This window comes from Cervus canadensis, chromosome 17, assembly GCF_019320065.1.
Source record: "Cervus canadensis isolate Bull #8, Minnesota chromosome 17, ASM1932006v1, whole genome shotgun sequence".
NCBI lineage: Eukaryota > Metazoa > Chordata > Mammalia > Artiodactyla > Cervidae > Cervus > Cervus canadensis.
The window spans coordinates 47,953,710-48,207,972 of NC_057402.1; the positions used below are offsets into that span (position 1 = coordinate 47,953,710).

The following is a 254,263-nucleotide window of genomic DNA, read 5'->3' on the forward strand; positions in this document are numbered from 1 at the left end:
AGGAAATGGACTCAGCAGCAGTGAGTGCCCTCCTTGGGGGGACGGGGCAGGTTTCTGCACAACGGGGGTGGACGGGGCAGAATCCCAGCCTGGAGGATGCTGCTGCCACACTTATCACAAGCAGTGTGGGGTCATGGACAGACAGCCAGCTTGGGGACAGGACACTTGGGTCCTGACTCTGACTCTGCCACACACAGGGTGACTCTGGACAAGTCCTGCCCCTCCCTGGGATCCAGCTGCTCCTCCTCTATGACGAGAGGGTTGGAGTAAGCAGAGGACCTTTACACTCTCTTTTGGGCTCCACAGTGAGGGGACTGGACCAGCCTTGGAATTGTGACAAATGACACTTAACCCCTCAGCAGGGGGGATGGAGCAGCTGCCCTCATGAATCATGAGGCTTGGACAGTGAGCCCCTCAGGTGAGCCCACCCTGGGCAATTCTTTTACTAAAGCAGAGAGACACCTTCATCTTCCTGGGAAGTGAGGTCCCAGGGTTGTTTTCAATTTGATTTAGGAAAATAGAAGAATATGAAAATCCTGTACCTAGACTTACAGGGGTAAATGCATACTTGTTTTTCTCAATGCAAAAAAAAAAAATTAATCACTAGTCAATCTAAGAAAGAAACTGAAAACTTTATTCAAGCCAACCTGACAACTATAACCCAGGTCCCAGTTTTCCAGAAAACTATGAGAACTGTTCTGAAGACATAAGGCAGGAGACTAGTATGTATGTGATTTGGGGGAAGGGGAACATGCAAACAAGCACACAGCTTGGTAGAGGCTTACTGCTCTTCCCAAGGAAAAATACTTTAGCTAATTGCTTTCATGCTTTTCTAAGTATGAGAAGATGCAAGAACAGAGTTCTTAAAAATTTCTCCTAAAAAACTATTGCTATCTGAGGGCAGGTTCTCCCGGTTTTCCCAGAGCACAAAATGCCTCATCCTGAGTTTCCCCCCTGAATTCCTTCCAGGATCGACTGTAGGTCAGTGACCGCAGTGGCTAATGACTTGATTCTTGTACAACTGGGTGGTGGGTGACATTCTTTACTGCACAATCCCTTTCCGTTTGATCTTAATTTCAAACAAGTTTTGGGAGGCTTTTTTTGCCAATTTGTCCCAGGGTTCTAGGAATGCGCATTCCAAAATCAATCCAGGATTTTGTTTTTAGGCCACTGAATGTGCTGTTACTCACCCAGTCCTGGTAACAAATCCTCTGGACCACCTGCCTTACTAGTCTGTCAGCTCCAGGAAACGGCTTCCTCCTGTTGCCTCTTTCCCTTTCGTATCCAGAGTCACACTATTACAGTCATGGATCTTATAGAATTTTACATCAAATCAATCGTTTCAAGTCACTTGGTCATCATGATTGTTTATTATAGGCTCAATCACTCATTTGTTAATTCAAGAAATAAGAGTCTTGTAAAATAGGTAGAATAAAGTAACATAGCTAGTGACATTAATAAGGTCTTAATAAGTAAGTAGTGTTACCTTCTAAGGAGTTACATGCGTGTACCAGAGAAACTCATCTTTATGTTTGAGTAGGTATTTCTGCCCTTGATGAGGGCTGGTTAACACATAACACAGATGCACAAAGTGTACTAGAATGGAGGGAAGAGGCCAAAAAAGAGAAATTTTTTATCTTTAAATTTTTCTTATTTTGCTTTAAAATAAAAATTTTATTTCAGTCCTTCTTAAGATTTCCCTGTGATGTGGATGGCCTCCTGGGAGCCCTCCCCCTCCACCCCACCTGCCCCTGGGTGAGGATCACACGCTTCATCCCAGTACAGGAGTGAGGGTCAGCAGAGGGGGTCCTCCCCCTCCCCTCCCCCACAGCTCTGCTTGCCTGGCCCCTCTGGTCCTGGTGACACCAGGATGCTGGGCTCTGAGGCTCTGTGATTGAGGACAGGAGATTGAGGGGCCTTCACAGCCATCAGTTACTGTAAAGGGCTGTGGTCTCAATGCAGGGAAGCACATGGTCACACATGTACACACACATACCTGCACTGAGCATACACACAGGCACACATCTTTCTGGAGAGGCATCCAAGTGCCCTCATGGCCCCTTTAAGAGTTAGAGGAAAAGATGCTGGCACTGGGGTGGAGCCCAATCTCCTGTGTCACAGGCTGGGCCACACCCCCAGGCCAGTTGTGGATGGGAGTCAGTGGGAGGGGCTCCCAGAGACCTAGCTTTGGTGAGGGTGGGAATTGGCTAGGACCTTCTGAGCTCTAGACAAATTGGGTGTAATTAGAGTATGTGGATTTGGTTCTGGAGTTTTTTGTTTTCGTCTTTTTCTTTCACTTTTACAATGAGATTAAAAAGCTACATTATGAATGTGGAAGAAGGGACAATGCTATTCTCAATGATTAACAGCAGGGTGTGAACAGCTGATGGGAACCAAAAGCTCTGGGAATGAAAAAAAAATTGTATGCATCTTATAGATCGCTTTATGCCTGAGTCCCAGAGAATCAGGAAGCAGCAGCAGCAAGCAACCAGCACACAGAAACACACATGTGGACTTCCCTGGTGGCGCAGTGGATAGAGTACACCTGCCAATGCAGGGCACATGGATTCAATCCCTGGTCTGGGAATATCCCACATGCAGCAGAGTGACTAAACCCATGTGCCACAACTACTGAAACCTGTGTGCACTATGGTCAGTGCTCTGCAACTAGAGAAAGCCCACTCACAACAGCGAAGTCTCAGCACAGCTAAAACTCAATCAATAAATAATTTTAAAAAAACTCTTTATAAAAAAAAAACCTGTGTGTCACTGCACACTCAAGCAGTGCAGTTATTTTGACAATGGGAACAGCAACTTTCTTCCCTCTCCAAACAACCTGTCCAAGAAAATTTGAAAAGAAGCTTCCCCTTTAAGAACAGGGTCACTCAGTAAATTTTGCCTTCCCAATCAGAAAAAAGAAGAGAACAGAAAAAAAACAAAGCAGGTTACCATCACTTTAAGGCTGGCAAGGGCCATGCTCTTCTCCCTGCAGAGGCAAGACTGCAGTTTTGATCACTGAGGCAGGACATCCACATCGCTGTCCCTCACCAACACAACCCTAGGGTTCTTCGGCAGCTCCTTTGGTGATTCCCCAAAGCATAGTTGGGATGGAAGGTATTGACCCCTGGCTTCCTCTAAGATGCCCTCTAGGGAGTGGGTGTTTAGTGAGCCTGCAAAAATTCTGCAGCCAGTCTCAGGTGGGGCTGAGCACCAGGTGGGGCCCTGGGGCCCAGGGCCTGTGCTTTAAATCTCCTGCCAACTGGGAATTATTGACCTCCAGAGACTCCAACGCTCCACTGGGAGAGAGTGTCCAGTGACTTACCACCCACCTTCACCCTCCAAAAATCACACAGACAATTACCAGCTAAGGCACCCCAGTGGGAGAGACAGCCTTTGGCAATGAGGCCCCTCCGGAGGCCCAGGGTGTGAACAGCTGCACAGAGGGCTGTGTGACGTGGAGTCAGCACCTTAGAAGGTGGGAGGGGGCGGTGGGCAGAGGAGGAACGAGTCTCAGGTCCTGACGGATCAGAAGAAGGGAGATGGGAAGAGGTGGTCAGGACACAGAAGGTGAGAAAACAAAGACACTCAGAATGGGGGTAAAGGCAGAAAATGTAGAAAAGATGAGCAAAGAAAGAGAAAGAGGCGAAAGAGAATCGGGGCTATCACATAAGACAGGAAGGAGACAGAGCAGAAGGAGGGAAGGAAACAGAAAAGAGAGTGAAATGAATGGGGAAGGATGTGAGGAGGGAGAGAGGGAGCCAGGAAGAGGGCACCAGAGGATGTCAGAGCTCAGTAGAGATCTCCTGTGAGCAGAGAGGATCAGGAGTCTGTGGGTTGACCCCCAGTCCCTACAGAAACCTGGTGGGCCCAGTACCCCAGGTCGGCCATGTAAATCAACAGGTTGATGGCTGTTAGAATGGCCACAGCCAGGCGCTGGTCCCAGGTGCACATGCCGTTGGTAGTTCTATCAATGCAGTTCACATCACTGGACTGCTGGGGCTGCCCACCATACTTCTCATCAAACTGGTAGAGCAGCCAGAGGACCAGAGCAGTGAAGTGGAGGAGGATAGACAGCAAGGTCAGTCCCAGATGAAAAACGGGAAAGGAGACGGGCAGCCTGCTCTCCCATTCATCCCGGTCCATCAGCATGGCCACAACTGCCAGGATGAAGCAGATGGAGTACACGGCCACGCACCACTCCAGGGCTGGCTGGTCCATGTACAGGGAGGTGTTGCTGATGAAAACAAAGATAACACAGGCCACGAAGGTCTCCAGCACCTTCAGCAGGCCTGGCATGGTGTGCACGTAGCAGGGGATCTCCTTGAGCTTGTAGCATTCCCATATGCAGGCCACTTCCATGACATAAACCACACATGCGATGCAGGAGAACACAGTGGCGGCAATGGCCCGGTTTCGGCTGGCATCATAAGGCAAGAACTTGATGTAGGTGATGGGGTAGAAGATGGCGGCTGAGAGGCAGGTGAGGGCAGCATAGCAGGCATAGGTGATGGAGAAGTTGTACCAGCAGAAAGGAAAGTCGGTCGGGAACCTATATAATTCCAGTATGACGATGGTGAGGGTACCGATGATACAGAAGCACCAGCTGAACATGATCCGGTTACTTATGTCCCACCACCGAATCCCCTTGTCGAGTACCAGGAAGAAGGCTGAGATGATGCAGGCCAGCTGTGGCACACGGAGACAGCTGAACACGATGTACAAGCCGCACTTGTCTGGAGATGTCCTACCGGTGGACATGGTGTTGTGACGGTCAGGCAGGTCACTGTTACCAATATGGCAGTGGTCTTCACTGAGGACCCACCAGCCAACATGCACACCCTGGAGGCGGATTAAGTCAGATGCTTGGAAAAGTGTCAGGGGCCTGTGACTGCTGAGGCTCAGGATCTGTGGAGTTAGAACCAATAGCTCAATCACTTGGGCAACAGCACCGCTGCTCCAGAATTATGTTCCCCACCCATCACCCTTGACCTTGTAACAAGACTATTCCATTCCAAACCTCACAGCCCAGTTGGTTTTGCCTCAAGCCATAAAGACTTTTTATCTCTTTGGCTGTGTGCCATTATTTTTGGAGACACAGTGGAATATGGCCCTTATCTGCAATTCCAACATTTCAAGGCTCCAAAAAGAAAAGAACTTTTATAAATTCTTTTGGTTAGAGACTCTGACCTGAACAGACATGAGAAAATTTATCAGTTCAGTTCAATTCAGTTGCTCAGTCGTGTCTGACTCTTTCCAACCCCATGGACTGCAGCATGCCAGGCCTCCCTGTCCATCACCGACTCCCAGAGCTTACTTAAACTTATGGCCATCGAGTCTGTGATGCCATCCAACCATCTCATTTGTCCCCTTCTCCTCCCACCTTCAATCTTTCCCAGCATCAGAGTCTTTTCAAATGAGTCAGTTCTTTGCATCAGGTGGCCAAAGTACTGGAGTTTCAGCTTCAGCATCAGTCCTTCCAATGAATATTCAGGACTGATTTCCTTTAAGACTGACTGGTTTGATCTCCTTGCAGTCCAAGGGACACTCAAGAGTCTTCTCCAACACCACAGTTCAAAAACATCAATTCTTTGGTGCTCAGCTTTCTTTATTGTCCAACTCTCACATTCATACATGACTACTGGAAAAACCATAGCTTTGACCACATGGACCTTTGTCAGCAAAGTGATGTATCTGCTTTTGAATATGCCGTCTAGGTTTGTCATAGCTTTTCTTCCAAGGAGAAAGTGGCTTTTAATTTCATGGCTGCAGTCACCATCTGCAGTGATTTTGGAGCCCAAGAAAATATAGTCTGTCATTGTTTCCATTGTTTCCCCATCTATTTTCCATGAAGCGATGAGACCAGATGCCATGATCTTAGTCTTCTGAATGTTGAGTTTTAAGCCAACTTTTTTCACTCTCTTCTTTTACATTTATCAAGAGGCACTTCAGTTCCTCTTCATTTTCTGCCATAAGGGTGGTGTCATTGGCATATCTGAGGTTATTGATATTTCTCCTGGCAATCTTGATTCCACCTTGTGTTTCATCCAGCCCAGCAGTTCGCATGATGTGCTCAGCATATAAGTTAAATAATATACAGCCTTGACATACTCCTTTCTCAATTTGGAACCAGTTCATTGTTCCATATCCGGTTCTAACGGTTCCTTTTTGACCTGTATACAGATTTCTCAGGAGGCAGGTAAGGTGGTCTGGTATTCCCATCTCTTTCAGAATTTTCCACAGTTTGTTGCGATCCACACAGTCAAAGACTTTGGCATAGTCTATAAAGCAGATGTTTTTCTGTAACTCTCTTGCTTTTTTGATGATCCAACAGATGTTGGCAATTTGAAACCACCAGAGTGGTTTCTCTGTCTTTTGTAAATCCAGCTTGAATATCTGAAAGTTCTCAGTTTGCATACTGTTGAAGCCTGGCTTGGAGAATTTGGAGCATTATTTTGCTAGTGTGTGAGATGCATGCAATTGTATGGTAGTATAAACATACTTTGGCATTTCCTTTCTTTGGGATTGGAATGCAGACTGACCTTTTCCAGTCCTGTGGCCACTTTTGAGTTTTCCAAATTTGCTGGCATATTGACTGCAGTACTTTAACAGCATCACCTTTTAGGACTTGAAATAGCTCAGCTGGAATTCTATCACCTCCACTTGCTTTGTTTGTAGTGATGCTTCCTAAGGCCCACTTGACTACAGACTCCAGGGTGTCTGGCTTTAGGTGAGTGATCACACCATCATGGTTATCTGGGTCATTAAGTTCTTTTATTGTATAGTTCTTCTGTGTATTCTTGCCACCTCTTCTTAATACCTTGTTTTTGTTAGGTCCATACATTTCTGTCCTTTATTGTGCCCATCTTTGCATGAAAAGTTCCCTTGGTATCTCTAATATTCTTGAAGAGATCTCTAGTCTTTCCCATTCTATTGTTTTCCTCTATTTCTTTGCACTGACCACTGAAGACTGCTTTCTTATCTCTTTTTGCTATTCTTTGAAATTCTGCGTTCAGATGGGTATATCTTTCCTTTTCTCCTTTGCCTTTAGCTTCTCTTCTTTTCTCAGCTATTTGTAAGGCCTCCTCAGACAATCATTTTGCCTTTTTGCGTTTCTTTTTCTTGGGAATGGTCTTGATCACTACCTCCTGTACAATGTCATGAACTTCCGTCCATAGTTTATCAGGCACTCTGTCTATCAGACCTAATCCCTTGAATCTATTTGTCACTTCCACTGTATAATCATAAGGGTTTTGATTTAGGTCATATATGAATGGTCTAGTGGTTTTCCCTACATTCTTCAATTTAAGTCTGAATTTGGCAAAAAGGAGTTCATGATCTGAACCAAAATTAGCTCCCAGTCTTATTTTTGCTGATTGTGTATAGGCCTTCTCCATCTTTGGCTACAAACAATATAATCCATCTGATTTCTGTATCGACCATCTGGTGATGTCCATGTGTAGAGTCTTCTCTTGTGTTGTTGGAAGAGGGTGTTTGCTATGACCAGTGTGTTCTCTTGGCAAAACTCTGTTAGCCTTTGCCCTGCTTCATTTTGTACTCCAAGGCCAAACTTGCCTGTTACTCCAGGTATCTCTTGACTTCCTACTTTTGTATTTCAGTCCCCTATGATGAAAATGACATCTTTCTTTGGTGTTATCTCTAGAAGGTCTTGTAAGTCATCATAGAACTGTTCAACTTCAGCTTCTTTGGCATTAGTGGTTGGGGCATAGACTTGGATCCCAGTGATATTGAATGGTTTGCCTTGTAAATGAACAGAGATCATTCTGTCATTTTTGAGATTGCACCCAAGTATGGCATTTTTGACTCTTTTGTTGACTATGATGGCTACTTCATTTCTTCTAAGGGATTCTTGCCCATGGTAGTAAATATAATGGTCATCTGAATTAAATTTGCCCATTCCAGGAGTCGACAACAATATGGTGGAGTCGAACGATGCGCTCATTTTCTCCTGTGAGAACTCTAAATTTGGAAACTCACTGCTGAACATCCATCAATTGGAGAATATTGGATCCAACCAAAAAAAGATACCCCATGTCCAAGGGCAAAGGAGAAGCCCCAACAAGATGGTAGGAGAAAATTTAGAGTCTTTATTTATTTCACTTAGTGTGAAAGTTCAAAGGTTCAGTGCAAAAACACTCATATGTTTGTTTATAAGGTGCTTTCAGACCCTTAGAAAAAAGGGTTTGAGAAAAGGGATTGTGGATTGTACTGTGGATGACTTCTATGTTGTTTTCCATTCATATCTTTGTGTGGTTTACTTCTTCTCATGTACGCATGCATGCTAAGTTGCTTCAGCTGTATCCAAGTCTTTGCAACCCTATGGACTGTAGCCCACCAGGATCCTCTGTCCATGGGATTCTCTAGGCAAGAATACTGGAGTAATAGGTACACTAAAGAAAAAAAAAAGAATACTGGAGTGTGTTGCCCTCCTACAGGAGATCTTCCTGACCAAGGATTGAAACCATGTCTCTTACGTCTCCTGCATTGGCAGATGGATTCTTTATCACTAGCACCATCTGGGAAGTCCCTTCTCATGTATAATTGATATAAAACAGGACTATGATCATCTCCCATGTCCTGGTTTTCCCTCTTAGGCATGGCCAGGCTTCCTGCCTGCTCATATGAGCATCCACTCTTCCAATCATGTCCTCAACCTCATGTACAGCCTTCAACACATTTCACAGGCTCTGAAATCATATGTAGAAACATGTGTACATACCTGCACATATGGTTTTAGGCGCTATCTGTATCTTTTTTCCATTTTGTAAATGTGAGACAATATCATGCACACAGCATCTTGCTTTTTCACCACACCCGATGGGTGCAGCTGGGCCTCTCCAGGGGCCCTAGTCCTCTCCATCCCCTTTACTTATTTCCTTTCCTCCTTGTTCCTGTGGGCATTTGGACTGACCACCTTTCTCTGGATCAGTGGACCCTGATCTGAGTCTCAGACACTGGGGGACACAGGATATGACAAGGGGTCCTGGGATCCATGTGACCACCATGCTCTAGGGAAGAAGATCAGCAAGCTTTTCTGAAAACTTAAAAAAAATATATGACAAAGAATGCACTTTTTATTTTTGGAAATTCATCTTGATTTCCTAGGGTTACTGCAGTGAATTATCACAAGCCTGGTGGCTTGAAACAACAGAAATGTGTTCTCTCACAGTTCCGGAGGTCAGTGTTTTGAAACGAGATATCAGCAGGGCTGTATTGTCTCTGATGCCCCGAGGAGGCCCCTCTTTGTCTCTTTTAGCTTCTGGAAGCGCCTTAGCTGTGTTAGCCAACTCAGGCTTGTCTGCTCATTCCTCAAGAGGCCGAAGACTGAGAGATGAATGTTGGGCTTTGCCCGGGACAAGGTGCTGCACCTCCGCTGTGAACACAATCATCACCCACATCTGTGCATCAGCCCATGATGGGCAGCGGGTTGAAAAATATACTAATAAACATTTCCACCATTTTTTGTGGATAATCTCTGTAAAGAGGATTGGCAATTGTCCAGTTTAGTAGGTCTGAGGTTGAAAACAGTGTAAGTCCAATAATAGCCAACCGGCTGTCCTCCTGCAGAGAACTGTCTTAGTGGAAATCCAACCCTACCCACCCTCGAGGACACATTGAGGCCAAGCTGAGTGACCGGTAGGTCTTAAATGGAGAGACTACATCAGACCCCCTTTCTTATTCATGCTGTGGTGATGCTAAGGGTGTGCCCCACCCCCACACTAGAACCCCTCCTCCTTCCAGAGACTTGGGGAGGGGGGCACAGACCCCTCTCCTGGGGCAACCTCTACCTGGGGCATTGGGATAGGAACCACAGAGGTCGGGCTGGATTCAGTTCCCTAAAAAGCTGACCCCCTCTTCTCCCTCCTTTGCCTGCAAGGACTCCTCTGTAAAGAGTGCAGGCTTTTCACACTTTAGTTTCCCTTTTGTACAATTAATTTAGTGCCCTTGTTGGAAAAATCCTTATTATGAGTAACAGGAAGGCTCAAATATGGCATATCCTCCCACTTAACCAGATCTCTGACAAATCAGTTCTAACTGCAAAATAGGGGAGTAATTTAGAGACCTACCCAGGACTACTGCTTTTCAGAATCAGAAACATATCTGAGTCAGGCTGTATTATAATTTAAAAACCATTTTTTTCTTGGTTACAGGGTTATAGCTTTGGTTTTGCCAATCTATCAAGATGCATCCCAGTGAGCTTCTAGAAGGGATGGATAAAGACGCCCCTCCCCCACCCCCAATGCACTTCACATCACTTGCTCCCCTAGAGCAGATTACAAATGATCAAACTAATTCTCTGGGAGAGACTAGTACAGAGTGGCAAGCGAGTCATTTCCCACTCCTGCGGTGTCCAAAGTGAAAGTGTTAGTCGCTTAGTCGTGTCCGACTCTTTTGCGACCCCATGGTCTGTAGCCTGCCAGGCTCCCCTGTCCACGGGATTCTCCAGTAAGAATACTGGAGTGGGTTGCCATTCTTTTCTCCAGGGGATCTGCCCAATCCGGGGATCAAACCCTCGTTTCCTGCATTGCTGGCAGATTCTTTATGTCTGAGTTCCATAGAGCAAAGATTATGTCCAAATGGGTGGGAATGGGGGGCTCCCATGGTGCATGACCCTCTACTCACTCAGTCAAGAGCTCAGCTGCTCCTTCAGAAGCCAGTTTCCTTCTCTCAACAGAAAGTGAAACAGGCTGTCCACAATGAGTGGGGAGGGATAGGGAAATTCCAGAAATTAACGAGTTTAGCAGCTGTAAAACTTACCTGTAGATCCTCCCCACCTTCCCAGCAGCAGCCCTCTCATCAACCCAAGTGTAGCTAGAGGGCAGAGACTAGGGGACCTGACTCCTACCTGGTGCACAAAGGCTCTGACTGTCACCAGGCTCTGATTAATCTGCTGAAAAGCCAATACAGAGAGGTAAGTGTTGAATGAAAGAAAAGTAACTTTATCTTAAGGAAGCTGACAACCAGGGGAGAAGGTAGTAACCAACGCCCAACACCGCAAGGTTCAGCTGGGATTTACACAAGAGAAACAGGAAATGGTTGCAGGTTGTGTGCTGGGGGGTGTGTTGTGCTTCTAGTTTTGGAGACTTTGCATTAAACATAAGGCGCCTGGTGGACTGAGAACCTGAGTTTGTGGTCATTACATTGCCCAAATCAGCACATCTGCTCTAGGGGTGAGTGATCGTATATTCATGGAAAAACGAAAACAAAGAAACAGAACAAAACAGGCAAAGTGAAACTGAACCAGTCCATCAAAACCCAGAGCTGTGTAGTTCACAGATTTTATTGTAAAATAAGCAAGATTACAACACCAGTGCTGGTGACCTACCTGACCATCACCATCACCATGAGAACCTCCTCAGGCCTGGGTTCCAGGACCACCGTGGTCTTCTTCCTCCACTTGGGGCAGCTGCTCTCCACTTGCGTGCCCTGCTTGCTGGTGGCCAGCATGGACACTCGGAGTGAGTGCACAGTTAACTGGTCTGTGTTACCGTGATGCTTCTGCTTCGGTGGGACCCTCACTGTCTTCATGGTGGAGTTGTGTGGCCTCCAATCCCACTTCCCCTTGACCTGCTATGACCTTCTCTACCACGATGCCTTCTATTTCACCCCTTTGCTGCCTCGTCATTTTTGCCATCAACTATGTTCAGCTCTTGCTCCAGGGTCCCACCTGGAACCAGGCCATCACTGCCACTGCCTTCTCTTTCATCAGTTCTGTGCTGTATGCCACCAAAGTGGCCTGGACCTGTGCCCTGACTGGTGATACATCCTGCTTTGTGCCTACTGGTCCGAGTGTGCTTGGGAGTCTGTTGATCTTCCTGGTCTGTGTCATTCTTGCTTTCACTTATAGCATCCTTATCAACTGTGACACCTGTTTCCAGTATACTTCTGCCATGGTAAGACAAATGATCCTGTGTTCCACCTGCTTCTACCTGGGGACTGTATCCACCCTGTTTTCCAAAGATGACAATGAAACACACATATTTGTGTACCATCCTTTACTATAGAGGGAGACCGTGCTCTCCATCCTCCTCTATACCAGCTCTCTGGTCCTCTGACCATTCTACCCCTTTGAAGAAAAGCTGGGCTGGCAGCCCCTGAGGTCCAGTGATGTGAGCTGCTGTGATTAAAAACCTCACCTGCTCTGTGTGCGTCTGGGATGAATGTTGGACTGTGGCCATCTTGACATCCACCGACCTGCTGATTTACTTGGCTGACCTGCTGTACTTGGCCTTGGAGGCTTTTGTAGTGACTAAGGATGGGCCCCAGGGCTCCTGATTTCTCTTTTCACCTGCAGTTTCTTCACTGAGCTTGGGATGTTCTCTTCCTCGTTCCTTCTCTCCCTTCTCACATCCTTCCCCATTCATCTCCTTCCCTTTCCATTTCCTTCCCTCCTTCTGCTCTGTCTTCTTGTTTTCTTTGTTGGCCCAAGCCCTGTTCTGCTTCTTTCTTTTCCCTCTCTCATCTTTTCTACATTTTCTGCTTTTTGCCCCTTTTCTGGTCATCCTTGGTTTTCTCGTCTCCTGTGTCCTGACTACCTCTCCCCATTTTCCTTCTTCTGATCCATCAGGACCTGAGACTCCTTCCTTCTCTGCCCACCGCCCCCTCCCACCTTCTAAGGTGCTGACTCCCCAGCACACAGCCCTCTGTGCAGCTGTTCACACCCTGGGCCTCTGGAGGGGCCTCATTGCCAAAGTGTGTCTGTCCCCCTGACAGTGTCTTATTTGGAGATGTGGAGGGGGGAAGGGCTGGGGGTGAGGGTGGGTAGCTAGAGATTCAGGCCCCCATCTCCCATGGGAGAGGAGCATTCAGTGCACTTGCCTTTTAGCTTAAAATCTCTGGAGGTCTATAATTTTCACTGGCAGGAGACTTGAAGCAGAGACCCTGGGTCCCTAGACCTCCTGGTACTCAGCTCCACCTAAAACTGGCTCCAGAATTTTTGCAGGCTCACTAAACACCTGCTACCTAGAGGGCTTCTTAGAGGAATCCAGGGATGAATTCTTTCCATCCCAACCACTTTCTGGGAAATAAAAAAAAAGAGCTGGTGAAGAACCCCAGGGTCTTGAAGACAGCTGTCTGCAGTGTTGGTGAGAGGCAGAGATGCGACCTTCCCACCTCAGTGATCAAAACAGCAGGTCCTGCCTCTGCAGGGAGAAGAGCATGGCCACTACAACCTTAAAGCTGATGTTAGCCTGGGATTTTTTTCTTTTCTATTTTACTGTCTCAAAGGCAAAAGTTACTGGGTGACTGTGTATTTATAAGGCAAGTTTCTTTTCCAATTTTTATTGGGGGGTGGTGTTGGGTGGGTGGGTATTGCTGATGCCATAGTTGAAGAAACTACATTGCTTGAATGTGTACTGCATACACGTGTGTTTCTGTGTGTCAGTTGTTTTCTGATGCTGCTTCCTGCTTCTCCAGGACCCACACATAATAGGATCTAAATAAATGTAAATATACATATATTTTTTAATTCTCTGGAATTTCTGGATACCATCAAACCTTGCTGTTCCTAGAGAGAAGCCTGTCCTTTCTCCCATAATGTTCTTTTTAAAATCTCAATACAAATATAAAAGAAAAAAAAACCAAACCAGCCATAGCCTAATTGTCCCAAATTTTCTTAGAACTCAGAAAAACTGAGCAGATTTTTATTCTCACCCAAACCCCCATCTCTGGGAGCCCTTCCCAATGTGTCTGCACTCCCACCTTTCCTGAGAACCTAGGGACATGACCCAGCACAAAATGACTAGCAGATGTGCCCCCAATACTAGACTTTCTGTCCCCTTAGCTCTTAAAGGGCCCCACCCTAGGTGACTGTATTTAAAGATGTTGTCCCTGCATGCATGCCCAGTGTGTGTGTTTGCCTGTATATGTGCCTGTATGTCTGGGCTCACATGCGCATTGGGACCAGCAGACTACAGTAGCTGGCGGCCAGGAAGACACCACAATCTTTCTTTCTCGCCTGCTCTCAGCCACAAAGCCCCAGAGCCCAGCATGCTAGTGTCTCCAGGGCCAGAGGGGCCAGGCAAGCAGAGCTGTCGGGGAAGGGAAGGACCCCCACTGCTGCCCCTCGCTCCTGTACTGGGATGAAGCATGTGATCTTCACCCACGGGAAGGTGGGGTGGAGGGGAAGGGCTCCAGGAGGTGGTCCCCATCGCAGATAAATCTTAAGAAGCAATGAAATAAAATTAATATTTTCAGGTAAGACAAAAAACATTTTAAAAGCTTCTCTGTCTGTTTTGACCTCCCCCCTCCCCTCTAGTGTGCAGTGTGCATCCGCGGTATGTGTTAACCAGCCCTCCTAAGGGCAGAAATACCTGAACCACCATAAAGATCTGCCGAGGTCCAGCCCCGGCAGGACGAGGAATACCCAAGGGATGAGTGGCGTCGGCGAGGAAGAAGACAGACAGACACACACACACAGACGTTGTGTAGAAGAGGTAGCTTTTTTTTTTTCATTTTTAAGATAGCTCAGTTTTTATAGAATGAACATTACCTCCCCCTTAAGTCACCACATATTACATCAGATATTGGTTTGTGCTTCCGTCAATATTTTTCTCCACATGTTTTCCCCCTAAGCATTCATCTAGAACATTTCCGGTTACAGAGTTTATTCTTAAATGTCCCGTACACAGTCTTCTTGCCTCAATGACCTAACATTCTCACTCTAACAAAAACAATGTTCCACAAATCTCAGGTATAGTGTAAATTCTTTGGACAATAAAACAATACATGGGAAGGGTCACAGTAACATGTTTGACATTTCTGAAAACAGTACCATGAGAAAAACCTGATATTTTTCTTTACCTAAAACCACAAAATCTCAATTTACAACGATTAACTATTAAACAGCAAAAACACCTCTAAAGCAGCAAAACACCTCTATTAATAGTAAGATAATGGCAGTAAAGCTGGTTAATATAAATCTTCTATTAAAATCCTATATACCCCATTTTCTAATTTTACAAGAATACCCATAATATCCCATGTTGTTTAAAGAAAGGGAAACAATGAACAAATAGCAGCAAGGAAATAGCAATAGTGAACACCCTTTCAACCAAGGAGCAAGTAAACTAAAGCAGTATATCTACTTCTAAATCTAAATACCTCTAATCTTTTCTATTCTAAAACATTATAATCTTTTAAGCAAGCAGCCAAACTATACCTGTGGCCTTTTCTTTTATGACTTGATGTTTATGGTCGTGTCCTGAGCCAGAGCAATCTTGAGCATTTCCAAAAAGGCTTGGACTTTTCCAGCGGGGCCTTATTACTATATATTATCATTTCCAAAAATTAATAGAAAGCCCAACAACAGTAAGACAGAAGGAAGAAAGGGACATACCGGGCCCCCAGGACAACCTCGAGGGGAAGAGCTGCCTTGCAGGTTCCTTTCTCATCCCGGTGGCTCCGGAGGGGACATATTGGGCCCCTGGGGCAGCCCCATGTGAGGAAGAGCTGCCTTGCAGGTTCCTCTCTCATCCCATGACCTTGTCACGGACTGGGTGCATCCCAGCGGCTCCCAACAAAGATCAATTTTTATTCCTCTAACCTCTGCCTTGTATCTTTATATGATACTGCCTACCTATGATTTTATTAATGTCATTAGCTATATTACTTGTATTCTCCCACTTTAGAAGAGCATCATTTCTTACATTAACAAATGTGTCCCTGAGCCTCTGACAAAAATGATAATAACCAGCTAACTGAAACACTTGACCTCATATACAGTTCTATAACAACCATGATTGTAACAGTGTGACTAGACTGGGGAAGAAGCAACAAGAGGGAGCCACTTCCCAGAGCCGGAGAGACTAGTAAGACAGGTGGTCCAGATGATTTGGCTCCTATTAACAGGACTAGGTGAGTAATTGCACTTTTAGTGGTTTATCAATGAAACCCTTGCCCAGCCTGGGAGTGAGCATTCCTAGCACCCTGGGACAAAATGGTCAAAATTTCTCCCAAATCTTGATTGAAATTAAGACAGAAACAGAGCAGATTGCGTGATAAAGAATGTTACCCACCACCAGGTTCTACAAGAATCAAGTCACTAGCCACTGCAGCTCACTGACCTAAAATCTGCCCTGAGAGGAAGTCATGGAAAAGGTCAGGATGAGGTACTTAGTGCTCTGGGAACTGGCCCTCAGAAACGTAGATATTTTCAGGAGACTTTTTTATGAACCCAGTTTCTTGCATCCTCCCATACTCAGAAAAGCACTAAAACCACTAGCCAAGATATCTGTTCCTCCTGAAGAGCAGTAACCTGTACGGAGCTGTGTGCCGGTTGCGTGTCCTCCTTCCCCCAAGTCACATACACACTGCCCGCCCCTCCTTATCTCCTCAGAACAGTCCTCAGAGCTTCCTGAGAGACTGTCCCAGGAGGAGGGAAATGCCTCTATGCTTTAGTAAAAGAATTGCCGAGGGCCAGTTCACTAGAGAGACTCACTGTCCAAGCCTGTGGTTCATGAGGGCGGCTGCTCCATCCCACCCGTTGGGGAGTTAAAGGTCATTTGTCACAATTCCAAGACAAGGTCCAGTCTCTTCACTTTGGAGGGCAAATGGAAATTTAAAGGTCTTCTGTTTAGCATAGCCCTCCCCTCGGTCCACCCTCTCAGCTTGTTTCTTTCCTCTTGGCTGCTGGGTTTATTGGTCAGTTTATTGGTTTATTGGTCACATCCTTCCTGATTACACAGACCCTCCTTCCCCACGACCTCTGCTTGGCGGTGAACATATTTCTCTCTCATAACATGGGTTTTCTCAGTCACTTCCCAGTGGTCCAAATCTCCAGCGATGCTTTTCAAAAATAAACTGCTTCCAGGCGCCTCCACCGTCTGAGGTCTCCCAGACTCCCTTGTTCCTGCAATTTCTTCACTTTCTCTTCTTCAGAATCCAGTTCAGCAGCCTGGATGCTCTCGTCCTGTTTACAGAGCTCCTGTTTCCTTTAGGAAACACACAGTCTTTCCTGCTGAGAGAACAAAGAGGCTGATCTCAGCAGGGGAAGAGGAAAGGGAAGCCCAGAGTGAGAGCGAGGTAGATCAGGGGACACAGCCGGGCGACAGTCACATGTGGTTCTGATTGCAAAACAGACCAGCTGGGGGAGCTGAGAGATGCCGGCACAGGCCTATCTCCAAAGGCAGAAGGAAGGGAGGCGCCGTGGGTCCAGGAATCTGGGGAGGGGGAGCTGTGGCCCCCAAGCCCACCTGCTGTGTGACCAGGGCCTCCCCCAGCCCTTTAGCACCAACAGTTGATGGAGAAGATCCCCCATTTGCCTGGTGCCCAAGCCTCAGGCCCTTCCCTTGCTCCCTGCCTGGCCTGGGCTCCCTGTCTCCTGGGGCAGCAGCCAGAGCCTCCTCTGCACAGGGTGACTCCAGCTGACGCCCCGCCAAACTGTGTCCTGAGCCACATCCAAAACAGAGCCCGGGGCACAGCTGTTCCCATTCTCTGGCTTTTCATGGAAAATCATGGAGATGACTTCCTCAGTCCAGCTTTAAGTGGAGAGAAGAGGGACCCTTCTCTCCTGTGGCCTCAGGCACCTGGCTGTCCAGCCTGGCTGGGGGTGGCAGTGCTGGCTGCCAGTCCATGTGGCCCTTGTCTGTGTGACTGGCTCCTGTCTGAAGATGCCTGTAGGGAATCATGTGAGCTGAGGAGAAGGCAGTGAGGCTCTAATCAATGCCTATATAAGGTCTCCACACTCTCTGGCATGCTCTGGCTGACTAGTCAACAGGAAGTGGTCTGGCTGAGATGGCAGCGCTGCTGCAGGACCTCTGAGTGGGGCACTGTGATCAGAGCAAGAAAGACAGAAGCCAGGAGATGATTCTTGGACCCGAGAGTAGAGGGAAGGGACTCAGCATTTCCTGAGGTTCTATTACCTGCTGAGCTTTTCAGGCAGACAGACTTTGATTCAAATCCTGACACTGTCAGGGAGTTGCTCTGTGACCTTGAGCAAATGATGTAATATACACTGTGAGCCTCAGTTTCATCATCTTTTAAATGGGGATAATACTAATAATATCCCTTAAGATGAAATGATATGGAGGTAGTGAGTCACCCAGTCAGTCTGTTGCTGCTGAGAAAATGTTGACTACTCTATCTGATATAAGGTACAAAGTCAATGCCAGTCAGAAATTAATATCCTGAACTCAAGTGCTTGGGTTCAAATCCCAGCTCAGCCACTTACTCAGTGTATGATCTTGGCCAGTTAAGCTCTTTGTACCTGTGAAAATGGAGACAGTGAGTACAAACTTCATGGGCTGCTGGAAGGAACAAATGAATTTAAAGCACTACCTGATATGCAGTGAGTGCTACACCTCTTATAACTTTTAGGTCCATAACTACCCCCTTGGCACATGGCAAGGGTTTGTTAAATGAATATAATATAAGCTTACAGATCAGGCTTCAGGATGAACCTCCTGAGTGGGAGACATTCCATCCTTCTGCCATTTGGGGAAATTTTTGAGAATCGCTGAGTCATAGTTTGTCTCATTTAATATTCCTAACAATACTTGGCCTTGTGTGATGGACATTGCCATGGAGGGGAACCACTGAGAATGTGAACTTCCTGCCATATTTGAGAACAAATGCATTGTGTGAGTTCTGGCGAGAGACTGGGCCTCACCCTCAATAAGAATCTTGAAAGGCCAGATAAATATTTGACTTGCCCCATAAGTGGCGCCTGGACACACAAGAACAGGTGATACCCAGAGACAAAAACAGATCAGAATTCCTTCTGCGGGGCCTACAGTAGCATCCAGTGCATGCTTCCCATGGCCATGGTGCCTGGACCCGCTGCCCTTGGCTGTGATCTGGCTGTCCAGCACCCCTCCTTCCTGGTCTCAGCCTGTAGTCAGGCTGGTCCCTCCCTAATGATTCTCCAAGCTATCCTGCATCCTTCTAGTACAGTTATTCTCTGCTTAAGTGGCCAGAGATGTTCTCTTCAAGGTGCAGTTAACAGCCTTTAAGACTAAAAGCAGGAGCTATTATCTCCACTTTCTGGATGAGCAAACTGAGGCTTAGAGTGGCATTGACTGGGCACTGGACTGACTACCATGTGCCAGGCTGAGTTCTCGTCTCAGTTCAGGTTTGGGTGGTGTGTAGACACGTAAGGTGAAAGGCCCTGAGATAACAAAGGGGGAATTGGAAGCAGTTTTCAGTGGCTGGAGGGAGGGAGGTGAGGAGGCTGGAGAGGTAGAAACGGGCCTGAACCTGCAGGGCTTTGGAGGTGATGTTTTGGAATCTGTGTTCCATCCTAAGAGAGCAAACAGAAGCCTTCAAAGTATCTTACTTTGACTTTACTCCAAATCAGACTTTGAGGGAAAGGATGGAAATAGAGAAAGCAACTAGAAGCTTATGGCGGGAGTACAGGTGAGGGGATGGATGGATCCCCTCAGGTGGATCTAGAGATGAAGACGAGTGTGTGGATTCACAAGTATTTTATGAAGAGCGTCTGTGAAGGTGGTGCTATTGACTGAGATGGGAAAGATGAGGAAGGATCAGTGTATGTTGGGTTGGGAGATTGAAGAGGTGGGACTGGACATGTTGCGTGTGATGTGTTCTGAGACATCCAAAAGCAGAGATCAGGAGGCAGTTGGCTATGACTGTGGATCCCAATAGTGATCAGCTCCGGAGGCAGGGATTGGGGAGTTGTCATTATACAGCCTATTTGCTTCATTCAGTACCATCTTAAATATCTACCCTGCCCACGCACCTAAAATAGCAGCCTTGCCCCCGCCCCCTGCATAGGCCCTCCAATAACTCTTCTCACCTGTGTTCCTTTTATGTGGCATTTATCACCCACGAACTTGACGTTATATATTGATGTGCACATCTCCTGTACTTGAGTGCAAGCTCCATGAGAGCAGAACTCTTGGTTCTGTTCTCTGCTCTCTGTCCAGTGCCTAGATCAGCGCCTGGCACACACTCACTCAGTGCACAATAGTATTTGTTTACCGAGTGGAATCTTAAAGTCATCTGACTGTGTATGAGGCTGAAAGGGCTCCCAGAGAAGAGGCGGTCTGGGCCCAAGTCTTGAGGAAATGCTTCCTTCCTGTTGCTTTTTCACATATCTGTAGGTTGTTGCCATTGTTTAGTCACTAAGTCATGTCCAGCTCTTTGCAACCACAAGAACTGTCGCCTACCAGACTGCTCTGTCCATGGGAGACTTGTGGGGCCTTCATAGCCACCAGTTACTGTAAAGGGCTGCCCATCTCAATGCAGGGGAGCAGTGGGCACATATATTCAGACACACATACAAACACATACAGAAACACACATTCAGTGTGCACAGGCACACACCTTTAAAAAGAGGCATCCGGGTGCTGCTATGGCCCCTTTAAGAGTTAGAGGGACGGGATATTGGCACTCGATGGGGTCCAACCTCTTGAGTCACAGGCTGGGCCACAATCCCTGGCTGTGGTCCAGGTGTGGGTGGGGAATCAATTGCAGTGGTTCCCAGAAACCTAGGTTTGGGTGAGGGTGCAAAGTGGCTAGGACCCTTCTGACCTCCTCTGTCTCTGCTGTGAGCAAATTTGGGGCACTAGTATATGTTAATTTATCTTGCAGAGTTTTTTCTTCCTTCCATCTTTCTATTGAGATTACAAAGGACATTATCAATATGGGAGAAGGGACAAGGTTTTTCTCTGTGATTAACTGCAGGGGCTGATGGGAACCGGAAACTTCAGAAATATTTTTTAAATAATATACACCGATATAGATCGTATTACGCTTGAGGCTCAGAGAAACAGGAAGCGGAAGCAGAAAGCACCTGGCACACAGAAACACGTGTGTGTCACCTCACAGTCAGGCGCTGCGATTCCTATGACAATGGAAGCAGTAAACTTCACCCCCTAAACCACCTGCCCAGGAAAATTTGGAAAGAGACTTCCCCTATAAAAACAGGGTCACATGGTAATTTTTGACCCCCTGAACAGGAGATAAGAAAAAAACTGCAGGCTAGCATCACCTTTAAGGCTGCAGGGGCCATGCTCCTCTCCCTGCAGAGGCAGGACATGATGTTTCCATCACTGAGACAGGAGGGCTACAGCACTGCCCCTCACCAACACTGCGGACAGGTGTCTTCAAGACCTTTGAGTTTTCTACTGGCTCCTTTTTTTGATTCACCAGAGAGTATTGGGATGGAAGGCATTCACCTCCAGCTTCCTCTAAGATGCCCTTTAGGCAGCCAGTGTTTAATGAGCCTGCCAAAATTCTGGAGCCAATCTCAGGTAGGGCTGAGCACCAGGGGGCGCCCAGGGACCCAGGGACTCTGCTTCAAGACTCTCACCCACTGGAAATTATTGACCTCCAGAGATTTTGTTTTAACTTAAAGGGGAGACACACGGTACATCCCTCTCCTCTGAGACAGGGCCCAATCCCTACATATCCATCCCACCCCCAAAGCCAGACACACACACCAACTAAGGCACTGTCAGGGGGACAGACACGCTTTGGCAATGAGGCCCCACTGTTGCAGTCATATGTTCCGGGAAACAAACTCACTCAGAAGGACAATGCAGATAGTGGAGTGCAGTTTATTACACCGGTGGGCCCAAGGCAGAGTCTCCTCTTAGCCAAGGACCCCGACCAGCATTTGTGAACATCTTTTATACCCCATGTGTACGTGTCCGAACCCACCACCCCAAATTCCTTGAGACTTACATAAAAAAAGGAAGGGTAAATACAATCCCAATAACCCCATCATTCATGTGCCATGTGCTCAGACAGTTAAACAATTAGCCAATAATCAATAAGCCTGAGGTTACACTCCAATAGGTACAGAAAAATTTATGGCCTGTCTGGAGGAAGAGGTGATTAGTGTATGTGTTCTCTTAGGCGATGAGAAACCTGGATACGATCTTCAAGTTTCCCCTGTCTGGAGGAGGTCTTATGCTTCCGTTGTCGTTTCCATAGGCACTAAACACAGAGTTCAGAGTCTATTGGAGAGGTAGCCGAGCATGATCAGAATGAACAGGCCTAAGATGGGGTCCAGGCCCTGTGAATTCCTTCTTCACCACCAGAGGCCTAGGGTGTGAACAGCTGAACAGAGGGCTGTGTGCTGTGGAGTTAGCACCTTGGGAGGTGGGAGGGGGTGGTGGGCAGAGAAAGAAGGAGTCTCAGGTCCTGATGGGTCAGAAGAAGGAAAATGGGGAGAGGGGGTCAGGACACAGGAGACGAGAAAACCAAGGATGACCAGAAAAGGGGCGGAAAGCAGAAAATGTAGGAAAAATGAGAACAGCAAGAGAAAAAGGCAAAATAGGATGTGGGTAACCACAAAAACCAGAAGGAGACAGAGCAGAAGGAGGGAAGGGAACAGAAAGGAGAATGAGGAAGGGTGAAAGGAGGGAGAGAGGGAGCTGCACTGGGAATTCCTAATTATGTTCTTCCCCAGCCTTGAGAAATTCCACAGAAACAGAATCTGGAAAAACAGCATATATTAAGAAACTATGTTAATGATTATCTTTCATGTTTTTCTTAGAATAATAGCTTTGTTACAAACCCCAAGGCCAGACACAGAAGGGAGTATGACTGGGATCATGAAAGCATGGACCTTGGAATGCCGGGTCAGCGCCAGGCATGAACGCTGCCTACGCACTTGCTGATTGTTCCCAAGACTGGCCCAGAAGGGAACGGCCTGGGGGTAAAAACAAGGATATCTGGACTATGTCAATGAAATCCATGACATCTAGGAGTACGTGCTTAAAACAGCGTGTGTCTTGAGAAGGATAAGATCAAAGAAAGTCTTGTAGTCTGCAATTTGGAATAAAAGCTGGGCTCAGAGTTGACTCTGCACCTCAGTCCAATAGAGGCTGCAGGTCCCCTGACCCACTGCACCAGATTTTGTGTTCTGTCTTCATTCTTGTGGCTCGCTCCTGGACCGTTAAGGCAACAGTTGGCACCCAGCGTGGGGCTGGAGCAAAAGACCTCTACGAGTGCAAGTGAAACTACAGGGACGCAGAACCTGGGACGATTGAGAGGCCTCTGGAAATCTCCATTGGTAAGTCTTTCAGGCATTTAATCAGGGTTAAAATGGGAAATGTTGAGAGTGCAGAACACTATTGCCCATATATTTGTTTATTAAGACACCTCTTGAAAGTGGGAGGAGTTTCTATTAGTGAAGGGCAATTATTAGAATTGTTACAAGCAGTGGATAAATACTGCTGCTGGTCCCCATCAATAGGGACCTTAGTTTTAAAAGCCTGGGAAAAGGTTGGAGCTGAGTTGAAGAAAGAACATGCAAAAGGAACTCCGCTCCCTGTTTCTATTTGGAGTACGTGGGCATTAATTAAGTCAGTACTGGAACTTTTACAGGCTTCTGATTCTTCTGATGAAAGTGATGATGACTCTTTTGAAAAGCCTCGAAGTCCAGAGTATGTGAAGCCAGAGGGAAAGGGCAAGCCATCTGCAAAAACCGCTCCCTTGGCTCCCAAGGAGGGTGATGAGGGATTTTTTCCTCCACCTCCTTCCCACTGTCCTCCACCCCTACCACCTGCTTTTGCAGGAAACATTTTCAGTCGAGAGTCTATGCCCACTCCTCACCTTTCATCCATACAGAAAGGAATTTTACAAGCACAACGGGAAGGAGATTTAGAGGCTTTTCATATTACCTTTCCTATGACTGTTCATGAGAGTGTAGCTCTTGGTGTCGATCCTAACAACCCTAATGGAGTCTATGAGGCTGTTCGTGAGCCTTTTCCTTTTAAAATCCTAAAGGAATTAAAACAAGCAATACAAAATTATGGTGTAAATTCCCCGTTCACGGTAGAAATAGTTCAGAGTGTGGCAGAGGGCAATCGTCTCATTCCAGCAGATTGGTCGGCATTAGCAAAAACAGTCTTGACCCCAGGGGAGTTTCTTCAATTCAGAATTTGGTGGCAGGATCATGCTGAGACTCTGGCTGCACACAATCAGACTCATAATATCCCTATTTCCTTGGAACAACTTATGGGGGTAGGTCCATGGGGAAGAGTGCAAGATCAAATACGTATGAATGATCAAGCCATAAAACAATTGCGAAGGTGTTGCTTGAGGGCCTGGGAGAAAATAGAGTCAAAAAGCCAGACTTCTGTTTCCTTTCAAAAAATTGTCCAGGGGCCTAAGGAGCCCTATACTGAATTTATTGCCCGATTACAAGCGGCAATCCGCCAGCAAGTCACAGATGCTGAGGCAGCAGAAGTCCTATTACAATTGTTGGCTTATGATAATGCTAACACTGATTGCAAAAAAGTAATGAACCCTTTCAAAGGAAAAGCTAGTTTAAATGATTATGTTAAGCTATGCCAGGGAGTGGGAACTGAATCCTTTAAAGTGGATTTATTAGCTCAAGCTATGGCTAGATTACAACTTCCTAAATTCCCCAGCACTTGTTTTAATTGTAGGAAACCTGGACATACTAAGGTTGAGTGTAAGTTCAAAAAAGGGAACTTTCAAAAAGGTAATTCACAAAAGGGGAATGTCCCCAGCCTCTGCCCAAAATGTAAAAAGGGAAATCATTGGGCAAATCAATGCCGTTCTAAATTTCATAAGGATGGCACCCCCCTTTTGGGAAATGGCTCCCAGGGTAAGCTCCCAGCCCCATCAAAAAAGGGAGCCTGTCCTGTTCAGACTCCACAGATGTCTTCCCCAACTACTCCTGCCAGCAACAATAACAGTCAGCATTGTGGTGACCCAAGGACGAAAGAGCAGATGAAACCAAGGAGGGTCTTGCAATGCAGGAATGGAAAAAGCAGACCCTTGTCATCCTTTCCTCCCCCTTCTTGTAACTATTAATGGATTTCAAGTCCTCCTGAGCAGTATAACCTGTCTCCCCTCCTACCCCATAGGAAGAAGGTATTTGCTTTAGTCTTCCCTCCACCCAGTATACGTGCCTCATCCAATCAGCAAATAACCCACAAGACCCCTATCCCACTCCTGTACCCTGGGTATAAAAGTGGACTGAAGACCCCTGTTCAATGTTGGTTCTCCCTCGAGCTGGTCCACTGTTCTAACAGTGTCTCCCATTCTAATAAACTTTATTTCCCTCTCATTCTGTCTTTTGTCTGGAAATTCTTTTCCAACCCACACCAGACCACATTTTTGGTGGCCTGTATGGGGACTTGGGGTCTCTTCCCCACCTCCTGGCTTCTCCTTTCTCATAGGGACCCTCTGCGAACAGGCAAGTGCTGTGGAAGCAACTGAGGAACTCTGGCCAGGGTTACCCTCTGGTGTGTTCCAAAGGCCCCACAGCTCACTGAACCCCAGTAGCTGCCACCCGAATGAGTGAGGGTCTCTCCTTTGTCTTCTTTCCAACTGAGGACTAGGCCAACCAATATTGTGTGGGCATGGCTCAGGCACTTAAAAGGCATTAGGGTGCCTGCCACATGAAGACTCCTGTGTGAGGATAAGGGGGACGTGGAACGGATCAGGCCACAAGGGCATCCGCCCCCAGCAAGACAACTTCCGTGCACCATGTCAGGCACATAGTGGTTGAAGCAAAACAGAGACAGACCATTGTCCCCTGGCCACCGCCTCCCCCAGCACATTGTATGGCGGATTCCTCAGCCTTCTCCCCTGTCACTTTCACTTCTTTCCCTTTCGGTCCGGATTGATTTACAGGAGCCTTGGTGTTGCCTCTGAGCCATCCCAAGAGCACCTTCCATGTTTCAGGGAATCGCCCAGTGGTGAGTCACCCAGCTGCTCCCTGGGATCTCTATCTTTCTCTGCCCAGGTCATGTGGTGCCTTAGCTGAACGGTTCTCAGAGGTCACCTCTCACTCTTGTACACGACTATTGGGACGGTCGGCCATTTTTGTGCCGATAGTTGCACGGAGACGTCACTGAGACAAAAAGGGACGACTTTTTGCCAGTCGGTGGCTCTCAGTACCCCTGTTCTACGGCATAGAGGCTAAGGATGGGTTCTGGTATGTCTTGGGAGCCTCTCTCAGATTCACCCCTCGGCTACATTCTCAGAAACTGGAAAATTTTGACCCTGCAAAAGTCCTGGCCCCAATACAAACTGGGGGACCCCCCCCCCAAAATGGCCTCTGAATGGCACACTAGCTTTTGTCAAAAGCAGGGGAAGGACTCAGAATTTCCTTACGGCCCTTCCTTCAGAATCTGGATTTGAGGGACTCAGGCCGCATGTGTCTTTTTGCCTCCCTATCTCCTTCCCTCTCTGTCTCTCTCCATCAGATTTCCTAGACAACCCCTACTCGACCTTTCATATCCACATAATCTCTAGGAAAGAATTCTGAGGTTCCCTTTGGTCCAGGTCTTTCTCCTATATTCAAAAGCTTGAAGGATCAAAAACTCTCCTTTATGCTTATCTCTCAGGTGGGGAGGGAACCAAGTTTCTCCCACTCCTAAACATCCTAAAGAGTTCCCTTCTAACTATTCCTGTTTCTCAGGGTGGAGAAGGACCAAGCTTCCCGCACTCCTGCAAATTTCCTTAACCCTTCAGATTCTTCTGATGGGACAAACACCTCACTTCCCACCAGAAGGACAATCCAAGAATTTTATCAACTGATCTACCCCTAATATCAGTCAATTTGAGCATATTTGGTCTATAATTTAGGTGTAAAACTATGACTACAGAAAGGAAAGATGACTTTTTGACACAGGATGGCCATGATATTCTTTAGACTCCGGAAAAAACTGGTTAAAATGAAATTTTTTTTTTACTGACACTGCAAAACCGGTTCTTTTTGCATATGCAATTAGAAACAACTAGCTTGCTAAAAGCCCTGCCTAGGGAAAAGCTTGAAGTTAACTCTTTTTATATCCCTGAAATACACAGCCCACTTTGCCTGAGACCTCAGCCTTGGGCAAATTAGAACTTCAAGCAAAAAAAGGGGGGGCTGGTTCAAAGAGACATTTTAAATCTCAGGCAGGAAACTATGAAATCCCTGTCAGTCTGTCTGGATTTATGTATGTCTCACTGTGTGTCTTTTGGTTTTTTTTTATAATATTGCTGAAGTTGTGAGTTCTAATTTAATTGGCCTAAAGAAAAGTAAATGCTTACAAATCAGACAATTCTAAGTAGAAGAGAAATTCACCTAAGTGAATTTCAGATTCATGTGAACTGGGAAATATTCAATATTAAATATCAAGCATTAATGTTTGTTTGCTAATCTAATATAGACTTGTCAAAGAGTCATTAACATTAAGCATATTTTCATTGTACCTAGGTTTATTATAAGTTAAATATTGTTATATTGTTATATCTGTCACAAGTTTGTCGGCAAGGAAGCTACCTCAAGTGAAAAAACTTCAAAAAAAATGTAAATGAGATATGAGCTTTTAAACTCTATTAAGATTAAAAATGTCTGTCTAAAACAGTTTCTCTAGATTTTGGTAACCTGAATTTCTAGGGTTGTGCTAAACTAATAACAGAAGTTTATTGAATAGCTAGGTCATTTCCAAATAAAATAAGATTCTGAAACATTCATTACTGAATACTAACTTACAGAGAAACTAAAGATTTTGGACTATTAATAAATAATATTTGATGTCATCCTGAGATGTTCACTAGAATTTTTTTAGAAATTATCACTGGTATTTATGTTCACCAATCTATAGAATGCTAATATAAAGGTCAGTTCTTGGTTGTTTAAGGAAAGTAGGACGTGTGTGTTCAGTAAAGAAGGTATGAGGAATGAAGTTACATTTTATGAAGGGAAAAGGAAGTAGGTCTGACTTATAGTTGGCTGTTCCAGGATGGGAGAACAAACGGGTACAGAAAGTGATAAGAAGGTTTTATGGAAACTGGACCCCAAAGGAAGAGTTTTGTGTATAAACAAAAGTTTTCTTGAGATGTTGAACTGCCTTTGATAATGGATTTTAAGTTTCTTTACCTCTGAAGTGATCTATTCTTTGTTTACCTTTGAAATCTTCTTTTTTACTTTGGTTAAGTGAATATATTATTTCACAGTGATCTATATGATTCTATCTGACAGAGTATTATAAACCCTTTTGATATTTATTGACAAAACTGCCTAAATAGCTTGACTTCTAGCTGACTTTGGGATGCTTCAGAGGGCCCCTGAGACATCCCAAAGAGCTATTAAACTACCTGAGTTCATTTGACATGTTAAATTGCATGGGAAGTATTGTTGGAGGAGTGATGAATCTTCTCAGGTTATGTTGTATGGTTGATGTTACTTATATAGATATCCTAGAAATTATGTGAAATTCATGAAAATCTGATATGTCCTGGTAAAATGTTGTCAGTTATAATTTTAGTTACCATATTAAAGTGTTACAAGTCACAGCAATGACCAGGCTACTTTGTTAATTACAATTTAATTAGATTTTAAACATGCCTTGTATGGTTTCACTCTCATGCCTTTAGAAAAATACTGCTAGTTCTTCAAGATTTATGGAAAAGACTTTTCTAAGATTAACTGATAAATTTTGTTTGTTTGCTATCTGGTAAATTGGTAACAGACTGGAATTTAGTCTACTGTCTATGTTAAGAGAACAAAGTTTTTCTTAGAATGAATCATTCAATAACAGATTATGAATTTCTTTGCCTTTAAGTGATTTATATTTGTTTTTAAAATCTTTTGTTACTTTAGTAAAGTAAATAAGTGCTACTTAAGATTATGGTACATGTAAAAGCTCATTCTGCTCCTACAAAAAATAACCCCTCACTGTTAGACTTGTGCTATCCTAATGTCCTTAAAACATGGCAACAGTCTGCTCCTAAATTGGGGAATTAAAAATGGGTGAACAATAGCCGAAAATCAAAGAGTCAGGGCTATGGGAAATCCAAGACGGCCGCTTGGCTTTTCCCAGCTCCCTGACAAACCTCATTTTTATTTGATGGGTTAAAGCCTTCCCTGGCTACAGGGTTAATGTCTCCATAATGAAAAAATCACTGAATATTAAGTTTTGTAAATTGTTAAACTAAGTTTCTAGTTTTGTTAATTAAGGTCTAGTGTTTACTGAGACTCACTTCTGAGATAGTTCCTTGTTATGTTATATTGCTAACAGATTTAATTAAGTTATTAAAAACGACACTCTAAGTTGTTTCTAAGGCTTGTCTCAGTAACCAATCTTTAGATAAAGATCGGAGGCTCCATGGTGTACAACCAGGAGATTAACACCAGGCTGGAGAAAGAAATGGCAACCCACTCCAGTATTCTTGCCTGGAGAATCCCATGGACAGAGGAGCCTGGTGGGTTGCTGTCCATAGGGTCGTGCAGAGTCGGACTCGACTGAAGCGACTTAGCATGCATAGCATAGTCATTTAACAAATGAAGTCAGATGACCTGGGGTATACCTACCTAATGAAAGTTCTTGACTTATAATTCTTACTTATGACTTTACTAATAACTGCTAGCTATAGTTATATTATTTTCTATGACACTTGTTTCAGAAGATTATTTCTTAGGTAACAAATGTGTGACTGAGCCTGTGATATAATGCTGATATGCAGTTCCATACAAGATCAATGATTATAATAATGAAACTCTAGATACGGGAAGAAGCAACAAGAGGGAATATTTTCCTGGACCAAGAAGCTAGTAAGACAGTGGTCCAGAGACTTTTGCTACTTGCAAGGCCTGGTCCAATAACAGCACACTGAGTGGCCTATCAATGGAATCTTCCCTAGACCTGGGAATGAGCCTTCCCAGCACCGTGGGACACAATGGCCATGAAATGGCCCCCAAACATGGTCAAATATGTGGCTATGAAGGGACCCTGCTGACTGGAAGTTCGTACTTGCCAGCTGCCTCTACAGAGATTACATCATGACCACTGCAAGTTGCTGACCTTCCACACCCCCTGAAAGGAGTTCAGGGTGGAGATCAGAAATAAGGCACTCTGTGCTCTGGGGAAAACCCAGAAGAACCGGCCTTCGGATAGTCAGATGTTTTCAGGTAAAGATTTTATGAGCCCAAATTCTTGCATCTTCTCGTACCTAGAGAAACACTAAAGTCATGAACCAATGTCTGGTCCTGGTTCTCCTGGTAGCCCCTGAGCAGCTTTTCTACTTCTATTAATCTTTGGGCCATGTAACTTTAACTTTCTTATTGAGTTTGTTTCTTCCAGAATACAACAAACCTCCAAGTGGTAGTATGACAAGAATATTCCCTGACCAACACCTGAAACAAGTCACCTTATCATTCCATGGACTCTCATCTCCCTCTGTAAATGCACCCTGACAGAGAGCAGGCAAAGGGAACCCAGAGCCCCGCGACGCCCCTGTACAGCCTGAAGAAGCCAGAATGGTCATCGCCCCTTTTCCCCTGAGACTGGGTTCCCAAATGCCTGAGAAGGGAAATAGGTAGGCAGTTAGACATGAGCAGGGTATCAAAAGAGGCCAAAGAATTAGCCCTAAAAATAAAGAGAGGGAGGAATGTGGTGACCCAAGGACAGAAGAGCAGATAAAACCAAGGAGGGTCTTACAATGCAGGAATGGAAAAAGCAGACCCTTGTCATCCTTCCCTCCCCCTTCTTGTAACTATTAATGGATTTCAAGTCCTCCTGAGCAGTATAACCTGTCTCCCCTCCTACCCCATAGGGAGAAGGTATTTGCCTTAGTCTTCCCTCCACCCAGTATACGTGCCTCATCCAATCAGCAAATAACCCACAAGACCCCTATCCCACTCCTGTACCCTGGGTATAAAAGTGGACTGAAGACCCCTGTTCAATGTTGGTTCTCCCTTGAGTTGGCCTGCTGTTCTAACAGTGTCTCCCATTCTAATAAACTTTATTTCCCTCTCATTCTGTCTTATGTCTGGAAATTCTTTTGCAACTGGCACTCAGACTACAACAAGAATTACCATGCCGTGTCATGGAGTTATCCCCAGCAACCCAAGGAAACACAGTCCTTGATATAAGTAGTAGTCAGGATACTATTGTTACTTCTGGAGAGACACCGACTGTTATTTCAACTGGAATTTTGGGACCGCTTCCACAGGGGACAGTTGGATTATTGTAAGGAAGATCAGTGCTGAATTCCCGGGGAGTTCAAATTCATACCGGAGTTATAGCCAGTGATTATGAAGGAGAATTGAAGGTTATGGTCTCTACCGCTCTTCCCTGGAAGGTTTCTAAAGGGAATATAATTGCTCAGCTTTTAATTCTGCCTTACGTGGGTATAGGACATTCAGACAAAGAGCAGAGCTCTGGGGCATTTGGAAGCACAGGAGAGGCTGGTATTTTTCTCACTGAAAAAATTTTAGAATCCAGACCCATGTAACAATTCAATATAAGTGGCAAGAACTTTCAAGGTTTAATAGATACTGGAGCCGATGTTTCTATCATCAGCTCTCAACATTGGCCTAAAGTATGGCTGACTAGGCCTGCTCCAACATCTATTGTACGTCTGGGACAGGCACAAGGACTAAAGCAGAACACTATGGTATAGTCTTGTTCAGGGCCTGATAAACAACCAGCTTTATATTGCTGATACATCTTATATCACTGATACACCTGTCAATCTATGGGGTCGTGATCTCTTGGAACAATGACATGCTGAGATACATATTCCTCCAAATCAATATAGCGAGGCCAGTTGCTGAATTATGTTCAGTCAAGGTTATATACCAGGATTGGGACTGGGCACAAATCGACAAGGAAGATTTATCCTTTGACTACTCAAGATTTCAAACTGTCCCCTATTCATTAGTGGCCACTGCTCATATTAATCTTCCTCCACCCACACCCATACCTCTTAATTGGAAAACTGATCAACCTGTGTGGATAGAGCAGTGGCCTCTAAAATAAGAAAAATTGGAGGCTTTACATGAATTAGTTAATGAACAACTTAACAAGGGACATATTATTGAGTCCTTTAGCCCTTGGAATTCTCTGGTGTTTGTTATACAAAAGAAATCTGGTGAATGGAGAATGCTTACTGATCTGAGAGCTGTTATGGCTATTATTGTTCCAATGTGTGCTTTGCAGCCTCACCTACCTAATCCTAGTATGATTCCAAGAAATGGTCATTTTTTTGTTACTGACCTCAAAGATTGTTTTTTCACTATTCCTTTACACCCTGATGATCAATGTAGATTTGCCTTTTCAGTTCCTTCCATTAATTTAAAGGAGTCACATAAAAGATTTCAATAGACTGTATTATCTCAGGATAGGCTTAACAGCCCCCTATTTGTCAAAATTTTGTAACCAAGGCTTTATACTCACTGTGACGACAGTTCCCTCATGCATATATCATTCACTATATGGATGATATATTATGTGCCTTACCTGAAGTTGATAGCGTAAAGGAATTGTTTTTAAAGCTAAAGGAATGCTTGGAATGTGCTGGCTTGTATATAGCTTCTGACAAATTACAATACACTGAACCTTTTCAGTACTTAGGAAATATAGTCACCCATACCACAATCAAACCACAAAAGGTGCATATACGCAGAGACTCAATTAAAACTATAAATGACTTACAAAAATTACTAGAAGATATTAACTAGATTTGGCCTAAGTTAGGGATTCCAACTTATTCTTTATCCCATTTATTCTATTAAGAGGGAAATCCAGAGTTTAATAGCTCCTGACAGCTAACTCCTGAGGCTGAGAAAGAACTATCAATTATAGAACAAGCTGTACAAAAATGCCAAATAGACAGAATAGACCCTTTGGCGCCTCTCCAGTTGTTTGTCTTCCCTACCCCACATTCCCCTACTAGGTTGATTATGCAAACTCCTTTAATAGTTGAATGGATATTCTTAGCTAATTCACAAACAAAATCTATTAGCCCTTATTTAGATGTGTTAGCCACTATAATTCTCAAAGGAAGAAGGCGTGTTCAACAGCTTACTGGACATGATTCCTGCCTTATGTGCACTACACTAGCTTCCAAAGAATTAAAACATTCTCTTCACAATTCATTATCTTGGCAACTTGCTTTAGCTGACTATGTTGGCCAAATCGGCAGCCACTATCCTGATTTACCTATCTGTTAGCTTTTAAAACAAACAAGATGAATTTTGGCTAGAATTACTAGTATCAACCCCATTCCCTCAGCTCCTCCTATTTTTACAGATGGCATTAGCCGAGGAAAAACAGGATATACAGGCACGTTTATGCTAGTTATTGAAACACCTGGATATTCTACACAAGAAGCAGAAATTTTGGCTATTACACACACATTACAAAATATTCCCCAAATAGTTAACATCTTATCTGATTCTCAATATTCTGTACATGTCACTAAACATATAGAAACAGCAACTATTAAGGATACTATCCAATCCACATTATATACACTTTTTACAAATTTACAAAAGGTGATTAGATGCCAACAGTTTCCATTCTACATTACTCATACTCCAGCTCATACTAATTTACCAGGGCCTCTAACAGAGTTCAGTTCAGTCGCTCAGTTGTCTCTGACTCTGCGACCCCATGGACTGCAGCATGCCAGGCCTCCCTGTCCATCACCAACTTCTGGAGTTTACTCAAACTCATGTCCATTAAGTCGGGGATGCCATCCAACCATCTCGGAAATGATCAAGCCAATGCCCTTTTATTTCCAGCCTTTACAGAGGCATCAGCCTTTCATGATCTGGTGCACTGTAATTCAACACTAATTCAAATGTTTAAAAACCAAGTTTCACATCCCTTGGGCTCAAGCTAAACAGATTATATGGACTTATCCTACATGCCAGACAGTTGCGATAACCACATCTCCAACAGAAGCCTTGGGAGTTAATCCCCGTGGCCTGAAGCCAAATCAGATCTGGCAGATGGACTTAACTCACATTCCATCTTTTGGAAAGCATGCTTATGTACACATCATGGTTGATACTAACTCTAAGTTTATCTGGGCAACTGCTTGCTCTGGGGAATCTACAAAACATGTTATTTCACATTTACGTAGTTGCTTTACTACTATGGGCCTCCCACAAAATATAAAAACAGACAATGGCCCGGCTTACACTAGTTCTACTTTTAGGGATTTTTTAAAAAGTCTTGGTCTATAAAACATCATACATGAACTCCCTATAATCCCCAAGGACAGGATATTGTAAAATGAGCTAACAGATCTCTTAAAGAAATGTTACAAAAACAAAAAGGTGGGAAATGGAATGTCACTTCCTCCACAGCAAAAAATTATATAAAGCATTTTTTATTTTAAATTTTTGCATCAAGATAATGATTTCACTGCTGTAAAGTGAAAGTGAAGTCGCTCAGTCGTGTCCAACTCTTCTCGACCCCATGGACTGCAGCCTCCCAGGCTCCTCCATCCATGGGAATTTCCAGGCAAGAGTACTGGAGTGGGTTGCAATGCCTTCTCCAGGAGATCTTCCCGACTCAGGGATTGAACCTGGGTCTCCCGCATTGCAGGCATACGCTTTACCCTCTAAGTCACCAGGGAAGCCCTTTCACTGCAGTAGAATGACATTTTAAAAAGGAACAAAAAGAAATTCACCCCAAACCACCTGTTTGGTGGTGTGATCCAGTAACATGCTCATGGCATACAGGGACTCTGACAACTTGGGGAAGGGGTTTTGCTTGTGTTTCATCAGGTGATTCAGAAACACCCCTTTGGATTCCTTCACGTCATCTGAAACCTTATCACAGGTGAACTCCCACAGAAAAGACGCTTTGTGTGGGACGTAGAGCCCCCAGTAGAGTTTTAAAGGCCTAAGTCTTAAACAAAGATAATGATTCCCCTCTCATTGACTTATCAGAACAAGATCCCTACTTGAGGATAAAAAATTAAAAGATTAACACAGAAATCAGATGAGATCTTAGAAAATGAAGGGAATGCTGTCACTCCTAACAATCTGGGTGTTGCCATGTTTGCTCTTACCACCACAGTGAGTATACCCTTAGCAACAGCTGAATCTAAAAATTATACTTATTGGACATATAAACCTAGCCCCCCATTACTAAAACCTGTTGATTGGGGGGATTCTATGATCCCCGTTTATGTTAATGATTCTTCCTGGATACCAGGACCTAAAGATACACGCCTTCCTATTTTAAACAAGAGGAAAGGACTCCCTCCAATGTTATTTAATAGTTGAATGGATATTCTTAGCTAATTCACAAACAAAATCTATTACCCCTTATTTAGATATGATAACCTCAATAATTCTCAAAGGAAGAGGGTGTGTTCAATAGTTTACTGGACATGATTCCTGCCTTATGAATCCTGGCCAACTCGTATAGGACCAGCTACAAGATGTCTTAAATTGTCTATGCAAGCCTGGCTGTCCACTAATTCTTTAAATAGTAACTATACTAAGGTTCAGCTGCATCTTCTCTCTGGTCTGAGTTTTGCTTATAACAACTCAGAACCCAATAACGACACCAAATTGGACAGAACTTTATGCAAGCATCGCAAGCTGTAGACTGAAAAACAAGATCGTATTCAGTGGGATAATTGCCGCGGGACTGAGGGAATAATTTTGATTAATGGTTCCTATGGAATTGTATGGGACTGGTCCCCTAAGGGGTATGCAGCCTCTAATTGCTCTCATCAAAAGCAGTTCTACTGTCCTCACAAAAGGCTGTGTTGGCAGGTGCATAAAGTCTTTAACCATACTAATATTACCACTCTTCAGATCATTCAATTAGATGGCATGGTAGTGGCCTGTCACCCCTTTCCCACAATTAGATCAAGGAAGAGGGCAAAGAGGGATTTGGAAATTAGCTTTAAGTCTTAAAAGATTCCAAATTTGGGATGGATATTATTCCAATAAAACTAATTATTCATTGACATTTAATACCAGTACAAATTGGACATTTTATATTCAGGCTTGCATGAGAGGTCCTTATGTGCTCTCGAAAGGATTAATTTCTGCCAGTGAAAGTATACAGGGACTTTCTTGCCAGGATTGAAAATTATATACCTGCTTAAATTCTTGTCTTTTTAATTCTAATCACGCATTTGTTATATTAAGAAGGAGATTGAGGATACAGCTTTCAGTAAATCAAACCAGAGAGGAGGCAATGGCACCCCACTCCAGTACTCTTGCCTGGAAAATCTCATGGACGGAAGAGCCTAGTAGGCTGCGGTCCATGGGGTCGCGAAGAGTCGGACACGACTGAGCGACTTCCCTTTCACTTTTCACTTTCATGCATTGGAGAAGGAAATGGCAACCCACTCCAGTGTTCTTGCCTGGAGAATCCCAGGGATGGGGGAGCCTGATGGGCTGCCATCTATGGGGTCGCACAGAGTCGGACACGACTGAAGTGACTTAGCAGCAGCAGAAGCAGCAAGTCAAACCAGACCCTGGGAAGGCTCCCTTGAAACACATGCTCTTTTAAAGGTTATAAAGAAAGTACTGCGACATTCTAAAAGGTTTATTGGACTCCTTATAGCAGCTATTATGAGAATTATTGCTATAGCCACAATCGTGGCAGTAGCCAGGGTGGCACTGCCTCAAACTATACAAACGACTACATTTGTACAACAGTGGAGCCAAAATGCAAGTTCTGCCTGGGGAAGTCAAATTCACATAGACCAAGAAATTAATGAACAATTGGTTGATTTAGAAAATACAGTTCTCCTACTAGGGGACAAAGTACAAAATTTAAAATTACAAATTCATCTTAAGTGTGATGGGAATATCTCTTCATTTTGTGTCACACTTCATAAGTATAATCAAAGTGCATATACTTGGGATCAATTATCTAAACATTTGAGAGGACACATTTGTAATAATCTATCCTTAGATAGTTCCCAATTACAGGCTACTATTGCTAATATTCAGAATGCTCACTTACAACTACTCCCAGAAACTTATTTGAAGAAATTGAGGAAGGCTTACAACAAACTAAACCCCATGATGTGGATTAAAAACTTTAAGAGGAGGATTGCTTGGTACTGTAATATCAAGATGTATATTTTTGACTGTTTTGTGTCTAATCCTCAGACAAAGGAGAGAAACCAAGAGAAACCATCTGAGAACTGATGAAGAAACAAGTTGCTCGATCAGTGTATCAATACCTGCGAACACAAAAAGGGGGAGCTGTAGCGGGAATTCCTAATAATGTACTTTCCCAGCCTTGAGAAATTCCACAGAAATAGAATCTGGAAAAACAGCATATATTAAGAAACTGTTAATGATTATCCTTCATGTTTTTCTTAGAATAATAGCCTTGTTACAAACCCCAAGGCCAGACCCAGAAGGGAGTATGACCAGGATCATGAAAGCATGGACTTTGGAAAACCAGTAGGCGCCAGGCATGAATACTGCCTACATACTTGTTGATTGTCCCCAAGACTAGCCTGGAAGGGAACGGCCCGGGGTAAAAACAAGGTGATCTGGACTATGTCAATGAAGTCCATGATATTCAGGAGTATGTGCTTAAAACAGCATGTGTCTTGAGAAAGATAAGATCAAAGAAAGTCTTGCAGTCTGCAATTTGGAATAAAAGCTGGACTCAGAGTGGACTCTGCACCTCAGTCCAACAGAGGCTGCAGGTCCCCTGACCCATTGCACCAGATTTCGTGTTCTGTCTTCATTCTTGTCACTCGCTCCTGGACCATTAAGGCAACAGGGAGCCAGGAAGAGAATATCAGACAACGTTGTTGCTGTTCAGTCACCAAGTCATATCTGACTCTTTGTGACCCTGTGGACTGCAGCACGCCAGGCCTCTATGTCCCTCACTGTCTCCAGAGTTTGCCCGAGTTCACGTCCACTGAGGATGTCAGAGGATGTCAGAGCTTGGTGAGGATACCTCCTATGAGCGGAGGGAATCTGGAGTGCTGGGCAGAGCCTTAGTCCCTACAGAGACCTGGCAGGCCCAGTACACCAGGTGAGCCACATAAAGCAGCAGGTTGATGGCTGTCAGTATGGCCACAGACAGTCACTGCTCCCAGGTGCACATGTAGGCGGTGAGCCCATCAATACAGTCCTCATCACTGGACCACTGGGGCTTCCCACCCAACTTCTCATAGAACTGATAGAGTGGCCAGAGGACTAGAGCACTGGTGTAGAGGAGGACGATGAGCAGGGTGTGCACAACCTTGATGGGCAGCTTGTATTCCACTCTGCACAGCTGGACGTGAACTTGGGCAAACTCCGGAGACAGTGAGGGACAGAGAGGTCTGGCGTGCTGCAGTCCACAGGGTTGCGAAGAGTCGGACATGACTTGGTGACTGAACAGCAACTGGACAAAGGTGATGGGATAGATGATGGAGGCTGAGAGGCAGAGAAGGGCAGCATAGCAGGTGTAGGTGTCGAGGAGGTGGTACCAGAAGAAACGAAGGGGGACTGGAGCTTACATAACTCAGCAATGAAGATGATGAGAGTCACAGCAAAACAGAAGCACCAGACGGCCATGGACCAGTTGCCTACATCCCCTCTCCCAATGCCCATGCTGGCTACCAGTGAGAAGGCCACACAAGTGGAGAAGAGCTGTGGCAGGCAGAAGTAGAACCATATGGTGTCCAAAGAGGCTGAGACGGACAAAGTGAATGTCCTATTGGTGGACATGGTGCTGTGATGGTCAGGCATGTCACCGACACCAGTACGGCAGTGGTCTTTGCTGAGGACCCATCAGAGAAAGACCTAACTCCAGAGGTAGATTAAGTCAGACGTCTGGAAATGACATGAGGCCCTGTGATGGCTGAGGCTCAGAATCTGTGGAGTTAGAACCAGACACCTGGTAACAGCACAGCTCTTCCACAGTTATTGTCCCCACCCGTCACCCTTGGCTTTGTCAACAGACTTGTCTTATCTCACAGGTGGGTTGAGTCTAGCCACAAAGCCATGCACATTTTTTAACTCTTTGTACTGCATGCCATTATCTGCAGCCATACAGGGTACAAGAATGTGTTCAGTCGTGTCTGATTCTTTATGACTCCATACGCCCACCAGGTTTCTCTGTCCTTGGGATTTCCCAGGCAAGAATACTGGAGTGGATAGCTGCTTCCTATTCCAGGATATCTTCTCCAACCTAGGGATCGAACCCCTGTCTCTTGCATCTCTGACACTGGCAGGTGGATTCTTTACCACTATTGCTATCTGGGAAGCTCTGGTTACAGTGATGGTTTTCTATAATCCCAAATTTCAACTCTCTCCAAATTGAAAAAAAATTTTTTTGAATTGTTTAGTAACAAACTTCGACTTGAACAAAGTTGAGACAATTTATGTTGCCGAAACACTAACATGTTTGATTATAATCCAGTTGCCAAAACACTAATGTGTTTATTTCAAGGTGCTTTTAGACACAACACTGAGTGTTATGGCATAAAGAGTAGATTCACCATGTACCTGTCTGACTTAAAAATTCTGAATAATGAGCACATCTGAGCCCATGAGTTCAGAAAAGAAGTAGTGGATTGTATTGTTAATGCAATTATTTTTAGCTGTGCTGCATGGTATGTGGAAATTCCCCAACCTGTGTTTGAGCCTGTGCCCCCTTCAGTGAAACAATTACTGGACCACCAGGAAAATCTGATAATGCATTCATGGATGAGAAAACTAAGGCTGGGGGACCACGGTGAAAAAGACTAGAAAGTGTAAACCCCAGATAAAAATTGCAAAGCTGTGGGTTTGAGCACTTTTCTCTACAGTCCACATATCAGCAGGTCCCTCGTGAGTGGGAGTTCTGGGACCCAGGACCCACCTTCAGGCCACGGCCTCCTTCCACAGTAACCTGGAGACACGTGTCCTGACTTGTCCTCCCTGCAACCATCACTAGAAGGAGCTGCCATCTGAGGGGACACAGTCCCACCTGGAGGAGGGCAGCTCTAGGTTTGAACAGGGAGGAAGCCCATGGGGTGAGAGCAAGGCTGTGGGGACAAGATGACATGGGAAGTAGGGACTGTTGTGAATCCCCTCCCCCAGTTTTGCCTTCACATGTGACTCTTCTGCACTGGGGAAGGGAGACCCCAACTCAGCATGATTCCAAGCATCATGGAGCATCATGGAAGAATCGCAGGATAAATTAACGTAATGTCTGACTCTTAAGCTCCAAAACTGCCATCCAGGTGGGAGTTTGGAAAGATCTAGGAGCAGTCCTACCTGTGAGGATTCTCCTGGTCTGGGTTAGCAACTTCTAAGCTGGGAAGAAGGGATTGGAAATGAACAAGGATGCTGTGACTGATGCTGATGGAGAGCCTTTCAGGGCATCCTAGGGAGGGGGTGGGGATGGATGGATTATCACCCCCTTTTAAGGGCAAGAGCTGAAAAAGAAGGCACTTGCAGGACCCCTGGGAGGGGACAACCCTGAGGATGCACCCGGAACTGGGATGGGGGGGCAGAATGGAGATAACTGGGGGGGATTCTAGGGTCCCAGTGACCCTGAGGCAGTCCAGTACGTGTCTTCTGACACAGAAGAGATGCAGGCATGGAGCCAACCTTCCCCATGGAGGAGGGGCCTGGACTGGAACTGAGACAGAACAGGGGCTTAAAGGCGTTTCAGAGCTGTGACAGGGACACGTGGCCAGAGTGGCAGGGACCCTGGAGACCATGGAATTGCCCAGGTCACCTGCCCAAGGCAGTCCCGTCAGCCAGGGCTGCAGTCCTGCTCACACAGGGGCTCCTCCAGGGTCCAGTGTGTGGGGAATGAGGCCCCTCCCAGCCTGCCCCTCCTCAGGGACAGCTGCCCTGTTTCCAAGGGACTATTTGCTGAGAGGCCCCCAGGACTGAAGGGCCAGCACCCTGAGCCCCAGCCAGCTTCCTGCCATCAAGGGCCTTGTTGCCTTTGCTGATAATAAACCCTGGGACAAGCTGAGGCTGGAAAGAGAAACAGAGCAAATCCTGAGAACCTCCCTGGACTCCCAGAGCTCCTTGAGCCCCAGTTGCCAGGGGAGCCCTGGAGCCTGCTGGCCTCCCAGTGGGCACTGCCAGGGTGGGGAGGGGCACCGGGGTGAGGGAGGCAGGGGGTGTCATGCTCACTGTTTGCCAGTCTATTCCCTCCAACCTCCCAGAACTCATCTGCAATTTCCTTCTCAGGAGAAATGACAGCTTTGGAATCAGGGACAGAGGGGGTTCCCTGGTAGCTCACCTGGTGAAGAATCCACCTGCAATGCAGAAGACCCTGGTTCAATCCCTGGGTCAGAAAGATCCCCTGGAGAAGGCATAGGCTACCCACTCCAGTATTCTTGGGCTTCCCTGGTGGCTCTGATGTTTAAAGAATCCACCTGCAATGTGGGAGACCTAAGTTCAATCCCTGGGTTGGGAAGATCTCCTGAAGGAGGGCATGGCAACCCACTCCAGTGTTCTTGCCTGGAGAATCCCCATGGACAGAGGAGTCTGGCAGACGATATATAGTCCATGGGGTCACAAAGAGTTGGACGCGACTAAGCAGCTGTGCACAATGGCATAGAGTGAGTTCTTGGGAAGGAGAGGCATGGGTGTTCCTGCTGTGTAACCCTGGGTAAGGCATGTGCCCTCTTTGGCCCTCACTTGCCCAACTAGGAAGCAGCAGGTTTGCCTGAGTTTCCCAGCAGCCCCTCCTCCACTCTAGTCTGTGAGCCTGGACATGGTGCTCCCATCAGAGCCCAGCCTGGGTGTGGCTGAGCCCTGCCTGCCCATCAGCCAGGCATGTGGACTGGAAGACAGTGAGCCGGTTTGGTCATGGCCAAGGTGAAGGAAGGAGGAGGTGCCAGAAGGGCAGAGAAAGAAGAGGGGAGATGGTTACCAGAGTTACAAGGAGGCTCTTGACCTTTAGCAGACATTTCATGGCTGGATGATCCTGAGAAAGTTACTCATCAGAGCCTCAGTTTTCCCATCTGTGCAATGGGCTCAATACCTAGTTTAATTAACAAAATCGTGTAAATATCTTATCAGAGGGCCTGTCACATGGCACACTCAATCCATGCCAGTTACCTGTTCTCCTCCCCCCACCCCCTCACAGAGGACCAAGAAGGCCCTGGCCCCATTCTGGACATAGCACATACAAGCTTAATTTGCTCCAGATCAGAGGTTGCAAACCAGTTTGTACTGGAGGTGATCCAAGGATGTGTGTGGTGTCCCTTCAGTGTTTTCAGAAAGGGATGGTATAGAATTGGTGTTATTTATTGCTATTATGTTTGGTAGCTGCAAAGTGTTTTAATTTCACATGAAAATCCACATTTCCAGTTCCTTTCCAAGCTGCAGGAGATCTGGTGTCACTGGGCTATGCTCCTTTGGGGGAGGGGTGAAGCTGAGCAAATGCTCTGCCGTTTATATTATTTTTTGTTTTCCTCTGTGTTTAGTATTTTCTACATTTTCTTCTTCTCATGTTTAATTGACATACAGCAGGACTGTGATCATCTCAAATGTGCCCCTTTCCCCTCTTGGGTGTGGCCAGGCTTCCTGCCTGCTCACAGGAGTGTCCACCCCTCCATCCAGGGAGCATCCAGGTCCTCAACCTCACGTACAGCCTTCAACACATTTCATAGGTTCTGAAATCACATGTAGACATGTGTGTACATACATTCACACATGTTTGTAGGGAGTATCTGTATCCTTTTTTCCTGTTTTATAAACATGAGACCATATCATCACACACCACATCTTGCTTTTCCACCACCCCCAACAGGTGCAGCTGGCCCTCTCCTGGGACCCTAGTCCTCTCCATTCCCTTTACTTATTTCCTTCCCTCCTGGCTCCTGTCGGCATTTGCACTGATCCCCCCTTCTCTAGATCAGTGGACCCTTCCCTGTGAGTCTCAGACACTGGGGGACACAGGATATGACAAGGGATCCTGAGATCCATGTGACCACCATGCTCTAGAGCAGGAGGTTGGCAAGTTTTTCTGGAAACTGGAAAAAAATATATGACAAATGATATATTTTTCATTTCTGGAAATTCATCTTGGTTTCCTAGGGCTACTGCCCTAGGAAATTATCACAAGCCTGGTGGCTTAAAACAATAAAGATGTATTCTCTCACAGTTCCGGAGGTCAGTGTTTTGAAACAACGTGTCAACAGGGCTGTGCTGTCTCTGATGCCCCAGGAAAGCGTCTCTCTTTGCCTCTTCTAGCTTCTGGAGGCCGCTTACCTTGTGGCTGTGTTACTGAACTCTGGCTTGTCTCTTCAGTCCTCAAGAAGCCAAATACCGAGAGACAAGTGTCGGGCTTTGTCTGGGACAAGGTGCCATTCCTCTGCTGTGAACACAATCATCACCCATGTCTGCATCAGGCCATGTTGGGCGGTGGGTTAAAAAAAATGCTAATGAACATTTCCACCATTTTTTGTGAATCATCTTGGTATGGAGGATTTTCTTTTTTCTAGTTTAGTAGGTCTGAGGTGAAGAAAAGATTGTATGTCCAACAACAGCCAACTGGCTGTCCTTGTGCATTCAAACCTCCTGCAGGGAATTGTCTTAGTGGAAATCCACCTTCCCTCCCTCTCCCCTTGTAAGGGACACACTCCAGGCAAACTGAGTGCCCTGTGGGGTCTTAAAGGGAGAAACTACTTCATACCACCTTTCTTCCTCATGCTGTGGGGGCGCTGAGGCTCTTCCTCCCACCCCCGTCTCTGCGCTAGAACCGCTCTCCTTCCAGAGACTGGGGGGAGGGGGCACAAACCTGGGCATCCCCTGCCTGGAGCACCACGACAGAAACCATAGAGATCGGTGTGGATTCAGTTCCCTAAAAAGCTGACCCCCCTTCTTCTTCCTCCTTTGCCTGCAAAGTCACCCCTGTAAAGGTGGCGGGCTTTTTACTTTCATTTTCTTTTTGCCTTTAATTTGGTGCCCTTGTTAGAAGAATCTTTATTATGAGTAACAGGAAAGCCTCCCACTTATCAGATCATTGACTAAAGAATTCTAACTGGAAAACAGTAATTTAGAGAGCCATTCCAGGGCCACTGTTCTTCAGAATCGAAAACAAACATGACTTGGGCTATATTAAAATTAAAAAAGCATTTTATTCATGGTTACCTACTGGGTAATAGCTCTAGTGTTGCCATCTGCCAAGATGTGTCCCAGTGGACTTTTAGAAGGGACGGATGTAGACCCTTTCCCCCCCACTTCACTGGCTCCCCCAGAATAGATTTAAAGCAACCAAACCAATTCTTCTTTGGAAGAGAGTGGTACAGAGTCACAAATAAGCCATTCCCCACTCCTGCAGCATCCTACTGACCCCGAAGTCCCAAAGAGCAAAGAATATGCCCAAATAGGGGGAAGAGGGGCTCGCAGGGTGCATGCTCCTCTACTCACTCAGTCAAGAGCTTGGCTGCTCCTTCAGAGGCCAGTTTCCTGCTCTCAACAGAGAGTGAAAGCAGGCTGTGAGCAAAGAGTGGGGAGGGGTAGGTGAGTTTTGCAGCTGCTGGAAAAATACCTACAGATCTTTGCTGGGAGCAGTGGGCACCCCAACTTTCCCAGCAGCACTGTCCCTTTCGCCCCAGGGAGAGGGAGAGGGGCGGGAACCCCGGGGACCTGTCTGCTGCCCGGACGTATAACATTGTCACCCAGCTCAGACTCGACTGCTAGTACTGAGAGATAAGTCTTGGGCAGAAAAAAAGTAGCTTAATCTTAAGCAAGCTGGTGAGCAGGGGAGAAGGTGGATCACTGCGCAAAAGAACCAACTCCCAACACGGCAAGGCTCAGCCGGAATTTATACCAGGAAGGAAGCTGAAACGGCCGCAGGCTGTGTGCCAGCGGTGTGCTGTGCTGCTATTTGGGGAGACTTTACATTAACCCCTGGGCTGCCTTGCTGGATTGAGAAGGTGAGTGTGGTCCTTACTTTGTTCAGATCAGCACATCAGTTCTAGGGGTCAATGGTCATATATTTTCTAGAGAAAAAAGAACGGAGACAGAAACAGAGCTTAACGGGCAAAAAAAAACTGAACTCAGAATGTCAAATCCGGAGCTGTGTTTAAACTGCTTACAAGCCTTTGGTTGAGAAACAAGCAAGGTTACAACAGCAGTGACCTGTTGACCCACCTGACCATCACCATCACCATGAACTGGTCCTCAGGCCTGGCCTCCAAGCCCATCATGGGTTTTTTCCTCCGCGTGGGGCAGCTGCTCTCCACCTGTGTGTCCTTCTCACTGGGGGCCAGCCTGGGCATTTGGGAGGAGGGCATGGGTAACTGGTGCATGTTCATCTGGTGTCTCTGCTTTGCCATGAGCCTCATCATCTCCATAGTGGAGTTATGCCGACTGCAGTCCCGCCTCCCTTGCTCCTGGGATGGTTTTCTTCATGCTTATTCCTTCTACTTCGCCATCATCTGCATCGTGACTTCCCTCATCTTCGGCACCTCCTACATCCAGTTCTTTTCTCCAGGCCCCACCCAGAACCGCGCCATCACCGCTACCGCCTTCTCCTGCGTGGCTGCTCTGCTTTATGCCATCGAAGTGGCCTGGGTCTGTGTCCGACCCGGCGACATGGTCTGCTTCGTGCCCAGCTTCCCAGGTGTGCTCAGGAGGCTGGAGAACTATGTGGCCTGTGTCATCTTCGCCTTCATCAGCAACACTGACCTGTACCTGCACCAGCCGGCCCTGGGGTGGTGTGTGGCCATGTACTCCATCTGCTTCGTCCTGGGGGCCGTGAACTACTTTGTGAATGGGTGTGACTGTGACAACGACATAAAGCTGCCCCTCCGCGTCCCCTATTTGCTGTGGGTGCAGACTGTACTCTCCGTCCTCCTCTATGCCACCGCAGTGATCCTCTGGCCCCTCTACCAGTTCCATGAGAAGTTGGGGGGGCAGCCCCAGCGGTCCAGCGATATGAGCTGCAGTGATCAACTCACTACCTTTGTCTGCATCTGGGACCATTGACTGGTTGTGGCCATCCTGACAGCCATCAACCTGCTGGTTTATGTGGCTGACATGGTGTACTTGGTCCGAGAGGCTTTTGTATGGACTGAGGCTCAACCCACAGACTCTGGATTCTTCTTTTCACCTGCAGTTTCTTCACCAACTTCTGATGTCCTCTGATGCTCTCTTTAGACTCAGATACCTGGTCTTGGTGGGGGAAGGGAGTTGAGGGGAAAGTGGATAGAGCCACAGGTAGAAGGGAGATTTCTAAGAATATGGCCTTTCTGAGTATTCTGATTTTGAGACATGTAAACAAATTGCTTTTTTAAGAAAATAAAGTTAAAGTTTGAAAAATATACCAAGTGGAAAAGAAGGGTCAGGGGAGGGATTGTTCACCAGATGGTCTCCATATTCCCTGCAGCCTTGATGGACAGGCTGGGGAAGAGCTGAGAGATGCCCCCACAGGCCTGTTTCCAAAAGTGGAGGGAAGGGAGGCACCTTGGGTCCAGGGATCTGGATACAAGAGAGGCTGGAATCTTGGACCCTTTGCTGCAACCCTTGCTTGCACCTGGACACACCTCTCCTGGAGCGACAAAATACAAAGAAACTGTGTGGCACTAAAAATAAGTGCAAGCATGCACAACTGGGGCAAATTACGGACACCAAAGTTACAGAGACCTAAACCCGCAACTGCCACTTTAGAATAGCCTGGAGCAAAGGAGGGGCCACTGCGCATGCCCCCTGCATATAACATCACCTAACGGGTGGGCAAACCACTTAAGCCACCCCTCTGACCCAGCCCCTGGACACACCCCCTACCCTTACCCCATATAAGGAACAAGCTTGCTGCTTGTTGTTCTCAGGGAACAAACAAGGGAACTTGCTGTTTGTTCTCACTCCCTTCTGCTGCAGCAGAGGCCCAATAAAGCCTTGCCTGAACTTCTTATCTAGCACCAAATCAATTTCTATTGATTAAGGAGGCCAAGAAGCCTGGTCTATAACATGGGGAGAAGGAGCTGTGGCCTCCAAGCCCACTTGTTGAGTGGCCAGGGCCAACCCCAGCCCTTTAGTACACACAGTTGAGGGTGTCCAGGCATCAGGCGCCTCCCTTGCTCCCTGCCTGGCCTGGCCTCCCTGCCTCCCAACACAGCGGCCAAAGGCTCCCTCCTCAGCCGACCAGCCAGAGCCTCCTGGCTGATACCAGGCTCAGACTGTGGCCGGAGCCTGGTGTAGAACAGAGCCCAGGTCCATTCTCTGACCCTGGAGCAGCTTCTTGGAAGGATCACAGAGTCAGCCTTCCTCTCTCCACCTTTGAGTGGAGAAAAGAGGGTCTCTTCTCTCCTGTGGCCCCAGGCACCTGACTGTCTGTCTTGGAGGCCAGTGCAGGTGGTCCATCCATGTGGCCCTTGTCTGCATGGCTGACTCCTGTCCCAAGGTCCCTGTAGGGAGGCTGGTGGGCTGAGGGAAGGGCAAAGAGGCTCCAATCGGGCCCTGCCTAGCATCTTGACCCTCTCAGGATATTGCTGGCAAAGTTGCCAACAGCAGAAGGGGTGCTGTTGCAGGACCTCTGGGTGGGGCTTCGGTCACTGGTCCAGCCTCGCCCCTGCCATCTCCCTTGGCTATCTGTTCATGCGGAGAGGGCACAGCCCTGCAGTACATGTCCTAACAGCCCCCCGCATGCATGAGGGGCTCCAGGTGAGGTTAAGAACTCAGGGAATCCAAATTCAAGTTCATATGACACCAAACTACGGTGCTTTTCACTCAACTTTACAGTGGCCATACCTGCCATTTGTACCACTGACCTTTGGGAACCTAGTCTGGGAGAGCAGGGAGCTGTAGACTGACCTCTCATGGTTCTCCCCTGCCCAGGTTCTAGGGTTTAGAGTCATGACCTCTACTGTTAACTATTTTCATGAACCTTGGAAGCTGCTGGGTGTGGCTATCTGTCTGATTATGACCGGCCATCAGGGGGAGTGCTTGGACCATCTCTCTCCCCACAGGCCGACTTGCAGGAGGTATGAGGGGCTGGGTCCTTAACATGGATGGGCAGCTGCTCCAGGGACCCTCCAGGTGCCCTCACTCAGCCACTGAGCTGAAGCTGGGAGGGGGGTGGGGCAGCGGTGCAGCCTCACCTGGAAGGTGACCCCCAGGCTCCCTGACTCCTGGCTCAAGTTCCTTCCAGGGCTCCAGGCTTCCTTGAAAGAAAAGGAATCAGGATTCCCAGAGGAAAAGCTTTCCCAAAGGAAATCCCTAACCTGATGTTCTGCTTCTGGCTCTGGGTCTTGGATGCCCCAGGGGATGGGAAAGCTGGGGAGACCCCCCTTACCTCCTAGGTGGCCCCGAGGTGAGGGTCAAGACCCCAGAGGACAGCTTGTGCTGTGGCCCCACCCCCACCCGGGGCCCCTGCCTCCTGCACAGCCAGCTCTCAGGGGAGGAAGCCCAGTCACGGGGAAGGAGAGGCTGATGCTCTAGAGAGACCCCAGCTTCAGTCAGCCCACCTGGCTCCGTGTCTCCCTCTGTGAGATCAGGGTCTCCTCCATCAAAGGGCTGAGAAGGGGATTGAGATCCCATAGACAGGGTGCCCAGCACTGGGCTGGAGGAGGTGGGGACCCACAAACAGCACCGTCCCCACTGATCCTATTAAAGGAAGAGCTGCCCCTGCGGCTCAGGGTCTCCCCCCACCTCCTTTCCCTCCCTCCTCCTGCTCCTCCCCATCATCTGAGGGTCTCAGGTCCTCAGGACTTGGAGCTGGATCACATCTCCTCTGTGCGCCGGCTCTTCCTCATCCAGTCTGATGGCTTTAAGACTCCACTCAATAGACAAGTATCCTTGTGCACCGAGCATGTGCCAGGCACTGTTCTAGGTCTGGACAGAGAGCTGAGAACCAAGAACTCTGTCCTCATAGAGCTGACACTCTAGTGCAGGAGATGGACTGTGTGCAACCAGTATACAGTATTAGGTCAGTGGATGATAAATGCCATGATAAAAGGATCACAGGTGAAAAGAGTCATTGACGTGTGTGGGTATGAGTAGCCAGGCTGCTATTTTAGGTAGTCAGCAGGGTCAGCATTAAAGAAGATACTGAATGAAGTGAACAGGCCGTGTGATGACAACTCCCCAATTCCTGTCTCTGGAGCTGATCTCTGTTGGGATCCAGGATCATATCCAACTGCCTCCTGAACTGTCCCTCTGGATGTCTCAGGATATTTCACACTCAACATATGCAATCCCATCTCCTGAACTGCCCCCCCTCCTGCCCCAACCTTTAATACACACTGATCCTTCCTCATCTTCCCCATCTCAGTCAATGGCACTGCCTTCCTGGATGCTCTTCACAAAATACTTTGAATCCATCCACTCTTCATCTCTAGAACTACCTGGTCCAGATCCATCTATCCCCTCACCTGCTCTAGTTTCTTCCTCTATTTCCATCCTTTCCCTCAAAGATGGGGTTGGAATAAAGTCAAAGTAAGATATTTTGAAGGCTTCTCTTTGTTCCCTTAGGATGGAACACAGACTCCAAAACTTTGCTTCCAAAGCCCTGCAAGTTCAGAGTCCTTTCTACTTTTTCTGCCTTTTTGCCTCCCTCCCTCCAGGCACTGAGATCATCTTCCAGTTCCTCTTTGTCATCTCAGGGCCTTTCCCCTGACATGTCTACACATCTCCTAACCCTGAACTGAGACCAGAGCTCAGCCTGGCACAAGGTAATCCTGTGCCCAGTCAATGCCACTCCAAACTTCAGTTTGCTAATCCAGAAAATGGAGATAATGGCCTTCAGCAGCAACAGTCCGACAAGGTGACTTATTACCTCTATTTCATTTTATTTTCAGGGATATTATTAGTGTCATCCCCATTTAACAGATGATGAAACTGAGGCTCAGAGAGTACATTAGATCATTTTACTCAAGGTCATATACTTACTCCCTGACAGAACCTGGATTTGAATAAACATCTGTCTCCCTGCAAAACCCAGCAGGTAATAGAACCTCAGGAAATGCTGAGATTTACTGAATGCTAACCCTCTTTTCTTGGGTCCAAGAATCATCTCCTGCCTCCTGTGGGTCTTGGTATGGTTGCAGTACCCTCTTATTGTCCAGACTTCCTGTTGACAAGCCAGCCAAAAAATGCCAGAAAGTGTGGAGACTTAGGTGCTGACTGGACCCTCACTGGATTCTCCTCAGCTCACTGGCCTCCCTACAGGAACGTTTAGACCGGAGCCAGACACACAGACCAGGGCCACATGGATTGGCCATCTGCACTGGCCCCCTAAGGCAGATAGCCAGGTCCCTGAGAGCTCAGGAGGGAATGGCCCACTTCTCTCTACTCATAGGAGGATTGAGGAAAGTCGACCTGGTGATTTTTCCAAGAAGCTGGTCTGGAGCCAGGGAATGGAAACATCTGTGCCCCAGGCTCTGTTCTGGATGCAGCTCAGGAGACAGTCTTGGGGGTGCCAGCTGGAGTCACCCTGGCTGAAGGAGCTCTGGCCGGCTGAGGAGGGAGCCTCTGGCCGCTGCCCCAGGAGACAGGGAGCCCAGGCCAGGCAGGGAGCAAGGGAAGGGCCTGAGGCTTGGGCACCAGGGGTCTTCTCCATCAGCTGTGTGTGCTAAAGGGCTAGGGGAGTCCTGGTCATAGCAAGTGGGCTTGGGGGCCCCAGCTCCCCCTCCCCAGATCCCTGGATCAAAGGTGCCTTCCTTCCCTCTGCCTTTGGAGACAGGCCTGTGAGGCCATCTCTCAGCTCTTCTCCCAGGCTTTCTCCTTTGGAATCAGATCCACGAGAGACTGTGGAACCATGGTGTACTCTGGGTCTGCCTCTGTCTTCACTCTGGGCTTCTGTTTCATCTTCCCCTGCTTATGGTCAGCCCCTTTGTACACCGCGCAGAAAGGACTTTGCATTCCCTAAAGGAACAAAGCTCCCCAAACAGGGCAAGACCACTTGGGCTGCTGATTTGGACTCTGAAGCAGTGAATAGTCAAGAATGTGCATGAACAAGGGAGTCTGGGAGACTTCAGACTGTGGGGGCGCCTGGAAGCAGTTTGTGTTTTTGAGAAGAATCACTAGAGAGTTGGACCACTAGGAAGTGACTGAGGAAACTCAGGTTATGAAAGAGAAACATGTTCCCCACCAAGCAGAGGTCATTGGGAAGGAGGGTCTGTGTAATCAGGAAGGATGTGACCAATAAACAGAACCCAGCAGCCAAGGGGAACAAGCAGAGAGGGTGGACAGAGGGGAGGGAGCTGGCTTCCATCTCCACCTCTGAGTCTCCAAGACTGGCAAGTCCAGGGGCCCCGGGAAGAGGGGGGCTGGGAGGGATCAGGGGTCTCTGGCACCCCTCCCCCATCTAGCAGATGAGGAAATGGACTCAGCAGCAGTGAGTGCCCTCCTCGTGGGGCCGGGCAGGTTTGTGCAGAACGAGGGTGAACGGGACAGAATCCCAGCCTGGAGGATGCTGCTGCTACACATGTCACAAGGAGCGTGAGCCGTGGACAGACAGCTGGCCTGGGGACAGGACACTTGGGTCCTGACTCTGACTCTGCCACACACAGGGTGACTCTGGACAAGTGCTGCTCCTCCCTGGGATCCAGCTGCACCTCCCCTGTGATGAGAGGGTTGAACTAAGCAGAGGACTTTTACATTCTCTTTTGAGCTCCACAGTAAGGGGAATGAACCTAGTCTTGGATTTGTGACAAATGACCCTTAACCCCCCAATAGGAGGGATGGGGTAGCCATCCTCAGGAACCAGGAGGTTTGGACAGTGAGCCCCCCAGGTGAGCCTGTCCTGGGCAATTATTGTACTAAAGCATAGAAGCATCTTCCTGGGACGTGAGCTCCCAGGGTTATGTTCTGTGTTACTCAGGAAAATAGTAGAATATGAGATTCTTCCACCCAGACTTGTGCAGGTCAATGCATACTTGCTTTTGTCAATGAAAAAATTAATCAATAGTCAAGTTAGAAAAAAAAGGAAAATTTTATTCAAAGTAACCTGGGGAGTAAAGCTGCTGAAACAGTCTCTCAAGAAGCTCTGAGAACTATTGAGAAGAGTACATGGGGAGCAGGAGGTGTGTGACTTGGAGGAAGGGAGACATGCAACCAGGCATACACCTTGTTACCGGTTACTGCTCCTCCAGGACAACAGCCACCTTGTTTAATGGTTTTAGTGCTTTTCTAAATATGGGATGAGATGGTTGGATGGCATCACCGGCTCAATGGACATGAGTTTGAGTAAACTCCGGGAGTTGGTGATGGACAGGCTTCCTGGCGTGCTGCAGTCCATGAGGTTGCAAAGAGTCAGACATGACTGAGCGACTGAACAGAATGGAACTGAGCTAAATACAGGAAGATGCAAAAATGTGTTATTGAAAATTCCTCTTGAAATATCTATCTGAGGGCTGGTTCTCCCAGTTTTCCCAGAGCCCAAAATGCTTCATCCTGATTTTGGCTCTGAATTCTTTTCAGGGTGGATTGTATGTCAGCGACCACAGTGGCTAATGGCTTTGTGCTTGTAGAACTGGGTGGTGGGCAACACTTTTTATTACAGCTCCCTCCATTTCTGTCTTAATTTCAACCTACGTTTGGGAGACATTTTGGAGGACCAATCTGTCCCAGAGGGCTAAGAACGCTCATTCCCAGGTCTTCGAAGGATTTCTTTGATAAACCACTCAAGTGCTGTTACTCACCTAGTCCTCTTAATAGTGAACAAATGTGTCTGGACCACCTATCTTTCTAGTCTATCAGGTTCCAGAAAATGGTTTCCACTTTCTGCTTCTTCCCATATCTATTGTCACACTATTACAGTCAAGGACCTTATAGAACTATACATCAGGTCAATTGTTTCAAGTAGTCTAGGCACCATTGTTTTTTAATCACAAGATCGATAACACATTCGTTAATGCAAGAAACAAAAATCTTGTAAAATAGGCAGAAAATAGCTAGGGACATTAATCATGTAATAAGTAAGCAGTGTTATCATCTAGTTACATGGCTGGGACCAGAGGAATAAAAAGTTATCTTTATGGCTGAGCAGGTATTTCTGCCGTTGGGGTGGGCTGGTTAATACAGATGCACAACGCACACAGAAGGGAGTGCAGTGCAAAGTGCAAGTCACTTCGTGTCCGACTCTTTGCGACCCCATGGGCTATACAGTCCATAGAGTTCTCCTGGCCAGAATATGGGAGTGGGTAGCCGTTCCCTTCTCCATGGGATCTTCCCAACCCAGGGATCAAACCCAGGTCTCCTGCATTGCAGGTGGGTTCTTTAACAGCTGAGCCACAAGGGAAGTCCCTAGAAAGAAAGTTTTCCCTGACTGGGAATCGAACCCTGGCTGTGGGTGGTAAAAGCACCAAATCTTAGCCACTAGACCACCTACCAGGGAGGGAGGAACCCAAACGGGCAGAGAAAACTTTTTATGTTTGTATTTTTCTTATCCTAGCCTAAAAATATGAATTTTACTTCACTGTTTCTTAAGATTTTCCTGCCACGGGAACCTCCTCCTGGGAGCCCTCTACCTCCATCCGACCTGCCACTGGATGAAGATCACAGGCTTCATCCCAGCACAGGACTGAGGGGCAGCAGTGGGGATCCTTCCCCTCCCCTCCCCCCAGCTCTGCTTGCCTGGCTTGCCTGGTGACACCAGGAGGCTGGGCTCTGAGGCTCTGTGGTTGAGAGCAGGAGAGGAAGAAGGCATGTGATGCCTCCAAAGCCACCAGTTACTGAAAAGGGCTGCTGGCCCCAGTGCAGGCAAGCACAGGTACACACACACATACACACAAATGCACGCACTAAGCGTGCACACAGGCACACACTTTAAAGAGAGGCATCCAGTTGCTCTCATGGCCCCTTTTAGAGTTAGGGGGACAGGATGTTGGCACTGGGGTGGGGCCCAACCTCTTGTGTCACAGGCAGGCCACACCCCCAGGCTCTGGTCCAGGTATGGGCAGAGAGTCCCAGAAACCTAGGTCTGGCTGAGGGTGGAAATTGGCTAGGACACTTCTGAGCTCTAGGCAAATTTTGGAAAATTACTGTGTGTGGATTTTGGTTTTGTGAAGGTGAGGGGGAGAGGAGGGCATGAGGGGGTGTTTATTTTCTTTTATCTTTATGGGTATGCTCAGTTACTGTTGTGCCCAACTCTTTGTGGCTCCATGGACTGTAGCCTGCCAGGCTCCTCAGTCCATGGGATTTCCCAGGCAAAACTACTGGAGTGGGTTGCCATTTCCTCCTCCAGGGGATCTTCCCAACCCAGGGATCGAACCTGCATCTCTTGCATCTCCTGCATTGGCAGGCAAATTCTTTATCACTGCACCACCTGGGAACCACCTGGGAAGCTTTTTAATGTTGAAATTATAAGGGCTTTATGAACGTAGGTGAAGGAACAAGACTATTCTCTATGATTGGACTGATGGGAACCAGAAGCTCCAAGGAATTTTTTGAAAATTATATATATTTGTTGAGATTACATTATATCTTAGTACAGAGAAACAGGGAGAAGCAGCAGAAAGCAATTGGCACAAGAAGCATGTGTGTGTTCCCTCACGCTCAACTAACGCATTTCTTTTGACTATGAAAGCAGCAATCCCACCACCCCCATCCACCTGCCCAAGAAAATTAGAAAATTCCCCTTTAAGAACAGGGTCCCCCAGTAATTTTTGACCTCCTGACTAGAAAAAAAAGAAAAGAAAATGAGAACACCCAGGCTAACAACACTTTAAGGCTGCAGTGGCCTCCCTGCAGAGGCAGGGCCTGCTGTTTTGATCACTGAGGCAGGAGGGCCGCATCGCTGCCCCTCACCAATACTGCAGACAGGCGTCTTCAAGACCCTGGCTTCTTCAGTAGCTCCTTTTTTGATTCCCCTGACAGTAGTTGGCATGGAAGTCATCTCAACTTCCCCTGAGATGCCATCTAGGCCAGGAATCCCCAATTCTTGGGCCATGGACAGGTACCGGTCTGTGACCTGTTAGGAACCTGGCTGCACAGCAGGAAGTGAGCGATGGGCCTGACCAAAACCATCCCCTACTCTACCTCAGGGAGAAATGGAAAATTTTCTTCCAAAAAACTGATCCCTGGTGCCAAAACTGTTGGACTCCACTGTTCTTGGCAGTGTGTTTTAGTAAGCTTACAAAAATTCTGGAGACAATCTTAGGTGGGGCTGAGCACCAGGTGGGGCCCAGGAATTCAGGGTCTCTGCTTTAGATGCCCACTCACTGGGAATTATTGACCTCCAGAGATTTACTTTTTAAATTAGATGAGAGGCACCCTGTACACTCTCCCCTACTGGGAGAAAGTGGGCCCAGTGACTAGCTACTTATCCCACCCCCACACACACATACCAACTAAGGCACCACAAGGCGAACAGACATGCTTTGGCGATGAGGTCCCTCCAGAGGCCGAGGGTGTAAACAGCTACACAGAGTACTGTGAATGTGGAGTCAGCACCTTAGGAGGCGGGAGGGGGTGGTGGGCAGAGAAGGAAGGAGTCTCAGGCCCAGATGGATCAGAAGAAGGAAAATGGGGAGAGATGGTTTGGACACAGGAGACAAGAAAACCAAGGGTGACCAGAAAAGGGGCAGAAAGCAGAAAATGTAGAAAAGATGAGAGCAGCAAGAGAAAGGCAAAACAGGGTGTGGGCAACCACACAGGAAGGAGACAGAGCAGAAGGAGGGGAGGAAACAGAAAAGATGTGAGGAGGGAGAGAGGGGAGCCAGGAAGAGGATGTCAGAGGATTGCAGAACTTGGTAAGAAGATGGAATCCAGAGCCCCTGCGCAGAGCTCAGTACCTGATAAAAATGAAGTGGATCCAGTATGCCATGTCTGCCACATAAATCAGCAGGTTAATGGCTGTCAAGATGGCCACAGTCAGTTTTTGGTCCCAGATGCACAGTGTGGAGAGAAGCTCATCACTGCAGCTCACATCACTGGACCGCTGGGGCTGCCCGCCGAACTCCTCATTGAACTGGTAGAGTGGCCAGAGGACCAGGGCACTGGCATAAAGGAGGACAGAGAGCACGGTCTGCCCCAACAGGAAACGAGGGAAGAAGGTGTGTAGTCTGTTCTCGAATTTGACCAGCTTCAGCAGCATGGCCACGGCCCCCAGTGCGAAGCAGAAGGAGTACACGGCCACACACCACACCAGGGCCGGCTGGTGCTGGTGCAGGTAGGTGTTGCTGATGAAGGCGAAGATGATGCAGGCCACAGATGTCTCCAGCAGCTTGAATAGGCCATGAATGGTAGCAAAATAGAAAGTGGTCTCACCCAGGAATAGTAGCCAGAGAAAGACCCCTTCCAAGGCATAAAGCACACACGCGATGCAGGAGAATGCAGTGGCGGCGGTGGCCTGGTCCCGGAAGGGGCCATGAGGCAAGAACTGGATGTAGGTGATGGCGTACATGATGGAGGCTGAGAGGCAGAAAACGGCGGCGAGGCAGGCATAGGAGAAGAGAAAGCTCCTCCCAGAGAAGGGGAGACTGGGCTGGTACTTGCCTAATTGGACTATGAAGGTGATGAGGGTGATGACAAAGCAGAAGCACCAGATGAACATGGACCAGTGACTTACAGCCCCCATTCCGGTGCCCAAGCTGGCCACCAGTGAGAAAGCCGCGCACGTGGAGAACAGCTGCAGCAGGCGGTAGACGCATAACCAGACTCTATGGGTGTCCATGTCCGGTACACCACGTGGAGGTCCTGAGGGTTGTTCAGGTCACGGTCACTGGTATGGCAATGATCTTCACTTAGAATCCACTGGAGAAAGATCCAGGTTCCGAGGCAGATTAAATCAGATGCCAGGGAAAGGCTCAGAGCCCTGTGACGGCTGAGGCTCAGGATCTGTGGAGCTGGAACCAATGGCCCAGACACCCGGGTAAGAGCACAGATGCTCCAGAAGGATTCTCCCCACCCATTGCCCTTGGCCTTGTCATGAGACTTGTCTCATCTCACAGCTGGGTTGGGTCTGGCCTCAAACCATGAACATTTTTAATCTCTTTGTGCTGTGTGCCATTATCTACAGAGACAGAGGGGAGGATGGCCCTTATCTGAAATCCCAATGCTTCAAGGATCTGAAAAAAAAAGATATGTTTAAAAAATATCTTTGGGTAGAAAATTTTACCAAAAGAGACATGAGACTATTTGCAGTCTATATTTATTTCACTTAGTGTGAATTTCTATAGTTCTTTTGCAGAAACAATAATGTGTTTGATTACAAGGTGTTTTCAGACCCCAGTAGGGTGTCATGTCACGGAGAGCAAATACACCATGTCACCTGTTTGAGGCTGAAAACTTGTAAATTCTGGAGCATGTCTGAGCCCAAGGTTTTCAGAAAAGGGATTGTGGATTGTCCTGCTGATCCCATTTGACAGATAAGAAAGTCCAATCAAGTGCCTTGCTTAAGGTCAAAAAGTACAGAGTGGGAACCCAGATAAAAATGCTAAAGCTGTGAATTTGGACTCTTGGCTCTACAGCCCACACAACAGCAGGGCCCAGGGGTAGGAGCCCAGGACCAAAACTTGGGGCTTTGGGACCCAGGACACACCTTCAGGGCCATGGCCTCCTTCCACAGCAATCTGAAGACACATGTGTCCCAGCCTGTCCTCCCTGCAGCCATCACTAGAAGGAGCTGTCATCTGAGGGGACACAGCCCCACTTGGAGGAGGGCAGCCTCAGGGTGAACAGGGAGGAGCTATGGGGTGAGAGCAAAGCCGTGGGGACGAGATGACGTGGGAAGTAGTGGCTATTGTGAATCCCCTCCCCCCCAGTTTTGCCTTCACATGTGACTCTTTCTCATTGGGAAGGGAGACTTCAACCCAGTATGACCCCAAAGATGAGTGTCTTGAAGAAACTGCAGAATAAATTAACATGTTTGGCTCTTAGGGCTTCCCTGGTGGCTCAGACGGTAAAGAATCTGCCTGCAATGCAAGAGACCTGAGTTCAAACCCTGGGTTTGATCCCTTGGAGAAGGGAATGGCAACCCACTCCAGTAGTCCTACCTGGAGAATTCCATGCACAGAGGAACCTGGCAAGCTATAGTCCATGGTGTCGCAAAGAGTTGGACACGACTGAGTGACTAACAATTTCACTTACACTTCTTTTTGGCCCTTAAGCTCCAAAGCTACCATTCAGGTGGGAGTCTGGAAAGATCTAGGAGTGGTCCTATCTGAGCAGGATTTTCCTGGCCTGGGAGACTGGTTAGCAGCTTCCAAGCTGGGAAGAAGGGATTGGAAATGAACAAGGATGCTGTGTCTGATGCTGATGGGGAGACTTTCAGGGCATCTCAGGGAGGGGTTGGTGATGGATGGATGATTGGCCCCCTTTAAAGAGCAGAAGCTGAAACAGGAGGCACCTGCTGGGCCCCTGGGAGGGGACAGCCCTGAGGATGCACCTGGGACTGAGGTGGGGGCAGGGGTGACAGAGTGGAGATGACTGGGGGGGATCCCAGGGTCTCAGTGGCTGTGAGGCAGACAAATGACCCTTAACGCCCTGCAACAGGAAGGATGGAGCAGCCATCTTCATGAACCACCAGGCTTGGACAGTGAACCCCTCAGGTAAGCCCACCCTGGGCAGTTCTTTTACTAAAGCACCAAGGCATTGCCACCCTCCTGGGAAGTGAGAGCCTAGGTTTGGGCCCAATTTGATTCAGTAAAAATAGTACAATATGGGATTTCTGCACCCAGACTTGTGGAGGTCAATGCATAGTTGCTTTTGTGGATAAAAAATTAATCAGTAGTCATTCTAAGGAAGGAATAGGAAATTTTATTCAAGCCAACCTGACAGTTACAACTGTGGACATAGTTTTCCCGAGGAACAGGCATCTATTTAATGGTTTCAGTGATTTTCTGAGTGTGAGAGAATGCAAGAAACTGGATTCATAAATATTTCTCCTGAAAATATTTATATGAGTTTCAGTTTCGCCAGTTTTCCTGGAGCACAGAGGGCCTCATCCTTATCTTCACCCTGAATTCCTTTCAAGGTGGATTGTAAGTCAGTAACTGCAATTGCTAGTGATTTGATTCTTGTTGAACTGGTGGTGGGTAACATTCTTTACTCACAATCTTGTTCTTTTTGGTCTTAATTTCAACCAAAGTTTAGGAGGCATTTTTCACCAATTTGTCTCGGGGTGCTAGGAATACTCATTCCCAGGTCAGTCAAGAATTTTATTGATAGACCACTCAAGTGCTATTTCTCATCTTGTCTTGGTAACAGTGGCCTAATCCCCTGAACCACCTGTCTCAAGAGTCTGTCAAGCTCTAGAAAATGATTCCCTCCTGTTGTTTCTCCCCATATCTAATAAATGTAAATACACAAGTAATTTTTGCTTTCCTGGAATTTCTGGTTACTATCAAACACTGCTGTCAATCATAGAGAGAAGCCTTGTCCTTTCTCCCACATCTATCATGTTCCTTTTTTAAACCTCAATACAAAGATTTTAAAAAATAAAATAAAATTGACATAACTTAATTGATCCAAATTTTCTTAGAACTCAGAAAAACTGAGCAGATTTTTGTTCTCACACAAATCACCATCTCTGTGAGCCCTTCCCACAGTCTCCCCACTCCCAACTTTCCCCAGAGCCTGGGGACATGGCCCAGCCCAAGACAACTAGCAGTTGCACCCCCTACAGTCTTAACTTTCTGACCCCTAGCTCTTAAAAGGCACCCACCACCACTTGCATGACTCTATCTAAAGGTGTATGCCTGAGTGCATGCTCAGTGTGTGGGTCTGTGTGTGGTTGTGTGTGTTTGTGTTCATACATGCCTTGACACCAGAAGCCCTTTAAAGTAATTGGTGGCTGTGAAGTCATTCCAAGCCTTCTTCCTCGCCCGCTCTCAGCCAAGCCCAGCATCTTGCTCCAGCCTCTTGAGCAGTCCTGGCTCGGTGAGCATAGAGCCAGAGAACTCACCAGCATCATAGGTCCAGGCCACGTCGGTGGCATAAGCCACAGATGCAGAAGAATGCAGAGGCAGAGCTGGTGTGGTTCCGGAAGATGCCTTAAGGCAAGACTGAAGGTAGATAAGGGGGTATTGATGAAGGCTGAGAGGCAGTGGTGGGTGACATGGCAGGCCCACGTGATGAGAAAGTTGTCCCAGGAGAGGCATAGGTGATACTGGAGCCCAAATAAGTCAACTATGAGAATGAGGAGCATCACAGTGAAGCAGAAGCACCAGATGAACATGGACCAGTTACTTAGGTCCACCGTCCAAGTGCCCACTCTGGCCACCAGGGAGAATACCATGCAGATGGAGAACAGCTTCAGGAAGTGGAGGAAGTAGCCCATGATGGTCAGAGAGCCCAGGCCGGAGGATGGTCAAGAGAAGGATGTGACGGTCATGTGGATCATGCAGACGACTGCACTTTGATCCTTTGGAATAGACACCTGAGAAAGATCTAGATCAAGAGGCAGATTAAGTCAGACACCTAGAAAAGGCTCAGGGCCCTGTGATGGTTGAGGCTCAGGATCTGTGGAGTTGGAACCCATGGCTCAGATACTCAGGTAATAGCACAGCAGCTCCAGAATGGTTCTCCCCACCCATCACCCTTGGCCTTGTCAGGAGACTTGTCTTATTCTGAACCTCACAGCTGGATTGGGTCTGGCTTAAAACCATGAATATTTTTTAAATCTCTTTGTGTTTTGTACCATTATCTATGGAGACACAAGGTAGGATGGTCCTTACCTGAAATCCCAATTCTTCAAGGCTCTAAAAGTGAAAGTCGCTCAGTTGTGTCTGACTCTTTGTGACCCCATGGACTATACAGCCCATGGAACTCTTCCAGGCCAGAATCCTGGAGTGGGTAGCCTTCCCCTTCTTCAGGGAATCTTCCCAACCCAGGGATCAAACCCAGGTCTCCCACATTGCAGGCGGATTCTTTACCAGTTGAGCCACAAGGGAAGCCCCCAAGTATACTGGAGTGGGTAGCCTATCCCTTCTCCAATGGATCTTCCTAATGCAGGCATCCAACTGGGGTCTCCTGCATTGCAGGTGGATTCTTTACCAACTGAGCTATTAGGGAAGAATACTTTAAAAAAAGATTCCTTAGAAAATTTGACCTGAACAGACAGGAGAAACTTCGTGGTTTTTATTATTTTACTTAGTGTGAATACTCAAAAGTTTAGTGACAGAAACATCAATGTGTATGATTATAAGGTGCTGGCCTCCCAGTGGGCCCTGCCAGGTGTGGGGGAGAGGCACCAGCTATCAGGGATAGTGGCAAAGTCTTGCTGTCTGTCTGCAAATTTGTTCCCAACTTAACCTCCATGAAGTAAGCCTGTGATATATACTTAAGGTTAAATGACAGCTTTGGATCCATTTAATGGCATAGAGTGAGTTCTTGGGGAAGGAGAGGCATGGGGATTCCAGCTGTGTGACCCTGGGTAAGGCCTATGCCCTCTCTGGGCCTCAGTTCCCCCACCTGGAAAGCAGCAGCTTTGTCTGAGCCTCCCAGAAGCCCCTCCTCCACTCTAATCTGTGAGCCTGGACGTGGTGCCCCCATCAGAGCCCAGCCTGGATGTGGCTGAGCCCTGCCTGCCCAACGCCAGGCATGTGGACTGGAAGACAGTGAGCTGGGAAGGATATGGCTGGGACAGAGGAAGGAGGAGGTGCAAGAAGGGCAGAGAAGGAGGAAGCTAGTAGGAAAGACACTCAGAGTGACAAGGACGTTGTGGGTCTATCAGGGGACCTGTCACATGGTGCACTCAGTCATGCCAGCGACCTCTTCCCTTCCCCCTCCCCCTCACAGAGGACCCAGAAGGCCCTGCCCCACTCTGGACATAAGCACATGCAAGCTTGATTTGCTCCAGATCAGAGACTGCAAACCAGTTTGTACTGGAGGTGGCCCAGAGGTGTGTTAGGTTTCCCTTCACAGTGTATAGAGTAAAGTATTATTTCTTCACTAAGTGTTTGGTAGCTGCAGTGTTTTAATGTCACATGAAAATCCACATTTCCAGCTCCTTTTGAAGCCTCAGGAGACCTGGTGTCACTGAGCTGTGTTCCCTCAGGAAGGCAAGTAGATGGAGCTGAGCAGCTGCTATGCCATTTATATTGTTTTCCATTCTCATCTCTGTTTAATATTTTCTTTGTTTTCTTCTTCTATGTATAACTGACATAAAGCAGGACCGTGATCATCTCCCATGTGCCCCTTTCCCCTCTGGGATGTGGCCAGGCTTCCTGCCTGCTCACAGGAGTGTCCACACCCCCATCCAGGGAGCAAACATGTCCTCAACCTCATGGACAGCCTTCAACACACTTCACAGGCTCTGAAATCATATGTAGACACGTGTGTACATACATGTACATGTGTCTGTAGGGCATATCTGTATTTTTTTTCCTGTTTTATAAACATGAAATTTTGTCATCACACAACATCTTGCTTTTCTACCACCCCTGACAGTTGCAGCTGGTCCTCTGCAGGGTCCTTCATCCTCTCCATCCACTTTACTTATTTCCTTCCCTCCTGGCTCCTATGGGCATTTGGACTGACCCACTTGTCTAGGTCAGTGGATCCTCCCTTGTGAGTCTCAGACACAGGGGGTACCCAGGATATGACAAGGGGTCTTGGAATCTATGTGACTATCATGCTCTAGAACAGGAGGTCAGTATACATTTCTGGAAACTTAGAAAAAGATATGACAAGGACTCTATTTTTTACTTCTGGGTATTCATCTTGGTTCCCTTTACCTATAGGAAAAAAATTATTACTATTTTGATTGCTTAAAACAACAGAAATTTATGTCCCATAGTTCTGGAGGCCAGAAACCTAAAGCCAAGTTGTCAGCAGGGCTGTGCTATCTCTGATGCTCCAAGAGGTTCATTCCTTTGTTCTTTTAGCTTCTGCAGGCCCCTCAGCTTGGGCTTCCCTGATGTCTCAGACGGTAGAGTCCGCCTGCAATGTGGGAGACCTGGGTTCGATCCCTGGGTTGGGAAGATCCGCTGGAGAAAAGAAAGGCTACCCAATCCAGTATTCTGGCCTGAGAATTCTATGGACAGAGGAGCCTTGCAGGTTACAGTCCACAGTTGGACAGGACTGAGCGACTTTCACTTTCACTGGCTTGTGGCACTAGTGGTAAAGAACCAGCCTGCCAGTGCAGGGGATATAAGAGAATTGAGTTCGATTCCTGGGTCAGGAAGATCCCCTCTAGAAGGGCACAGCAATGCACTCCAGTATTCTTGCCTGGAGAATTCCATGAACAGAGGAGCCTGGTGGGCTATGGCCCATAGGGTTGCAAAGAGTCAGACACGACTGAAGCAGCTTAGCATGCACATATGCACAAAGGGAAAACAGGAGAAAAGAGAGTTATTGGAGTGGGGTGGGCAAGGCTGCTCTCTTTGGTGGGTGGAGATCAGGAAGCTTGATGGATGTGACATTTAAGAAGATAGTGAATGAAGTGAATAGGTTCTATGATGACGACTCCCCAATTCCTGCCTCTGGAGCTGATCTCTCTTTGGATCCACAGTCACACCCAACCAACTCCTGATCTCTTCCTCTGGATGTCTCAGGACACGTCACACTCAGCATGTCCAGTCTCACTTCTTCAATTCCCCACCCCCAACATACACTGACCCTTCCTCATCTTTCCCATCTCAGTCAATGGCACCACCTTCACAGACGCTCTTCACAAAATACTTGTGAACCCACCTACTCTTCATCTCTAGAACCACCTTCTTCATCTCCAGATCCATCCATCCCCTCATCTGAAACATCTCGTTGATTCCTCTATTTCCATTCTTCCCTCAATGTCTGCTTGGACTGAACTCAAAGTAAAACACCTTTGAAGGCTTTCCTTCACTCTCTTGGAATGAAACACAAACTCTAAAACATCACCTCCAAAGTCCTGCAAACTCAGACCCCTTTCTACCTCTCCAGCCTTCTCACTTCCCTCCCGCCAGCCACTGAGAATGTCTTCTAGTTCCTCTGGGTCATCTCAGGGCCTTTCCCCTGACATGTCTCCACACCCCCAACCCTGAACCGAGACCAGAGCTCAGCCTGGCACACATTAGTCCTATGCTTACTCAATGCCACTCTAAGCCTCCGTTTCCTCATCCAGAGAATGGAGATAATAGCACCTGCTTTTGGACATGACAAATCCTAATTACATCCTGCAAAGAATATCACTGGCAACTTAAGCAGAGAACAACTGTCCTAGAAGCCTGCTGGGTAGCTTGGAGAATTATCAGGGAGAAACCAGGCTTAGACCAGGCTCAGATGAGGAAAGAGGGGTGCTGGGCAGCCACAGCGTAGGGCAGTTGGTCCAGGCACTGTGGCCACTGGAAGCAGACAGCGGATGCTACTGCAGGCCCTGCAGAAGGAATTCTGATCTGACCTGTGTCTGTGTGTCACCTGCTACTTATGTGTGGGTCCAGACACCACTTGAGGGGCAAGTCAACTATTTATTTGGCGTCTTAAGTTTCTTACGTGCCTGAGGCCTAGTTTCTTACCAAGACTTACATGATGAGGACATCTTTAAATTCTGTCTCAGGTTCTCAGTCGTCCCCTCCCTGGAGATGTCCTTCACGCAAGGACTTGGGGTTGTTAGGAGGACTACGTGAGATAAAATATGTCTGGTAATTCTCAGACAATTCCCCTAAAGGCAGAAGAGTTGGAATGTATCTTGATTAGGAGGTCTAGCCTAGAGTTTGAGCCTGTAAGCTCCTGTAATATTCATTCAACAAACACCTCAATGTGCCATGCTCTCTTCTCAGCATTGGTAATACTTTAGTAGGCTCGCCCAGCAGTGAGTGCCCTCCTCAGGGGGTGGGGCAGGTTTGTGCAGAACGAGGGTGGACGGGGCAGAATCCCAGCCTGGAGGATGCTGCTGCCACACTTGTCACAAGCAGCGTGGGGCCATGTACAGACAGCCAGCCTGGGGACAGGACACCTGGTCCTGACTCTGACTCTGCCACACACAGGTGACTCTGGAAAAGTCCTGTCCCTCCCTGGGGTCCAGCTGCTCCTCCTCTATGATGAGAGGATTGGACTAAGCAGAGGACATTTACACTCTCTTTTGAGCTCCACAGTAAGGGGACTGAACCAGGCTTGGAATTGTGACAAATGACCCTTAACCTCCCAACAGGAGGGGTGGAGCAGCCACCCTCATGAACCATGAGGCTTGGCCAGTGAGCCCCTCAGGTGAGTCCACCCTGGGCATTTCTTCTACTAAAGCAGAGAGGCATTTCCATCCTCCTGGGAAGTGAGGTCCCAGGGATATGTTCAATTTGATTCAGGAAAATGTCAGATCACGAGTTTCCTGCACTTAACTTGTGGAGATATATACATACTTTCTTTTGTGGATGAAAAACTAATAGTCAATCTATTAGAAAAATAGATGGAAATTTTATTTCAAGCCAACCTGAGGATTGCAACTGGGGAGAGAGTCTCTCTGTCTGTTCCAAGGATATAAGAGGGGGAGGACAGTTTCTATATGACTTGGAGGAAGGGGGACATGGCAACCAGCACACAGCTTGGTAGAAGGTTACTTCACTCAGGAGGAACAGATATCTTGGTAAATGCTTTTAGTGCTTTTCTAAGTATGGCAAGATGCGAGAAACTGGGCTCATGAAAATTTTTACTGGAGATATCTAAATATCTAAGGGCTGGTTCTGTCAGTTTTCTCAGAATACTGCGTGCCTCAGCCTGATCTTCACTCTGAATTCCTTCCAGGATTGATTATAAGTCAAGGACTGCAGTGGTTAATGACTTGATTCTTGTAGAACTGGGTGGTGGGCAACATTTTTATATCACAATCCCTTGCCTTTCAGTCTTAATTTCAACCAAGGTTTGGGAGACATTCATGACCAATCTGTCCCAGGGCACCAGGAATGCTCATTCCCAGGTCAGGAGAATATTTTGTTGATAGGCCTCACCTAGTCCTGTTAATAGTAACCTCAATCCTCTGGACCATCTGTTTTACTAGTCTGTCAGATTCCAGCAAATATTTCCCTCCTGTTGCTTCTTCCCCTCTTCAGAGTCATACTTTTACAACAATGGATCTTACAATACCGTACTTCAGGTCAATCATTTAAGTCATCATTGTTTCTATCTGAGGCTCAATCACACATTTTTTAAAGCAAGAAGCAATTATCTTAGGAAAGCACAGAGCACAAATAATATGGCCTATGACATTAACCCAGGCACAAGTAAGTAGGGGTGTCTTCTAAGGAGTTACATGATTGGGGCCTGAAGAAGAAAATTTATCTTTATGGTGGAGCAAGTAGTTTTGCCCTTGAGGAGGTCAGGTTAACACGTAACGCAGATAGATGCACACTGCACACCAGAGGGCAGAGAGGAGGCTCAAAGAGCAAAGTAAAAACTTTGTCTAAAATTTTCTTGTCTTGCCTTAAAATATGGAAATTACTACATCTTAACATTTTTTTGCCATGGGAATCACCTCCTGGGAGCCCTCCCCATCCACCCTATCTGCCTGTGGGTGAGGATCACACACTTCATCCCAGTACAGGGGTGAGGGGCAGCAGTGGGGGTCCTTCCCCTGCCCTCCCCCACAACTCTGCTTGCCTGGCCCCTCTCCTGGTGACACCAGGATGCTGGGTTCTGTGGGTTTGTGGTTCAGAGCAGGAGACTTTGGGACCTTCACAGCCACCAGTTACTGCAAAGAGCTGCTGGTCTCAGTGTACCCATGCCCAGGAACACACACACTGAGCATGCACACAGGCACATACCTTTATAGAGGGGTCTCCAGGTGCTATCATGGCCCCTTTAAGAGCTAGGGGACAGAATGTTGGGCATTGGGATGGGACCCAACTGCTAGATCTCTATTACTGAGCCAAGCGCTTAGGATCTGGTTAATATGGAAATTGGGAGACAATGGGACAGGTTTACAGAGATGGTGGTTTGGGTGAGAATGGAAGTCTGCTCAGTTGCTTCAGAACCCTAGGCAAATTTGGGTCAATTAGATTGTTGATTTTGTGGTTTTTTGCTTTTATCTTTCTATTTAGGTTTTTTAAAAGGACTTTATGGATGAGGGAGAAGGAACAAGGCTTCTCTCTATGATCCAGAGCAGGGACTGATGGGACCCAGAAACTCCAGGTAATTCTTTAAATGTATATACATTTATGTAGATCAGGTTATATATGAGTCCCAGAGAGGCATGTAAGAGCAGCAGAAAGCAACTGGCACACAGAAACTTGCTTCTGTAACATAATCAAGCACTGGAATTACGTTTACTGTTGTAGCAATAATATCCACCCACCCAACCCACCTGCCAATTGAAAAAGTGTTGAAAGACACTTCCCTTAAAGAATAAGGTCACGTAGTAATTTGGCCCTTGATCAAAAAGAAAAGAAACAAACAAAAACAGAAAAATTACACAGGCTGAAGAAGAATGAAAGAGCTTCTTGATGAAAGTGAAAGAGGAGAGTGAAATAGTTGGCTTAAAGCTCAACATTCAGAAAACTAAGATCATGGTATCTGGTCCCATCATTTCATAGCAAATAGATGGAGAAACAGTGGAAACAATGGCTGACTTTATTTTTCTGGGCTCCAAAATCACTGCAGATGGTGATTGCAGCCATGAAATTAAAAAACGCTTACTCCTTGGAAGGAAAGTTCTGACCAACCTAGACAGCATATTAAAGAGCAGAGACATTACTTTCCAACAAAGGTCTGTCTAGTCAAGGCTATGATTTTTCCAGTGGTCATGCATGGAAGTGAGAGTTGGACTATAAAGAAAGCTGAGCACTGAAAAATTGATGCTTTTGAATTGTGGTGTTGGAGAAGACTCTTGAGAGTCTCTTGGTCTGCAAGGAGATCCAAACAGTCCATCCTAAAGGAGTTCAGTTCTGGGTGTTTATTGGAAGGACTAATGCTGAAGCTGAAACTCCAAAACTTCGGCCACTTGATGCGAAGAGCTGACTCATTTGAAAAGACCCTGATGCTGGGAAAGACTGAGGGCAGGAGGAGAAGGGGATGACAGAGGATGAGATGGTTGGATGGCATCACCGACTCGATGGACATGGGTTTGGGTAGATTCCGGGAGTTGGTGATGGACAGGGAGGCCCGGTGTGCTGCAGTTCATGGGGTTGCAAAGAGTCGGACACGACTGAGCAACTGAACTGAACCGAACTGAATGTGAAATGGAGTATTTCCTGTCACATCGATAAACAGGATGTCACAGTCATCAGGGATTCCAGCCCTCTAAACATGAATTTCTGAGCCCAGGAAGAACAATGCCTGCTATCCAGCAGCTATTGAGTTGGCAACATGAGCTGCTGCCACTGTCTACCATGAGCAAGGAACTAAGGATGTGAATAATCAAATCTCTGGATGCTGCCCCCAGACAGCTGAGATGCAAATGAAAGGAATGATTTTAGTAAGATCAGACTCTTGCATCTTCTCACAGAAAAACATTAAATTCTTTAACTTGAGATATCTGGCTTTCCTTAATTAACAATAATCCTTTGATGTTTAGACTACCTGCTCCTTGTTACAAGCGTCTATATAACCTGACTCCTGCCCACCTCCCAACCCCACCTCCTCAAAACATATCTCTCAGGGTTACTTGAGATGCTGGCTGCCGGGCTTGAAGTCCAAAAAACTCCCATCAAATAAAACATAAGTCTCATCTTCTAGGTTGTAACTACTTTTTAAAGTTGATAGTAGCTAGCATCAGCTTTAAGTGGTTATTTTTCTTTAAGTGGCAGGGTCCATGTTCTTCTGCCTGCAGAGGCAGGATATGCAGTTTTTAGCTCTGAGGCTGAGTCACATCCCTGCCCCTCTGAAATACTTCATAGGTTTGTTTCTAAGAAACTGTAGTTCTTTTCCAGTTCAATTTTTGTCTCCCCATAGTGTAGTTGGAATGGAAGCCACCTACCTCTTGCTAGCTTTAAGATGAGGTCTAGGCAGAGGGTTTTAGTGAGCCCACAAAAATTCTGGAGCCAATCTCAGGTGGGACTGAGCAACAGGCAGGGCACCTGGATCCAGGGTCTCTGCTTTAAGCTTGTAACTCACTGAAAACTATTGACCTCTGGAGTTTTTTCTTTTAACTTAAAGGGGAAGTGCACTGTACAAGGCCCTATCCTGAGAGAAAGGGAGTCAAATCCTCAGCTACCTCCACATACACCAAACACACGCACGGCAACGAAGGCACCATCAGGGCAACAGACACCCTTTGGCAACGAGGCCCCTCCAGAGGCCCAGGGTGTGAACAGCTGCACAGAGGGCTGAGAACTGTGGAGTCAGCACCTTAGGAGGTGGGAAGGGTGGTGGGCAGAGAAGGAAGGAGTCTCAGGTCCTAATAGTGAAGGAGGAAACAGACAGAACAGGCTCCATCTTGAAAGCAGGACTCCATCCTGGGCCGGACTGTGGACTTTGAGCTATATGCCCAGTATCTATGGAAACAACATGCCAACTGGAAAACCAGACTGCACCCCCATGGAAGAGCCCCAGGGCTCATACCTGGACTCTCCGTCACCTAAAAGAATACCCTAATTATCTGTGTAACCCAATAGAATCATAAATTCTATTATGCTTACTGGGAAATAACCACAGGCCTATTGGTAATTGTCCACTGTTAACTACCTAGGCCTAAGGCATATGAATCATGGGTTATCTTTGACTGTGTCTTTCTTTTCCTTTGTTCAGACTAGTTTCAGGGAATTTGGGGAGGTGGGTTTGGGCATGTACACTTAAGGTATATAAAGTTTTCACAAAAACTGGTCCAGGTCCTTGACTAAGAGGAGACTCTGCCTTGGGCCCGCTGGTATAATAAACTGTACTCCACTATCTGCATTGTCCTTCTGAGTGAGTTTGTTTCCCGGAACGCATGGCTATGACAATAGATCAGAAGAAGGAAAATGTCCTGGTCAGGACACAGGAGATGAGAAAACCAAGGATAACTGAAAGAGGGCCAAAAAGCAGAAAATGTAGGAAAGATGAGAAAAGCAAGAGAAAGAGGTAAAACAGAATGTGGGCAAACACACAAGACAGGAAGGAGACAGAGCAGAAGGAGGGAAGGAAACAGAAAAGAGAGTGAGATGAATGGGGAAGGATGTGAGGAGGGAGAGAGGGGAGCCAGGAAGAGGGCATCAGAGCTCGGTAAGAAGAGGGAATCCGGAGCCCCTGGGTAGAGCCTCGGTCACTGACCATGGTCAAGATCACCAGGTCCGCCACGTAGATCAGCAGGTTGATGGCTGTCAGGATGGCCACAGCCAGTCATTGGTCCCAGATGCACATGTAGGAGGTGAGCTTATCAATGCAACTCAACTTGTTGGACTGCTGGGGCTGCCCGCCGAACTGCTCGTTGAACTGGTAGAGAGGCCAGAGGACCAGGGCAGTGGTGTAGAGGAGGACGGCGAGCACAGACTGCCAAACCGCAAAGAGGAGGAGGGCAGACTCTCGTCACAGTCACACCGGTGCCACAATATAGCCACGGCCCCCAGTATGAAGCAGATGTGGTACACGGCCACACACCACACCAGGGCTGGCTGGTGCTCATGCGGGTAGGTGTTGCTGAGGAAGGCGAAGATGACACACGCCACAAAGATCTCCAGCCTCTTGAGCAGGCCTAGCAAAGAGTAGGAGGACTCACCAGTTCGGACACAGGTCCAGACCACTTTGATGGCATAAGCCACAGAAGCGATGCAGGAGAATGCAGTGGCAGCAATAACATGGTGTCGGGGGGAGCCATCGGGAAAAATCTGAAGGTAGATGATGGGGTAAATGACGGAGGCTGAGAGGCAGAAAAGGGCGCAGTAGCAGGCAGAGGTGATGAGAAAGCTGTCCCAGGAGAAGTGAAGTTTATCCTGGAGTCTACATAATTCAACTATGAGGGTAAGCAGGGTCACGGCGAAGCAGAAGCACCAGATAAACATGGACCAGTTACTTATGTCCACACTCCAAGTGCTCTCCCTGGTCACCAGGAAGAAGGTCATACAGGTGGAGAGCAGCTGCAGGAAGTGGAGGAAGTAGCGCATGGTGGTCACAGAGTACAGGCCTGAGGACAATGGCGTGGGTGTCATGATGGTCATGTGGGTCTCCGTCAATGGCATGGCCGTGGTCCTTGCAAAGGACTCACAAGGTAAAGATCCAGCTCTGGAAGTGGATTAAGTCAGACGCCTAGAAAAGGGTCAGGACCCTGTGACAGCTGAGGTCAGCATCTGTGGAGTTTGAACCAATGGTTCAGACACCTGGGTAACCGCACAGCTGCTCCAGAATGGTTCTCCCCACCCATCAGTCACCCTTGGTCTTGTCAGACTTGGCTTATCCCAATCTCACAGCTGGGCTGGGTCTGGCGTCAGACCATAAACATTACTTATCTCTTTCAGCTTTTGCCATTACTATCAGAGACACAAGGTAGAATTGTCCTTATCTGTAACTCCAATCTCCAAGGCTCTGAAAATTGTAAAGGTTTTTAAAAATTTATGTCATAAGAATATTTGGCCTGAACAGACATGAAATAATTTATGGTCTTTCTTTATTTCACTTAGTGCAAAAGTTCAAAAGTTCAGTTGCAAAAACACTAACATACTTCACTTGGTCTTCCCAGGTGGAGCTATGGTAAAGAATCCGCCTGCCAGCGCAGGAGATGCAGGAACATGGGTTGATCCCTGGGTGGGGAAGAGTCTCTGGAGTAGGAAATGGCAACCCTTTCCACTATTCTTGCCTGGAGAATGCTATGGTCGGAGGAGCCTGTTGGGCTACAGTCCATGAGGTTGCAGAGTCGGAGGTGACTGAGCACACACACAGAACGGAATGTGTTTGATTACTAAGTGCTTTCAGACCCCAGTAGGGTTTTATCTCCTATAAAGTAGATGCACCATGTCACCTGTCTGAAATTGAAAAATTCTGACTCTGGAGCAGATCTGACCTCAAAGTTTTTAGAATGGGATTGTATAAATACATTGTCCTCCTAATCATCTGTCAAAGAGAAAATTAGGCTCAGGGAACCAAGTGCCTCAAATAATGTTCCATGGAGAGGAGTGAGAACCCAGATAAAAATGCCAAAGCTGGGAGCCTGAACACTTTGCATTATAGCCCACATGTCACCAGGGCCCATGGGTGGGAACCAAGGGAAAAAGCTTAGAGCTCTGGGACCCCAGACACGCCTTCAGGGCCACGGCCTCCTTCCACAGCAACCTGAAGACACACATATCCCGGCCTCACCTCCCCGCAGCATCACTAGAAGGAGCTGCCATCTGAGGGGACACAGCCCCACCTAGAGGAGGGCAACTCCAGGGGTGAACAGGGAGGAGCCATGGGGTGAGAGCAAGGCTATGGGAACAGGATGACATGGGAAGTAGTGAGTGTTCTGAATTTCCTCCCCCAGTTTTGCCTTCACATGTGACTCTTTCCCATTGGAGAAGGGAGACTTCAACCCAGCATGACTCCAATGTGGAGTATCGTGGGGGAACCACAGAATAGATTAACATAATGTTTGGTTTTTAAAGGGCTTCCCTGATAGCTCAGTTGGTAAAGAATCTGCCTCCAATGCAAGAGACCCCAGTTCAATTCCTGGGTGGGGAAGATCTGCTTCTTGGGGTTCCCTTGTGGCTCAGCTGGTACAGAATCAGCCTGCAATGCGGGAGACTTGGGTTTGATCCCTGGGTTGAAGCTGTCATCCCACTGTGAGTCTGGGAAGATCTAGGACTAGTCCTACCTGAGTGAAGATTTTAGGCCTGTGAGACTGGTTCAGCTGTGTTATGTTTAGTCGTGTCTGACTCTTTTTGGCCCCATGGACTGTAGCCCTCCAGACTCCTCTGTCCATGGCATTTCCCAGGCAAGAATACCAGAGTGGATTGCAATTTCCTTCTCCAGGGGCTCTTCCCAAACCAGGGATCAAACCTGAGTCTCCTGCTTTGGCAGGCAGATTCTTTACCACTTAGTCACCTGGGAAGCCCGACCCCCACCCCCAGCCCCCAGTTAGCAGCTTCCAAACTTGGAAGAAGGGATTGGAAATGAACAAAGATACTGTGTCTGATTATGACGTGGAGCCTTTCAGGGCATCCAGAGAGGGGATGGGGATGGACAGATGATCGGGCCCTTTTAAGGGCAGGAGCTGACAGATGAGGCACTGACTGGACCCCTGGGAGGGGACAGCCCTGAGGATTCATCCGGGACTGGGGTGGGGGTGGGAGCAGCAGAGTGGAGATGACTGGGGGGATTCCAGGGTCCCAGTGACCCTGAAGCAGCCCACTAGGTGCCTTCTGACCCAGAAGGGATGCAGGCATGGAGCCAACCTTCCCCATGGAGGAGGGGCCTGGACTGGAACTGAGACAGGAGAACAGGGGCCTGAAGGGGTTTCAGGGCTGTGACAGGGACACGTGGCCAGAGTGGCAGGGACCCTGGAGACCATGGAATTGCCCAGGTCACCTGCCCAAGGCAGTCCCGCCAGCCAGGGCTGCAGTCCTGCTCACACAGGGGCTCCTCCAGGGTCCAGTGTGTGTGGGGGGGGAGTGAGGCCCCTCCCAGCCTGCCCCCTCCTCAGGGACAGCTGCCCTGTTTCCAAGGGACTATTTGCTGAGAGGCCCCCAGGGCTGAAGGGCCAGCACCCTGAGCCTCAGCCAGTTTCCTGCCATTGGGGGCCTTGTCTCCTTTGCTGATAATAAACCCTGGGACAAGCTGAGGCTAAAGGAGAAACACAGAGCAACCCTGAGAACCGTCCTGGACTCCCAGAGCTCCTTGAGCCCCAATTGCCAGTGGAGCCCTGGAGCCTGCTGGCCTCCCAGTGGGCACTGCTGGGGTGGGGAGGGGCACCGGCATGAGGGAAGCTGAGGGTCATACTGTCCCTGAACTTTTCCCAATTTACTACCAAAATGACCCTATGATTCATACTTAAGAGTAAATGACAACTTTGTGTCCATTTAATGTCATAGTCATGAAATTAAAAGATGCTTGCTCCTTGGAAGGAAAGCTATGACAAACCTAGACAGTGTATTGAAAAGCAGAGACATTACTTTGCTGACAAAGGTCTGTATATCAAAGCTATGGCTTTTCCAGTAGTCATGTACGGATGTGAGAGTTGGACCATAAAGAAAGCTGAGCACCAAAGAACTGATGCTTTTGAACTGTGGTGCTGCAGAAAACTCTTGAGAGTCCCCTAGACAGCAAGGAGAGCAAAACAGTCAATCCTAAAGGAAATAAACCTGAATATCCATTGGAAGGACTGATGTTGAAGCTGAAGCTTCAATACTTTGGCCATCCGATGCATAGAGCCAACTCACTGGAAAAGACTGTGATGCTGGGAAATATTGAGGGCAGTAGAAGGGGATGACAGAGGATGAGATGGTTGGATGGCATCACTGACTTAATGGATATGAGTTTGAGCAAATTCTGGGAAACTGTGATGGACAGGGAAGCCTGGCATGCTGCAGTTCATGGGGTCACAAAGAGTTAGACATGACTTAGTGACTGAACAACAACAGCATGTTTGGTTGCTGTACAGAACTTTAATTTCACATGAAAATGCAGATTTCTACCTCCCTTAGAAGACTCAAAAGATCTGGTGTCACTAGGCTGGGTTCCCTTGGCAATAGATAATACGGTTGGGTGGCTGGAGCTGAGTAGCTGTTACATGCTCTATATTGCTTTCCATTCTCATCTCTGTTTAGTTTTCTATATTTTTCTTATTCTCATGTGTCATTGACATAAAGCAGGTCTATAACTATCTTACATGTTCCAGTTTCCCTTCTTGGGCTTGGCCAGGCTTCCTGCCTACTCACAGAAGTGTCCACTCCTTCATCCAGGGAGCATCCGTGTCCTCAACCTCACATACAGCCTTCAGCACATTTCACATACTCTGAAATCATATATAGATATGTGTGTACATACACACACACCTGTGTGTGTGGGGTACCTGTAGATTTTTTTCCTACTTTATAAACATGAGCTATGTCATTCACAGGGCATCTTGCTTTTCCACCGCCCCTGACAGGTTCAGATGGTTGTCTCCAAGGACCTTAGTCCTCTCCATCCACATTACTTATTTTCTTCCCTCATGCCTCTTGTGGGCCTTTCCACTGACCACCCTTCTCTAGGTCAATGGATCCTCCGCTGTGAGTCTCAGACACTAGGAGACCCAGGATATGACCTGGGATCCTTGTGACCACCATACTCCAGAGCAAGAGTGGGGCAAGTTTTTCTGGAAACTTTTAAAAATATGACAAGGTTTATATTTTTAATTTCTGTTATCTGGAATATAGAATGAAATTTTGCAACCTAATAATAAATAGGCAAACAACCCCCCCCCAAAATGGGCCAAACTTCTTAAGAAGTTTTAGTGTATCTTACTGACTTAAATGGGAGCTTTTTAAAAATATTTCTTTATATATTATAGAATTCTAACAACAAAATTTTCATTTGGTATTTTATCCTCTATACAAATTTAAGTCTTGCCTCCAGGATCTGGGTCTACGAGAATGGTTACTGTTTTACAAAAATGAAAATTAATGTAAGAGATAAATTATTTAGATGCACTAAATTCATCTAATCACCAATTGTGCTTTTTTGGAAATGTGTATAAATTGTGTCAACTGATAGTTGTGCTGTGTTGGAAAAATGAGAGTTCATATAAGAAATAAGCCATGTAGTTCAAATGGCATAGCTTGATTGCAAAAATAGGCTGAAATATTTTATAAAGACTGATAACTAAATGGTAGGTAAACACATTAAAAAAATACTCAAACTCATTAATAGTGAGGAAAATGCAAGGTATAACCTCAATGAGAAATCACTACACACCTGAACCAATGCAATGATTATTTTTTAAGAAACAATGAGCAATAAGGCAGAAAATACAAGTCAACACCAACTGAAGAGGATCTAAATTGCCACAAGGAGAAGTTTGAGTTTTATCTTTTAAAAGAAGTTTGAGATTTTTGAGAAGGGTAATGACATGACTTTAAATAGTTTCAGTGGACCCCCCTGGTGGTGCAGTGGTTAAGACTGTGCACTTCCAATGCACAGGGCACAGGTTCAATCCCTGGTCAAGCAACGAGATTCCACATGTTGCATGGTCCTGACAATTAAAAAATAATAATAATAAATAAATAAAACTGGCATACTGTAACTGCTTAAAATTAATAAAAATAATGTTTCAGGAAGATTAATCTAATACATTCATAGAATGGCTAATTTAATAAAATGATGTAACATGAAGAAAAACCTAATAAAAACATAGTATTTCTTTTAACAGAAGGTAAGTATTAAAGTCATTAAAAATCTGATGATGTAAGATAAATAAGCAAATCTGATTGTCCATTTGACATGTTTAAAAAGTTGGGACCAAATTTAACTTGCAAAATCTCCAGGAGTTTGTTCTATTGTTTGAATATTTTTACAGGACCTTCCCTTAATACATTCTAACTTTGTATAAAACAATAGTTGTAGACAATTAGCTGGAATATTATCACATAATAAAGGACAGTAATGCATTAGTCTTTCTATAATTCACCCATTTTAACTCTTCACTATCTGACTATTCCAGATGTTCAAGCTGAATTTAGAAAAGGCAGAGGAACCAGAGATCAAATTGCCAACATCTGCTGAATCATACAAAAAGCAAGAGAATTCCAGAAGAATATCTACTTCTGCTTCATTGACTAATGCTAAAGCCTTTGACTGTGTGGATCACAACAAATGGGAAAATTATTAAAGAGATGGGAATACCAGACCACCTGACCTGCCTCCTGAGAAATCTGTATGCAGGTCAAAAAGCAACAGTTAGAACTAGACATGGAACAACAGACTGGTTCCAAATTGGGAAAGGAGTACATCAAGGCTGTATATTGTCACCTTGCTTATTTAACTTTTACGCAGAATACATCATGTGAAATGCCAGACTGGATAAAGCACAAGCTGGAATCAAGATTGCCAGGAGAATATCAATAACCGCAGATATGCAAGCGACACCACCCTTATGGCAGAAAGTGAAGAAGAACTAAAGAGCCTCTTGATGAAAGTGAAAGAGGAGAGTGAAAAAGCTGGCTTAAAACTCAACATTCAAAAAGTTAAGATCATGACATCTGGTCCCATCATCATGGCAAATAGATGGGGGAAAAATGGAAACAGTGGCTGGCTTTATTTTGGGGGCTCCAAAATCACTGCAGATGGTGACTGCAGCCATGAAATTAAAAGATGCTTGTTCCTTGGAAGAAAAGCTATGACCAACCTAGACAGCATATTAAAAAGCAGAGACATTACTTTGCCAACAAAGGTCCGTCTAGTCAAAGCTATGGTTTTTCCAGTTGGCGTGTATGGATGTGAGAGTTGGACCACAAAGCTAAGCGCCAAAGAATTGATGCTTTTGAACTGTGGTGCTGAAGAAGACTCCTAGGAGTCACTTGGACTGCAAGGAGATCAAACCAGTCAATCCTAAAGGAAATCAATCCTGAATATTCATTGGAAGGACTGATGCTGAGGCTGAAACTCCAACACTTTGGGCACCTGATGAGGAGAACTGACTCCTTGGAAAGGTTGAAGGCAGGAGGAGAAGGGGACAACAGAAGATGAGATGGTTGGATGGCATCACTGACTTGATGGACGTGAATTTGAGCAAGCTCTGGGAGTTGGTGATGGACAGGGAGGCCTGGTATGCTGCAGTCCATGGGGTCGCAAAGAGTCGGACACTACTGAACGACTGAACTGAACTGAAGCCGGCTATTTAGTTTTGCAAAGTTAATTTTTTGTGTTTGGCAAGCCATTCTCAATGAAAGAAGCAGTGCATTGATTCGCTGGCCCAGCCTCCTTCATCTGGGTCGTGTCTGTCCTGCCACTGCAATTGGACCGTCAGCACAAACTCCAACACCAAACTTAAACTCCAGGCCCCATTGTCTGGCACTGGTCATACGCCTGGATCTTTGGACAGTGTCAAATTACTATAAAAGCTTGTAAATGTTCACTCACTGTGTGTACTTATCTCATTGTGGACCAGGAACAGTTTGCAACTGGTACTATTCCACAAACTGCATTTTGAGGAATACTGTACAGAGCTCTCTCTGGGAAATAATGGATGAGCCCCAGGCTGGGGTATAATATAGAGAGATGAACTAAAGTTCTAAAGAGGTCCCTCCACTAAGGAATTCTCTGATGCTGTGGTTTGGGAAGGAGACAAGCTGGGGAAGTTAAATGCTCAGAGAGGGTACCAGATCTTTCTGAACCTACTTCTCCTGATGCCAAGAAAGATCACTGCCCCAGACGGGCAATCTGGAGAGATCTCAAGTCCATGCTCCCTCACTTACTCAGTTTGGTTTAGGAACATTGGTAGAGCCTACTTCTTTGGAGTTACGCAGGAACCACACAGAGACTCTTTAATATTTTCTGCGTGTAAATCCCTTTGACTATATGATTGTCCCAGGAGTACGCATTCACATACATTGGAAATGTTGCATTTAGTTACAGGGCTCTTGTAGAACTCCTAGAACCTATTCCAGGACATTAGTGGACCCCTGGACCTCAGGGTAGGAAGTAGCCTTGGAGAAGTAAGTCAGGTGATTCCTGCACTACCTTCCCTTCAGATGTGGGTGAGCAGAATCCTGGGCTCATACTTAGGGCTCCCCCTTGTGGTTCCTCCCCACAAATGCCAGAGGTTCCCAGATAGACCAGAGAGTCCTCTGGAGGCAGACCAAGGAGTCTGAGTCCTGACAGTGATGCCCACAGTCACCTTCATGGTCCCCTTTTCCTGCTATGATTCAGGAGTTTTGGGACTCCCATCACAGGACCCTCAGAAGGTAACTATTTAAACCTTTGGGGAAGGTGGAGTGCTGCTAGATTCTCTAACATTTGGATCAAACTCTTAAGAGCTGATTGTGGTCTGGAATATGCATCCTCAAGGAATGAGGGGCTCCTGAATGCGGGCTTTGTTGGGGGAGGGGTAATTCTCACAGGACGATCCAGGGACGGGAGGAGTGAGCAATGTTTATGGGAGAGAGAAATGTTTATGAGAGAGAGAGCGCAGACTCTGGCAAAGAAAAGCCATCATCCCACCCTTGGGTACCATATTAAGCATTTGGGACTCAGTGGGAAGCCATGCTGAGGTGTAACCAGATGTTCACTTACAGAGAAGCCGCTGGATTTCCCCTCAGAGAGCAAAATGGCAGATATGCAATAGGGTGGGGGAGGGTTCAAAAAGTGAGAGGGACCCTGAGCTCAAACTAGCAGGCCTTCCAAAACCCCAGGCAGGTACAGGCACATGCTGGGGGCTGGGAGCTCACCCAGGTAGAGGGGCCCAGGGAGGCGGGCTGGACACTAGGAACTGCGGCCACACGTGGGCCCTTCCAGCTCAGTAGATGTTTACGAGGCACCTGCTCTGGGCCAGCCTGGACCAGAGGCTGAGGACCCAGGTGAGCAAGGCCCGGCCCATCGTTATGAAACTCTCAGATGAAGAAAGGGAGACCCATGACCTGACCATCAGCACATCTGCAGGGCATGTCCACAGAGGGGAGGGCAGGTGTCCTGAGCAGGGACGGAGGACGGGGGGCAGGCAGGACACCAGTTCTGAGTGGAGGGTGAAGGGTGTATCTTAGTGGAGGAGACGGGAGAGGGGCCCAGGAAGGAGAGAGCCCGAGCCCCAGCCTGAGGAGTGGGGGTTGGCTTGTCTGGGGAGCAGAGATGTGCAGGAGGCGGGGGATGGAGCTGAGTTTGGGCCCCTCTGCAGGACTTGTGGCACCAGGGACCCAGGACAGAGTGTTAGCACCTGGATTCACTGAAGAGCCCTGTTCTCAATGTGCTGAGCAAGGAGACGTGTGGAAGTCAGCGCGTAGTTGCTCTTGTGGATAAAAAATTAATCAATAGTCAATCTAAGAAAGAAACCGAGAATTTATTCGAGCCAACCTGATGATTATAACTGGGGAGACAGTCTCTCAGGAAGCTCTGAGAACTGTTCTGAGGAGGTAAGACTGGAGACCTTAATGTGTGTGTGACTTGGGGAGAGGGGGACATGCAACCAGCACACAGCTTGGTAAGAAGGTAACTTCATGCAGGAGGAAGAGATATCTTAGTTAATGGTTTTAGTGCTTTTCTAAGTGTGGGAAGATGTGAGAAACTGGGTTCATAAAAATTTCGCCAGAAACTATTGACCAGAGGGCTGGTTCTGCAAGTTTTCTCAGAGCACAAAATGCCTCATCCTGATCTTCGCACTGAACCCCTTTCATGGTGGATCATAGGTGACTGCAGTAACTAATGACTTCATGCCTGTAGAACTGGGTTTGGGCAACATCCTTTGCTACACATTCCCCTCCATTTCTCTCTTATCCATTTTCAGAGGCGCATTTTGACTGATTTGTCCCAGGGTGCTAGGAATGCTCGTTCCCCGGTCAGAAGACAAGCCTGTTGATAGACCACTCAGTGTGCTGTTACGCACCCAGTCCTGGCAAACAGCAGCCAAAAGGCTCTGGAGAGCCTGTCCTACTAGTCTGTCGGCTCCGGGAAGTGGTTTCCATTTTTTGCTCCTTCCCATGTCTAGGGTCACAAGGTTACAGTCATGGATCTTATAGAGCTGACTATTATATGAATAATTTCAAGCAGCCTAGTCGTCATTAAATTTCATCACAGACACAATCACAGAACTGTTAATGCAAGAAACAAGAATCTTATAAAAATAGGTGGAAGACAAGTAATAAAGGTAGTGACATTAATCTGCTCCTAAGTGTTGTATGTACTACATGTGTGTTAAGCCGCTTCAGTCATGTCCGACTATGTGCGAGCCTATGGACTGTAGGCCTCCAGGCGCCTCTGTCCATGGGATTCTCCAGGCAAGAATACTGGAGTGCGTTTTCATGCCCCTTCCAGGGGATCTTCCCGACCCAGGGATCGAACCCACGTGTCATATCTCCTGCATTGGCAGATGGATTCTTTACCACTAGCGCCACCTGGGAAGCTGGTCATAAGTATCAGGTTGGTACAAATATAACTACTGTTTTTGCATTATTGAAATTTGCCATTTGGTATTGGAATACATTCTAAATAAATGTGGTTATGCTATATATCATTTTAATTGCAAATTTCTCATTTTATGTTTTTTGCTAATGACGTACTACTTGCTGTTTATTTTATATTTATTTTAGAATATAGAAATGCTATTAGACAAAAAGCAAATTCAAGTGATTTTCTTATTTGAGTTCAAAATGGGTCTTAAAGCAGTGAAGACAACTTGCAACATCAACGACACATTTGCCCCAGGAATCGCTGACATACAGTGCAGAGATGGTTCAAGAAGTTTTGCAAAGGAGACAAGAGCCTTGAAGACGAGGAGCATAGTGGCCGGCCATAAAAAGTTGACAATGACAAGTGAGAGCCATAATTGAAACTGATCCTCTTACAAATGTACAAGAAGTTGCTGAAGAACTCGACATCAACCGTTCTAAGGTCAATTGCCATTTGAAGATATTGGAAAGGTGAAAAAGCTCTATAACTGGATGCCTCATGAACTGACCAAAAATCGAAAAAATCATCTATCTGAAAAGTCTTCTTGTCTTATTCTATGCAACACAGCACTGTTTCTCAATCAGATTGTGGCATGCAACAAGTGGATTGTAGGGGAAGTGGGAGGGGTGTTCAAGAGGGAGGGGTCATAAGTACACCTGTGGCAGATTCATTATTGATGTATGGCAGGAAGCAACACAATATTGTAAAACAATTATCTTTCAATTAAAAATAAACATTTTTTCTTAAAGTGGATTGGATATGACAACCAGCAATGACCAGCTCAGTGGTTGGACTGAGAAGAAGCTCCAAAGCACTTCCTAAAGCCAAACTTGCACCAAAAAAAGGTCATGGTCACTGTTTGGTGGTCCGCTGCCTGTCTGATCCACTACAGCTTTCTGAATCCCGGCGAACACAATACATCTAAGAAGTATGCTCAGCAAATCAATGAGATGCACCCAAAACTGCAATGCCTGCAGCTGGCATTGGTTAACAAAGAGGACCCAATTCTTCACAGCAACACCCGACTGCACATCGCACAAGCAATGCTTCAAAAGTTGAACAAATTGTGAGCAAGTTTTGCTTCATTCGCCATGTTCACCTGACCTCTCGCCAACTGACTAACACTTCTTCAAGCACCTCGACAACTTTTTGCAGGAAACACACTCCCATAACCAGCAGGAGGCAGAAAATGCTTTCCAAGAATTTGTTGTATCCTGAAGCACAGATTTTTATGCTATAGGAATAAACAAACTTATTTCTCATTGGCAAAAATACGTTGATTGTAATGGTTACTATTTTGATTAATAAAGATGTGTTTGAGCCTAGTTATAATGATTTAAAATTCATGGTTTTTAAAATTCGTATCAATGTATGACAAAACCCACTGAAATGTTGTGAAGTAATTAGCCTCCAACTAATTTAAAAAAATAAATAAATAAAAATAAATAAATTAAAAAAATAAAAAGAACATCACTTGCTTAGAAAAAAAATAAAATAAAATAAAATTCATGGTTTGAAACTGTGATTGTATTTGCACCGAGCTAATACGTAGGCAGCATTATCTTCTAAGAAGTTATTTAAAAAATTAACCTTTATGGTGGAGCAGGTATTTCTGCCCTTGGGCGGACTGGTTTACACATAATACAGATGCACAATGTATGCTAGAGGGGAGGGAAGCGGTCAAAACTGGCAGAGAAAATTTTTGTTTAAAGTTTTCTTATCTTGTTTTAAATTATGAATTTTATTTCATTCCTTCGTATGATTTTCCCCAATCCAACAAAGGCCTCTGGTGCTGATCACTTGATCCATCCCAGTACAAGAGTGAGTGGCAGCAGCGGGGTCCTTCCCCTGCCCCACAGCTCTGTTTCCTGGCCCCTCTGGCCCTGGTGAGGCTTTGTGACACAGAACAGGAGACTTAAGGTACCTTCCAAGCCACCAGTTACTGTAAAGGGCTGCTGATCTCAATGCAGGGGAGCAATGAGCACACACACACACACACACACACACACACACACACACACGCACGCATGCACTGAGCATGCACCCAAGTACACACCTTTCTAGACAGGCATCCAGGTGTTGTCATGGCCCCTTTAAGAGCTAAGGGACAGAATGTTGGCACTGGGGTAGGGCCCAACACCTTTTGTCACAGGTGGGCCCGCAACCCCCAGGCTCCGGTCCAAGTTGGGGTGGGGAGTCAGTGGGAGGGGTTTCCAGAAACCTAGGTTTGGGTGAGGGTGGGAATTGACTAGGACTCTTTTGAGCTCTAGGCAAATTTGGAGCAATTAAAGTATGTGGACTTGATTAGGGTAGTTTTAAAATTTCTTTTATTTCCTGTTTATATTGAAATTGAAAAGAAAATTATAAATGTGGGAAAAGGGACCCAGCTTATTTTTATGTTTGATAGCAGGGGCAGATGGGAACCCAAACTTGCGGGAAATTTTTAAGATTATATACATTGATCTAGATCATATTACGCCTGAGTCCCAGAGAAGCAGAAAGCAGCAGAAAGCAACTGACACAGAGAAATGCATGTGGGTGTCACCTCACACTCAAGCAGTGCAATTCCTTTGACAATGGAAGCAGCAGCCTCCACCTTGTAAAAACCCTCTGCCCAAGAAAACATGAAGAGAAACTTTTTCTTTAATAGGGTCACCCAGTAATTTTTGGCCTTCTGACCAGAAAAAAATCAAAAGGAAAAACTCCAGGCTAACATCACTTTTAAGGCTGGCAGGGCCATGATCTTCTCCCTGCTAAGAGAGGACCTGCAGTGTTTTTTTTTAACCTTATGATACTTAATTTTATTTTCATTTATAATTTTAATATAGCATCAATAATCCAGAAGTCAAAGATTTACTTAATATTTAATTTCTATCAATTACAGTTTTGGTGTCATTCTATTAAACCATATGAAATCTTTTCCTAAGAAGATCCTCTAACAACACTACTTTGACTAATATTGTAAAATATTAATGATGGTACTGACTTCCTGGTTCACCAGTAGGCTACAGAACATATTTGCAAAACATAGTTACTTAAAAAACTCAACAAATCAGACTTGAAGTCAGAACATAACACTGCATACCAGTTGGAAGTGTTCTTCTCTTCTAGCATCTACATTAGCAAAGTTTCAGTAGGACAAAACAATCTTAGATGACAAAAAAAGTAACTTAAGCACTTTGCTTTCTTTTTGTGGAGCTTCTAGTCACTATGGACACTCAAGAAAAATTAATAGCTGTTTTGGCTTTCAAAGGTTTTCTAAAGTATTTAAAAATAGACTGAAGGCTGGAGGAAGGGGCTAAATTGTGTTTTTCTGTACCAGCAGAAACTTTAGGAAACTCCTTTTTCAAAACAGTTGTTGCAGGTTTATCCAAAGGCTTTGGACTTGTCACCCATTCACGGCAGTGCTGCTTTATCCATTCTAATAACTGGACATCACTTCCCAACTGGTGTCCTATGTGATTTTCAGAGTCAATAAGTGCAACGGCGTATACTTTGCTCATCACATCCCACTTTTTATGAACAAGCAAATCCATAAAAACCAAGCCTCCATAACCATGTATAATGAAGGCAACATCCTTGCCTTCAGTCTTTGAAATGAAGTAATCCCAAATATAAGCCATGTGTTCTTCAGGGGTGTTGCTGCATCTTTTTGGAATACATTGGAGAGACTCCTGGAGAGAGAAGAAGCTCTCTGTCTGAACCATTTTTCTGGAAGAGAACTCAACATTTTGTGTTAAGAGTTCTTTCCACTCTTTTCTTGTCTGCTGGTCCACAAAATTGTCACTGGGGTTTAGCACAATTACATCATAATGTGCCTGCAGTGCTGTTTGATACATGGTATCTGACTTCCATGGTATCTGTTGGAGACCATGATGTATTATTGCCTGCTGACTCCACTGACCAGCTCTAAAGACCCCGTGGTCTTGAAGGAGGACAAGAAGAGCAGAATGATGATTTGATAATGCTCTCTCACTCATGAAAAAGAAGCTTCTTGGTTCCTTATCAGACTCTGGTGGGATATATACTTTTTGTAATTTGCACACTTTCTCCAAAAGTTCATAAATGTATTGTTCAAGCAAATGGCCAAGGGCCCAGTAGCGCTTGCTATTCCTCTCCAGGACATTTTTATAATAGTTAAAGGCAAAAGGCCCATGTGTCTCAGTGTGTCTCAATTCAGCTGTTTCATTGAAGTCATATTTAAGTTCTTCTAGTAAGTCAGATTGTTCAATAAATTTTCGGAAGCTCAGTTTCTGAGTCACTGGTAACCACTCTATTCCCATCTTTTTCCAGCTCTGTTTTGTATAATATCAGCTGATGAATCAAGCCAGCGTGATTCTCTAGCTCCAGCACAGACGACACAATAATTAAAAAGTAAGGCTAAAGAAGCAAGGCTTTGGCAGTGAATTGAACAAATTAAGTCCCATTACCAGACTTGGTAAGATGGGGGAGAGGGGAGCGGATGTTAAACTGTTGGAACGTTCCAGTATCATTTGCCTCTAACTAGAGTGCTGTGTTATTTTGTTAAACTTACTATGATTAAAGTTTACCCACTTAAAAAAAGTATTCAAATATGTACTTTATTGCTAATCAAATAGAACAATTTTCTAAACTGATGGGTCCTATGAAAGGACTAAAAAAGTTCTCAGTCCAAAAGTACTAATCGTTGAGGTCAGCATTATTCCCTTAAGTACTGTAATAAAAATTAGTTGAACAAATTCATATACAGCCACCCAGTTGCTAGCATCTCATTATTTTATATTTTAAAAATTGAGGTCCAGCTTTTTCCCTGTCCTTTAAAAATTATGGATTTGAATTTTGAAGAGATCCTATTACTCTCTTTTTCCTCAGCTGACTTAATTGATTTCCACTCCAACTGCTAAACTAACAGGCTATCGATTTTTGTCTTGTTAAAGTCTTTTTGCTTCTAAATCTGAGGAAGCGTCTTGAGGACAGACACATAGCAGATGCCACGAGTAAAGTAATACTATCAAAGGACAATTTCTGGGGTAGCGAAGTGAGGGAATTCCTAGCTTCCCTGCTTTAATTTTTAGTCACCCTCATCTTCAAGTCAACAAAACCTTTACTATCTTGGGCTCTGCAGTTTTTATCACTGGGGCGGGAGGATGACATCACTGCCCCTCACCAACACCATAGACAAGTATCTTCAAGTTCCTGGAGATCTTCACCGGCTCCTTTTTTGATTCCCCAGACATTGGTTGGTATGCTAGGAGAAATTCTGGAGCCAATCTCAGGTGGGGCAGAGCACCAACTGGGGCCCAGGAATCCAGCGTCTCTTCTTCAAGACTCCTGCTCAGTGGAAATTACTGAAGGCCAGAGGTTTTGTTTGTTTGTTTGTTTGTTTGTTTTTAGTTGAAGGGGAAGGGCACTATACACCACCCTCCACTGGGAGAAAGGGGACACAATCCCTCATTACCTACTCCACTCCCAAACCCACACACACACACCCCAACTAAGACACCCCCAGGGGGACAGACACGCTTTGGCAACGAGGCCCCTCCGGACGCCCGGGGTGTGAACAGCTGCACAGAGGGCTGTGTGATGTGGAGTCAGCACCTTAGGAGGTGGGAGGGGGCGGTGGGCAGAGAAGGAAGGAGTCTCAGGTCCTGATGGAAGAAGGAAGATGGGGAGAGGTGGTCAGGACACAGGAGAAGAAAAAACAAAGACATCCAGAAAAAAGTTTAAAAAAAACCCACAAAATGTAGAATAGATGAGAGCAGCAAGAGAAAGAGGTGAAACAGTGTGGCTGCCAAACAAAACAGGAAGGAGACAGAGTAGAAGGAGACAAGGAAAGAGAAAAGAGAGAGAGATGAGTGGGGAAGGATGTGAAGAGGGAGAGAGAGCCAGGAAGAGGGCATCAGAGAACACCAGAGCTCAGTGAGGATACCTCCTGTGAGCAGAGGATCAGGAGTCCCTGGGCTGGTCCTCAGTCCCTACAGAGACCTGGCGGGCCCAGTACCCCAGGTCGGCCACGTAAGCCAGCAGGTTGATGGCTGTCAGGATGGCCACAGCCAATCGCTGGTCCCAGGTGCACATGTCGTAGGTGAGCTCGTCCCTGCAGTCCCAATCACTGGACCTCTGGGGCTGCCCGCCGAACTCCTCGTTGAACTGGTAGAGTGGCCAGAGGACCAGAGCGCTGATGTAGAGAAGGACAGAGAGCATCGTGATCACAGCCTCGACAGGCAGCCTGTGTTCCCATTCAACCAGGTTCAACAGGGTGGTCACTGCTGCCAGGATGAAGCAGATGGAGTACACGGCCACGCACCACTCCAGGGCCGGCTGGTGCAGGTACAGGGAGGTGTTGCTGAGAAAGGCGAAGATGACACCGGCCATGAAGGTCTCCAGCACCTTCAGCAGGCCTGGCATAGTGAGCACATAGCAGGTGGTATTCATGATCTTGTAGCCATTCCACGTGCAGGCCACTTCCGTGGCATACAGCACAGATGCGATGCAAGAGAATGCAGTGGCGGCGATGGCCCGGTCTCGGTGAGGACCATAAGGCAAGAACTGGATGTAAGTGACGGAGTAGATGATGGAAACCGAGAGGCAGACGAGGGCTGCGTAGCAGGCATAGGTGACGGGGAAGTTGTTCCAAAAGAAAGGAAAGCAGGACTGGACCTTACATAACTCAGTGATGGAGGTGATGAGGGTCACAGTGAAACAGAAGCCCCAGAGGCACAGGGACCAGTTACCTATGGCCCCCTTTCCAATGCCCATGTCAGTCACCAGGGAGAAAGCTACGCAGGTGGAGAAGAGCTGTGGCAGGTGAAGGCAGCAGCGCACGACACACAAGGCCCACTTTTCTGGGGATGTCGACCGGGTGGACATGGTGCTGTGATGGTCAGGCAGGTCACAGTCACCAGTATGGCAGTGGTCTTCACCGAGAACCTACCAGAGAAAGATCCAGCTCTGAAGGCAGAATAAGTCAGATGCCTGGAAAAGGCTGCAGAGCCTGGAGTGACTAAGGCTCAGGATCTGTGGAGTTGGAACCAATGGCTCAGACCCTCGGGTAACAGCACAGCCTCTCCAGAATGATTCTCCCCACCCATCACCCTTGACCTTGTCAGGAGACTTGTCTTATCCCAAACCTCACAGCCATGTTTGGTCTGGCCCAAACTACAAACACTTTTTTATCTCTTTGTGCTGTGCGCTATTATTTATGGACAAACAGGGTAGGATGGCCACTATCTGCAACCACAACCCTTCCAGGCTCTGAAAATAGGAAAATAATTTTTAGAAGTTCCTTTGATTACAAAACTTGACATGAACAGACATGAGGCAATTTATGGTCTATTTAATTCACTTACTGTGAATATTCAAAAGTGTAGTTGCATATTTAGTTGTTTATGCAACTAAAGACTACTGTGTTTGATAACAAGGTGCTTTCAGAGCCCAGTGGGTTGTGATGTCATGTAGAATAGATGCACCATGTCACCTGTCTGAAGGTGAAAAATTCTGAATTCTGGAGCATATCTGACCCCAACGGTTTCAGAAAAACGTTTGTGGATTGTACTGCTGATCCCATTTTACTGATGAGAAAACTAAGGCTGGGAGAATCAAGTGCCTTCCCTAAGGTGGCATGACTGGAAAGTGGAAACTCCATATGAAACTACCAAAGTCGTGGGTGTGAACCCTTGGCTCTACAAACCATAGGCCCTGCTGACGCTTCCGTGGTCCATGGGTGGGAACCCAGGACCAAAGCTCAGGGCTCTGGGACCCAGGACACCACTTCAGGGCCACAGTTTCCTTCCACAGCAACCTGAAGACACATGTCCCGGCCTCTCTTCCCTGCAGAATCACCAGAAGGAGCTGCCATCTGAGGGGACACAGCCCTACCTGGAGGAGGGCAGCTTCAGGGGTGAATGGGGAGGAGCCATGGGGTGAGGGCAAGGCCGTGGGGACAAGATGACATGGGAAGTAAGGACTGTTGTGAATCCCCTCCCACCAGTGAGGATTTTCTTGGCCTGGGAGACTGCTTAGCAGCTTCCAAGCTGGGAAGAAAGGATTAGAAGTGAATAAGGATGCTGTGTCTGATGCTGATGGGGAGACTTTCAGGGCATCCCAGGGATGGGGTGGGGAGTGATGGATGATCAGCCCCCTTTAAGGGCAGGAGCTGAAGGGAAAGGGACACCAACATGTCCCCCCAAGAAGGGACATGTTGAGGATGTATCTGGGACTGGGGCTGGGGTGGGGGGCGGGGACAGAGTGGAGATGTGCAGACCCAGGGGGGGATTCCAGGGTCCCAGTGGCCCTGAGGCAGCCCAGTAGGTGTCTTCTGACCCAGAAGGGATATAGGCATGGAGCCAACCTGAAACAGGGTTTCAGGGCTGTGATAAGGACACATGGCCAGAGTGGCAGGGACCCTGGAGACCATGGAATTGCCCAGGTCACCTGCCCAAGACAGTCCCGCCAGCCAGGGCTGCAGTCCTGCTCACACAGGGGCTCCTCCAGGGTCCAGTGTGGGGGGAGTGAGGCCCCTCCCAGCCCGCCCCCTCCTCAGAGACAGCTGCCCAGTTTCCAAAGGACTATTTGCTGAGAGGCCCCCAGGGCTGAAGGGCCAGCACCCTGAGCCCCAGCCAGCTTCCTGCCATCAGGGCCCTTGCCACCTTTGCCGATAATAAACCCTGGGGCAAGCTGAGGCTGGAAAGAGAGACAGAGCAAACCTGAGAACTGCCCTGGACTCCCAGAGCTCCTTCAGCTCCAATAGCCCAGTGGAACCCTGTCATCACACAGCATCTTGCTTTTCTACCAGCCCCCAACAGGTGCAGCTGGTCCCCTCCAGGGGCTCCACTTCTGGAAACTCATTTTGGTTTCCTAGGGCAACTGCAGTAAGTTAGCACAAGTTTGGAGGCTTAGCACAACAGAATTGTATTTTCTCACAGTTCAGGAGGTCAGAAATTTGAAATCAAGATCAGCAGAGCTTTGCTGTCTCTGAGCTTCCAGGGGAGGGTCCATCCTTGCCTCCTTTAGCTTCTGGAGGCCCCTTTGCTTTTGGTGCATCTCTGCCTCCACCTCCATGTGCTCATCTTCTCTCAACCCTGTGTGTGTAAACCTCTCTGTCCTTTCTCTCATAAAGACGCCAGTGGTGCTGCAGGAGCAGCAGACAGGCCCACTGTGGCTCGACCTGAACTCCAGAGACATAGGTTGGATCTTAGCTGTAAGTGACGAGGCCTCGCTGACAGTCTGTAAGGAAGGCCTGATCCGTCAGAGGCCCACTCTGGAATTAAAACTCTGGCTGTAGGAGAAAAACTGAATCAAGTCCACCAAGAAGCTGGGCGGCCAGTGTGGAGGCTGATTCTACAGTACACATATGGATGATGGGCCTTGAGGAAAGACACTGCAGGGATGGAGGGCAGGGGCAGATTTATGGAGGGAGCAAACGTTCAACTTGTCTTGATGAGGGGAGGGACCACGATTACTGACACTTGATGCACCAGGGACAGCTGTAACCTCACCTCTCCCTCCTGCTTCCTTAATATCTCAGGCTCCATCCCAGGTGCTCCCAGCGCCCCGCCCCTCCCTCTGGACACCACACGCTGCATGCTCTGGGAAGGGAGGCTAAGAAAGGGGGAACCAGCCGGAGCTCAGGGAGGCGGCCTGGGCTCCTGCCTCCGCGTCTCCTTGAGGACCCTCCCGATACACGTGCTCATCTCTCACCTGCACCTGAGGCCCAGCTCGTGTGCTTCTAGAGGGAGGAAATTTACTAAGAAATGGATCTGTCCCCACAATTCACCTGAGTCTGGAAACCTTGTCTGGAGTGATGGTCCTCCTGCCGCTCGGCCTCTCTCCTTCTGTCTGTCCCTCCCCCTCCTCCTCTTCTCCCATTGTCTGAGTGTCTCAGGTCCACTTAGACCACCTCTTCTCTATGCACCTTCTCGTCCTCATCCAGGCCAATAGCTTTAAGATTTCACTCAGTCGACAAATGATGTTGTGTACCAAGTGTGTGCCATGCACTGTTCTAGGCACTGCACAGAAAGTAAAGAACCAGTAACTCTGCCTTCATGGAGCTTACACTGTAGTACAGGAGATGGGGAGTGTGCAAACCAATACATATTAGGTCATTGGGTGATGAATGCCACGATAAAGGGAAAAGAGGTGAAGAGAGAGTTATTGGAGTTGGGGGTGGGCAAAACTGCTCTTTTATTAATAGGTCGGTAGAGGTCAGGATGCTCTATGGATGTGACACTTAAGAAGATACTGAATGAAGTGAACTGAATGAAGTGAATGAAGTGAACATATGATGACAACTCCCCAGTTCCTGCCTCTGGAGCTGATCTCTATTAAGACCCAGAATTATGCCCAACTGATTTCTGATCTTTCCCTCTGGATGTCTCAGGACACCTCACATTCACCAAATCCAATCCCACCACTTGAACACCCCACCCCACCCCACACACTGATCCTTCTTCATCTTTCCCATCTCAGTCGATGGTACCACAGATGCTCTTCACAAAATACTCATGAACCCACCCACTCTTCTACTTCTCTAGACTAGCCACCTGGTCCAGATGCATCCATCCCCTTACCCAGATGCCTGCCATAAGCTTCTATTTTCATTCTTTTCTTCAATGTCTGCTTTGGAGCAATTGCAATGCAAATTAAAACTAAGTGGAGTAAATTCAAACTAAGATTCCTTGAAAGCTTCTGTTTGCTCCCTTAGTATGTAACACAAATTCCAAAAGATCAAGCCAAAGCCCTGTGAGCTCAGACCCCTTTCTACCTCTCCTGCCTCCTCACCTCCCTCCCTCCAGCCACTGAGAACTTCTCCCAGTTCCTCTTGGCCATCCCAGGACCCTTCCCCTGACATGTCTACACACCCCTCAACCCTGAACTGAGACCAGAGCGCAGTCTGGCACACGGTAGTACTATGTTCAGTCAATGCTACTCTAAGCCTTAGAGATTCCTGCACCCAGACTTGGTAAGGTCAATGCATACATGCATTTGTGGATGAAAAATGGGTCAGTAGTCAACCTAAAAAAGAAATGGAAATTTTATTGAAGCCAACTTGAGGATTATAATTGGGGAGACAGTCTCTCAGGAAGCTCTGAAAACTATACTAAGGAAGGGGGGAGGACAGTGTGTATATGACTTGGGGAAAGGGGGAGATGCAACCAGTATACAGCTTGGTATAAGGTTACTTCACCTATGAGGAAGAGATATCTTGGTTAATGTTTTTAGTGCTTTCTAAGTATGGGAAGATACAAGAAACTGGGTTCATTGAAAAGTCTCCTTAAATTGTTTAAGTATCTGAGGGTCAGTTCTGCCAGTTTCCCCAGAGCACAAAGTACCTAATCCTGACCTTTTCCATGACTTCCTTTCAGGGTGAACTGTAGGTCAGTGACTGCAGTGGCTAGTAACTTGGTGCTTGTAGAACTGTGTGGTAGGCAACATTTTTTATCACACAATCCCCTCCACTTCCATCTTAATTTCAACCAAGGTTTGGGAGGAATTTTGTCCCTGGGCTTTAGGAGTGCTCATTCCCAGGCTGGACAAGGATAATTGATAAACCACTCAGTCTGCAAGTACTCATCTCGTCTTGGTAACAGTAGCCAAAATCCTTAGGATCACGTGTCCTACTAGTCTGTCAGCTCCGAGAAATATTTCTCTCTTCTTGTTTCTTCTTGTGTCTAGAGTCACACTACTACAATACAATCTGATAGAACTGTATATGAGGTCAAGTGTTTCAAGTCACCTGGTCATCATCATTTTTGTCTAGGCTCAGTGTTACATTTGTTAATGCAAGAAACAATACTCTTGTAAAATGGCAGAACACAAGCAATATATTAATAGCTACTGACGTGAATAAGGTCATAAGTAGGCGGTGTTATAAAAGTTACATGGCTGGTGTAGAAGAACCAAACTGGTCTTGATGGTTCAGGTATCTCTGCTCTTAGGAAGGCTGGTTAACACATACTGCAGACACACACTAGAGGGGATGGAGGAGGCCCAGATGGGCAGAGAAAAGTTTTATGCTGATATGCTTTTTGTCTTGTCTTAAAATATGAGTTTGTTCCGTAAGATTCACCTCCTGGGAGCCCACCCCCATTCACCCCACCCACCCCTGGGTGAAGAACTCATGCTTCCTCCCAGTATAGGAGTGAGGGGCAGCAGGGGGGGTCCTTCCGTCCCCTCCCCCACAGCTCTGCTTGCCTCGGGCCCCTCTGGTCCTGGTGACACCAGGATGCTGGCCTCTGAGGCTTTGTGGCTGAGAGCAGGAGAAGAACAAGGATTGTGGTGTCTTCCTGGCCATGGGTTACTATAAAGGTTCCTGGTCTCAATGCACGTGTGAGCACAGACATGCAGGCACATACACAGGCAAACGCACACACTGGGCATGCATGTGGGCACGCCCCCTTAAATACATTTGTCCGGGGTCTGGCCCTTTAAGAGCTAAGGGGACAGAAAGTCTAGTGTTGGGGGCACAACTGCTAGTTGCCTTGGGCTGGACCATGTCCCCAGGTTCTCAGGAAAGTTGGGAGTAGGGAGACATTGGGAAGGGCTCCCAGAGATGGGCGTTTGGGTGAGAATAAAAATCTGCTCAGTTTTTCTGAGTTCTAAGAAAATATGAGGCAATTCGGGTATGTTGGTTTGTGTTTTTTTCTTTTATATTTGTGTTGAGTTTTAAAAAAGAACATTGTAGATTTAGGAGAAAGGACAGGCTTCTCTCTATGAACAGCAGGATTTGATGGTATCCAGAAATCCCAGAGAATTAAAATATATATATGCGTATTTACATTTATTTAGATCATATGATGGGTGGGTCCCAGAGAAGCAACAGCAGAAAGCAACTAGCACATAGAAACACACGTGTGTACAGCACACACTCAAGAAATGCAGTTTCTTCAACTATAGCAGCAGCAGTACCCATCCACCCAACAAAAATTTGGAAAGAAACTTTCCATACAAAATATAGTCTTCCCATAATTTTCGCCCTTGAGACAAAAAGCAGAAAATACAGAAAAGATGAGAGTGGAAAGAGAAGGCAGCTAAAAAGGTAAACAAAGAGACAGAGCAGAAGGAGGGAAGGAAATGGAAAGGGAGGGAGATGAATGGGGAAGGATGTGAGAGGGGAGAGAGCGAACCAGGAAAAGAACATCAGAGCTCAGTGAAGAAACTGCAAGTGAGAAGAGAAATCGGGAGCCCCGGGGCCCATCCTCAGTCCCTGCAAAGCCTCCGAGGCCATGTACAGCAGGTCAGCCAAGTAAATTAGCAGGTTAGTGGCTGTCAAGACAGCCACAGTCCAACATTCATCCCAGACGCACATAGAGCAGGTGAGGTTTTTTTTTTTTCCTCTTTTTTATCACGTCAGCTCACATCACTGTACCACAGGGGCAGCCCACCCAACTTCTCATCAAAGGGGCCAAGTGAGCAGAGGACAGAGCGCTGGTAGAGAGGAGGATGGAGACATGGTCTCCCTCTACAGTAAAGGATAGTAGACAGGTATCCGTGTTTCATTGTTGTCTTCACGCCACAGGGCGGACATCATCCCCAGGTAGAAGAAGATGGAGCATAGGATCGTTTGTTTTACCATGGCAGACGTGTACTGGAAATCGCTGTTGGAGTTGATAGTGGTGCTTAAAAATAAAGCCAAAATGACATAGAGCAGGAAGATCACCAGCCTTTCCAGCTTGCCTGGATCAGAAGGCAGAAAGCAGGATGTATCACCAGTCAGGGCACAGGTCCAGGCCACTTCGATGGCGTAAAGCACAGAACTGATGAAGGAGCAGGCAGTGGCGGTGATGGCTTGGCTCCAGGTGTGGCTCTGAGGCAAGAACCGAACATAGTTGGTGGCGAAAATAATGGAGGCAAAGAGACAGAATTGGGTGAAATAGAAGGCATAGTGGCAGAGAAGATCATAGCAGGTCAAGGGGAAGTGGGATTGGAGGCCACACAACTCCACCATGAAGACGGTGAGGGTCCCACTGAAGCAGATGCACCACAGAAACACAGACCAGTTAACTGTGCACTCACTCCGAGTGTCCATGCTGGCCACCAGCAAGCAGGGCGCGCAGGTGGAGAGCAGCTGCCCCAAGTGGAGGAAGAAGCCCAAAGCGGTCCTGGAGCTCAGGCCTGAGAACGTCCTCATGGTGACGGAGACGGTCAGGCAGGTCACTGGCACTGGTGTTGTAACCTTACTGGTTTTAAAACCAAAGGCTTGTGAATAATTAAAAAACAGCTCCAGGTTTTGATGGACTGGTTCAGTTTCACTCTGCCTTTTTAGTTCTGCTTCTGTTTTTCTTTTTCCAAAAAGATACAACCACCAATCCTAACAATATAAGGATTACACTCACAGTCTCACTCCAGCAAGATGGTTTCTGGTTCCTGGTTACTGTCAAGTCTTCAAAAAAAAACCAAGTGCATCACACCCCCAGCGTGCAGCCTGCAGCCGTTTCTTGCTCCCCTCCATGTAAGTTCCCCCGGCTGAGCCTTGCCGTGTTCAGAGTTGATTCTTCTGAGCCGTAAAACACCTTCTCCCCTGGTGGCCGGCTTCCTTAAGATAAAGCTACTTTTCTTCTACCCAACGCTTGTCTCTCTGTATTGGCTTCTTAAGCAACGAGCAGTCGAGACTAGCTGGGGGACAAGGCTGTGCATCCAGGCAGCAGTCAGGACCCCTAGGCTTGGCCCCTCCACATCTTTCTGGGGCGAGGAGCGGGGTGAGGCTGAGAAGGTTGGGGAGGATCTATAGGTATTTTCAAGCAGATGCAGAACTTGCTAGTTTTAGGAAATTGCCTGTCCCTCCCCACTCCTTGCTCACAGCCTGCTTTCACTTTCTGTTGAGAGAAGGAAACTGGCCGCTGAAGGAGCAGCCGAGCTCTTGACTGAGTGAGTAGACGGTGTGCACCCTGGGCGCCCCCCATTCCCACCCATTTGGGCATAATCTTTGCCCTTTGGGACTTTGGGATCAACTTGGACACTGCAGGAGTGGGACGTGGCTTGCTTGGGATTCTGTACGAGTCTCTCCGAGGGAGAATTGCTTTGTCTGAATTCTGTTCTGGGGGAGCAAGTGAAGTGCCTTCCAGAACTTCACAGGGAGGGATCTTGGCAGGTTGGCAAAACCAGACTATGACCCTGTAACCAAGAAAAAAGTGGTTTTTTAAATTATAAGTCAGACTGGCCCATGTATGTTTTCAATTCTGAAGAACGGTGGCACCTGAATGTGTCTCTAAATTCCTTCGCTATTTTGCAGTTAGAACTGACTTGACCATGATCTGGTAAGTGGGAGGAAATTCCATGTGCAGGCCTCCTTGTTTCTTATACTAAGGATTCTTCCAACAAGGGCCCTAAATTAACGATACAAGAGGCTGGGGCTGCCCCGGGGTCTTTCCCTGCACACCATCCCCCCACCAGTCTCTGGAAAGAGGAGGAGTTCTAGTGTGGGGGCAGGGCAGAGCCTGAGTGTCCCCCAGCAGGAGAAAGAAAGGGGGTCTGAAGTAGTCTTTCCCTTTAAGACCCCACAAGGCACTGAGTTTGCCTGGAGTGTGTCTCCTATCAGGGAGAGGCAGGGAGGGGATGGATTTTCACTAAGATGCCTCCCTACAGGAGGTTTGAGGACAGCCAATAGGCTATTATTATTCTTATACTCTGTTTTCCACCTCAGACCTGCTAAACCGGTCAACTGCCAACCTTCTACATGGAGATGATCCACAAAAATAGTGGAAATGTTCATTAGGATTTTTTTCAAACCATCACCCAATATGGGCTGATGCGCAGGTTTGGGTGATAATTTTTTGGAGACCTTATGAGGGGTCATCTGTCCCTCCACACCCTCCCTGGGATGCCCTGAAAGATTCCACATCAGCATTAGACACAGCATCCTTGTTCATTTCCAACCCCTTCTTCCCTGGCTTGGAAGCTGCTAACCAGTTTCCCATGCCAGGTAAATCCTCACTCAGGTAGGAGTACTCCTAGATCTTTCCAGACTCCCACTTGGGAGGCAGCTTTGGAGCTTAAGAGACAGATATGATGTTAATTTATTCTGTGGTTCCCCCATGACACTATACCTTGGAGTCATGCTGGGCTGGGGTCTCCCTTCCCAAAGGGAACAGTCACACGCTGAGGCAAGTTGGGGGAGGGGATTCACAACAGTCCCACTTTCCAGGTCATCCTGTCCCTACGGCCTTGCTCTCACCCCATGCCTCCTCCCTGTTCACCCCTGGAGCTGCCTTCCTCCCGGTGGGGCTGTGTCCCTCAGATGGCAGCTCCTCCTAGTGATGCTGCGGGGAGGAGAGGCCAGGACATGGGAGTCTTCAGGTTGCTGTAGAAGGAGGCTGTGGCCCTGAAGGTGGGTCCTGGGTCCCAGAGCCCTGAGCTTTGGTCCTGGGCTCCCACTCACAGGCCTGGATGACCTGCGAGGCTATAGAACATAGTGTTCAAACCCGTGGCTTTTTTATTTTTATCCGGGATTTCCACTCCTACCCTTTCAAACTAGGGAAGGCACTTGACTCCTGGAGCCTTAGTTTTCCCTTCTGTAAAATGGGGTTAGCAGGACAATCCACAATCCTTTTTCTGAAACCCTTGGGGTCAGATTACTACAGAATCAGAATTTTTCAGCACCAATCATGTAACTTGATGCATCTTCTCTATTGGACCTAACACCCCACTGGAGTCTAATGCACCTTTTGAGCAAAGACATAAGTGTTTCTGTAACCACACTTTTGAACATTCACACTAAGTAAAATAAACAAAGACTATAAATTGTCTCATGTCTGTTAGGTGAAAATTTGTTACCAAACAGCTTTTTAAAAAAATCTTTTTCAGTTTCTAGTAAATTGAAGATTTATGATCGTAGAAAAGGACCACATTACCTTGTATCCCTGTAGATAATGGCACAAAGCTTAAAAAGTGTGCACGGCTTTGTGGCTAGACCCAACCCATCTGTGAGATAAGACGAATCTCCTGGCAAGGCCAAGGCTGATGCGTGGGGAGAATAACTGCAGAGCAGCTGTGCTGTTACCAGGTGTCTGGTCATTGGTTCAAACTCCATGGATCCTGAGCCTTTTCTAGACATCTGACTCAATCCACCTCTGGAGCTGGATCATTCTCTGGGTGGTCCCCAGTGAAGACCACTACCTTACCAGTGACCATGAGCTGCCTGACCGTCATAACACCATTCCACCAGGTGGATATCCCCAGACCTTGGACACCATGTTCCACTTCCTCTGCCTGCTGCAACTGTTCTCCACCACTGTGGCCTTCTCGCTGGTGGCCAGCATGGGCACTGGGAAGTGGGGACATAGGTAACTGGCCCGTGGCCATCTGGTGCTTCTGTTTTGCCACGACTCTCGTCATCTTCATTGTTGAGTTATGTAAGCTCCGGTCCTGCCTTCCTGTCTCTGGTATCACTTCCTCGACACCTACACCTGCTACACCACCCTCCTCTGCCTCTCAACCTGCATCATCTACTCCATCACCTACGTCCAGTTCCTGCCTTATGTCCCTTATCAGGACCGGGCTACTGCTGCTACTGCTTTTTCCTGTCTCGCATCTCTGCTGTATATCATAGATGTGGCCTGGACGTGGGTCTGCTATCTGTTCAAGGAGATTTCCAGCTACATGCACACTGTGCCAGGCCTGCTGAAGGTGCTGGACAACTTCATGGCCTGTATCACCTTCGCCTGACTCAGCAACACCTCCCTGTACCTGCACCAGTCGGCCCTGGAGTGGTGCGTGGCCGTTACTCCGTCTGCTTCATCCCAGCAGCCTTGGCCACGCTGCTGAAGCTGGATGACTGGGAGGACACCTACCCATCCCCTCCCCATCTTCCAGGTTGTGATGACCCTGCTCTCCTTTTCTACATTCTAATGTCCTTTTCTACATTAGTGCTCTCGTCCTCTGGCTGCTCTATCTGTTCAGTGAGGAGTTTGATGGGCAGCCTCACTGGTCCAGCGAGGAAGACTGCATTGATGACTTCCCCTGCAGTATGTACATCTGAGACCAGCGACTGGCTGTGGCCATCCTGACTGCCATCAACCTGCTGATTTATGTGGTTGACCTGCTGTACTGGGCCCACCAGCTTTCTGTAGGGACTGAAGATCCAGTGTCCAGGGCTCCAGACTCTGTTTGGTCCCATTCAGTATCTTTACAGAGTTTGGACATCCTCTGATGCCCTCTTCCTGGCTCCCTCTCTCCCTCCTCACATCCTTGTCCTTTCATTTCGCTCTCTTTTCTGTTTCCTTCTCTCCTTCTGCTCTGTCTCCTTCCTGTTTTCTTTGGTTGCCCATATCCTGTTTTGTCTCTTTCTCCTCTCATCTTTTTTTACTTTTCTGCTTTTTGCCCCTTTTCTGGTCATCCTTGGTTTTCTCGTCTCCTGTGTCCTGACCCCCTCTCCCCATTTTTCTTCTTCTGATCCATCAGGACCTGAGACTCCTTCCTTCTCTGCCCACCGCCCCCTCCCACCTACTAAGGTGCTGACTCCACAGCACACAGCCCTCTGTGCAGCTGTTCACACCCTGGGCCTCTGGAGGGGCCTCTTTGCCAAAGTGTGTCTGTCCCCTGGCAGTGCCTTAGTTGTATATGCATCTGGGGGTGGGAGTGGGTAGCTAGTCATCAGGCCCCCTTTCTCCCAGTGGAGGGGGATGTGTAGGCTACATCCCCATTACGTTGAAAAAATTCTCTAGAGGTCAATAATTTCCAGTGGGCAAGAGTCTTGAAGCAGAGATCCTGGATCCCTGGGCCCCACCTGGTGCTAAGTCCCACCTGAGATTGGCTCCAGGATTTTTGCAGGCTCACTGAACACCCGCTGCCTAGAGGGCATTTTAGAGGAAGTCAGGGGTGAATGCCTTCAATCCCAACTGCTGTCTGGGGAACTAAAAAAAGGAGCTGGGAGGACTGTATGGTCTTGAAGACACCAGTCTGCAGTGTTTGTGAGGGGCAGTGATGTGGCCCGCTTGCCTCAGTGATAAAACAGCATTTGATCACTGTAGGGACAGGGGCACGGCCACCACCAGCCTTAAAGTGATGTTAGCCTGGGTGTTTTATTTATTTATTTACTTTTACTATCTTCTGTTTAGGACAGCAAAAATTACTGAGTGACCCTGTTTTGGGGTCTCTTTGATTAAAGACATTTTTTATCTTGGTTTCTTTTTTTAAGGTGCCTTTTTATTGTTGTAAAAGTCACATAGCATGAAACATGTGACTTTAACCATATTTAACTGTACAGTTCAGTGGCCCTAAGTGCATTCACATTGTGCAACTCTCATGATCATCTCTCTCCCAAATTTTTCACCTTCTTAAACTGAAACTCTCCCCTTTAAGCACTAACTCCCATCTGCCTCCTCATGCCCCTGCTCCTGGCATCTACAATGCATTTTCTGACTATGAATTTGACTCTTCTAGGTACCATGTATGAGTGGAATAAAATAGTATTTGTCTGCACCTATTGTATATTGGAAGGCATTTTTAAAGTTAATACGTGTGAGTGACCTTATTCTTAAAGAGGAAGTTTCTTTTCAAATTTTCTTGGGCAGGTGGTTGGGGATGGGGTGGGGGTTACTGGTCCCATTGTCCAAGGAATTACATTTCTTGAGTGTGAGAGGACACACTCATGTGTGTGTGTTTCTGTGTGCCAGTTGCTTTTTGTTGCTGCCTCTTGATTCTCTGGGACTCAGACACAATGTAATCTAAATCAATGTACATAATTTTAAAAAATTTCTGGGGCTTCTGGTTCCTATTAGTTCCTGCTGTCAATCAGAGAAGACTGTTCAACATTCGTTCAGTCATCCACATTTATAATGTCCTTTTCAATCTCAATCCAAAGATGAAAGAAAAGAAACAAACAAAAACCCAAAACAAAGTCCACATATTTTAATTGCCCCAATATACCTGGCACTCAGAAGAGTCCTAGTCAATTTCCACCCTCACCCAAACCTAGGTTTCTGGGATCCCCTTCCACTGACTCCCCAATCACACCTGGACCAAAGCCTGGGGGTGCGGCCCAGCCTATGATGCAAGATGTTGGACCCCACCCCAATGCCAACATCCTGTGCTCCTAACTCTCAAAGGGGCCATGACAGCCCCTGGATGCCTCTCTAGAAAGGTGTGTACTTGTATGCAAGCTCAGTGCACATGTGTGTGTACATGTGTACATGCCCACTGCTCCCCTGCATTGAGACCAGCAGCTCTTTACAGTAACTGGTGGCTGTGAAGGCCCCACAAGTCTCCCAGTCTCAACCACAGAGCCTCAGAGTCCAGCATCCTAGGGTCACCAGGGCCAGGGGTGCCAGAGAAGCAGAGCTGTGGGGGAGGGGAGGGGAAGGACCCCCACTGCTGCCCCTCACTCCTGTACTGGGATGAAGCTTGTGATCTTCACCCAGGGGCAGGTTGGAGAGAGGGAAAGGGCCCCCAGGAGGTGGTCCTCATGGAAGGAAAATCTTAAGAAACAATGGAATTAAATTCCTATTTTAAGACAAGACAGGAAAAATTTAAATATAACATTTTTTGTCTGTCTATTTCAGCCTCCCTCTCCTCTAGGATTCATATGTATTCATCTGCATTGTGCCTTAACCAGACCTCTTCAAGGGAAAAAATACCCATTCCACCAAAAGGATGACATTTTCTAGAGGAAGGCCTTGTAATGCCTTAGAAGACAGCACTGCTAACTTACTTAGGACCTGATTAATGTCTCTAGCTGTATTGCTTGTGCTCTGTTTATTTTAAAGATTCATGCCTTGTTTCTTGTATTAACAGATCTATGATTAAGTCTGTGATGAGAAATAATGGTAACTAGGCCTCTTGAAATGATTCATATAATATGTATAGTTTTATAAGATCCATGATTGTAATGCAGTGACTGTTCCCAATATGGCTCAGTGGTAAAAAAAAAACCTGCCTACCAATACAGGAGACTCAGGTTTGATCCCTGGGTCTAGAAGACGCCCTGGAGAAGAAAATGACAATCCACTCTGGTATTCTTGCCTGGGTAACCCCAGGGACAGAGGAGGCTGATGGGCTATAGTCCACTGGGTCTCAAAGAGTCAGAGATGACTTATCGACTAAACAACAACGACTACAGATATGGGAAGAAGCAGCAGGAGGGAACCATTTCCTCAGGGCTTGGGCCCAGACCACCTTTACCTCCTCATCAAGTCCGATGACTAAGATTTCATTCATCAGTAAATATTCTTGTTCACCAAGTGTGTGTTCCAGGCGCTATTCTAGACTGGACAGAGAGCAGAGAACAGAACCAAGAGTTCTGCCCTCATGGAGCTTGCACTCTAGTACAGGAGATGTGCACATCAATACATAACATCAAGCCCATGGGTGATAAATGCCACGATAAAGGGAACACAGGTGAGAAGAGTTATTGGAGTGTGTACGGTGGGAGGAGGGGCAAGGCTGCTATTTTAGGTGGGTGGAGGTCAGGCTGCTCCATGGATATGACATTTAAGAAGATACTGAAGGAAGTGAATAGGCCATGTGATGACAACTCCCCAATTCCTACCTCCAGAGCTGATCTCTTTTGGGACCCAGAGTCATACCCTACTGCCTCCTGATCTCTCCCTCTGGATGTCTCAGGACACATCACACTCAACGTGTCCAGTCCCACCTCTCAAACCCCTCAGCCCCCAACACACACTGATCCTTCCTCATCATTCCCATCTTAGTCAATGGCACCACCTTCCCAGATGCTCTTCTCAAAATGCGTGTGAATCCATCTAGTCTTCTTCATCTCTAGACCGTCTCGTCCAGATCCATCCATCCCTTCACCTGCTCTCCTGCCATAAGCTTCTAGATGCTTCCTGTAGTTCCTTCAGTTCATTTCAGTCCCTCAGTCATATCTGACTCTTTGCAACCACATGGACTGCAGCACACCAGGCTTCCCTGTCCATCACCAACTCCTGGAGCCTGCTCAAACTCATGTCCATCACATCGCTGATGCCATCCATCCACCTTATCCTCTGTTGTCCACTTCTCCTCCTGCCTTCAATGTTTCCCAGCATCAGGGTCTTTTCCAATGAGTCAGTTCTTTGCATCAGGTGGCCAAAGTATTAGAGCTTCAGCTTTAGCATCAGTCTTTCCAATGAATATTTGGGACTGATTTCCTTTAGGATTGACTGGTTTGATTTCCTTGCAGTTCAAGTAACTCTCAAGAATCTTGTCCAACACCACAGCTCAAAAGCATCAATTCTTTGGTGCCCAGCTTTCTTTATAGTCCAACTCTCACATCCATACATAACTACTGGAAAAACGATAGCTTTGACTAGACGGACCTTTGTTGGCATAGTAATGTCTCTGCTTTCTAATATGCTGTCTAGGTTGGTCATTTCCATCTTTTCCCACAAAGACTGGTTTGGAGTAAAGTCAAAGTAAGATATTTTGAAGGTTTCTGTTTGCTCTCTTAGGATGGAAAACAGATTCCAAAACATCACCTCCAAAACCCTGCATGTTCAGACCCCTTTCTACCTCTCCAGCCTCCTCACCTCCCTCCCTCCAACCATTGACAACTGCTCCCAATTCCTCTCAGTCATCTCAGAGCCTTTCACCTTACCTGTCTACACACCAGACCCCAGCCCTGAACATGGTGGTCCTGTGTCACTCTAAGCCTCAGTTTGCTCACCCAGAAAATGGAGATAATAGCTCCTACTTTTAGTCTTAAAGGTTGTTAACTGCACCTTGAAGAGAACATCTCTGGCCACTTAAGCAGAGAATAACTGTACTAGAAGGATGCAGGATAGCTTGGAGAATCATAGGGAGGGACCAGCCTGTCCACAAGCTGAGACCAGGAAGGAGGGGTGCTGGGCAGCCAGGTCACAGCTAAGGGCAGCAGGTCCAGGCACCATGGCCATTGGAAGCACACACTGGACGCTCCTGCAGGCCCCACAGAAGGAATTCTGATCTGTCTTTGTTTCTGTGTATCCCCTGTTCTTGTGTGTCCAGGCCCCACTTGTGGGGCAGGTCCAATATTTATCTGGCCTTTTCTGTCTTATTGAGGGTCAGGCCCAGTCTCACCCCAGGTCACACAAATGATGGGATTGTCCTCAAATATGGCGATGAGTTCATGACCTCAGTGGTTCCCCTCCATGGAGATGTCCATCACACAAGACCAAGGGTTGTTAGGAGGATTAAATGGGACAAAACATGCCTCAGTGATTGTCAAAAATTTACCCAAAAGGCAAAAGGGATGAATGTTTCCCAGCTGGTAGGTCCAGGCTACAGTTTGAGCTGTAAGCACTTGTTATATTCATTTAAGAAACACTTGGCATGGGCCAACAGGGTAGTTATGGACATAAAAGTTTTAAGAGGTGTCACACACAGCACTCACTGCAGGTCAAGCCCTGCTCTGGATTCATTTGTTCCTCCCAGCAACCCATGAGCTATGCACAATGTGTCCCCATTTTTACAAGCACACAGAGGGTAACTAGCCCAAGATCACACAAGTAGGAAGTGTCAGAGCTAGGATTTGAACCCAGTCATGTGGGTACAGGACCTTAAACTCTGATTGGCATTGATTTGTACCTTATATTCCAGAAAGATAAAGCAGCCAATATTTTTTGAACACCAACAGTCTGACAAGGTGTCTTATTACCTCTATTTCATTTCATCTTCAGGGATATTATTACTGTCATCCCCATTTAACAGATGATGAAACTGAAGCTCAGAGAGTACATTATGTTTTTAGCTCAGAGTCACAAAGTTACTCCCTAACAGAGACTGGATTTGAACACAGATCTGTCTCCCCCAAAGCTCAGCAGGTAAAAGAACCTCAGGAAATGCTGAGCCCCTTCCCTCTTCTCTCAGATCCAGGAACAAATCACACAGACAAGGGCCACATGGATTGGCCGTCTGCACTGGCACCCAAGGGAGATAACCAGGTGCCTGAGACCGCAGGAGGGAATGGCCCCAAATCTCCCCACTCAGAGGAGGACTGAGGAAGGGCAATCCCTGATTTTTTCAAGAAACTGGTCCAGGACCACAGAATGGAAACATCTGTGCCCCAGGCTCTGTTCTGGATGCGGCTCAGGCCACAGTCCAGAGGGCGTCAGCTGGAGTCACCGTGTGCAGAGGAGGCTCTGGCCAGCTGAGGAGGGAGCCTCTGGCCACCGCCCCAGGGGACAGGGAGCCCAGGCCAGGCAGGGAGCAAGGGAAGGGGGCTGAAGCTTGGGCACCGGGCAAATAGGGGATCATCTCCATCAACTGTGTGTGCTAAAGGGCTGGGGGAGGCCCTAGACACCAAGTAGGTGGGTTTGGGGGCCACAGCTCCCCCTCCCCATCCAAGCTGATTGGGTGGCATCACCAACACGATGAACATGAGCTTGAGCAAGTTCCGGGAGTTGGTGATGGACAGGAAAGCCTGACGTTCCGCAGTCCATGGGGTTGCAAAGAGTCAGACCCTTGAACCCAAGGCGCCTCCCTTCTCTCTGCCTTTGGAGACAGGCCTGTGTGGGCATCTCTCAGCTCCTCCCCCAGCCTGTCTGCTTTGGAGTCAGAGCAGATGTGACTGTGAATCCAGTCGTGGGCCCCACATCTGCCTCTCTCTTCACTCTGGGCTTTTGTTTCATCTTCCCCTGCTATGGTCAGCCCTCTATATGCCCAGCAGAAAGGAATTTCCTTTTCCTAAAGGAAACACGAGTTTCCTAAACAGGGCAAGAGCATTCGGGCTGCTGGGCTGGACTCTGAAGAAGTGGAAAGTCAAGAATGTGCGTGAACAAGGGAGTCTGAGAGACCTCAGACTGTGGGGGCGCCTGGAAGCAGTTTGTGTTTTTGACAAGAATCACTGGAGAGTTGGACCACTAGGAAGTGACTGAGGAAACTCAGGTTGTGAAAGAGAAACACGTTCACCACCAAGCAGAGGTCATTGGGAAAGAGGGCCTGTATAATCAGGAGGGATGTGATGAATAAACAGGACCCAGCAGCCAAGAGGGAATAAGAGGGAATAAGCAGAGAGGGTGGACAGAGGGGATGGAGCCGGCTTCCATCTCCACGTCTGATTCTCAAGACTGGCAAGTCCAGGGGCCCCGAGAAGAGGGGGGCTGGGAGGGACCAGGGGTCTCTGGCACCCCTCCCCCATCAAGCAGATGAGGAAAGGGACTCAGCAGCAGCGAGTGCCCTCCTCGGGGACGGGGCAGGTTTGTGCAGAACTAGCGTTGATGGGGCAGAATCCCAGCCTGGAGGATGCTGCTCCCACATGTCACAAGCAGCGTAGGGCTATGGACAGACAACCAGCCTGGGGACAGGACACCTGGGTCCTGACTCTGACTCTGCCACACACAGGGTGACTCTGGACACGTCCTGCCCCTCCCTAGGGTCCAGCTGCTCCTACTCTATGACCAGACTACGTTTATCTCATTCAGTCGTGTCCAGCTCTTTGTGACCCCATGTACTGCAGACCACCACGCTCCTCTGTCCATGTGATTTCCCAGGCAAGAATACTGGAGTGGGTTGACATTCTCTTCTCCAGGGAATCTTCCCAATCCAGGGTTCAAACCCAGGTTTCCTGAACTGTAGGAGGATTCTTTACGATCTGAGCCACCAGGGAAGCCCCTATGACGAGAAGTTTGAACTAAATACAGGATGATTACACTTTCTTTTGAGCGTCACAGTGAGGGGACTGAAGTAGCCTTGGAATTGTGACAAATGGCCCTTAACCTCTCAGCAGGAGGAATTGAGAGCCGTCCCCATGAACCATGAGGCTTGGACACCGAGCCCCTCAGGTGAGCCACCCTGGACAATTCTTTTACTAAAGCCCAGAGACATTTCCATCCTCCTGGGAAATGAAGTCCCAGGGTTGTGTTCAATTTGACTTAGAAAAATATAAGAATATGAGGTTCCTGCACTGAGACTTGAGGAGGCCAACACATACTTGCTTTTGTGGATGAAAAACTAACCAATAGTCAAGTTAAGAAAGAATTGGAAACTTTATTGGAACCAACCTGAGAAGTGTAACTGGGGAGACAGTCTCTCAAGAAGCTCTGAGAACTGTTTCAAGGAGGTTAAGATTGGAGGTCAGTATGTGTGTGATTTGGGGGAAGGACAGGAAATCAACCCATGTCTTGGTAGAAGGTTCCTTCACTCAGGAAGAACAGATATCATGGCTCATGCTTTTAGTGCTTCCTAAGCATGGACAGATGCAAGAAACTGGGTTCATAGAAAAGTCTCCTGAAAATATCAAAGCATCTGAGGGCAGGTTCTGCCAGTTTTCTCAGAGTACAAAGTACAATCCTAACCTTTTCCATGACTTTCTCTCAGAGTGGATTGCAGGTCAGTGAATTTTAGCAGCTAGTGACTTGATTCTTGTAGAACTGGGTGGTGGGCAACATTCATTATCACACAATATATTTGTTTCCATGTTAATTTCAATCAAGGTTTGGGAGGACTTTTCCCAGGTCAGGTGAGAATTTCACTGATAGGCCACTCAATGTGCAATTATTCATCTAGTCCTGGTAACAGTAGCCAAAATCCTCTGGACCAACAGTCTTACTTGTCTGTCAGGCTCTTGGAAATGGTTCCCTCCTATTGCTTCTTCCCATATCTCAAGTCACCTTATTACGATCATGGTTCTTATAAAACTGTATATTAGGTCACCTGGTCATTACTGTTTTTATCAGAGGCTCAATGACACATTTGTTAGTGCAAGAAACAATATTCCTGTAAAACAGCAGACTATAAGTGATATAGCTAGTGACATTAACAAGGTCATAGGTAGGCAGTGCCATATAAAGTCACAAGGCTGGGGTTAGAACAAAAATTGATGTTTACAATGGGTCAGGTATTTCTGCCCTTAGGTAGGTCTGGTTAGCACATACTGCAGACGCACACTGCACACCTCAGGGGAGGGAGAAAGTCAAAACAGGCAGAGAAAAACTTTGTTTTTCTTGTCTTTCCTTAAAATATGAATTTTATTTCATTGCTTATTAAGATTTGCCTGTCATGGGAACCACCTCCTAGAGCCTTCCCCATTTACCTCACCCGCCCCCGGTAAAGATCACATGCTTCCTCCCAGTACAGGAGTGAGGGGCAGCAGTGGGGGTCCTTCCCTGTCCCTCCCCCATAGGTCTGATGCCTGGGGCCCCTCTGGTTCTGTGACACCAGGATGCTGGGCTCTGAGGTTTTGCAGCAGAGAGCAGGAGACTAAGGACAATATTGGTGGCTTCCCGGCCACCAGTTATTATAAAGGGTGCTGGTCCAAATGCACCTGTGAGCACAGACATACAGGCACATACACAGGCAAACACACACGCTGGGCATGCAGGCAGGGACACACCTTTAAATACAGTCAACCGGGCTCTGGTCCTTTAAGAGCTAAGGGGACAGAAAGTCTAGTGCTGGGGACACAACTGCTAGTTGTCTTGGGCAGGACCATGCCCCCAGGTCCTGGGGGAAGGCAGGAGTGTGGAGACATTGGGAAGGGCTCCCAGAGCCCATCCCAGAGATGGGGGCTTGGGTGAGAGTAAAAATCTGCTCCATCCTTCTGAGCTCTGAGAAAATTTGGGGCAGTTAGCATATGTCAGGTTTGTGGGTTTTTTCTTTTATATTTGTATTGAGGTTAAAAAAGAACATTACAGTTGTAGGAGAAAGGTCGAGCCTTCACCTATGATTGATAACAGGGTTCAGTGGTATCCAGAAATTCCAGAGAATTAAAAAATCCATGTTTATTTACATTTATTTAGATAATATTATGTGTGGGTCCTGGAGAAGCAGGAAGCAGCATCAGAAAACAACTGACACATAAACACACGTTTGTGCAGCACAAACTCAAGCAATACAGTTTCCTCGACTACGGGATCAGCAATACCCACCCATCCAACACCACCCATTAACAAAGCTTTGAAAAGTAACTTTCCATGCAAAAATATAGTCACCCAGTAATTTTTGTCCTTGAGACAATAAAATTTAAAGAAAAATATAACACCCAGGCTAACACTCACCTTCTCAATCCAGCAAGGCAGCCCAGGGGTTAATGTAAAGTCTCCCCAAATAGAAGCCCAGCGCACCCCTGGCACACAGCCTGCAGCCGTTTCAGCTTCCCTCCTTGTATAAATCCTGGCTGAGCCTTGCTGTGTTGGGAGTTGATTCTTCTGAGCAGTAAAACACCTTCTCTCCTTGGTTGCCAGCTTCCTTAAGATAAAGCTACTTTTTTTAAACCCAAGACTTAGCTCTCTGTACTGGCTTCTTCATTGACAAGCAGCTGGGCCTGACTTGGGGGACAATGTTGAGTGTCCAGGCTGGAGTCAGGCCCCTGAGTCTCCAGCCCCTCCCTTTCCTCCTAGCGCAAGGAGCAGAGTGCCACTGGGAAGATAGGGTGGAGTGCCGGATATTCCCAGCGAAGATCTATAGGTCTTTTCCAGCAGCTGCCAAACTTGCTAGTTTTAGGACCTTGCCCTGTCCCTCCCTACACCTTGCTCACAGTGAGCTTTCGCTTTTGTTAAGAGAAGGAAACTGGCCTCTGAAGGAGCACCGACGTCTTAATGAGTGAGTAGAGGGGTGTGGGCCCCAGGAGCCCCCCTTCCCACCCTTTTGGGTGTATTCTTTGCTCTTTGGAACTTTGGGGCCACTTGGAGACTGCAGAAGTGGGAATGGCTTGTTTGTGACTCTGTACCACTCTCTTCCCAAGGAAGAATTGCTTGCTTGTTTTAAATCTGTTCTAGGGGAGCCAGTGAAGTGGGGGGAGGGGATCTATATCCATCCCTTCTACAAGTCCACTGGCACACATCTTGGCAGATTGTCAAAGCTAGAGGTATTGTTGCAGGAAGAGGGACCCCTTCCAGGGCCCGAAACTGGGCTCTTGTCTAACACTCGAAAATGAATTGTTCGAGGAGACACATGTGCTGACAAAGCAAGAGATTTTATTGGGAAAGGGCGCCCGGGCAGAGAGCAGGAGGGTAAGGGAACCCAGGAGAACAGCTCTGCCACATGGCTCACAGTCTTGGGTTTTATGGTGATGGGATTAGTCTCCAGGTTGTCTTTAGCCAATCATTCTGACTCAAGAGTCCTTCCTGGTGCCTTGTTCAGCCAAGATGGACGCCAGAGAGGTTTCCAGGAGGTGTTCGGACACATGGTGTCTCCTGTTGACCTTTCCCGAACTCTTCCGGTTGGTGGTGGCTTATTAGTTCCATGTTTCTTACCGGGACCTCCTGTCGTAAAACAACTCAAACAAGTGGTTACTAGGGTTCCTGGCCAGGGTGGGTGGTTGTGTTCGTGTGCTTCCCCTAACAGTATGACCCTGTAATCAAGAAAAAAATGGTTTTCTACTTTTAATACAACCTGGCCCATGTATGTTTTCAGTTGTGAAGAACATTGGTTCCTGCATGGATCTCTAAATTATTCCAGTATTTTGCAGTTAGAGCTCTTCTGGCAAGATCTGGTAAGTGGAAGGGAACTCCATGTGCAGGTCTTCCTGTTACTCCATAATAAGGATTCTTCCAACAAGGGCACTAAATTAAAGGCAAAAAGGAAACTAAACTGTGAAAAGCCTGCCCCCTTTATAGAGGAGTCTGCAGGCAAGGGAGTGAGAAGAGGGGGTCAGCTTTGTAGGGAACTGAATCCAGCCCCAGCTCTGTGGTTCCATTCCTGATGGCCGAGGGTGGGGCTGCCACGGGATCTGCGCCCCCTTCTCCCACTCCAGTCTCTGGAAGGAGGGGGGGTTCTAGTGTGGGGGCGGGGCACAGCCTTAGCATCACCCAGCATGAGGAAGAAAGGAGGTCTGAAGTAGTCTCTCCTTTTAAGACCTGACAGATCACTTGATTTGGCCAGTATGTCCCCTGGGGGTAGGGGGGGGAGGGCGCGGTGGGGGGGGGGGGAGGGGAACGCGCCAGGGGTGGATTTCCACTGAGACAATTCCCTGCAAGAGGTTTCAGTGCAGGAGAAGAGTCCTTGGCTGTTATTGGACATACAATCTTTTTCTCACCTCAGACCTACTAAACTGGAAAAAAACAAATCTTCCAAGTTGATCCACAAAAAATGGTGGAAATGTTCATTAGCATTTTTTTCAAATCATCGTCTAACATGGGCTGATGCACAGATGTGGGTGATGATTGTGTTCACCGTGGAGGAGCAGTACCTCATCCCAGACAAAGCCCAACACTCATCTCTTGGTATTCGGCTTCTTGAGGGATAAGCAGACAAGCCTGGGTTCAGTAACATGGGACAAGCTAAAGGGCCTCCAGAAGCTAAAAGAGACAAGGAGGGACCCTCCCCTGGGGCATCAGAGACAGAGCAGCCCTGCTGACTCCTTGTTTCAAAACGCTGATCTCCAGAACTGTGAGAGAACACATTTCTGCTGTTTTAAGCTGCCAGGCTTGTGATAATTTGTTGCAAATCTAGGAAACCAGATTTAATTTCCAGAAATGAAAAATATATTCTTTGTCATATTTTTAAAAAAATTTCTCAGAAAAACTTGCTGACCTCCTGCCCTAGAGCATGGTGGTCACATGGATCCCAGGACCGCTTGTCATATCCTGTGTCCCCCAGTGTCTGAGACTCACAAGGGAGGATCCACTGATCTAGAGAAGGCTGGTTGGTCCAAACACCCACAGGGGCCACAGGGAAGGAAGGAAGTAAAGGGGATGGAGAGGACTAGGGCTGCTGGAGAGGATCAGCTGCACCTCTCCATGGTGGTAAAAAAGCAAGATGCCTTGTGCATGACATGGCCTCATGTCTATAAAATCGAAAAAAAAAGATACAGATAGGCTGTACATGAAGTTGAGGACACGGATGCTCCCTGGATGGAGGGCTGGATGCTCCTGTGAGCATGCCCAAGAGGGGAAACCAGGCACATGAGAGATGATCATAGTCCTGCTTTATGTCGATTATACGTGAGAATAAGAGAAATATAGAAAACTACACAAAGATATAAATGGAAAACAATACAGAGGGCACAGAAGCTGCTCAGCTCCAACCACCCCCTTTATCTCCCCCCAAGGGCACACAGCCCAGTGACACCAGATATCCTGCAGCTTCTAAAGGAGCAGGAAATCTGGATTTTCTTGTGAAATTAAAACACTGCAGCTTCCAGACTCTTGGGGAAGAAACAATACTGATTCTACACCATGTCTTCCAGAAAACACCATGAAGAAAAACAAAACAAATCCTCGGGGCCACCTCCAGTACAAACCAGTTTGCACCCCTAATGTGCAGCAAGCCACGCTTGCATGGGGTTATGTCCAGAGGAAGGCCAGGGCCTTCTGGGTCCTCTCGGAGGGGGAGGCGGAGAACGGTGAGACCATAACTTGCCTCACAGACATTCAGCTCAAATTCTGTTCCCAAATGAATTTTTTAAAAGTTGTTTTCAATTTTGAGAGATTTGAAGGTTTGAGATTGTACATAAGGACCATTCTACCTTGCAATCTCCATAGATAATGGTACGCAGTACAACAGGCCCAAAATGGTTTGGGGTCAGACCAAGTATGGCTGTGAGATTTTGGGGATGAAACAAGTCTCCTGACAAGGCCAAGGCTGATGGGTGGGGAGAAACATTGTGGAGTGGCTGTGCGGTTACCCGAGTGTCAGAGCCACTGGTTCCAACTCCACAGATTCTGAACCTCAGCCATCACAGGCTCCTGAATCTGATCCAGGCACCTGACTTAATTCACCTCCAAGGCTGAATTTTTCTCTGATAGGTCCTCCGAGAAGGTCACTCACATACCAGTGATCGTGGCCCACCAGACTATCACAGCACTGTGTCTACCGGGCTGACATCTCAAGACAAGGGCTCCGTTTACGTCATGTGTTACCTCCACCTGTCGCAGCTCTTTTCCACCTGCGTGGCCTTCTCTCTGGTGGCCAACATGGGCATTTGGAGAGGGGCCATAGGTAATTGGTCCATGTCCTTCTGGTGCGTCTGCTTCGTTGTAACCCTCATCATCTCCATAGTCAACTTATGTAAGCCTCGGAAGCACAGTCCTTTCTTCTGGTGCAACTTCTCCGTCACCTATACCTGCTACGCCTCCCTCATCTGTCTCTCGACCTCCATCATCTACTCCATCACCTTTGTCCGGTTCTTGCCTTATGGTCCTTACCGGGACAGGGCCATTGCTGCCACTGCATTCTCCTGCATCGCAACTGTGTTTTATGCCTTGGAAGCGGTCTTCTTGAAGACATGGTACGAACTCGATGATGTCACTTGCTATGTGCACACCTTGCCAGGCCTGCTGAAGATGCTGGAGACCTTTGTGGCCTGTGTCATCTTTGCCTTCCTCAGCAACACCTCCCTGTACCTGCACCAGCCGGCTCTGGAGTGGTGTGTGGCCGTGTACTCCATCTGCTTCATCCCACCAGCCCTGGCCATCCTGCTGAACCTGGGCAAATGGCAACTCAGGCTGCCTGGGCCCTTCCCCCTCTTCCAGCTTGTGCTCAGCCTGCTCTCCTTCCTCCTCTATGTCAGTGCTCTGATCCTCTGGTCACTCTACCATTTCAATGAGGAGTTTGGCGGACACCCCCAGCGGTCCAGTGATATAGGCTGCATCAATGCACTCACCTACGACATGTGCTTCTGGGACCTGAGACTGACTGTGGCCATCCTGACAGCCATCAACCTGCTGATTTACGTAGCTGACATGGTGTACTGGGCCCGCCAGGTTTCTGTAGGGACTGGGGGTCAGTCCAGTGCTCCTGATCCCCTCCACTCACAGGCGGTGTCTTTACAGAGCTCTGTCAGCCCCTGATGTCCTCTTCCTGGCTCTCCTCACTCCCTGCTCGCATTCTTCCCCACTCATCTCATGCTCTTTTCTGTTCCCTTCCCTCCTTCTCTGTCTCCTTCCTGTCTTGTGTGGTTGCCCACATTCTGTTTTGCTTCTTTCTCTTGCTTCTCTCATTTTTTTCTACATTTTTCTACCTTTTGCCCCTTTCCTGGTCATCCTTGGTTTTCTCATTTCCTGTGTCCTGACCACCTCTCCCCATTTACCTTCTCCTGATCAGAGCAGCCTGGCATAAATCAAGTTCCCACTCGAGATCAAATTCAAAAGTAAGATAGAAAAGATTGAAAACAACCCAGGTGTTCATCTTTAGGATGCGGATTAATAAACAATGATGTAGTACAAGAAGGAATATTCTGCAACAGTGATAAGTAAATATCCCCACGATATATGAAATAAAAATAGTTAAGATATAAGTCAACATGGAACATACTATATTTTATATATAAAAATGAGGGGAAATAATATTAAATACACCTGTATGTGCTTGATTTGCATCAAGAAGCACAGGAAGCACTCCCCCGAGTGCACTGGAATAGTTACCTGGTCCGGGTTGGGGAGGGGAGCTGAGGAGAGAGTGGAGGGAGCCACAGGTAGTAGTGAAGTTTCTCAGAATATGGCTTTTTCAGAATATTTTTATTTGGAACCATGTAAATATTCCCTTCTTAAAAAAATAAAATTTATTTTTTAAAAACATACCAACTGGAGAAGGGTCAGGGGAGGGATAGTGGGCAGATGGTCTCCATGCTCCCTGCAGCCTTGACGGACAGGCTGCGGGAAGAGCTGAGAGATGCTCGCACAGGCCTGTCTCCAAAGCAGTCAGAAGGGAGGCACCTTGGGTCCAGGGGTCTGGGGAGGGGGAGCTGTGGTCCCCAACAGCCCCTGCTGAGTGGCCAGGGCCTCCCCCAGCCCTTTAGCACACACAGTTGATGGAGAAGACCCCCGGTGCCCAAGCCTCAGACCCTTCCCTTGCTCCCTGCCTGGCCTGGGCTGCCTCTCTCCCGGGGCAGTGACCAGAGGCTCCCTCCTCAGCCAGAGCCTCCTCCAGGCAAGGTGACTCCAGCTGATGCACCCCAGACTGTGTCCTTAGCCGCATCCAGAACACAGCCCAGGGCACAGATGTTCCCATTCTCTGGCCAGCTTCTTGGAAAAATCACAGAATCAGCCTTCCTAGTCTACCTTTAAGTGGAGAGAGAAGGGACTCTGCTCTCAGGCAGCCCCAGGCACCTACCTGGGAGCCAGGCATCGACAGCCAATCCGTGTGATCCTTGTCTATGTCAGTGTCTCCGGTGGAAAAGTCTCTAGAAAGACTGATGGGCCGAGGAGATTCAGGCCAGGCTCCAATCAGTCCCTCTCTAGTGTCTGGATCCCCTCTGTCATGTTCTAACTGGCTTGCCAACAGGAAGTGGTTTGGCTGGGATGGGAACTCAGCCACAGGACCTCTGGGTGGAGCACTAGAGCCAGACCAGGACACACTGGAGCCAGGAGATGAATCCTGGACCCAAGAGAAGAGGGAAGGGGCTCAGCATTTACTGAGGTTCTCTTACCTGCTGGGGCTTCCTTGGTGGCTCAGATAGTAAAGAATCTGCCTTTAATGCAGGAGACCTGCATTTGATTCCTGTTTGATCCCTGTTTGGGAAGATCTTCTGGAGAAGGAAGTGGCTACCCACACTAGTATTCTTGCCTGGACAATTCTATGGACAGAGGGAGCCTGGGGTGCTACAGTCTGTGGGGTCGCAGCGTCAAACACGACTGAGCAATTAACGCTTTTTTCCCCCTGCTTATTACTTGCTGAGCTTTGCAGGGAGACAGACCTGTATTCAAATCTGGGCTCTGACAGGGAGTAACTGTGTGAACTTCAGCAAAAAACATGACACACTCTCTGAGCCTCAGTCTCATCATCTGTACAATGGGGATGACAATAATAATATCCCTGAAGATGAATGAAATGGAGGTGATGTCACCAAGTCAGTCTGTTGGTGCTGGAAAAAATATTGGCCACTCTCTCCCTTTGGGTCTAAGGTACAAATCAAACCAAGGCAGATTTTAAGGTTCTAAACCCACAAGACTAGGTTCAAATCCCAGCTCTGCCACCTAAACCTGTGTGATCTTGACCAGCTGACACCTCTGTGCCTGTGAAAATGGGAACAGTGAGTGCATAGTTCAGGGGCTGCTGGGAGGAACAAATGAATCACAGCAGAGCTCGACCTGCAGTGAGCACAACATATACGACCTCACGTAACTGCTGTGTCCACAGCAGCCCCGCTGCAGCCCAGTCCTCAGGCCCCTTTCTCAGCCAACAGAACCTGTGAGCTGTCATCTGAGGTCTCTTCTGGAGCCAGGCTGGGCTGGTGAGGGTTTGTCCAGTTGCTCTTCTCTGGGTCTGCTTCTGACCAGGGATGGAGAAGTGGTGGAAATGGGGGAGCTTAGTTCAAGCCCATCCCCTCACCCCCGACTCCAACCAGTATCTGTTCCCATAAATCTCTCCAGTGCTTTGCCTGGAAGGAAGGTGAGCTTGCTCAGGGAACAAAGTTCCCCAAAACTACCCATCTTGGCCACCAAGCTGCTCATGGGGTAGGGGGTCCCTCACCCCATGACACTTGTCTGTGTCATGCAGTGACACAGACAAGGGCCTCCTCCCCTTCTACATAGACCCTGACCAGCCTTAGGGCCAATGATACCCTCTCAGCACTACTGTCAAGGGAAGTCACTTCCCTGGTCTCCACTATAGACCCCCTGCCCCTGGGCTCCTGGCTGCCCACTGCTGTCTGCAGCATGCCATCCCTCAGGTCATCTGGTGACCGCAGTGGTCCAAGTCCATGCTGAGCCGGGGCCAGCTGCCCATCAGCCCAGACCACTGTCCCTAGTAACACTCCTATTGCTAGAGTGAGACCACTCCTTATGCAAAACCCTTAAAAGAAAGCCTGCTGTTCTTTCTGCTACATCAGCTAGGAAATGCTTCTGGAATATTCTGTTCCTGGGCCTTGTCAGAGGCTGGCAGGATCCCAGAACCCTCCATCATCTCTCTGACCCTGTGACCCTCTCCCACAGGGTCTTGGCTCCCCAGTTTTCTACTCCCTCATCACATGAATTCAAATCCAGCTTTGTTCATGTGTCAACCAGAATGCTTAAATATAGGCACCTAAGGACCTTATCTTCTAGTATCTTAAAGCAAATAGGATGACTCAGCCACAAGCCCCATTAGTAGGAAGCTGTTACTTTTGTATTGAAAGAAGTCTGATATGTTATGAGTATATTATTATGGGGTATGATAAAAAAAGAATGCAATATCCCACATTTACTTTCATGTAAAACATGAGGCTTCAATGATAAACACTAGAATATAGATCCACAAAGTAGAGGTATCTTCTTCTTTTTTCACTGATGCTTTCCCAGTGCTGAGAAGAAGGCCTGGTACATTGCAGGAGTTTATTGAATAAGTATTAACAGGAGCTTACGACCTCAGGCTCCTTCCTGCTTGGACCTCTGGACCAGGATACATTCCATCCCTTCTGCCTTTAGGGGAAATGTTTGAGAATCAGTGATTCCTCTGTTATCTCATTTAATTCTCCCAACTTCTCCATGGCTTTGTATGATGAAGTCTCCAGGGAGAGTAACAATTGAGAACCTGAACTCCCCCTGCCCCCACCTCATATTTGAGGATGTCCCCATCCTGTGAATCTTGATGAGAAACTGCACCTCACCCTCAATAAGAAACTCAAAAGGTCAGGTAAATATTTGACCTGTCCCCATGTGAAGTCTGGACATACACCTTAAGAGCAGGTGATACACAGACACAGGTCAGATCAGAATTCCTTCTGCTGGGGCCTGCAGCAGCATGCAGTGTCTGCTGCCAGTGGCCACCGTGCCTGGACCAGCTGCTTTGCCTGTGCCCCGGCTGCCCAGCACCCCTCCTTCCTGGTCTCAGCCTGCTCTCAGACCCGTCTCTCCCTAATAATTCCCTAGCAGCCTTCTAGTACAGTCGTTCTCTGCCTAAGTTTCTAGAGGTGTTTTCTGCAGGATGCAATCAAGAATCTTCACCTTTAAAAATATGGTGCTATTAGTAAAGCTATTATCCTTTAATAAAAAATAAACAAATTTTTTTAAAAACCTGGTGCTTTTGTCTCCATTTTCTGGATGGGGAAACTGAGGCTCAGAGTGACACTGACTGAACACAGGACTACTATGTTCCGGCTGAGCTCTGGTCTCCCTTCCGGGTTGGGGCGTGTGTAGACATGTAGCAGGAAAGGCCCTGAGATGACCAAGAGGAACTAGAAGTAATTCTCAGTGACTGGAGGGAGGGAGGCGATGAAGCTAGAGAGGTAGAATGGGGTGTGAACCTACAGGGCTTTGGAGGTGACATTGTGCAGTTTGAGGGAGCAAAGAAAAGCCTTCAAAGGTGCCTTAGTTTGAGTTGAGCCCAAGCCGACTTTGCGGGAAAGAATGGAAATAGAGGCAGCAGGGAGAAGCCTGTGAGAGGAGCCCAGGCGAGAGGGCTGGATGGGTCCGGACCAGGACCAGGTGGATGCTCTAGAGAGGAGGGAGAGAAAGAGAGAGAGAGAGAGTGTGTGTGTGTGTGTGTGTGTGTATGCGTGTGCGCGTGCATGTGTGTGAGTGTGTGTGTGAGTGTGCTGTGTGTGTGTCTGTGTGTGTGTGCTGTGTGTATATCTGTGTGTCTGTGTGTGCGTGTGTGTGTCTGTGTGTGCTGTGTGTCTGTGTGTGTGTGTGTCTGTGTGTGTGTGTGCGCGTGTGTGTCTGTGTGTGTCTGTGTGTGAGTGTGTGCGTGTGTGTGAGTCTGTGTGTGTGTTTGTCTGTGTCCATGTGTGTGTGTGTGTCTGAGTGTGTGTGTGTGCATGTGTGTGTTTGTCTGTGTCCGTGTGTGTCTGTGTGCGCGTGTGCGTGTCTGTGTGTGTGTGCGCGCTGTGTGGATTCACTGTATTTTGTGAAGAGCACCTGTGAAGGTAATGCCATCGACTGAGATGGGAAAGACGAGGAAGGGTCTGTGTGTGTCAGAGGTAGGGGGGTTCAGGAGATGGGACCGGACATGGTGAGTGTGAGGTGTCCTGAGACATCCAGAGGGAGTGATCAGGAGGCAGTTACATATGATTCGGGGTCTCTGTGGAGATCAGCTCTGAAAGCCAGAATTGGGGAGTTATCATCATACAAACAATTCACTGCATTCAGTATCTTCTTAAATGTCACATCCATAGAGTGGCCTGACCTCCACCCACCTAAAATAGCAGGCTTTCTCACCCCTACATTCCAATAACTCTCTTTTCCACCTGTTTTCCCTTTATCATAGTATTTATGACCCACTGACCTGATATTGTATATTGGTTCTCAGATTTTCCATCTTGTGTCCTAGAGGATAAGCTCCATGAGGGAGAACTGCTGGTTATCTTCTCCGCTCTCTGTCCAGTGTCTGGAAAACTGCCTGGCACACACTTGGTGCACAAGCGTATTTGTCAACTGAGGGGAATCTTAAAGCCATCGGACTGGATGAGGACGAGAAGGTGCCCGAGAAGAGGTGGTGTAGACCCAAGTCCTGAGGATCTGAGACCCTCAGACGATGGGAGAGGAGGAGGAGGCTGAGAAAGAGAGAGGAGAGGCTGAGCAGCAGGAAAACCAAGAGCAGGAGTCAAAATCCTGACTGGAGTGTGTTCAAGAGAATGAGAGGAGTTGGGTTTGTGGTGAGGGCTCACCAGAGAAGGGCTCCTGACGCAGGTGAGTTGTGCTGAGAGAACTGATGATGAGAAGGTACATGCATATTGAGTTGCCCTCATGGTGCTCACTGGTGACCTGGTGAGAACAGTTTCCATGGAGACATGGGAACAGAAGGCACAGAGGGGCTTAGAGCCAATGAGAGGGGGAAAGATGGAGAGGTGGGTGTAGACCGTGTTTATGAAGCTTGTGGAGAAAGCGTGCAAAGGAGAGTAGCTCGGCAGGTGTAAGGTTGGGGATTTTGTTTTAAACTGTGAGACACTACTGTACGGCTTGCAGACACTAGATATGGCTTGCAGATACTTGGTGTTGATGAATATGGGTTAAATTTCATTTTCAAGTGCTGGCGCTGAAACCAAGGACTCTTGACTGCTTGACTCTCATTCTCCCGTTGGCTTGGGATACTTTCCTCTCCGATCCAGGAATGGGATTTGTGCTGCGACAGAAGAAGAGATTTGATCTGTCAGTTCTCCTACACGATGAGGAATTCCCAAGCATCTTTTCCTCTGATATGAATTCAAGTCCCAGACCGACCACTTAATCCCTGTATGACTTTGGCCAAGTTACTCAATTGCCTTGAACCTCAGCTTCCACATCTTACAGTGAGCAGAGTAACAGTCCCTGCTGCACATGAGATCACACATGTGAAGTACCTAGAACGGTGCCTGGTGCCCAGAGAGCCCTGATAAAGGCCGGCCACCGTGTCACGGTCCTGGTGCTGCGCTGGGCTGTGTGACGGGCACTCGCTCAGGGAGGGAGAGGAGCTCTGTCAGGTGGGGGAGCTCAAGGAGGAAGGAAGCTGAGGTCAGACATGAGACCTCTTATTCCAGCATCGGGTAAGAAGGAATTCATCCCTCCATCTTTCCTTCCTTCCATCACCCCATCCATCTCCTCACTCACTGGCAGACACCAGGGCCTGTGGCAAGCTCTGGGAATAATGAGATCACAGTGGAGCAGCCCTGACCTCAGACTGGTCCAGCCTGCAAGGCAGCCTGTGGGATAAACAGCCCAAGCGCCCCACCTAGTGGCCAGTGATGACCAGACCGGCAGCCCCATCCAGCAACTTCCAAAGTTCATAAAAATCCTTAACAGGGAGAGAGGGCAGGAGAGGAACCCAGAGAGGTGTAGCTGGCCCTCCTGGCCCTCCCAGAACTGGTTTTCACAGGTGAGTGGTGCAGATGGAAGGTACAGCCAATATTTAGCAGTCTGAGTACAAAGTGCTGGAGTTTGGGGTCAGTAGGGCCTGGATTTGAATCTCCGGTGTCTAACTCACCTGGAGCCCCTCATCCCTGCGCTGGGCTGTTAGGAATCGTCCTGCAGAGCTGTGCCCCCTCTCTGCATGAACACGCAGCCCAGGGAGATGGCATGGGCGAGGCTGGATGGAGACAGAGGTCCCCCGGGTGGTGCTCAGCCCTTAGGCTAGAGGCTCATCCGTGGCTGCACAGCACAGTCGCCTACTGTGGACAGTGCTTCTCAAACTGTGGCCCCCAGACCAGCAGCCATACAACAAGGGAAACTTGTTGGGAATGCAGATTCCTAGGTTCCCCCACCCCCAACATGCTGAGTCAGAAACTCTGGACGGGGCCCAGCAGCCCCCAGGTGATGCTGAACTGGGTGCAGTGAGAGAACGCTGTGCTCAGGTACCAGGGGACGCTGAGAAGGCACTTTATGTGATTTGAGTGTCTTACGCATCAAAATCACCTCTGGAGGTGAAAATACTAACAGGGATCTGCCCCACCCGCACTGCCCCACTCCTCCCCACCCCCCAGCAAGGGATTCTGATTCACTGGAGCTGAACCCAGGCAGAGATTAAAATAGCAACTCTGCACCTGATTCTAAGGCACAGTCACCACTCTGGTTTGGACCCTCCATACCTTGTGCTTCCCTGGTATCAGCGTTGGTGAAGAATCCGCCTACATTGCAGGAGACCCAGGTTCCATCCCTGGGTGGGGAAGATTCCCTGGAGAAGGAAATGACAACCCACTCCAGTATTCTTGCCTGGAAAGTCCCATGGACAGAAAAACTTGGTGGGCTACAGTCCATGGAGTCGCCAAGAGTCGAACACAACTTAGCGACTAAGCCACCACCACTGCATACCAGACCCAGGCCCCTCCTTCACAGCCAGGCCCTGTGGCTAGCTCCTAATCCAGCGATTGTGCAGAGAACAATCACCAGGCATTGAATTTGGTGGCTGCCCCATCTGTGACAATCATGGTGCTGGACACAAGAATCCTGTGAAATGTTAGAATTCCCTGCTTTACAGACGGAGAACGCGAGGCACAGAGAAGTTAAGTAACTTCCCATAGATCATCCCGCTACCCCATGGCAGAACATAGATTCCAACCTAGTACCCTCAGGCTCCAGAGTCCACCACCTTTGATGAATTTGTTTTACAAATAAGAGGTAAGAATTGCTGAAGGTCACCTGCGGGGCACCCATCAAATCTGTATCTTTTTTTTTTTTTTTAACTTGACGTAGAATTTTTTAGTTTTATTTTTATGTATTTTTTAATTGGGGGCAGAGTTGCTTTACAATTTTGAATTAGCTTTTGCTGTACAGTGAAGTGAATCAGCTACAGGTATACATGTATCTTCTCCATCTTGGACATCCCTCCCACCTACTGACCATCCCCATTCCGTACCTTTGCCTGGAAGCTCCCAGTTCTGTGGCACCAATTTCAAGATGGGCCGAATGGACCCTTCAGCGAGATGTCACACCCACAATTAATTCCACTCTTCTGGGCATAAGTACACCTGAAAAAGAGAGGTGGCGCTGAGGCAGGGATAATAATTAAATCACAAGGGCTTCTTAGACCCACAGGATTCAAGATGTTAAAAAACAAAAAATTGTTACTTGTCCTCGTGTTGCCTCATGTATTTGTCATCCTCTCTTGGCGGGGATTCCCATAAGGAAAAGCATTTCCAAGGCAATCTTTAACCAGACTTTAAGCTATTGTCCTTTGCATTCTTTCTCCACGAGCATCCTGAACATGATCTACACCCCCTCTCCGTCTTCCCTCCTCTCACTCTTTCTAACCCCCACCCTGCCCTCTGTTCCCACCTCTCCATGGAAACCATTCTCACCAGGTCACAAGTGAGCACCATGTTGGCAACTATTTCTCATAATGAGGCCTCTACCCACAGGTCACCTGCATAGGAACACTTCTCTGCAGTGATGATCCTCCTGCTGCTCAGCCTCTCCTCCCTCCTTTGCTAACTCCTCCTCCTCCTCTCCCATCATCTGAGGGTCTCAGGTCCTCAGGACTTGAGCCTGGGCCACTTCTCTGCGTGCCTTCTCATGCTCATCCGGTCTGATGACTTTAAGTCAACAAATATTCTTGTGCTCCGAGTGTGTCCCAGGCACTGATCTAGTCACTGGACAGAGAGCAGAGAAGAAAGCCAGTAGTTCTGTCTCCATGGAGCTTATACTCTAGTACAGGATATGGAAAATGTGCACATCAACATATATCATTTGGTGATAAATGCCATGAAAAGGGAGAAACAGGTGAAGAGAGAGTTATTGGAATGGGGGAAGGCGGGGTGGCAAGATTGCTATTTTAGGCGAATGGAGGTCAGGTTGCGCTATGGATGTGACATTTAGGAAGATACTGAATGCAGTGAACAGACCATATGATGACAACTCTCCAATCCATGCCTGTGGAGCTGATCTCTACAGAGACCCTGAATCCTATGCAACTACCTCCTGATATCTCCCTCTGAATGTCTCAGGACACCCCACATTCAACATGTCCAGTCCTCCCTCTTGAATCCTCCACCCCAACACTTATGGACCCTTCCTCATCTATCCCATTCTGTCAATGACAGAAACTTCACAGGTGCTCTTTACAAAATACTTGTGTATCCACTTACTCTAGAGTTGCCGCTGGGTCTCGATCTGTCCACCCTATCACCTGCACTCTTGCCATAGTTTCTTTTTATTTAGTTAGTTAGTTATTTTTATTTTTGGCAGCATTAGGTCTTAGTTGCAGTACGTGGGATCTTAGTTGCAGTATGCAGGCTTAGTTGCCCTGTGGCATGTGGGCTCTTAGTCCCCAAACCAGGGATCAAACTCATTTCCCCTGTGTTAGAAGGCAGATTCTTAACCACCGGACCACCAGAAAGGGCCCCTGCCATAAGCTTCATTGCTTCCTCTGTTTCCATCCTTTCCTCAAAGTCTGGTTTGGAATAAAGTCAAACTAAGGTACTTTGATGGAGAAGGCAATGGCACCCCACTCCAGTACTCTTGCCTGGAAAATCCCATGGATTGAGGAACCTGGTAGGCTGCGGTCCATGGGGTGGTGAAGAGTCGGACACGACTGAGCGATTTCACTTTCACTTTTCACTTTCATGCATTGGAGAAGGAAATGGCAACCCACTCCAGTGTTCTTGCCTGGGGAATCCCAGGGACGGCGGAGCCTGGTGGGCTGCCGTCTATGGGGTCGCACAGAGTCGGACACGACTGAAGCGACTTAGCAGCAGCAGCAGCAAGATACTTTGAAGGCTCCTCTTTGCTCCCTTAGAATGAAACACCAACTCCAGAACATCAGCTGCCAAGCCTTTCAAGCCCAGACCCCTTTCTACTTTTCCTGCCTCTTCAACTCCCTCCCTCCAGCCACTGAGAACGTCTTCCAGTTCCTCTGGGTCATCTCAGGGCCTTTCCCCTGGCATGTCTCCACACCCCCAGCCCTGAACGGAGACCAGAGCTCAGCCTGGCACACAGAAGTCCTGTACTCAGTCTATGCCACTCTAAGCCTCAGTTTCCTCATCCAGAAAATGCAGGTAATTGCGGGGAGCGGCTTGAAAGAGCTGACTCTGGGAGCTGCCTTGATTGATTATCAAGGGTCTGTTCGCAGACATAGCTCTCTGTCCCGCCACCTCTCTGGAATTTACTATCCAAGTTAACTCCTAACAGAACATTAGTAAGCCTTGAATGCACACAAGATGCAGATAGATGGCTTTGCACGACTGCCCTTAAGATAAGTAGGATGCCTTTTCTTATCCCTTGGTGCCTTGAGAGAGCTCTGGTGATTGTTATCTTAAAGATGATGTACATGGGGAAGAATTTTCTTTGGGATGCCTCTCTTCTTGGTTTAGTATATATGTAACCCTGAGAAATAAAGAATCATCGTTGACTGCAGCGATCCTCTCGACCCCATCTGTTCTGTGTCTTTATTTCTTAGCCTAAAGGAACGCGTCGTGTTGCTCGCTGAAATCTTCCGGCTGGCCCGGCAGGTAATAGCTCCTGCTTTTAGACGTGATGGCGTTTGATCACACCTTGCAGAGAACATCTCTGACAACTTAAGCAGAGAACAACTGTACTAGAAGGATGTTGGGTAGCTTGGAGAACTACTAAGGAGGGAGGAGTCTCAGAGGAGACTCAGACCAGGAAGGAGGGTGCTGGACAGCCAGGGCACATCCAAGGACAGCTGGTCCAGGCACCGTGGCCATTGGAAGCACACACTGGCTCCTGAAGGAATTCTGATCTGACCTGAGGGCTATATGTCACCTCTTCCTCAGGTGTGTGTCCAGGCCCCCCTTGTGGGGTAGGTCAACGATTTATCTGGACTTTTAAGTTTCTTATAACTTTCCCCCCAAGTCTCACACAATAGAAACATCCTCAAATATAATGATGAATTCAGGTCCTCAGCGGAGGACCTCCATGGAGATGTCCATCACACAAGGCCAGGGGTTGTTAGCAGGATTCAATGAGATAAAACATGACTCAGTGATTCTCAACATTTCTCAAAAATTTCCCAGGAAGGCAATAGAGGCCAGTCAGGAGGTCCAGTCTGGACCATGAGGCTGTAGGCTCGTGTTATATTCATTCAGCAAACACTTTCCATGTGCCTGCCCCACGAGGCAGTTACTGACATAAAAGTTATAAGAGGTATCACATACAGTGCTCATTGCACGACAGGTCCTACTCTGGATTCATTTGTTCCTCCCAGAATCCCTGAACTATGTCCTCACTGTTCTCCTTTTCACAGGCACAACGAGGTCAGCTGGCCCAAGATCACACAGGTAGTAAGTGGTAGAACTGGGATTTGAACCCAGGCACTTGGGTTTAGGATCTTAACCTCTGATTACCATTGACATTGTATCATATATCCAATAAACATAGAGAAGCCAACATTTTCTCAGCAGCAGCAGACTGACAAAGTGACTTATTACCTCCACATCGTTTCCTCGTCAGGGATATCACTGTTGTCATCTCTATTTTCTAGATGATGAGACTGACTCTCAGAGAGGACATATACTCAAGGTCAACAGTTACTCCCTCTCAGAGCCTGAATTTGAATACAGGTCTGTCTCCCTGCAAAGTACAGCAGGTAATAGAACCTCAGTAAATGCTGAGCCCCTTCCCTCTTCTCTCAGATCCAGAAATCATCTCCTGGCTCCTGTCTGTCCTGGTCTAACCGCAATGCCCCACCCAGAGGTCCAGCAGTAGATCCCTCATATCAGCCAGATGGCTTCCTGTTGACAACGCAGTCAGAAAACGCCAGAGAGTGTGGAGAACTTAGACAGGAGCTGATGATGCCTGACCGTCTTCTCCTCTCTAAGCTGAGTCCCTACAGGCACCTTCAGACGGGAGCCAGACACACAGACAAAGGGCCGTGTTGATGGCCTCCTCGCTGGGTCGTGAGGCAGATAGCCAGGTGTCTGAGACTGCAGGAGGGGATGGTCCCACTTCTCTCCACTCAGAGGAGGACTGAGGAAGGCCACCACTGTGATTTCTCCAAGAAGCTGGTCCAGAGCCAGAGGATGGGAACATCTGTACCCCGGGCTCTGTTCTGGCTGTGGCTCAGGCCACAGTCTGGAGTCACCCTGCGGGGAGGAGGCTCTGGCTGAGGAGGGAGCCTCTGGCCACTGCCTCAGGAGACCAGGAGCCCAGGCCAGGCAGGGAGCAAGGGAAGGGCCTGAGGCTTGGGCACTGGGGGGGCTTCTCCGTCAACTGTGTGTGCTAAAGGGCTGGGGGAGGCCCTGACCATCCAGAGTAGACACCTGGACCCAAGGTGCCTCCCTTCCCTCCACTCTTGGAGACAGGCCTTATGGGGGCATCTCTCAGCTCCTCCCCCAGCCTGTCCATCAAGGCTGCAGGGAATATGGAGACCATTGGCTAACCATCCCTCCTCTGACCCTTCTTGTCCACTTGGTATATTTTCAAACATAAAGCTTCTTTTTTTAAGAGTGTAATATATTTTCATAGTTCAAAGTCAAAATGCTCCAAAAAGTCACACACTGAGAAACTGTACTCCTACCTATGGCTCAATCCACTCTTTCCTCAGCTCCCCTTCCCCACCAGGGCAGACAATCCCTCCACTGGACTCCAGAGAGTCCTTCCTGGGCTTCTTGATGCAAATAAAACAAATATAGATATATTTCTTTTTATTTCCACTACTATTATTACTTAAAAGCAACTTCATATTCATCAGTCTACATCTTACTGTGTTTACTAAATATATCCTGGAGATATCTCCATTTCATTACTTGACAGCATCTTCATATTTCCAGCTGTATAGTATTCCCTCTGGTGGCTAACACCATGGTCTATTAACACATATCCTAAAGAAAAGCATGTGAGTTATTTTAAAACTATCCAATCTTATTTTCAAATGAGATCTTGAGTTGGAGCATGATTCAGGCCAGGCTACTCTGGTTAGGAAAAGAGGTGGGTGAGGCCATTAATTGACTTGCAATTAATGGCCACCACCTAAACAGAAACCTAGGGCTCCTAAGGGAAAAATTCAAAATCCACAATTTTAGCACAATCTGCTCCTTTAATGAATGTGAAACTGACACTCAGATCAGGGACAAGACTCATCTGTGGTTATAAGCTATGCTATGGCAGAATTGACAGAGAAGGCAATGGAAACCCACTCCAGTATTCTTGCCTGGAGAATCCCAGGGACGGGGGAGCCTGGTGAGCTACCATCTATGCGGTCACACAGAGTCAGACATGACTGAAGCGACTTAGCAGCAGCAGCAACATGGCAGAATTGGAGCTAGAAACCAAATCTCTTGGGCTCTGCTCACCATATGAATCACGGTTCATTCCCAGGGAAATCAGACCAGGGATGGGGGGGCCACTTGACTGGAATCAAGACCAGGCAGAACTTTGGATACAACCGTGGATACTGGATCTGTCTCTCTCTCTGGTTTCCATTTCCTCCTTCACTACTTGGGATCAGTCCCTTTGTTCTCCCAGAAGAAAGAACATTGTGTTCCGTAAAGGAAACACGAACTCCCCAATTAGGCCAATAGCATATTCAAGCTGCTGAGCTGGACTCTGAAGAAGTGGAAAGCCAAGAATGTGCAGGAATAAGTGAGTCTGGGACACCTCAAACTGTAGGGGCTCCTGGAAGAAGTTTGGTTTTTGTCAAGAATCACTGGAGAGTTGGACCCCGGGGAAGTGACTGAGGAAACTCGTGTTATGAAAGACGTGTCCACCACCAAGCAGAGGTCGTGGGGGAGAAGGGTCTGTGTAATCAGGAAGTGACTAATAAACAGGACCCAGCAGCCAAGAGGGAACAAGCAGAGAGGGTGGACAGAGGGGAGGGAGCCAGCTTCCATCTCCACGTCTGAGTCTCCAAGACTGGCAAGTCCAGGAGCCCCGGAAAGAGGGGGACTGGGAGGGACGAAGGGTCTCTGGCACCCCTCCCCCATCTAGCAGATGAGGAAACTGACTCAGCAGCAGTGAGTGCCCTCCTCAAGGGGATGGGGCAGGTCTTTGCAGAATGAGGGTGGACGGGGCAGACTCCCAGCCTGGAGGATGCTGCTGCCACACTTGTCACAAGCAGCATGGGGCCGTGGACAGACAGCTGGTCTGGGGACAGGACACCTGGGTCCTGACTCTGACTCTGCCACACACAGGGTGAATCTGGACAAGTCCTGCCCACCCTGGGGTCCAGCTGCTCCTCCTCTATGATGAGAGGGTTGAATTAAGTGGAGGAACTTTACACTCTCTTTTGCGTTCTACAGTGAGGGGCCTGGACCAGCCTTGGAATTGTGACAAATGACCCTCAACGCCCAACAGGAGGGATGAAGCAGCAGCCCTCTGGAACCACAAGGCTTGGACAGTGAACCCACCCTGTGCAAATCTTTGCTAAAGCACAGAGGCATCTCCATCCTTCCCTCACTGGGAAGTGAGGTCCCAGGGCTGTGTTCAGTTTGGTTCAGGAAAATAGCAGAATATGACATTCCTGTTCCCAGAATTGGGGAAGTCAATGCATACTTGTTTTGTGGATGAAAAGATTAATCAATAGTCAATATAAGAAAGAAATGGAAAATTTTATTGGAATCAACCTGAGGAGTATAACTGGGGAGACAGTCTCTCAGGAAGCTCTGAGTACTGTTCTGAAGAGGTAAGGAGGGGGCCCAGATGTGTGTGACAAGGGGCACACAACTTGGTACAGGTTACTGCGCTTTAGGAGGAATGGATATCTTAGTTAATGGTTTTAGTGCTTTTCTAAGTTTGGGAAGATGCAAGAAACAGTTCATAAAAAATTCTCATGAAAATATCTAACTATCTGAGGTCTGGCTCTGCCAGTTTTCTCAGAGCCAAGTGCTTTATCCTGATTTTCGCTCTGAGTTCCTTTCAGGGTGAACTGTAAGTCAGTGACTCCAGGGGCTAATAACTTGATTCTTGTAGGACTGAGTGGTGGGAAACGTTGTTTATCGCACAGTCCTCTCCATTTGTGCTTAGTCGCTCAGTCGTGTCTGACTCTTTGTGACTCCATGGACTGTAGCCCACCAGGCTCCTTTGTCCATGGGGATTCTCCAGGCAATATTGGAGTGGGTTGCCATACCCTCCTCCAGAGGATCTTCCCAACCCAGGGATCAAATCCAGTCTCCTGCATTGCAGGCGGATTCTTTACCATCTGAGCCACCAGGAAGCCCTCTCCATTTGTTTCTGTCTTAATTTCAACCAAGGCTTGGGAGGCATCTTTGACCATTTTGTCTCAGAGTGCTAGGAATGCTCATTTCCAGGTCAGGTGAGGATTTCTTTGATGGATCACTCAAATGCTATTACTTATCTAGTCCTGGGAACAGTAGCCAAAGGCCTATGGACCACCTGTCTTACTAGTCTGTTTCTGAGAAATCGTCCCTCCTATTGCTTCTTTCCATATCTAGAGTCATACTATTACAATCATGGGTCTTATAGAACTGTATGTTGCATGAATTGTTTCAAGTAGCATAGTCATTGTTATTTTCCATCACAGACTCAATCACAGATCTGTTAATGCAAGAAACAAGAATCTTGTAAATAGGCAGAATACAAGTAGCACAGCTATGACGTAATCAGGTCATCAGTAAGTGCTAATACCCTCTAGGAGTTACATAACTTTCACTAGAAAAATTCATCTTTATGGTTGAGCAGGTATTTCTGCCTTAGGGACGGCTGGTTAATAATAATGCAGATGTACAGTGCACACTGGAGGGGAGAGAGGAGGTCAAAACAGGCAGAGAAAAATACTCTGCTTTTTAAATTTTTCTCTGCTTGCTTTAAAATATGATTTTATTTCAGTCCTTCTTAAGATTTTCCCCATGATGTGGATCGCCTCATGGGAGCCCTCCCCATTCCCCCCTCCTTCCACTGGGTGAAGATCACATATTCCAGGAGCCCAGGGCCGCAGTGGGGGTCCTCCCCTTCCCCTCTCCCGCAGCCCTGCTTGCCTGGCCCCTGGCCCTGCTGACACCAGGATGCTGGGCTCGGGGGCTCTGTGACTGAGGACAGGAGATGGGTGGGGCCTTCACAGCCAATAGTTACTGCAAAGGGCTCTGGTCTCCATGCAGGGGAGCAGGGGGCACACACACATGTACACGCACGTGCACTGAAATGACACAACTGCACACCTTTATAAAGAGGCAGCCGATGTGTCACGGCCCCTTTAAGAGTTAGGAGGGCAGGATGTTGGCATTGTGGTGGGGCCCAACTACTTGTATTGCAGGCTGGGCCACAATCCCTCCTGTGGTTCATGTGTGGGTGGGGAGTCAGTGGGCGGGGCCCCCAGAGACCTAGTTTAAGGTGAGAGTGGAATTTGGCCAGGACTCTTTTGAGCTCAGGGCTTCCCAGGTGTCTCAGCGGTAAAGAACCCACCTGCCAATACAGGAGACATAAGAGATGTGGGTTCGATCCCTGAGTTGGAAGATCCCCTGAAGCAGGGCATGGCAGCCCACTCCAGTATCCTTGCCTGGAGAATCCCATGGACAGAGGAGCCTGGTGGGCTACAGCCCATGGCGTCGCAAAAGCCGGACATGACTGCATGACTAACACACACATACACACACACACACCCCTGTTCTGGCCAAACTGAGCGTCCTGTCTTAAAGGGAAAAGTTACTCAGACCTTCTTTCTTCCTCATGTTGTTAGGGGTGCTGAGACTCTGCCCCATCCCCACACCAGAACCCCTCCTCCTTCGAGAGACTGGGGGCGAGGGGGTGGGTGTTGGCGGGGAGTGGGCACAGACCCTGGGGCAGCCCCTGCCTGGGGCATCAGGATTGGAACCACAGAGGTCAGGGTGGATTCAGTTCCATAAGAAGTTGACCCCCTTTTCTTCCTCCATAGCCTGTGAAGACTCTTCTGTAAAGAGGGCAGTCTTTTCACAATTTAGTTTCCTTTTCATACTGAGACAGGAGGTAGATGGACCCCATCAGGGTAAAGTGATTGGAGATACATTCCCTATGGGCCAAAACTCCAAGACTAGAGTAGCAAAACTATTAAGGTAGGAGGCTGCGCCCTGCATATTTCTCATTCTCAAAGTCAGGAGACCACCCTGACCACACATGAGCAGAAAAGCTCCTTGGAAGTCAAAAGGGAGTGATGCTAACTAATGCCAGGCTACCCATAGGCCTCTTCAGAAGAATCCATCCTGTCTAAGAGACGCATGCACACATGGGAGGATACTGAGATATACCAAATATGGACTCTGAATCAGGCAAAGCAAAATGATTGGCCAAAGGAAATCCAGAAGAAATGCCCCCTAAAAGTAATTCAAACTGCCACGAGGGTGTGACTCAGTGACTCTCCCTGACTTTGCCTGTGTTTCTATCCACCCGTACTGTACTCTTTTTCCTCTTAATAAATAGTTGACCTGTTTCACATCTGTCTTTGTGGAAATTCTTTTCTGCAAAGCTGAAGGGCCAGGCCCTGGCCACTGACCACTGGTCTACTGGCTAGGATCTGTGCTTTCACGACCAGAACCCGGCCTCAATCTTGGACTGGGAACCCAACCACCGCTCTAAGCTGCTGCAGACCAAGGCCATCTGAGATCAAGACCATTAATTCAGTGCCCTTGTTGGAAGAACCTTTATTATAGAGTAACAGGAAAGCTGCCCATGGCCTTTCCTCCCACTTATCAGATCCTTAACAAATCAGTTCTAACTGCAAAAGAGTGGAGAAATTTAGAGACCCATTCAGGGGGTACACTGTTCTTTAGAATAGAAAATATACACGGGTTAGGGTGTATTAAAATTTAAAAATCATTTTTCTTCTTGGTTGCAGAGTCATACTCTAGTTTTGCCGATTGACCAAGGTGTGTCCAAGTAGACTTCTAGAAGGGATATAAATAAAAGGCGTGAGTGTAGAGAGAGCCATCCCAAGAGAAGGGGAGACAGGATTGGAACCCACACAACTCCGTGGTAAAGATGGTGAAGGTCACAGCAAAGCAGAAGCACCAGATGGACACTCATTGTTATGGCCACGCTTTCCGGGAAACAAACTCACTCAGAAGGACAATACAGATAGTGGAGTGCAGGTTATTACACAGGCGGGCCCAAGGCAGAGTCTCCTCTTAGCCAAGGACCCTGACCAGCATTTGTGAAAATCTTTTATACCCCATGTGTACATGTCCAAACCCACCAGCCCAAATCCCTTGAGGCTTACAAAGGAAGGGTAAATACAATCACAATAACCCCATCATTCACGTGTTATGTGTTCAAACAGTTAATAATCAATAAGCCTGTGGTTACATTCAATAGGCAGGGGTGATTAGGGTCTGTTTTCTCTTAGGCAATGAGTAACCTGGATGTGATCTTCAAGACTCCCCTGCCAGGTGGGGGTCTTATCCTTCCATTGTCATTCCCACAGGCGCTAAGCACAGAGTTCAGAGTCCATTGGAGAGGCGGCCTAGCACGATCAGCACGGACAGGCCTGAGATGGAGTCCAGGCCCTATGAATTCTTCTTCGTCATTACACCCCTTCCCCATTTCGGAGCGTCCATGCTGGTCACCAGCGAGAAGGGCACACAGGTGAAGAACAGCTGTCCCAGGAGGAAGGAGAAGCCCACGATGGGCTTGAAGCTGGGGCCTGAGGAGAGGCTCATTGTAAATCTTGTGCTCAGCCAGGTCACTGGCACTGCTTTTTAACCTCGTTTGCTTAACAGCAAAAGGCTTGTGAATAGTTAAACACAGCTCTGGGGTTTGATTGACTGGTTCCTGTTTTGATGTGTCTGTTTTGCTTAGTTTCTGTCTTAGTTCTTCATTCTCTAGAAATATATGACCACTGACCCCGAGAAAAATGACTTGCTGATCTGGAAAATGTAAGGGCCACATCCAAGTTTAAAAGCCAGCAAGGTGCCTCATGGTTAATTTAAAGTCTCCACAAACAGCATCACGGGGTTTCCCCAGCGAGCAGCCTGTAGCCCTTTCCTGCTCCCCTCCTTGTATAACTGTTGGCTGAATCTTGCAGGGGTGGGAGGTGGCTCTTTTGCACAGTGATCCACCTTCTCCCCTTTTGACCGGCTGCCTTCACATAAGGCTCCTTTTTTTCTCTCCAATGCTTCTCTTTCAGTATTGGTTTCTTCAGAAACAATAGCCAAGGCTGAGCTGGGATACAATGCTGGCTATCCAAGCGGCAGTCAGGTCCCCGGGGCTCAGGCCCCTCCATCTCCCCCTGGGACGAGGAGGGGGGTGAGGCTGGGAAGGTTGGGGAGGATCTATAGGTATGTTGCTAGAACTACAACAGAAGAACTGCAACAGCTACAGAACTTGCTAGATTCCGGAACTTGCCCTGTCCCTCCCCAGCCCTTGCTCACAGCCTGCTTTTGCTTTCTGTTGAGAGAAGGAAACTGGCCTCTGAAGGAGCAGCCGAGCTGCTGAGTGAGTGAGTAGAGGGTGTGCGCCCCGGGAGCCCCTCCCCACCCATTTGAACCTAATTTTTGCCCTTTGGAACTTCGGGGTCATTCTGGACCCACATGAGTGGGATATGGCTTGTTTACGACTCTGTACCAGTCTCTCCCTGAGTGAGGATTGGTTTGTTTGTTTGAAATCCACTCTGGGGGAGTGAGTGAAGTGAAGTGGGGTGATCTACATCCATCCCTTCTAGAAGTCCACTGGGACGACTCTTGGCAGATTGGCACACCTGGAGGTGTGACTCTATAACCAAGAGAAAGGGGGTTTTTAAATTATAATACAGCCTGGTCTATGTATGTTTTTGATTCTGAAGAATCGTGGCCCCTGAATGGTTCTCTATATTACTCCACCATTTTTCAGTTAGAATTGATTTGTTAGCGATCTGGTAAGTGGGAGGATATTCTGTGTGGGGGTCTTCCTGTTACTCCATAATAAGGGTTCTTCCAATAGGGCACTAAATTAACGGTAAAAAGAAACTAAACTGTGAAAAGCCTGTTTCCTTGACGGACGAGTCTGCAAGCAAGGGAGGGAGAAGGGGTCAGCTTCTTCGGGAACTGAATCCACCCTGACCTCTGCGGTTCTAGTCCCGATGCCCCAGGCAGGCGCTACCACGGGGTCTGCACCAACCACCCCCACCCCTACAATCTGTGGAAGGAGAACTAGTGTCGGGGCGGGCACAGCCTGAGCGCCCCCGAGCAGGAGGAAGAAAGGGAGTCTGAAGCAGTCTCTCCCTTTAAGACCCCGATTGGGTGGAGGGGCAGGGAGGGGTAGATTTCCACTGAGACAATTCCCTGCAGGAGGTCTGAGTGTTAAGAGGACTAACAGTTGACTATTATCGGATTTATACTCGTTTTCCACCTCAGACCTACTACACTGGTTAATTACCGATCCTCTATACACAGATGATCCACAAAAAAATGGTGGAAAAGTTCATTAGTATTTTTTTTTAGCCCACCGCCCAACATGGGCTGATACACAGACATGGGTGATGATTGTGTTCACAGCGGATGAATGGCACCCTGTTCTAGACACAGCCCAACACTCATCTCTCGGTATTTGGCTTCTTGAGGTGTTGTAAGAAGGGGGACCCCATCCAGGGTCCGAAACTGGGCTCTTGTCTAACACTCGGAAATGAATTGTCCGAGGAGACACATGTGCTGACAAAACAAGAGAATTTATTGGGAAAGGGCACCCGGGTGGGGAGACGGAGGGTAAGGGAACCCAGGAGAACTGCTCTGCCACGTTGCTCAAAGTCTTGGGTTTTATGGTGATGGGTTTCCGGGTGGCCTTTGGCCAATCATTCTAACTCAGAGTCTTTCCTGATGTCACACACATCGCTCAGCCAAGATGGATGCTAACGAGAGGGATTCTGGGAAGTGGACAGAAACGCAGTGTCTTCTTTCGGCCTTTCCTGAACTCTTCTGGTTGGTGGTGGCTTATTCCTTATCAGGATTTCCTGTCATAAAACAACTCATGCAAATGGTTACTATGGTGCCTGGCCAGGGTGGGCGGTTTCGATGGTTTTGATCATCTTACTTCCCCTAACAACTCCCCCCCCCCCCCTCGGAGAGACTTCATACTTAAGATACTTCTTGGGATTTGGGGCGGAGATCTCTTTCTTCTGCAACTTCTTCCCCTTGTGCATGGGCGTAGGCCTGCATAGCAGAGGGGAAGTCTCTCTCTACCTGATCTAAGTTGGGGTGTTCCACATCTGAAATCAGCTTTCACCCTCGTAACAACAGCAATTCAGTTTGAAACTGTTGGCTCCTCTCAGAGATGAAATAGACAGGGGCCAGACAGGAGACCTAACGGGATGGTCATCACTGGTCCCCAGAAACAGGGGGCAACATTTGGGGTGAGGGCTGCAGGGTTTGTGACTTTTTTTTTTTTTTTTTTGATTGGTTGGTGGTGAAGCAACAGAGCTGTGCTCCAGGAATCTTGTGTTTAGTCTGAAGTTACCATCCTCCAGCTGGGTGGGGGCTCCAGTTCTGTAGAAGAACTCAAAGACATTGTTATGCATATTTTTTGAGTAGGAACCAGGACCCCGTCTCAAGGCTGTACCACCATTTGATTGTTTCCCCTCTATTTCTGTATCCCCTCCCTTTCCCGATTAGCAATTGTTTGAATCCACCCTTTGGAACCAGGGAAGGTCAAGGAGGCTGAATGACGCCTATATTCTACAGATAAGAAATGGAAAACACACAACAGACCTGTACTCCAGAGCCCCAGAGTCCTGCTCAGTTTTAATTTAGGGAACAGGGCAACTATGACTGTGATAACTTCCTGTCAAAACGGGGCATAGGATTGCCTTAGCTTGGAGAAGAGACACTGAATTGGACGTATTCCTGAGTTCCAACTTCTAGATCTGAGTCTTGTATGATTAAAATCTCAATCCCTTGGTCTGCCATTTTGTTGTAACAGACCCAATTAGTAGCTGGAGGAGGGATAACTGGAATTTTAATAGACAAAATAAATCTCATTTCTTTTTAGAAGAATAGGCCTGAAACCCAGTCTGAACGTGGCACTTCAGGCAGACTTGTAGCCAGGTTGCCAGTTGCCTGGTTTTATAAAAAGTAAGGTTGCAGTTACTAGCTTCCAGCAGACATTGTTTTGAGAATGGTGGCATCTAAGCCTGACACAACTCAGAAAACTCAACTGTTTATCAATACAACGTCTAATCTGAAATTACACCCATAGTAACACCTGGTTATTTCCCAGGATGTCTGAAACATAGCTACTCTATTTTGACTTTTAATTGTAAAATTTTCTTTAACAGCCAAAGCAGATGTCAGCATTAATGATGTCAGTGTTTTTCTAGGTATGAGAAGATGCAAGAATTGGAACTCGTAAAATCTGCTCCTGAAAAGATCTAACTATCTGAAGGCCTGTTCTGCCAGTTTTTCTCAGAGCACAGAGTGCCTCATTCCTGATTTTCACCCTGAACTCCTTTCAGGGCCATTGAAAGTCAGCAGTTGCAGTGGCCATGATTTAATCTCTGTAGATGTAGATGGCAAGTGTCAATCTTCAGTTGGCAGAGCACCTTTTTGCTCATAAATTTGACCATGATTTTGAGGGGGGCATTTCATGACCATTTTATCCCATGGTGCTGAGAATGTCCATTCTCAGGTTTGGCAAAGATTTTGCTGACAGGCCACTCAATGTGCTATTACTGGACTAGGCCATAAAACAGTATCCAAAATTCTCTGGACCACCTGTCTTACTAGCCTCTTGGTCCAGGAAAATATTCCCTCTTGTTGCTTCTTCCCATATCTAGGGTTACACTGTTACCATCATCAGTCTCTATTAGAGGCCTGACACATATTTGACAGTGTAAGAAACAGCAATTTTGTAAAACAGGTGAATACAAATAACAAATACAAATAACATAGCCAGCAGTATTAGTAAAGTCACAAGTAAGACTTAAGTTAAGAGCTTCCATTAGATGTAGCCCAGTATATCCCAGGTCATCTGACTTAGTCTACTCTGTAGAATCTTTATCTTCCAGGGAAATTATATACTGGCAGCACCATCTATAAGGCACATAGCCCAGTTTTCTAGTGTTACTAGACTGATTGTCCTTAGTATGATTTAATTGTTTCCAACATAGAGGAGACTAAACTTAAATTACCATAGCCTGGTGTTATCTATATAAATCCACCCCATAATTGTGGGAGATTTTTCCTCCTTTGCTGAAACTTTGCTTGTTGCTCTGATTGAGCTTGAGTAATAGAAGAAAGCTCAAATTTATGGCCAGAGTCAGAGCAGGCATTATTAATTGGCCTGGTGAGGGGATCCCATCTAGTAATATCACAGTGACCTGAATATGACTATAATTTTAACCAGTTAGAGCCTTGTAGTAGAGAAATTTACTAAGGTAACCCAGAACTAGACACAGGTAATTGGCCACAAACCCAACAATTGGATTGATTTCTAAAACTAGCATAGGATCAGGCCTATGATAGAGAAGCATTTGATTTATATACAAAGCTCTAAGAAGTCAACAAAACATTATAAATAATCATATGAATCAGGTCCAGCATCTTGGGCAAGCAGTCTACCTCTGATGTCGTCATCTTCTCATCCTGGTGTAGTGTAGTTTCTCCTGATAAAAAAAAAGTCCTTCCATCCAGGTTGGAGACAGTCCCTTAAATTATGTCTTTTTCCAGTCCTGGTTGCAGCTCATGAAGCATCTGATCTTCATCCAAGGATAGATTACTGAGATAAGCTTCAGAAACAAACTTAGGGTGTTCTTTAAGAATTCAATTAAATTTTACATTAATATCACACAACAGCAAAGAACTATCTAAGAAATGAGTCTTACTACCTCCATTGGTAGACCTCCATTAACAAACTGGGATTTAACATTTATTGAAACATCTTTTTCTCCCTAAAATTACCCTCAATTTTATCAAATATAACCAAATTAAGGCTAGCTTGTTTGCAAAATAGATCTGTTCTCACTAATTTTGGTCTGATGATTTATATAACCATAATTAATCATATATTTTTTATTTTGCTGAAACCTTTATAGAGTCACAGACTGAACTTTTAATATAAAACAGGGCTGGGAAACACACCAAAGGCTTATCACAGATTTTGCCTAAAAAAATCTAAGTGAATTCTTCCCTTTTTAAGGTCTCAAAAATTCCTTGAGATTTTTGTACCTGTTAGTGAGATAACCTTCCTAGCTCATTTGATAAACTTACTGGAAATCTAAGAGTTTCAAATTTCTGGAGGAGTCAGATAGAGAGAAAATATAATTGTTTTGTTTATAACATATAATTTTACCAAATTATTTTCATAATTAGTTTGAGAGGAAGGTTTTTCCTGCTCCAGAAGACACAAGATTCAAACCTGTAATTTTTCAGATAGAAATCATAAAAGTTATAAACATATTCACTGGTGCATTCAGTCCTTTGTTAACTTTTGTGAAGTCATCAGGTTTTTCATTAGAATACCAGGACATATCAAAATGTTAAGAACTGCACATAATTTCTAGGATATCTGTATTAGTAATTTTACCATACATTATAACATGAACAGATTCATTACTCATTTGATAATCTTTTTCATGTAATTTAACCAACCAAGTAAACACAGTTTAATATCTCTCTTTGGGATGTTTCAGGGGCCCTCTGAAGCACCCCAAAGTTAGCTAGAGGTCAAAGGAACTTCAAGAGAATTAGATTTAGGAAGTTTTATCCAAAAGATAAATTAAAAGCATTTAGAACATTTGGTCAGATTTAGTCAGTGTTGATGGGTGTATCATGTAGCTTGTTGATATGTCACAATGGGCATAAATACCAAGGCTCAAGGTCTACGGAAAGTCAGTTCTGCCATCTTGGACTTAGTTAGCTCTAACCAGTTTTCTTGTGGCCGTGTCATTCCTAACAAAATCCATTAATCTAATTAATTGTAATCCAATTTTAGAAAACTCTGATCATGCATAACTCTTTTTAGTATTTTCTCATATATATATATATATATGTGTGTGTGTGTGTGTGTATGTTTCTTACTGAAAACACACTTCCTACTTTCCTTTAGCAACTAAGAACTAACCTTTATATTAGCATTTTATAGATTGGTGAGCATAAATACCAGTGATAATTTCTAAAACCCTTGCTTTCTTAGAACATTTTAGGATAGCACCAAACATTTTTCATTTATAGTCCCAAATCTCTTTAGTTTTTCTGTAAAGGGAAATTAGTGTTTAGTAGTAAATGTTTCAAAAATCTTACTTTATTTGGAAATGACCCAACTATTCAATAGACTTCCAGCACTTAACACAACCTTAGAAATTCAAGTTACACCAATCTGGAGAGACTATTTTAGACAGATATTCCTAAAGAATAATTATTCTTAATAGAGTTTATATAAAAGCTCATATCTCCTTTACATCTTTTAGAAGTTTCTTCACTCGAGGTAATTTCCTTATTGACAAACTTGTAACAGATATAATATTTAACTTATATTAAACCTAGGTACAATGAAAATATTCTACTTAATGTTAGTTACGCTAAGACATGTCTATATTAGATAGGTCAACAAACAAACATTAATATCAGGTATTTAATACTGAATATTTCCCAGTTCACCTGAACCTGGAATTTATTGTTTAATTTAGAATTATTTGATTTGTAAGCGCTTACCTTTTTTTAAGCCAATTAAATAGAGCTCATTTACAAATTAACCTCAAAAGTATTACCCAGAGACGAAGACATACCAAGACATATTTAGACAGACACAGTGCAAGATCTAGCTTCATTTTCTAAGTTTAGTCATGAATTAGATTTTACAATATAAAATTTACCAGTTTATAAAAAAAAAAAAAAATCAGTTGAAACAAATAAAAGTTTTAAAGGCTTTTTCCCCCTTTCCCTCAGTCTCAGGAGTTAGAGGTGGTCTAGATGAGTGCTCCTGGGAGCCCTGGTCTCAAGGCACAGGGAAAGAAAATCAAGTTCTAACAAAATGGCAGCAGGTCTAAACCAAATGGTGGTGAGACAAAGCAAAATGGCCACCAAAAATCACAACACAGAACACAGTTAAAACACACACATATAAACCTGGCAGTCCTCATCAGACACTCCCTTAAATACAAGAATACAGTCTCTCAGAAAACCTTCTATAGAGACACAGAGCTTCAGATGTCTTCAAAGATTTCAAAGGGAGGAAAGGGAACCAGGTTGAAAGATGAAGGGAGAGGAGGCGGGAGAGGGGGACAAAAGGGGTGGCCTTACAGACGTCTCCTGCCACCTGCAGATACCTAGGCGTTATGGGACTTTACCCTGGGCCTCCAGAGAAGGCAGGACTGGAACTCGGCCCTACCAGAAATCAGAACCAGAATTCGAGTTCTCTGCCAAAAAGAGGTGATCAGTCTCCAACCCTCAGCTCAGGCTGAGGCCCTTTGACCAGATTCCTGTGTCCAGGACTGGAGGATTAGAAAAACGGGGAAGGATAGGAAGGGTTAAGAAGAGGAAAGAGAGAGGGAAGGGGAGAGAGATCAATAAAGTCTCTTGTTCGCCACCGGTTGGTGCACTCTGGCCAGTTGTCCGCGTCAGGAGGAGACCAGGGACAAAAAGGTCCCAGTTGCGGCCGCTGGGTCTGGTTCATTGGCAGGCAAGCTGGCACTTGAGTACCCCAAGTGGTCAGGATGTCAGTCTCAGTGAAGGAGAGTCCCCACCAGAGTCGCCATTTGTTGCAGGAAGGGGGACCCCTTCCAGGGCCTGAAACTGGGCTCTTGTCTAACACTCAGAAATGAATTGTCTGAGGAGACACATGTGCTGATAAAGCAAGAGATTTTATTGGGAAAGGGCACCCGGGTGGAGAGCAGTAGGTAAGGGAACCCAGGAGAACTGCTCTGCCGCGTGGCTCAAAGTCTTGGGTTTTATGGTGATGGGATTAGTTTCCGGGTGGTCTTTGGCCAACCATTCTAATTCAGAGTCTTTCCTGGTGGTGCACGCATCACTCAGCCAAGATGGATGCTAGTGAGAGGGATTCTGGGAAGTGGACAGAAACGAAGTTCTTCTTTCGACCTTTCCCGAACTCTTCTGGTTGGTGGTGGCTTATTAGTTTCGTATTCCTTATCAGGATCTCCCGTCATAAAACAACTCATGCAAATGGTTACTCTGGTGCCTGGCCAAGGTGAGTGGTTTCAATCAGCATGCTTCCCCTAACAGAGGGATAAGTGGACAAGCCTGAGTTGGGTACACGGCCACAGGCCAAGGGGCCTCCAGAAGCTAAAAGAGGCAAAGAGGGACCCTCCCCTGGGGCATCAGAGACAGAGAAACCCTGCTGACACCTTGTTTCAAAACACTGATCTCCAGAACTGTGAGAGAATACCTTTCTGTTGTTTTAAGCCATCAGTCTTGTGATAATTGGCTACAGTAGCCCTAGTAGACCAAGATGAATTTCTAGAAATTGAAGATGAAATTTTTTTCATATTTTTTAAGTTTCCAGAAAAGATTCCAGACCTTCTGCTCCAGAGCATGATGGTCACATGGATCCCAGAACTCCCTGTCATATCCTGTGTCCCCCAGTGTCTGAGACTCACAGGGGAGGGTCCACTGATGCCCAAGGAGCCAGGAAGGAAGGAAATAAGTAAAGGGGATGGAAAGGACTAGGGTCCCTGGAGAGGACCAGCTGCACCTGTCTGGGGTGGTAGAAAAACAAGATGCTCTGGGAAGACGTGGTCTCATGCTTACAAAACAGGAAAAAAGAGAGATACTCCCTACAAATGGGTATGCATGTATGTACACACATGTCTACATATGATTTCAGAGCATTTGAAATGTACTGAAGGCTGAGGTTGAGGTTGAGGACATGGATGCTCCCTGGATGGAGGGGTGGACGCTCCTGTGAGCAGGCGGGAAGCCTGGCCATGCCAAAGACAGGAAACCAGTCAGAGGAGAGATGATCGTAGTCCTGCTTTATGTCAATTATGCATGAGAATGACAGAAATATAGAAAACACTAAACAGAGATGAGGATGGAAAACAATATAAAGAAAAGAGCCTAGCCCTGCATGTCTTCAGCAACCCCACTGCCAAGGGAACCAAACCAGGTGACACTGTACCTCCTGAGGCTTGAAAAGGAGCTGTAATCTGGATTTTCATGTGAAATTAAAGCAATGTGCAGCCACCAAACACTCAGGAAAGAAATAGTAATACTACTGAATCTACATCATTTTTTCATGAAAACGCTGTGATGGAAAACTGAACACATTGAGTCCACCTCGAGTACAAAGTGGTTTACAGCCCCTGATCTGCAGCAAATCAAGCTGCATGTGCTGATGTCCAGAGTGGGGCCAGGACCTTCTGGGTCCTCTGTGAGGGGGGGCGGGGAGGTAGCTGGCACGGATTGAGGGTTCCATGTGACAGGCCTTCTTATGAACCCGTCACATGCTTTTATTCATTTAATTGACACAAAGTAGGTATAGAGACATTGAACAGATAAGGAAACTGAGGTTCTGTTGAGTAGCTTGCCATGATCATCCAGCCGTGAAGGCTCTACTCCTTGTCTCTCTGAGTGTCCATCTCATCTCCTCCTTCTCTGTCCTTCTGGCACTTCCTCCTTTTTTCCTCTGTCCCAGCCATGACCTTCCTGGCTCCCTGTCTTCCAATCCACACGCCTGGCTGCTGGGCAGGCGGGGCTCAGCCACACCCAGGCTGTGCTCTGACGGGGGCACCACGTCCAGGCTCACAGACTAGAGTGGAGGAGGGGCTGCTGGGAGACTCAGACAAAGCTGCTGCTTTCCAGGTGGGGGAACAGGGGCCCAGAGAGGGCACAGGCCTGACCCAGGGTCACACGGTTGGAACCCCCATGCCTCCTCTTCTCCATATGCTCTCTGATGCATTCAATGGATTCAAAGCATTCAATGCATTGAAGTTGTCTCTTGGTCTTAGGTGGAATTTCAGGGTGAGTTCAAGTAATTAAACTGGGATCAAACTGGGGTACAGAGAGCATGACACCCCCTGCCTCCCTCACCCCATGCCCCTCCTTACCTCGGCAGTGCCCTTTGGGAGGCCAGCACGCTCCGGGTCTCCACTGGAATTGGGGCTCAAGAAGCTTTGTGAGTCTCTGGAGGTTCTCAGGTTTGCTCTGTGTTTCTCTTTCCACCTCAGCTTGTCCCAGGGTTTATTGTCAGCAAAAATAACAAGGCCCCTGATGGCAGGAAGCTGGCTGGGGCTCAGGGTGCTGGCCCTTCAGCCCTGGGGGGCCTCTCAGCAAATAGTCCCTTGGAAACAGGGCAGCTGTCCCTGAAGAGAGGCGGGCTGGGAGGGGCCTCACTCCCCCACACTGGACCCTGGAGGAGCCCCTGTGTGGGCTGGACTGCAGCCCTGGCTGGCGGGACCGCCTTGGGCAGGTGACCTGGGCAATTCCATGGTCTCCAGGGTCTCTGCCACTCTGGCCACGTGTCCCTGTCACAGCCCTGAAACCCCTTCAGGCACCTGTTCTCCTGTCTCAGTTCCAGTCCAGGCCCCTCCTCCATGGGGAAGGTTGGCTCCATGCCTGCATCTCTTCTGGGTCAGAAGACACGTATTGGGCTGCCTCAGGGCCACTGGGACCCTGGAATCCCCCCTGTCATCTCCACTCTGCTGCCCCCTCCAACCCCACCCAGTCCTGGATGAATCCTCAGGACTGTCCTCTCCCAGGGGTTAGCAGGGGCCTCCTCTTTCAGCTTCTGCCCTTTAAAGGGGGTGATCATCCGTCCATCCACACCCCTTCCCTGAGATGCCCTGAAAGGCTCCTCATCAGCATCAGACACAGCATCCTTGTTCATTTCCAATCCCTTCCTCCCAGCTTTGAAGCTGCTCACCAGTCTCCCAGGCCAGGAGAATCCTGCTCAGGTAGGACTTCTCCTAGATCTTTCCAGACTCCACCTGGATGGCAGCATTGGAGCCCAACACTGTGTTACTTTAGTCTGTGGTTCCTCAATGTTGCCCCACCTTGGAGTCATGCTGGGTTGGGCTCCTTCCTCAAAGAGGAAGCATCACATGTGAAGGCAAAAATGCGTGGAGGGGATTCACAACAGTCCCTACTCCCATGTCATCCTGTCCCCACTGCCTTGCTCTCACCCCATGGCTCCTCCCGGTTCACCCCTGAAGCTGCCCTCCTCTGGATGGGGCTGTGTCCCCTCAGATGGCAGCTCCTTCTAGTGATGGCTGCGGGGAGGTGAGGCGGGGACATGTGTGTCTTCAGGTTGCTATAAAAGGAGGCCGTGGCCCTGAGGATGTCTCCTTTGTCCCAGAGCCCTGAGTTTTGGTCCTGGGCTCCCACCCACGGGCCTGGCTGACCTGCTGGGCTGTAGAACAAAGTGCTCAAACCCATGACTTTTTTATTTTTAACTTGGATTTCCACCGCTATGCTTTTAACCTTAGGGAAGGCACTTGACTCCTGGTTTTCCCATCTGTAGAATAAGGTTAGCACAACAATAAACAGTTCCTTTTTGAGAATCCTTGGGGTCAGATATTCTCCAGAATTCAGAATGTTTCAGTTTTGACAGGTGACATGATACATATACACTATAGGAGATGACACCCCACTGGGGTCTGAAAGAATTTTGTGATCAAACACATTACTGTTTCAGCAAATGGACTTTTGAACATTTACACTAAGTGAAATTGCTGGGCCTGCCGACTAGATGAACAGATCGAGGACGCAATCACCAGAGCACCTGAGAAATAAAAGACTAGGAAAGATGGGGTTGAGAGGGACGGAGTCAGCTTGTGACTGATTCCGACGACTTTATTGAGGGGTAACATACATATATATACTAACAGGATTCACCAAATTTTAGATCAAAGACTTGCATACGTGCAGAACTGCAGATACTAGTTTTAGCTCAGGAGTTTTATCTTAACTCCAGCAGAGCATGGCACCAGCGTCTTACAATCAGGTAAAGACTACCTAGACATAAGCCATTCACAGGAGCCCGATAATCTTATCAGAGTCAGGAAAATGGGCAAATGGTGGCTGCAGCGATTTCCTTGAGGGAGGTGAGAAAGGCCAATTTGCACTTTAACAAATCAGGGGTGGCGGGACAGAGAGGGACCTTTTGATCTCTCTCAGGGCCGAGAAGGGGCCTGAGCAGTCAGGCCGGCTCCCCGCATGAAATAAGAAAGAAGGAAAAAAGTTTAGTCCCTCAGTCTCGTCCTACGCTCTGTGACCCCATGGACTGTAGCCTACCAAGCTCCTCCATCCATGGGATTTTCCCGGCAAGAGTAGTGGAGTGGGTTGCCATTTCCTTCTCCAGAGGATCTTCCCGACCCAGGGATCAAACCCGGGTCTCCCACATTGTAGGCAGACGCTTTACCATCTGAGCCATCAGGGAACGCCAAACAAAACCATATATGGTCTCCTATGCTTTCAGCTCAGAATTGGTTACCAAACAATTTTTTAAAAATTCTTTTTCCAACTTGAAGGTTTGTGGTTGTAGAAAAGACCATGGTATCCTGTATTTCTGTAGATATTGACACGCAGCAAAAAGACATAAAAATGTTGGTGGTTTGAGGCCAGATCCAACCCAGCTGTGAGATGAGACAAGTCTCCTGATGAGGCCAAAGGTGATGGGGTGGGGAGAATCATTCTGGAGTGTCTGTGATCTTGCCTGAGTGTCTGAGCCACTGGTTCAAACTCCACAGATCCCGAGCCTCAGCCCTCACAGGGCCCTGAGCCTTTTCTGATCATCTCACTCAATCTGCCTTCAGATCTGGATCTCTCTATGGTGAGACCTAAGTGAAGACCACTCCATACTGGTGACTCTAACCTGCCGGACCTTCACAACAGCATGTCCACCTGGGAGATAATCCCAGCTAAAGAAGATGTGGACTCCCTGTGCTTCTTCCTCCGCTTCCCGCAGACGATCTCCATGTGTATCGCCTTCTCCCTGGTGGCCAGCATGGGCCACGAGAGGGGGGCTATAGGTGACTGGTGCCTAGCCATCTGGTGCCTCTGTTTCATCGTGACCTTCTTCATGTCTATGTTCGAGTGCATTTACTATAACCGCAACTTTCCTTTTTTCTGGTACAAATTACCCATCACCTATGCCTGCTATGCGGCCCTCCTCTGCCTCTCGACCTCCATCATCTACCCCGTCTTCTACGTCCAGTACCTGCCTCATGGTCCTTCCCGAGACCGGGCCATCGCTGCCTCTGCGTTCTCCTGCATCGCCTGTGTGCTCTATGCCATAGATGTGGCCTACACATGGAAACACTACAAGTTCGAGAACATGCCCTGCTATGTGCTCACATTACCAGGCCTGCTGAAGATTCTGGAGAGCTTTGTGGCCTGTGTCATCTTCGTCTTCCTCAGCAACACCTCCCTGTACCTGCACCAGCCGGCCCTGGAGTGGTGCGTGGCCGTGTACTCCATCTGCTTCGTCCAGGTAGCCGTGGCCATGCTGCTGCGGCTGGGTGGCTGGGAGAACAGACTGCCCCTTCCGCTCCGCATTTTCCATCTGGGGCTGACCGTGCTCTCAGTCCTCCTCTATGTCAGTGCTCTGGTCCTCTGGCCACTCTACCAGTTTGATGAGAAGTTAGGTGGACAACCCCACTGGGACAGCGATATGAGCTGTGTTGTTGAGCTCATCGACTATGGCTGCGTCTGGGACCAGCGACTGGCTGTGGCTGTCCTGACAGCCATCAACCTGCTGATCTACGTGGCCGACCTGGTGTACTGGACTCGCCAGGTTTCTGTAGGGACTGAGGACCAGCCCAGTACCCCTTCTCCCCTCCACTCACAGGATGTGTCTTTACAGAGCTCTGCTGTCCCCTGATGCCCTCTTCCTGGCTCCCTCTCTCCCTCCTCACATACTTCCCATTCACCTCGCTCACTTTTCTGTTTCCTTCCCTCCATCTGCTCTGTCTCCTTCCTATTGTCCTTGGTTGCCCATGTCCTCTTTTGCTTCTTTCTCTTGCTTCTCTCATCGTTTCTACATTTTCTGCTTTTTACCCCTTTTCGGGTTATCCTTGGTTTTCTCATCTCCTGTGTCCTGACCACCTCTCCCCATTTTCCTTCTTCTGATCCATCAGGACCTGAGACTCTTTCCTTCCCTGTCCACCGATGTCTCCCACCTCCTAAGGTGCTGACTCCACAGCACACAGCCCTCTGTGCAGCTGTTCACACCCTGGGCCTCCGGAGGGGCCTCCTTGCCAAAGCGTGTCTGTCCCCCTGGGTGCCTTAGTTGCTGTGTGTTTCTGGGTTTGGGAGTGAGGGTGGGTAGCAAGGCTTTGGGCCTTCTTTCTCCCAATAGAAGGGAGTGTATAGAGGCACCTCGCCTTGAAGTAAGGAAAAAGAAAATTCTGGAGGTCACTGATTCCCAATGGGTGAGAGTCCTAAAGCAGAGATTTTGGATCCCTGGGCCCCACCTGATGCTCAGCCTCACCTGAGATTGGTTCCAGGATTCTTCCTAGTTTACTAAACACTGGCTGCCTAGAGGTCATCTTAAAGGAATTTAGGATGGCTTCCACCCCCAACCAATCTCTAAAGAATCAAAAAAGGAGTTGGTGAAGAACCCTAGGGACTTGGAGATACCTGTCTGCAGTGTGGTGAGGGGCAGCGACATGGCCCTCCCGCCTCACTGATCAGAACAGCAGGTCCTGCCTCTGCAGGGAGAAGAGCATGGCCACTGCAGCCTTAAAGCTGGTGTTAGCCTGAGATTTTTTTTTTTTCTTTCTTTTTGTATCTTCTGGTCAGGAGGCCAAAAATTATTGGGTGACTTGTTCTTAAAGAGACAGTTTCTTTTCAGAATTTCTTGGGCACGTGGTTTGGGGGTGGGGTGGGGTGGAGTGGTTGTTGCTGCTTCCATTGTCAAAGGAATTGCATTCTTCGAGTGTGAGGTGACACGTATGTGTGTTTCTGTGTACCTGTTGCTTTCTGCTGCTGCTTCCTGAGTTTCTGGAATCAGGTATAATAAGTATATAATTAAAAAATTTTTTCTAGATCTTTTTGTTTCCATCAGCCCCTGCTGTCAAGCATCGGGAAAGGCCTTGTACTTTTTCTCACACACATAATGTTCTTTTTAATCTCAGTATAAAGATAAAGAGCTTCCTCAATGGCTCAGAAATAAAGAATCCATGGGCAATGCAGGAGACAATGCAAGAGATGCCAGTTTGACCCCTGGGTAAGGTAGATCCCCTGGAGAAGGGCATGGCAACCAACTCCAGTACACTTGCCTGGAGAATCCCATGGACAGAGGAGCCGGGTGGGCTACAGTCCATGGGGTCACTAAGAGTTGACCGAAGCCACATAGCATGCATATAAAGATGAGAGGGAAAAAACAAAGAAACAAAAAGCCCAAACAAAAGCCACATATTCTAATATCCCCAAATTGACCTAGAACTCAAAAGAGTCCTAGTCAGTTTTCACCCTCACCCAAACCCATGTTTTTGAGAACCACTCCCACTGACTCTCCACCTCCACCTGGACCAGAGTCTGGGGATGTGGCCCAGACCCTGAGGCAAGGGGTTGGGCCTCACTCCAATGTCAACATCCTGCCCCCTAACTCTTAAAGCAGCCATGACAACACCTCAAGGCCTCTCTTTAAAGATGCGTACCGGTATGGATGTTCAGTGCACCTGTGTGTGTACGTGTGTGTGTGCTCATGTGCCGCCCTGAAATGACACCAACAGCCCTATATAGGAACTGGTGACGGGAAATGCACCACAAGCCTTCTTCTCCTGCTCTCAGCCACAGAGCCTCAGACCCCAGCATCCTGTTGTCACCAGGGCCAGAAGAGCCAGACAAGCAGAGATGTGGGGGAGGGGAGGGGAGGGACCCCCACTGCTGCCCCTCACTCCTGTCCTGGGATGAAGCATGTGATCTTCACCCAGGGGCAGGTTGGATGGAAGGAAAGGACTTCCAGGAGGTGGTCCCTGTGGCAGGAAAATCTTGAGAAGCAATGAAATAAAATTCCTATTTTAAGACAAGACAAGAAAAACTTAAATATGACATTGTTTGTCTGTCTGTTTCAGCCTTCTGCTCTCCTCTAGTGTGCATTATTCATCTGCATTGTGCCTTAACCAGAGCTCTTCAAGGGAAGAAATACCCATTTCACCATAAGGGTGACATTTTCTAGAGGAACCATGTAACTCCTTAGAAGACAGCACTGCTAACTTACTTAGGACCTGATAAATGTCTCTAGCTGTATTGCTTGTGCTCTGCTTATTTTAAAGATTCATGTCTTGTTTCTTGTATTGCCAGATGTGTGATTAAGTCTGTGATGAAAACTAATGGTGACTAGGCCTCTTGAAATGATTCATATAATACATATAGTTTTATAAGATCCATGATTAAAATGCAGTGACTGTTCCCATATGGCTCAGTGGTAAAAGACCTGCCTGCCAATGTAGGAGACTCAGGTTCGATCCCTGAGTCTGGAAGATGCCCTGGAGAAGGAAATGGCAACCCACTCCAGTATACTTGCCTGGAAAATCCCATGGACCAAGGAGGCTGGCGGGCTACAGGCAATTGCATCACAGAGTCAGAGGCAACAGCGTCTAAACCACAACAACAGCTACAGATATGGGAAGAAGCAACAGGAAGGAACCATCTCCTCAGGACTTGGGCCCAGACCACCTCTTTTCTGGGAGCCTTTTTGTCCTCATCCAGTCCGATGACTTTAAGATTCCACTCATCAATAAATATTCTTGCTCACCAAGTGTGTGTGTGCCAGGCCCTATTCTAGACACTGCACAGAGAGCAGAGAACAGAACCAAGAGTTCTGCCCTTGTGGAGCTTGCACTCTAGTACACGATATGAGCACATCAATATATAACATCAAGTCCGTGGGTGATAAATGCCACGATAAAGGGAACACGGGTGAGAAGAGTTATCGGAGTACCTGGCGGGGGGAGGGGCAAGGCTGCTCTGTGGACATGACGTTTAGGAAGAAGCTGAAAGAAGAGTGTAGGCTAAGTGAAGACTCCAGTTCCTGTCTCCGAAGATGATCACTGTTGGTATCCAGAGTCATATACACCTGCCTCCTGATCTCTGCCTCCGGATGTCTCAGGACATGTCACACTCAATATGTCCAGTCCCACCTCTTCAATCCCCCACTCCTGAAACTTGGTGACCCTTCCTCGTCTTTCCCATCTCAATCCATGGCACCACCTTCACAAACGCTCTTCACCATATGCTCCTGAACCCACCCACTCTACTTCATCTCTAGACCACCTGGTCCAGATCCACCCATCCCCTCACCTGCACTCCTGCCATAAGCTTCCAGATGCTTCCTTTATTTCCATCCTTGCCCTCAAAGACTGGTTTGGAGAAAATTCAAAGTAAGATACTCTGAAGATTTCTGTTTGCTCCGTTAGGGTGGAACACAGACTCCACAACGTCATCCACATGCAAAGCCCTGCAAGCTCAGACACCTTTCTACCCTCCAGCCTCCTCCTCTCCCTCCAGCCACTGACAACGTTTCCAGTTCTCTTGGTCATCTCAGAGCCTTTCACCGTATATGTCTACACACCACCCCCCACCCTGAGGTGAGACCTGAGTTCAGCCGGGCACACAGTGTTCCTGGCTCAGTCTTTGCAACTCTAGTCTCAGTTTGCTCATCCAGAAAATGGAGAGAGTAGCTCCTGCTTTTCATCATAAAGGCTGTTAACTGCACCCTGCAGAGAACATCTCTGGCAACCTAAGCAGAGAACAACTGTACTAGAAGGACACTGGGTAGCTTGGAGAACTACTAGGGAGGGACCCGCCTGAGAACAGGCTGAGACTAGGAAGGAGGGTGCTGGACAGCCAGGTCACAGCCAAGGGCAGTGGATCCAGGCACCATGGTCATGGGAAGCACACAGTGGATGCTCCTGCAGGCCCGCAGAAGGAATTCTGGTCTGTCTTTGTTTCTGTGTATCACCTGTTCTTGTGTGTCCAGGCCCCACTTGTGGGGCAGGTCCCATATTTATCTGGCCTTTTCTTTCTTGAGGCTTCCCTGGTAGCTCAGATGGTAAAGCACCTGCCTGCAATGTGGGAGACCTGGGTTCGATCCCTAGGTCGGGAAGAGCCTCTGGAGAAGAAAATGGCAACCCACTCCAGTAACCTTGCCTGGAAGTCCCCATGGACGGTGGAGCCTCGTGGGCTACAGTCCATGGGGTCCCAACGAGTCAGACACGACAGCGACTTCACTTTCCTTTCCTTTTCTTTCTTATTGAGGGTCAGGCCCAAGCTGTCCCCAGATTGCACACATGATGTGATTGTCCTCAAATATGGCAATGAGTTCAGGTCCTCAGTGGTTTCCCTCCATGGCGATGTCCATCACACAAGGTAAAGTGTTGTTAGGAGGATTCAACGAAACAAAACATGACTTGGTGAGTCTCAAAAATTCCCCAAAAGGCAGAAGGGATGGAATGCATCCCAGTCGGTAGGTCCAGGCTACATTCTGAGCTGTAAGCACTTGTTATTTTCACTTAAGAAACATATGCCATGGGCCAACAGGGCAGGTATAGACATAAAAGTTAAGAGAGGTGTCACACACAGCACACACTGCAGGGTAACTACTGTTCTGGATTTGTTTGTCCCTCCCAGCAACCCATGAACTATGCACTCTGTGTCCCCAATCTTACAGACACACAGGGGATAACTAGTCCAAGATCACACAAGTAGGAAGTGGCAGAGCTGGGATTTGAACCCAGTCATGTGGTGCAGGATCTTAAACTCTGATTGGCATGAATTTGTACCTTGTATTCCAGAAAGATAAAACAGCCAATATTTTTTTAGCACCAATGTTTTAGCCACTTCCTTGGTAGCTAACATGGTAAAGAATCTACATACAATGTGGGAGACCAGGGTTCGATCCCTGGGTCAGAAAGATCCCCTGAAGGAGGGCATGACAACCCACTGCAGTATTCTTGCCTGGAAAATCCCCCTGGAGAGAGGAGCCTGGCGGGCTACTGTCCAAGGGGTCGCACAGAGTCGGACATGACTCAGCGACAAAACACACCACCAGTCTGACTAGGTGACTTATTATCTCTAATTCATTTCATTTTCAAGGATATTATTATTGTCATCCCCATTTAACAGATGATGAAAGTGAGGCTCAGAGAGCACGTTATCTTTTTTGCTCAAGGTCACACAGTTACTCTGAGCCTGGATTTGAATACAGATCTGCTCCCCGAAACCTCAGCAGGTAAAAGAACCTCAGGAAATGCTGAGCCCCTTCCCTCTTCTCTCAGATCCAGGAATCACCAGCTTCTGTCTGTCCTGTTCTGGCTGGCTTACCCCATCCAGAGTTCCTACAGCAGAGCCCCCATCTCAGCCAGACTACTTCCTGTTGGCAGGCCAGCCCGAAAATCCGGAGAGAGCAGGGAGACACTTCACAGGGGTTGATCAAAGCCCCCTATTTCTCCTCAGCTCACCTGCCTCCCGACGGGCACCTTTAGACAGGAGCCAACCACACAGACAAGGGCCACATGGATCGGCCGTCTGCACTGGCACCCAAGGGAGATAACCAGGTGCCTGAGAGCCCAGGAGGGAATGGCCCCAATTCTCCCCACTCAGAGGAGGACTGAGGAAGGCTGATTCTGTGATTTTTCCAAGAAGCTGGTCTAGGACCAGAGAATGGGAACAGCTATGCCCCGGACTCTGTTCTGGTTGCAGCTCAGACCACAGTCTGGGAGGTGTCACCTGGAGTCACTGTGTGCAGGGGAGGCTCTGGCCGGCTGAGGAGGAAGCCTCTGGCCGCTGCCCCGGGAGACAGGGAGCCCAGACCAGGCAGGGAGCAAGGGAAGGGGCTGAGGCTTCAGCACCGCGGGGGCGTGCATCTCCATCAACTGTGTGTGTGAAGGGCTGGGGGAGGCCCTGGTCACCCAGTAGGTGGGTTTGGGGGCCCCAGCTCCCCCTCTCCAGAAATCTGGACCGAAGGCGCCTCCCTTCTCTCTACCGTTGGAGACTGGCCTGTGCGGGCATCTCTCAGCTTCTCCTCCAGCCTGTCTGCTTTGGACTCAGAGCAGATGCGGCTGTGAATCCAGTTGTGGACCCCACATATGCCTCTTCACTCTGGGCTTCTGTTTCATCTTCCCCTGCTTATGGTCAGTCCTCTATATGCCCAGCAGAAAGGAATTTCCTTTTCCTAAAGGAAACAAGAGCTCCCCAAACAGGGCAAGACCTTTCGGGCTGCTGAGTGGACTCTGAAGAAGTGGAAAGTCAAGAATGTGCATGAACAGGGAGTCTGGGAGATCTCAGACTGTTGAGGCTCCTGGAAGCAGTTTGTGTTTTTGACAAGAATCACTGGAGAGTTGGACTCCTGGGAAGTGACTGAGGAAACTCTTGTTATGAAAGAGAAACATGCTCCCCACCAAGCAGAGGTCATGGGGAAGGAGGGTCTGTGTAATCAGGAAGGATGTGACTAATAAACAGGGCCCAGCAGCCAAGAGGGAACAAGCAGAGAGGGTGGACAGCGGGGAGGGAGCCGGCTTCCAGCTCCACGTCTGAGTCTCCAAGACTGGCAAGTCCAGGGGCCCCGGGAAGAGGCGGGCTGGGAGGGACCAGGGGTCTCTGGCACCCCTTCCCCATCTAGCAGATGAGGAAATGGACTCAGCAGCAGTGAGTGCCCTCCTCGGGAAGACGGGGCAGGTTTGTGCAGAACGAGGGTGGACGGGGCAGAATCCCAGCCTGGAGGATGCTGCTGCCACACTTGTCACAAGCAGCGTGTGGCCGTGGACAGTCAACTGGCTTGGGGGCCAGGACACCTGAGTCTTGACTCTGACTCTGCCACACACAGGGTGACTCTGGACAAGTGCTGCCCACCCTGGGGTCCAGCTGCACCTCCTCTAAGATGAGAAGACTAAGCGTATCTCACTCATTTGTGTCTGACTCTTTGTGACCGCATGGACTGCAGCCCACCACGCTCCCCTGTCATGGGATTTCCCAGGCAAGAATTCTGGAGTGGGTTGACATTCCCATCCGAAGAGGATCTTCCAAACCCAGGATCAAACCCTTGTCTCCTGCATTGCAGGAGGATTCTTCACCATCTGAGCCACCAGGGAAGCCCCTATGACGAGAAGTTTCGACTAAATACAGGATGATTACACTTTCTTTTGAGCACCACAGTGAGGGGACAGGAGCGGCCTTGGAAATGTGACAAATGACCCTTAACCTCTCAGTTCAGTTAAGTTCAGTCAGTCTGTCTGTCGAGTCCACCTCTTTTCGACCACATGGAGTGCAGGACGCCAACTTCCCTGTCCATCACCAACTCCCGGTGTTTACTCAAACTCATGTCCATTGAGTCGGTGATACCATCCAACCATCTCATCCTCTGTTGTCCCCTTCTCCTCCTGCCTTCAATCTTTCCCAGCATCAGGATCTTTTCCAATGAGTCAGTTCTTCGCATCAGGTGGCCAAAGTATTAGAGTTTCAGCTTCAACATCAGTCCTTCCACTGAATGTTCAACACTGATCTGCTTTAGGATGGACTGATTGGATCTCCTTGCAGTCTTCTTTACTTTCTGCCATAAGGGTGGTGTCATCTGCATATCTGAGATTATTGATATTTCTCCCAGCAGTCTTGATTCTAGCTTGTGCTTCATCCAGCCCGGCATTTCACATGATCTACTCTGCATTAAAGTTAAATTAGCAGGGTGACAATATACAACCTTGACGTATCTTTCATGATTTGGAAATCCTTTCCCAACTTCTCAAAAGGAGGAATTGAGTAGCCACTCCCATGAAGCACAAGACTTGGACAGCAAGTCCCTCATGTGAGCCCACCCTGGACAATTCTTTTACTGAAGCACAGAGATATTTCCATCCTCCTGGGAACTGAAGTCCCAGGGTTGTGTTCAATTTGATTTAGAAAAATATAAGAATATGAGATTCCTGCACTGAGACATGCAGAGGTCAATGCATATTTGTTTTTGTGGATAAAAAATTAGCCAATAGTCAGACAACCTAAGAAAAAATTGGAAATTTTATTGGAACCAACCTGAGAAGTGTAACTGGGGAGACAGTCTCTCAAGAAGCTCTGAGAGCTGTTTTGAGGAGGTTAGGATTTGAGGTCAGTGTGTATGTGATTTGGGGAAGAAGGACATGAAACCAGCCCATACCTTGGTAGAAGGTTGCTTCACTCAGGAAGAATAGATATCATGGTTAATACTTTTAGTGCTTCCTAAGTATGGACAGGTGCAAGAAACTGGGTTCATGGAAAAGTCTCCTGAAAATATCCAATTATGTGAGGGCAGGTTCCGCCAGTTTTCTCAGAGTACAAAGTACAATCCTGACCTTTTCCATGACTTCCTTTCAGAATGGATTGTAGGTCAGTGAATTGCAGCAGATAGTGACTTGATTTTGGAAGACCTGGGTGGTGGGCAACATTCTTATCACACAATCTATTTGTTTCCATCTTAATTTCAACCAAGGTTTGGGAGGACTTTTCCCAGGTCAGGTGAGGATTCCATTGATAGGCCACTCAATGTACAATTATTATTCTAGTTCTGGTAACAGTAGCCAAAATCCTCTGGAACAATTGTCTTACTTGTCTGTCAGACTCTCAGAAATGGTTCCCTCCTGTTGCTTCTTCCCATATTTTGAGTCATGGATCTTATAAAACTGTATATAAGGTCACCTGGTCATCACCATTTTTATCAGAGGCACAATGACACATTTGTTAATGCAAGAAACAACACTCTTGCAAGGTGGTAGACTACGAGTAATATAGCTAGTGAATTAATAAGGTCATAGGTAGGCAGTGTCGTATAAAGTCACAAGGCTGGGGTTAGAAGAACAAAAATGGATCTTTATATTGGGTCAGGTATTTCTGCCCTCAGGAAGGTTTGGTTAACACATACTGCAGAGTCACACTGCACAATTCAGGGCAGGGAGGAAGTCAAAACAGGCAGAGAAGAATTTTGTTTAAATTTTTCTTGTCTTGCCTTAAAATATGAATTTTATTTCATTGCTTCTTACGATGTGCCTGCCGTGGGAACCACCTTCTGGAGCCCTCCCCATCCACCCCACCCGCCCCCGGGTGAAGAACTCAAGCTTCATCCCAGTACAGGAGTGAGGGGCAGCAGAGGGTTGCCTTCCCCTGTCCCCACCCCCCTGCCCCCACCACAGCTCTGAAGCCTGGCTCCTCCAGTCCTGGTGACACCAGGATGCTGGGCTCTGGGGTTTGTGGCTGAGAAAGGAGACTAAACACAGTATTGGTGTCTTCCCAGCCGCCAGTTATTATAAAGGCTGCTGGTCCAAATGCACTTGTGAGTACAGACATACAGGCACATACACAGGCAAACACACATGCTGGGCATGCACACAGGACGCACCTTTAAATACAGTCAGCTGGGCTCTGGCCCTTTAAGAGCTAAGAGGACAGAAAGTCTAGTGCTGGGGACACAACTGCTAGTTGTTTTGGGCAGGGTCATGCCCCCAGGTCCTGGGGGAAGGTGGGAGTGGGGAGACATTGGGAAGGGCTCCCCTAGATGGGGGCTTGGGTGAGAATAACAATCTGCTCCATCTTTCTCAGCTCTGAGAAAATTTGGGGCAATTAGCATATGTCAGGTTTGTGGGTTTTTTCTTTTATCTTTGTATTGAGGTTAAAAAAGAACATTACAGTTGTAGGAGAAAGGACAAGGCTTCATCTGTGACTGATAGCAGGGTTCGATGGTATCCAGAAATTCCAGATAATTTTTAAAAATCCATGAATATTTATATTTATTTAAGTCATATTATGTGTGGGTCCTGGAGAAGCAGGAAGCAGCATCAGAAAACAACTGACACATAGAAACACATGTTTGTGCAGCACAAACTCAAGCAATAGTTTCCTCGACTGTGGCTTCAGCAATACCCACCCATCCACCACCACCCATTAACAAAGCTTTGAAAAGTAACTTTCCATGCAAAAATATAGTCACCCAGTAATTTTTGTCCTTGAGACAATAAAATTTAAAGACAAATGAAACACCCAGACTAACATCACCTTTAATGCTGGCAGTGGTGATGCCCTTCTCCCTGCAGAGGCAGGACCTGCTGTTTTGATCACTGAGGTGGGAGGGCTATTCGCTGCCCCTCACCAACACTGCAGACAGCTGTCTTCAAGACCCTGGGGTTTGTCACAGTTCATTGTTTATTCCCCTAGAGAGTGGTTCGGATCCCAAACACAGGACAAGGCCACCAGAGATTAATACCATTAATTTAGTGCCCTTGTTAGAAGAATCTCTATTATAGAGTAATAGGAAAGCTGCCCATGGCATTACCTCCCACTTACCAGGTTTTAACAAATCAGTTCTAACTGCAAAAGAGTGGAGGAATTTAGAGATCCATTCAAGGGGTACACTGTTCTTCAGAATAGAAAACATACATGTGTTAGGATGTATGAAAATTTAAACATCATTTTTCTTCTTGGTTACAGAATCATACTCTAGTTTTGCCAATCGGCCAAAATGTGTCCCAGTGGCCTTCTAGAAGGGATAGATAGGGCCTCCTTGCTTCCCTTAACTTGCTCCTCCAGGACATATTTCAAATAAATAAATTCTTCTTCCGGGAGAGGCACAGACAGAGTCATAAACAAGCCATGCCCCACTCCTGCGGTGTCCAAACTGACCACAAAGTTCCAAAGGGCAAAGGATTTGCCCAAACAGGAGGGAATGGGGGGCTCCCGGGACACACACCCTCTGCTCACCCAGTCAAGAGTTCAGCTGCTCCTTCAGAGGTCAGTTTGCTTCTCTAAATAAAAAGTGAAAGCAGGCTGTGAGCAAGGAGAGGGGCAGGAAACAGCTTCGGGCCACACGCTGAGCATATTGGAGACTTGACATTAACCACCGCGCGCCTCGCTGGGGACTGAGAACGTGAGTGTGGGCCTTACTTTGTTAAGATTAGCACATCTGTTCTAAAGATCAGTGGTTGTATACTTCTGAAAAATCAAGAACAGACAGAGGGAGCGCTGAACCGGCTGAGTGAAACAGGAAACAGCATCCAACTCCGGAGCCGTGTTTAACTATTCACAAGACTTTGGGTGGAAAACAAGGAAGGTTGCACACAACTCCGCTGCCCTGACCTGCCTGGCCAGCAGGAGCACTATGAGCTTGCTCTCAGGTCTGGACTGCAAGACCATCACGAGCCTCCTCCTCCGCGTGGGGCAGCTCCTCTCCGTCCTCGTGCCCATCTTGCTGGCCAGCGAGGACGCTCTGAAGGAGGGGGTAATCAACTGGTGCATGTTCATCTGGTGCATCTGCTTCGCCCTGACCTTCGTTGGCTTTGTACTGGAGTTGGGCAGCCTCCTCAAACTGCCGTTATGTAACATACAGTCCCTCCTCCGCTTGTCTGATAAGGTCCAGTACCACCTCCGCTTGTCTTGGGATGGCATTCTCTACGCCTTTGGCTGTTACTTCGCGGTTGTCTGCCTTGCAGCTGCCATCATCTTCGGCCCCACCTACATCCAGTTCTTTTCTCCAGGCCCCACCCGGAACCGCGCCATCACCGCCACCGCCTTCTCCTGCGTGGCTGCTCTGCTTTATGCCATCGAAGTGGCCTGGGTCTGTCGCCGACCCGGTAAAATGTTCTGCTTTTGGCCGACCTTCCCAGGTGTGCTCAGGAGGCTGGAGAACTATGTGGCCAACATCATCTTGGCCTTCACCTGCAACACCGACCTGTACCTGCACCAGCCGGCCCTGGTGTGGTGTGTGGCCGTGTACTGGATCTGCTTCATCCTGGGGGCCATGAACTTCCTCATGAATGGGTGTGACTGTGACAACGACAAAAAGCTGCCCCTCCCTGTCCCCTGTTTGCTGTGGGTGCAGACTGTGCTCTCCGTCCTCCTCTATGCCACCGCCGTGATCCTCTGGCCACTCTACCAGTTCCATGAGAAGTTGGGAGGGCAGCCCCAGCGGTCCAGCGATATGAGCTGCAGTGATCAAATCAGCATCTTTGTCTGCACCTGGGACCAACAACTGGCTGTGGCCATCCTGACAGTCATCAACCTGCTGGTTTATGTGGCTGACATGGTGTATTTAGTCCGAGAAGCTTTTGTAGGTGGCTCAGATGGTAAAGAATCTGCCGGCGAACCGGAAGACTTGTGTTTGCTCACTGAGTCAGGAAGATCCCTTAGAGAACGAAATGTCAACCACTCCAGTGTTTTGCTTAGGAAATCCCATGGAAAAGGAGCCTAGCAGGCTACAGTCCATGGGCTCGCAAAGAGTCAGCCACAACTGAGCAACTAACAGTTTCACTTTGACACAAGGCTAGCCTGGGGTCACTTAATTCTCTTCACTGCAGTTTCCCCACCAATTTCTGACATCCCCTACCATCCTCTTCCTGGCTCCCTCTCCTCTCACATCCTTCTCCATTCATCTCACTCTCTTTTCTCTTTCCTTCCCCTTCCAGCCCTGCCAGTGCCCCTGGACTTGTCGGTCTTGGAGATTCAGATGTGGAGGTGGAAGCCGGCTCCCTCCCCATCTGTCCACCCTCTCTGCTTGTTTCCTTTTGGCTGCTAGGTCCTGTGCACTGGTCACATCCCTCCTGATTATGAAACAGTCTAGGACCTGAGACCCTTTGCTGCAATGCCTGCACATGGACTCATGTCTCCTCCAGCAACAAAATGCAAAGAAATTGCATGGGCCCTAAAAATAATTTTGTGCATGTGCAGTTGGGGCCAATTCAATACAAAGATACAAAGAGAACAGCAACAACAAAAAAAAACCCAACTGTCACTTGTGAAGAGCCTGGAGCAAAAAGAGGAACTTGAGAGAAAACCAGGCTATTGAGCATGCCCCCTGCATACACCACCACCCAAGGGGTGTGCAAACCACCTCCTCCACCCCTCCATCCTGACCCCTGGAAACATCCCTACCCTCACTGTGTATAAGAAGCAAGCTTTCCCTACCTCCTCTACCTCATGGAGTGAGCAAGGGAATCTGATACTTGTTCTCACTCTCCCGTTTCTACAGGGGCCCCAATAAACTCTTGCCTGAATTTCTCGTCTGGCCTCTAGTCAATCTCCATTGATTGAGGGCTAAGAACCCTGGTTGGTATATATTTTGTGGCACCCAACGTGGGGCAGTTGTCCCCTTCTGGGGAGAAGGTTTGGCAACTCGTAGACCACCAAAGGCAGCTTCCCTGTGGGTGACAAGTGGCCGTCACCCCTCCTGTGTCAACATCACCGAGTTTGGTAAGTCTGTGCCTGGCCCTGGGGACCCTCAGTCCCCTCATTCAGGCAACGCTTTCCCCCTCCGCTTTCCCTTTCCCTCTTTCCCGATCTCTCCACTTTTCTCTCGGCCCTGTCCCCTCCCTGTCCTCTCTTATTCCTGTCCTGTCCTTCCGAGAGGGTGGACATCAGGCAGCTACAGCTGCCTCAGCTCCTCTCAGCCATGAGACCCGCTCCCTCCGGCCCGCAGAAGCTCACCTTGACAGGTGACCGGAAGAGGGAGAGGCTCACCGCACACCGTGCAGATGGGGCCCCGTGGGCTCTGCCTGACGGAGACTGCTGAGAGATGCGACGTTCACACCTCATGGGCGTCGCGCCTGCAAGTCCCATCATCTCACTGTTCTCCCCTTTACTTTCCTGCTGAGGCAGGAGAGAGATAGGTGTTTACGACTGGTCTCTGGTTTTCATTTCTCGGGGACGAGAACAAGTTGAACTTCAGGCTGGACACTTAGGACTGGCCTCCTGTTTGCATTTCCTGAGATGGGGCTTAGGTGGGCTCCGGGCTCTGGCATTTACCATCAGCCTCCTGTTTGCTTTCCGAAACGGAAGTAACGACAGAAACAGAGGAAGCAACTTTGTCTCCAGTGGGCACCTGAAGGTAATATTCATGGCAGGAACAGAGAAGCCCTAAACCTTGTTCGAGTAAAGGATCAAGAGATTAACCTGCTCTTTGGGGCAAGAGAGACACTACACATGCGCAGAAAGCTTCCTTGGGGGCCAAATGTCAGGGGACAACGCCAGGCCATAAAGAGTCTGCTTCTCCCAGAAGCCTTTGTATCAAGGTTCCTCCTGGTTGAGAGGTGTGTGCACACCTAGGGGCAAGGTTCTGAGACAAATCAGCCAGGGGTCAAAGCAGGACATCTGGCCAGAAGGAAGACAAAAACTGCCCTACAGAACTGGTTTAACCGCCTCTTTCCTGTGTTCCTCCTCACTAGGGTGGACGCTGACATCCTTTCTCTCTGAGTGTTCATCTCTGCCTTGCTTCCGTCTTAGCTAAACTAAGAGTTTCTCAGGGTACTCTTCCGCTTCCTGCTGCGCTATGTCTCCAATAATAAACATTGTACCTGCATTTAAGATTTTTGCTTCCATGAGAAATGCATTTTTCACTCCGGGCAAGAGCCAGGAGAAAATCGCTTTTAGCCTCTAGCCCTTGCTGGTCTGGTGGCTAGGATTCCTGGCTTTCATCAAGGCTGTGTGTTTGTGTTCAGTTGCTTAGACATGTCCAACTCTTTGCCACCGCATGGACTGTAGCCGCTAGCCTCCTCTGTCCATGAGATTTTCCAGGCAAGAATACTGGAGTGGGTTGCCATTTTCTACTTCAGGGGAACTTCTAGGGGATCAAACCAGTGTCGCTTGCATCTCCTACACTGGCAGGTGGATTCTTTACCACTGGGAAGCCAGGCTGCTCGGGTTCAATTCCTGGGCAGGGAATGAATATCTCACTTCACACCACTTCTCCCTGCTGCCTCACTGAGATCAGAATTGTGGGACAGGCTGACTGTGAAGTTCCTGAGGATAGTCCAGCTGCACAGATTAGGACTTTAAGAAGAGGCTAGTGAGTCATGAGGCTTCCCAGGTGACGCTAGTGGTAAAGAACCTACCTGCCAATGCAGGTGGACGGAAGAGACGCAGGTTCAATCCCTGGGTAGGAATGATCCCCTGGAGTAGGGCATGGCAACCCACTCCAGTATCCTTGCCTGGAGAATCTGATGGACAGAGGAGCTTGGTGGGCTACTGTCCGTAGGGTTGCACAGAGCCAGACATGACTTAACCTACTTAAATGCAGTGAGTCATCTCCTAAAGAAATACTTGGAGTTACCGACATGAGTACAATTTCCCAGGAAGACTAGGCAGAGTGAGAAGCAGAGATGGCTGGGAAGGGAGAACTGAGAAAACACTGATGTTTAAGCAGCAGGCAGAGGAGGAATCTGCCAAGAAGCAGGCAGGATTGAGAGGAAAAGATCAAGAGGCTCCTGTCATTGAAATAATAATAAAATAATAATAGAGAAGAGAGTGTCAGGAGGATATGGTCAACATGGTTACATGCTGCAGAGGTAAGCAGAGCTCCTGTGGGATCAGCACTGAGTAGTGTTCATTGGATGTGACAATTTGAAAATCTTTGAGAGTCTCAGGACAGAAGCCAGTGCATTTGAGACTGAGAAAGAGAAGGAAAGACTGTAAATACAGGTTTCTCCTGGAGCAGCTAGTGTCTGTGAGGAGAAGGAGAGATAGGGTCATAGTAGAGATGAGCCAAGGGTCAAGGGAAACTACATGATAAGTTTGCAGAAGGACATTTACTATAGGTTAACTTCAACCCAATGGAACATCCAAATATTGATCGAAGGTCCAAAGGGGAAATATTTTTTAGAGCTCAAAGCATGATAAAACATGAATCATAAGGACAGTGGAAGAAATCTGTTAGTAAATAATGAATATGTGATTCAATGGTGTTTTAATTAATTAAAATTAAGCAGAATTAAAAATTCAACTCCTCAATCCTACCAGCCACATTTCAGTACCTATTCCCACATGTTGTAGCAGTTTCTGTATGGGACTGGAGGAGGAAATGGAAACTCACTCCAGTGTTCCTGCCTGAAAAATTCCACGGACAGAGGCCTGGAGCGCTACAGTCCAAAGGGTTCCAAAGAGTCGGACATGACTGAAACACTGAGGATGCACCGTATTGGACAGGGCAGGTATCGAACTCTTCCGTCATTGTAGAAAGTTCTATGGGGCTACCCTGCTGCATATATTCCAAGGCTATATTGTTAGATGCATATATGTTTGTGTTTGTCATGTCTTCTTCATCTATGTTTATTCTATCAATTCATAAAATATTTCCTTATCCCTTATGATGTTTGGGACCTTAAATTCTATTTGTCAAAATTTAAATTTGTAACCCAGGCTTTAGTTGATTTACATTTACCCAAAGAATCTTCTCTACATTGCTTTATTCCCTGCCACATCTGAAATTTTCATAATCTACACAAATGTTCCAGGTTTCTGGCCAACTGAAGTGATAAGGGAATCACAGAAAATGAGGGATTTTTTCACACAAAATGGAGCCAATCAATTTTGTTGAACAAGTCCAGTAAGAAATTCATGCTTGTTGATTCAAGTCAGTTTCACTTTCAGATTTATTCAGCACTTTCTTTCCTGCTTTTGTTGATTTCTTACTGAATGTCCCCATCTACTGGTGAATAGTGAGAAAATATACTCTTTTCTTAAATGCCATCAGTCCCTCTTGTAGGCTGAAAAAAAAATATTCTGCAGAGAGATTTCTATGTCAAATTCCTGTACGTTGTGAAAGTTACTTTATTTGGGGGAAAGAACTTTGCAGATCTGATTAAGATAAAAATCTTGAGCTAAGAAGCTAATCCTGGATTTCTGGGCGAGCCCTGAGTGTGATAATAAGTGTTCTTATCAAAGAGATGTAGGACTCTTCCTAGTGGGCCAGTGGTTAAGACTCTGTGCGTCCTCTTCAGGAGGCACGGGTTCAATCCCTGATTGGCAAACTAAGATCCCACATGCCTCAAGGTGTGGCCAATAAAGAAGGAGGTCATAGCCCAACACACACAGAGGAGATGGTGGTGTAAACATGGAGGCAGAGATAGGAGTGATGTTGCCAGAAGCCCTGGAACACCATGGAACACCAGCAGCTACCAGCAGCTGAAAGGGCAAGGAATAGATTCTTCCTCAGGTTTTCCAGAGGAGTGTGACCCTGCTGATATCTTGAGTTCAGATATCTGGCCTCCTGAATGGTGAGAGAATAACTTTCTGCTATTTTAAGCCATCAAGTTTACGGTAACTTGCATCAGCAGCCCTAGGAGACTACAGTAAGTCCCCTACATATAAGTGAATTTTGTTCTGAGAGCACATTTGTAAGTCCAATTTTATCATGAGTCCAGAAAAATTAGCCTAGGTACCCAACTAACACAAGAGGCTATATAGTACTGTACGGTAACAGGTTTATAATACTTGCCACACAATCATACATAAAAATAAACATTTTTAATCTTACAGTACTGTATCTTGAAAAGTACTGTAAAACTTGAAAAGTTCAGTACAACGGCTGGCATTAGAGAGGCTGGCACCGACCGAACAGTCAAGGACCAGCTACATCTTTGCTGCGTTTATGCTTGCTTCTGGACATCCTGGACTTGAAATAAAGATAATGTACTACTGTACCTTGGGCTTCCCTGGTGGCTCAGCAACAAAGAATCCCCCTGCAGTGCTGGAGACTCAGATTCTATCCCTGGGTCAGGAAGATCCCCTGGAGAAGGAAATGGCAACCCACTTCAGTATCCTTGCCTGGGAAATCCCATGGACAGAGGAGTCTGCCCGGCTACGGTCCCTGGGGTCGCAGCAGTCTGTCACGACTTAGCGACTAAACCACCACCAGCAGCACGACGGTGCCCGACGTGTACTATACAGCAAAGGACACAGAAGCGCGAGCACTTGGAGAGGATGCAAGCATGTGACAGTGCACACCAGACCACGAACTCACTTTGTAAACGTACATTCGTGCCTTTAGTTCACAGCATGAAGCTTCATATGTAGGGGACTTCCTATAATGTATTCCCAGAACTCTCCTATCTTCTGCTGAAACCCAGAACTACAGCTATATTCCTGCGTCGGGGTTTGTAATTTCTCAACTTCTCCCAACTTTAATTCAAAATATCTCTGCATCTCCACCTTTTCTAACCCCTCTTCTTTTGGTGTGGTCATAACTGTCCTTCCTTCTGTCCATGATTGACTTCTGTATTTTTATGCTCTGCCCTGTCTCCTACAGTCCACAATCCTGGACCTTCAGTTACCCTCTCTGAACAGTATTGCTTTGCTGTTGCTGTTTAATAATAACTATAAAATAGTTTAGATATTCAGAAGCATAGAAATAATATAACAATCACTTCTGTACCTGTCACCTTCCAAAGTGAAGCTCCCTGTGTCTCTCTTTCCAATCCAATTTACCTATCTGCCCCATTGCACTTTAAGTTCTTCTAAAAATAACATCCAAACAATTTTTTTAAAGTAAATAATGTACCAAAGCTTATAATAGAAAACCATTGTTCCCCTGACCAAATCCCCCCGTCCTTAACAATTGCTACCCAAATGTAGGCAGTTTCAGCTCACTTAGTTCTCTTTTATGGTTGTTACCTCTATATTTCAATATAGCATGCTTATATTGGTGCTTGTTTCTTTTCTTATTTGGAATAACTTTACTGACTCCTTCCTATGAAATGTAAAGATAAAAGGTAAGGACTTTCCTGGTGGTCCAGGGACTAAGACGCCACACACCCAATGCAGGGGTCCAGGTTCGATCCCTGGTCAGGGAACTAGATCCCACATGCTGCAACTAAGATTCTCAGGCCGCAATTGAAATCTCCTGGAGATGCAGGAGACGCCATGGCTGCCCTGGCGTCTTCCACTGAGTTGTGTCCCAGGACGCTGTACCACACACACGGCACAGAGAGAGGGGACCGGGAGCTGAATCCAGGCACCATGGGACCCGGGCCTTCCCTGCTCACACCCTGAGTCCAGGGCTGAAGTGGGTCAGGGGTGAGTCTCCCAGGCCCCTGACACCCTGGACTTGGCAGGTGTCTGGAGCCGGCCTGGCTTCACCCATGAGCCCGGGGCCTAGGCAGGGCCAGCACAGAATCCAGGTCCTGAGGCCGGGTGTGCCCTCCAGGGGCTCCCATCTGCTGGGTGGGGCGGGGCCCTGCAGGCTTGGCCTCAGACCCAGAGGGGCTGGAGCAGTTCCCACAGGAGCCCAGGGCCCGGGGAACATGGACACAGATGTTTCTACAGTGCTCCTTGCCCAGCAGGTTGAGAACAGGGCTCTTCAGTGAGTCTAGGAGCTGACATTCTGTCCTCAGTCACTGGTGCCCCGAGCCCTACAGAGGGGCCCAAACTCAGCCCCGCCCCTCACCTCCTGCACATTCCTCCTCCCCAGACAAGCTGCCCTCCACTCCTCGGGCTGGGGCTCCAGATCTCCCCTCCCGGGCCCCCCTTCTCGTGTTCTTTTCCACTAACCACACCCTTCACCCTCCACTCAGACCTGGTGTCCTGCCTGCTCCCCATCCTCCATCTCTGCTCAGGACACCTGCCCTCCCTCTATGGACATGCCCCGCAGATGTGCTGATGGTCCGGTCATGGCTCTACCTCCCTTCAACCAAAAGTTTCTCAAGGACTGGCCTGGCATTTCTCACCTGGGTCTTCAGCCTCTGGTCCAGCCTGGCCCCAAGCAGGTGCTTCACAAACATCCTCTGAACTGGAAGCCCCATGTGTGGCCGCAGCTCCTAGTGTCCAGCCCACATCCCTAGGCCCCTCCACTCCAGTGAGCTCCCAGCCCCAGCACATGGCTGCCCCTTCTGTGGGGCGACGGAAAAGGGGGCCTGTGGGTTTGAGATCAGGGTCCTTCTCTCATTTTTTTCAAATGTTTCTCATTGGATATCTCCCACTATCCTATCTGAAGGGAAATTCCAGAGGCTTCTCTCTAAGTGACTGTTAGTCCCTTGGGTACATGTCAACAATGGCTTTCTACTGAGGTCCATATAGTTAAAGCTATGGTTTATCCAGTAGTCATGTATGGCTGTGAGTGTTGGTCCATAAGAAGGTTGAGTTCAAAGAATCAGTGCTTTCAAATTGTGGTGCTGGAGAAGACCCTTGAGGGTCCCTTGGACAGAGGAGTGTGACCAGTAAGTCCTAAAGAAAATCAACCCTGAATTTTCATTGGAAGGACTGATGCTGAGGCTGAAGCTCCAATACGTTGGCCACCCAATGCAAAGAACTGACTCATTGGAAAAGACTCTGAAAGATTGATGGCGGGAGGAGGAGGAGACAGAGGTTGAGATGGTTGGATGGCATCACTGACTCAGTGGACATGAGTTAGAGCAAGCTCTGGGCAGTGGTGAAGGACAGGGAGGCCTGGCGTGCTGCACATACTGCAGTCCATGGGGTCCCAAAGAGTTGGACACAACTTAGCCACTGAATAATAACAATGACCCTGCAATCCCAGTCCTGGGTATATATGCAGAACTGACTCATTGGAAAAGACCCAGATGCTGGGAAAGATTTAAGGCAGGAGGAGAAGGGGACGACAGAGGATGAGATATTTGGAGGGCACCACCAACTCGATAGACATGAGTTTGAGCAAGCCCTGGGAGTTGGTGATAGAGAGGGAAGCCTGGTGTGCTTCAGTCCATGGGGTTGCAAAGAGTCAGACATGACTGAATGACTGAGCTGAATATCCATTGCAGCACTGTTTACAGTAGCCAAGATATGGACACAATCCAAGGTGTCCCTGTCACAGCCCTGAAACCCCTTTAGGCCCCTGTTCTCCTCTCTCAGTTCCAGTCCAGGCCCCTCCTCCATGGGAAGGTTGCTTCCATGCCTGCATCCCTTCTGGGTCAGAAGACACCTACTGGGCTTCCTCAGGGCCACTGGGACCCTGGAATTCCCCCCTGCCCCGGTCATCTCCACTCTGTCCCCCCTTACCCCTGCCCCTGTCTTGGGAGCATCCTCAGGGCTGTCCCCTCCCAGGGATCCTGCAGGAGGCTCCTCTTTCAGCTTCTGCCCTTAAAAGGGGGCGATCATCTGTCCATCCCTATTCCCTCCCTGAGATGCCCTGAAAGGCTCCCCATCAGCATCAGACACAGCATCCTTGTTCATTTCCAATCCCTTCTTCCCTGCTTGGAAGCTGCTCACCAGTCTCCCAGGCCAGGAGAATCCTGCTCAGGTAGGACTTCTCCTAGATCTTTCCAGACTCCACCTCGATGGCAGCTTTGGAGCCCAACACTGTGTTAATTTATTCTATGGTTCCTCAATGTTTCCCCACCTTGGAGTCGTGCTGGGTTGGGGTCTCCCTTCCTCAACGAGGAAGCATCACATGTGAAGGCAAAATTGGGTGGAGGGGATTCACAACAGCCCCTACTCCTATGTCATCCTGTCCCCACGGCCTTGCTCTCACCCCATGGCTCCTCCCTGTTCAGCCCTGAGGCTGCCCTCCTCTGGGTGGGGCTGTGTCCCTCAGACGGCAGCTCCTTCTAGTGATGCTGCGGGGAGGTGAGGCCGGGACACATGTGCCTTCAGGTTGCTGAGGAAGGAGGCTGCGACTCTGAAGGCATGTCCTGCATCCCAGAGCCACAAGCTTCGGTCCTGGTCTCCCACCCATGGGCCCTGCTGACATGTGGGCTGTAGAGCAAAGTGTTCAAACTCACAGCTTTGGCATTTCCATATGGGGTTCCCACTTCCAGCCTTTTGACCTTAGGGAAGGCACTTGATTCACCAAGCCTTAGTTTTCTCATCTGTAAAATGGAGTTAGCGGCACAATCCACAGTCCCTTTTCTGAAACCCGTGGGGTCAGATACTCTTTAGAATTCAGAATTTTTCAGCTTCAGACAGGTGACATGGTACATCTACTCTCTATGACACCAGATCCCACTGGGATCTGAAAGCACCTTGTAATCAGACACATCAGTGTTTCTACAACTGAACTTTTAAATAGTCACAAGTGAAATAACAAAGATCATAACTTGTCTCATGTGTCTTCAGGTCAGATTTTGTTAAAAAACAATTTTTCAAATATTTCCTTTCAATTTTGAAATATTGAGGGTTGAGACTTGAAGGGTTGGTATTAAAGATAAGGACCATCTACCCCGTGTCTCCATAGATAATGGCACACACAGCCCAGAGAGATACAAAACGTTCATGTTTGAGGCCAGACCCAGCCCAGCTGTGAGGTTTGGGATAAGACAAGTCTCCTGAGGTCAAGGGTGATGGGTGGGGAGAATCATTCTGGAGTGGCTGTGGTCGCGGTGGTGGTTTAGTCGCTACTGAGACCCCATGGACTGCTGCCCACCAGGCTCCTTTGTCCATGGGATTTCCCAGGCAAGAATATTGGAGTGGGTTGCCGTTTCATTCTCCCGGGGATCTTTCCAACCCAGGGATCGAACCCGTGTCTCCTGTATCCCCTGCCCCTGCAAGTGGATGCTTTACCACTGAGCCACCAGGCTGTTACCCGAGTGTCTGGGCCACTGGTTTGAACTCCACAGATCCAGAGCCTCAGCCATCACAAGGCCCTGAACCTTTTCCAGGCATCTGACTTTTTCCACCTCCAGAGCTGGGTCTTTCTCTGATGGGTCCTCAGTGAAGACCACTGCTGTCCTGGTGACTGTGACCTGCCTGACCATCACAACACCATGTCCACCCGGTGGACATCCCCGGACCCGGACGTCACGGCCATCATGTGCCTCTGCCTCCGCCTGCCGCAGCTGTTCTCCATGTGTGTGGCCATCTCCCTGGTGGCCGGCAGGGCCACTGAGCGGGGAGCCGTAGGAAACTGGTCCATGTCCATCTGGTGCTTCTGTTTTGCCATGACCCTCATGGTATTCATTGTTGAATTCTATGGGTTCCATTCCCACTTTCCGTTTTTCTGGTTCAACTTCCCTGTGACCTATGCCTGCTATGCCACCCTGCTCTGCCTCTCAGCCTCCATCATCTACTCCATCACCTACATCCAGTTTCTGCCTGATGGTCCTTACCGGGACCGGGTCATCGCCGCCTCTGCCTTCTCCTGTGTCGCATCAGTGCTGTATGCCATAGATGTGGCCTGCACGTGGGTTGCCTATGGGTTCAAGGAGATCCCCTGCTATGTGCACACCCTGCCAGGCCTGCTGAAGGTGCTGGAGACCTTTGTGGCCTATGTCATCTTTGCCTTCATCATCAACACCTCCCTGTACCTGCATCAGCCAGCCCTGGAGTGGTGTGTGGCCGTGTACTCCATCTGCTTCATCCCAGCAGCCCTGGCCATCCTGCTGAACCTGGGCGAATGGGAATACAGGCTGCCCAGACCGTATCCCATTTTCCAGCTTCTGCTCACCCTGCTCTCTGTCCTCCTCTACATCAGCGCTCTGGTCCTCTGGCTGCTCTACCAGTTCTACGAGGAGTTTGGCGGGCAGCCCCAGAGGTCCAGTGATGGGGACTGCAGGGACGAGCTCACCTACGACATGTGCACCTGGGACCAGCGACTGGCTGTGGCCATCCTGACAGCCATCAACCTGCTGGTTTACGGGGCTGACCTGGTGTACTGGGCCCACCAGGTCTCTGTAGGGACTGAGGACCAGCCCAGGGACTCCTGATCCTCTGCTCACAGGAGGTATCCTCACTGAGCTCTGGTGTTCTCTGATGCCCTCTTCCTGGCTCCCCTCTCCCTCCTCACATCCTTCCCCATTCATCTTACTCTCTTTTCTGTTTCCTTCTCTCCTTCTGCTCTGTCTCCTTCCTGCTTACTGTAGTTTCCCACATCCTGTTTTGCTTCTTTCTCTTCTTTCTCTCATCTTTTCTACATTTTCTGCTTTCCGCCCCTTTTCTGGTCATCCTTGGTTTTCTCGTCTCCTGTGTCCTGATCCCCTCTCCCCATTTTCCTTCTTCTGACCCATCAGGACCTGATCGTCCTTCCTTCTCTGCCCACCCCACCCCTGCCTCCCGTGTCCTAAGGAGCTGACTCCACAGCACAAAGCCTTCTGTGTGATTCAGCCCCCCATCTCCCATGGGAGGGGAGTGTACAGGGCACCTTCACTTTAATTTAAACTAAAATTTCTGGAGGTCTATAATTTTCAGTGGCAGGAGTCTTGAAGAAGAGACCCTGGGTCCCTGGGTCCCAACTGGTGCTCCAGGTCAGGTGCTCCAGCCCCACCTGAGGTTGGTTCCAGAATTTTTTCAGGCTCACTAAACACCTGCTGCCTAGAGGCCATCTTAGAGGAAGCCAGGGGTAGATACTGTCCATCCCAGCTACTCTCTGGGGAATCAAAGTAGGAGCTGGTGAGGTAACACAGAGACTCACAGACAGCTGTCTGCAGTGTTGGTGAGGGGCAGCGATGTGGCCCTCCTGCCTCAGTGATCAAAACAGCAGGTCCTGCCTCTGCAGGGAGAAGAGCATGGCCACTGCAGCCTTAAGGTGATGTTAGCCTGGGATTTTTTTTCTTTTCTTTTTTTCCTATCTTCTGGTCAGGAGGGCAAAAATGAACTGGGTGACTCTGTTCTTAAAGGGGAAATTTCTCTTTAAGTTCTCTTGGGCAGGTTTCTTTGTAGGGGGTGGGGGTTGCTGCTTCCATTGTCAAAGAAACTGCATTGCTCAAATGTGAGGGGGCACACACGTGTGTGTTTCTGTGTGCTGACCGCTTTCTGCTGCAGCTTCTTGATTCTCTGGGACTCAGACACAACGTGATCTATAAAATACATATAATTTAAATTTTTTTCTGGCGCTTCTGGTTCCCAAAGATCCTGCTGTCAACTGTAGAGAAAACTGTCATCCTTTCTCCATTTATAATGTCCTTTTTAACCTCAACATAAAAATGAAAGAAAATATAACCCCCCCCCCCCCAAAACAAAACCTGCATACTCTAATTGCTCCAGATTTGCCTAGAGCTCAGAACAGTCCTAGCCAATTTCCACCCTCACCCAAACCTGGGTCTCTGGGAGCCCCTCCCACTGACTCCCACCCACCCCTGAACCAGAGCCTATGGGTGTGAGCCAGCCTGTGACACAAGATGTTGGGCCCCACCCCAGTGCCAACTTCCTGTCCCCTAACTCTTAAAGGGGCCATGACAGCACCTGGATGTCTCCCTAGAAAGGTTTGTTCCTGTTTGTATGCTCAGTGCACGTGTGTGTACATGTGTGTGTGCCCATGTGCTCCCCTGCATTGAGACCAACAACCTTTACAGTAACTGGTGGCAGTGAAGGCCCCACAAGTCTCCCGGTCTCAGCCACAAAGCCTCCGAGTCCAGCATCCTGGCATCACCAGGGCCAGAGGGGCTCCAGGCAAGCAGAGCTGTGGGGGAGGGGAGGGGAGGGGAAGGACCTCCCACCCCCCACCGCCCCCCCACCCACTGCTGCCCCCACTGCTGTACTGGGATGAAGCATGTGATCTTCACCCAGAGGCAGGTGGGGGGAAGGGGGAGGGCTCCCAGGATCCCTCAGGAAAAACTTAAGAAGCAATGAAATAAAACTCATATATTAAAGCAAGGCAAGAAAAATTTCAACCTAAAATTTTCCTCTGCCCTTTGGGCCTCCGCCTCCCCTCTAGTGTGCATTCTGCATCTGCAGTATGTTTAACCAACACTCCCCAAGGGCAGAAATACCTGAACCTCCATAAAGATGAATTTTCCTTGTGCAAGCCATGTAACTCCTTAGAAGACAACACTACTTACTTACTGAGGACCTGGTTAATGTCAGTAACTGTATTACTAGTATTCTGCTTATTTTACAAGATTCTTGTTTCTCTTTAACAGAGCTATGATTGAGTCTGTGATAAAAAAAAATAACGGTGACTAGATTCCTCCAAACGATTCATATAATATATAGTTTTATAAGATCCATGATTGTGATAGTGTGACTCTAGACACGGGAAGAAGCAACAGGAGGGAACCATCTCCTGTAGGCTGAGGAGACTAGTAAGACAGGTGGGCCAGAGGGTTAGGGCTCATGTTGGACTTCCCTGGTGGCTCAGATGGTAAAGAATCTGCCTGCAATGCAGGAGACCCAGGTTCAATCCCTGGGTCAGGAAGGTCCCCTGGAGAAGGGAACCCCTCCATCCCCATGACCTCTGCCAGATATGCTGGTGGTGAACATGTTTCTTGTCACAAACTTGTCACAAACATGTTTCCGCCCAAACTTGCCTGTGATCCAAGTCTCCAGCGATGCTTGTCAGAAACACAAATTTCAGACTTCCCTGCTGGTCCAGTGGTTAAGAATCTGCCTGCAGCCACATGTTCGATCCCTGGTCCAGGAAGATTCCACATGCCTCTGGGCAGCTAAGACCGTGGGCCACAACTACTGAGTCTGTGCTCAGCAACAAGAGAAGCCACTGCAGCAAGAAGCCAGCCCACAGCAACTAGCAAGTAGCCACTGCTCTGCACAACTAGAGAAAGCCCACACAGTAACGAAGACCCACCACAGCCAAAAATAAAATATGTAAATAAATAAAAAGAACTTTAAAAAACCCTGAGGGATGGGATGGGGAGGGAAGTGGGGGGGGGGTTCAGGATGGGGAGCACATGTACACCCATGGCTGATTCATGTCAATGTACAGCAAAAAACACTACAGTATTGTAAAGTAATTAGCCTCCAATTAAAATAAATTGATTTTTAAAAAAAGAAACACCTGAACTGCTTCCATATGCCCCCACAGTCTGAGGTCTCCCAGACTCCTTGTTCCTGCACATTCCTTGACTTTCCACTTCAGAATTCAGCTCAGCAGCCTGAGTGGTCGTGCCCTGTCTGGAGAGCTTGTGTTTCCTTTAGAGAATGCAAAATCCTTTCTGCTGGACGTACATAGAGGCTGACCCTAAGCAGGGGAAGAGGAAGAGGAAGCCCAGAATGAGAGGGAGGAGGATTATGCGTCCACGGATGGATCCACAGTCACATGTGGTCCTGCCTCCTGTTAAACGGCCCCACAGCTCTGGTCTGGTCCCCCAGGGATGAACCTTGAGTAGTTGGAGAGCCAAGAAATCTGGTATCTAGTTTCAGTTCTGCCACAGGACAAGTCACGACCACAGATGAGTCTTGTTCCCGATCTGAACCTCAGTTTCCCATTTGTAAAAAGAAAATTGGACTAAAGTGGTGGTTTTTAAGCTGTGTTCTCTGGAGACCTAGGTTTCTGAAGACGCAATGGGGTTTTAAGTAGGTGTTGACCTCACCTACCACTTTCTCTAACCAGAGCAGCCTTGCCTGAATCAATCTCTTACTCAAAATCTCATTTGAGAATAAGATTGGAAAGGTTGAAGACAACCCATGTACTCATCTTTAGGATGCTGTTTAATAAGCCAAGGTACAGACAGGAGAGGGAATACTATACAGCTGGAGAAATATAAGGATGCTCTCAAATAATGATCCTAAATATCTCCAGGATATTAACTCCTTAAGTAAAAGGAGTAAGATACAAAGCTATGTGCAGTATGCTATTTTTTATGTAATAAAAAAGGAAAAAATAAAAATAAATACAATTGTATTTGCTCGATTTGTATTAAGAAGCTTGAGAAGGGCTCTGGAGAGTTTAGTGGAGCAGCAGTCCTGGAGGGGTAGGGGAGATGAGCGGAGAGTGGATAAAGCCACAGGTAAAACCAGGTTTCTCAATGTGTGGCTTTTTTAGAGTATCTTTATTTTGAAACATGCCAATATATTTTTAAGAAAACAAAACTGACGTTTGAAAAAAATGTACCAAGTGGAGAAGAAGGGTCAGGGCAGGATGGTTGGCAGATGGTCTCCATGTTCTCTGTAGCCTTGATGGACAGACGAGGGGAGGAGCTGAGGGATGCCCGCACAGGCCTGTCTCCAAAGGCAGAGGGAAGGGAGGCGACTTAGGTCCAGGGATCTGGGGCAGTGAGGGGCGCTATGGCCTTCTCTAGCCCTTCAGCACACACATTCGATGGAGAAGCCCCCAGTGCCCAAGCCTCAGGCCGTTCCCTTGCTCTCTGCCTGGCCTGGACTCGCTGTCTCCCAAGGCAGCGGCCAGAGGCTCCCTCCTCAGCCGGCCAGCCAGTCAAACCTGGGATGGGACTTGTGCTGTCACAGAAGGAGAAGGGATTTGATTTGTCAGTTCCCTACATGATTAGAAATTTGCAACCATCTTTTCCTCTAATAGTATTCAAGTCTTGGACCTATTACTTAATCCCTATATGACTTTGGCCAAGTTATTCAACCTCCCTGTAACCTCAACTTCCTCATCACAAAGTGAGCAGAGTAACAGCCCCTGCTGCACACGAGATCACACATGTGAAGCACCTAGAACGGTGCCTGGTGCCCAGAGAGCCCTGATAAAGGCCGGCCACTGTGTCACGGTCCTGGTGCTGCGAGGGGCTGCGTGACGGGCACTGCCTCAGGGAAGGAAAGGGGTTCTGTCAGGTGGGGGAGCTCAAGGAGGAGGATGCTGAGGTCAGACACGAGACCTCTTATTCCAGCATCGGGTAAGAATGGATTCATCCCTCCATCCTTCCTTCCTTCCATCACTCCATCCATCTCCTCACTCACTGGCAGACACCAGGGCCTGCGGCAAGCTCTGGGAATAATGAGATCACAGTAGAGCAGCCCTGACCCCAAGGATCTCACAGGAGAGTAAGGAGGAGGAGAGAGAAATCCAGCCAGCACGACCGCAGGTGTGTGGGGAGCCAGGTAGTTCAGGGGTTCAGAGGGCCATCAGGAGCGGTTCTTCCTTTATTAGGACCAGTGGTGACGGTGCTGTTCATGGGTCCCCACCTCCCCCAGCCCAGTGCTGGGCACCCTGTCTATGGGATCTCAGTCCCCTTCTCAGCCCTTTGATGGACGGGACCCTGATCTCACAGAGGGAGACACGGAGCCAGGTGGGCTGACTGAAGCTGGGGTCTCTCTAGAGCATCAGCCTCTCCTTCCCCGTGACTGGGCTTCCTCCCCTGAGAGCTGGCTGTGCAGGAGGCAGGGGCCCCGGGTGGGGGCGGGGCCACAGCACATGCTGTCCTCTGGGGTCTTGACCCTCACCTCGGGGCCACCTAGGAGGTAAGGGGGGGTCTCCCCAGCTTTCCCATCCCCTGGGGCATCCAAGAAGAGGCGGCAAGAATACACAGAATTGAACAAAAAAAGATCTTCATGACCCAGATAATCACAATGACGTGATCACTCACCTAGAGCCAGACATCCTGGAATGTGAAGTCAAGTGGGCCTTAGAAAGTATTACTATGAACAAAGCTAGTGGAGGTGGTGGAATTCCAGTTGAGCTATTTCAAATCCTGAACGATGATGCTGTGAAAGTGTTGCACTCAATATGCCAGCAAATTTGGAAAACTCAGCAGTGGCCACAGGATTGGAAAAGGTCAGTTTTCATTCCAATCCCTAAGAAAGGCAATCCCAAACAATGCTCAAACTACCGCACAATTGCACTCATCTCACACGCTAGTAAAGTAATGTTCAAAATTCTCCAAGCCAGGCTTCAGCAATACGTGAACTGTGAACTTCCAGATGTTCAAGCTGGTTTTAGAAAAGGCAGAGGAACCAGAGATCAAATTGCCAATATCCGCTGGATCATTGAAAAAGCAAGAGAGTTCCAGAAAAACAACTATTTCTGCTTTATTGACTATGCCAAAGCCTTCGACTGTGTGGATCACAATAAACTGGAAAATTCTGAAAGAAATGGGAATACCAGACCACCTGACCTGCTCCTTGAGAAACCTGTATGCAGGTCAGGAAGCAACAGTTAGAAGTGGACATGGAACAACAGACTGGTTCCAAATAGGAAAAGGAGTACGTCAAGGCAAAAATTGTCACCCTGCTTATTTAACTTCTATGCAGAGTACATCATGAGAAAGGCTGGGCTGGAAGAAGCACAAGCTGGAATCAAGATTGCTGGGAGAAATATCAATAACCTCAGATATGCAGATGACACCACCCTTATGGCAAAGAGTGAAAAGGAACTAAAAAGCCTCTTGATGAAAGTGAAAGAGGAGAGTGAAAAGGTTGGCTTAAAGCTTAACATTCAGAAAACTAAGATCATGGCATCTGGTCCCATCACCTCATGGGAAATAGATGGGGAGACAGTGGAAACAGTGTCAGACTTTATTTTTGGGGGCTCCAAAATCACTGCAGATGGTGACTGCAGCCATGAAATTAAAAGACGCTTACTCCTTGGAAGGAAAGTTCTGACCAACCTAGACAGCAATATTAAAAAGCAGAGACATTACTTTGCCAACAAGGTCCGTCTAGTCAAGGCTATGGTTTTTCCAGTGGTCATGTATGGATGTGAGATTTGGACTGTGAAGAAAGCTGAGCGCAAAATTGATGCTTTTGAACTGTGGTGTTGGAGAAGACTCTTGAGAGTCCCTTGGACTGCAAGGAGATCCAACCAGTCCATCCTAAAGGAGATCAGTCCTGGGTGTTCATTGGAAGGACTGATGCTGAAAGCTGAAACTCCAGTACTTTGGCCACCTCATGCGAAGAGTTGACTCATTTGAAAAAGACCCTGATGCTGGGAGGGATTGGGGGCAGGAGGAGAAGGGGACGACAGAGGATGAGAATGGTTGGATGGCATCCACCGACTCAATGGGCATGAGTTTGAGTAAACTCCGGGAGCTGGTGATGGACAGGGAGGCCTGGCGTTCTGCAATTCATGGGGTTTCAAAGAGTCGGACACGACTGAGCGACTGAACTGAACTGAACTGGGGCATCCAAGCCCCAGAGTCAGAAGCAGGATATCAGGTTAGAGATTTCCTTTGGGAAAGCTTTTCCTCTGGAACCCTGGCTCATCTTCTTTCAAGAAAGCCTGAAGCCCTGGAAGGACTCTTGGGCTGGGAGTCATGGAGCCTGGGGGTCACCTTCCACGCCAGGCAGCACCACTGCCCTGGCTGCCCTGAGCCTCAGTTCAGCAGCTGATGAGGGCATCTAGAGGGTCCCTGGAGCTGCCCTCCATCCATGTTAAAGACCCAGCCCCTCACACCTCCTGCCAGAGGGTCCCTCAGGTTGGTTCTACCTGCAAGTCAGAGAAATGGTCCAAGGGCTCCACCTGGTGGCTAGTCACAGCCAGACAAGCAGCTGCACCCAACATGTTCCAAAGTTCATTAACAATCAGCAGAGGTCTGGACTCCAAAACGTGGGAGACAAGGTAGGGGAGAATCCAGAGAGACCAAGCTGCACTTCCCCCTCCCCTTCCCTAACCAGGCTTTCAGATGTCAGCGGTACAAATGGGAGGCTGCCATTGTAAAACAGTCTGAATGTAAAGCCCTGGCGTTCAGAGTCGGATGGGCCTGGATTTGAATCCCTTGGCTTTAACCTCACCTGGAGCCCCTCATCCCTGCAGTGGGCCATTGAGGACACATCCAGCAGGGCTGTGCCCTCTCTGCATGAACAGGCAGACGAGGGACTTGGAGGGGGTGAGGCTGGACCAGTGACCATATTCCCCCTGGTGGTGCTCAGCCCTGAGGCCAGTGGCTCATCCTTGGCTGCACAACACAGTCTCCTCATGCGGGAAGTGCTTCTCAAAGCATGGTCCCCAGATCCACACAAGACATCAAGGGGGTACCTATCGGGAATGCAGATTCCTGGACTTCCCCCACCCAGCCCTGCTGAATCATAAACTCTGGGATGGGGCCCAGCAGCCCCTAGGTGATGCTCAAGTACCAGGGTGATTAAAAGGTACCTTATGTGACTTGAATGTCTTACGCATCAGAATCACCTCTGGAGGTCAAAATACTAACAGGTGCCTGCCCCACCCCAACCTCCACATCCAGGGATTCTGGTTCAGTGAAGCTGAAGAGGGACCCAGTCAGAGATTAAAATAACAACTCTGCAGATGATTCTACTGCACAACATCGGAGCTGGGTGTCATCCTCAGGAAAGAGTTCCCCCTTCTGGGCATAAATGCAGCTAGAAAGGCAGGTGGAGATAATTAATTGTATTAATTGTCACATGGATTTCTCAGACTCGCAGACTCAAGACATTAAGGAAACTGACACTCCTTAACATTGACATCCCTTAAGTGATGGGAACACTTGAGCCCCCATCCCAGTTCATGTTGGCTGCCCTCTCAAGTTCTGGGTAGGATCCACCAACACCGGGCTCAGAGAGAAGAAAGAAAAAGAGGAGGATCCAAGGGAGTAGAGAAAATATAGAGCTATTTTATTGCTAAAAATGCATTTTACAAAAGCAACAGAGTTTTTGTTCTGAAGAGACAAAAGGCCCCTAGTCCTTGGGGAGGGGCTGAACTCCACCAGGCGTGCAGCCCTCACTGATCTCGAATTCTCCTGGAGATGCGGTAGAGCTCCATGGCTGCCTTGGCGTCTTCCACCGAGTTGTGTCCCAGCACGCTGTCCTGCAGACACAGGACAGAGAAGGGACTGGGGGCTGAATCCAGGCGCCATGGGACTTGGGCCTTCTCTGCTCACACCCTGAGTCCAGGGCTGAAGTGGGTCAGGGGTGAGTCTCCAAAGCCTCTGATAGAACAGATTCAGCTGGTGGCTGGAGCAGGCCTGGCTTCAAGCAGTTCTCACAGGGAGCCCAGGGCCCGGGGAACATGGACATAGATGTTTCCAGAGTGCTCCTTGCTCAGCACGTTGAGAACAGGACTCTTAAGTGAATCCAGGAGCTGACACTCTGTCCTGGGTCCCTGGGGCCATAAGCCCTGCAGAGGGGCCCAAACTCAAGCCCATCCCCTGCCTCCTGCACATTCCTGCTCCCCAGACAAGCTGCCCCCCGCCACTCCTCAGACTGGGGCTCGGGCTCTCCCCTCCTCAGGCGCCCCTCCCCTGCCTCCTGCACCAAGACACACCCTGCACCCTCTACTCGGACTTGTTTTCCTGCCTGCCCCCTGTCCTCCGTCCCTGCTCAGGACACCTGCCCTCCCCGCTCAGATGCATTGATGGACAGGTCATGGGCCTCCCTCCCTTCAACCAAGAGTTTCTCAAGGACCAGCAGGACTTTGCTCACCCGGGTCCTCAGCGTCTGGTCCAGCCTGGCCCTGAGCAAGTGCTTCTTAAACATCCGCTGAGCCCAAGTGGCCGCAGCTCCTAGTGTCCAGCCCGCCTCCCTGGGCCCTTCTGCCCTGGTGACCTCCTAGCATAGGCCTGCCCCCGCCTGGGGCTCGGAGTTAGGGCCCCGAGAGCAGCATCAGCTGCGGCCTGATGGGCGCTGTGTGTAAACGGTGCGGCTCCCTGGGGACGCCCGAGGTCTGCGCTCTACAGCGTTCCCCCAGAGGTGGGCTGGAGGGTGAAGCCTCAGTTACCCGCAGGGAAACTGGCCTGACTGAAAACAAGCTAAATCACCTCGATGGGCTGTCTTCCCTTCCCTGGCCCTCGTCCTCACCCTACAGGCTTCCCGGGTCAGCTCTCAGATGGACGCGGTGCCCGCCCTCCTTCCGGGGAAAGCCCGCGCCTCTCAGGACCACGTGGGGGAGTCGGGGTGAGCAGAGCATCTCTGGGGCCACACATGCGCTCTGGAGGCACTGGGGGGCTTTAGAGCCCTGCAGGGAAGGCCAGCCCCCCACGCCACGCCCACCGCGCCAGGTAACGGGGCGGCCCTCACCTGGATGCGCCGCCCGAGGAGGCGCTGGCTCAGCACGCGCAGGGAGACCCGCCGGCAGTACTGCAGGCCCGCCTCGCGCCACAGCAGCCGGTCGGCGGCCGTGTCGTAGACGGCGTAGTTGCTCATGTTCTCCTTCAGCGCCTTGAAGTCGTGCTTCAGGTCGTGGCCCACCACCAGCTTGCCCTTCAGCACCTGCAGGATCTGGCCAGGAAGACACGGGCCCCACACGTCACCCAGGGCCCTTCCAGGTGGGTCTGGGACAAACTCGGTGCCATCAAAGGGGCGGGCCTGGAGCAGCGCCTCCTGGACTTGCCGTGAGCAGGAGCAAACCACCGTCCCTCCCTGGGCTTGGGACATATATATCAGGGAGAAAAAGAGCCTGCAGCAGGCCCCTCATCACCTTCAACAGTTTAGTTCCGCCCGAAGGCCTATCCCAGCTTCTTTGGTGGTTGCCTTGGGGGTTTCCCTGGTGGTTCAGACAGTAAAGAATCTGCCTGCTAATGTAGGAGACTGGGTTTGATCCCTGGGTTGGGAAGATCCCCTGGAGAAGAGGATGACAACCCACCCTACTGTTCTTGCCTGGAGAATCCCATGGACAGAGGAGCCTGGCAGGCTACAGTCCGTGGGGTCACAAAGAGTGGAACACAACTGAGCGACTAATAGTTTACTTTGAATAATAGCAATGCCAATGGTCCCATGAGCCAGGCACTCACTCATGTTCATCACATACATTATGTTATTTAATCCTTTCAACAACCCTCCTGAGGCAGGTGGAATAATAACCTCCCAGAAATGCCCACTTCCTAATCCCCAGGACCTGTAAACATGTTATATGGCAAAGGGAAATTAAAGTTGCAGATGAACTTCAGGTTGCTAATCAGATGACCTTAAAAGAGGGGGAGTTTCTGAGACTTGCCTGGTAGTCCAGTGGTTAAGAATTCAACTGCCAAATGCAGGGGACATGGGTTTGATCCCTAGTCCAGGAACTAAGATTCCACGTGCCTTGGGACAACTAAGCCCACGTTCTGCAACTACTGAAGCCTGCTCACCTAGAGTCGGTGCTCTGCAACTAGAGAAGCCACAAAAGTGAGAAGCCCATGCATTACAACTAGAGAGTAACCCCTGCTTTCCGCAACTAGAGAAAGCCCAAACGCAGCAACAAAGACCCAGAGCAACGAAAAGCAAAACTAGGAAGAGGTGTTTTTTTTTTTTTTTTTTTTCAGGGAGAGTTTTTGGATGATCCAGAGGGGCCCAGCATAATCCCAAGGTCCTTATATGTGAAGGTCAGAGAGATCTGACTTAAGAACTTGATGGGCTGTCTCTGGCTGTGGAGGTAGAGGAAGGGGCCGGGAGTCAGGAACACAAGAAGCCAGGAGCTGGGAAAGACAAGGAAATGAATCCTCCACCAGAGCCTCCTCCGGGGTTTCCCTGGAGGCTCACAGGGTAACAAATCTGCCTGCAATGTGGGAGACCTGGGTTCGAGCCCTGGGTCGGCAAGATTCCCTGGAGAAGGGAGTGGCTACCCACTCCAGTATTCTTGCCAGGAGAATTCCGTGAACAGAGGAGCCTGGTGGGCTACAATCTATGGGGTCACAAAAAGTCAGACATGACTAGCAGCTAACATACACCGGAGGCTCCAGAAATGAAAACAGCCCTATGGACACTTCAGTCTCAGAAGAATGAAACCCCCATTGGGCTTCTGAACCACAGAACTGTGAGACGGTAAATTTGCATTATTTTAAACCACGCAGTCTTTGGTTTTGTTATAGCAGCTGTAGAAAACCAGTACAGGTATGAGTGAGGGCTATGTTTAACTGAATTTTGCAGTTGAAAACACTGAACTATCAAGAAATGGAATAATTTACTCAAGGTGATTCTGATGATTTTAAAATATTTGCAGATTCCTTGACACTCCTCTCAGAAAAGATGGAGCCTAGGACTTCCCTGGTAGTCTAGAGATTAAGAATCTGCCTGCCAATGCAGCAGACATGGGTTTGATCCCTGGTCTGGGAAGATCCCACATGCTGCAGAGCAGCTAAGCCCAGGCGCCACAACTGCTGAAGCCTGAGTGCCCAGAGCCCGTGCTCTGCAACAAGAGAAGCCACGAGGAGAAATCCGTGCACCGCAACTAGAGAGTAGCCCCTGCTCATCACAACTAGAGAAAGCCCACTTGGGATGCAGGAATGAAGAAGATCCAACTCAGCCAAAAATAAATCAAATTTTTAAAAGAAAAGAAAACATGCCATCTGATTCCCTTCACCTTGAATATGAGCCAGGCTGTGTGATGTCTGAGCTCTCGATGGAGCCGGTGTTCCAGGATCCCTGAGTCACCCTGAAACCACCATGCTGGGGAGACCACCCTGAGTTACGGAGTTGTGCCCAAGGAGCCCCAGCCTCACGACAGGTGGGTGAATTCATCCCGTGAATCCAACCCCAGGCCTGCCGGGTGCCTCAGCTGCCCAGCTGTCCCTGTCCGAGCCCTGCCCAGATTGCAGATGTGTGGGTGACATAAACATTGACATTGTCTGGAGCCCTTGGTTTTGGGGTGACTTGCTAAGCATCATTTGATAACTGGGACAGTCACACAGTTAGTTCGTGGCAGGGCCAGCCCTCAAAACCAGCAGGCCGGCTCCAGTGCCTGCTGGTCACACCACGTTATGTGGAAGAGCCTCCTGCTCCCAGCCTCTGCCAGCCCCCCAGGCAAGGTGCAGGGGGCGACCCTGAGAGTGCCCCAGCCCTGCATATGTGCCCAGGCCACCCCTTTTGCTTCTATTCTTGCCTCCTCTCCCACGGTGGCCAAATAGAGAGCCTCAGTCACTGGCCACACAGAGGGGCCACCTTTCCTTCCCTCGGCTGCCCCCTGGGGAGGACGGGGTCGGGGGGTGCTTGGGGCAAGCTGTCCCAGGTGCCGTCTGGGCAGCAGCTCATGGCCATCTCAGGCCTGCCTTGGACAGCTCTTCAGCAGCCTTCGTCTCTTCCTCTGTGCCCAGGAAGGAACCTCCAGGTGGCTAACACCCTCCCGTGTCCTGCTTCTGCTTCTAGTTGCTTCCCCAGACATCAAGTGGGACCTTTGACTTGCTCGCCCTTGTGGCCACTTTGCAGAAGAGAAGCCGAGTCTCCCAGAAGTGAGGTGAGAGACTTCCCTGGTGGTCCAGTGGTTAACAATCCACCTTGCAACACAGGGGAAGTGGGTTCGATCCCTGGTTGGGGAGCTAAGATCTCAAACACTATGGTGCAAGTAAGCCAGTGTGTATCAACTAGAGAGACCATGCTCTGCAAGGATAGATCCTGGATGATGCAACAAAAATCCTGCGTGTTGCAACTAAGATGTGATGCAGCCAAATAAGTAAATTTTTTTTAAAAGTGAGGGGACCTTTCCACAGTCACAGCACTGGGGACAGGGTGGGTCCATCCTACCATCAGCCCCTCCATTACTGAGGTTTTGTTGGGAATGGTGGCTCAGGTGGTAAAGAGTCTGCCTGAAATGCAGGAGACCTGGGTTTGATCCCTGAGTTGGGAAGATCCCCTGGAGAAGGGAACGGAAACCCACTCCAGTATTCTTGCCTGGGAGAATCCCATGGACAGAGGCGACAATCCATGGGATCACACAGAGTCGATAACAACTGAGGACTAACACTTTCTCCATACAGACCACCGCCCAACCTAGGGACCGGAGAAAAAGCTCCAAGAATGAGGAGCTCCAAGAAGCTCCACTCCTGAGAGACACCAGTGCTTGTCACACTTGGGCTTAGGGATCAGCTGGTCAACCTCACCAAAATCTGGATTCAACTGCGGGATTCTGCCTTTCTAACAGGTGGTGGGGATGCTGGAGGTCTGTGGGCCCCCTGAGCAATGAGGGCACACGACCTCTGAGCAGAGGCTGGAGGAGAACCCTATGTGTGAGGGAAAGGACTCAGGCAGCATGCAGGGGAGGGCTTGCGGCCCAGGCTGGGGGATGTGGCTGTGCTGGGCGGCCAGGGCCCACATGCTTTTCTTTGCTGACGTCTTTTATGTTTCTGAACAGCGGGGCCTGTTTTCTTGTCTAGGAGATGACTCAGATCTAGTTCACACAAAGCCCTGAGGGGGCTGTGACATCCCAGAGTCAACCACAGTAGCCGGTCCCAGGCTAAGTGGGCCAAGTCATCGCAGGATAGATTCCCGGGAAATTCATCACTTCCCGAGCCCAGGGGTCCCCGCGGGGGGGGTGGGGGGAGGGTGGGCATGGGTACATTCAGGATCATAAGACTCATCATGAGACAAATAAAAGATGAAGTGAACAAGAAGTAGAAGGACAAAGAAGCAGGGAAGGAAGGAGACCTGTCTCTTTAGCAGGGAGATGTCAACTCTTCAGGACAAAGATTCTGGGACTTGCTGTGTGGTCTCAGGGAGGTCAAGGGCCACCTCTGGGTTTCAGTTTCCCTCTTTGTAAAGGGAGAGCCTGGAGAGGTAAGCGCCACAGACTTTTTGAGGCAAGGCAGAGAGGGAAATCCAGGGTGGTGTGGAGGTGCCAGCTGGCAGGGCCTCTGGGCTGTGTGACCTGCTGGCTGCTGACCTGCCCTGAATCAGGGTCGTGAGGCAAATGTGTCCAATGCACTAGATGGAGGCTCAGGTTCCTGGAAAGAACTGGAGAGGGTGGGGGAAGGGGATATTCATCCATTCGTTCTCATTGCCTGGCTCTGGGTCAGGTACTTTCCTCACTTCATCATGAGACCTCACAACAAGAATGTTCTTAATGTCAATTTATAGTGGAGAGGGCTGAGGATCAGAGAGGGTGAGAGGCTTGCCCAGGTCACACAGAGGGTGAGTTGACTGCTGAGATGCTGTGTGTCCAGAACTGCCTAAACCTGTCATGATTATTACAGTTGTTATTATTACCATCTGTTGAGAACCTAGGGATTGTATTAGCATTATTAATTTCAGAGTGGAAATTAATAATGTCTATTTGGAGGAGAATAGATACATGTATGGCCAGGGCTTCCTAGCCCCAGGTGGCTCAGTGGTAAAGAATCTGCGAGCCAGTGCAGGAAACGCAAGAGATGCGTGTTCCATCCCTGGGTTGGGAAGGTCCCCTGGATGAGGAAATGGCAACCCACGCCAGAATTCTTGCCTGGAAAATTCCACAGACAGAGGAGCCTGGAGGGCTATGGTGCACACATGGACTGAGTGCACATACACACATATGTATGGCTGAGTCCCTTCATTGTTCACCTGAAACTGTCACAGCACTGTTTGTTAATTGGCTATGCGCATGCTCAGTCGTGTCTGACTCTTTGTGACCCTATGGACTGTAGCCTGCCAGGCACTTCAGTCCATGGGATTCTCCAGGCAAGAGTACTGGAGTGCGTTGCCATGCCCTCTTCCAGGAGATCTTCCCTACCCAGGGATCAAACCCAGGTCCTCTGCATTACAGGCAGATTCTTTACCAAATGAGCGACTGGGGAAGCCCCATTAATTGCCTATACCCCAATACAAAATCTGTGGAAAATTCTGAAAGAGATGGGAATACCAGACCACCTGACCTGCCTCTTGAGAAATCTGTATGCAGGTCAGGAAGCAACAGTTAGAAGTGGACATGGAACAACAGACTGGTTCCAAATAGGAAAAGGAATACGTCAAGGCTGTTTATTGTTACCCTGCTTATTTAACTTATAAGCAGAGTACATCATGAGAAACTCTGGGCTGCAGGAAGCACAAGCTGGAATCAAGGTTAATGGGAGAAATATCAATAACCTCAGATATGCAGATGACACCACCCTATGGCAAAAAGTGAAGAACTAAAAAGCCTCTTGATGAAAGTGAAAGAGGAGAGTGAAAAAGTTGGCTTAAAGCTCAACATTCAGAAAACTAAGATCATGACATCCAGTCCTATCACTTCATGGCAAATAGATGGGGAAACAATGGAAACAGTGGCAGACTTTATTTTTGGGGGCTCCAAAATCACTGCAGATGGTGACTGCAGCCATGAAATTAAAAGGCGCTTACTCCTTGGAAGGAAAGTTCTGACCAACCTAGACAGCATATTAAAAAGCAGAGACATTACTTTGCCAACAAAGTCCGTCTAGTCAAGGCTATAGTTTTTCCAGTGGTCATGTATGGATGTGAGAGTTGGACTATAAAGAAAGCTGAGCGCCGAAGAATTGATGCCTTTGAACTGTGGTGTTGGAGAAGACTCTTGAGAGTCTCTTGGACTGCAAGGAGATCCAACCAGTCCATCGTAAAGGAGATCAGTCCTGGGTATTCATTGGAAGGACTGATGCTGAAGCTGAAACTCCCAATACTTTGGCCACCTGATGCGAAGAGCTGAGTCATTTGAAATGACCCTGATGCTGGGAAAGACTGAAGGCAGAAGAAGGGGACAACAGAAGATGAGATGGTTGGATGGCATCATCGACTCAATGGACATGAGTTTGGGTAAACTCGAGGAGTTGGTGATGGACAGGGAGGCCTGGCATGCTGCAATTCATGGGGTCGCAAAGAGTCGGACATGACTAAGCAACTGAACTGAACTGACTGAAGAGAAAAAATTAAATGGATAAAGAGATAAGATGGCTGGATGGCATCACCAACTTGATGGAAATGAGTTTCAGCAAGCTCCAGGAGTTGGTAATGGATAGGGAAGCCTGTTGTGCTGCAGTTCATGGGGTCGCAAAGAGTCAGACATGACTGAGCAACTGAACTAAACAATGCAAAATAAAAACTTAAAAAAAAAAAAACAGTGATGTAATAACTTTAAATAAAATATTATCTAACAGAAAAAAGTACATTAATTAATAATTTCCGCTGCTGAGCCGGTGACAGCCCTCAGTAAAGATTTCTGATTCCGGAATATGGGCCCTATAAGGTGGGGATTGTCGTAGCATCTTACCCACAGGGACAGGGGGTGCCGGGTGGTGTGTACCATGTCACTCATTAGGGGAATGACAGGCCCAGGTGCAGGAATCTGCCCGCATCCTCTTTCCACTGTGTTTTCCCTCTAGTCCAAGTATTTACCGGATGGGCCTGATCAAAAAATTACCGGGGGCCGTTGTTAAAAGACCAGAGGGTGGGGCCCTACTCCAGACCGGCCAAAGCATCATCACCAGGGAGGGGCATTAGCAAATGTTGCAGGGTATTCCTCCCATCTGACGAGTTTGGAAATGCTGGCTCTGATGTCTGTCTTTCCATCTGTCCATGCCTGGGTGCCAGGAGAGGTGATTATAAGGCACTCTGAAGAATGTTGCCCTTGTGGAAGTCCCCTCCTGCCATTGTCATGAGGGGCCCTGTACCCCTCTTTCCTCCTGAACCCTGCCAGGCTCTTCGGGTGTCCTGGCCCCTAGCTTGTGTCTGCTTCCCACAAGGCTGCTTAACCCACGGAAAACCTGGATGACAAAGTTGTCTTCCTCCACCTGGCTGAGCCTCAGAAAGACATGCCAGGTGTCGGGACCCCAACAGGGTCCTTGACCCAGGCAAGGGTTATGTCACTGTGCAGCTGAAACCACTCCCTGCTCACAAGCCACTGTGGCTTCCTTTCCGTTTCCCACCTAAGCCATGATGACTCACAAGGTTCAGTTTCTCTATTTGTGAACTAACAGCATCATTATAATTCTCCAATCCCAGTCATGGGGTAGATGCTACTCACTACACCAGTTAACAGTAGAAGAACATTTATTTACACAAGTATGTTACAGACTTTCCTGGTGCTGCAATGGATAAGAATCTGCCTGCCAGTGCAGGGGACACAGGTTCAATCCTCACTCCAGGAAGATCCCACATGTCGTGGAAAAACTAAGCCCATGCACCACGTACTAAGCCCACGTGCCACGAGCCTGCACTCCACAATAAGAGAAACCACAGCAACGAGAAGGCCACACACTGCAACGAAGACGCAGTGCAACCAAAAATAAAACAAATAAATAGAAAACTTAGGGTTTTTTTTAAGTGAATTACAAGTTATTGACCATCATCATTAGATTAAAACATGAATTAAAAGAGTGTTGAGGGGCTTCCCTGATGGTCCAGTGGTTAAGAATCTGCCTTCTAATGCAGGGGACATGGGTTCCATCCCTGCTTGGGCAGCTAAGATTCCACGTGCTGAGGGGCAACCAAGCCTGCGCGTCACAACTGGAGAGACGTCCACACACCACAATGAAGAGTTCGTGTGTCTTGACTCAGAGCCAGTGCAGCCAAATAAATATTTTTTTTTTAAAAAGAGCATTGACCTGTCAGATGAAAGCTCTGAATCTGAGCACTGAGTTGTAGCCCAGCCTGCTGTGTGTCCTTACGAAGTCACTGCCCCTCTCTGGACCTCAGTCTCCTCACAGGTTCCCTCCTGTGCTGACAGTCTGGTTTATGGGGCTCTCTGTAGACCAGGGTCCTCAACCTGGGAACTACTAGCATTTGGGGCCCGATACTTCTTTGGTGTGAGTGTGTGTTCTGTGCATTGTAGGATGTCTAGCACCATCTCTAGCCTCAAGCCATTGAATATTAATGACAGCCTTCCCCGCCTCACTTACGACAATCAGAAATGCCTCCTGAGGTTGCTAAAAATGTCCCCTTGGGGGCAGCATCACGGTGCACTGAGAACCACTGTGTTAGATGACAGTCAGACCTACAGGTGTCAGAAGATAACAAGGCAATTACCTTGCATTATAAAAGCAGTGTCGGAACTTCCCTGGTGGTTCAGTAGTTAAGAATCTGCCTTCCAATGCAGGGGACATGGGTTCAATCCCTAGTCAGGAAACCAAGATCCAACATGCTGTGAAGCTACCAAGCCCATGTGCCACAACCACTGAGCCCAGACATCTCCACTACAGAGCCCAAATGCTCTAGAGCCTGTGTGCCCCTACAAAAAAAAATCCCACATGTGAGAGCAAAGATCCTGTGTGCAGCAACTATGACCCAACACAGCCAAATAAATAAATATTGAAGATAAATTAAAAAAGCAATATAATACCATTATAAAAAATAAAGAGAACAGGGTGAGGGGAGTCCACTCGAAGCTTTGGTGCCTTGTGGCCACATTGCTCCTGGGTGTCCCGGGAGGACTAGCGGGCTTAGTGGCTCCTCAGAGGCCACCTGGCTTCTACGACCTGGTTGATGGCTCACTGCTAGCTTGGTCCACTCCCCATTCCCATGGGAGGAAGAGACAGGTTGGTGAGCCGCCTTTGGAAAATGCCTTCAAGAAACCAAGGCTTGGCGAGCCCTTGACTCACCTGAGAGGTGTCACCTGGCCTTGTGGGTCTGATAAATGGCTAATAGACTTCTGCCCTTTTGTGAGTCCCCTGGTACATCTCAGGTTCTGCGAGCCTGGCCTTTGGGATTGAAATACTGAGGATGACGAGTGGGGTCAATGTGTCTCGATGTCTTCATTCATGAAAACAAACGACAGGGTCTTCCCTGGTGACTCGGCGGCGAAGAATCTGCCCACTAGTGCGGGGGAGACAGGTTCCATCCCTGATCCGGGAAGATCTCACAGGCAGTAGAGCAACTAAGCCTGTACACCACATCTATTGAGACTGTGCTCTAGAGTCCAGGAGCTGCTACTACTGAAGCCCGATCACCCTAAAACCCACCCCCTGCACTGCAACTAAAGAGTGACCCCACTCGCTGCAACTGGAGAAAAGCCCTTGCAACAGTGAATATCCAGCACAGCCAAAAATAAATAAATAAATAAAATTTAAAATATATATATATCTTTTTTTTTGAAAAAAAAAAAAGAAAATGATGGCAATTGCCTCATCCCTCAGCTTCACTCTCATGCTGCACTGACACTGTCCATGCGTACACCAGGCATGGAGAAGACTCTTGAGAGTCTCCTGGACAGCAAGGAGATCAAACCAGTCGATTCTAAAGGAACTCAACCCTGAGAATTCACTGGAAGGACTGATGCTGAAGCTGAAGCTCTGATATTTTGGCCACCTGATGTGAGGAGACGACTGATTGGAAAAGACCCTGATGCTGGGAAAGATTGAAGGCAGAGGAGAAGAGGGTAACAGAGGATGAGGTGGTTGGATGGCATCACCGATTCAGTGGACATGAACTTGGGCAAACTCCTGGAGATGGTGAGGGACAGAGAAGCCTGGTGTGCTACAGTCTGTGGGGTCGCAAAGAGTTGAACACGACGTGGTGACTAAACAACACCACCAGGCACTTAGCGCTCACAGTTAAGTGAACTCACACATCCACACACTGATCACAGGATCAGAACTTCCCAGAGGAAGCCCCGGGGACAGAATTTGAGTCTCTGTTCCTCCCCTTCCTTGGATAGTCTGCTCAGCCTTGTGCCTTAGTTTGCGCATCTATAAAATGGAGTGATGAGACTACCTTCCAGGCTGTGGTGAGGAATAAAAGTAGTGGTGTGCTGAAAGCGCTTAGAACAGGGCCTGGTCATGATGCTGGATACACCTGTGCTACTTTGTCACATCAGCCCTACGTCACAGAGGAGCATGGACACAGAGAGGTTTAGCAACAAGCTGGGGGACGTAGGGCAATCAGGTGGCAGAGCTGGGACTGGACCCACATCCAGCCAAGTCTAAAGACAGTGTGCTTGCTTCTGCTCCCTGGACTGTGCGTGTATTACCGCATCTTGACAGCAAAGGCCAACACGAGGGCAGAGGCAGTTCTGGTCCATGCAGCTGCCAGGACTCCTGTGCGTGCTAAGTCACTTCAGTCGTGTCCAGCTCTTTGTGACCCCATGGACTGTAGCCCACCAGGCAAGAATACTGGAGTGGGTTGCCGTGCCCTCCTCCAGGGAATCTTCCTCCCAACCCAGGGACTGAACCTGCGTCTCTTAGGTCTCCTACATTGGCAGGTGGGTTCTTTACCACTAGCGCCACCTGGGAAGCCCCAGGACTCCTGTAGTATTACGAAAATCAATTCAACTCCAGTCCCACAAACATTCTCAGGGCACCTGTTATGTTCAAAGCACAGTCTCCAACCTGGGGTAGATAAAATACACAGCTGGAGCTGCAGAGCTAGGCAGACCTATGTGTGTGGCCAGGCAACCTCTAAAGTGTGTGGTCTATGGGACTTCCCTGACAGTCCAGGGGTTAGGACTCTGTGGTTCCACTGCAGGGGGCATGGGTTCGATCTCTGGTGGGAGAATTGAAATCCTGCATGCTGAGTGTGTGGGCTATAGCAAGGAGAGTGAGACTCCCAAGGGGATAGAGTGGGGGTGGAGAGGGTGAGGAGTGAGGAAGAGCATCACACAGGACACCCCTGGCCTGAGCCTGCCAGGACGACAGTATTTCTAGGGGAAGGAATGGGGAATGGGAGGGGGATGGGATGGGACTGAAGCACTGAGGGGTGATGGCTGAACTGAGAGAGATGCAAGAAAAGGTAGGTAGGTGGGGTTTGGGGGACCATGGATGTTGGGATAGGGGGACTCTAGGCAATGGGCAGCCTTTGCAGGTATTTGAACCAGGGGGTGGGGATGAGAGTGAGGACTGTGATCTGAGCCAGGCCTGGGGAAGTTTCTCTGGCAGCCGGGTAGGAGAGATGAGCAGGGAGCTTACCTTGTGCAGAAAACGAGAACCAGAATCTAAGCCCGTGGTTCTCAGGGGAAGTTGGAAAGGGGACTGGATGTAAAATTTGAGTTTCTGCCCTGCCCTCTCCAGGGGCACATGGAGTGACCATCAACCCTGAACCAGGCACTGTGCTTAGAGCTACAGACCACATCACCACACCCAGTGTTCTCAAGGCCAGGGAGGACATGTTAGCTTCTCCTTCACTGATGAGACAGCAGAGCCTCAGAAAGTTTCAATAATAACTTGCCAAACGTCACACCAACCAGTCAGTGACAGAGCAGGAAATGTGAACCACAGGGTGGTTTCAAAGATCTGCCCTGTCTTTGGATCCCCGCCTCCCTCCTCGTACAGCTGTGAGTGTGAGTGTGTGTGTGTGAGTGTGTGTGTGTGAGAGTGTGTGTGTGTGTGTGTGTGTGTACACGTGCGCACGCTCAGTTGTGTCCAACTCTGCGACCCCGTGGACTATAGCCCCCAGGCTCCTCTGTCCTTGGGATTTTCCAAGCAAGAATACAGGCATGGGTAGCCATTTCCTTCTCCAGGGGATCTTCCCAACTCAGGGATTGAACCTTTGTCTGTTGCGTCTCCTGCATTGGTGGGCAGATTCTTCACCACTGGAGACACCTGGGGAGCCCTCTTGAATGGCTATTAAGTACCTACTCTGGGCAGCACTCCGTGTTACACACCGGAAGGGCCTGGCATCATCTCCAGCTGAGAAAAAGAAGCATCTCAGCACCAAGTGTGGATGAGGACCAAGGTGTCCTGACTCCCAGGCCAGTGCCTGAGGGCGTCCGGGGAATTCCATTTCTCTGCGGCCTCCTCTCCCCCGCTTTGGACTCTTCTGCCCTTTCTTCCACCTTGGGGTGGGGAGGGACAGGGAAGGAGGAGAAGAGATGCCATGCGGCCCACCTGACTGCTCCGTGGGGGTCTGAGTGTGGGCAGCTCCACGCAGGGTCCCTGGGCCTCCCATTGGCACCTGAACAGCCCCACCTCTCCTTCGTGTTGCCCCTCCCCTTCTTGTTCTCTGTCCTAACACTTCCTTCTTCCCCATCCTCTGGATGCTGCCGATGACTAAGATCCTTGCAACTGCTCCTCAGTCTCTCTGACTCCTCTCTCTACTGTCATTTCCTTCCTCACTCCCGCCCAGTCTCCCCAGCACCCCAGTGCAGGTTTTCTTGACAGTGGTTTTGATCCAGCCATGCTCTCGCTCAAGAACCTTCAGTGGCTCCCTATGACACTGAGTTGCAGGCCCTGAATCCTCCCACCCCTTTGCAAACAGCACCAGCCTCGTGCAGCCTGCCTAGAACCACCCTGATGTACTGCGCCCCCTTCTCCGAGCTCCTTAGTATCCTGTTAGCTCCTCTAGAACAGTGCTGTCCAATAGAAAGAAACATAATGTGAGCCATGTGTATAATTTTAAATCATCAGCAGCCATATTTTAAAAGTTAAAAGAAATAGGTTAAATTACCTTCAATATGTTTTATTTAACCTAACATACCAAAATATTATCATTTTAACATATCATCCATGTTAAACATTATTGAGGCATTTTATGTTTCTTTTTTTAATTCATGTCTCTGTAATCCAGTGCGTATTTTATATTTACATCTCAGTTCAGACCAGCCACTTTTCAGGTGCTCACTAGTCACAGATGATGCTCTATTGGACACACAGGTCTAGAAGTTTTGAGCCTTCTACATTCTATTTTTCTGAACTTGTAAGAGATACTCAGTAATATGGGTTCAATATGTTTCCCCTCAAATCCACTTGTTGAAACCCTAGCCCCAACCATTTCAAAATGTGACCTTTTTGGAAATGGGGTCATGGCAGGTGTTATTGTTAGGATGTCATAACGGAGTGTGCTGGTTCCGTAACACAGGGGTCCCCGGCTACCAGTGCACTGCTGGTTAGGAGCCAGGCCACATAGCGGGAGGTGAGAGGCGGTGCGAGCGAAGCCTCCCCTGTATTTACAGCCGCTCTCTGTCACTCTCATCACCACCTGAGCTCTGCCTCCTCTCGGATCAGCGGCAGCGTTAGATTCTCAGAGGTTCACACCCTACTGAGCTTGAATCCTCCTGAAACCATCCCGCAGCCCCCATCCATGGAAGCATTGTCTTCCATGAAACCAGTCCCTGACACCAAAAAGGCTGGTACTGCTGCCCTAACAAATACGACTGGTGTCCATATAAAAAGGGGAAATCTAGGTACAGAGGCATGCATGTGTGAACATGAAGGCGGAGATTGGGGTGACATTTCTCTAAACCAAGGAACATCAAAGATGGCCAGCAGGACTTCCCTGATGGCGCAGTGGATAAGAATCTGCCTGCCAATGCAGGGGACATGGGTTCAGTCTCTGGTCAGGGAAGATTCCACATGCCACAGAGCAACTAAGCCATTTCGCCACAACTACTGAGCCCGTGAACTGTAACTTCCAAGCCAGCGTGCTGCAACCACTGAAGCCTGTGCGCCTAGAGCCTGTGCTCCAAGCCAGTGAGAAGCCTGTGCACCGCAACGAAGACCCAGTGCAGCCCAAAATAAACGAATAACTAAATAAACAGATGGCCAGCACACCGTCAGAGGCTGAGAGAGAGACACAGGTCAGGTTTTCCCTCAGAAGGAGCCTTCTGACACCTTGACGGGGGACTTCTAGCCTCTGGATCTGTGAGAACAGACATTTCTCTTGTCTAAGCCACCACTTTGTGGTACTTTGTTTCCGCAGCCCTAGCAAACCAACATTTAGTTCAAGAGACTCTCAGTTTCCTCATCTGCAATATGGGAACAAGGGAAGAATCCTAACAAGTAACAGGTTTATTCTGTTCTCTGTTTGTATTTTTTGGCCGTGCCATACAGCCTGTGGGATCTTTGGTCCTCAACCAGGGAGGGAACCTGCACCCCCTACACTGGAAGCACAGAATCTTAACCACTGGACCACCAGGGAAGTCCCTAGTTAATGGGTTTTTAATACTTCTATAGGCACTCTTTTCAAGCCCTCTCTCAAGCCTCACAATAATCCTGTGAGATTGCTACTGTTATCACGCCCATCGGGGAAATGGGGTCCAGAGAGTTCAAGGAACCTGCACAAAGTCACTTAGCACTTAAGGCGCAAAGCCAGGATCCAAACCTGGCCCTCAGCCCTGACCTAACAGCTCCAGAGGACGCTCCTGGCAGGCTGCTTTGTGAGGCATGAATGAGCTCCCGGATGGAACTCGGGGAGCATCCGGTGAGTAGCGAGTGCTCAGAAAACAGTGGCTATTGTTGTGGCCTCATCTCTGGCACAGGGAGCCACACACATGTGCGGGGCGTGGGACTAAAGTGAACCCTGTGCCTTTGTGTTGTTCTTCATGAACTTCCCCAGATTGAGCTCACCTTCCCAGAAATGACTAAACCCTGATGCCACTTCTAGAGGGACTGAGTTTCCTTTTCATCGAGTGATTCAGAGAAACAGAAAGTAAACTGGAGGTGTCGCAAGTTGGAGGGCAAGAGGACTGGGAGACTTTGGCACGCCCCACCCACCTGGAAGGGTGGATGGCCTGTGGGGGTCTGGAAGCGAGCTCTCCCAGGGCTCAGGGAGGGGTCCCCTGCCAGTGAGGGCCTCCAAGCCCCATCCACCCCCCATTTCCCCCGCTGGGCTCCCTGGAGGCAGCCAGCATAGAGGAAAGAATGGGGAATCTAGCCCCCAAATCAGTGTGCAGGGAGCATCAGGCAGGATGTCCCCATCATGAGACCAGCAAGGTGGACCAGATGCCATGAAGGCTGCTCCCAGAGGCGAGCCTAAGGTTGTCTGATGTCTGATCCTTGGGGATGCGATGGCCACACCAATGGGTTTCTCACGCCCAGGTGCAGGGGTGGTGGGGAGTCAGGTCACAGATCCAGCACCCAGGGGAAGCACCAAAGGAGTGTGTATGTGTGGGTGTGTGTGTTCACCCGGCTGGCATCTGGCCTTCGCTTACCTCCAGCCTGGCCACGGCAAACGGAGTGGCCCCCTCCATGTTCCGAGCTGTGATTCCGCTGACCGGGGTCCTGTAGTCAGTGATGTCACCCTCGGGCCGGATGAACTTGTCGTAGAGCACAGAGCCGTGGTAGTCCACGAGGCTGCAGCGAGCCAAGCCACTCTCCCGGAAGGGCCCCAGCCCCACCATCTCGCAGTCCATGGCCACCACGTCTGCGCTCCTTGCCATGTTCCCCCGGGACGCTCAGATGTGCTGGACGGGGGCGGCAGGAGAGCCATCACTTGAAAGGCTGCCCGAGGCCCCAGGCGTCCTCAGCCACCTCCCAGGCAGCCTACACCCTCTGCCCTGCCCTTTGTCACAACACCACCTGGCACAGAAAGAAGCTGGATCCCTGCCACCCCAACTGGCCTCTTCACCCGGCGATCCCACGGCCTCTCCCGGGTCCTGCCAGGCAGCCTCAGGACCAAGATGCCCCCCTCCCACCACCACCCCTGGCCACCGCCCCGGAGAAGTGTCTGGAAGCCCCCATCCTGTCCCCCGCTCTCACCTGCCTGCCTCTCTGATGCCCCTTTCTCAGCTACTGCAGTTGCTCTTAGCAGTGACTCATCTCTGACTTGAAGCCGGGAATCCTGACCCTGTTTCAGTTTCTGGTTTGTTATCAAGTGAAGTCAGGGGCGGAGGCCGGGCACGTGGGCTGGGTTGCCTCATCTCCTAGGGCTGCCGGCCTGTGGGGAGCTCAGTAGCCAGAGTCAGGACTGACGAAGCTGGTGGCCAGCTCCGTGTCTGGGTGTCCCATCTTTCTTTGCCCCTGCCCCTTCACCTAATCCCTCAAGCCCGCCCCTCCTCAGGTGACGCGGCTGATGTGAATGTTGTAGATTGCAACATCTGTCTCTTGGTTCTCACCCTCTGCCCAGAGAATAAACATCCTGGGGACTGGAGTCCAGGGACGGTCCCACAACTTCCAGAGCCACCACCAAATCTGATGCTCTGTGAGGTCATTCGTGGGGGCAGGGAGAACTGGCTCTTGGGACACTGAGGTTATTAACTGGGAAGTGCAGGAGAAGGTTGGGACGCAAGGGGGGCTAGCCCCCACCGCTGACCCAGCAGAGGCAAGGAGGCAGTGAGGGAGCCCTACGGCCTCCACCGGCTCAGCGGGTGTCTCAGAAACGGTCATGCCTGCCTTTGAAGGGCTCTGCCTCTGGCTATGCTGACACTGTTTGAGGACAAGGAGAAGCAGGCCTGGGCAGAGCCCCCACCAGCCTGGCTGTATTACCTAGGGGCTATAAGCCTGATGTGCTGCAGTCCTTGGGGTGGCAAAGAGTCAGACACGACAGAGCTACTGAACTGATGCTCTGAGAAATGGAGTATCTCCTGCCATATCCATAGACAAGGATGTCACTGACATCAGCAGGGTAGCCCTCCAGTGTGATCTGGTAAAGCCTGAGGGCACTCAGGAAGGTGCCTAACAGTCTAACAGTCATCAGACGGCAGCCACCCTCCCTATGGTGAGCCCAAGGGAGCTCAGGATGTGAAAAGAACACAGGGTACTGGCCTGGGATAGCTGAGATGCATATGAAAGGAATGACTCCAGTGAGCCCAGACTCTTGCATCTTCCCATGCATAGAAAAGCACTGAATTCCTTAACTTGGGATATCTGTGCATGCATGCACGCTATGTCAAACTGTTTGCATCCCTATGGACCACAGCCGGCCAGACTTCTCTGTCCGTGGGATTCTCTAGGCAAGAATACTTGACTGGGTTGCTGTGCCCTTCTTCAGGGGATCTTCCCAACCCAGGGATCGGACCCACGTCTCTTACGTATACCTGCATTGGCAGGCGGGTTCTTTACCACGAGCACCACCTGGGAAGCCCTTGGGATATCTGGTTTTCTTTAATTAACAATAATCTTTTGATGTTCAGACTACCCAAAACTTTTGCAAAATTTTTGTTACAAAAGTTCAAAACTTGTGGGTGTTTTTTTGCAAAACTTTGTTTCAAAACCTCTGTATAACCTGGCTTCTCCCCTCACCTCTGTGGAGCAGTTCTCTCAGGGTCACTTGGGATGCCGTGGCCACTTGGGATGCCGTCTCCTGGGCCTGAAATGAAAGTCCTCAGTTGTGTCCAGCTCTTTGCAACCCCATGGACGATACAGTCTATGGAATTCTCTAGGCCAGAATACTGGAGTGGGTAGCCTTTCCCTTCTAAAGGGGATCTTCCCAACCCAGGGATTGAACCCAGGTCACCCGCGTTGCCGACAGATTCTTTACCAGCTGAGCCACAAGGGAAGCCCAAGAATACTGGAGTGGGTATAAGTCCTAAAAATCCCACTGAATAAAACATAACTCTCATCTTTTTGGTTGTGAATATTTTTTTAAGTCGACGGCTCTCCCAGGCTAGAACTCTGACCCTTTAGAACAATGTCTAGTACATAAGGAGCACTCAGTATCTATTGAATAAATGAGTTACAACTGGGGCAAAAATAGAATCAGCTTTAATGAGGAAATTGTCTGTAGGTACTGGGGTAAGTTGATCACCCCCCTTTTGCTTCCTACCACAGATCCACATGGAACAAGATTTGAGCTGTCAAATCTGACTGCCTCCAAATTGTCACAAAGATTAGCGGCTTGGAAAGGAATTTCCCCAGGTTCTTAATGTATTCACCAAAAGACATTCAGTTTCATTTAACAGACCTCAAAAAGAAAACCAGATACTGAAAAATGTTCAAAGGGTGAGGCATTGTTCCTGTGTTCTTGGTTCAAATTTGAGTTAGAAGCTTTGGTTCCCATTCTGAATGAGCAACTTTTCCTTGAATTCAGACTGTCTGGGGATTTTTTGTTCCTCAAATGCATAAAGGATTGTTACCCTGATTTAAGAGGAGATGCAAAATTCTTGCTACTTGAACATACATTGAAAAAGTAACTCCCTAAAGAAGGCTGAGCACTGAAAAAATGATACTTTCAAATTGTGGTGCTGGAGAAGACTCCTGAGAGTCCCTTGGACAGCAAGCAGATCAAACCAGTCCATCCTCAAAGAAATCAACCCTGAATACTCATTGGAAGGACTGATGCTGTAACTCCAATACTTTGACCACCTGATGCAGAGAGACAACTCATTGGAAAAGATCCTGATGTTGGGAAAGACTCAAGGCAAAAAGAGAAGAAGGCAGCAGAGGATGAGCTGATTGGATAGCATCACCAACTCAACGGACATGAATTTGAGCAACCTTTGGGTGATGATGGACAGGGAAGCCTGGCGTGCTGCAGGCCATGGGGTCGCAGAGTCGGACATGACTGAGCGATTGAATTAACAACTGTGTGCTGAGGTTGGACACAGGAACTGCTAAAAGCCTAGCGGAAGAATGCCTGACTCCAACCAGGGGATAGGCTACAGGGTTCCTAGTGGTGACGCTTCCCAGGTTTAACAGTGTCACTCATCAACCAGACCAAGTCCCCAGCTCTCTTTGGGTCAGGTGACAGCAGGAAAGTGAGACAGTCCTGGCAAACCTCTCAACCTTAGCTGACACATACCCTGCCACAGTTGGCCCATTGGTAGGTCACATACCTGTCCCTACAGGCAATCTGCCTTTGAAATCCAGCTGTCACAAACCCGTAAAATATGTATGTGAATCCCCAAATTACATAACACAGATGGAACCACCTCAAACAGTCAGATATAGCAATTCCATGTGGTTCAACTTAAAACACATCAAACTGTACTAGTGGAATGAATACATTTTTAAATACACAGACACAAAAGAATGAATTAAACTATATACCAATAAACATGTGAAAAAGATGTTCAACATTAAATCAGGAAAGTGCAAATCAAAACCACAAGTAACTACGTCACACCTGTCAAAATGGTTATTACCAAAAAGATCACAATAACATATATTGGTGAGGATGTGGAGAAATTGGGACCCTTGTGTAGCCAGTGGGAATGTAAAATGGTGCAGTTTACTGTGTAAAACAATATGAGATCCCTTAAAAAATTAAATGCAGAACTACCACGAGCCAGCAATCCCGTTTTCCTGGGTGTATATCCAGAAGAATCAAAAGTAGAGTCCTGGAGAGATACAGTCGCATTTTTAACAATTTTTTAAAAAATGCTTGTCCATGGATGGCTGGATAAACAAATGATGGCATGTGCATCCAAATGAATGTTACTCAGCCTTAAAATGGAAGGAAATTCTGACACATCCTACAACCTCAGCAATGAACTCTGGGGACATTTTGTTAAATGAAGTAAGCCAGACATAAAAAGGCAAATACTGTAGGATTCCACTTATCATTGTTGAATCATGTCTGACTCTTTGCAGCCCCACAGACTGCAACACACCAGGTTTCCCTGTGCTTCACTATCTCCTGGAGCTTGTTCAAATTCATGTCCATCGAGTCAGATTTCACTTATATGAGGTATCTAATCAAATACACAAAAACAAAGTGGAATGGTAGTTGCCAGGAGCTGAAAGGAGGAGGGTCTGAGGGGTTATTGTTTAATGAGCAGTCTCAGTTTTCTAAGATAATAACAGTTCTGGAGATGAGTTGCATAACAATGTGGGTATGTTTAACACTATTAACTGTACCCTTAAAAATGGTTAAGATGGTAAATTTTAAGCTGTGTATTTTATATTTAAAACTAAAAAAAAATTTTAAGATAAAAAGTGAGTATATAGCTTCAAAGAGAAGCAAGTTGAGTAAACTTGTGCTCTATAAATGATAGGGCAGTTACATAAAAAAATAAACTACATAAATTCAGTAGCTCTAATATTTTCTTGCCACATCCCAAAGCACCATCTTGAAATAAATACACAGGCCTCAAAGGCCTCAGCACCCATCAAGACTTGGTGCCCTGGGGTCCCACAACCCCTCCACCAAGCACCCTCCCACCTCAGCTGGAGGATTCAAAGAAAAGGCCATTTCACCCACTTTTACAGTTGAGTTTTACTCCAGAACAGTTTTACAAAGCTGATTTTAAACCCAGTACATCTCCTCATGTGAACAGCTCCATCCCTCAGCCCAAAGACCAAAGACCCTAAGCAACTGCTCAGCTGTGTGGTGTCAGCTAGGCTTTTAAGGAACCTAGAACAAAGTCCTGGAGGCAGCGGGTCAGTGACTCAGCCAGCTCCCAGAACAGTCTGCGGCCCTACGTTTGCTGTTATGTTTTCAGGAGTGTCTCTCCGTCCCTGGCCCTGCTGCTTTGCTCAGATTGATACAAAATCCATGCAGCACAGGAAGAGGGCCCACAGACTCTGAGCTGTCCTCGGTGGCCCACGTCCCACCTACTGGAGTAGCTACAAGGACAAGTCCTGTCTGAGCAAAAAACGCACAACGTGAGAGAGGTGAGTTAAGTTTTATTTGGGCAAAATGAGGACTGCAGCCCAGGAGACAGCATTCCAGAGCTCTGAGAAACTGCTCTGAGCAGGCAAGGAGTGGAGTCAGGTTATACAGGAGTTTTGAAACAAAGGGCAAGCGGTCTGAACATCAAAATATGATGCTAGTTAAAACCAGAAATCTCAGGTTAAGGAGTTTAGTGCTTTTCTATGTATGGGAAGATGCAAGAGTCTGGGCTCAAGCTGAAATCATTCCTTTGATCTGCGCCTCAGCTCTCTGGGGCCGGTATCCTGTGTTTCACATCCTGAGTTTTCTTAGGGCTCACCTGTAGGGAGTGGCTAGTCTGACGACTGCTAAATAGCAGCTATTCTTTTCAGCAGGTATTCAGTTTCCTCAGGGTTCACCAGTTCACTGTTTAAGGGCTGCAATCTGCAACTGCTGATGACTGTGACTTCCTTTGTTTACTGATAGGGCTGGAAATATTTCATTTCTAGGGGCAAAGCTCTCAAATGGCCCCAGGGTGTGTTCAGGTGTTACTTGGAAGAACCTAACACTAATCCTTAAAGAAAACACAGCTCACAGAGCCTAACCCTGTGAGGTAGGTGGTACCCTTATCCTCATTTTACAGATGAGGGATCAGACTTGAGTGAAGTCACACACTTGCCTAGGTCTCAAAGCTATAAGTGGTGAGTTAAGATGAGGCTCAGAATTTCTGTGTGACTTGAGCTCTCAGGTACCCCAAAACCACAAAACTGGTCCTTAGGGAAAAAGGACAGAGGGGTGGGAGATGAATCGTGACAGAGAACATTTTTAGTAATTTAGAGAAAAACCACCCACTCACCCAACCACAAGTGGCTGGGGGCACCCACCCAAGTGCGGGCACAACTACACAGCTGTCAATGCCCAGTCTAACCCTGGCAGACCTGCCCTCTGCTCCCCTAGAGACCTGTGGTCTTGCTCTCAATAAATAAAGATCCCAGTGGGCAATTCTGCAGAGGGGTCCCAGAATTTAAACTGTACTACTGTTTCTCAGACTTCTGTTTGAGAGCCTAGTGCTGAGTGGGCAGGAGGAATGCCTGACTTGGGTCAAGATACATATGCCAGTCTCCACCCAGAGCTTATCTGCCTTCCCTCCTCCCAGAGCACCTGGGGACTTGCAGGCGAGGACCCAGCTCCCCATGATCTGAGGTCTCTGCTGTCCCGCTGCTGCCAGAGTTCCAGTTCAGAAAGGGACAAAATGGCCTTGGAGTGGCCTTAACTGTATAGCCTCAGGGCATGTTTAATTCTCTTGAAAGTGACTCTGGAGGAAGAGGTAGCTGGTGACAACAGGAAGAAAACTTTGCCCCAGGTCACTGGGTGGAGATAAGAGAACTCTGGAATATTGACACCCCCACCCACCACCAAGGAGGGAGACACGATCCCTTTAGAGAGCACAGCATGAGGGTGGGGGCGGCCGGTGACGTCATCTGTTGGCGCATTCCCTACTTCCGCTGGGCTCCAGCCCACCTGCCATTTTCAGGGCCATTAGCAAAACCACAGGAGTTGGGGAGGGAGGGCTGTGCTGCGGGCAGGTGGTCCCGCTCTTCAGACCCTGGGGGCAGCCAAGCATCCTGCCCCAGGCGCTCTCCCGCTCCCGCTCCCCAAGGGAGCTTCTCCTCCTTCACTCCCGTCTGCCCGGCGCCTCCCCCATGCCTCCGCTGGTGCCCTGGGCCAGGTCCTCCGGCCAGTACTGGTCCTCCATGTACTGCTCCATGTCCGTGCCGCTGTCGGGCTCTCTGTCCTCCGGTGGGGCCCGGAGGCTGCTGGCCACCTGCTGCTCCCACTGCACCTCCACCAGCCGGTAGAGCTCCATGGCTGTCACAGCGTCTTCTACTGACGAGTGCCCGTGCTGGCCCACCTGCGGACGAGAGCCCCCGCGTCACTGCCCGTGGTCCTGGGGGGACGTCAGGCGCCCCAGGCTCTGGGTCCAGGCCCAGGGACGTGTACTCTCAGAACACGGGTGCCCAGCCGGGTTCAGTGAGAAGGCTGTGGGTCCCAGTCATACAGAAGAGCGCAGGAACGCCAGCGATATCACAAGCCATCTCTTTCGCCTATTTCCTTAAATATAAAAACTGGTTTAAAAATCCCTGATTCTGGGCTTCCCGGGTGGCTCAGTGGTAAAGAATCTGCCTGCCAATGCAGGAGACGTGGGTTCATTCCCTAGTCCGGGAAGATCCCACAGGCTGCGGGCTTAGCCCACGCCCTGCAACAAGAGAAATCACTGCATCGAGAAGCCTGAGCACCACAACCAGAGAGTAGCCTCCACTCATCCCAACTGGAGAAGGTCCACAGGCAACAACAAAGATTTACTCGATGCAGTCATATGGAATAAATAAATACATAAAATCCAATTCAGATGGAATAATGAATGTGAAACACAGGAGGAGCAAGAGTGACCAGGTACCCCTGACCACTTCTGGTTGCAAGAGAAGGAATTCTACATGTGAACAAGAGGACAGAAGCAGGAACTGGGTGGGAGATGGATCTAAAGAGAGCAGCCTGGGAGCGGGTGGCTGACGGTCACAACCTACTGGAAAGCAGAAGGGTGGAGAGAAAACACCCAGGGCTGCGTGTACACCCGGGAGTCCCAGGACCAGGCTGGGGAAGCGGCAGGCCCCGCACTGCCTGCCCGTGGCCCCTGTCTCCCCCTCTCCCGCTCCCCTCCGGCCCCACGCACCTGGATCTTCTTGTGCAGCAGCTGCAGGGCCAGGTCCTTAAGAGAGACACGATTCCGGACGTGAAGCCCTGGCTGGCTGAGGAGGCTGGGGACGGAAGTGGTATCCCGGGTCTGGCCCCGAGGGTGGATGTACTTGAGGGCCTGGAAATCGTTGTGCAGGGCATGACCCACCACCACCTTGCCCTTCAGGAGCTTGAGGATCTGTGAACAGAGGAGGAATTAGGAAGGGCCACATCCTGACACCCTGAGCAGTGGTCCAGGGACCCCTCTGGGGGGAGGCAGCATAGACAGGGGTGACCATGGGCCCCACAGTTAATCAGGCTGCTCAGAGTTTGAATGCAGTCCTTGACTCACCACTCACTATCACCAGGGGCCTGTTTAAGCTTCCCCCACACCTTCAAAATGGGAAAGCTGGCAACCGCATTGATCGGATGGCTGTGAGACTAAGGAGCTCTTAGATGGGTAGGTTACCCCAGACAAGCATATTTCCTCCTGGCCCAGCCTCTTCTCAGCCTGGAAGACTTAGCCATGCCCCACCCCCTCCCGCCCACTTCCACCCCCAACTTCCACCAGCTCCTCTCATGGCAGGTCTCAGCTTTAAACAACAGGAGGCCTCCCGGGCTGCCACCAGGACCCCTGCTGTTTTCTCCTTTGGGGGGTTAACCATGTTGTTAAGTACACATTCAGCTCCGCATGGCCTGTTCAGCTGCCCCTCAATGTAAGCTCACTGTAAAATGCAGGGACGTGTGTGCCGAGACTAGCGGTGCCCAGTGACAGCTCTGCTCACAGGAGGCAGTCCGGGCAGACGTGCCAGGTGAAGTCACAGAACTGTGCCAGGCACTGGAGACACGCGACCAAGGACAGCTCTTTCAGCACTAACGCGGCGGTCCCTGTCTTCTGGATTCTGTCCCTTTGTCCCTCTGCTGTCCAGGACTCCCGCCTCTCATCCTCGGAACCTGCTGTCTGGCTCAGCTCAGACCATCTGCTCAGGGTGAGCCTCTCTTTCCTGCCTTCCAAAGGAGGCCACATCCAGGGCCACAGGTCTGCAAACCCCTCAAGCCCTCTTCCCTGGGCTCGCATCTCCTTATCACCCGCTGCCAGCCTCCCCCAGCCACCTCTGCTGGTGACACATGGTTTATCACTAAACTCAGCTTTCATAGCATATGGATAAGGCACATTTAGACTTCAGTGGTAGGGATGGGCCACCACCCCACACACATACACACAAGCCACACGGTGGGAAGGGACCCAGCACACCCCATTCATACTGGCTCGGAGTGTGGGCCGATCCAGCGCGGGCCTGCTCTTGGCAGGCTGAGAGACGTCCCAAAGAGCTGGGGGTCACCACGTCTGCCTTACTGCTGCCTCTATTCCTAACCAGCTCACTTGAAATATCCTTTTAAAAGAAATGCTTATACTGTATCTGCTGTGAAAAAGGAAGACACAAGATGACTTGTTCCAGTATTCCCTAAATCTACCTCATCCCAAGAATAAACCAGAAATGTTAAGTAAGTATAGCTTTGCTACAATGCTTGGTTTAATTAAAAATGCAAAATGGTCCAACGTGGTTGATGTGACGAGAATCATACAAATTTTGCCCTTGATAAACACTGAGTGAATGCAAAAACCATACCCAGCTTAGCAGAGCCACAGGGGAATCACAAAGTGCCCACACCTCGGAAGTCTACCAGCCAGCTTAGCTCACCTGTATGCTGCCCACACCTGGCTTCCCACTTCCTGACTTCAGGTGACACCCTTAACCACCCCACCACAGCACAAGCCACCATCCTCCGGACAGCTACTTCCCTGAGTGCTCCAGGGCTTATCAAGGCAAGTTCAGTTCAGTCACTAAGTCGTGTCTGGGTCTTTTCAAGGCAAGTTCAGTTCAGATCAGTCACCAAGTCATGTCTGACTCCTGACGACCCCAGGGACTGCAGCACATTAGGATTCCCTGTCCTTCACTATCTTCCGGAGTTTGCTCAACAAAGCACCATATCAGTGTATTTATACTTTCCTTAACCACTGAACCTGGGCAAAACTGTGCTTCCACTGTTACTACGTTTCTATCTTTTTATCTGGGGGGTCATTGATAAAGTTAAAATGTTGTGTCTCTAACCCCATTTTCCCCATCAGCTCTGGGGTATTTATCGTGCAGGCTTGTACAACACGATGGTTTTTAGAAACACACATCAGATCCCTCCCAAGACCTAGAGATTTGCAGGATCAGAATCTCTACAGAGAGGATCTGGGACAAGAATCCAAGATTGTTAATAAGGATTTAGGTATATTTCCTATGCTCAAGGATGTTTGGGAGTTCCTGGCATGTTAGTGTGGTCCCAACCACAGATTAATTTTCCTCAAAGCAATGAGTCCCTTGGACAGTAAGGAGATCAAACCAGTCAATCCTAAAGGAAATCAACCCTGAATATCCATTAGAAGGACTGATGCTAAAGCTGAAGCTCCAATACTTTGGCCACCTGATGGGAAGAGCTGACTCACTGGAAAAGACCCTGATGCTGGGAAAGATGGAAGGCAGGAGGAGAAGGGGACGATAGAGGATGAGATGGCTGGATGGCATCACCAACTCAATGGACATAAGTTTCAGTATACTCCGGGAGACGGTGAAGAACAGGGAAGTCTGGCATGCTGCAGTCCATGAGGCCACAAAGAATGGGATACGAATTAGTGACTGAACAACAAAGCAATGAAAAACTAACATAAAAAAATACCAAAAAACACCTGAAGGTGACAGCGCTATGGACCTTACACCTTTTATGCAGACGTAGTACTTTTATAACAGAAGAAGAAAATGTGGAGTTTAAGCTGTTTCCCACCTTGTGGAAACGCCTTTCCACACACACTACCACGCGGGACGGCCAGCAATCGCTCCATGCAGGTAAGGCAGGATTTCTACTCACCCTTTCCTATGGAGAGGAAACCCACTGTTTGAAGAAGCTAAGTAAGGTTCCCAAGGTCTCTCTGCTTCCAGTGGCTACATGTTAACTCAGACCCAGGCTAAGCCCCCTGCCCTGCCCTCACCTCTTTCTGGGCCACCTGGAAGGGGATGGCTTTGCGCATGTGCTGCCGGGTGATGCCGCTCCAGCGCGTGCGGTAGTCCACGATGGGCATCTCAGGCCGGACGTACTTGTCATAGAGGACCTCGCCGTGGTAACTCACTACAGAGCAGCGGGCCAGCTCGCTCACCCGCCCTCGGGGTCCTGTGCCCACCATCTCGCAGTCGATGGCCACGCACTTGCTGGGCAAGGGGCCGGCAGAGTCCCTGAGGGCTGGCTTTCTGCTGCACCCAGCACCTCCAGATTCAGCCCGAGGACGCTGTCTCGCACTGCTGGTGGCTTCTGCGCCTGGCGGGGCCCCGGGCAGCATAGGCAGAGGGGAGGGTCCTGGCTCCGGGCGTGGGCTCAGCAGCCCCTGCTCCTGTAGCAAGGCCTTCCGGGCCATGAAGCGCTGGTGCTGTCGGCTCTTCCTCTTGTGCTTCCTCCGAAGCACATCCTTGGCACTCGGGCTGGCCAGGGAAGGGCTCGGGCACTGCGCTGACTCAGGAGCTTCCTGGGGTACCATCCCCATCTGTGCACCGCTCAGGGCCAGGGAGGCCTGGCAGGTGATCTGCCAACAGGGCAGCAGCCTGGGAGAGAAACAGGGCAGAGGGGCGGGGTGAGGAGTAGGCCCGGCCAGCCTGCCCCTCCACACCCCCTCCCTCCAGCCAGTGCTCAACTGCTGTACAGTGTCTCAAGATCCCAGACAAAGTCAAGAACCTGTATTAATGATAACTGCACTCAGAGAGTCGATATCACCTGCAAAATCACTGTCTTAAGTACTTTACATGGAATCACTCAATCTTTCCAACAATTCAAAAAGGTATTATTATCCGCATATTGTAGGTACTAAAACTGAGGCATCAAGGCTTAGTAATTCATCTAATTAATAAACAGACAAAGGCTGATGTGAACCCAGAACCCAGGCTTTCAGATTCCACGCCATAGCCTACCCCCAACATTGTTAGCTTAAACTAAAAATTATGAAAAACTTTTAGAGAGGTGTTAAGAGAAAATAAACAAAATGAGAAAATAAAGATTACAGAGATGTTACATATATACAAAATCCCATTTTAGATAAACAAACAAAAGCTTTATGCAATGTAAAGGTACAGACCCACAGTAGAACCTAGAGAAACTATTTCACAGGAAGCCCACAACAGTTGTATTTTTGTTATGTGTTAACCAAAATGACATATCTATTATATGACTTTCTAATTCACTCATCATAACACTGTCTACAAACCTTTAACATAGTTGGATTTGTAGTTTAATCATGGAGGCCTACAGGCATAGGTGTGCTGGTAAACCAGCTCAAATCTAAAAAGGAGAAACAGAAAAAAGCCCTGATTTAAAGTGCTGTAGACTTCCGTGGTACCTCCTCTAAGCTCTCCATGCCTGAATGCTGGGTTGACAGGAGATGCTATCACACACCATGCTCACAGGAAATAGTTGTTTGTTCACGCAGGTTTACAAACCCCATGCAGTAAGACCGGCATCTTCCCAGTCGTCAAGGATGTAGCTTGGGAAGCCTCATCTCATTTGCTGTGCTAAGTCAGCTGGTAGATTTTGAACAGACCAGAAAACGAGTGCTTTGAAGCAGGCAGAGCAGGGACTAACTCAGCTCAGAGTAAGTACCTAACCAATTCAGGTTCTTTGCATGTAAAATGGAAAGAACCCACCCTTCCCTTGTGAAGAGGAAATGGTAAAATCCATGTGTGCTAGGATTTGCATGTATTTTTTAAAATTATTATTATTTTAAAAGTCACTGAAGTATAATTGATTTACAATGTTGTATTAATTTCAGCTGTATAACAAAGTGATTAGTTACACACACACACACACATATTCCTTTTCATGTGCTTTTCCATTATGATTTATCACAGGATATTGAACATAGTTTCCTGTGCTATACAGGGGGCTTCCCCAGTGGGCCAGTGATAAAAAAAAATCCACCTGCAACGCAGGAGGCGAGGGTTCTATCCCTTGGTCATGAAGATCCCCTGGAGGAGGGCATGGCAATCCACTCCAGTATTATTGCCAGGAAAATCCCATGGACAGAGGAAGCTGGTGTGCTGTAGTCCTTGGGGTCAGAAAGAGGTGGACATTACTGAGCAACTGAGCAGCAGCAGCAGTGCTATACTTGTTTATCCATCCCACATGTAATCACTTGCTAATCCCAAACTCCCAATCCTTCCCTTCCCCACCCCATTATTTCAGTCTCTTGGTTCATTAATCCGTCTTTCATCTAGACTGTATACTTTGATGTAGCCTTTAAAATCTTTATAGGTGACCAATTTTAGTTGCAACTGTATTCATGAAAATGCTATTCCTAGTATATCTGATTAAAATTGAGCTGCTCATCCTTAACTCCTGAATCAACTATTCTTCATAGTATCAAAGGGATTTTCTGTGGAGTCAGCACACAGTATCATATCCTAGGCTTTCCACTGGTTAGTATATGTTGGTATTGTGGCCAAATCCCCATTATGCTACATATTTACATTTATTATATGTATATATTATAAACCCCTGCATACACCCACACATACACATAAATATATGAAAGGACCCGTGACTGTCACCAGGCCAGGTATTTAAAAAGCAGAAGCGCTAAGTTAGAGAAGGCCTGGCAGTGAAGGAGACACTTTGAAGGGTTTCAGAAAGTTCTACCAGTCAGCCCAGGAAGGAAAGGGCATGCAGACAGAGAAAAATATGGACACAAAGTCCAAGAGGTGGGACAGATTCATGGTGGGAAAGCAAGGATTTGGGTGCAGCAACTGGAAGAAAGGAGGTAGGGGGCGAGGAGACAGGGACAATAAGAGAGAACTGTCCCTGGAGAAAAGTCAAAGTTGGGGCTTCATCCAAAGGTGGTGGGAACCATCAATCTCCAGAGTTCTAGGGAGAGGGGGACAGGATCACAACTGCCTTAAAGGAAGAAACCTGGAGAAAGAACATAGAGTCTGTGCAAGGGCAGCAGAGATTAAGAGAAATGGGAGGAGAGATGCTACCAATGGTGATTAAGCGAGATTAAGAGAAATGGGAGGGGAGATGCTACCAATGGTGATGCTACCATTTGAGCCAGAGGGGAGTCTCTGTGACCCATCCTCTCTCTGCTTCCTGATCCCTTCCCCCAAGAACTCTTCTTTTTAAAGGGGCTCTCAACTATAATCAACTTCTTCATATTCACAAGTCACCTACTGAGGCTGACAGATACAGAACCTCAACTTGCCTCACCCCAGTAATGGGGAGAATGACATCTAAGAAGACAGAGATCCTCTAATAACTGCCTTCTGTAGGGGAGGAGGGACCTTGTCCTTCTCTGAGATGACTAAGGACCCTGTAAGGTCAGAAGCTGAGGCCAGGACTAGGGTCAATGGCCTCTCTAAACCTGTTGACAAGGTATCAAAGAAGCCAGAAATTGGTGGCATGGTGGTAAATAATTCACCTGCCAGTGCAGGAGACGCAGGATCCCTGGGTCGGGAAGATCTCCTGGTGAAGGAAACAGCAACCCACTCCAGTATTCTTGCCTGGGAAATCCCATGGACAGAGGAGCCTGGAGGTCCATGGGGTCGCAGAGTCATATGCAGGAGAGGAAAAAAAAAAGGTCTCAGTGGCTCTTTGTTCCAAGAAATAAAAGCAGTCCTCTTCTACATGTCCTGACCTAGCTGACACATCAGAACCAACAATTAATCATCAAGGGCACACAGTCCTCATCTTGGGCTGCCACATGGAGCTCAGTGAAGCCAGGGAAAAGCGAAGGCTCAAACAACAAATTTTTCAGTGAAACAAACAAATCTCTCTCCAGCCCAGAGCCAACATCTGAATCAGCAGCCACCAGGCCTTTGGGCAAAGGAACGGCAAAGTCAGAATCGCCAGTGGCCTCAGGGCCACCAACTTGCTGGCTATCAGGAAAATGGGCAGTTCTAGACCCTGCTCTGGCACTAAAGAGCTGGATGAACAGGACCAAGACACTGTCTCCTAACTCAGGGGTCCCCAACCTCTGGGTCACAGACCAGTACCTCCTGTCAGATCAGCAGCCCCATTAGATTAGAAAGAGACATAACGCACTTGAATCATCCAGAAACCATCCGTCCCGCCTTCCCAGTCCATGGAAAAATTTGTCTTCCACGAAACCGGTCCCTGGTGCCAAAAAAAGTTAGGGCTGGCTGACCTAACTTAAAACTAGGGTTTATTAACCCCAGCGTCGAATTAGGTTAGGGACCTCCACAAAGCAGTTCATTATTAGAAACAATGAAGACGTCTGTTTAAAAAGTCTGATTTCCAGGCCTACCCCCACACCTTAACCGCCATTTGGGGAAAAGGGCTCTGGAATCTGTATTTCAAAGACTGCACGGCCCCGCCCCCCTCCTCCCCCCCCCCGCAACAGGACGGTAACAATCGCCGGAATTTGAGAAAAGCTGACTCGATGAGATCCCCTGTGCTACTGAAAAGTTAAAACAAGACGAGAAAGTCCGAGGAGAGCCTGTTCATTCTCTCGCGGCCGCCGGCGTTCCCGGGGAGTGACGTGCGGAAGGCCCGGCCTCACCAGGGAGGGACTGAGGCACTGGTCACTCAGGGGTCGAGACTGCCCGGCCAACACCCACCAGGCCGGGCCCCACTGCCCAGCGCCGCCCACTCAGGCCTGAGACCCCAGAGCAGGGCGCGATGCGGGCCAGGAGGCGCCCCGGACCGGGCCTGCACTCCTGGGGCCCCGGGAGCCGAGCCGGCCCGGCCGGGAGTCCCCCTGCCACAAGTCGGGGGCGGACACACCTCGCGGGGCCCCTCCGCAGCCTGGACATGTCGCACCAGCCCGCCCCACCCCGTGGTCCCCGGCAGTCCCCGAGATTACCTGAAAGCCCCGCGAGTCTCCTCACGCCAGCACGTGGCGTCCAGGCAGCCGGCAGCTGCTACACGCCCGGGCAAGCCCCGCTGCGGCCACCCGCCTATTGGCTAGCTGGACGGCAGCGCCCGCCTAAGGCCTCTTCTGATTGGTCGGAAGCCTGGCTCGCTGCCGGTTGGCACTTGGGAGCATAAGGGGCGGGAACTCCTAGAGGGGCGTGGTTTGTGCCCAGGCTGGCCCCGCCCGCGGAAAATTTTAAAGCCGACTGGAGGGGACTGGCCTTTTTTCTCGCCAGGGTCCGCTCCCACCTAGGTCCCCAGGCTCCAATTCATCCCCCTCCCTGGGTGGGGATGTGGACTCTTATGGGCTCCGTGCCACTAAAGGCAGAATGACTTATGGAGTACACACCCGCAGTTGCAGAAGGTGGCCCCTACCTCCTCCGGTGTTAAGGAGACTGGCTGAAATAATATACCTGATGAGCACCAAGGAAAGATTTTTAAAAATTAGGACTGCTCCTTCGGTGCTATTTTTTTCATAGATCCTTTTGCAGTACTTTATTCATAAGTAATAAGTTCCTAGTATGGGCTCCGCAATGGGATACATAGAATAAACACCATCAGTGGAGATACTACTTGCTCACAGTGGCACAGTAACAGAGGTTAACAGCTAACTTACTGCAACGTGAATAATAAAAACAATAATAAAAAGCGTGCTTTTATTACTGAGCATTAACAATATGCCAGGCAATACACCCATTTAGTCTGACTAACTCTTTGATATATTATTTCTGTTTTACAGTTAAGGAGATTGACATTTAAGGAAATTAAGGGAAAACAGCTCGAATCCAAACTAAGAACCTTGCCTAAGAAGTCAGATTCCTTCTAGCTCCATTTTGCAATCAGCAGTGGCATTGCAAGGTAACCAGAGGCTCAGGGGTACATGGGCCTATTTCTGACCAGAATACAGATTTAAGGGGAGCGGGACAAAGGATAAGGCCACTAGAGAGATAAGCATTCCTACGTGGATTCCTGAAGGTTTGGGGGAGCTGGAAAGAGTTTCAGCCAGAGTTGGTTCACCAGCAGATTTACATTTGGGGGAGCTCACTCTGGCTGCAATATGAGAGGAACGGACCATGCCTGGAGAAAGAGGAGTGGGAGCAGGGTGACTGTGGACAGTGAGGCAGGATAAGATCCTGGTGGCCAGAGTGATGCATGCGTGCGTGCCTGCTCAGTTGTGTTCGACTCCTTGGACCCCATAGACTGTAACCCACCAGCTCCTCTCTCCAAGGGGTTTCCCAGGCAAGAATACTGAAGTGGGTTGCCATTTCCTTCTCCAGAGATCTTCCCGACACAGGGATCAAACCTGCATCTCTTGTATCTCCTGCCCTGGCAGGCAAATTCTTTACCACTGTGCCATGTGGGCAGACCAGGCAGAGTGCTAGGCGGGGAGGATGAAGAGCTTGGGACAGAATCCTGAGCTCCTTAGGAGGCAACATTGAGACGACAGACAGAGGGAAGGAATGCAGAGCAGCTGTTTTCAGAGGCAACTTTGTCATAGGCAACTCTGGTGACAAGAAAGGTTTTAAGAGAGTCAGTTATCAGATCCTTGATTCCCATGGGACTAGACCTGGGACTGGAACTGGAGTCTTTAAAGCCCAGCTTCCCTCTCCCCTTGTATAACCAGCTGTCTCCCACCTTACAAAGGAAAGTCACACACACCCAGTCTAGGCTTTGCTCTGCAAAATTACCCTGGGAAATAAAGGCATCTCTGGGGGAGGAAGAAAAATAAGACTGTTCTAAATATGAATTGGGCTTCCCAAGTGGCTCAGCAGCAAGGAATCACCTGTCAAGCAGGAGACATGGGTTCTATCACTGGATCAGGAAGATCCCCTGGAGAAAGAAATGGCAACCCACTCTAGTATTCTTGCTGGGAAAATCCTATGGACAGAGGTCCATGGGGTCACAAGAGAGTTGGACATGACTTGGCAACTGAACAGCAATAACAATGGGTTATTATTGAGGACTGGCAAGAAACCCTTCTACAAGTCTGTTGGTTTCTGATTCTTTGCTCTCACTATGACCCAAGGAGGATTTAATCATTTTGTCAGCTAATAGGTCATTAAAAATATTGTTTTGAGGCTGGGTAATTATCAGGAATCAAAAGAACTGAGACATTGCTAGGAAAACCTCCTTCCACTTCTGTCTTTTACCTGAACAATGTTTATCAGTGCTTATATCCTTAAAAACAAAACAGAAGGCCCAACTCTTTCTCATTCTAGCAAAAAGTATATTCATCCCTGGTTTTATAAACTTAATGGAAAAAATAACTGGTTCACTCTATCTCCTAAAGGGACACATTTCCGATGGCATTTCTAGTGAAAATTTACTTTTTATGTTTAAAGATTATTGCTCGTACAACGAAATGCTGTGTATTTATCATTTGCTCATTTACAATACAAATAATTGCAACAATATCTCAGTCTGGAAGGAAAAAATATGACACTTAGACCCCTATGGGTCACAAGACAGAAAAAAAGAATCACACTTGGAACCTTTATGGTCACAAGACATTTTTCTAGTGTTAACAAGTTCAAATGGATGTCCATAATTTTGTGGCATTAAAATGTGATCAGGTTCTCCAGAAAATATTGCCAAACATGAAAATATGATGCTAGGATAAACCACCATAGCAGAAGGTGAATGGAAATATAAATTGAAGAAGAACAAAGAATGTTGCACATAAATAAAAAAACAAATCCAGATTAAGCAAACAGAAACTTTTTGAAAGGATTAGGGGGGTGGATGGTTGGGAGGGGAGATTTATTGCAATAGAGAAAATGCTCTGCTAATTCTCAAGAGTTAGGCAAAAAGAGTTTTCTTTTATAAGGAGGAGAAAACAGGACCAGAAAGAATACATTGTGGAAGCAAGAGTGACCAGATTCTTTTATATCAGTAGATACTAGATTTGGAGATTGTTTTACCCTGACGCCAGCCTATTCTCTGGAGGAGTCCAGAGGGATTATAAACTGGCTCTGGGTGGGCCAAGGTTCAAGGGACCTGAGGGGAGAAAAAAGCTTAACCAATGTTTGGTCATAAACATTTTATTCCAATTGATCCATAAGTCCAACAGTTTAGTTAATCACGAATGAGGCAAAGAATAGGAATTTGGAGTGGCGGTGCCAGGACTCAATCTAGGAGTCATATGGGGCACTGTATTTCTTTGCAGTAACTATTTTCTGGAACACAAAAGGATAGGGGAAATTTCTTCACCATCGATATTTTCCAGGAGCACAGGGCTCAGATAAAATTTAACATTGTCAGTAAGAGTTTTTTCATGTATTTAAAAAAAAATGGTTAATGTTGTTATCAAACTGCTACGATATATACAGCAGTTTGAAAAAAATCTTTAAAATTTTTTAAAGATTTTTTTTTTTTACACAGACCATTTGAAAATTCTTATTAAATGTGTTACAATATTGCTTCTGCTGTTTATGTTCTGGTTTTTTGGCCACTAGGCATATGGGATTTTAGCTCCCCAGCCAGGGATCAGACCCAAACCCCCTGCACCGGAAGACTAAGTCTTAACCACTGGACCTCCAGGGAAGTCCCTGTTGTCCACTCTCTCCGTCACATCCAACTCTTTCGGACCCTGTGGACCATAGCACGCCAGGCTTCCCTGAATTCCACTATCTCCCGGAGTTTGCTCAAACTCATATCCATTGAGTCGGTGATGCTATCCAACCATCTCATCCCCTGCCTCCCTCTTCTCCATTTGCCTTCAGTCTTTCCCAGCATCAGGGTCTTTTCCCATGAGTCGGCTTTTCACATCCGGTGGCCAAAGTATTGGAGCTTCAGTTTCAGCATCACTCCTGCCAGTGAATACACTTTTTTTTTTTTGTCAATATTTACAACACAGCCTTTGTAACCATCAAGACGTATGACAAAATATTATCAAGCAAAAAAGTTGAAAGTCCACAAGTATACAAAATGGATGGCCCAATACTGGCATATCTTGTTTGTGAATAGCAATACATCCAACTCCAAACTTTAGGGCCCTCACCCTCCCATTCCTTAAATGAAACTACCTCCTCCTTCCACAAAGAATGGGGCTCCTCTATAACAGACCGCTTTGAGCTGGGCTTGATGAGGGAAAGCCCATGATCCAAGTCCTGTCCTTTCTCCCTCTATCTTGTCAATCAAGAAGCTCTTGAGACATATGACTTGACTTGTGTTTGGCCCTTACAAATCAATATGTCACACTCTTGAAGCACCATTCTGCCTTCCTTGCCTGCTTATTTTTCTTTTTAAGACTTTTTCTTTTTTTATGTGGACCATCTTTAGAGTCTTTATTGAATTGGTTACAATGTTGCTTCCATTTTATGTTTTGGTTTTTTTGGCTGCAAGACATGTGGGATCTCAGCTCCCTGACCAGGGATTGAACCCACACCCCCTGCGTTAGAAGGCGAAGTCTTAACCGCTGGACCACCAGGGAAATCCCTCATGCCTGTTTTGAGGACTATCCAGGATGCTATGGGGATTCCCATGTGGCTGGACCCGGTGCAGACAGGAGGGTGGGCACCCATCCAGCCATTGTTTGCACCAGTGGTTCTCTAAGCGTTGTCTTCAACCAGCAGCCTACACATCACCTGGAAACAGGTTGGACCCACCGACTTAGAAATTCAGGGGTGGGTGGGGCCCAGGCGGTCTGTGTTTTAACAACCTGATTAACAGCTTCCTGATGCATCCTCAAATTTAAAATCCTATGTATTAGAGGGTATGAAGCTGGCACAACTCTGGGAACTTACTCATTCTATTCAAGCACACTCCTGCTCTACTAGCATTCTTAATCCAACAGTGACTTTGGACCTATCTGGATACAGCTTGCCACCAAGACAACTGTGGTACCTTTATACCTTCCTCTGATTTCAGATGCGAGCAGCAGTAAGCGGCAGCGAGTGGTAGCTGGAAGCAAGGTCTTAGTTTTCCAGCCAGGGAGTCCTACCCACTGGACCACAGGGGCCAGCAGTTAGCGCTAAGGTCCCTAGTCTTGCCTGCCTACTGAAGAATGAATTCAGGCGAGGAGACAGAAGGTAAGGAGTAAAGTAGAACGTTTATTGAAAAGAAAAGTACATGCCAAAAGACACCTGGGTGAACTCAGAAAGACAGCCGCACCTTTGAAGTTTGAATCCTTTATAAATAAGGGGACAGTTTTCTAGGTCTTTGTCTTCCCACAGGCCAATCATCTTGCTTTGTACCACCTGCCTCACTCTGGTTAATTTGTCTCAGGACCCTCCCCTGGGGTGCGCACACACACCTTACTAAGATGGATCTCAAAGTGAAGGCTTCTGGGAGGAGCAAAACTCATTATGGCCTGGAATTACCCTCTGACTTTTGACTCCAAGGAACCTTTCTGCCCATGTGTAGTATTTCCCTTATCCTTTACTCAGAGTTTTTGCCTCTCTTTATCCTTGCCATGATTATTCCTTTGAGGTGTTTACAAGAGACGAGGACTGGCCATTGACCCTGTTTTGTTGCTACTTCCATTTCCGAGAGCAAACAGGGAGCTGATTGTAAATTCCTCTACTGGAGCCCACCTATCGCAGGAAATGCAAAGAGGAGGCTGGCTGATTTGGAATTTCCCAACCTAGAGCCCATCTATCTCCTACCTCACCCCCAACTCCTGAGATTTCCCAGTATTTTTAGAACCATGTCAAGTCTCACATGACTGATTTTTCATTTATTTATTTATCTTTGGCAGTGCTGCGTCTTTGCTGCTGTGAGGGCTTTCCTCTACTTGCAGCAAGTGGAGGCTACTCTCTAGTTGAGGTGCTCAGGCTTCTTGTTGCAGTGGCTTCCCTCGTGGGGAGCACAGGCTCTAGGGTATTCAGGCTTCAGTAGCTGCGGCTCTTGGGCTCTAGAGCACAGGCTCAGTAGTTGTGGTACAGGGGCTTAGTTGTTCCATGGCTTGTGGGATCTTCCAGAATCGGGGATCGAACCTCTGTCTCCTGCATTGGCAGGCGGATTCTTTCCCACTGAGCCCCCAGGGAAGCCCCACATGACTTATTTTTAATAGAAAACTGGCACGGTTTGATCCAGGGGAATTTTATTCTCCACCATTAGTTTTTCCATTCTAGACTCCATTTTCTTCACTTACAAAATTCATCTGTAATTATTCCTCAGTTTTGACTGAACATTGCAATTGCCTGCGGAGTTTTAAAAAATGTTGACACTTGGGTGACACCCCCAAGATTCCGATGTGACTAGCCCGCAACGTGAACTGAACTTTGGAGATTTTTTAAAGCTCACCGGGTGGTTGTAGTTTGCAGCCAAGACTGAGAATGGGTGCTAAAGCGCAGACATCTGAAGAACCCAGCAGAGGGCGCTGCCTCCCTGCTCATCCTTGGAAACGCGCGCGCACATCGGGCTGCTAGCTACAAAAAACCCGGGCGATGCAGTTAAGGTAAGGGACCCCAGATATCTGATCCTTGGCTCAAGAGCCATTTTGTATTCTGAGACTCCTAGAAAGTTACCTTAAGAAGTAATAAGCTGTCTGTTTTCCTGAGTAACTTAGAGGTAAGTCAGACAACCCAAGTCTTGGTTTCTGCATTTTTAAAATGGGAAAGTGCGGGAAGGGGAAGGGAAGGTGGGAGACTTGGTCTATAGTCGTTCTTTAGATATATATTGAGCCTCCTGAAGTGGGAAAAATACTGATCTGGGGGGAAGGATAAACATTTAAATGGGATCCCTGAGTTGGGAAGATCCCCTGGAGAAGGAAATGGCAACCCCCTCCAGTATTCTTGCCTGGGAAATCCCATGGACAGAGGAGCCTGGTGGATCACAGCCCATGGGGTCACAGAGAGTCAGATGTGACTTACACTTTCAATACATGGTGGATCTCATTTGTTCCTAGTTCAAGGAAGGGGACCTGTGGGTACCCTCAGATACCAGAAGAGACAAACTATGAAAGAAGAAGCCAAGAGACTAGTGTTGAGTATTTACACGTGCCATTATATATTATGACACCTCTCTTGATTATCATAACCTAGCAAGGTGGATATGATCCGTTCCATTTTATAATTAAGGCATCTGAAGCTCAGAGATGTTAAGTCACACATCTCTTTGATGCCTCAAAGTCACGCAGCTACTAAGTGATGCACCGAGGATTGGAACTGGGGTGTCTGACTTGGAAGCCAGGCATCCCTACCCAACCCCCTAGGAAGTGCCTAACTCCTGTTTTGTACCTTGCCCCATAGCAACAGCAGCACTCTCGTCCATCTCTCAAATCAGGAAAACACCCACGACCCCCACCCCCCTGCCCCCACCAGATGTTTGTTTCACAGAGGCAGGATCTCTCTCCCATCTGTCTCCATAGCAGCCCTGGATTCTGAACACTGCCTGGGAGAGATTTGATCCCTCTCCTCTCCTGGTTCTCCACCTCTGCCCCCTTCTACCCAGTCCAGCCCCCTTTTCTCCAGTGAAGGACACGCACCTGCTGAGTGACAACAATTTGCAGCCTTCCCAAGTGTGAATGAGATTTCTAATAGGACTGACTGCCCACCTGCTTCAGGCAGGATTGGAATAAAGAGAATTCAAGAGGCAGGAAATGGGCACTAGAAAAGCCAATTCAAAGGAGCTGAGACAGTGACCACAGCAACCTCTGGATAGATGTGAAGGACTAATTGGTTCAGAGAGGTTAAGTGCCCGGCCAAAAGTCACACAGCTGGCACATGGCAGAGGTAACGTGAGCTCAGCAGTGATTGAAATTTTAGGGTTCCCTAAAGGAGTACAACTCACAACCCAATTTAAATTGGCAAGATGTGTTAGTGTTCTTAAAAAAAAAAAAAAAAAAGACTTTCCGAGAGTCTTTTTGACTCCTGAGGCTGCTGACCAACACTTCCCTTTTCTGACCCAAGGATCCCAGGAATGCCTCCTCCAGGGTGGAAAGGAGGCAGGGAATATACTTAGAAAGGACTTTGGTGGTGGTGTTCAGTCGCTAAGTCTCATGTCCAACTCTTTGCAACCCCATGGACTGCAGCATGCCAGGCTCCTCTGTCCATTATCCCCCAGAGTTAGCTCAAATTCATGTCCACTGAGTCAGCGCTGCTATCCAACCATCTCATCCTCTGCCACCCCCTTCTCCTTTTACCTTCAATCATAGAAAGGACTGAGGAGGACGTTTGAGTTGGCTGGCTGAAAAATGTGTCCTCATGGAGAGAATCATCACTGGAACTTGGCAACCATCCCAGGGCAAGGCAACACCTACCGCCCCCCCCCCCCCCCCCCCCCCCCCCCCCCGCCCCACCGCCCTCCACCCACAGAGACACAAAGGCTGGGAAATGGTTTTGATGACCACTGCTTCTGCCACAGTGGGGGGCTGCTGTCCAGGCTCAGTTGGAGTCGTGAGCGTCCTCACCTCAGTTTTCCCCTGGTGATGCGTCTGGACTAAGCAGTGCAGAGGCAGATTCCGGGATCGAGAAGAAGGTCTGTCCACACAAGTCCACTCTCTCCCCCCGGTAGGCAAGGCGAGGTGCAGGCGGGCCAGGGCCAGGCGTGTCCTCCAGGGGACCGCCAGCACAACAGCATCGCAGGCACCAAGGTCATGAGCACGTGCCCCTTGTGGAGGATGGAGACCTTGGCCACCCCTCGCCCCACAATATAGTCAGTTCTTGTTTCTGGAAGAGTCTGCCTGAAGCGTGCCACCCAGGGCGGGTGCTCAGGGTAGTTTCGGAGATGCTTGCTAGGAGACAGGGAAGGTACAGGAAGAACATAACGGAAGGACAGCCGCAAAGGGCGTGCCCGGCCCCCGCCCCCTCCCCGGCTGCAGTGGCCGGCACCATGCGGCAGACTGGGACTTGTTGTTGAGCGCAGGAGACAACAACAAAATCACTAGTCTTCCAGACGGGGCTGGCTGCTCCACGGCGGCAGCGCACACGACCCCTGCACACGACCCGTCCTGCCAGGCGTTCGGTGACGTTGGACCCACCCCGCGTCAGCCAGCCTGACCCTGCAGCCACGCCAGCTTGTGTCCAAACCCTTACCCTCCCCCACCCCAGAGTTCTCCAGAGCCTCTAATCAGTTGTGGGAAGTCAGGATTGTTTCCCTTCTTTCTTTTTCTTCAGAGGGTTCCATGTTCTATAATGAGCATACTTCCTTTAATAATGATGGGGGGTGTAATTTTTAAAGGGTTGCAGCAGGCGGCTCATCTCTCCGCCTTGCTTGGGTAATCACAAAGCTCTGTGCTATTATGGAGGAGGGAAAAAGGAAGAGCTCCAGGTTATGGTGACCTGTCTCTAGGAACCCCATCTCCACCCAAGTCTACAGTCAAGGCCTTGGGTGACAATCCCCTCTATACTCACAGAGCCACAGCTCTGAATGAAGTGGGAGTGGGGGTGCTGGGCCTCACAGACTAGAAAGGGGAGGAAAAAGGGAAAGCAGTGCGGGGGGCAGGGTAGAAGGGGTTCTAGTCCTGCCCCCTCACCTCCCCACCACCATCCCTACCCCCAGCTGGGCTCCGTGCTTCATTTCCCCAGGCTTGGACCCTGATGGGGGGGAGAGAAAGGGCCCTGCCGGCCAGGCAGGCCACTAATTGTCCTGGCAGGGGATATCCGCTTCTTAATTAGCCAAAGCCACAATATCCTGGTGGCTCCAAGAGCACAGCCGTAATTGTATTTCTGCAGCAGCTGAAGGATAATTACCCTTCCCTTTCGGTGCTGCTTTTAATTCTTTCTCTTTTTAATTACAGGCTCTTCCTCTGTAGCCCAACCCTCCATCTCTGGGCTGGTTCTCTCTGACCGGAGTGGGGAAGGGCTGGCCCAGAGCAACTGAAGAGGAGGGGATGTGGAGGAGACCGGCAGCACCCAGCTGGAAGGCCCAGCCCCTTCCAGCAGTCAGCCTGATATAAAGTGAGGGGAGAGGGGTGTCCCTCCCCAGGAGGCTAAGATCGTTCCCCCTTCCACTCCCCAAGGAGGTGCTAACTCTGCAACTCCAAGACTCAGGGCCTTGAGGACTCCTCATCCCAGCTAAGTCATCAAGGAAGAAAGAGGGATTTATTGCCATTAACTTCTTGTAAAAAAAAAATAATAATAACTGTGTGTGTTTTAGTCGCTCAGTTATGTCCGACTCTTTGCGACCCCATGGACTGTAGCCTGCCAGACTCCTCTGTCCATGGGATTCTCCAGGCAAGAATACTGGAGGGGGTTGCCATTTCCTTCTCCAGGGGATCTTCCCAGGTCTCCTGCATTGCAGGCAGATTCTTTACCTTCTGAGTCACCAGGATGGTTAAGACCCCAAGCTTTCACTGCAGAGGGTACAGTTTCAATCCCTGGTGTAGAAACTGAGATCCTGTATGCTGAGTGCTGCGGCCAAAAAGTTTAAAAACAAAAAACCTAAGTCTCTTTGGCACTGTTGAGAGAGAACTAGTTCATCATCCTTGGTGTACAGTTTCAGAGACAAGAGTGCTACTACAGAGGGCCAGGCTAACCAAGGTGAAGGTTCACTGGAGGGGCTAGAGCCCTAGGTATTCCCCGGAAAAACTGGCCTTTCCCAGCAAGCTCTCTGGTAAACTTCAGATAGTAATAGATAAGCTAAAAGGTACAAAGAGTTAGGGGAGACTCCTGGACACTGCCATGTCCTGCCATGCAGGACTGTCCAGTCTAGCCCATGTGAGCATATCCTGGCCCTAAAGCCACCAAGGGACTGTCCTGCTATCAGTTCACCATGCAAGCAGGGACTATTTTGCTAATTATTTTCCAAAGCCTAGGAAGAGCCTGGCTCATATTAGATGAAACTGATCATCAGTGAGGCAGAGTTCAGAGATAAGAGTATAACCATGAGGTGTGAACACAATAAATCCACTGTCATTGGCTTTTTCCTTGCAGGACCAATGGAGATGGATTTGAGCCTGACAGTGGCCCAGTTTTCTAAAAATTTTAAACTCTGGGCTCCGTCTGGGTTGGGGAGAAGATGCAAGAAGTGAAAGAGGCTGCTGAAGCCTCAGAGAAATGTACCTTGAAAAACTGGCCTGCCCTTGAGCCCATCAACTCCCTCTCCCCACTTTCAGTTTCTTTCCTCTGAATTTAGAGCCATCCCCTTAGCAACGCTTGTTTCCATGGTTTCCTCCTTGACAAAGATCCCCAAACCCCTCCTCTCTTTTTCCTTCAGACAGTAAGGGGTGATAGGGATCCTCAGGGTGGCCATTCCATGTAACCATGGAAACAATTAACTGAGCCTTCATTTATCTTTTTGTGAAGAGAGCTAGGGAATATGGGAAGAGAGGGGCGGGGGAGGGTGCAGGCTGCAGCTGCCATTGTCACAAACACGAAGTTGAGGGACTTGTCCTGACACTAGCCTGTAGGATTCAGTTCAGACACTTGCTGAGTCCCTACTTTAAGTGTGACTAAGCCCCAGGGAATCAAAGGTGTACATGACATAGCCCCTGTTATTGAAGGGCTTAGAGTTTGGTCATTGCCCCAGTCAGACTCTGGCATAGATGGGGTTGCTAAAATGAGGTGGCTCTTGTTGCACCATCATGGTCAAGATTCTGTCCACTCCCAGTATCCCCTCCAGCCAAGAACAAGAAAAGACTGACCAATGGGGTCTGTACTTACATTAAGGTTTCTCAGGCTGTTGTCAGATGATTTCTGTCTTGGAAGAGAAGGAACTTTGACGCGCCCTTCCTTTTTGAGAAGTAGAGACTAATGTGAGCATCCCTAAGCAAGACTATTTGGAAGAGGGAGAAAGAAAAAAAAAAGACCTGCCCAACTCCAGCACCACGAGAGATTTGGGTAATCTCCGGTCCCAGGGATCTCTACCACCTACCTGTCACAGCCTTCCTGAAAAGTTATGTCTTCTCTTACACCAAATTAGAGGGTCATTGTCTCCATCTATACACCTTTTCGTCACTGAAAATGCAGGCCAGAAGACAGCTGTGAAGAATTAAAATAGAAAAACAAACAAATAAAACTACCAGGGACATCAAAGTCGGACAGAATGAATCCAAATGCTGAGATATATGTTCATCATAAGGAACAAAACTCTTTCCTCTTCTGGGTTCCCAACCTCAACTCCCCAGATTTTCACCAAATCCCTTAGGGTGAGGACCAATTCTATACTTCTAAGGAAAATCACAAAGATCCCTGGACCATTGGTGTGCTGATACTTATAATCTGCATGGACTTGGAAGAATGATTGTAATATATTTTAAAATGAAAAAAATTCACAGAATAATGTGTAATTCAGGACTTCCTCATGGTCTAGTGGTTAAGAATCTGCCTGTCCGATGCAGGGAACAGGGGTTCGATCCCCAGTTCAGGAAGATTCCGCATGCTGCGGAGCAACTAAGTCCGAGCACCACAACTACTAAGCCTGAGCTCTAGAGCCCATGCTCCACAACAAGAGAAGCCAACATAATGAGCAACCTGCACATTGCAACTTGAGAGTAGCCTCTGCTCATCACAACTAGAGAAAGCCCAGGCAGCAAACCAGCTCAAGACCCAACCCAGGCAGCTGAAGACCCAGCTCAATCAAAAATAAAATTAATAAAAATTTTTTAAAAAGAATAATATGTAATCAGATGTGTTCGAGTAAGCTACAAATAACTAGGTAGCAAAATTCATCTTTGCAAGTCAAAGGAATCTGAATTGGCCAAAGCAAATAGCACATCCTGGGTCTCAGAACTCTGAGTTCCGTCCTTTGCTACTGGATGGTACTAAAGCACATTCAATCATTCTGGGTACCCTGCTCACTTAGCTAGTCAGAAAAGGATAAATGGCATCCTCTGATTGGTTGACAAGGCAACATACATCAACCAATGAAAGAATACTTCTTCCCTTCTGGCCAGTAAGATCTCAGTTCTCTTCTTGAAAGGAAAGTAGACCCTTTGTCCATAAAGAAAATGAGCAGAAAGGGAATAATAATTAAAAAAAAAAAAAAACACTGTTGCTATGGGACTTTATTGATGTGATCAATGATAGCTGCCCCAGAGAATTCATAAAGGAAGGCACTTCTTTGGGAAGAAAAGTACAAAAAGCAGACCAGCTGTCTGGTCTGAACTAAAAAGAAGTTTCTATAGTAACGTGTGAGGGGAAAGCATTTTAATGTAAATGTCCCCAAAATTATATCTAGCCAGCTCATGGAGGATAATTTTGGCGTTCAACTTAGTCTGGAATTATAATGATCTTTTAAAATTTTTTTTACATTAGCAATGAGTGAAAGAAAAGGTGAAAAGTAAAGGTATGTGTGTCTGTAATGCAGAGCAATAAAGATAAAAATGATAGTTACTGCCTGGAAGAGAGATTTCCTCTATTCCTCTGTTGTCAAGTGATAGCTCAGTTTAAAACAAGGTTTTGTTGTAGAAAAAGAAAGTTCATGGGTCTTAAGAAGTATTCTGAGTAAAGCAGTGCACAGAGCTCAGGCTGTTCTGTTAACTTACTGGCAATTTCCCCTTAAGTCATCCTGAGAATGTTACATCTTACAGCCTTTGAAAAATTATGGGTAAAGTGATTTTCTACCCAGATACTGCGAATGAATGCAGGCAGACTAGTCTGATAGGTGAAAAGCAGAATCAGTGTTTGTCAATCCAGGGAAATGGAACAGCTCAGAGGATTAGAAGCTTTAAGTGCTTCATTTCCTAATTATGAAGGCAGACCTGAAGAGAAAGAAAATAGAATTTTGAGGAATCTGATGCTGGTGATGCAAATGGCTTTTGCTAAGGAAGTCCCATTTTTACCACCTGTGCTTTCTGTGTGGTCTGTGGGAAGAGGTGAAAAGAAGGGGGTGATCAAGAATTCACCCTCTCTAGCATGAGGGGTGTTTAGGGAGGAAGGAATCACTGCCAAACCAAGGAAAAGGCCTCTCTCTAATGGAGACATTGTTGGACAGTTTCCTCTCCCTCCAGTTCATGAAGACCAAATGTGTCTTTCTCATATAAACGGAAAAAAGCAAAGTGCATAGGGCTGGGGTGGCAGGGGATGAGCCCTTCTGTCTAAAGGATCATAGGCGAAACATAAAAGCCCCAGTAAACCCCAGAGAAAGGACAGGGTAGGATAGGATTACCTTTCTGAAGGAGGTGGGAGAGAGGAAAGGAAGGACTGAGGTGGCGGAAAGGTAGCTGCTTCGCCAGGCACCTTGATTTAAAAGAAAAAAAAAATTTGCCTTCCAGGATTTACTCTTAACCCCCAGGAATTTTGAAGAAGTGGTTGTTGACTCACATCCAGACCAGGGAAGGCAGGGGCTCCAAAGCAGATATTTTCAGGAATAAAGGTGCTTACAAATAAATCAATAGCCAAAGCCCCTCCACTCACTGTAACCACGGAAACAAGAGGCTGGGGCTGGTTGCCTGGCAACCACACTCTAGTTGGGGGGGGGGGCTTCCTGGCCCCCTCTCTTCCTTCCCCACCTCTGTTAGCCCTTTTGTGATAACATCTTCCCCTGGGTGGGTTTTTTCCTTCTTGGCAAAATAGTCATTCACCTCCTAACACAAAGGGCACTCTGTGCTCCTTTGGCTAAAAATGCCAAACGTACAATTTGGACAGATTTCATCTTCACTAAGTTGTTGCAGTCCAGATAAAATGTGGTTTTTACCTTGGCCTCCATATCTCGATATCTTCTCCCACTATCCCACGCTTTTCTCTTTACCGGCGTTAAGGCCTATGGAGACTTCGGGGAGAGTGGGAGAGAAGGGGGGTTCGCAGTAGAAAGAATGTGACTTGGATGTGGCGACCTTCCACAGGACACCAGTGCTGGGGTCCCCTGTAGAACCACTGTCCCACTTGTGCCTAAGTTCACCACTTACAGGAGTGCATCTTTCCTCTTCGACATCCTGCCTGTGCTTGGCCCCCAGTTATTCCAAATGCTTTTAGAGGAGGGACGATAGAATGCCCTCCCAGAATTTGATACTTAAAACAGGGAAGATGAAACCCTTCCCCTCCTTTTCTCCGTGAACCCTGTCTCGCCTCCTGGCCTCCCTCACGAGGGATCTGGGGAACTGGACTAGGAAGCTGAGTACCGGCGGGAACCCACCCTTGGAGGAAGACCGGCAGGGCGCTGTCCACCCTCTGGTGCTGAAGCTGAAGTCTCGACCATTGGCCGCCCCGTTTTAACTCCGAGGTAGAGACCTAAAGTGCAGCGCTCCGTTCGCCGCCAGGTTAAAAAGCGAGACTAGGACTGGTCTGCGCCGAATGCGCTTTTTGCAGTAGACCCGACTCCCTGTCCGGCTCAGTCCCCCGCTCCTCTCCTTTCCCTTCCCCGGGTTAGCGGGATGATTTGCCACAGTCACAGTGCGGCAGTTTGCAGTGGGATGATTCCCCGGTGGCCTCCCAGCACTTACACATTTTCTCTTTCGGCTCTAGGCTCTCTGGGCGTCTGCACGCAAGGTCTTGGGGGCTCCTGGCTCTCAGATCTCGTGGCGGGCGGAGGCCGGCAAGGTGGGGAGGAGAGGCCTGGAACACCTCACCCCGCCGCTTTTCTGCATGCAACAGGTCGGCTTGCATCCGGAATCTGAAAAGCGAGGAGCGCGGGAGACCGGGCGGCGGCCACGGTGGGCTTAGGGAGTTTGGGGCCGGAGACCGCGCACTCCGGGGTCTGGGGGTGCTGCGCATCTCGGATGGGGCGCCGGACCCAGCCAAACAGACGGCAGACCGGGTTTCAGCGTCGCCCCGCGAGTGGGTACGAGAACTAAACGCCCCCACTGCTCCGAGCGGGTCGAGCACCCCCTTTGGACCGCTGGGATGGCAGGTTTAGGAACTGCTTCCTGCTTTCCAGGCGCCCTTACCGTCTTCCCCGCCCCGCTTCGTGAATTTGGCCGCAGCCGCGGCACCTTTGGCAGATGTCAAGCCCGGCTGCCCCTTTCGGCCCCCCAAGGCAGCCCCAGGCTCATCCTGGGGAACCTCAGTTCCGCTCTGCTGTTCCTCCAACCCACGCCCTTGCCCTGAGGCAGAGAACTGGACCGGGGATCCTGGTGAGGATTTTACCTGGCTTGGGTCGCCATGGCCTGGAAGAAAGATCGCTGCTCTCCACTCCTCTCTGGGAGAAATCCCCTCACTACCCCGCCGCCGGCTCCTCCCTAGGAAGGGGCTTCTCCCCTAGGAGCTGCAGATCTGGGGGCGGTGCTGCGGGTAGGAGTGGGGAGGACTTGGGAGGGAGCGGGGAGGACTTGGGAGGGAGCTGGAGCTTAAGGAAGAAAACCCGTGAAGAATCCTTGAATACTTGCCTCTCTCCGGTAATCGGTGCTGTCCGGAGCAATGACCGCTCCGCTCGGGCGAGAGGCGGATCCAGAGTCCCGGCGGGGTGCCCTCGGTGCCGACACCGTAGCTGCAGCTGCGGGGGCCGGGGGAGAACAGCAGCTTTAAAGGCGCGACCGACCCACAGGTAGCCAGTCAGCGCAGAGGACGCCCATGACGTCATCCAGAAGGCGAGAGGAGAAGGGAAGTGGGTGGGGGGTGGTCACCTTACTTCACATCAAAAGTCCCCGGTGGCCATGGCAACAGCTCGCGGAGGTCGGGGGCTAGCAGCTCGCCACCTTTCCTCTCTCCTGTGGAGCGACTGGGCTCCGGGGTTCCAAGCCCATGTATGGCTGAAGGCTAGAGTAGGGTTCCAAGCCAACTTTTCCCCAACAGGACAGGCACTAGAGCTAGACTCGGGTCCACCTCTTTGTCCTGGCCCCGGGTGAGGGCAGGAGAAGGGCTGCCTAACCCCCAGGATACGCTGGAAGGAGGATAACGCAGAAACTTGCATTTCCACAGGGGCATCTCCGATAGCTTCACTTCCCCCAAATCGCCCGCGCCTGAGCAGAGCAGACCCGGGTCACCTGACCACACACAGAGACTACTTCTCCCTGAATCCAAAGATGCAAACGCTCACCCTTCGTTTCCACTCTTCGGGGATGCGCTGTGCCCGAGCCAGCACACCCAAGCAGCGTCCGCACGGAACCATCTGCCCCAGTCCCCGCCGGTGTACGCGGGTAAACCGAGGCTCCGAGGTTACCTTATTGGTCCGGAAAACAACCAAACCCACGAGAAAAAAAGCCACGGATCTAGGGTTCGCAAACTGGTGACCAGGGGGCCAAATGGGGCCACAGAAGTGTTTACTGGGCTCTCAGAATTTTAAAAATTATGAAGTACTTGTCTTCAAGATTGAAAAGGTTCACACAGAAATCTGAGATTTCTGTCTCTTGAACAGGGGAGCTGGTATGGTGCATGCCATGAAAAAACACTGACCCTGTAATAAGGGCTGAAATCCAGTCCAGCCTAGGCCCATCTCTCCTTTTTGAAAAAATTTTTTTAAAAAACGTAATTAATTAAATAATTTTGGCTATGCTGGGTCTTCTCTGCTGCACTGAGGCTCCTCTGTAGGTGCGGGGCCCCAGCTGAGTTTCTCGCAGGCATGTGGAATACTCCCAGACCAGGGATCGACCCCGCGCCCCCTGCATTGGCAAGTGGACACCCAACCACTGGACCAGAAGTTCCCAACTCTTCTTTTTGTCAGTGTCACCAATGTTATCTTCTTTTTTTTTTTAACAGTAGAGAGGAAAGTGAAATATTTTTGTCCCCACCTCACCTGCTCACTTTTTTTAAAACGGATTTAGTTATTATCACTTATTATCATGAATGATTCTGTACAATTTGGTCAGTAACCATTTAGTTATCTATTATTGCCTAATAAATTACCCTCAAATTTAGCAGCTTAAGTAACAATCAATTGTTCTACGTTTCTGAGGCTCAAGGATTGGGGAGAGCCTAAGCTGGGTGGTTTTTACTCCTACCTGATTGTAGTAAAGGTGTCCCACCTGCTCACTTAATGTTACCTGTCAGGCCCTGCAGTCGTTGAGTTTTCTGCCTCCCTCCTCCCTAGCCCCCACCCCCATGTCTGACAGGAACTGGTAATGGCTTCGCTCAAGCTGAAATTTTTGCTTCACTACCTGCCCTGCAGGTCCAACCTTTGGCTGACACTTGGACATCTGTCAGAGAACACAGAGCAGGATATTTCCTGCTAGTAAAGCTGTCTTTTCTCCCCACCTTCTATTTTCACATTTCAACTATGCAGCTTTTGGAAAAATTTAAAAAACATTTTTCATTGATCACCTAGAGATTTGCTTACCTAAGACATTCTTTGCATTTCCATATCGCAGGAATAACATCTCATTAATAAAAATACAGAAAAATAGAGAGAAGAAAAAAATTTTATCACTCACCCCTAAGCAATGTTTTACATTTTCTGATTGGCAGTTTAAATATAACTATAAAAAAAATTGTGAATACAACCAACCAACTAACCTGCAAACAAATGAACAAAACCCGCCACCATCAACAATAGAGCCATATAGTTGGGTCTCACATATTCGCTCTCACACAGCCTCACTTACTGGGACAACCATTTAATGTGCATTTTGAATATATGCAACAATTGGGAGGGCAATTATCTTTTCTCCCCCTTAGCAGTAGAATCCCCCCTAAGGAGAAAGAAGTTCTTATTTATACGTACTTACTATCCAGGCAATTCTAGTTGAAAGCAAAGGTAACTTTGTACTAGGTCAACTCCCAGTCTTGCCCAATAAGGATTACTTCTAGATTATTCAGGAAAATGACAGCTGGAATAGATTCTGCATCACTGTCTTGGTGGGAAACTGTTAGATTTCTGGTTGGTACATGGAGGCCTCCAGCATCTCATCATTGTCCTGATTTTGTTCCTTCACCCAGCATATTTTTCTTAGAGCCATTCTCTTTGTGAATTTTAGAACTCTAGGCTATCGAAGTATTGAGAGTGACAATATTAATGTTCCATTCATTGTCTTTCTAAACCACCTGAGAGTTCACCAACCATTTCACACCGTGTATTTCTGCTGATTCTGGAAACTTCTTATTTTTTAATTAAATTTATTAATTTTTAACTGAAGGATAATTGCCTTACAATATCATGTTGGTCTCTGCCATACACCAACACAAATCAGTCATAGGTATACATGTCTCCTCTCTCTTGAACCTCCTTCCCCCCTCCCACCCCTTCCTATCCCTCTGCGTTGTCCCAGAGACCTGGTTTGAGTTCCTGAGTCACACGGTAAGTGCCTGTTGGCTATCTATTTTACATATGGTAGTGTAGATGTAGAAACCACTTGTTTTATAGATGAAGAAACAGAGTTCAAACCACTTAATTCACCTTGCATTATCAGTACTCTTTTTGCTGTTGACCCAATTGTCTCCCTTATATGAATCATCAAAATTATTTATTGAGCATTTAAGAGAATTAAACAGACAATGTACAAAAGTGGAAAAACAATGAATATACCAACAGTTGGGAAATTTTTTTCTGCTTTATCTAAAATAGAAATGTGAATTATGACAATATGGGATACCATTTTTCACATATGATGTTAACAAAAAATAAAGATGTCTACTTCTCAATGCTGGAGAGGGTATGGTGAAATGAGCACTAATAATTTTTGGAGATTTTAAGTTGGTTGAATTCATTGGAAGGTAATTTCGCAAGTTGTATAAAGATCCATAAACATATTGACTCCCTTTGGGTCAGGAATTTTTCTGTGAATCTATTCTAATAAAATAATCTTAACTACAAGAAAATCTAATTGCATAAAATTGTCCTTTATAGCATTATGTAATTTTTTAAAAATGGAAGGAACATAGATGTCCAACAATGGGAGACTGGCAATTGTCTATTGAATGGATAGAATGTTTTACCAATTCTAAAAACCTATGCTAATACTGAAACATAAGCACAGAAAATGCTCATGATATAATTTTAAGGAGGGAAGTAAGTAGAATGTAAAATTGCCTTTATAGTTATGATTAAACTCATGGCTTCCTGCATTCAGAAAATATAGGACAGAGTACATCAAAGTGTGGTAAAGTTTCTGCTAAAGTGAAGAGATTGTAGGTGGCTTTAAATTTTTTTTTTCTTTCATCATTTTTTCCAAATTATCTGAAGTGTGACTATGTAGTTTCTATAATTAAAATGTAATATGATATGAATATAGAATAGATGACATTTATTTGGGATCTATTACTTATTTATTACTTACCTGCTAAAGTGAAGAGATTGTAGGTGGCTTTAAAATTTTTTTTTCTTTTATCATTTTTTCCAAATTATCTGAAGTGTGACTATGTAGTTTCTATAATTAAAATGTAATATGATACAAATATAGGAATAGATGACATTTATTTGGGACTTATTATTTATCTAGCACTGTTCCAGGTGGGCCTAGTTGGGACAACTGTGGAGACTGGATCTCAGACTCTTTAGGTTACTTCAGAGTTTGCCCAGGGTATTCAGTGACCACAAGAGGGTCAGACCTTATCATTCAAGTGCTGATACTGGACATTTGGTTGTTAGTAGACTCAGATGTGTCATCAGCCCAGCTGATTGACCTCACTCTCCTTCCCAGTAAGCTTGGTCCTGCTCGTAGTATCTACTTCTTGACTATGCAAACCTGAAGTAACAATGATGATGATAATTACACTCTCTTTACATTTTTAATAGTACTTCACATTTTTTAGTGTTCTGACATTCAATATTTTACATAAATTTATAACAGCTATTAATAAAAAACTTAAATATTGCAATATTTAATTATCACAATAACCCTCTTAGATTAGGTATTCTGTTCTCTCGTTTTGTTGAACCTCTGTTTAAGTAACTTGCCAGGAATCACACAGCTGATTAGTGATGGTTCCATCCACAATTTGACTTTTAGACATTCCCTCTTCATAGGAAATAGACATCTTTTCTATGGATAAAAATTCTTCTTTAGAGTAAATTTTAACTGGAGGACAGAGCAGAAGCTTAGCTGACTTGAGTTTCCATCACCTCTAGCCAAATAAAGATAACCTTGGGTACTGCTAGTTTCCTCAATGTCCTCATCCATTTATTCCTTGGAATTTGCAAACTTTAGTGTGTGTTTCTGTGTCTGTGTCTGTGTGTCTGTGTGAGTCGCTCAGTCATGTCCAACTCTTTTCAACTCCATGGATTGTAACCTGCCAGGCTTCTCTTCATAGAATTCTCCAAGCAAGAACACTGGAGTGGGTAGCCATTCCCTATTCCAGGGGATCTTCCCAATCCAGGGATCAAACCCGAGTCTCCTACACTGCAGGCAGACTCTTTACCGTCTGAGCCACCATGCAAGCCTTAGCCCCAAAATCAAAATATTATGGGAGGACTTCCCTGTCAGCCCAAGTGTTAAGACTCAGTGCTTCCTCTGCAGGGCGGGGGGTGAGGGGGGCAGGTTCGATCCCTGGTCCAGAAGTGCCACATGCCGTGGTGGCAAAAAAAAAAGATTATGGAAAGGTCAGGCATTCTGAAGGTGTTACTGAGTTTCCAGGTGGGTCAACACTTCCGAATGATGTTTTTCTATCTTGTAAGTTAATGAAATTAGATTACAGCATCTGAGAGGCTCACCTGCTGTCGGTAACTAAGAAGGCCCCTGTCCCATGACAGCAACCACACATCTCAAATGTGGAATCAGAGAACAAGTGCAGTGAACACAGTTATCTCATCTGTACACACACGGTGGGCGTTGCAGTGAACTAAGGCTCTCTCAGTGTTCATCCCAAACGAGTAGCAAGTATTTCTCAACCCTTCCCAGATCCCAAAAGAATGAAAATTTAATTTCAAGGATTAACCCAACACTTAGTGGGATGTCATCATATCTAAAGATGACAGTCTATTATTCTAAAAAGAGAAAATAAATATATTGGCAATGAACACTGGTCCCTTGAAAGGCAGTTCTAAAATGTAGACTATACTTACCTGTGGGACATTCAAATCCAATAATGGAGAATTATAAATATATAAATAAATATATTTTATAATTTTATGGTTCAGATAATCTGGGCAATTCCAAAAGTACCACAGATAAACTGTAAAGAATGGAAAATTAATCATTTTCCCCAAGAGTGGAAAACTGTGCAAGACCAGGAGATTTTTTTTTTAATAGTAAAGGAGGTGATTATATACTTATATGCGCATGTTTATGGCAACATTACTCATAAAAGCCAAGAGGTAGAAGGAACCCAAAGTATTAGCTGCTCAGCCATGTCCAACTCTTTGAGACCCCACGGACTATAGCCTCTGTCCATGGGATTCTCCAGGCAAGAATACTGAAGTGGGTCACCATTCCCTCCTATAGGGGAATTTTCCTGACCCAGGGGTCGAACCCAGGTCTCCCACATTGAAGGTAGATTCTTTACCATCTGAGCTACCAGGGGAACAGCCTAAGTATCCTTCAATACATGAATGAATAAAAAATGTGGCATATACATCAATGGAATATTATTCAGCCTTAAAAATGAAGAAAATTCTGACACACGCTGCAACATGGATAAACCTTGAGGACATTATGCCAAGTGTAATAAGCCAGTTATCGCATTCAAAGATAGTGGGACAATCAGTAAGCTTTAAAGAATTAGAGTATAAAATTAGGTATAAAAATATACCTAGTTTTTAAGGTCTTAAAAAGAAGGACTAAAAACCATGCTGAAAAAGTGAGCAATCATTTTTAAAATGAGCAAATATATTACAGAGAAACAGAATTTGAATAAATGAAATTTCTTTAATGGATAGGTTAAACGGCAGATTAGTTTGTGCTGGAGAGAGAGAATTAGTGAACTGAGTGATAGTGAAAAGAAATTATTTTGAATTTAGCCAAGAAATAAATTGATACAAGATAGGAAAGAAATATTAAGGGGCAAGAATGAATAAATGAGAAAGCCTAAAGTATTTCTGGAGAAGGAAATGGCAACCCACTCCAGTGTTCTTGCCTGGAGAATCCCAGGGACAGTGGAGCCTGGTGGGCTGCCGTCTATGGGATCGCACAGAGTCGGACACAACTGAAGCGACTTAGCAGCCCCAGCAGCAGCAAAGTATTTCTATTAGCTATTCCAGGAGAAGAAAATAGAGGAGAAGCAATATTACAAGGGACAATAGCTAAGACTGTTCCAGAACTGATTTAAAAAGCAACAACAAAAAACATGACTCAAGTTAAAGAAATCCACAAGTCCTGAGAATAATAAATAAAAATTAATTCACACCCAGACACTTAATTGTGAGCCTACAGAACATCAAACACACACAAAAAAATCCTAAGGGTAATTAAAGACGAAAGATACATTAATAATAAACAAAAATGAGTGAATTGTTAGTATTTTTAACTAGCTTTTATACTTAAGGTCAAAATGACATTTTCAAAGTGCTGGAGAAAAATAAATGTCAGCTAGAATTCAATACACAACTAAACAATTATTTAAGAGTAAATTTGAAATAAAGAATATTTTAAAGAACCTGAAACTATAGAGCTTAACAACCTTTCTTCATTACAAGAGCCACAAAAGGATGGGCTCTTTTGTTTTTTAACTTTTGGCTGTGTTGGTCCTTGTTACTGTGTGTGGGCTTTCTCTGGTTGCAGCAAGCAGGGGCTACTCTCCAGCTGGGGTGCATGGACTTCTCATTGCAGTGGCTTTTCTTGCTATGGTCCGTGGGCTATAGAACACTGGCTCAGTCGCTGTGGGGCCTGGGTTTATTGCCCTGAGGCATGTGGTGTCTTCTCAGACCATGGATCGAACCTGTGTCCCCTGCATTGGCAGAAGTATTCTCTACCACTGAACCACCAGGGAAGTCCAAGAATGGGTTTTGATAATGAAAATATTGAGTGTCAAAAGAAGGAATGAGATGAAAGTTGTAATAATGACAATAGAAATTAGAAAGTATGGGGACTTCCCTGGTTAAGACTTCCAGTGGTTAAGACTGTGAGCTTTCATTTCATGATGCACAGGTTTGATCCCTGGTCAGGAAACTAAGATCCTGCTTGCCTCATGGCAGCCAAAAAGAAAAAGAAATTAGAAAGTGTGTTCATAAATCCAACATTAAAAATAAAATATAACAATAATGATTTCTAATTTCAAATGGGTGGGACCAAAATATGAGAATAACTCAAGAAATTATGAAGAATGAGTATCATACAGACCACATGAAAAACAGGAGGGTGGTTATAGAGTTTAAGAGCTCAAATTTCTTGTTTTATTTCAGTATATCTTATTTACTAACTTTATATTGTGCTAAATCAGGTATGGATGTTAATATGTTAAGAAAACACCTTAAATTACAGAAATGATAAGTTTAACTTCCAAACTAGTAGAGGGTAAAGAAAGAATGAAGAAAATTAGATTGATCAGTAGAAAGTTAGAAAGAAAAAGAAAAGAAGAAAAAATCCAAGATGAATCAAAAACAATAAATAAGATGGTAGAAATAATTTTAATATTTCTAATCACAATAAATTTATGTATTATATTATCCTCGTAAGAGACAGAAACTTTCAGACAGCTTCTAAAAAATTCCAGCTATAATCAAATTATGAGACATTCATAATTGCATGGATATAGAAACTTTGAACATCAAAAGTTAAGAAAAAGTATATTTTGACAATACTAACCAAAACAAGCCTGGTGTAACAACTAGCATAGAATTTAAAGCTAAAAGCATTAAATGATGCATGACAATGATTTTAATGATTAAGTAATTGGCCAGGAAGATATAATTGAATTGGTGAATCTTTAACGAAAATCCAGCATGCTCTGCCCTAAAACACATAAACCACCAGCTTCAGATGGTTTTATACCAAATTCTACCATAACTTGGAGGAACAGGATATCTCTGTATTACAGAACCACTCTTACCAGAAAAGAAAGGAAGGAAGGAAAGGAAATAAGGAAGGAAGGAAAGGAGGAGAAAGAAAAAAAGGAAGAAAGAGAGAGAACCAAAGGAAAGAAGGAAAGACAAAAAGAAAACAACAACAAATCACAAGATGCATGGGTAATAAAGGTAGAGGCCCTTCTAATTTATAAACATAAGTGTAGAGAATCCCAAATAAATTCTTAGTAAGCCAAATTCATATAATAAGTCAAGTTTATTCGAGGAGAGCAAGAATTTTTAACATTTGGAAAAATCTATATAAATTAATTCATTTTTAACAGAGTAAAGGAAAAACTCTTATGAGTTTCTAGAGTATCTAGAACTCTAAGAGTATCTAGTATCTAAGAGTATCTAGAAACCTCCCAGGATCGCATCTGGAGAATGGCTTGTATTCTGCCAGCTTCGGAGTCGGGAGGGAAAGCAAGCCTGGCAGAGGTACCCATTCCATTCCCAGTTTGCTCAGTATCTGGTGATTGGAAGACACTCTGCAACAAGAGTAAAAAAAAAATAAAAAAAAATAAAAAAATAAGAGTATCTAGAAACATGTGATAAAATTAAATATTGATTTAAGATAAAGCATTTTAGCCCATTTGGAATGAAAGGAAATTGCTACTCCTTAATAAAAGGTATCTACTCATAGCTAACATCACATTTAATATTGAAATTAAAGAAGCATTCTGTTTGAAGTCAGGAATGTGACTACTTGTAATCAATACGGTACTAGATCGGACCATGAAGATGCCAAATTGTCCTCATTTCAGAATACAGGATCATCTTTGTAGTAAATGTAAGAGAGTCACAGACAAATGCTATGAACTAATAAGACTGTTTGATAAAATATCAATATCAAAAATCAATAGCATAATTGAGAAAAATCAATGAAACTGAAAGTGGTTATTTTAAAAGATCATAGAAATTAACAATTCTCTCAGTAGGTTGACCAAGAAAAAGAGAAGACTCAAATGACTAAAATCAGGAGTGAAAGAGGAAACATTACTACTAATCTTACAGAAATAGAAAACATTATAAAAGAATTCTATGAACAATTGCATGCCAAAAAATTAGATAACATAAATTAAATGGAAAATTCCTAAGAATACACAGATGTTTAAAATTGACTCAAGAAGAAATAGAAAATCTGAACAGACCCCAACAAGTGAAGGGATCAAATCAGTAATCAAAAAACTTCTTACAAAGATAAGCCCAGAACCAGGTGGCTTCATTGTTGAGTTCTGCTGTTTCAAGAAGAATTAGCACCAATCCTTTGCAAATTCTTCCAAAAAATAGAAGAGGGAACACTTTCAAAGTCATTCTCTGAAGCCACTATTACCCTCCTATCAAACCAGACACAGACATCATAAGAAAAGAAAACTATACATTAACAGTCCTTGTGAGTATAGATGCAAAAATCCTCAACAAAATATTGGAAAATCAAAATCAGAAGCATTTTGAAAGAATTATATACCATGATAAAGAGGGATTGATTCCAGGAATGCAAGATTGATTTAAAATCTAGAAATCAGTCAATGTAACTATCACCCCACATTGAGTACAGTGTTTCTTTTTGTTGTGATGAAAACATTTCCGAATTGCAAGCCTTGTGAACAGTCTGAAAACCACTGAACTGTATACCCTAAAAGGGTGAATTTTACGTCATGTGAAATATTTCTCAATTTAAAAAAATGCTTATTTATTTATTTGTGGCTACACTGGGTCTTCGTTGCTTTATGTGGGCTTTCTCTAGATGCAGCGAGCTGGGGCTCCTTTTTGCTGCAGTGCTTGGGTTTCTCACTGCAGTGGTTTCTCTTGTTGCGGAGCATGGCCCTAGGTGCGCAGCTTCAGTAGTTGCGGCATGCGGGCTGAGTAGTTTCCGCTCCCCAGCTTACAGCACAAGCTGAGTACTTGTAGTGCACAGGCTTAGTTGCTCTGTGTCATGTGGGATCTTCCCAGGTCAGGGGTCAAACCCCTGTCTCCTCCATTGGCAGGCAGATTGCTATCCACAGCACCACCAGGGAAGACCCTATTTCTCAATTCTAAAAAATCAATAACATTCTTGCATAACACCTTATTTTAAAAGATAATTTAATAAATTAACTTATTCAGAATAACAAGAAAAATTCTTAGATGCCTAGGGATAAATCTAATCATGATGATAAATCTAATCATTGAGGATATTCTAAAATATTATTGAAAGTCTTAAAAGAAGACCTAATAAATGTAGAGACATAGCATATTTGTGGATTATGACAGTAACATTACAATGTTAATTTTCCTAAGTTAGTTTATACATTATGACAATTCTAATAAAAAGGAGATTTCTTGCATGAATTTAAAAAACTGATCTTAAAATTTATATGAAGACAAAGAGCCAAGAATATGCAAAAGAATTATGAGTATTAGGGAGGGAGGCTTCCCTAAGAAATATCAAAGTTTATCATAAAGCTATACTAATTACTACCAGATGAAAAAGCCATAGAGATATTAAAATATGCTGACAAACTTAAGTAGAGAGCTCAGAAACAGACCCACGGGTAATATAGGAAACTGATATGTGAATGTTTGACAATTGAAATATTTATATGGAGACATTTATAAGGAAAATAAAATTAGTTTTTAACCTTATATCATATCCAAAAATAATTTACATTTGGGATTAAAACAAAAATGTGGAAAACTTATAGAAAGAGAAGGAAAATATACAGGAGGACAGTCTTAGAACAGTGAGTGACTTCTTGAACAAGATACAAAAGGCAAAATAAAAAGATAAATTCAATAACACTAAACTTTGAGACTTTAGAGGAAGCAACCAATATAATCTAAGCTAAAATCAAGCTAAAAACTGGGAAAAGATATTTGAAAAGCATCTCATCAACGAAGAATTAATATATAGAATCCCTAAGGAACTTGCAGAAATCAATTTAAAAACATTGGGGCATGTGGAATCTAGTTCCCTAACCAAGGGTTGAACCCAGTTGCCTTGCATTGGGAGCGTTGAATCTTAGCCACTGGAATACCAGGTACATACTCTGAAGAAGTTCTTATAGGTGGTCACCAGGAAGCATGGGGAAAATATTCACTGTGGCAGTGTTTGAAAGTAGAAAGACATGGAAACAGCTTAAATAACCATCAGTAGGAGAATGGATAGGGCTTCCGTGGCAGCTCAGCTGGGAAAGAATCTGCCTGCAATGCAGGAGACCCAGGTTTGATCCCTGGGTCAGGAAGATCCCTGGGAGAAGGGATAGGCTACCCACTCCAGTATTCTTTCCTGGAGAATCCCATGGACAGAGGAGCCTGGCAGGCTACAGTCCATGGAGTTGCAAAGAGTCATACACAACTGAGCGATTAAGCACAGCACAGCACAGGAGAGTGGATAAATAAACTGCAGTCTACTAATGCAATTAAATACTATAGTTCAGGGGAAGAATACATAGATCGATTAACTTGCAGCTCTGCATTAATTAACTTGGGCATCTAGAAAACCTGTTCAGTGAGAAAAGAAAGTTACAAAAAGATTCAAAACTATAACATGAATAATAAAAAGACTGCACACATACTCTTAACATATGTTTTATGAGTATACAGAGTAGTAAATGCTTAGTAACAAGGACTGAAGGATGGACAGATAGATAGAAACTTTAAGACAGCAATCACCTCTAGCAAGGAAGAGAGGCAATGGGGTGGTAAAAACTGCTATCTGTATCCTTTTATCTACTTTTTAAAAGAATCTGAAGGAAATATGTTAACAGCTGGGAGATAGATAATGTGGCTTTTACATTTTCTATATTTTACATCCCTTTGAAATACTTAATAATTTATTTTTACAAGTAGACACAATCCTTGCACAAGATTGCTTCATGGTAGAAATTGATATTTGACCTTGGAGAGCCCTTTAACCTCTGTGTCACAGGTTCTCTTTACTCAAATAGGACTGGTGACCCTTCCTTTTCTCTCTAATAGCATTTTACTGAGCATCAAATACACTTAGACACAAGAGAGCACTTTGAAAACTATAAATTCTGCTTAATGCTGATACTATTGTTATCACATAAAATGAAATGGCAAAAATATAATGAGCTAAGAACAGCTTAATCTAAGATTTACAACTAGAGCACACACTAATTTTAAATTAGGTTATAGACAAAGAGACAGCACTCAATTTCCCCCTTCATGTGTCCCCAGGGTGTTCTAAGCAGTGCAGATAACAGGCCTTTTGCTTAAGGAGGTGGGTGAGAAGGTCCTGGGTTTAAGGGTGGGCATAAATCACTCCTTTGGCAGTCTTCTGTGTTATTCATCAGGGGAGCCTTTTAGTGGAAAATGCCAGAGGCTGCAACAGAAAGAAGCAGGTAGAAGTGATCAGTTCGTTTGCCTAGGAGGTAGACCGTTCTGGAGAGGATACTAGTGAGTTCCCGGCATCCTCGAGGCAGGAAAGCTGGGGAGACTTGCCTCTGGGCCTCTGTCTTCTCTTGCCCTTGGGAAGGAAATTGATGAGTTAATTAATATGCACAGGAGATGCATCGAGGCTGACTGCTGCTGATCCTCACTGTTATTACTAAAATGAGCTCAGCCCTTCAGCTGGATTGGGAGAAACCAGTTTCCTGGGGAAATCTCAGTAAAATCATTGCTGTCCTCTCATCAGGTGGGAAATCTCATTAAGTGCTCCAAGAACCTTGGTTTTATGGGTTTGTGCCACAGCCCCTGGCAGCCTTTGCTAGGATTTCATTCTAAAATAACATTTCCTTTTGGTAAAAAATGTTTTGTTGCTCCAGGCTCTGTGGCTCAATGACCTTCCTGAGCTTTGGACTCCAGGGGACCCAGAGGTGAACTGGAGGTTTGCAATTTATGTCAAACACACACACGTGCACACACACACACTCACACACTCTCCTAGTTGGCCTACAGAAAGAAGTGGGGACTTCTGTGACTATCCAGACAGGAGAGATCCTGTGTTCTCATTGCATCATATCAGGGGGACCACAGTGGTATCATCTTATGGCTGGTGATGTTAGCTTTTTATGACTGCACTGGGTCTTCACTGCAGGGCATGGGCTTTCACTAGCTGGGGAGAGCAGAGGCTGTTTTTGGTTGTGGTGGGCAGATCCCAGAGGGTGGGCTTTCACTAGCTGGGGAGAGCAGGGGCTGTTCTTGCTTGTGGTGGGCAGACCCCAGAGGGTGGGCTCAGCAGTTGTGGTCCACGGGCTTAACTGCCCTACAGCATGTGGGATCTTCCCAGACGGGGTATAGAACCTGGGTCCCCTGCATTGGCAGTCTTATTCTTAACCACTGGACCACCAGGGAAGTCCAGGAGATCTTCACATATAAAGAAATGATTACTTTGTGATATAAGTTGCAAATTTTTCCCCCAGTTTATCATTTGCTTTTGCCTATTGTGGTCTTTGCCACGTAGAATTTTTAAAAATTCTATGGTGGCTGAATATGTTAGTCTTTTGGGGTATCTGAGGCTTGCATCATATTTAGAAAGCCCTTTCCTATGCTAAGATTACTTTTTTAATTACCCATAGTTTGTCTAGTTTTGTTTATATTTAAATCTTCAAACTAATATGTTATCTTTCATTTCTAAATAAATCGTAATTTGATTTATTTTTTCTTAACCTAAGAATTATTTAAAGTGAAGTAAAAGTCGCTCAGTCGTGTCCGACCCTTTCCGACCCCATGGACTGTAGCCCTCCAGGCTCCTCTGTCCATGGGATTCTTCAGGCAAGAATACTGAGTGGGTTGCCATGCCCTTCTCCAGGGGCTCTTCCCGATCCAGGGATCGAACCTGGGTCTCCTGCATGGCAGATGGATTCTTTACCACTGAGCCACCAGGAAAGAACTATTTAGGGGAATATTTAATTTTTATAGGCAGATAATATTTTGGCCATCCCTTTAAAATTATTAATCTTGAATATTATTTCATTGTGCTCAGAGATTGTGTACTGCATGATTTTTGAATTTTTGAATTTGTCCAGTTTTCCTTTGTAGCCTAAGGCAGAGTCAATTTTTTGAGACTTTTCCTTATATGCTGTGTATTTATACATCATTTTATTAAATTTTGTGTGTCTTTTGTGTATATATATGTATGTACATATAAATGCAATATACATTTATATATTATCAAATTTAATTGTGTTAAGTGAAAGTGTTCGTCTCTCAGTCATGTCTGACTCCTTGTGATCCCATGGACTGTATGTAGCCCACCAGGCTCCTCTGTCCATGGAATTCTCCAGGCAAGAACACTGGAGTGGGTTGCCATTCCCTTCTCCAGGGGATCTTCCCAACCCAGGGATTGAAAACCGTGTCTTCTGCATTTCAGGTGAATTCTTTAACCGTCTGAGCCATTCCTTAAGTAATTGTGTTATCAAATCTCTTATTTTTATGTAGTATCTAATAAATATGTTCAAAACCTTCCACCATGTGGGTTTATTGATTTTACTTTATTTTTCTATCCATTTTTTGGCCTATATATTTCAGTCATGCTCTTAAGTGCATAAGGAATCATGGTTTGTATTTCCTTTTGTAGCTAAGCTGGTAAGGAATCTGCCTGCAATCCAGGAGGCCCTGGTTCGATTCCTGGTTGGGGAAGATCTGCTGGAGAAGGGATAAGCTACCCACTCCAGTATTCTTGGGCTTCCCTGGTCACCCAGATGTTAAAGAATCCACCTGCAATGCAGGAGACCTGGGTTGTATCCCTGGGTTGGGAAGATCCCCTGGAGAAGGGAACAGCTACCCACTCCAGTATTCTGGCCTGGAGAATTCCATGGACAGAGGAACCTGGCAGACTGAAGTCCATGGGGTCACAAAGAGTTGGACATGACTGAGCGACTTTCACTTTCACATACACAAGTTAGTACACAAATACATCCTCATTGTTAAAATGCAAACAATACAGAAATGGAAGTGAAAAATCACTACTCAGTATTATGTACATTAGAACAACGAGATACAATTTCCCCAATAATAGATTGGCAAAACTTTTAAAGACTGTTAACAAAATAAATAAATAAAAAAGAAAGACTGTTAACATTCTCTGATGGCAAGCATGTGGAACATATACATAGTCTCATATTGCTGGTGAGAGTGTCACTAGGAGAGCCCTTAGAGCATTTCCTGGCACGTGTTAAATGTACAGTGAATGTCACCTCTTATGACAAGAGAAATTACTGAGTATGATACCACCAAGTTGTCCACCTAAAGAGCTTTACCCACTCTACATCAAACCTACTCTGCCGAGTGCCCATCTGGCTTCAGTGAGGGAAATACGATATAAATCATTGTTTCCTCCCCTATCGTCAGGCTTGTGCAAAGGTTCTGGGTTGCTGGAGATGCTAAGGCATTGGGGTGACCCCTCTGTGGCTCCCCAGCTCACCTGAATTTCCCTGAAGCCAAGGATCACTGGCCGCCCACATGGTTACTCCTTACCACGAGGTCCTGTATTACACATAGCTTAAGGAACCCTTTGGTGAGGTTGGGAGTCCGGGCGCCTCAACCCACCTGAAATTGAATCCGAGCAGGACCCTGCGGGATCCTCCCAGGGACAGACTACCCCCTACCCCGCCCCTTCCAAGACTCTTCACATTATCCCTTGTTCTGTGGCTTAATATTTTCCTAGAGGGGAAAGATCTTTGCCTATAGGCTGTTTCTGCTTTCTGTCCTGTTCTGATTAAGGAATTTCAAGTCCTGCTCAGTTACTAGAATTAAGGAGTCAGAAAAGAAAATTAAAGTGTAAACAGATAAAATGTGATATTTCATAAATAATCCTGGCACAATATCCTTCATGGTAATTCCATCTTAAAGCCTAATACTCCTTTCTTCTTTCCCAGCTCGCTTTGTGTATGTACCCCCAACACACACACACACACACACACACACACACACACACTCCATTTAAAAAGACAGCTGGAGCAATGTGAGTCAATGCCAGCCAGGCCTTTCTTGCACCTCTCAGTGGAGCAGAGGCTCACATTCAATAGCTGCTAACTAGGCTCTCTGACCATGCCGCTCTCTTGGTCTTTTCTGTAGGATCATCAAGGTTGCCTGGCAACCACAAGCCCGTTGGCCTATCACATGGTTTCCTTAAAGAAAATGGCAAAGCACTCGCTCCTGATGCAGTCCCAGCAAGGCCTAATTAGTGAGAACCGGGAATCAATCATAGAAGGTGGGGGGGGGGGTGCTGTAAAAGGGTGTAAAGAGCACAGAGGAGGGTCTGTGATGGGCGCCTGGGAGCTGGTGTGAAAATAGCTGTCGTTTCTTAATTTTACCCCTTGCTGTCTCCATGATGGAACTAGGACAGGGCATAGCAAGGTGGATGGTAGCAAGACTCGTGTCTGAGCTATTGAAGGAATTGAAGGAATCTTTAATCTGAAGAAGATTCCTTTAGAGAATTGGAGACATGGTTGTCTTTAAATATTTGGAATCTCAGAGTGTAAAAAAGGGATTAGTCTGATCTTGGGTGTAGCATGAGGGAGAAGCAAATGTGGGCCCATTATGAGGTAGTGTTTTTTTTTAACTTTATATTTTATATTGTAATATAGCCAATTAACAATGTTGTGATAGTTTCAGATGGACTGCAAAGGGACTCAGCCACACATATACATGTATCCATTCTCCCCCAAACTCCCCTTCGGCCGGGCTGCCACATAACACTGAGCAGAGTTCCCTGTGCTGACGGTGGGACCTTGTTGGTTATGCATTTTAAATATGGCAGTGTGTACATGAAGGAGTGGTTTTGAAAACTACATGTTTCCTAGAGGAAGGGGCTAGTCTTGGGGAGGTGGTGAATTCTCTGCAGCACAGGCATGCTTGCTGGGGAAGGATGTGCTCAGATGGACACCGATGCCCTTGATATGTCCATGTACATCCACAGCACCTCATCTTGGATGAGTCAGCATTCCTAGTGGTTGCAAGTAGCTCATTGTGTAGGTACTGAGTCTGTCTCATCCATATCCTGGGTCCTAAGAACCAGATACCCCCTGGTCTCCATTGCCAAGTTCTGGGTATGCTGTTGACCTCCTCCTCATACACCACGAAAATCCCAGCCCAGGGTCTCCTGAACGCACAGATGGGGTGGGGACCCAGGCTGGGGTGACCAGGGCTGCTGCTGGGAACACTGAGCGCAGCAGTGGGGTTTGGGTGAGCTCGTGGATTGGATGCTAAAAAGATCGACCCACTCTTGCTGGAGTAGGTGGCAGTATGAACAGGGGGCGGGTCAAAGGTTATAAGAAGGACTTCTGAAGGTAAAGTCAGGACCAGAAAATCATGGAGTGCATGAGAGGAGGTGGAGAGAGAGAGAAGTTGGTGCCACGCAACATCAAAATTCACTTCAGATGCTGGGTGTGTCAAACTGAGATAAGAACAGGTAAGCAGGAGAAGCAGGCTCCCAAGGGGCAAGCTACTACACCCTGACCAGCGCTGCCATTTCCCGTGTATCTGCTACGTGCCAGCGTCTTTCCATTGAACTGTCTTTGATCAGTTACAACTGGTAAGGCAGTCAATAATATCACCACTTTACAGGAGCGGAAACTGAGGCATGGAGGGGCCAAGTGACTTGCCCAGAGTGACTTACAAAGAGAGGAGTCAAGATGCAAACACAGGTACGCTTCCTCCAAAAGTCATCTTTGCTACTGACCAACCGCCAATCCCTACCCACCTCCCCACCACCACCCCTACCCCCACATCAGCAAGCAGAGATCCAAGCATTAAAGCTCCAGTTGTGCACACACAGCCTGGGCTCCTTGGTTGTGGGCTGGGGTATGTGTCAAACCTAAGAGCTTAGCAACTTTCTGTTGTGCATTCCTTTTTTAAATAGATTTTTTTCTTTTACTTTCTAAAGTAGAAGGATAACACAGAGACAGTACGTGTACAAAGGACATTTAGGCATATAGCTGGATGATGTTTTACAAATGCATACATCTGTATAATCATCACCAAGGCAGGATGCAGACTATGCATTTGTAAAACATCAAATCATCCAGGGACTTTTCTGGTGGCTCAGTGAATAATAATCTGACTGCCCAGCAGGGGATGTAGGTTCAATCCCTGGGGTGGGAAGATCCCCTAGAGAAGGTAACAACAACCCAGTCCAGTATTCTTGCCTGGGAAATCCCATGGACAGAGGAGTCTAGCGGGCTACAGTTCATGGGGTTGCAAAAGAGTTGGACACAACTGAGTGACTAAACAACAAGGCAAGATACAGGATATTTCCAGCAGCACCACTTGTGTTTTTCCTAACACAAATTGGAACTCTGTTGGAACAGCTAAGCATATACATTAATGGGTCATACGCCATAGACAGAGCCTAACAAGGTTTGCTAACACAGGCACTGTTTTCTCCCCAGATGCTATGGTTTCCAGAGCCCAGGAGAGGTGGGAATGAGGCTATCGGTTAGTAGATAAGATCCTCAAGCCCAGCATCTGAGATGATTGATTGTCTCTGGGCTGCAGTTCCCATTTTGTCTGATAATGGAGAGAGGGCAGTCTTGTTTAAACTCTCCCTGTTTCAGCCCCTGTTATCTAACCACGCTGTCCTGTTATCTCAGTGAGGCAACAATTAACCTGTGTTTAAACTCCCAGGAGCCTCAGGGAGGGCGCATCATTGCTAAAAATCCATCTCTTAATGAAATTAAAGCAGTGTTCCTGAAGTGTTACCTGAGAACCCAGAACTCTGCCTTATAGCTCTGGGGGCTTTGGGGGTTTTAACTCCCCACCCCCAGCAGTTGTTCAGGACCCCTGCAGCCCACTGGCCTCGAGAAAGTGAGCAAGGAGGCCCGGGTGACCCTGTCTGGAGGATGCAAGTGCCAGATGGCGGGGCAGGTGCTCCAGCTGACTTAACCACTTATCAGATGCCCCGAGGGGCCCAGCCCCCAGCAGACAGTCATGTTTTCAGAAGGTGGCAGGAGAAGTTGTCCCTACTCCACCATCTCCTCCTCCCATCTCTTCGACCTGCCCCATTTGGTCAGAAGGCCATCCACTAGTCCTTAGCTGCTGGCTGTCCCTCGGTCCCCATTGTACCAGATCCCTGACAAAAGCTACTGGCTAGGTCCCTAGAAGGGCATTGGCTGCCTCCCAAACTCATCATTTATAGACTGCTGGGGGGAAGGGCTGTAAAACTCCCTCCCTGGCTGGTTATAAGTGGAGATTCCTGTTGGAGTAGAGGGTGATTGGTCTTACTGCGGTCACGTTGGGGGCTTAGACATCCACAGAGGTCATCCTCTATCTGCTCTGCCCTCCTGAACTGGGCCAGGACTCCCAGCCTTTAGTTTTCATCAATGGGGTGGAAGGAAAAAGAGTGTAACTCTGGGTGGCCTCGCCCATGGATGGGGTGGCCAACCTCACATCCAACTACTGTGGTTATTGGCCATGTGTGTGTCTGTGTGTGTGTGTGTATGTGTGTTCAGTGGCTCGGTCGTTTCTGACTCTTTGTGACCCCGTGGACTGTAGCCCAGCAGGCTCCTCTGTCCATGGGATTTCCCAGGCAAGAATACTGGAGTGGGTAGCCTTTCCTTAGGGGATCTTCCCCACCCAGGGACTGAACCTACGTCTCCTGCATTGGCAGGCAGGTTTTTTACCAGTGTACCAACTGGTACACTGTGGTTTTTGGTTACAGATCGCAAATATCAATTTCCAATTCTGAATGCCCACCCCCCGTATTGGGACAGAATCCAACTTTTTTATGAATATACCTGAAGTGGTCCTTTTCTTATATTCAACCTCTGGGGACCAAGGAGAGTGAATGTCCCCAGGGCCACAATCTTTCCCAGCACCTTCGCTCCTGGAGAAAGGAGCCTCCAGGTCAGCGTGGCTCCTTGCACACTTATGTTTTCTTCTCGCCCTCTCTAATTCCTGTAGTGATGAACAGAAGGAAATAGACTCATAATGACGAGAAGAACAGGAAGAGGGACCCACAATGGCTTAAGTGATTAACAAACTTCTGAAAGGTAAAAAGTAATGGGTAATACTGAGCCCAAACAGCTGAATACTCTCATAGGACACAATTGTCACTTCCCCCAGAAAACTGCCAAATTCAGAGTCTAATAAAGAGAGTGGTAGGAGTGGCTAAAGGAAGAGAAAGAGAGTGAAGTTGTTCAGTCGTGTCTGACTCTTTGCAGCCTCGTGGACTGTAGCCTACCAGGCTCCTCCATCCATGGAATTTTCCAAGCAAGAGTACTGGAGTGGGTTGCCATTTCCTTCTCCAGGGGATCCTCCCGATCCAGCGATCGAACCGAGGCCTCCCGAATTGCAGGTAGATACTTTACCTTCTGAGTCACCAGGGAAGTTACTTAGCATCAGTGTGGTTACTTAGCATCTATTCCAGGAGGAGGTGGGAGCACTTGTCTGGTCAGACCCCTTTGTCTCCTGCTGTGTTGGATGATGCTTAGGACAGTTGCTCTCAAACTCTACTGCACTTTAAAATGCCCTCAAACTCTGAAATATCCCCAAGCCCAGGCTGCATACCAGACCAGTTAAATCAGAATACTTGTGAATGGGGACTTCCCTGGCAGTCCAGTGGTTGAGACTCTGTGCTTTCCCAGCAAGGGGCGCAGGTTTGATCCCTGATAGTTTATTTTCTTGGGCTCCAAAATCACTGCAGATGCTGACTCCAGCCATGAAATTAAAAGACACTCGCTCCTTGGAAGAAAAGCTATGACCAACCTAGACAGCATATTCAAAAGCAGAGACATCACTTTGCCAACAAAAGTCCATCTAGTCAAAGCTATGGTTTTTCCAGTAGTCATGTATGGATGTAAGAGTTGGACCATAAAGAAGGCTGAGTGCTGAAGAATTGATGCTTTTGAACTGTGGTGTTGGAGAAGACTCTTGAGAGTCCCTTGGACTGCAAGGAGTTCCAAATAGTCCATTCTAAAGGAAATCAACCCTGAATATTCTTTGGAAGGACTGATGCTGAAGCTGAAGTTCCAATACTTTGGTCATCTGATGCGAACTGACTCATTGGAAAAGACCCTGATGTTGGGAAAGATTGAAGCGGGGAAGAGAAGGGGATGACAGAGGATGAGATGGTTGGATGATATCACCGACTTGATGGACATGAGTTCGAGCAAACTCCGGGAGTTGGTGATGGACAGGGAGGCCTGGCATGCTGTAGTCCACGGGGTCACAAAGAGTTGGACATGACAGAGCGATTGAACTGAACTGAGGGAAATATGATCCCGCATGCATGCGGTGTGGCCAAAACTAGGCAAAACAAAAGAGAACACTTGGGGGAGGTGTAGCCAGAGTTCAGCATTTCTAAAACTCCCTGGTTGTGTTTATCAGGCAGCCATGGTTGAGAAATATTGGTCCAGGGAAAACTTTTCTTTCAGGGCATTGAGAAGGGAGTGATTCATCTTGCTCCCTGGCTGCTGATCCATAAGAGGGGGTCCCTGGGCACACCTCATGGCCTGGGCCCTCATCACCTGGAAGGATGGCCCAGATTCTCCCATCACTCTGGTCCCTGTTCCCACCCTCTTTGTCTGTCTCATGGCCCTTTGAGTGATCTTCCTAAGGATCAACGATAATCCTGTCACCCGCTTTCCCTTCTTCCTACAGAACAAGTCCAGGGAGTGGAGACCCTTCAAAGATCCCCAAGCTTTTCCTTCCATTCTTCCATCAGCCCTGTGCTTTAATCACACTGAGGAGCCAGCTCATCTTATTCTTGTGTTGCTTCCCCATCCTCAGTGCCTAGCCAGGCACTGTGCAGAGAGACGTTTGCATAAAGAGCTTGTCAAGCTGAATTTTTTTTAAAAAAAATTATGAAATGTAGTTGATTTACAATGTTGCGTTAGTTTCAGGTGTATGGCAAAGTGATTTGGTTTTATATACATATATATATTCCTTTTCAGATTCTTTACCATTATAGTTATTAAAAGATATGGAGTAGAGTTCCCTGTACTGTACGGTAGGACCTTGCTGATTATTTTATACTTAGTAATGTGTATGTATTAATCCTGAAAGTGAAAGTATCAGTCACTCAGTCATGTCTGACTCTTTGCAACCCCATCGCTTCCCTGTCAGGGACGGCTTCCCTGACACGACAGGCTTCCCTGTCTTTCGCTATCTCCCAGAGTTTGCTCAAACTCATGTCCACTGAGTCGGTGATGCCATCCCACCATCTCATTCTCTGTCTCCCCCTTTTCCTCCTGCCCTCAATCTTTCCCAACATCAGGGGTTTTTCCAGTGAAATACCTTGTATCGTTCTTAAGCGAGGAATTCTACTGTTCTTAAGTGAACAATACAAAGAAATAGAGGAACAATAGAATTCCCTCACTTAAGGACAGTAATAAATATTCTTTCCAGTCAACACAGACTCATCCGAGAGCTTTTAATCACTGCCTGATCTTCCACCCTTCTTTTTTAATAACCAGCATCCTCTTGGTAGCTGTTCCCAGTCTTACCTATAACATTTTTAGTAGTGAAAACACAAAATGTAAAATGTGAAAAATGAAGAACATTAGAAGGTATGTCTTGTTTTGTCCTTTATCAACTACTGTCCCCTCCGCTGCCCCCTCCCTGGACAGCGAGCTCCAGACCTGGTTGGAGATCGCGTCCTCTTTCCCAGCTAAGGAACAGCGGGACAGGCTGTCACCTGCTGTGTGTATCCTCATGGCCCAGTGCCGCCCTAAACCAGCACCTTCCCCGGTCCACTTTCTGTTTTCCTGTGTGAGTTACTTATCCGGATCCTCCGTGGGTGAAACAGAGGGAAAGAGACGGAGGGGGTGCCGACCCTCCCCCGCAGATTGCTCCCTGGCTCCTCCCAGCTCCTCTAGTGGCCTGTGGTCTATTAAGCTGAACGGAGCCCTGGCTTAGGCACCTTTGTTAGCCTTCTGCCCTCGCAGCCCCACAGTTCAGGGGCTCCAGGACCCCAGACAGGGTATGGTGGCTACGGAGAGGCTCGTGCCTTGTGGGTGGCCAGGCCGCCTCTCTCCTCTTGTTCCAGGTGCCCCCATTACAGAGCAACCCGGTGTGGGGCCAGGAAGGACTGTTTGTTCAATCGTCACAACGGAGGGGCGATTACTGGGTGCTGGAGGGGAGGGCCAGCTGTTTCATCTCCAAAGCTAGTCCTGGTCCCCGGACCTGAAAGCCTCCCTGGGTTTGATCGAATCTCCGTGTCTCACAATTGCCTCTAATTTCATTGCCTTCATGGGAAGAAGAGTGCTTTTCCTTGCAGCTAAGATTTTTTATGTTCCCATCTTTTTTTATGTTTTTTGCCTCCTGGAGGGAGGTGGGGACCCAGACTCTTCCTTTCATTCCCAGCAAGTAACATGACAAATCTTCTGGGATCTCTTCCTGTACCCCTCCACTCCCACTCACACCCCAGCCATCCTCCCCTGTCCTGCTCCTGATAAGGTGGAACAGGGTGGCCAGGAGGCCCGCTGGGGACCCCTGGTTTAAGGGACACGCTCCACAGGGCTCTGCTCTGTGGTCGAAGCAGCTACGTGCACAATAAAGGGGAGGGGCTGATGTATTTCCCATTTCTTCTTCCTCTCCAGAGACCTTCCTCCAACCTCCCATCTCAGGAACACCGAGAAGGACTTCAACTTTGTCTTAACTCATTCATCCATTCACTCACTCATTCAACACCTACTCATTAAGACTCTAATACGTGTAAGGCACTATACAGTCAAAAACTTCTTATTTAACACAGACTCTGCTCTCAGCTTCCCTGGTGCCTCAGACGGTAAAGAATCTGCCTGCAATGTAGGAGACGCAAGAGACCTGGGTTTGATCCCTGGGTTGGGAAGATCGCCTGGAGGAGGAAATGGCAACCCACTTTAGTATTTCCATGGACAGAGGAACCTGGCAGGCTACAGTCTACAGGCTCGCAGAATCAGACACAACTGAGCACACACGCATCCTTCCAACTAGACAGCAGGCTTCTCTGAAGCAAGAAGCATGGTTTATTCATCTTGGTCCTGCCACACTCATCACAGCACCTGGTACAGAGCCAGTGTTCTAGAAAGATTAGCTGAACAAGAAGAGATTGGTGATGTCACTTGTCTAAAGTCACACTTTGAGCATAAGGTAAAAATGAGATGTGAAAATGGGTTGCTGCTACCAGAAGGCACCTTTGTGTGAATTAGGACAAGGCTCCCTTTCTAAGGGGATTGTCTGAAAAAAAGGCAAGATCTCTGGACCAGAGAGAAAAGGACACTCCTTTCCTAGCAGATGCAGCCCTGTCCAGGGTCCCTGGGTCCCAGGGTCTCAGGGCTTGGCTGAGCCAGAGAGCTAGATTTTAGCCCCTTCTTGCTCCCCACGGTTCCCAGCCCGGGCAGAGTGAGGGACGGCTTGTTTAAACCCAGATCAGCCGCATTCTGAAACTTATATTTTTCTTTTCTGCCACTCAAACAAGAGCAATTCTCCCCAAATATGTTCAAGCCAAGAGAAAGCTCTGTGTGTGTGTGTGTGTGTGTGTGTGTGTGTGTGTGTAAGAGACACAGAGAGATTTTTGGTAAGAAGTGAGTAAAATAGTAAAAGCTCAAACAGCTGCTGCCATGTTCCTCTTGACCCCGATTTGGAAAGTTATTATCCCCCCACCCCACCTCGAAACCGAACAGAACAAAACTCATCCAGTTGTCTGAGTACCAAGTCTTAAGTGCAAGAGGCAGTGGGAAGATGGCTGAGGAAGACTGAAGGTTGCAGCCTCACTGAAGGTTAAGGAAAAAAAAGCTTCCTGGGGCAGGAAGCATTTAGCCAAGAGCATGGGGGAAGGTGCATCTTCACACAGTTGATAAGACTTTGGCTTTGAAATCTGAAAACTGAGGAACTGCAGGCAGAAACCGAACATTTCTTGCAAACATCAATAAAGTAAGATAAAATAAATGCCTTAGAATAAAGTGAGCCTCATAAAGCAAGAATAGGGTGAGGTTTCCACAAGAGGGTTGAGTGAGACTTAGTCTCTGCGCCTGTAAAGTAGGGATAATACCTAATATACAAGGTTATCCAGGGGAGTAAATGAGACCACCTAAGTGAAATGACTGACACGTGGTCTGGTATACAGTAAATATGTACTAAATGACAATTTCAATTGTTTTTTGGCCCCGCCACATGGCATGTGGGATCTTAGTTCCCGGACCAGGGATGGAACCTGCGCTGCCCGCCTTCCCCCCACCCCCACAGTGAAAGCACAAAAGCTTAACCACTAGACCACCAGGGAAGTCCCACAGTTTCAATTATTTTGATTAAAGATTGATGATGACAGTGGTGATGATGATGGTGATGGGGTGGTGGTGGTGATGTAATTCTCAGGATAAGAAATGTCTGCCACTGAAAACAGAAGTGAAGAGAACTCACCAGCCTCCGCTAGAAAGGGAGAAAGAACAAGAGCCTCTTGTCCTGCTTTTTGTTCCCTTCTCATGGCTAATGCAGAAAGCAAGCAGAGCTGCTAAAAGCCTTGGCAGAAGGGCCACGGGAGGACGGAGTGAAAGGAGAGAGGCTCTCCAGCCCTTCAACACCCCCATCACTCCAGCATCCCATCCCACCCCCCGGGGACCCTGTGTGTATGCAGACTCTGCAGAAGGACAAAGGAGGCAGGGGCCTGGGGTGGGGGCGCAGGACTTCCTGTTCTTCCCGGGGTGAGAGGGCAGTGGGAGGCAGCGGAGGGGAATCAGAAGTGGGAACGTCTGGGAGAGGCAGTTCTGAAGAACTGTGGAAACAGTGGCATCTGCTGTGCTTGAAGACTGCGGCCCTGAGGCGCAGCCCTGCGAAACAGGAGATGCAAAGCAGAAAGGGTCCCTGTCTTTCCGCTGCGTGTGCGCGCAGCCCTGTCTGACTCTGTGACCCCATGGACTGTAGCCCACCAGGCTCCCCTGAGCTGGCTTCAAATGCAGCCCGGTCTAAACATTCTGTTCCTCTCTGAGCAACACCGTTCAGTTACTTAGGCCCAATACCTTGGCATATTTTCGCCTTTTCTCTTCCTTTCACACCGCTATTCAATCTGTTGGCAAGTCCTATTGACTCCATCTCCATATATATTCCAAATCTGACCACTTCTCACCACCTCCACCTCTCTGACATCAGTCCAGGCTACCATCATCATCTATTGTCCAGACTGTGACAGTAGCCTCCTGGCTGGTCTCTTAATAGCCCTCCTTTCCCTGCAGCAGCCAGAGTGAAATTTCTAAAACATAAGTCTACTTATGCTAGTCCTCTGCTCAAATCCTTTAGTGCTCTTGATTTCATTCAGAATTGAAGGCAAAGTCCTTGCAAAGACCTACAAAGTAGGCATGGTCTTGCCTTTGGTTGCTTCTTTAACCACAAACTCTGATAGCAACAGCAGCTGGAAAAATGAAACAGGATCCACTTCCTAGAAAAGGCAGGCAGAAAAGGCAACCTGAGCCCTCCTCTGCCACTGGCAGATTTTCCAGGAAGCGCAGTGGAATGCCCTCCCCATATGAGACTCTGCAGTAAATAGACAAATGGCAAGAGAAGTCATGGGAGGTCGGGGCATTTTCAAGGCATCACTGTGAGTAAAGTTAAAAATTAAAGACAAGTCTCATGAAGGGAGAAAATGCTTACAATCCTAAAAAAGGGTCAATATCCAGAATATAGAAATAGCTTCTATATATCAATAACAAATAATA

At 47.6% G+C, this 254,263-nt stretch overlaps 11 protein-coding genes, 2 long non-coding RNA genes, 1 other non-coding gene and 2 pseudogenes across 22 annotated transcripts; 8 read left to right on the forward strand and 8 right to left on the reverse strand.

Moving 5' to 3' along the window:
* Window positions 1–1,357: 1,357 nt before the first annotated feature.
* Window positions 1,358–10,761, reverse strand: LOC122455025 (myeloid-associated differentiation marker-like). The gene is made up of 2 exons (XM_043489778.1): window positions 10,642–10,761; window positions 1,358–4,905 (listed from the first exon to the last, which is right to left on the reverse strand). The coding sequence occupies exon 2, from the start codon at window positions 4,756–4,758 to the stop codon at window positions 3,820–3,822; it is 939 nt and encodes a 312-aa protein (XP_043345713.1). The 5' UTR covers window positions 4,759–4,905; window positions 10,642–10,761; the 3' UTR covers window positions 1,358–3,819.
* Window positions 10,762–22,865: 12,104 nt separating this feature from the next.
* On the forward strand, window positions 22,866–30,710 carry LOC122455031. Its single transcript, XR_006273574.1, has 2 exons — window positions 22,866–22,999; window positions 25,597–30,710. It is a non-coding gene; the product is annotated as an uncharacterized LOC122455031 (long non-coding RNA).
* Window positions 30,711–44,800: 14,090 nt separating this feature from the next.
* LOC122454955 (myeloid-associated differentiation marker-like) lies at window positions 44,801–45,619 on the forward strand. Its single transcript, XM_043489603.1, has one exon. The coding sequence runs from the start codon at window positions 44,801–44,803 to the stop codon at window positions 45,617–45,619; it is 819 nt and encodes a 272-aa protein (XP_043345538.1).
* Window positions 45,620–55,206: 9,587 nt separating this feature from the next.
* On the reverse strand, window positions 55,207–56,415 carry LOC122455029 (myeloid-associated differentiation marker-like). Its single transcript, XM_043489783.1, has one exon. It carries the CDS (start codon window positions 56,244–56,246, stop codon window positions 55,359–55,361), a length of 888 nt encoding a protein of 295 aa, XP_043345718.1. The 5' UTR covers window positions 56,247–56,415; the 3' UTR covers window positions 55,207–55,358.
* A 7,356-nt stretch (window positions 56,416–63,771) lies between these two features.
* LOC122454956 lies at window positions 63,772–70,572 on the reverse strand (annotated as a pseudogene).
* Window positions 68,692–87,698, reverse strand: LOC122455027 (myeloid-associated differentiation marker-like). The gene is made up of 2 exons (XM_043489780.1): window positions 86,018–87,698; window positions 68,692–68,767 (listed from the first exon to the last, which is right to left on the reverse strand). The coding sequence occupies exon 1, from the start codon at window positions 87,287–87,289 to the stop codon at window positions 86,366–86,368; it is 924 nt and encodes a 307-aa protein (XP_043345715.1). The 5' UTR covers window positions 87,290–87,698; the 3' UTR covers window positions 68,692–68,767; window positions 86,018–86,365.
* A 5,346-nt stretch (window positions 87,699–93,044) lies between these two features.
* On the reverse strand, window positions 93,045–108,510 carry LOC122455131 (myeloid-associated differentiation marker-like). Of its 2 annotated transcripts, XM_043490033.1 has the most exons (3): window positions 105,188–105,198; window positions 96,293–96,297; window positions 93,045–95,530 (listed from the first exon to the last, which is right to left on the reverse strand). In XM_043490033.1, the coding sequence occupies exon 3, from the start codon at window positions 94,545–94,547 to the stop codon at window positions 93,879–93,881; it is 669 nt and encodes a 222-aa protein (XP_043345968.1). In that variant the 5' UTR covers window positions 94,548–95,530; window positions 96,293–96,297; window positions 105,188–105,198; the 3' UTR covers window positions 93,045–93,878. The 2 variants fall into 2 exon arrangements, with proteins under 2 accessions (XP_043345968.1, XP_043345967.1); XM_043490032.1 differs by lacking the exons at window positions 96,293–96,297; window positions 105,188–105,198 and adding an exon at window positions 108,325–108,510.
* Window positions 95,260–169,712, forward strand: LOC122455130 (myeloid-associated differentiation marker-like). Its single transcript, XM_043490031.1, has 2 exons — window positions 95,260–95,284; window positions 168,623–169,712. The coding sequence occupies exon 2, from the start codon at window positions 168,770–168,772 to the stop codon at window positions 169,706–169,708; it is 939 nt and encodes a 312-aa protein (XP_043345966.1). The 5' UTR covers window positions 95,260–95,284; window positions 168,623–168,769; the 3' UTR covers window positions 169,709–169,712.
* LOC122455129 lies at window positions 96,118–98,644 on the forward strand (annotated as a pseudogene).
* On the forward strand, window positions 108,606–113,809 carry LOC122455127 (myeloid-associated differentiation marker-like). The gene is made up of 3 exons (XM_043490025.1): window positions 108,606–108,868; window positions 109,682–109,760; window positions 112,015–113,809. The coding sequence occupies exons 1-3, from the start codon at window positions 108,606–108,608 to the stop codon at window positions 113,056–113,058; spliced, it is 1,386 nt and encodes a 461-aa protein (XP_043345960.1). The 3' UTR covers window positions 113,059–113,809.
* Window positions 108,773–147,378, forward strand: LOC122455128 (myeloid-associated differentiation marker-like). 4 transcript variants are annotated; one of them, XM_043490026.1, is made up of 3 exons: window positions 108,831–108,868; window positions 109,682–109,760; window positions 145,145–147,378. In XM_043490026.1, exon 3 carries the CDS (start codon window positions 145,225–145,227, stop codon window positions 146,209–146,211), a length of 987 nt encoding a protein of 328 aa, XP_043345961.1. In that variant the 5' UTR covers window positions 108,831–108,868; window positions 109,682–109,760; window positions 145,145–145,224; the 3' UTR covers window positions 146,212–147,378. The 4 variants fall into 4 exon arrangements, with proteins under 4 accessions (XP_043345965.1, XP_043345961.1, XP_043345962.1 ...); XM_043490030.1 differs by lacking the exon at window positions 109,682–109,760 and having other exon boundaries at window positions 108,773–108,868; XM_043490027.1 differs by lacking the exons at window positions 108,831–108,868; window positions 109,682–109,760 and adding an exon at window positions 132,834–132,910.
* Window positions 140,475–146,873, reverse strand: LOC122455132. The gene is made up of 3 exons (XR_006273591.1): window positions 146,861–146,873; window positions 142,176–142,179; window positions 140,475–140,633 (listed from the first exon to the last, which is right to left on the reverse strand). It is a non-coding gene; the product is annotated as an uncharacterized LOC122455132 (long non-coding RNA).
* LOC122454957 (myeloid-associated differentiation marker-like) lies at window positions 157,447–159,852 on the forward strand. The gene is made up of 2 exons (XM_043489604.1): window positions 157,447–158,394; window positions 159,760–159,852. Exons 1-2 carry the CDS (start codon window positions 157,447–157,449, stop codon window positions 159,850–159,852), a joined length of 1,041 nt encoding a protein of 346 aa, XP_043345539.1.
* An 8,472-nt stretch (window positions 169,713–178,184) lies between the features above and the next one.
* ISG20 (interferon stimulated exonuclease gene 20) lies at window positions 178,185–195,798 on the reverse strand. The gene is made up of 4 exons (XM_043434543.1): window positions 195,605–195,798; window positions 195,058–195,309; window positions 179,607–179,807; window positions 178,185–178,398 (listed from the first exon to the last, which is right to left on the reverse strand). The coding sequence occupies exons 2-4, from the start codon at window positions 195,283–195,285 to the stop codon at window positions 178,312–178,314; spliced, it is 516 nt and encodes a 171-aa protein (XP_043290478.1). The 5' UTR covers window positions 195,286–195,309; window positions 195,605–195,798; the 3' UTR covers window positions 178,185–178,311.
* A 4,182-nt stretch (window positions 195,799–199,980) lies between these two features.
* On the reverse strand, window positions 199,981–211,098 carry AEN (apoptosis enhancing nuclease). Of its 5 annotated transcripts, none has more exons than XM_043490289.1 (5): window positions 211,012–211,086; window positions 207,406–207,479; window positions 206,146–206,749; window positions 203,107–203,307; window positions 199,981–202,287 (listed from the first exon to the last, which is right to left on the reverse strand). In XM_043490289.1, the coding sequence occupies exons 3-5, from the start codon at window positions 206,689–206,691 to the stop codon at window positions 202,051–202,053; spliced, it is 984 nt and encodes a 327-aa protein (XP_043346224.1). In that variant the 5' UTR covers window positions 206,692–206,749; window positions 207,406–207,479; window positions 211,012–211,086; the 3' UTR covers window positions 199,981–202,050. The 5 variants fall into 5 exon arrangements, with proteins under 5 accessions (XP_043346224.1, XP_043346226.1, XP_043346227.1 ...); XM_043490291.1 differs by lacking the exon at window positions 211,012–211,086 and adding an exon at window positions 209,608–209,655; XM_043490292.1 differs by lacking the exon at window positions 211,012–211,086 and adding an exon at window positions 208,116–208,137.
* Window positions 211,099–236,047: 24,949 nt separating this feature from the next.
* Window positions 236,048–236,187, forward strand: LOC122419909. Its single transcript, XR_006263115.1, has one exon. It is a non-coding gene; the product is annotated as a small nucleolar RNA SNORA7 (small nucleolar RNA).
* Window positions 236,188–254,263: the final 18,076 nt, after the last annotated feature.

Bases quoted from the DNA above. Each gene is read 5' to 3' on its own strand.
- LOC122455025 (XM_043489778.1), bottom strand. From the start codon at position 4,758: ATGTCCACCGGTAGGACATCTCCAGACAAGTGCGGCTTGTACATCGTG.
- LOC122454957 (XM_043489604.1), top strand. From the start codon at position 157,447: ATGAGCTTGCTCTCAGGTCTGGACTGCAAGACCATCACGAGCCTCCTC. The intron at 158,395-159,759 runs GTAGGTGGCTCA...TCCGGCCCGCAG, and splicing joins ATTTAGTCCGAGAAGCTTTT to AAGCTCACCTTGACAGGTGA.
- LOC122455130 (XM_043490031.1), top strand. From the start codon at position 168,770: ATGTCCACCCGGTGGACATCCCCGGACCCGGACGTCACGGCCATCATG.
- LOC122455131 (XM_043490032.1), bottom strand. From the start codon at position 94,547: ATGAGGACGTTCTCAGGCCTGAGCTCCAGGACCGCTTTGGGCTTCTTC.
- AEN (XM_043490290.1), bottom strand. From the start codon at position 206,691: ATGGGGATGGTACCCCAGGAAGCTCCTGAGTCAGCGCAGTGCCCGAGC. The intron at 203,308-206,145 runs GTGAGGGCAGGG...CTCTGTTCACAG, and splicing joins TCCAGGTGGCCCAGAAAGAG to ATCCTCAAGCTCCTGAAGGG. The intron at 202,288-203,106 runs GTGCGTGGGGCC...TCTCGTCCGCAG, and splicing joins TGCTGCACAAGAAGATCCAG to GTGGGCCAGCACGGGCACTC.
- ISG20 (XM_043434543.1), bottom strand. From the start codon at position 195,285: ATGGCAAGGAGCGCAGACGTGGTGGCCATGGACTGCGAGATGGTGGGG. The intron at 179,808-195,057 runs GTAAGCGAAGGC...CTTCCTGGCCAG, and splicing joins TTGCCGTGGCCAGGCTGGAG to ATCCTGCAGGTGCTGAAGGG. The intron at 178,399-179,606 runs GTGAGGGCCGCC...CTGTGTCTGCAG, and splicing joins TCCTCGGGCGGCGCATCCAG to GACAGCGTGCTGGGACACAA.
- LOC122455127 (XM_043490025.1), top strand. From the start codon at position 108,606: ATGTTGAGTGTCCAGGCTGGAGTCAGGCCCCTGAGTCTCCAGCCCCTC. The intron at 108,869-109,681 runs GTGAGTAGAGGG...GTATGTTTTCAG, and splicing joins GAGCACCGACGTCTTAATGA to TTGTGAAGAACATTGGTTCC. The intron at 109,761-112,014 runs GTAAGTGGAAGG...TTTCTCTGATAG, and splicing joins AGCTCTTCTGGCAAGATCTG to GTCCTCCGAGAAGGTCACTC.
- LOC122455029 (XM_043489783.1), bottom strand. From the start codon at position 56,246: ATGGACACCCATAGAGTCTGGTTATGCGTCTACCGCCTGCTGCAGCTG.
- LOC122455128 (XM_043490030.1), top strand. From the start codon at position 145,225: ATGTCCACCTGGGAGATAATCCCAGCTAAAGAAGATGTGGACTCCCTG.
- LOC122455027 (XM_043489780.1), bottom strand. From the start codon at position 87,289: ATGTCCACCCGGTCGACATCCCCAGAAAAGTGGGCCTTGTGTGTCGTG.
- LOC122454955 (XM_043489603.1), top strand. From the start codon at position 44,801: ATGAACTGGTCCTCAGGCCTGGCCTCCAAGCCCATCATGGGTTTTTTC.